Below are 259,125 nucleotides of genomic sequence, written 5' to 3' on the forward strand. Positions count from 1 at the left end.
ACAGTTTTTGGACATTGGAGTTCATTGTAATAAGGCTGTACTTGAATGTCCCTCACATCACCAAAGGATTTTACCTCCATAGTAGATAAGCTAAGAGTTGACAGTTCTGCTGCACCAAGGAATTAATTGTAGGCATGATTTTTGGATACAGATTTCCTGCTACGGTCAAAGCTATTTGACTTGAGTGATAGTTGTCATTCTCAGCCCGCAGGGAACAGGTTACATTCATTTAAGAAATGGTGTGTGTTTTAAGATGGTCTATCCATGAAGTCACTCACCAACTGTTTCAATGAAGAATGGTTCTGCTTGGAGGGTGGCACAGACGTTAGGTGAGGGTAAGATTCTGGTTCATTGGCTGTGATGGTTTTGAAAAGTATTCATCTCAGCATAAGAGTAACTTATAAAGTCGTCTTCTTCAAATTTGATACAATAATTATAAATATCAAGCAAAGCCTTCAGTCTCACTCTTTGTTGTTCTCTTACAAGCCACCTCCCAAATTAATTGTCTACTTTTCTTTTGGCTGTATAAATAACTTGGAAATTTGTAAGCTGTTCTGAAAACCATAGCATGGTGTCAAAACATCAAATAAATAATCCTACTAATAGAGAGGCTAAGATAGGAGAAGCATGATTTCAAGGCCATTATGTGGCACACAGCAAGACCCTGTCAGGTACAAACAAGCAGAAAGTGTATGTGGATTGCACAATATTGGACCTATTTTTCCTATTACTAAATTAGACAGCCGACAAATTTCTAATTCCTCATTTTTTGAATTTCAATTGATTAGGATAAGTTGGTAATATTAATTTTCATATTAAGAGATATTAAGGAAAAGTGATTGTTGCTTCCTGTTAATTTTCTTGTTAGAGGTGGAATTATGTTTGTGTGGGTTTGTTGAAAGATGATTACTTTCTTGCTTCTTCTAGGGTGTAGTTTTACTCCTTGTGTTGGTGTTTTCCATCTACTATCCTTTGTAGGGCTGGATTTGTGGAAAGATATTGTGTAAATTTGGCTTTGTCATGGAATACCTTGGTTTCTCCATCTATGGTAATTGAGTGTTTGGCTGGGTATAGTAGCCTGGGCTGGCATTTGTGTTCTCTTAGGGTCTGTATGACATCTACCCAGGATCTTCTGGCTTTCATAGTCTCTGGGGAGAAGTCAGGTATAATTCTGATAGGTCTGGCTTTATATGTTACTTGACCTTTCTTTTTCCCTTACTGCTTTTAAAAATCTTTCTTTGTTTAGTGCATTTGATGTTTTGATTATTATGTGACAGGAGGAATTTCTTTTCTGGTCCAGTCTATTTGGAGTTCTGTAGGCTTCTTGTATGTTCATGGGCATCACTTTCTTTAGGTTAGGGAAGTTTTCTTCTGTAATTTTGTTGAAGATATTTTCTGGCCCTTTAAGTTGGGAATCTTTGCTTTCTTCTATACCTATTATCCTTAGGTTTGGTCTTCTCACTGTGTCCTGGATTTCCTGGATGTTTTGGGTTAGGAGCTTTTTGTTTTTTGCATTTTCTTTGGCTGTTTTGTCAATGTTTTCTATGGTATCTTCTGTACCTGATATTCTCCCTTCTATCTCTTGTAGTCTGTTGGTGATGCTTGCATCTATGACTCCTGATCTCTTTCCTAGGTTTTCTAACTCAAGAGTTGTCTCCCTTCATTGTTTCTTCTTTATTGTTTCTATTTCCATTTTTAGATCCTGGATGGTTTTGTTCATTTCCGTCACCTGTTTGATTGTGTTTTCCTGTAATTCTTTTTTTTTTTTAAAGATTTATTTATTTATTATATGTAAGTACACTGTAGCTGTCTTCAGACACTCCAGAAGAGGGCACCAGATCTCGTTAAGGATGGTTGTGAGCCACCATGTGGTTGCTGGGATTTGAACTCTGGACCTTCGGAAGAGCAGTCGGGTGCTCTTACCCACTGAGCCATCTCACCAGCCCTTTCCTGTAATTCTTTAAGGGATTTTTGTGTTTCCTCTTTAAGGGCTTCTAGCTGTTTACCTGTGTACTCCTGCATTTCTTTAAGGGATTTATTTATGTCCTTCTTAATGTCCTCTGTCATCATCATGAGAAGTGATTTTAGATCTGGATCTTGCTTTTCCAGTGTGTTGGGGTATCCAGGACTTGCTATGGTGGGAGAATTGGGTTCTGATGATTCCAAGTAACCTTGGTTTCTGTTGCTTATGTTCTTATGCTTGCCTCCTGCCACTGGTTATCTCTAGTGCTACCTGCCCTGGCTATTGTCAGCCTGGAGCCTATCCTTCCTGTGATCCTGGTTGTGTCAGAACTCCTCCAAGTCAAGCTGTCTCTGTGATCCTGTGATTCTGGGATCCTGTGACACTGAGATCTTGATTGTGTCCAAGCTCTTGGGAGTCAAGCTGCCTTTGGGACCTTGAGATCCTGGTGTGACCAAGTTCCTGGGATCCTGTGATCTCTGATCCTGGGCATGTTAGAGTGCCTGGGAGTGGAGTTACCTCTAGGTGTTGTGAGGCTGGCTGCGGAGTTTCTCTGTATGCTTTTTATTTTCCTCATGGTATTAATTTAAACACAAACATTTTTCTGATATTTAATTTACCATTTCTTCCTTCATCTCTAAAGTCTTATAAAAACAAATCACAAGGCCACAATTATTTATTCTTGTTTTTTACTAAGAGAATTTAGTCTTTACTTTTTTATATTTAAAGTCATGACCATTTTGGAGGAAATCGTATGTTATGCGATTCTTGAGTCGTTCTATTATTGTTTCTTGAAAAGATTATTCTTTCTCATCAAATGGTTGGAGCATCCGTGTGAGAAAATCAGTTGACCATAATATTAAAGCTCTCTTTATAAATGCTCAACTCTGTTCCATTCACTTGTATGATAACTTTTAAGCCACAAGATGGCAGTGTTTTATGTCCAGGTTCCTCAAGGCTGCCTGCACTGCAGGGTCACTATCCAAAGGGGAGGAGAGCAAGGGATCTCCCACAGAGACAGGTGATTGGACAGGATGATTTTCCTCCCAGCCAAGGCAAGCGAAGTTTGGGGGTGCAGGGTGTGGTGAGGGTTGGGGGACCTCCCAGTGTCAGGGAGCTCCAAAGGGCAGAAGTTTGGGTTTTTAAATTGCTACAGAGTTTGTCTTCTGTATAGACAGAGGGCGTTGGGTACGGACTTGTGTTATGGAAGCAACTTTGCCTAGCTGAGCATGTGTTTATCTTGCGTCTATTTAATGCAATGGATGTGTAAGACCTTGAGGTTTGCCCCTAGACAGCTTTGAGCTAATAGTCCCACTGCAGTGAGAAGGAAATCAGATAGGGAAGTACAGAACGCCAAACTAGTAACACAGCAGGACACCACCTGATTATCAAAGACAAGAGGCAAGCCTTGAGCTCTAAGATGAGGACTTGATATTGTTGTTTCTCCTATGGGTTGCAAACCCTTCAGCTCCTTCAGTCCTTTCTCTAACTCCTCCATTGGGAACCCCATGTTCAGTCCAATAGTTGCCTGTGAGTTGCCTCTGTATTTGTCAGGCACTGGCAGAGCCTCTCAGGAGACAGCTATATCAGGCTCCTGTCAGCAAGCACTTCTTGGCATCAGCAATAGTTTCTGGGTTTGGTGTCTGTATATGGGAGGAATCCCCAGGTGGGGCAGTCTCTGGATGGCCTTTCCTTCTGTCTCTGGTCCACACTTTGTCTCTGTATCTCCTCCTGTGAGTATTTTGTTCCCCCTTCTAAGAAAGACTGAAGCATCCACACTTTGGTCTTCCTTCTTCTCGAGCTTCACCATGGTCTGTGAATTGTATCTTGGGTATCAACCAGCCAGACCCCAAAGAGCTCCCAGAAACTAAACCACCAACCAAAGAGCACACATGGAGGGACCCATGGCTCCAGCTTCATGTGTAGCAGAGGATGGCCTTGTTGGACATCACTGGGAAGAGAGGGCCTTGGTCCTGGAAAGGCTCGATGCCCCAGGGTGGGTGGGTGAACATCTTCATAGAAGCAGGGGGAGGGAGGATGGAATAGGGAGTTTCTGGAGGGAAAACCAGGAAAGGGAATAACATTTGAAATAGCCAATAAAAATATAAAATATCCAATAAGAAAGATGAGGAAATGAATCCTCCAATTCTGTGCTTTGTTGAGGTTGCTTTGTGTCTTCTGGTTTCTATCATACATGAGTTTTAGGATCAGCTTGTCAGTTTCCATGGATGAGCTAGCTGCAGTTCTGATAGGAAAACCATGCTAAGTCATGTGACCAGTCCTACATTTTTCTAAACCTCAAATATGGGCAAGACTTTTCATTGATTTATGTCTTAATTTATCTGTGACATTTTAGAGTTTTCAGTGAACAAGTTTTTCTTCCTTGTCCTGATAAATGTATACATAAAGATTTTTTTTAAATCTTTTATTATTTGCAATGGTCTATGTATCTCTGTGGGGTGTGTGTGTATGTGTGTGCCTCTATTGGAGGAGACCAGAAAAGGGCATTGAATTCCCTGGCTCTGTAATTTCAGGTGGTTGTGAGCCACTTAATGTGGATACTAGGAACCGAACTCAGGTCCTCTGCAAGAACTATGCCCTGTGAATATGCATAATTATTATTAATAAAATTTAAAATTATTTTAAAATATTAATTAAAACTCTCAAACATGTAGAGGAATAAATACATTAAACAAAAAATGCTTAATGCAAAATCATTGTATCAAAATGTAACAAGGCAAGGCTGGGACGCTATATTTGAAGTAAGTGATTGCTGCACAGAGCATGGAGACCTGAATTTGGAACCTCAGTCCCTCTGTAAAAAACTCAGGTATAGGTTTACACCTATTATCTAAGTAATCGGACACAGAAACAGTAGGGCTCACCACAAGCCAGTCCAGACCGTCAGTGAACTTCAAACTCTCCGAGAAAACTTGTTTCCAAAAATAAAATGGAAAGTGAGAGAGGAAGCTACCTAATGTCAATCTTTGACCTCCATACCGAGCACACATGGATGTAGGTACTGCCAGACATGCATGCACACCTACCTATACATGCACACATGCGTGTAGGTACTTCCAGACATGCGTACACACCTATACATATATACACAGATGGAGGTACTACCAGACATGCATGCAACATCTATACATGCATACCCAAGTGCAGATACTGGCAGACTTACATCTAATACCTATATATGCACACACGGATGCAGTTACTGGCAGATATACATACCCATGTACATGTCACACACAAACACACACCAATTCTAAACATGTTAGTGAAACCTTAAAATAAATGGAGGGGCATGACATGCTAATGTATTAAAGACTTTGAATAGCATCTATATTAATGAATTAAAACATGCAAGGCAGCTCTCCAAAAATTGATCAATATATTCAATACAGTTTGGCAGCTCTCCAAAAATTGATCGATATATTCAATACAGTTCCAACTTATAATTCCAGCAGGTTTCTTTGTTATAAAAGTTTGCAAGTTAGCTCTAAATTTTATTTGGAAGTGAAAAATGCAAAGAATATTGAAAATAAATTCACTTCTCAGGCCCTCACTGCTGGATAAGATTTATTATGACGCCATTGAAATTAAGTGTTGTTTGTCCACAACACAGCTGAAAGCACAGAGCAGAGAAGCCACGATCAGCCCACGGTAAAATCGATGACTGATTTATGGAAAAGCACACACTGCTAACAAGTATGGGAGGAATTGCTTGTCTAATCAAATGTTTTGGGACAAGTGGGAATCTAAATATACAGAATTAATCTTGACCCCAGACAAAAATCCAGCAGAGAGGGAAGGTCAACCAAGAAGTCGTTGCCATTTGATGAGACTTCTGGGAGATGGAGGTTCAGTTTTCTTTAAGGGAACTTAGCCCCTGGTAGGTCAAGCAGGCTCTGGTGGATGGCCTCACATCTAGGAGTATGTAGATGACACACATTGGACCTGATGAGTTAATTTTTTAGAAAGGGCATACACAAAGCTGGAGAAGATAGGGAGGTGGGGACTGACCTGGGAGGAGCCAGGAGCTAGGATCCTCTAAGACTGAGCAGGATGAACTAGCCGGTTGCACTAGCCTTGGCCCCGCCCTAGGGTGGAGGCTCTAGGGGCGGAGTTTCGAAGTTTGGAGGCGGGGTCTTGCTGGGAGGTGCATTGGCGGGGCGGGGCCTATGGGCCTATGAGCCAAGAGCAACAGAGTGTCAGTCAGCCAAGGAGGAAAATGTCTAATATACATTGCCTGACATTTCTATGTGTGTGTGCATGAATATATATGTGTATATATATGTATATATATGAATATATATATGAATATGTATACACGAATATACACATATGAATATATGCGGTGGCTTGAATATGCTTGGTCCAAAAAGTGGTACTATTGGGGGGGTGTGGCCTTGTTGGAGTAGGTGTGGCCTTGTTAGAGTAGGTGTGGCCTTGTTGGAGGAGTGTATCACATTGTAGGTGAGCTTTGAAACCCTCCTTCCTAGCTACCTAGAACAGAGAGTCAGCCCCTGGCTTCTTTTGGATGAAGATGTAGAACTCTCAGCTCCTTCTCCAGTGCCATGTCTGCCTGGATGCTACCCTGCTTCCTGAATTAATGATAATGAACTGAACTTTTGAACCTGTAAGCCAGCCTTAATTAAATGTTGTCCTTTGTAAAAGTTGCCTTGGCCATGGTGTCTCTTCACAGCAATGGAAACCCTAACCAAGACTGTGAATATATTGTGTGTTCCTTAAAATTATATATATATATATATATATATATATATGCCTTAAAATCTGGGCCATCACCAAAATTATGATTTCTCTGTTTATATGACCAAGTAGTCTTATGCAAAAATATCATTTTATGTAGTTTTCAAGTTTGGGGAATTTGCCTTTAAGTTGTCAGATCTTAGAACTGTTAAGGGTTAGGGGAAGCTGGAGGTTAGGGTATGCATCTATAAGGTTATCTTATGCAAGTTTAGGAAGTGTTTTATTATATCAGAAGAAAGGAATAGCCACTGTGTTCTTGAAAAATCCAATTTGCTCAGAAACAAATCATCCTACAAAATGACAACTGATGCTCTAAAGGTCACAAGGCTAGCTCAGCAATATGCCTGCATTGAATCACTCATTCAATAATATTGACTCTCGACCGCAAGTTATAGTCCAGAAGGAAAATATCATATTATGCATGATTTTTATCTTTACTACATACATCAAACTCGAAAGAAAATCACATTATAGCAAGGAAGAGGAAGGGCTTGAATGACCTTTCTAAAGCCCTGGAAATGGCACAGTGTCTCTGGCTCATGGTAACATCCCTTGACTGCTGCTTCCTAGCTCCATGCATGGGAGATATCTCATCCGCTGCTTTCAAAGATTGACCTGGCCTAGGCTATAAAATTATAGTTGTCAATGATAGGAGTAATAGGAAACCGTCAGGCCTTGTTCAAATTTACAGTTAGGTGAAAACCACACCTCTTCTCTTCTTTCCCTTGATGTCCACCAAAATCCTAAGAACATTGTTGACATAGGAAATAGGGCACAAGAACAGATGCAGTTTATTGGATCTAAATCCTGTATATAAATTCTATGAAATAGTCATTTTTATATAGTCTAAAGGAGAGGTTCAAAGGCCAGAAGTACATTATGGGGTCATTATCCCATTTATTTATTACCCCAATAACATATAAGTAAAACACAACATGAACCAGAGGTTGGTAAAAGGAAAAATTTGTAAAATATGGTGTAAGTACACAGAATGGACATTGACGGCTTGGGACTTTGCATCTGGTTTCTTCACGGCACAGCAAAATATGAGGCACAGATGTGGGCAAAGAGGCTCCACTGAACTGCAGAATATAATTTCTCTAAATATTGCAAGAGAATCGGTTGAGTCTCTAAGTACAAAAAGTCAATGGTCTGAAAGGAAGTTAAGCAAACTGCTTCATTTTAACATCATTTAAAAAAATAAAATATTTAGGGATAAGATCAACTAAGGAGACAGCAGATTCATAGCCTGGATAGCAACTGTCCTCAGATGTGGACTCGGAGGTGAACCCACAGGACTCCAGTGGGTAGTTCCAAACTTGTGGCCACTGCATAAAGGCATGGTTATAAAACCAAAAGACATGAATGTGGGAAAGGGTCACCTGTGTTCGGGAAGGAATGATAGATATAAGAATAGACACAATGTATCCTAAGCACATAGAAAGTAGTCAATGAGCAAATTTAGTCAATTAACAAGAGTTTGAAAATGGACATAAATGGAAGAGCATATTCAGTTTGTGGATTTGGAAGGTTCACGGTTCACTGTTAGGAAAATATCACACTGGCCAAAGTCAATCCATCCACAGCAACTCCTATAAAAATTCAATTTCTTTGTAGCAAGAAAAAAAAATCCTTCTCCAAATACATTGTTCTTTAATCACAGAGGACCCTGAACAGCCAAAACAATATTGAGAATGATGAACAAAGTGGATGTTATTATTATCTCCAATTTCAAAACATATAAAAGCCAGGTGTGCTAGGGTGTGCCTTTAATCCCAGCAGTCAGGAGGCAGAGCCAGGTGGATCTCTGTTAGTTCAAGGCCAGCCTTGTCTACACATTGAGTTTCAGAATAGCCAGGGCTATGTAGAAAGACCTTGTTTTAAACAACAAACAACAGCTTATAAAGTTTAGTAAGTAGGAGAGTGTGGTAGAGAGAGACAGAGACACACACTAATGCAACAGAACAAAAAGCCTGCAGGTACCTTCATGTGTATAGTCCAGTGGTTTCCAGCAGATTCCAAGAGCATGTAGTAAAGAAATGGAAGTCTTTTCACCAGATGATATTTGGCCAATTAGATATCCATACTCAAAAGACCCAAGTGCAAAAACTACCTCAAATGAGTTAAAGTCACAAACACAAGACATAGTATTATAAAGTACTTAGGGAACAGCATTGAATTTGACAAGAATTTCTTGGATAGGATATAAAAGACATAGGCAACAAAATAGATGAACTGGGCTCCCTCAGGATTTCAACACTTCGTGGATCAAAAGGCACTATCAACAGAAGGAAAAAGGCAACCCACAGAAATCAAAATGTTTCCAAGTTTTACATCTCATAAGAAGTTCATATACAGAATATAGAGAGAAACCTTATAGCTCAAACATTCTGATTTTAAAATGGACAAAGGACATGAATAGACATTTGCTTGGAAAACAAATACAAATTATTATATAGAATATAGAATATTCAACATTACTTATGAATATAAACATGAAAATTACATTTATAATGAGATACCATGTTGTGCCTATTAGTGTGGCTATTAGTTGTTTTTGTTTTTTTTTAAAAGTACACACAACAGAAAACCTTGTAATAGTTGGAATGTAAAAGATGTGACCACAATGGAGAACAATCTATAGTTCCTTAATGTACTCAAAATAGAATTTTAATAAAGTTTAACACACCTACTTCTGAGCATATACCAAAAGAACTGAAACTAAGCTCTTAAAGACATGTACTGCCGGGCGTGGTGGCGCACGCCTTTAATCCCAGCACTTGGGAGGCAGAGGCAGGCGGATTTCTGAGTTCGAGGCCAGCCTGGTCTACAGAGTGAGTTCCAGGACAGCCAGGACTACACAGAGAAACCCTGTCTCGAAAAACCAAAAAAAAAAAAAAAAAAAGACATGTACTAACACACGCATTGGCAATATTCACAGTAGTCAAACATGAGAACCAACCCACGTGATCATGGAAGGATGAATGGGCCAGTCAGATATCACACACATAGATGAGGTTGTCTTAATTTTCCAACTTTACAAAGCTGACTACTGTGAAGTAAGGGAATTCTGATGCGTGCTTACATTATAGGCAAACCATGATACCAGGGGAAATAAGCCAAAAGGACAAATGCTGTGTTATGAATCTCTCAATATTAGATAGAGTAGCCAAATTCTTAGAAAGGAGCGTACTGGTTTCGAGGGACGACACAAGGAAGGTGTGGGCAGTTGGTGAGTAGTGGTGCAGAGCCCCATTTGGGGGCAATAAAAAAAATATGGAGATAGATGATGATGAGGGTTGGGAAGAATGGGAATATGTTTAATATCATAAACAATATATTTCAAAATGACTAAGGTGATAAAACTTTATGAAAAATGTATTTTAGCCCAATGAAAACTGAAGACAACCTTACAAGGACAGTTTAGGATAATAAAAGGCCGAGAAGTTATTCTGTATCTTTTATGACAAGGTCTTTTTCTAAGCCAGATGTTACAATTGCCTTACCCAAGGTATGGCATAATCCACACCTGTTCTTAGAAGTGTAAAAGCGAGGGACACAATAGGGGGCTGTGTGTCATTACTCAGTGCTGCATTAGTAAGCTTAGGTTAGGAGGGCGTTGGCAGCTGACTTCCCAGATGCTTATAGTAACCGAAAGATACTTGTCTTAGTCAGGGTTTCTATTCCTGCACAAACATGACCAAGAAGCAAGTTGGGGAGGAAAGGGTTTATTCAGCTTACACTTCCATGCTGCTGTTCATCACCAAAGAAGTCAGGACTGGAACTCAAGCAGGTCAGGAAGCAGGAGCTGATGCAGAGGCCATGGAGGGATATTCTTTACTGGTTTGCCTCTCCTGGCTTGCTCAGCCTGCTCTCTTATAGAACCAAGATTACCAGCCCAGAGATGGTCCCACCCACAAGGGGCCTTTCCCCCTTGATCACTAATTGAGAAAATGCCTTACAGTTGGATCTCATGGAGGCATTTCCTCAACTGAAGCTCCTTTCTCTGTGATAACTCCACTTGTGTCAAGTTGACACAAAACTAGCCAGTACAATACTGTAGCAATGGAGGAGAGAAGTGATGCATTTGTTTCCAGAAAGACTTCTTGGGAGGCTTTTGGGGCCTCTGTTATATAGAATTAGATTTGGAAATACACAAGTCTCTGGGCCATGGAGGCAATTCAGAAAATGCTAGAAAAACAATGAACAATGGAACTTTTAGTTTCTGTTTAATGCAAATATTCTGCCCCCAAATACTTAAAACATGTCATATTATGTTTGTACATTTTGCTTATGCTTTTTTTTTTCTTTATGAGAATATAGGCTCTTGAATATAGAGACGTTTCCTGTTTAAATCATCAAGAAGCATTGTGAGCAAAGCAAATACTGACAAGTTAATGTGCAATTATCGCATGAATCAATAAATGATTTTCATTTCTAGCAGCACCTACCCCAGGTTTTGACAATAGCTGTTACAGCCACAAATAACTACTGATGTGGTTATGTGTCTAGTGAGAAGACTATTGTACAACGAATCATAAATTCACGATGGCCAAACAAGACTTTTCTGTGATCCAAGGGATATATTCTATTCACTCAAGACACCCCTTGGCTGTAGGATTTCACACAATCTATTCCAACACATATCCCAACCACAGAGATTTTAGAGACATGGAAATTGAGTGAGCATCTTCGAATTGAAGGAACATAGGAAAAGCCGTAGAATTTTCTCAAGTCTGTTGTATTATGCTGGAAGGCAGACCTGCCATGGATTACAGTGTGATTTGGCTAGAATACAGATATACACCTTTAGTATACACCTTTAATCTCTAAAGGCTAGTTTGTAGAAGGAAGCAGCCATGTTTGAAAATAACCTCTAATTGAGGGGCAGACAAAGTGACAAATCAGAAAAGGATTTGACAGAACGAGTCAGAGATGGGATCCACACAACTCACACAAGAACAGTAGAGAAAGAGGGACTACTTAAGAGCCAAAGGGGAGAAAGAAGGTGTGGTGGGTGGTGTGTGTGTGGGGGGGGGCAGTTTTTATGGGATAGTTTTACAGAGCAGGTTACAGAGAGAACAAGTTAGATACAGGTGAAGACAGGATGAGCCAGAGAATGAGAAGAAGCCAGAAGATTAGAACAGATTGCCAAAATTAGTATGAGGCCACGTAGAGCAATATGCCATGGACTGGACTCAGTGGGTCCCTCAACCCACAAGGAATCAGGGTCCTGGTATTCAGGTAGGCAAGGAGTCGGTGGGGGTGACAAACAGACACTGACACAGAGAGAGTACTGTATCTGAATGTAATTTCTCAAAGTGAGCATCAGACTTATATTAAGGTCATCCAAGGTACATTGAGGTTACCCGATGCAAAAATGACTTTTACACAAAACAGAGGAATGCATACATAAAAGCAAACAGGAACCAACTGGGATAAAAATCAATGTTAACCACTGGGATCAAAAGCAGCCCCACCTAAGGTCATCTTATTCTTAGAAGCCAGGGGCAAGGGCTTCATGCCCTTGCCCTAGTTCCAATTCTAGTTTATTGTATAATCCACCTTCCCCTTAGGCTATTGTAAATTCCTGTGTATGAGAGTGACTCAGCTATTGTTCTAAGTATTTACTCTAGTTCCTTCTTAGACCACAGCCTTCCTTCTTCCTAAACCATTGTAAATTCCTGTGTATGGGAGTGACTCGGCTATTGTTTTAAGTATACTTTGTAGACTAGCCCTGAGATTTCTAGCTCTAGTCCAGTAAATTGTAATGCCTGATTTCTTTCACTTTCTCTCTCTGTCAACACTGGAGGCTTCTCATCTGAACGAGTAGCATTCTTACAAAAATCAAAGCCTAAGGTTGGCTCAACAATTTTCTAGGATATTGGAACACTGGTGGAGGCTAATCTAACTTAGCTATATGTCAAAATCAATCCTTAGAGGCACTTATAATAAAACAATATTGAAGGAAAGCACACAGATCCATTCACCAACTAACGCAAGGACAGGTTTGGAGCATTCGTTTTACAGGATGACAAGGCTCCAAGAGACTAAGTTTCATGAAACATTTTTTCCTCAGAACTGCCTCCAAGCTTTTGGGCCTGTCATGTGGTTTCCACTGGAGTGGGTGTGGCAGCAATTGAGACAGGAGCCAAGAGAAGCCAGATTGAATCAGTCAGCTTGGAAGATTAGATTATATGAAGGCTAGAAGCTTCCAGGCCCAGGCTAAGGGATAGTTAAACTAGGAAAGGAAATAAATGCTCTGAGTTCATCCCAAACCATGTATTCACATAGCTTTCATGTGTCTCTCATCTCATCACTTCATCTGAGGAAATGAAAGTGTCACTTACAAGTATGTATGTGGAATCTGATAAAGAAATAACACTGAAAAAAACCTGTTTAAATATCACCGAGTTTGCAGGGATATAATCTCACCCCATTTCTAAGCACAAATGTTTGCCTTAGCACTATGCCATTTGGATGACATTTAGTTTTGCACAGAAAAAGAATCTATCAACAGAGCAAACAGGTGGCCCACAGGATGGGAGAAAGTCTTTCTCAACTATACTTCATATCAGGGTGCTAATATCCAGACTTTGTGAAGAACTGCACAAACTAAACACAAAAAGAATCAAAAAGTACCTAGGCTAAGGAAGGTTCTTACAGAAGGATCAAAGTATGCTATTTGAAGGGTTGTTAGGAGGGCCTGGTTTCAGTCAACAGGCAATTAGGGGTATAGCATGTGTGGACTCTCAAATCCAGCCTTTGTGCTGTGGTGGTCAGGGTCACATCTGAATACATTCCACATCATCAGCAGGCAGTCATTGTGTTAGGAGTGAATTATCTATTCACTCTTTGATGGTCTCTAAACAGACAACGTAGCAAATAGCAGAGAACATGTATCCCAGAGGGGGCCCACACAGGGTTTTAAAGGTGTCATTGGAAGTGTTACCTTCTTCCACAGCTGCATAGCCTCTCCTATTGTATCCCGTCTCATGAATGGATACTGTGTTCAAGGGCAAACTGAACAAAATAGATAAAAGAACCTTTGTGCTTGTATAATTTGAGGGCAGGACTTTCACTGTCACAGTCTCTATTAAGTACAAGATGATAGGATGAGGTAAAAAAAAAAAAAAACAAGGGCTTTGCTACTTTACAATAATTGCAGGGAGATAAAGCACTTAGACAGGAAGTGGGATTTGCCAGTGGGGGAGCCCATTCCGCTCTATTCCCATGCCTATAATTTCAGTGACATCTGATGGAAGGTTGAACTTTCAAAAGCACCACAGATCCCAGTCCCGTCACTGAAGGCTTCAAGTTGCAGATGAACGCATGAAATGAATCTTCCTCCTGCCTGAAGAGTGACCCCCCAGATGACTCCACAGTAGACCCATCTCACAGGATAGCTAATGGTTGGGCTCTTTTCTTTCTCATCTACCACAGTCTATTTTATTTTCCTCGATATCAATCTCCAACTCCTAACTTTAAGCATGTAGGACTATTCAGGTATTAAGTTCTACTATGGAGTTATTAAGGACAATTAAAATATTAAGTTCTACCTGATTACAGAATGGTTTAATTGAAAAAAGATGTATTAGTTTGTATTTTTAAATATATATTGGTATTTTTCCCTGTACTACATTATATACATGCATGCCAGAAAAGGGCATTAGAAGAGGGTGTTAGATTCTTTGGAACTGGAGTTACAGATGGAATTACACCCATCTAGGTGTTGGGAATGGAACCTGGGTCTTCTGGAAGAACAACAGTTGCTCTTAGCCTCTGCGCCATTTCTCCAGCCCCTATTTCTTTTCCTTGAAGACAGACTTTGGTATGGCCCAGACTGACCTTGTGTAGCGTGCAGGGGCCACTCAATGCAAGCCTTACTGGTAGAAACACAAAAGAATTTGGTAGGTATTTAAGGTGATGAATGAAGGACTCTGACTAGGTTCTTGCGAAAATTGGACAATTCAAGTAGACGTGGAGTCCAAAAATCAGGAGAAGAGAGTTCGGGGAGTCTGGCGACAACTTGATCCTTCTCATTCAAAAGGCATCTCAGAGCCCTAACCCAATACTTCTGAAGCCACCATATTTGGAAATGGTTGCTACAGAGGTAAGGAGGAAAGAGTTCATGATAGAACACGATCGTTCATTAACTTAGTATGACCAGTGTCCCTATGGGAAGAGAACGACACACAGACGAAGAGTTGAGAACGTCACATGACAGTGGAGTCAGAGATTTGACTCGGTGTGTCTTCAAGCGGAGGTGCACCAAGGATCACTGTAGAATATTCGAAACAGGAAGCAGCAAGAGCTGCTTCTCTACCACAGATTTCAGAGGGGGCGTGGCCCTGCCAGTGCCCGCACGTTAGAGCTCTGCACCCCAGACCTTCTATCTTTATTGTTTAAGCCACTGTCTGTGTTACCAGGGAAGCAAGATTCACCATCCACACACCCATCTGTCATAGTTTTGCTCATATCTCTGTTTACCCGTTTGTTCTTTAATTAATTACTTCAAATGGCAATAATTGCCAAGTATAGATGATTTACAATTGACTGATTCGATCCCACTATCGTTAGCTGAAAATGTGCGTAACTCACCAAGCCTACCGGACATCCTAGCCCAGCAACCGGGACCCTGCAGAGCACTTGTTGGTTCTGATCATGTTTATAGAACAGTAAGGTAGTTTTGACTGCTTGCCTCAGCTCGGCATCATAATGATCAAACAAACAAACAAAAAAAAACAAAACAATAACAACAACAGCAACAAAAATGGACTGAAAATCACTAGCCTAGAAAAAAATGTCAAAATTAAAAATTCCAAGTATGTTTTCTACCGAATACTTATTATTTTGTGCCATCATAATATTTTAGAAAAGATCACTGTTAACAAATAAAATAAGGATTTCCATAATAAAACCTGGGTGCAGGTATCTCTCAGCAGGCAAAGATAGGGAGGATACCACCTTTAGTTTTAAAGAGTATGGATGCATGCATGTATGTATATATTGTATGTACATACTTATTTTTTTTTTTATACAGAGCCTTACTCTGTAGACTTTCTATGTCAATCAGGTTGTGCTGGAATTCAACAAGATCACCTGCTTCTACATCTCAAGTGCCAGGATTGATGGCACAAGGCACCACAGCAGGCCAAAGATTTTCATCTCAGGAGACAAGGCGATCCGGGAATGACAGAGGGATTTTCTGCTGTGTGGAGATGGGGGTGGATGATAACCTTGAAAGACCTTGCAGTGAACAAACTCCAGAAGAAGATAGAAATAGTGGAAATGTATATCAGACACCGGAATAGAAAATGCAGTGTTGAAAGGGAATTTAAAATGTATTCATTCTGTCTCTTAGACATAAATACAGAAATCGGTGCCTTTACGGGCTATCACCCGTCCAGCATCTCAGGCCTCATGGAGGAACCAGGCAACCGCCAAGGTGAAGAAAGCCTCTGTGTACCCTGTCCCACACGAATGCTTTGCCTGCTCCTTTTTGTTTGTTTGTTTTGTTTTTGTTTTTGTTTTTGTTTTCGAGACAGGGTTTCGAAAGTCCTGGCTGTCCTGGAACTCACTCTGTAGACCAGGCTGGCCTCGAACTCAGAAATTCGCCTGCCTCTGCCTCCCAAGTGCTGGGATTAAAGGCGTGTGCCACCACACCCGGCTGTCTACTCCTTCTTCCTTACCCTTCAATATAGCCCACAGATAAGGAAGCTTAAGGTCCAGGGAGGAAGGGTGATTTGTTGAGGTAAAGACCGTCTATGAGATGAGAGTGGATGGAAGTCAGTCAGAGCTGCAAAACAGCTTTAGCCCTTTGTGTTTTACAACAAGCTACAAAGTCCAAAAATTTCTGATCTAATTTCTTTTCCTTTTGAACACCTTGCCTTACAACAACTTATAAAATATCAGATGGAAATGAGACAATATTTTGTAATGTAAATGCAAATTCCTTGAAGAAAATTATAATTAAAATTGTAATGGTGCCTTTAGGCCTGACAGCCTCTTTTCAGAACATACTATTCATAGATCACCTGAATAACACAAGAATATTCATGTATTCATACAAATATTGAAATTAAATTACCATCCCTATTTGTCACAGACATAGGGATAGTTTATCTTTCAAAGTCTAGAGGAAGAAAAACAAAATGAAAGTTATTGTTTTGTACTTCCCTTTAGAGTAGTTTCGGTGTTAAGATTATTCAGAGACAAGTTTATCTCACACGCTCACTGGGGGATTAACATCCAGAACGGAATCAGGGTAGAGTTATAGACGCAATGCCACAGGTGTCAGTATGCAACGACCTCACATTTTCTGCAGATCAAGAACTGTAAACTTCTCGCCAACGATCATCACCCTAGTGTGAGAGGGCATCTCCCGCAGCACGAAGGAGCATCTAAGGACAAATAACAGTATTCTGACTTAATCTGAACAGTGCATTGATGGATCCACGATGCCAAGAGAAGGAGAGCATTGAAACTGAAAATTACAAATCGCTTAACTAAAGGACGACATGAGTTTAGCTCAACATTCAGAAGCACACACACGATTAGTGGGACTTTTCACGGGAATGCAGTCCTAGGCTCTAGGCTCTTTTTGCAATCTCTCATAAGGAAATTGCCATCTCTTTTTCATAAGCCACAGATCATCTATATTTGGCAACTGTGGTAGATGCCCATATGACGACACAGCTCTCTGCTGAGACTAGGGAAGGAAGCACCTTCCTTGGGGCTCACAGTGATGTCAATAGCACAAAGATGTCCAGGAAGAAAAGCTCTTGAGAACCACTATCTTAAGAAACACTTCACTTTTTGAAAGACATGCCTTATTTATTTATCTCTGTGTGTGCATGTGTGTGTACGCAACAGTGAGCTTGTGGAGGTCAGGGAACAGCTTGCACAAGTCAGTGCTCTCTTTCCACCACGTGGGTTCTAGAATTGAACTCAAGTGGTCAGGCTTGGCAACAATCAACCATTACCTGCCTAGCCAAGCCACCTGCTCGGTGAACCTGCTCTAGACCAGAACACGACAAACAGCTGCAGGGCTATTCAACAGGACTAGAATTATCCAGGTGTGTTATGCATGTTTCCAATTTTTTTATTTTCAGCAAAGTCCAAGCCAATGAACCTAAGAAGGGAAGAGTGAAACCAGCTTTGGTAGTTTCACTCCCGGACACGGTCCACTGCCCTGGGGCTGTTCACAACACAATACGTCTGTTGGGAGTGGGTAGTAGAGGTGCCACAATTACCTTCCTGATGGAGTCAGAAGAGTAAGAGCCTAGCCTTCTATCACCCTTTCCAGGGTGTGCCCTCTGTGTCCCAGAACCTCCCACTAGACCCTAGTTATCAAATATAGACTTCCATCTTCCAACAGCACCAAACTGAAGGCTGAATGTTGACTTCTGGAGGATGGGAAGCTTTCAAGTTCCAGACTACAGCAGTAACGTCACATGCAACATACAGAGAACCCCCGGCCTTCACTCTTCAGAACATAAATGTTGTGCCAGGAAGCATTCAGGAACCCCAAAAGACCACCAAGAAGCCGATTCCAATGCAATCATGCTAGGGTCTTTTTATTCAAGCCTGAGCGTGGGCCATGCTACCTCTCTGACACAGCAGAATGGGAGAGTGCAGCAGCAAGCACAGTTTCAGGAAAGTATTTATAGAGTCAAGAAGGGGTTTTTCTAGCCTGGCACACATTTGATTGGGGGGACCATTATGGCCTTTAACATAAGTGGCATTCAAACCACAAAGTTAACTTCCTCCTGATTGGTGGTTGCTAGAAAGTATCAGCCACAGGCTTGTAACTTGGAAGTGCAGATTTGTTGGGGGATAACCTGGAAATTGGTGTTAGACTTAGGTCTTGTTGGGGGTTATCCTGGAAACTGGTGCTAGATGTAGGTCTTGTAGGAGAGTAACCTGGAAACTGGTGTTAGGACCGGCCTGTTAGTTAACTCGAATTCAACCTTAGGTCAGGTTCTCTAAGATGGAGTCTGAACCCAAAAGATCTGGTCTCTCAAAACTATTGCAGACCATAACACATATTTCAGAGGATGTTAGATAATTATTTTAAGATAATCAAATGTAAGGAATATTTGCTGCTATTGATCTCTTTCTTGAGTATATTTAAAGAAGAAGTCATTCAAATGCCTCATTAGAGCAATGTAAGATGAGATGCCCGGATGACGAATGCTGTACCGTTCAGAAGTGATGAATAAAGATGTAAGAACATCTTATTTAAAAACATAGTTACTTTTAAGACAGTTTCATAAAAATATACTAGCATTGTGTGGGTGGCGGTACTAATTGCCCTTTGGATGCTTTAAAAGTATTTTCTGGCTAAATTTTCTTGTATCTAAATCTCTAGTCTACTACTTGTTATTTTGAAACTTCAAAGTTCCTGTCACCCTGTAAGAATGGGGAATGAAACATGTTCAGTAACTTGACAGGCAGGTCATTAAATATAAAGTCAGACGCAATAATAGGAGCCCCTAAAAATAACTACTTGTTCAGGCTCTGCAGGCTGCTGAGAACGTGCAGTCAGCTCTTGACTGGAAAACGTTTTGCAATAACTTTGGATTTAATTTTTCAAAAGAAACAATGCTCTAAAGTAACAAAATGTATTCAATAATTTTTAAACTATTTCTATCCTACTGTCCATTAGGTGTATCTGCATAGGTGTATCACAAACAGGATATCTGCATAGTTATATCACAAACAGGATATCTGCATAGGTGTATCACAAACAGGATATCTGCATAGGTGTATCACAAACAGGATATCTGCATAGGTGTATCACAAACAGGATATCTGCATAGGTGTATCACAAACAGGATATCTGCATAGGTGTATCACAAACAGGATATCTGCATAGGTGTATTACAAACAGGATATATGCGCTCCTCAAAATCATCAGCTCCAAGTTGATGATCTAAATGTGAATCTTTAAAAACAACATCCTCTATCCCTCTCTCCCTCCCTCCCCTCTCCCTCCCTCCCTCCCTCTTCTTCCCTCTTCCCTCCTCCCTCCTCCCTCCTCCTCCTCCTCCTTCTTCTTCTTCTTCTTCCTCCTCCTTCTTCTTCTCTCTCTCTCTCTTTCAGGAGTCTCTTCTTTTTTCCCATTGTTCCCCCCAGTAACCTCCCTCCCCCCCTTCCCATCAGGTCCAGTGGAGCTCTTACCTGCTGAGCCTTCTCACCATGACAAGAGAGTCTTGCCTCAGGATTATGATCCTGGCTCTAGCAAAGATACTCAAGATTTGACTGCCCCTCATTCTGTTAACTGATTTCACACACACGAAAGAAAGAAAGAAAGAAAGAAAGAAAGAAAGAAAGAAAGAAAGAAAGAAAGAAAGAAAATCATCCACAAGTCAGGAAATTCCTGGAAACTGAATTTGCCTCTACCTTAACCTTGGATTTCTTAAATTCTAAAACTCTAAGAAATAAACTTATATTGTTTACAAACTGCCAACTCAGAAGTGTTTAGTTACAGTAGCTTGAGTAGACTAAGCTGTGAATATGTTAAATCCACAACTACTTTTTTCTGACGTGATATTTTTACTGATTATCTGGGAATCTCACATCACTTACCTCATCACAATCACCCCCCAGTCCCCTCTTCCGTTCTCCCTCCCTGTGGCCCTGCCCCCAGCAAAAAGAAAATGAAGGAAGGGAAAAAGGAAAGAAAAACCAAGTCCACCTTGTGTTTCCCGGTAATACTCACTGGAGCATGGTCAAACTCCCAGTGGCCAGCCCCTAAAACTGAGTCCTTCTCTACCTGAACCCCTGCCAGGAGCCATCAATGGTGGAGAGCTACGCCCCAGAGTCCCTATCCGATTTGTAAGAGTTCTCCTTGAGGGCTTCAGTTTTAGACGATTACTTTGGAGGAAGGGCCGGGGTGGAGGTGGGGTTGTCCCAGAAGACTTCATTGTTTCTCTCCCAACTGAGCATCTGCAGTACCGATGTATCACTGTGAAAGTAGCTTCCTTAGCCGGGCGTGGTGGCGCACGCCTTTAGTCCCAGCACTCGGGAAGCAGAGGCAGGCGGATTTCTGAGTTCGAGGCCAGCCTGGTCTACAAAGTGAGCTCCAGGACAGCCAGAGCTACACAGAGAAACCCTGTCTCGGAAAACCAAAAAAAAAAAAAAAAAAAAAAAAAGAAAGAAAGAAAGAAAGTAGCTTCCTTGCCCTTTGCAATCAACAGGATCACAAATCCTGAGCTTCTACACAGTTCCTGGCAACAGCATGGTCTCAGCACGGTGGCAGTATCTATCCACACCAACATGGCCTCAGCCAAAGCATGGGCCAGGAACCTTAGCCTCCAGACCTTGGAGACCTTTCCCGGAGATCCAATTCAGTAAATATCCAATCGCTCAGAGCCAGGGAGAGGGTGTGACTGGGCAGCTAGTTCTGGGGTTAAGTCTGTGCAAACTCCAGGCTGCTGCATATCACCCTGCAACTCCTCCTGGTCATGACCTATTCCTCTAGCACTTGTGGCAGCTTTGGCGTCTCTAGTTACACCTCTCACCCGTGCCCAGACACCGCTCCATTTCAATACAGTTCCGTGGAGCCTCTCTGCTCACTTCCATGCCTCCTATTTTGTTACGCAATAAGGAAACCAGTTGCAAAGTACCAGTAATATCCAAGTCCATCCTACGTACTTTGCCGAAACAGCCTTCCATACAATTTTCATCACACCCTGTCACTGGTCTGGTTCAAGGCTTCTGGTTTCTAACACACTATCAATACTGGGTCATCCCATACTCCTCTCAGACATTCTACTGTTGCCCAGAGTCATTGGAGATACCGTAGGAGCTCTGGTTCTGCAGGGCAAGCTCCTTCACGTACTTCATCAGCACATAGATGGGGTAGATGTTGGAGTGGACCTACTCAAAGGGCTAGATCTGGGCCTGGGTGGTAGGTGAGTTGGTCAGCCCAAGTCTCTACCAAAACATGCTGGTGAGGGATGGGACCAGTGGTCTGCCCAGCACACAAACAAGAACATCTGAACAATTACTGTTTATCTTTTCTTTCAATTAGTGAATGAGCTGATCTTTATGTTTTAGGGAAAGTGAAAAATGAAATGTGGATTTTATGTTTTATTGTATGCTTTCATAATATTAGTTTTCATGCACTGACATAATTAATTTTAGAGAATAGCAATACCCATTAAAATATATTTACTTCATAAGTCATGAGAATATTAGCATGGAACATTAGTTTTTAATAATAAGTTTGGCTTTTATAATAATTTCAACATCAGACTGTCAAGAATCCACAATTTTTTGAAACATAGAGGCAAACATGCTGCTTTTAATTCCTTGTAGGGGTCTCCACGGATTCCCCTTCAGTGATGGGAAAGAACTTGAATCTAATATTGAAATAAAGTCAAAAGGTTTTTTTTTTTTTTTTTTAATTATGTGTGTGTGTGTGTATACACTGTTGCTCTCTTCAGACACACCAGAAGAGGGCATCTGATCCCATTACAGATGGTTGTGAGCCATCATGTGGTTGCTGGGAATTGAACTCAGGACCTCTGGAAGACCATTCAGTGCTCTTAACTGCTGAGCCATCTCTTCCAGCCCAAGTCAAAGGTTTTAACCACACATTTTATTGATAAAACATCAATGTAATATCTTGAATATTAATAGCGCTCATAATGACTGAAGCAGAGCTCACAGCCAACCTTCTCACTTGGAATGAAATGAATGAGGAAATGGAGCGCCTCTGCTTTGTGCTTGGAGTATGCGCTTGTTGTACACCAGGCAGACACAGTTTCCTGGGTAGTAACCCTCATATGTAGTTCCCACACTCATGAAGCTTAGGTCTAACTGAACAACAGATGGAAATCCCACAGAAATAATTAATTAGAGGAAACCTACATTTTTTTAAAAAAGATTTATTTATTATTTATATGTAAGTACACTGTATCTGTCTCTAGACACACCAGTAGAGGGCGTCAGGTGTCATTACAGATGGTTGTAAGCCACCATGTGGTTGCTGGGATTTGAACTCAGGACCTTCATAAGAACAGTCAATGCTCTTAACCATGGAGCCATCTCTCCAGCCCTGGAAACCTACATTTTTAATTCCCTCGGTTCTGGCTAGATTTCATATGAGGAAAGCGTCAATGTGAGCTATCTGAGCTGGTTGTATAAACTTTACACAGCAGGGGAGCCTGGATTCGACAACTATTCATTGAGCTAAGTGTGGTAGATCTTAGGAAGTTAGAAACAGATCTATTTTCATGTCTGACAGTCAAGAACATAGCAATGCTTTCAATACAGAGACAGTTCTACTATCATCTCTGGTAGTAAGGATAACATAAGAATGCTTTTGATAAACTGCCGCACATCTGTACTAGCAGCGTGCCAAAGGGAACTTGGTGTGGTGGTTGCTATGAACTCTTGGCACTGAGGTCTAGGCTAAACCTCAAAGAATGAGACAAATTGAACCGGTGAAGGAAAATGGCACAGAGATTTCAGGCCATGAAGTTGTTGCGTGGCACCCAGTATTTAGAGATGAATACGTTTGCGTACTACATCATCAGACTCAGGCAAAGGATTGTGTCATAGTCCAACTTTGCTATGCAGATGCATGGATGTGGGCACTGGGTTAGTAGGAACTCAGGTCATCTGGTGCTCTGTACATGCACAGGGATGGGGCCACAGCTTATCTTCCCATTTTCCCAGATCTTCGTTGGTTTATCTTAATAAGACGGATCAAAAACTGGGAAGCTAGTTTTGATGACTATACACACTTTGGTTGCTTACTAGAGACATTAAATATTTTACTTAAATTGTCTCCTCTGAGCCTACTCAGCGCAAGCTCTGTGGGGACAGAGACTTCTTCATTGTCCCCTTGTTGGTGGTGGATTCACTGCAAAGTAGAGCAGAATTGGAAAATTAATAAACAATAATCTACAAATAAATAAAAACAGCATTATGAACTCTTTAGTGAGCACATTGAGCAGTTCCTACATATAGCTGCAGAAGAAACATCATCTAAGGAGTTGACGTATAGTTCTCAATATGAGTTGTTAAAGGATTTAAACACACCAGCTGCCTTTCTAATCTTGAATGAAGGTCCCGTCATTGATCTATAAGCTCTCCTGGCTGCTTGCAGGGAAAGTTTCCCATCAGAGGAGATTACTATAATTTGAAGACATTCTCATTAGAATGTCTCATGTTTGAGAACCGAGGAACTATTTAGGCACACACAGCAGGTATTTAAAATCTGCACACACAGAAGGAACAAGGTCAATCACTAACACTTGAGAAGAGATTTTTCTTCCCAATGGTTTACTTTTGTGTTTGATTGTGTACTCATGTGCATCTTCGTGGGGCCGTGTGGAAATGAGTACAGGTGGCTCTGGAGGCTAGAAGAGGGTATCGGATCCCTTGGAACTGGAGTTACAGTTAGCTGGGAGTTGTGTAATATGGGTTCTGGGCACTGAATTCATGACTCTGAGTATTGATTCATCTCTCCGAGCCCTACCTGGAAATGTTTCATTTCAAAATATTATTTAAAGTTGTAATGATCTCATGTATTATGATCTTTTTATTTTATTCTTTATTTTTTATTTTTTTTTTACAGTCCAGTCATTATCCCCCTCCTGGCCTACCCTTCAACAGTTCCTCAGCCCATTCCTCCTCCTCCATCTCTAAGAGTACGTCTCCACACCCTCCCACACTCCCCCCCCCCCCCCACACACATACCCTACCACACCTCTCCATTCCCTGGGGCCTCAAGTCTCTCAAGGGTTAAGTGCATCTTTTCTCACTGAGGCCACAGCAGGCAGTCCTCTGCTGTCTATGTGTTGGGGACCTCATATCAGCTGGTATATGCTGCCTGGTTGGTGGCTCAGTGTCTGAGAGATCTTGGGGGTCCAGATTAGTTGAGCTGCTGGTCTTCCTATAGGGTCGCCCTCATCCACAACTATGATTATCATCATCTGAAAATGGAATCCTTTTATTTTTAAAAGCCAGAAATATCCTAATATATTCCCTTTTACTCCCCTTTGCCGTGCAAAATGGTGGCATACTGTGTGTACCATTAAGTGAAAAATGTTAGAAAGTGGTATAACCGAGTGCTTGTCATCAGCAAACGTCATGGCTGCTTTGTGGAGGCCCAGAGTGACCAGTGGGTTAAACTGTTAACACATCTAGAGAGACCCTAGAAGGGAGAACAAGCTCAATGAAGGAGTGTCTGGATTTGGTTGTTTTGTGGGCATTTCTGAGAGGGCTTCTCTTGACTCACTCAATGTGAGCGGCACAGTTCCCTGGTGGGGATGCATGAGTGCACATGGGGAGCTGAGTGCCCACTGTGTGCAGTACTTCCTTGCTTTCTGCTCTCGACAGCGGGTATGATGTGAGTACCCGGTTCAAGTTTCCACCTCTTAACTGCAGTGAAGAACTTAACCTTGAGTTGTGAGCCAACTAAACCATTTCTCTCTAAGCGGCCTTTGTCAGGGATTTTTATCACAGCGGCAGGAAATAAAACTAAAACAAGCCGGGACGGGTTGGGTTCACAGTCTGGGTTGTGGGGCGGATGGAGAGTCATTGAGAGTGGCTTTGAGCTCACGGAGATGAAGTTGGACTCGGTGGTGATACAGCAAGCTGTGGAAAATGTGGTTTGCCAAACACCAAGCCATAGGTATGGCATTTCAAAGTCAGATGATAGGCCCACATCTTTGTTACAGCAATTATTTGCATTCAATGTGATGTCCCATGTGTCCCTTTTACAGATTTAAGTTCACAACCTCTCTGCCTCTACCATTTCCTTTAAAAAAGAAAAAAAAATCTTGAGAGAGGCAGCCGAGTGGATTTGAGACTTCAACAACATAGGGCAACCATGTGGGTTTTTATGTCACCTGCATAGTATAAATTCTGCTGCTTACATCTTATGCCAATCTATGTTATCAAGGTTGAGGGACATCAGTAGTAGTGGTCCAGACTACCTTTTAAAAATAGGCCAGTATGTGAGGCTACTGAAAAAGCTACCTTGAAAGCCTCGGGTGGCAATCTGGAAGCCTGGTCTTGACTAAAGTCCAGACATGGTTGGAAGTGGAGCAGTACTTTCACGTTTAATACGAGGCAGCAAACTGACTTGCTCTCTGGCCCCCAGGTGTCTCTTATTAGTTGGCTGTTCAATATTCAAGAGCCAGACCTTTGAGATTCAAGTATGTAACCCCAACCAAAATAAATCCAAACCTTCCAACAAAACTGTAGAAAGCAGAGTCAAACACTCCCCCAGAATATCACAGCTTCTTAGAGCAGTGCTTCAAATACATTGAACCGTGAAGTGTGATACAAATCTGGCAAGATTTAAATTTAGAACAAATGCGATCTGTGTGACGACTAAACCTGGGTTAGCAAGAAAAGAAACCTGCCCAGGCAGGCTGTAAATCCAGTATCAGTGTTCCCTCTGAGTCCTCAGATGGAATTTCACTACTGCTTGGATTCTTAACATATATATGAGCTCACAGATCCTAAAAAAAGTAGTATTGGCTAAGTTTGTACTTAGGATCTAGTTAGGGCATGCATACAAACTTCTTGTGTGTGAAACAGAATCAACATATAATTGTCTAGTTATGTGTTCAAAATGGAGATGACAAAGTAACAATTAATTGTAACAGGACAAAATAGCCAACTCATGGGGCATCTTGAGTCAGTTGTTTCATCATGCCAGATCTCTTTAGCCTGAATCTGCTTGCTACCCTCCTCCTGGCCTGAGGGTGGGTGTCTGTCATATCCCTGAGCAATAATGTTGAAACAAGTGTTTCCACTTTAAATTAATTGAATTTGCAAATCCAGTGCGGCTTCCTTTGAGTTCATTCCCGTGGATTTTGCCAGTATGACGGTAAGACATTGATCTTGCCACCAGAAAAATAAAATTGCTGCGTGCATGCGAAAGCCTGTCTGGTGTACATGACCAGAAACTGCACCTCGGGCACCAGACCTCACTCAAGTCTGGAAAAGTGAACTTCATTATTATCATTTAATTTTAAAAAATGAGGCAAGATGTGCTCTGTTTCAGCATTTCATTTCCAAAGTGGGTGGGATGCTTAGCCGCTGTTGTCTTGTTCTTCTTCAACGTTTCAAGTAAGCCATGGCTTTTCACCACCCCATCTTCATAAACGTGCCCCAAGTCTCATCCAGCTGTGTGGGAACCTGGCACACAGCTGGAACCTACCTCAAAGGGCAGGGTCAGTAAGGTTCATGGCAGTGTCCAGGTGGTGAAGAACGCCCTTTCGGAAGCTAGAGGCTGGTAATGCTGGCAATGCTGGCAGCTTACGTCACTGGTGAGTGAGGAGTTCTAACAATTGAACTGCAGTCCAGGCTGCCACCGGGATGGGAATAGTGAGATACATTTAGACACATGTGTGAGCTTTAAGTTGTGTGGAGAGTCCTTAACCATGGAAAACGTCCCTTCACATACACGGCTGTTCTTTAGCCATGTACAGGTTGTAATTAGCTAACCAGATTATACACCACTTTCCGCAAAAGTCCGTATGTCAGCGTATAGAGAGTTTGAACTGCTGATATTTTTGTTTTAAGGAACTAACATTGTGTAAACTTCCTCAGGTCACTAAGTCACCTGGCAAAATCCAACTACCCAATAGGAAAACCGCAGTGGTGCCAAGTATTAGTAGAGATCTAAGCCCTTAGCACCACACAGGACAATTGCACCAAATGCCAGGATCCCTGTCCTTTATTCACACAGAAGGGCAGGAGTGTCCTTCTAATAGACAAACCGGACAAAGGTCCTGCATCTTCATTGCAGGGCAAAGCCAGAAGAGTAGGAATGGGGCCGACACACAGTACCCTCAGCCTCTGTAAGAGTCTTCCAGTCAATGCTCATTGTTGACTTGGGCATGCCAGAGGAAGAAGCAGCCCAGACCCTGAGTTTGCTATCCTTGGGTAAAGGCAGAATTTACAGAGGGTGAGCGTTGCACTGGCATTATTCAAATCCGCCCACGTTTCATTATTTCTCCCAGCATATGAAGTTGCAGCTTGTGTAGGTCAGGACTGGTCACATGTCATTCTGACATGGTTTGCACTATTACTTTATGAATGTTCTTAGCATAACAGACTTGAAGGAAGATATTAAACTACGCACTTGGCACCACAAAGCGAATGAACAGCTTACAGTGCTAGCTATTCTCGTGGCAATAAATGGCACCCTCAGGTGGGATGTCAGAGGATACTGGAGGACATTGAATTAGGAGACTGCCTAGGGGAGATCAGCAAAGATGTGGAAGCTCCGCAAAAATGCAACTCAAGGCTGGCGCTGGAATCTAGGGAGAGAAGGAGCAATGGGCTGAGGGGTGAGTTGAGCAAAATATAAACTAAAGATTTGTGGGAGGAGAAGCAGTTAGAGGTTGGTCGCCACGACACAGAGCCTTGGCAGAGATGTCAGCATTTTCCTTTGTCCGTATCCCAGAGAGCTGAAGTCAACTGTTCACTCTTTGTAATGAATAGCACTTGTCAAAAAGGTCCACAAGTTCCACAGCAATCATTCTGGGCACCACAGGCATTTCGCAGACTCGCATGGTAGCGTGACAGCTGGGCATTTGTCACCCATTTTTTAAAAATAACATCTGTTTATGTTGCCAATCCTTAATTACTGAGTTCCCCACCGACTGGGAATCCCAGCCAGGTTTGTCTCCCTTTCTTCTTTCGCTAGCCAACAATTTATCCGTAAGAAAAATGAACGAGCAGCAAAGCAAGCACGGTCCAGGTTTCCCCCTTTCCGTTAGTGTTTATTCACAATAAAACAATGGCTTTCATGATGACATTCTACATGTATTTAATGTATTTAAGTCACAGTTAGCCTCATGACACTCTTTTGGTCCCTCTCTGATGTGTGTCCCCTTCTTCCCTAATGTGTGTGCTTTTAATCACTGATCCAGCTCTCTAGCCCCTATTTGTGTTTTTACGAAGTTATCTATACTCGCCATTGCTGCTTCTTGGTATATTTCAGGGCTTTTCAATTTTAGCTCAAGACTGCCATCAATCCTCCACTTTCATGCTTGTCTGGGTGAGTTTTGTACCTCTTTGATGTATGGCTTGCCGTGTTTGCTTCTATAGCTCTCATCAGCCATGGACTTCACACTCCCTGATATGATGGCCAGGGACATGGAGGAATAACACCTGACTGTGCTCTCTGGTCCTTTGTTGCTCTTGGATCCTAAGGATAATTTTATCTGAGAGACCGTCTACATCAGCTTTAGTGATGGGTAAGGTTGGTCATGGCCCTAGATGTTCCCAAGTCTTTTGGGAGGTAGTGGAGATGAGGTCATAGTATATGACCTGTTCATCAGGTAATAACGTCCTTTCTGTCACCACCAAGTTCTGTTACTTCAGGTCAAATACTGGAAAGAATGTAAAAGCTCACATAGCTCATATTTGTAGGTGGACTGCAATGCATTTCATATTGCACATTGATGAGAAAGCCACATGACACACAGGCTGTTCTCACAAAGCCACTTACTTCTAAGGTTTGGGCAGGGGATAGGACTTCCCCATAACCATTTATTTCTCTTCTCCGTCCACAACACTGGCTGTGAGAGGTTGAAGTGAAGGCTCTGGACCCGGCAAGTGGAGCTGTCAAAGGGAGCTTGCTGGGATGATCTTTTGAGCACTGCGTAGAGACTGTCTTTGTATTACCTAAATGCTGATTTCTGTGTTCTGGCAGACAGTTGACTGCAGACCGGAATTTGGTAGGGTTATTCATATGGCCAAACCATATTTTGTAAACCCTTCATCACCTTCTGATTGGCTTAATAAAAAGCTGATGGCCTATAGCAAAGGAGGAGAGAAGAGAGGACTTCCAGCAGAGACAGGAACTCTGGGAAAAGAGTCAGGGGTAGGAGAGGCCGCCAGCCCAGACACTGACGAAGAAGCAGGTGTTGAGGCTGAGACGTAACGAGCCATGTGGCAGAACTTAGAATAGAATAAATGGGTCAATAAGTTATAAGAGCTAGTTAGGAATAAGAATAAGCTAGGCCTAAAGCTGTAATTAGTATATATTAGTTTCTCTGTGTCCTTACTCAGAGATGGGGTGGGCATAGAAAGACCAAAGTGTTATAGGAGTTCTCGGTCATCATAGATTTTACAGTACCAACTGCCTGTGTGCTACTTAGCACATCCTCTAGTCCTGAAACATCCAGCTTAAACTAGCCAGGCTAGCCGAGCATCGCTGGTGATGGGGAGCTTTTGTTTCATCTTAATCCTTAGTTCCATTTTCCAAAAGATCTGTTTACTCTCCTCTTACACATTAAGACCTGGCTTTTTGTTTTTTTAAACATTGCCACAGACATGATAAAAATCTAGAAAGACAAACCTAGAAGCTTATTGGTAAGAACCCTTTCTCGTCGCCAAACCTTTTTGAAGGGTAGGTACTGTAAACCATGAACCAACGATGGTAGTTAGTCTACATTCTGTTTTTGTTTTAAGATCACTAGAGAGAAGATTCCCAGTACCTCCACCTGACCCAAGACACAGATACTATCAGCCATTTCTGTGACCATTGCTTTAATATCCTAAATTTGGAGGGAGACTTTTGTATTAGACAGCGTTCTCTAGAGGAAGAGAACTGATGTCACGCATCCAGATACATAGAAAGGGGATTAATCAGAGTGGCTTACAGGCTGTGGTCTCGCTAGTCAACAATGGCTGCCACTGACATGAAGACCGAGAATGCAGTGGTCATTCAGTCCCTGAATCCTGGATGTCTCGGTTGGTCTTCAGTATACTTCAGAATCTTGAAGAAATAGGCTGTCATGCCAGTGAAGGAGTGGCCTTTGTCAGCCAGAGTGAAGGCAAGCAGCAAAAAGTGGGAACGTTTCCTTCTTTCTTCCACATCCTTTATACAGGCTGCCAACGGGAAGTGTGGCCCAGATTTAAGGTGGGCCTCTCAACCTCAAAATATCTAATCAAGAACACGCTCTCATGGGTAAACCCAGCAGCTTGGGTTTTAGTTAAAGTCAGATGTAGCCAAGCTGATAAACAAGAACGTCGACCTTTCTGCAGGGGGGTGGTGGAAGAGGAAGTTGTAGCCACCAGTATTAGGTCACTGGCTTTTATCCTTGGGGCATTTCACATGTCTAAGAGCCTGCTCCCCACACCATCACATCCTTTGGAATCTAGAGAGCAGTAAATATTCTTTAGAGGTCATTGACTATGTCATTTCTTCTCTACCATGTGGTTTGGATATCTCTTTTCTTGATGTTTGATTTTGAGCCTACTGTAACAGCTGGGCTGCCTCTGCAGCCCTGAACGTCTCTTCTTAAACACCTGTAGGCTATGTAGACAATGCCATCGTCACAGGAGTGGATTCCAGATAAAAGGGAGATGTTCTTTCTTGTGTCGTGCCCTTCTTACATCCACCCCTTCTTACATCCACCGTGAGATGAGGTGGCGTGCAGGTTCTTGGTAGCTGCCCATTCCCTGTTTGTGGACTTAGTATCTGGAGCCATAAATCTGTGACCTTCAATTGTGAGAACTTAGAAAGTCGTAGGCATTCTATTACAGCAACACAGAAGCTATACGAGCTCCTTTGGGCTCTTAATATTCACTGATTGCATCAGCTATAATATCGCTTCATTAACATATTTATGAGAGCCATCATTGGTTTGGCTGCAGTGGCTGTTTGAAGAACCACTACTGAAGGTCTATTGTGGGTGATTACAATAAACGGATAATGAGCCACCTTTGGGTTTCATTATAGTATTTTGAATAATTACTGGTGCCTCCTTGGAAACTCTTACCTTTTGTCACTTTGGTTATTTTTGGAATGCTTACAAGTGCCCTCTCATTGCTGTGAGGTACAGTTTCTTTTACAGAGCCCATCACTTCCTCACCAGCTGCTGGGGCGGCTGCTGCTGATTGGCAGGTACTGCTTATTGTAGGGTACTGCTGATTGATTGGCCGGAGCTGGGGGGCTGTGGCTAATTGGGGGCTGCTGCTGATTGGCAGGTGCTGGCTGACTGATTGGCGGAAGCTGCTGGGGTGCCCATTGCTGATTGGCGGGTGCTGCTTATTGGCAGGTGCTGCTGATTGGCAATTGCTGCAGTTGAATTTCCGTGTCTTCACTGCTGCTTTAGCAGTCGCCCCATTTGATCTCCAGGACTCCCAAGATGTAGGCTATCAACAAGCGTGTGCTTGCACCATTCCATAAAGTGACTTCAGAGTATCATCTGCAGATAACTTTATGGCAGTGTGAATGTGACTGATTGGATTCCCTTTGTAGAATAAAAATCGCAGCGGGTCAAGAAGGCTGTCGCTCAGATCTCACTGCAAGCCAGTGATTCCCACAGTCTGAACACCAGACCATGAAAACTTGCTAAAACGGCCCTTTGTCGGGAGTGATACCTAGGAGTGTAACAACTCTCCCAGCTGCTTCTGATGAACGCTCAGGCTCGACACTGCTTTATTCGGAAGATCTGTGCACTTAAAATAAAAGTAAACCCTGGTTCCTACCACCAGACTGATTATTTTAGGCTCCCTGAATTGAAGATGTAGTTTCAGAATTATTGAAAAAAATTTTTTTCAGGTGATGCTCATGAGAAGCTAGGATTCAAATACATCGCAGTGCAGGGTACAGTCTCTCTGTAAGTCCAACTTCCCTCTGTCTTAGTGATTCTAAGCACTAAGGCATCAGATACGGAGCCTAAACAGACACATAAAAGCTTCACAGAAGTTTGGAGCACAGTCAGTTGCTGGCTGTCACACAAAGTCTGTCAGTGCAAACAAACCTCAGTGTAGGAAAAAAACCACACTTAATCCACAGATACGTGCATATCCGTTTAGAAACACACCCTAAGAACAATGAAGCCGGGCGTGGTGGCGCACGCCTTTAATCCCAGCACTCGGGAGGCAGAGGCAGGCGGATTCCTGAGTTCGAGGCCAGCCTGGTCTACAAAGTGAGTGCCAGGACAGCCAGGGCTACACAGAGAAACCCTGTCTCGAAAAACCAAAAAAAAAAAAAAAAAAGAACAATGAAGTGCTGGTCATGGGAACATGCAGAGTTAGGCTTATGAATTCAAAGCAGACATTCTCAACAGGCTCTCGCTGTTCATGCCAGGCTCACTGTTTCCTTGACAAAATTAAATTATCACCATAGAAAAGCATAAAAAAAAAAAAAAAAAACAGCAACAGAACTGTGCAGTTCTTTGAGATGCTGGGTGTCTCCACAAATTGGTCCAAATGACTGCAGATCCTGGAATAGATCCTGTTGCTACTATTGTTGCATAATATACTGTTGTTATTGGTCTTTTTATGTTTTATATATATATATATATATATATATGTATATATAAAATTTGATTTTTTTTTTAAAGAAACTTAAGCTATGTTGTCAAGTTTAGGAAAAAGTATACTGATTTTCCATATTGAGTTGGCATTGCAAAAAGTAATAGCCACTTTGGTCTAGAAATATTGAACTTAATTTTTTTTGCATTAGCACAAGGGTTACACCCTATACTAAATATGTAAGGTCTTATATATGTGGGTCTGATCATAGAAACTAGTGCAAAATTCTCTAAATGTATAAGAAGAAAAGCAAACAATATACATAAAAATAATCATATATTACTTGCTTATCCCTGTAAGGCTACTAGCCAGAGCTGGCACAAACCAGCTTGAGTTCTCATTGCGGATGAACTCCGAGAATGAGAATAATACTAGGAAATCGGATGGTTATTAACATCATCATCAGATGGCCATTGACGCCATCACCAGATGGTCATTGTACATTTTGCAAGTAACTCATCTCATAGGTTCTTGACTGGTCATCTGATTCCTCTCACAGACTAAGCATTCTCATCATGATCCCTCTACGACCGGCTGTGGTTCTCTAGTTCAGGCTAAGTGAAGTGGTGAGGAGTACGTGGGGAGCATGGAGGGAACGTGTGAGGAGCACATGCCCCGGGCTACAGGTGTAAGAGGTAGATGCAAGGTTGCTGACTCAGAGACTCCAGGTATTTATTCAGGCCAAGCTTGCTTAAACAGAGATAGGACAGCTTTATGTATAGGAAAGGAACAGTTAAGCAGAACCCAGGGAGGCTTATCTTTCAATTATCTAGTGGTGATACTTAAATTTACTTTTACGGCACACTAAATAGCATCCCTAAAAAGCACATTTAAAAGCCTATGTTGCTAATGTGCCTCTAAGGAGCAGCTTATTCGTCCATAAAGACCCAGCATCTAGTGTTACTATAAATAACTTCATTATCTATAATAGAAACTCATCTATCACCATTTTAATTAGAAGGTGACTAAGAAAGTCAGTGTTTAACAAAGGCATTTGTAACATTCGGTGATGGTAATAATGGCCTTGAAGTTCAAGGGGAAAGTTTCCCAAGTTTCTTCTCCTTTGCATGAACCCCATGCTCCACTGTTATCGGTTTCTATATAAAATTATTGACATTATTTTTTAAATTGCTTTCCTAAACACGGTATAATTGTAGAGATGGGGATTTTGGAAAACTGGGAAAGCACAGAGAAGAAAGCATTCAGCCTGTGCTCTCCCACTTGGATCTCCCAGACATCCTTCACAGAGATGAGCATTCTCTGATGAGCACCATCACGTGCAAACACGTTCAGCTTATTCAGGATTATTTAACAAAGTATACTAGGTTTGAGTTTCCTCTCTCTGTGGCATTTTATAATTTTTGGCGGTTATATAATACTCTGTGACTGTGAAGGCAACCCAGATTTCTCTCTTTGTAGGACATTAGGGTGCTCACTTGCTCGCTCCTGTGAAAGGAATGGTTGGCCATTCTCATACTTGGACTCCTGTCTTTAAGGACAATCCCTGTGTGTGTGTGTGTGTGTGTGTGTGTGTGTGTGTGTGTGTGTGTGCTAGATCTTGAGCTCTGGTATTCATGCCTGCACATCTGCATGAGTGTTGCCCAGACAAACTGCCAACCTGGCACTCACCAGCAGTGTGTCCCAATGGTTTCTGCTTTGCTCCTTGCTAATGCTCAGAGCTGAAGCTGTGTTAGCCAGTTTAATCGTTGGAGGGTTCCATTGCGCCCACGCTGTTGCTTGTCCATGACAACAAGTAAGAAGGAGAAGGAGTAGGTCTGAAAGTCAGGTAACAAGTATTCTGGCTGTTGTTCAAAATGTTTGGGGGGAATTTTAGAAAGTGACCCAGCGCTGCTCTTCCTCAAGGTTAAGATCCAAGAGGCTGACCAACCTCTTACAGGGTTTAGTTATCTCAAAGCACTTCAGAGGTCATTCATTCATATTCATGCTCGCCCTCCCTCCCATCTCTCCCTCCCTCCTCTCTGCAAGTCAGGATGTAGCTCTCAGCTATTGCTCCCATTACAGTTTTGTGGCTATAATAGAAACTGGAGCTGGGATGGTTTGGATGAAAATACCTCCCCCATAGTCTCAGGCATTTGAATGCTCAGTCCTCGGTGGTGCCACTCGGGGACTCTCAGGAGACACAGACTCGTTGGAGAAGCTATGTCATTGCACACATGCTTTGAGAGTTTAAAGGCTTGCGCTATTTTGAGTTTGCTCTCTCTGCTTCTCCACCTTGATGGTGATCAGCCATTGCCTCTCTGGAACTGTAAGCCCAAAATAAGCCTGTAAGTTGCGTTGGTCACGGTGTTTTTATCACGACAATAGAAAAGTAACTCATACAGGACCTCAAGGAGTTTTTGGCAACTGGGGAACCTCCCTTCCTCTTGTGAACTGGCAAGCTGAGAGAGAAGTGAAGGCAACTGCTTGCTCCAAATGACAAATCTAGTAAGCACTGCGCATGCGCCTCGAAATGACCCATCTAGTAAGCACTGCGCATGCGCCTCCCTAGTATTTGCTTCCTAATCCCAGGTCTTTTAACTAACCGCACATTTCTTCTTGTGGAAGAAAGGACGACTGTTAAATATGCATCCTTGAAGCTGCACATAGGACAGTGTAAAGTGTATTCACTGAGGTGAAAGCATAATGCTACGGTTGTAATGTGGAAAGTTTCCTTCTCCCAGACTCAGGGGTTAAGATACCTAGCCCCTGAAGTTGAGGAAACTTTCAGGTGTGGGACCTATCAGGCATGGGGCCTATTGGGCTTGGGGCCTATCGGACATGGGGCCTAGCTGTCAGACATAGAGTTACCAGGGCTAAGAGTGAGAGTTCTAGCTTGGCTCCGTTTCTAGGCTCCCTACTTCCTAGTCAGCTGCTAAGATGAGGGATCTGTATGAACCTCCCTTAACCCTCAGAAGGTGTCTGCTCCTGGCCCACACCATCATGGTAGGCTGTATTCCCTGAAGTGGGAGCCAAAACCCTCCCTCCATTAAGGTACCTCTGTCAGAAATGTGAGCACATTATTGAGAAAAGCTACTGCCATTGACAGCATCCTTAGCGTCCTGCCCTCAGATGTCTACAGGTGACCCTTCTAATCAGAGTTCTGCCTTTCCTCTTTTCAAAAAATAATACCTATCCTGATTTTGTGTTATCTTAATGGTTTTTAACTGTTAATAATCTTTCCAACACACACATCTTTCCCTCAGTAAGCATAGTTGGGGTGGCTAGGGGAGTTCTAGCAGTGCAAGGGGAGGACACTGCCTGTAATCTCTTAGAGACCATGAGTTGAGGAAATTATCCCACTTTCAGCCACTTCATAGCTGGGTGGATGCTGCTGTGTGGATACTGCTGTGTGGATGCTGCAGTGTGGGCACTGCTGTGTGGGCGCTGCTGTGTAGGCTCTGCTGTGTAGATGATTGCTGTGGACCAGCCTCAGTGGGGCCCCCCTCAATCCTTGGGATAACTCGGGGTTCTGGACAGGTGGGCAAAGAGTTGGCCAGAAATGACAAACAAATACAGACATGAGGGAGTGTGCTGTATCTGAATGTAATTTGTCAAATCGAGCACCAGACTTTTAATACAGAATAAAATAGGGAAGCTAGGTGACACATTGGCAAGGTACAATGAGGTTACCGGATGCTTAATGACTCTTACACAAAACAGAGGAATGCAAACACAAAGACTGGCAGGAACTGGGCAATAAAACAACTGAGACAAAGTCAGCTCTATCTAAGGTCAGCTCTATTCTTAGAAGTCAGGTGTGAAGTCTTTACACTCCCTGGGCAAGGGCTTTCATGCCCAAGTCGTGGTTTTAATTAGGGAGTTCCACTCTAGCTAGCCTTCTCATGAATAATGCAATACTCTAAAACCACAGCCCAATCTACTTCCTAAACCATTGTAAATTCCTGTATATGGGAGCAACGTGGCTTTTATTCTAAGTGATAGTGTGGGGGGGGGACTTTCTACTAATAAGTAATGTAGTCTGCCATATATAACTATAATAAGAATCCTAAACTTATGTTGCTAAGCTTGCCCTGAGATTTCTAACTCTGTGTAGTAGATAGCAATGCCTGATTTCTTTCATTATCTCTCTTACAATACTAGAGGCAATTCTGAATGTCACTGAATAGGCAACATTCTTACTGAATTCCAAGCCCATGGTCGGCTCAAGGACTACCTAGGGCATTGGTGAAGGCCAGGAAGCAAAGTTCAATTTTGCTTAGGTATTTGGCAAGTCATTGCTTGGAGACTCCTATAATAAAACAATACTGAGGGAAAGCACACAGATCCATTCACCGACTAAAGCAAAGACATTGGAGCATTCGTTATACAGGATGCCATGGTTCCAGGAGACTGGGTTTCCATGAACTTTTCCCCTCGGGACTATGTCCAGGTTTCTAGTCCTGTCACATGTGTCACTACTGGAGAGGATGTAGCAGATGATGCTGTGTGGATGCTGCTGTGTGGATGATGCTCTGTGGATGCTGCTGTGTGGATACTGCTGTGTTGATGCTGCTGTGTGGATACTGCTGTGTGGATGAAGTGAGACCAGTCAGCAGACACGGAATGATTCCCTCATATGGTTAGGGAGCTAAAAGCCATATGCCACTCTTAATGGTGGATTTTTAGGAAGAGGCCATGTCTTGCTGCTGGAGAGTGCCTCCCTTTTTAAGGAGTGACTGGGGGATGATGGAAACAGAGCCCAAGAGGGTTTTGCAGAAGAAACCCATTCCCACCAGGAGATTCTCCTCCAGTCGAAACATTTCCTGTTTCAGAACACTTATCAGTTCCATAAACTTTTCTATGCTTCAGAGAAAATCCAGGAAAAAAAAAAAACACATGCTCATTTCAAACAAACTTGGCCAAGAAACCTTTGCCAATATGTCCAGTCATGTGTACAAATATAGAGCGCCACTCCAAAGGGTAGGCACTGTGGTTGATGGGCTGCTATCTCTGACTCATGTCATCCAGAAGAGGTTCCATCAGAGAATCCACAGGTAACTCAAAATTATAGCTCTCACATGGTTTATTTGACCGTGTTCATTCCAGATGTGATGTGCATGTAGAGCAGCAGCATTTGGGAGGCTGAAGAAAGATGATGGTAAGTTCAAGGCTGGACAGGCTATTCTGAAAGATCTTGTCTCAAAAAAAAAATAAATAAATAAAAATGGAGATGTTGTTTTGGGCGGGGGGCATATAACAAAGAAAGCTGAGCGGAAGGTTTGAAGTTATATCTAAAGTGAAATCAAGGGCGAAGTGAAGAGCCGAAGATAGCTCCATTAGTTAACCAGGGCTGCGGATAGTATAGAGATCACAGAGTGAGTGACGTAGTGTTGGACATGTGACTAAAGTAAGTGGGTAGGAGCTAGCCTGTGCACAACCTCAGATCTGCTAGATGGTGCTACTGGACGTGAGAAATCATGGTTAATCTTACCTATCTGTGAGCCCTGTGAGCTACAGTAATAACTGTCAGACATGCTCACCGGTGCCAAGCGTCATGCACATCCCAGGGACAACCAACTGCTCTCTGATTAAAGTCTTTTTCTCAACAAGATGAAACCCATATTTGACATCAATCCTGGGCAAAGAACCTATGGTTAGACAGGTACTAGGGAAAAACTGCAACTATTATTCTGTTAAGTGGACATAGTATTAAATCAGCTCTTAATGATTGATTGTTCCAGCCGTACATCTTTCAACCCCAATCAAAGAAGCTTCTATCTGCAGTGGATGCTGACTATCACAGAGACTCACAACTGGCAAAGGTGCAGAGAACAAAAGACTTGAGCATGCTTACCCCTAGGAGGGCATCCTGTATGCCTTCTCACCTCCTTCCAAGCCTCAGGGGTAATTGCGGACCGGGTTAGGAAGGCTGTAAGAGCCAGAGGTAGAGGATGACTACAAGAAATGCTGTCTTCTGGAAATAGAAGTGCAGCTGAATATAGGGACCTCACAGCCACTGTGATAGGATGATGATAGAAGACCTGTGCAAGCCACACATCCAAATAAAGTTACTAGCAATGTTTGATTTTGATGTCTTTTTATTTTGTTTTCAAAAAGTCACAAAGCTTGAAGAGATGTGGGAAGAGATCATTGTGGGACGATCAAAGCACATTGTTCGAGAATTTCTAAGAACTACTAATAAACAATGAAGTGAAAAGCCATATGCACATTTCGCAAGAGTGATAAACTCTGCATCTTAAAGGATAGCAGGCTGGAACGGAGGAAGCTGGAGAACATGCGGGGCTTGACTATGGTAACATTAGTTAGTGGGCTACTGGAATAGTTCGGGTATTGAGCCATGGATAAAGTTAAGACATCAAGGCAGTGTTGTTGGTAAGCTAAGGAAATTGTGTGAGATAGGTGTGAACAGTCTCCCAGGTTCCTGGCTTACATAACAGAATGAGTAAGAAATGAGCTGGGTTGTTGCTGTTGCTGTTGTTGTTTTAGATGTACTTCCATGTTAATCTAATGTAATATAGGTTAATTTTTACATTTGACTTCTTGTCTTTAAATTAGATGCCCTATAGTGTTTGTTATGATGTTCATATGAAATGTCCCCGATGGTTCATGTGGTCAAGGCATAGTCACCAATGCAGAGTACACAGGTCAGGTTTTAGAAAGTGATTAGGGCTTTGCCCTAACCGATGGATTAATCTGTTGACGGATTTATAATTCACCAGACTACTGTGGGTTACTGAAGAACACGGGTGACTGGAGGCAGGCCTTTGAAGGGTCTTGCTTATATTGAGCCTTCCCCTTCTCTTTGTGTCCTGTCTGTTGTGAGGTGAGAGCAGAGTCATCTGTCAAATGCCCCTGCTGATGTCACATTCTGCTCTACCACAGAGTCAATGTTTATCTGAGGCCTGTTGTCATAGTGATAAAAAGTGATGAATGTCCTTGTAGCTTTGTGGCCTTAAAGGACCTGTGAGGCACACTGTCACAGGAAGGACAAGGAGGACCCTGTGAGGGCTGGGTTTCTGCTCCGCTCATCCCCGTTCACAGAGCTGAGTGGGCGCATGTGTGCACATGTGTACACATGTATGTACATGTGTGGACAGTAAAATCCCTGGAGGATCATCAGCTCTTCCATCACCTCTCCTAAATCTCAGAACTCCTATAAGATACTGTCTGTCCAAACATGTCAATCCCAAGATCAAAATGTATTAAAAATACATTCCAGTCCAGTTTTACTTCACAAATAAATATCTAATAAAATACATCTTTATGGCAAACCAAGGCAGGCACTTCTTATATGTGTTAATGGAAAGCATATAATTGAAGACATATCTAATCATGGTTTATAAATTACAAATGGTTTTCAATTTAAGTTCTTTCTTTTGATATTTAAAAACATGGCTACATTTGATATTAACTTCCTATAGCTATAGAAATGCTATGAAGTTGATACACATAACAAGGACAAAAGACTACAGCAATCTCTTATAAAATCAGCCCCAGGGTGCATCATCTCTTTGACCCTCAGTAGGGGCTCTGAAATTTAAAAGCCATTGTCTTAGGGTTTTACTGCTGTGAACAGAAACCATGACCAAGGCAATTCGTATAAGGATGACATTTAATTGGGGCTGGCTTACAGGTTCAGAGGTTCAGTCTATTATCATCAAGGCAGGAGCATGGTGACATCCAGGTAGATGTGGGGTTGGAGAAGCTGAGAGTTCCACCTCTTGTTCCAAAGGCAGCTAGCAGAAGGCTGCCTTCCAGACAGCTAAGATGAGAGTATTAAAGCTCATACCTACAGTGACACACCCACTCCAACAAGGAGTAGGGCCACACCTCCTAATAGTGCCACTCCCTGGGCCAAGCATATACAAACCACCACAGCCATACAGATGAGAAAGAAATGCATTCTTTCAGGAAAGTAAAATGACTTGTGATGCCCATGTCAACCGTCTGTCCTCATTCCTCTCCCCGTAGCTTCTCTTAGCATCCCTAGAGTTCTGTCTGTTCATCCCAGGGTGAGGATGGCCCAGGATAGCGAGGTACCTAGGATGAGCTACAGATAGGAAGCAAGAATATTTGCTTTTATGATTTATTTTTATTTTATGTGAATCGGTGTTTTGCCTGAGTGTATTCAACTTGTACCATGTGTGTAGTGCCCATGAGGGTCAGAAGAGGGTGTTGCATCCTCTGGAACTGGAGTTTCAGACCTGCCATGTGGGTGCTGGGAATGGAATCTTTGAAAGATTAACTCGTGTGCTCTTTGCCTCTGAGCCACTGTGGAAGTAGGAGTATTTAACCAGAGTGATTTTATTTCATTGGGTGTAGCAATTCACTCTTGTGTCTAGAGAAAAAAATACAGAAGAGTTTAAGAGCTGTCAAGACAAGAGCTAAGGTTTTTGAAGATCATTGTAGAAACCATGTTTTACCAGGCTATCTTTTTACCTTTGCAACTCGTCTGTGCACATTCAAAAGGATTGTACATTCTGGTTTTCTCAACACTCTGGACTTGAATCTGAGTGTAAACAGAGAAGCACACTTTCTAGTGAGGCAAACAGCTCCTAGAAGTGGAATTGTTTCAGCTTCTCAAAGTGTATCTGAGGACATTTTCATAATATCGCAGTGACACTAAACCCTCAGGATTACTTAAGTCTCTCCCATGACTAAGCCAGGTTTATACATTAGTGAAGCTGAGGAGTAGGGGACGCTTGATAGTGGCTAATGAATTATTAAATCAAGAAATGAAATTTGCAGCTGCTGTGAGTGGGAGCCATGTCTTGTGTCTAATTAGAAGCTGTCCTTATAGTGGGAGCCACACCCTATGTCATATAAGGCAGTGCTTGTAACACAGCCCCATCCCTAATGACATTGAATGCTGGAGTTTCTTCTTGGCTCATAGTTTTTAAGAAGCAAAAAAAAAAAAAAAAAAAAAAAAAAAAAAAGAGTCCCACAGCATTGAACAACTAAGGGTGAGGAGGGGGACTTGTAAGTACATCCTTTTCCAGAGAGATTGAAAGTACAGAATTCCCCCATGAAGCCTCCAGATAAGGCACCCTGACAGCAGGGATTCTTTTTTTTTTTCTGTCAATAAGAAATTTACTTATTTAAAAAAAATCCAAATGATGGCATTGTCCAGAAAATTTTAACAGGTTTATTTATAATTGTTATAAAGTTGAACTGTTGAAATGTGTTCACTGAAACATTCTGCTTGCATTAATGCTTTACATCTTGCACTTATACTAAAAATTCACACACAAATGAATGTGGAGAAACGCCAATACCTGATTCTGTCCCCTATGTTTCCACTCGCAATCATATACTTAGGTACCTTTGACCCCATGGAAAAAATATCTAACATTCAGAACTACTGATAACAGGAAGAAGAGGAAAAAAAATTTTTTTTGTGAATGAAATAGTGGACTCTTAAGCACGTTCTCCGCGTTTGTGGTGTGCTATCTGGATATCTTTTGGTGTAATTGTTACTCATTTGGCATGGATAGCACACAGATTGGTATCTTCAAAAAGGCCAACCAGATAGGCCTCACTTGCCTCCTGCAAAGCACCAATAGCTGCACTCTGGAAGCGCAGATCTGTTTTGAAGTCCTGAGCAATTTCTCGCACCAGACGCTGAAAGGGGAGCTTGCGGATCAGAAGTTCAGTGGACTTCTGATAGCATCTGATTTCACGGAGTGCCACAGTACCAGGCCTGTAACGATGAGGTTTCTTCACCCTTCCAGTAGAGGGCGCACTCTTGCGAGTGGCTTTTGTAGCCAGTTGTTTCCTGGGTGCTTTACCATCGGTGGATTTGAGGGCAGTCTGCTTTGTACGAGCCATGGTATGGACACCTCCTTACTTACCCCCCTTCTCCTTCAGCTGGAGCTCGGCAAGTGAGAGGCGGCGCTGGCGTTGGAGAGCGGAGGCCCGGCGAAGGCTGCGAACACCGACAGCAGTGATTCTTAATCATATACCTCTCTCTCTCTCTGTCTCTCTGTCTCTCTGTCTCTCTGTCTCTCTGTCTCTCTGTCTCTCTGTCTCTCTGTCTCTCTGTCTCTCTCTCTCTCTCTGTCTCTCTCTCTCTCTCTTTCTTGGATAAAACAACTCAGCAGGCAGTTGCAGGCAGTCTGAGGACACCTTGCGCCATTTTTATATGTTAACTAAAGTATTAACTTGTGTGGGTGTGAGACCCCGACTTAGAGCATTTCTCCCTGGAAGGTAAAGCCCCTGAATGTTCCCCAAGCTTGTTTTCCCTGATCTTTAAAAATACAGCTAGAAAGAAGCTCTTTGTTCTCTATAGCCAGCAAAAGATCTTTTTGTTTCTATACTGTACAACCGGAGATGCCTGCCTTCCTGTGCCAAGGACATGGAGATAGACGCTGGAGAAGAGGCTACAGCTCACTCACCCCCTCACCAGAAAGGAGCTGTAGCCAACTCTCCTCCCAACTCCTCCCAACTCTCCTCCCAGCTCCTCTCAACTCCTCCCAATTCCTCAGCTAGCTGTTAAAACTTCCCTACTGTCACCATTCGGGTCGAACTCCCCTGCCCTGCACGGTGGAGGGACTTCATCCTCAGCTAGTTGATAATAAAGCCTCTTGCAGTTTGCATCAGGTGTGGTTTTCTCTCGGGACACTGGGGTGCTGGCCAGCTCATCCCGGGACTTGAGCGGAGGCCCAGCATCAGGGGCCTTACATGGGAAAACTCTGCTAATAATATCGAAATTCACCATGACTGATAGCCTCTGGACTTGGTGCAATATGGAAGGCTCCCTTTATTTAGCAGGGCTTCTCTTTCTCTGACCTTGCCTGAGGAATCCTAAGCCCCCTGCAAACACCTCTACCTGAGGACCGCCAAGTAGCTTTAGTTTGATTACAGGATCAAATTCCTTTCTCCTGATAAAATCTGTTTGGCCCGCACTTGGGGCACTCTGAAATGCTTTCCCATGCTAATGAGGTATTCCGGGTACCCCCAAGCCCCCAGCCAATGACCTTTGCCCATCCTGGATGTTCCTACCTCCAGCCCCCCCAAACTTTGTAAGCCTTGAATCACCCTAAGTCAAGTTGATCTGCCTCCAGATAGCTGGTCCCAGTGTGGTTACTAGCTGTACTTTACAGAGCTCTGGACACTCCTCCCCCCACCATCTCTTCTCCCTCTGCCCTTGTGGTGGACCAGAGTCGGCTAATCATCCGTGAGAGCAGAGAGATTCTAGAGATTTATTTATTATACACAAGTACACCGTAGCTAACTTCAGAAGCACCAAAAGAGGGCGTCAGATCTCATTACGGATGGTTGTGAGCCGCCATGTGGTTGCTGGGATTTGAACTCAGGGCTTTTGGAAAAGCAGTCAGTACTCTTACCCGCTGAGCCATCTCATGAATGTACCTTGGTATGTTCTCCTTAGCTATCAGCTGACCTCGGCTGCTCCTTGGGTGCTGTCCGTCATCATTTTTGAGGCAGGAGGTCATTAGTTAGGCCAGGTTGGCTGACCAGTAAACTACAACAATCCTCCTGTCTCCCCCTCCCCAGCACTGCATCCCAAGCATACATGAACACACTGGGCTTTAAAAATGATCTATTTTATAAGTATTAGTATTTTCCCACATTTGTTTGCACACCATGTGCATACCTGGTGCCTGTAGAAGCTAGAGAGGGTTTTGGGGTTTCTGGGACTATAGTGACAGCTGATTGTAAGCTGCCATGTGGGTGCTGGGAACTAAACCTGGGTCCTCTGCAAGAGTTGAATAGTGTACTGGCTGGTTTTGTGTGTCAACTTGACACAGGCTGGAGTTATCACAGAGAAAGGAGCCTCCCTTGAGGAAATGCCTCCATGAGATCCAGCTGTGGGGTGTTTCCTCAATTAGTGATCAAGGGGGAAAGGCTCCTTGTGGGTGGGACCATCCCTGGGCTGGTAGTCTTAGTTCTATAAGAGAGCAGGCTGAGCAGGCCAGGGGAGGCAAGCCAGTAAAGAACATTCCTCCATGGCCTCTGCATCAGCTCCTGCTTTCTGACCTGTTTGAGTTCCAGTCCTGACTTCCTTTGGTGATAAGCAGCAGTATGGAAGTGTAAGCTGAATAAACCCTTTCCTCCCCAACTTGCTTCTTGGTCATGATGTTTGTGCAGGAATAGAAACCCTGACTAAGACAAATAGAAAGCAGGCTTAACCATTGAGCCATCTCACCAGGTCCTGGCTTTTTTTGTTGTTGTTGTTGTTTTTTAAATTTCTTTATGTTGGTTCTGGGGCTAGAACCCAGTTCTCATATTTGTATGACAGCAACTTGCCCACTAACTTACAAATGCTCTCATTTTTAACATCAGAACTCATGGCAAATCATGGGCATGAAGATGTCAATAAAGGCAGGCATTACTTTGTATCTTGGCTTTCATCTCTACTATGTGAGGAATTTGACAGAGCAGCTGGGTGAGGTCATACCAGCCTTGGCAATACCATCTGATTTATTCAGCTGTGGAGCTGACATCTCAAAGAGCGGTGCTTCTTGGCTGGACTAAAATAATTCAGAAACACAAATCCCCTATTCTCAAAAACTGAAAATGAGAGTCCCTTGTGACCCTCTGAAGCCATTGTAGGTTAACTGAATATTTATATAAATGTATTTTGCTAACACCCCCAACCCATCAAAGGTCTGTACACCATGAAGTGAATGTGTGAATCTCTAACCCTGACTACAGGATCGTTCCATATTTCAGCCAGATGAGGCCTTTGTTTTGTTTTGTTTTCTTTTTGGAGACAGGGTTTCTCTGTGTAGCCCTGGCTATCCTGGAACTCACTCTGTAGACTAGGCTGGCTTTGAACTCAGAAATTCGCCTGCCTCTGTCTCCCAAGTGCTGGGATTAAAGGCGGATGCACACGTGAACCCTGGGTACTAGACCACACAAAAGGGCAATCACTTCACATGGAAGACAAGAGCTTTTCAATGCATTTGCCATTTTTATTTCGAGATGCGGTGACATCATTCACGACGGGCTGTGATGCAGTTGACAGTGTAGTGGAGAATATATCTTTCTGGAGGCTATTTATAACTAAACACTAGATATTTTAATTACAGTGGAAATTCTGTACAATTTAAGGCTTGGCTCTGAACTAGATTGTAAATATGGACCAGATTTGTAAATAAAACACCTTATTTTGTTCAAGTAAATGAAGAAAAAAAATCAATGAAAAGAATACAAGGAAAAAGGAAAAAAAAAACCAGAAAGCAAAAGTAGGTAGAAAATTCCCTGGAGTGAATTTTCATAATATTGTTAACTAACCAAAAAATACATGTTTTTCCCCAAACAATGATTCATTTACATATTGAGGGTTGGCTTAGGTAATTCCGGGAATCTTTCTGGATTTGAATGGAGACCAGAGCAAGTGAGGAGGAAGAAATTACATCAGTATGTGCTAAAACCAGTGCTACGTTATAACAAAGGAGAGACATAAAGCAAGATTGTAAGCATTAAATAGTTCTAGAGGGTCAGAGAGTCGTTACTGCTTGTGGTTGAGGATAATAAAACCAGATTAGACAAGGACAAGATTCAAGTGGTTTACTGGATAAGGTTCGTTATTGGCACATCTAATCTGGGGTAAATCTGACACACCGGACCTAGACGGCTGATAGCATTGTAGGGTGATTACCATTTACTGTAAACAGAGAATTTGTCACCTATGAAACTGTAGTTCAGTTGAGACTTTAATAATAAACTATGAAAGGCATGAGCTGTCGATGGGTTACGTGAGATCACAGTTTACATTGTTGGTTATGAACGTGCAGGGAGAGTTGAAAAAGGAGACATTTTTGGTGAAAATTAAAAGTTTTACTGTTTTTGTGATTTTTCTTTTTTAATCGTTGCTTCATGCAGTATCGGTTTAGTGATGCTGATTTGGATTGCTTGGATTGCGGAAGATCTCTCTGCCAGGGTAAAGAATGATCGAATGGTCAAGGTCAGCTCTCCCGGGTCAGAATTTTCCACGGACGGATAGAAGTCAGTTGGGTTAGAAGAGGGAATTCCATGTAGGCTCCGGTTTTCCTAACGGTTCACATGACTGGGTTCATGTGCAGGCTGAGTTATTCCTGTGGGAAGAGAAAAAAAAAAATTGGTTACTTTCTCATTTGAAAACATCTGAGTGGTCACACACAAAAAAGTACCTCGGAAGCTCGAGCGCTCATTCTGACAGGAAACCATCACACTGCAGCTGAAAATTGCATCACCCATGCCCACCGCAGGGGGTGGGGGTGGGGGACAATCTTCCTCCCATTTCCTTTCGCTTTCAAGAATCGTATTAATTTAAATCTGTGTGGGTTTAGCATTTATTTTCTTGGTTTTAAAGAGATATTATTCAACAATCTAAATGTTAAACCCGAGAGATGACTCTGGACAAATCCTTTTCAATAATCACTCTGGAAGTAAGGAGCAAGCTGCTACAGCGGCACTCGCGGCACTCGCGGCACTCGCGGCATTCACGGCCCACTCAAGGATGCTCACGGCCACCTGAGTCCTTGCATGGCAGGTGGGTACACAGGGCAAAGCTGTGCACACAGAGGGTAGACTTTGCTCATGATGCCGACCACACAGATTGGCAAGGCATGCAATTTCAGGAAGGAAACAGGATGACAAGGTCTGCAGTTTTGCCTCCCCCCTCTCCCCTCACCGCCCCGGCGCAGTATAGGAGATATAAGACATTCAAAAAAGGAAGTTAGTGCTCAGTTCCGAACCAAACCAAACAATCTCAGGCACAGACGTTTATCTTGGAAGGGTGAGTGCGCTTCCAAGGGACGATGCTGTATTATCGAAAGCAAGGAAAGGGGTACGGCTAATTCCTCTACCGCTACGAGTTGAAACACACATTCAGCTTGTCCTAAGAGTATTAGGCCACGTGGCGAGTAGAGTCAAATCTGACATTTCAAATTTGGGTAACGAGAAGGCGGCAAAGTCCAGGTGGAGGCAGCAGCAGCAGCAGCAGCAGCAGCAGCAGCGAGGTCGTGCAAGCAAGGAGCCTTCTCTCCCTCTTCCTCTCACTGGCGTGGGCGCAAAAGCAACCCTGAAGAATAGAACCTCTTTGTGGGAGGCAACCCAGGAGAACCCACAAGCCAGTTCTCCATCTTCTTGCTAGCCAGCCCCACACGTGCCAGTGAGGGAATGGAGGAGAGGGCGGATCAGGCGAAGGATGGGAGGGAAGTGCCCCATGCTACATGCCACAGAGGCAAAGCCTGGAGGATCCGTTCCACCTCTTACCTGTGGTCAATCCTCTCCGTCCTCTGGTGTGATTTCTGTCTCTTTATGGACTACTACTTTGGTCACTGACATGTCTGGGTGCTGCTCTTTGGCCTCTTTAATTGCCTGAGCCAGCGCCTATCCCCGGGAAATCACAGAAGGGCGAAAACAAAAAGGAGGTGGGACATGCATGAGCAGTAGCAAGATGTAGACTTAGGAGCTATATCTACCCCCACAGTTAACACCGAGGCACAATGATTATGGGAGGATTCAAAGGCATATACTGGAAAGTTAACTTGGAAACTTATTGCAGAATACGTGCTGGACCAGGAAGATTAGCACTGGGAACCGAAAGGCCAGCGCGGTCACATTTACTCCTCGGACAGAGTGGTTACCATCCTCACGCATACTACCTGGTCATGGTCAATGTCAGCATCCCCTGTGATGACTATTCGCTTCTCAATCCTCGTCTCCGAAATGCCTCCTTTCACAGTCTAAAGGAAACAGAAGAGCTTGGTTGAGTTATCTGCTGGGGCAGTGGTGGACATGGTTGTGGTGAGAAGCCTAGCTGTCTGTCATTCAATCTTAACAGAACTAAAATAGCAGTCTATCTCAGATGTTTAGCATGTTTACTTTCACAAGGGAGGGTATGGTTGAGTTCCTTGGGTTCGGTAGATCCCAAGGTTTCTGTGAGATCCACTCTATGCCCACCACTGCACTGAGCATCAAGGACACCAGAAGGAACCCTCAACAGAAACTAGCGTAGCAGGTGACAGACGCATGCTAACTACACATGTTTTAAAGTTCACTTTTAATAAAGCTATCTTGGCATCTGAGAGGCAACGAATGAATTCCTTATGCAGCCCAATCTGTCCACGGCTCTGATGAGCGATGACTTTCACCACCTGTCAGGAAATCCCGTGGATTGTCTCCCCCACTTACTTTGGTGATGTGTGTGGTGGTGGTAGTACTAGTGGTTTCAGACGTGATCGTCTGGGCGCTCATTAGCACACCTGGCTCCAGATCTGCCCCAGGATCGACCTAAGCAGGGACAGGAACACACAAAGCACACAGGCACCGTTACATTTCCTCTCCATAGGACTGGTCCATTCTTTAATGTACTGCAGTGAGGGAACACAGCCCTCCCATCTAGGACTCCATCAACACAGATGGGAAATACTCAATATCCATTTGCAAGCAGACTAACGTGTTCAGATATCTGACAAATAGTGGAGTGTAATAACCACCCACTTATATTATATTGGGTTTATATTGTGCAAGGTTGTGCAAGCCATCTATGAGATTATTGAAACTGTGCCGAGGATGTTCAAAGGTTAAAAGGAAATGTTATATTATTCTAGGCAAGGGATTGTAGCACACACCGGTAGAACACACTTCTATGAAGGAAGAATCGCTCTCTACCATCCTTGAACAGTTCAGTTTGCAAGGAGCCAACTCCAGGCAAAGCTCCAGGTAACGAGGGTTAACAAACTGAGACTTAATAAATGTGAGCCGTGTGTGTGTGTGTGTGTGTGTGTGTGTGTGTGTGTGTGTGTGTGAGCGAGCTCTCTTTGGCATCCATAGCTGTACACTCAGGTCAGTTGTATTGCACTGTTCTTTAAGATGTGGTGTGGATGCAGGATCCTCCAACCGCTCCTACAGATACTGGGTCGCTCGTTTCGCTTGAATGCGCCAAGCCATGAAGTTGCCAGGCTCTCACAGACCATCTTACCTGAGATGACTCGTACGTGATGGTTTTCGTTTCCGTGTGGACCACGGGCACCTCCTTGGTAGAGATCTCTAGCTTTGCTCCTCCTGGAGAAACACTGCCCACACTCGTGCTTTCTACCCTCACGGTGGATGACTGCATCAGTGGGAAGCAAAAGGAGGAGAGGTTATGGGGCTGTGCTCACCAGCTCAGTTTCTTGCTCTTCTTGGTCCTTTTGTTCTTGACAAAGGTGTCCTTACTAAGTGAGGGGGTGAGATGGGCGGGGCACACAATAAAGGCCTCTTCGAATTACAGAGTTGTTAATGTAGATTGCTCAAGGCCATGGAAACGTGTGAAAGGAAATTAAAGACTAGTCTCTTCTGCCCAATCTCATATATAAACGCTAACATCCTTAAACCTCTCTGTAAGTTAAATTAGCAACCAAGGACTAGGCAAGTGTAATAGCATCAGTTGCCACCCACCAATGTTTGGAGAATCTCAGTAAAAGGGTAAAGAATAAAGTTCTCTGAGTTGGAGGAGAGCTTTCTGGTCCTGGAAAAGTCAGTAATAGATCAGAAATAAATGTCAGGTCTTGGATGTCTCAGTATCTTCTTGTTTAGTTTTTGAAATGAAAATTATGCCATTTCCCTTTCTTTTTCTCCCTTCAAACTTTCCCATGTGCCAGCATCTTACTTTCCTTCAAGTGCAAAACCTCCTTTTCTTTAATTGTATATATATATATATATATATATATATATATATATATATAACTTTGTTATATAAGATTTTGTTATATATTAAAATTTATATATGTATATATTCCTAAATATGTAAATACAACCTGCTCATTCTGTATAGCATGACTATGTGGAGATGCTTTCAGGCTGACTGTTTGGTATTAGATAACCTGTAGAGAGAATGCCTTATGTACTGTATGTATGAAACACTTGTCAATTGAAAAGGCTGTGGCCTATGGCTTAGGCAGGAGAGAGAGGTGAGACATCTGGGAGGCAGAAAGGATTCTGGGAAAGATATAGCCAGGAGATTAGGCAGGAAGATGTAAGGAGACAGATGTAACTAGTCACATGGCAGAAAGGAGGTTAAAATAAATGGGTTATCTTAAGTTATGATTCTAGTCAGAGAAGAGCCTAGCTATATGGCCAAGGCATTTGTAAATAAAAAAAAAGGTCAGGTCTTCTTTTTAAAATCTATTATTATTAGTGTATATATGTATATTTGCCTATATATGTATGTATGTGTGCGTGTATGTGTATGCATGTATGTGCATGTATACGTGTGATGTGTGTGTGTGTGTAGAGGTCAGAGGACAACTCCCAGAATGTGGTTCTTTCCTTGCACTGTGAGTCCCAGGGACCAGGGACTGAACTGGAGTCGTCAGGCTCCTGTGACAAGCTCTGTTAGCCACTGAGCCATCTTTGTGGCCCTCAAAATTTCCAGTGTGTAATCATTGGTCTCCCATGTTTTTTCTTCAGTTATAATTTCAATGACAGAAGCCACATCCTTGGATTACGCATCAGTGGTTACTAGCTTCTATGTGACCCCAAAATCTGGAAACAAGCATGGAGTCCCTGAACTGCCACGCCAAAGGGGAAGATCAGAGAGGAAAACCAAAAGGCCCGTGTGCGCGAAGAGACACAGAATTAAATCCAGCTCCACTTTAACTCCGCCCTGAATCCCAGGAGGGGAGGAACTACCACTTACCTCAAAATGAGATTTTTGTTCCAAACCCTCAGAAGCGCGGACGGGCAACACCTGCTCCTCCTCATGGGAGACAGTGGCTGGCTGTTCCTGCTCCGGGGCAGACTGGTCAACCTCCTCGCCTCTCTGTTCCTTGGCTGCTTCCGTCACAGAAGAGCCCTCCTTCCCTTTCCCACTGTGGCGGCGATCTGTGGGTGTGGATTCTGCAGCATCAACTTCATCCCGGGCTGTGTGCGAGGCATCCCCGCTGGCGTGCACACTCATCACGTGCCTCTCCTCTACCAGTACCGTTTCCTGCAACACTTTCTCCGTGCTGAGGGGCTGAGGGTGTGGGGTGGATTCCACCTCTGCTTCAACGGGCTCAGTCTTTGTTTCCAGTTTCTGTAAGGGAAGAGTACAGGGTCTGGGTGATCTTTCATAAAATAAAACAAACAAAATCCTCAAAGCTGTCGCACGAGGATGTCCACAGCCAGCATCAAGAGCTCATATGCCCAAACACCGATGGAAATAAAAACTAACTTTCCTTTCTCCCACCAGCTTTGAGGTGTGCCTGTCTGACACACACACATTGGGTCCTGCATAGCTTCCTTTTGGACAAATCGTAGTAAAATACACAAGGAGAAAAAGAGAGGAAGCTTTGCAGGGTACTCAGACCCAACAGATGAAGACAAAATGTTTCTAAAAGTAGAATGCTCATCTTGAAGTGGAGTGGATGGCACATGATCAATGCATGGAGCAGCCAAAGGACAACCACCGAGGACACCTTTGAGATGCAGGAAGACAAGGCCACTTGCATGCAACACACACACACACACACACACACACGCACACACACACACACACACACACACACACACACCTGCCGCAAACTCACAAAGCAAAGCAAATGGATACATTCAGAAACACCAAGGATGGGAGCCAACGGCCACCTGCACCCAGCTCTGGGTAGTAGACGAAACCCCTCCTATGAACTCTGTGGGTTTCCGCGCAGACTCTAACAGACTGAGGATCTCCGAGCCATCCATCAGCTTCTCCCCAGAAGACTGTTTAGTCTGAGTGAACAAAGAAAGGAGAGTCAAGCACGAGAGAGACAGCTCAGACACAGCATTCATTCTCAGCTTGTTAGACAAAACTGGAGGCAGAGGAAAGGGAGCAGGAAGGAAGGAATCCAGGAGCAGCGCTTGGAAACAGAAAAGAAACGGGGGCAGGGGGGCATAATAATGTAGCGAACTAGGCAACCACGAGCCCTCGGGTGCTAAAGCAGAGAGTTATTAGGATTAGGGCGGCGCCGATCTAAGCAGGTCATTTCCCCTCATCATTGCAAGCCACAGAAGCGCGTCATCACACCTTGGGAATGGGCAGCTGGAAATAAAATGGGAGAGTGTTTTAATGCTGACGTTGGACTGCAATATTGATTTAATCATGGAAAAATCCATACCAAACCAAAACAACAACAACAACAAAAAACCCCAAACAAAAAACAAGCTGGGCCGGGCTTGCGGCTCTCAATAAAAAGCCAAGGGCAAGAAAAACGGAAAAGGTTCAGGGTGGAAAGGCGCCGCTTCAAAAACTGTCATGCTGGAATCTTAAGCGGTGACCGAATGAGAGCCACTGGTTACCACCACTTGGGATGCGGATGATTCGGTGACGTAGTGAGCAGTAGCGACAGTAAAAGCCGGCTCGTGGGAGTACCGCCACTCAGACAGGCTCTTCCTGCGCGGGCCAAAGGGCCCCACCTTGAGGACCTTGCACTCCGGCTCCTGCTGGGGTTTGCTGAACTGGGGATGGGCAGTTGCACCCTCTCCCAGCTTTGGAGCCTTCTGGGTGTCATCTTCCTCAGGGCTTTGCCGACGAGATTCAGCTTCCTTAATGGGCGCTAGGGATTCTGACAGTCTCCGCTTCGGGGTCTGGACCTCGGGAGCTCTTCTGGATTTCTCATCCGTCAGGGCTTCCAGGACCTCGTATTCCACCAGCAGGGGACCCACCCTCATGGCCTCTGAGGCGCCTCTCTCCATCTTCTGTAGGCCTTCCAGTGTGGAGAGCTGCGGTCCTTTCTCCCCGTCTTTAGCTTTCCCAGTCATGGTGACAATTCTTCCTGAGACAGTGTCGTAGGATTTCCCTAGCGTGTATATCTTCTGCTTGTTCTCTTCTTTCAGCTGCATTTCTCTGGTCAAGTCGTCGAAGCCATGCATGTCTATCATACCAGACTTGAGCAAGTCGGCTGGGATCTCACCGGTTTTACTGCTCACAGTCACCACCTTGTAAGTCACAATCTTTTTCGAATCACCATCAACTACCTCAGTGGGTATTTTGTCTACAATAACCCAATCCTCTGTGCCCTATATTCGAAATATAAAAGCTAAATTAGAAAAGCCCGTGGTACCTGGTTTCTAAAATAAGAATTCTTTACCAAAAAAAAAACAGGGCATAAACTACACTCAGGCATGGGATAGGATGGAAGCCAAGGGCCACTGCTGTCATCTAAGGATTGTGGCCACAGTCTTCGCTCATCTAAAAATGTACTAATTTCAACCAGGATATGTTCTGTGGGGCAGCACTTCAAGTTTCTTTAAATAGGATCGTATTTTGCCAATGGATTTTATAAGAAACCTATCTACCCCATGTTTGGCATCCAGTTGCTTTTTAGTCTTGAGGCTGGATGGTATAACTGAGCTGTCTAGCCTTACATGCATACATATGCACAAAAGACATGTTTCCTTGCTTGCTGTTGTTCTACCGTGCTCCTGAGACTGGCACTTTCGTAAGGAAGTTGCCGGTGTTCTCTAAGTTTCTGTAAACACCATTGTCCACAGGTGCAAATCCTTATCTAGGGATAGCATCTCATGAGTAGCCACGGCATCGATGTACATTGAATGCACCTGTATTCAAGGTAGCGGACTGGAATTTCCCCAGATGTAAGACTACTGACCAGATCCTTTTATAGATAAGACTTAGTGGCTCGTAGAGTGCTCCAATCTTAATTATAACTATGGTTCCATGTCTCAGTAATTTTTCTCCAACTTTCTTTAGCATTAGTTCCAACTAGGGAGAAGAAAAGCAAGAAACCCTGACCTACAGGTAAAGCTGACAGGGTAATAAGATGGACTAACAGCTAGGCAGCCCACCAGGTTAAAGAAGGAAGAGCAACCACCTTAGCACAGCTGAGCCTTGTGTTTTAGGCCTTAAACTCAGGTGCTTTCTTTTGTACTGACTGTAGCCTGAGAAATTGAATCTAGATACGTGCTTGTGCTAAGCAAAAGTAATTATAGGTTTATCTACATGCTGGCGTTGGGAGTGAATGGCGAAAGGAAATGAATGGGAAAAAAATAACCTCTAGGGTTGATGGGACAGTTTTCTGGAAAATTATCTGATGAGCAGTAGTGACAGAATCAGCGGAGACTCCCTCCCGTGTTTTCTCAGTCACACTTGGCTAGTAAGAAAACCAATATAAGTTCAGAATCAGTCAAGGCCATTTATGGTAGTAGCAGTGTACAGATGCAAACAGACAGACAGCGAGGAGGTTAAGATTATCACAAGCAGAACGGAAGCTTCAACGATAACTTTTATCAGGTAGAAGTCCTGGGCAGTACGAAATCGACCACTAACATAAATTCCCTTCCCCAAAGTCCAAGCAAATTAACATACCCGAGTTAGCTTCAAACAAGGAAAACTAAAGATGTAAGAAAAAAACAAAAACAAAAAAAAACGAGGCACTTCAATAATGCTGGAGAGGGATACTTTATGCAAATACCACATGTTTTTGCCTTTTACCTGAGACTCAAGGAATGGCGAGCTTCCTTGCTGTAAAAATACAACTTTCTCAGAAATCTCTCTCTCTTCTTTGGTCTGTTTGAATAAATGGGATTGGGTTGAGGAAGGGGAAGTAGACATGTTCCAAAAGGATAAGTTAGGAAGCCATGCATGCTGTATCTCATACACATTCGTATCATTCATGTCCTCCTTGAAGAATTACAAATTTGAAAAAAAAAATGACCGAGAACCATTTCAAGTTTTAATAATTTGATCCAGAGGGCAATGCTATTTTCTGAAATGGATGCTCACACAACTCCAACATTTTTATATGTCTGCAGACACAGAACACACAAAAGTGATGGGAAGGGATTCTTGGCATTTCTAAGGGCCTCTCTCATGGCCCTCACAGCACTGAAAGGAAATGTGAAGAGAGTATTTCTAAGAGTATGTTAGGGAAAAATGCTCTCTTCTGCTTCTCACCAGTAGCCAACCATATCCTTCCTCACCCACATGATGCTTGGTAGTGAAGAAAATGCCCACATGGTTAGCCACTTGTCCTGGGTAGCTTTAACTGTCAACTTGATAAAACTGGAGTCATGTGAGAAGGAAAAACTGGCAGCTGGTAAATTTCTCCTGAGACCAGACTGGCTTGCAGGCATGTCTGTGGGGGACTGTCTTGATCGTTAATTGTGTGGACGGTGTCATGCCCTGGGCAGATGGTTCTGCGATGCATAAGAAAGATAGCTAAGCATGAGCCTGTGGGTGAACCATCAGGTGGCTTCCTCTATGGTCTCTGCTCTGAGTTCCTGCTTTATGCCCACCCTGACTCCCTTCAGTGATGGCCTGGGAACTGGATAAGCCACACAAGCCCCATTGTCCCTTAAGCTGCTTCTGGACAGAGGTTTTTGGATTTTTTTTGTTTGCTTTTTGTTCTCTTCCTCACTTCTGCTTGAAAAAAGACGCTGTGAGTGAAAAGTGTCTTTTAACCTACATTTATAATAACTGCCGTAATAGTCATTCCATGACTATTACTTGAACCATTCACTTGAATAAACTTGGTTATTTCTGCAAAGATGTCTTTGCTGGCCTCCAAGCAAATAAGAGTCAGACTTTATTTGAACATCTATAATATGGCGAATAAATGATTTTAAAGTTAATTTCAGATGATCTGGAAATTTTAAATCACACCCTACTTTTCTTTAATGTGTAGAATCAAGAAACTACCTCATCCCTTGAGGTAGGAACCAGCCCCCCGAGTTTTAAAATGTGGCCCCTTTGTTACTTCCGTTTGCCTTAAACAGACCTAATTCACATGGCAATCTCATAACTACCAGGCCAGTTTCTGCACAGTTTACAACTCCATACAGTAGGGATAGAAAGAATATTTTAAAAATTAACCTAAAACTAATCAGGCAAAGTTCCAAATTTCTAGAAGAATGGAATTCTTCCAACAAACGGTATCATCATAAGCAATTTACTTTTATGAAACTACAGTTTAGCCCACATTCGGAACCATGTGTCACTCACAGAAACAGCTAGCACAGTGGGATACATTTTGAATTCAACTCTATACACGGCTTACCTCCCGACCTAAGCCAGTACTAATAAAGCGACTATTTGTCTACTCGTCATTTAGTAAGGACTAGAATTGCTTGCCTATAGGAGGTTGTAAGGGAACATCTAGAACATTCTGCAGGACATACTGTTCTCAGATGATCCTCTCTCAAGAGAGGTGAATAACCAATTTTCTCAGGGGAAAAATATTTCCTATCCTGTTGCAATTCTGGAGGAAGACATTGCAAAAGATAACATCGACTCTTACTCCAGTTATTATAGACAGATTCAAAGACAGTTTTCACTCATGGCGTCTCTTTTCAAGCAGAAGTGAGGGAGAGAAGTTCAAATTATAGGTGCTCTTCCAGAAAAAAATGTTAGACCTCTAATTATAATCACTGAGATAAATGTTATCCCAAAGATAAAAGCTAAGGATTCAAAATCTGGCGCCTAAACAGCGTTTTTCAGGAAACCTCCTGGTTTAAAAAATAAACCAACAAAACCCTAATTTTAAAAATATGTGCCTGTTATATTGGAAACCTCAACAAGTCACATTTAGAACTGCGTGTCAATAACAGAAACAGCTAACATTGGAACCCAACCGTTGTCCCAACTAATGAAGTGACATGCTTGTGAGGAATGTGAAGCCTGTACACAGGTGTCTCCATTACAGCGAAGAATACAGTCACGTGCACATGACAGCCATTTTACTTACTGAGTTATGGACAAATAACTCTGCAATGTACTTGGATGCCAAGCCCAAAATTCGTAACACTAGTCTCTGGATTATTAAGGTTTCCTCCTAATAAATGTGAGAGAGTAGATGCATTTGAAAACATATAAGCTGCAAACAATGGGAATCAACCCATCAGTGTCCATCTCAAAGCTGAGATATTAGGCTCACTACACGTCCTGGGCTCACCATATCATAATGGTGACACGTCCTGGCCTGCAGGAAGTGCAGGCCAAAGACGACAATACTGGTACTGCACAGGTATTAACACTGCTCTTTTCATTGGGATTTGGAAAATCTGGGTCTCCAAGAAAGCGCTAAAGAGTACAACTCTAAGATGTGCTTAGCCTACGTGGCATGAACGGGGCCGCTTTGGGGACTGTGTGTGCCCTGTGCTGCGGATCACATGCCTCTTTGGTGTTAACTGATCTGTGTGCTAGTGTTAATGGGGACTTGATGGTAGCCCCTGCTTTGGGGGCACGCCTGCTATTTCTCTGCTGTTCCTTCACACTCAGATGTTTGAAACTTGGAATCATTGGCAATCAAAGTCCAACTTTAATGTGGAGTGAACTCATGACACCCTCAGAATAATCATTACCAGTCGCTGCATAGTCACTACTAGTCAATAATCGTCATTATTAGCTCACTAGACAGTTAACTTCAGGATTTTCCGAATTGTTCATGAATGGTAGCATCTTGCAGAAATAACAATTATAGATTAAAAAGATGATAGCATTAAAGATCTGATGTTATTAAACTTTTTCTCAACACATCACTTTTTTCACTGAAATTCATCAAAACCAACACAAAGCCCAAACCAATTACGTCGGGTCGTAAATTTGAATCTAAGTCTCTGCTTAGTTCTAACACAAAATAGCGCTATTTTATTTGTGATGCAAATGTAAAAATAAATTAAATATTTCTAAGTAGACACAACTGGGCTTCTTTCTGCACTGGATAATTAAAGTGGCCATATCAAATAACAGAGAGATACCAAGTAGTGGATATTCTTTGAAAAGTGGCCTCCATCCAAAATAAAACTGATTGCTTATGAGTCTGTAAACCAATCTGCTTGGTACATGCCTAGCTTGAGGCTAAAACAATTGTCTGCTTTTCAGAGAGCCAGAAAGCAAGCCAAGGTGTAAACATAGCAACTGGAGTTGATTGAGACAATAGGAATGTTCCAACTGCTCATAGGGCTATCTAGAGGGCTCTCAGCTGGACTACAGACACTGACAACCGTCTGGGGAACGTCAGGGAGCGTAGAGGTCGCTCTGCCTGACCTAGCTGTCTAGGGAAGCAAAGGGCTTGGGCCATGTGAAGACAGTTCTCATCTGAAAGATGAGATCCAAATCACCCCAGTTACCCAGCATTCATCATTCTCAAGCTCGGTGTACCCAGACCAGGGCCTCCTGAGTTCATCTGTGTAATACAGCAATGGCATACGGTGTTGTGGATAGCCCTGGGGCTAATTATATTTGATGTTAATTCCATTCTCCTGAGAGTGGTTGTGAACAAGGAATGAGTCAGCACTCAGGTGATTTCCTGTAAACCTGCTTCCCACCTTAATTTGTAAAATAAAAGCGAGCTGATGATTGGGCAGTTAAAAGGGAAGGTGGAGCAGAAGGTAGAGGGAGAGAAGAAGGAGAAAATGGAAGAGGGTGAGGTCTCAGAGGAGGAGGAAGAAGAAAAGCATAGCAGAAGCACATGGACTGGAGAAACTGCAAGTTCTAAGGGGTCTCATATATGGAAAAGATGGTAGAGTAGTGGTAGATCTGCCCAATGTAGGCTCACAGCATGTATTCATATTAATTGAGTTGTGTTTTCATTGCGGGGCATATCTGGGTTGGAGAGATTTAACACAATACGGAACTCCTGCACACTTTAGCAGAGAGTGAGAGCAGCCACAAGCGCCAGCTCTGACCGCCTTTTAGCTACAAAGGGATGTTTCTATTAGGTTATGTTGAAAAGGCCTTTCTGGGCTGTCTCCACTGTCTGCATGCACACAGAAGGCATGGCTATCTAGGGAACATTCAGATCGCTCTAAGCACCATTTCCTTCGATTACTAACTCAACACCCTTCCCTAAGATTCAGGAATAACAGGTTTCAATCAGTCTTATGGCTTTGACTTTTAAAGTCTGTGTTTATTAACATCTCCTATTACCCAAATTATCATTCAGAAAGGCTACCAACTAACTACCACTTCCTCTCGTGTCAGCATGGAAAGAGAAGCTGGGCTTTTGTTTTTCTTTGTTTTGGTTTGGTGCCTGTTTGTTTTGCTTTATGTATTTATAACTCGAGCCAGTGTCTAACATTTTTAGAGCCAGAAAATCGTATCCAAAAGAGATAACAGAAATAGAACAATCCAGATTTGAAAGTTACCATTAAAATTATAACGGCGTAACAGGAGAGTGACTTTTTTTTTTAAGTGTGTTTGCTCATGCTTGTGTGTGTACACACATGCACATGTGTATTTGTACGTGATAGAGGCACACAAGTGTCACAGCATGTATGGGTTTTAGTTCTTATCTTCTACCACGTTTGAGGCAGGGTCTCTTGTTGTTTACTGCTGCGTATGCCAACCCATGTGGCTCTGGAGTTTCTGTGTACTCAGTGGTTTCTGGCTCTTTTCGTGGCAGGGACACGGGGACTACAGGGACACACCGCCACATCTGGCTTTCGGGAGCATTTTGGAGAATCAAATTCCCTTCCTCAGGATCACACAGTAAGTACTTTATTAATGGAGCCCTTTCCTTGGTTGGTCAGTGCCGTTCCAGATAACGCAAAGACGATAATGACTAAGTCAACAAATGTGAAACTCTGTCTCCTGGTACTTAAGCAATGGAACCAGTGTTCAATGGCACAGGGAGACTTTGGTGACACTACTTTTATTTATTCTACCTAAAAAGAAATCTTCTTCAAAGTAACTGGAATGGGTGCCCAGCTCTTCTCTTTTCAGATGGACTGGCTTTGTCGTGAATACAGAGATGATGAGATACTGGCCCTGGTGATAAGCAAGCAGTGTTCAAAGGAGGGGAAGAAAATGTCATACAATGGATGTAATTTGATTCTTATTTTCTCTGCAAGGACTTAGGAATGCATATACACAATTGTCTAAAGGCTTTCTCTCACACAACAGTTGGGAGTTTTAATTTTCCTCTCGATCACAGCTTCTTGGGCAAGTATCTCACAGTAAAAGGATCTTGATAAGGAGGGCACTTTCCAGAAACAATTTACTTTGAAAGAGAGATAGCAGGATGCTCTCTAGGGGATGGCCAAATGGTCACTACACAGGCAGAGTGAGAGCCCTGGGGTGACATAGCTGTCCCCACTGTGTCATTTAAAGTCAGTTTTCTTATATGGGAAAGTTTTACTGAGAAGGGGGCTTCTCTCACTTAAGCAAAAAAAGGAGTCAACGATTTAGAATTAATTAAAATAACCAGTTATGATTAAAATAAAAAAAACATTAAATTAAATAAAAGCCCAGTATTATATGCCAGAGGAACATATGTCCTGACATGCTCTCAACTTCCGACCTCCCATTTAAACAGCAGTCTCCTCAGGCCTCACTTTCCCATTAAGGAGAAGAAGGCATGAGTGTTTATGGGCGCTTCTCGGTGTAGGAGAAGAAAGTGTGTTTACCAAAAGCATCAGTTCATTAAGAGATCATCAGCTTCTCCTAGGTATAAAACTGGGGGTCCAGGTAAGAACCCAGCAATGTGCTCTGGAGCCTTCCTGCGCTTGCCTGTCATTAGCCCAATTAGAGGCTGAGACTTACTCTCTCCACTCTTTAGCGACCTACTCTGTTTACCTGGCCTCTTTCTTCGGAGCCCCGAGCACCTCGTTCCAGGCATCACCACACCCCTTTCCTAGTCCCAGACCTCATGGAGAAAGCAATAGCACCACAGAGAAGGCAACCAGCTTGTAGCCGGAATACTGACCTCCTCGGGTACCAGCGGCTCAATCATGGGCGCATCCTCCTGCCTGGCAGCCAGCCGCACGGGAGATGTAGAGAGCCTCTTTTCCCACTCGTTTGTTAAGGCAGTTTCTGTAGAGGTTTCTAAGAAGGTTCTTTTCAGCTCACTAATATTGGTTTGGTGCTTCATCAGCTCATCTTGAGTTTTATCTAGATCCTATATTCAGAGTAAGACAGAGTCCAACAGTCAGCCTTCCACAATGACTTTCTACTCACCACCCCCTCTTTTTTTTTTTTTTTTTAAGTATACCAAACATATTAGTAGTCAAAAGGAAATGAAATTTGGATCAGGGTTCAAGACACTACCACAAACACTCTGGTGAAAATGTAGTATTTTCAGGGAAAAGAGAAGAAAGAAAAAAATAATTTAGGTTCACACAAGCATAAAAATTAAAAAACAAAACAAAACCAAACCAAACCCCAAAACCAAATTAAAAGGTAAGTTCTACAGAGGGTGGAGTATGGGTTTACATGTAACCCGAGAGGATGAAAACAAATACACACACAGGAAAGGGACTAAGTCTAGGATCATGAGGAGTAAGAGTAAGCCAAGAAGTCAGCCCATCCCTGACAGGCTGAGTATGCGGTCATGCATCACAATTCAGGTCCACAGGGACGCCAAGGGAGAAAAACACCACACACAAGCATGCACTGGAGGGTACCAATACCAACCTCTAACATAAGATTACTATGTTTGACATACACATTTTCACCCTTTATTCGCTTAATCACACTATTCTGAAAAAAGTGGAGAAGAGAGGGAAAGGTAAGGGACACGGTAGTCACCGGGACAAACGCCATTTGGCACGCTGTTGGCATGGTAACCAAGAGGGAGCATGCGGAAGACACCTGGCAGACAGACAATGGCTTATCACACACTGGTCTAGGGGTGGGGGGTGGGGGGTGGGGGGGCGCCAGATCTTTAGTTTTCTACCTGTGCCTTGATCTCTGCGTCTTCCTCCTGGTCCGACTGCCAGCATCGAGAAAGAGCGGGAGATAGAGACTTACCAAGGGATTCACGCTAAGGTTGAAGACCTGTGGTCTACACACAAGACCTGTGCGCACGACAGCTCTCTGGTATGCAGATGCAATGCTATCTTAGACACCAAGCGGAATGCTCACACGCGGATGAGGCTCCGTGAAGAACAGAGCAGTAATGGATTCCTTGCTTGGGAGTTTGAAAGGCAGAGGCATGTGCCTTGGAAAGGGGCAGAGAGGGCTTGGCAGGCTGTCCTTAACTGAACATTAGCAGAGGTTTTGGAGTCTGGAAGTTGGGGAGTCAGTTCACAGTTTCTAAGGATGGCTATCATGACAGGATAATGTCAGGCCATATGCAGGGCCTTGCAGGGATTATACGTCAGCTCTTTCAACTTTCTGTGGATCACAGGACTGCAACTGGAAGAGCTTAATAAGAGTGTCCTGCATGCCACGTGGAATCCTGACTTCCTTGTACTTACACACTTTGCTTTTTAAATTATTATTTTTTCATTTTAGTGTATTAGTGTTTTGTCTGCCTGTAGGTCTGTGCACCACTTGTGTGCCTGGTGCCTGCAGAGGCTACACGAGGGCATTGGATCCTTTGGAACTGCAGTCACAGATGGTCATGAGCTACCATGTGGATGCTAAGAATCAAACCTGAGTCCTGTGGAAGAGCAGCCAGGACTCTTAGCCACTGAGCCATGTCTCCAGTCCCCACTTTGTTCTTGTGATAAGAGCACTAACTTCTGCCTACGAAGTGCTGGGATTGCAGCTATGATAAACCGCCAACCCAACTAAGCACTGACACGTAAACAAGTTTTAGAGGGGAAAAGTACTGATTTATGCGAAAAGGAAGTCTGAACAAAATCAGTCATCACCAATAACACTATTGTATCTTTCTTTAAAATGAACACAGGCTAAGTTTATTTTCTAATTAAAATAGACCTATCAAAAACATCCCACAGCCAATTCATTATTCTCCCTTTCCCAGTTTTAAGGGCCTAGCTTTTTCTTGGTCTGATATCTAAGTACTAGTCTCTGGGCAAGCAAGCCACAGCCTGTTGGCAAGCATGGTAAAGCTGTTTCTCACCACAGAACTCTGATCTGAGCCTGGTCTTTGGGTCCTTGTAAGACCCAGAGTCAAACTACTGATGAGAATAAAGTCGTAAGTAAGCCACCGTAGGTGAAACAGTCAGTCTGTTTAAGGCTCAGCGTTTTGTTTTGGTTTGGTTAGGTTTGGTTTGTTTTTTTGTTGAGATGGAGTCTTGCTATATCGCCTAGGCTGGTCACATATTTTGTCTCGGCTTCCCAAGTGTTGGGATTACAGGTACACACAGGCACATCTTACATGGTCTTAAATGTCTTATCAGACAATGGGATCAAGGTGCTTTCTCTACATATCCTTTTAGTGTAGTAATGCTGGTGACATGAAGGGAAGGGAATGTGTTCACAAAGGCAACCAGACACCAATGCAATACAGGTGACACGTTGGTTCTTAAATATGTGTTGGGTCCCAACTCTTTATCTCATCCTAGGCTCCCACAGCATACCAGACTACATAGAGATATTCACTTGCTTTAATGCTATGTAACAAATTTAAAAACTGCCATAGAGATTTAAGGCATGATTGCTGAATTATTGTTTATTTCCAGTGTAGACCAGGTTTGGAAGGTATCCAGTGAATGAACTAGTCTGTGGCTACTTAAAACTGCATGCTATCTACTGAATGTAACAGCCTGTGGCTACTTACAACTGCATGCTATCTACTGAATGTAACAGCCTGTGGCTATTGACAACTATCTCTTACAATCCAAAGTATAGTTTTATTTGGCAATGAAAATGACTAACCTGTACACTTAGTTATGGCAGCTGAAGAGAATCTGCAAAATGGTGTTACACTATAATCTTTTACTTTAGAATATGATTTATAAGCTGTGGCATTTCTAAAGGAAGAAACCCTATAAAGCACCACTAGAAAATAATGTTGTTGTTGTTTTTTTCTGAAGATATTTTCAGTTAAGTGATATATGGAGATAACATGGCATTTTTAATTCTTCTCAAAAACTCAACTAGAAAGTATGGTTATTATTGAACTACATTAAAAAATAGCACATGGCTTAAAGTAAACTTTGTCACCAGGTAAAATAAATTCATTCTGCATTGTGAGCAGTGAGCACCTTGATTTCCTTACTCTATAATGTTCTTACTGTATTTAAAAATATTTAGATGTTTCAGCCATATGCGTATGTGTGTGAGGGTATACACATGAGTTCAGATGCCCGTAGAGGCCACAAGCTTCCCTGGGAGTGGCCTGATGTGGGTGCTTGGATGTACTCCAAATTGCTGGGCCATCTCTCCAATCCCAATTTTATAGTATCTTGATTGCTCCTAACCGGGCAGATTTTTAAGAACAGGTCATACACAGGAGAAATAATAGGATTCTGTCTGAATGTACTTTTTACAAGTAGTAGAGTTGCTGGTTTCCTTTCTTTAAGGAGTTCATTTCCTGGGAGTGACTTGTGTGATAGCCAAGGGCTCGAAAATGTGTTAAGTATTACTTTAATAAGTATTAGATGGCCACCGGGGACTTAAAAATATATCTGTATCCAGCCAATAAGCTAATTCAATTACCCATGAATCTTCCTCCTCATCTGTCATGGCTGCTAATATACACAGACTCCTATTTGAGACAGGAGAATCACTGTCTACCTCTCTTTCCTCCCCGCCTGGTCCACTTTTGTCTTTAAGGTACTGTCAGATAACAGTTTCTCAAAATGTAATCCCAAGACCAAGAGTCCAGACATTGGGAACCAGTTAGAACTACAAATCCCCATCTTGCCTCAGCCCTTTAGAACCAGAAGCAGGAAGCGAGGACCATTCAGATCACTCTGGCGGAAGTGGGGGTTTGAGGCCCACTGGCTTAGATGAGAACAAACTGAAAACTAAAAGTGCAGTGAAGAGCACTGGCCGCTTTTCCAGAGGTCCTGAGTTAATTCCCAGCACCCACATGGTGGCTCACAACCATCTGTAATGGGATCTGACACCCTCTTATGGTGTGTCTGAAGACAGAGTACTCATATTCTTAAATAAATAATTCTTTAAAAAAATGGTAACAACAACAACAACAACAAAATCTGGTTTCTGCCCAAAGCCAGCATTTCTTTTCAGTGGGAGTCACCCCCAGCACATACGTGCTAGGAACCTTCCGCCCACGTTTGGACTTTATCCTCACCTCCGTGGCACTGGTCTCCCCATCAGCCGCAGTGTCTGTCCGTTCACTGTCAGTCTGTGGGTCACAGAAGAAATCAGATCCAAGGAGAAAGCAGGGATAGAAAACAAACCGGTCTGGTTAGACAAAACGCACGGGTGGGACCATTCACGTTCTTTCTCTGGGATCTGTGGCATCCTACCTTCCCACGGGGGCACGGGTATGAGCAAAGCAAAGAAGAGGCCGAGCTTGGGGTCTTCAGCAGAGCCCCTCCAAGGTCAAGACCCGAGGCACACGCACAGTGGGCCACCCTGACCTGCCTGCGTTTACAGTGCAGAACTTCAAGTTGTCCCCGCCTCCCAACCCCCTTTCTATTGATGCCTCTAAGAGCTCTCCTAAAAATACTTAACACCAATCAAATGGAGGTTCAACATATACATATTTCACTCTAGGATTGCCACATCAGAAAAGTGAGTTTAGATTTCTGCTAATCGCTACTGTAACGGTCATTGTACTTTCAGCCCCTCATTTATTCTATTGGATCATTTGCACCCGCTATGACCACCAAGTTGTCTGCATTACCAATTCATGATCGGCGCACACACTGGTGATTCACGGGTATATATTTTATATAGAAAACATAACTTAATTTTCAAGTAGCATTACTAATGGGTAGCAGCCCTGGTCACTTTGCCCCATTCAAGAGGTATAGTCGGGTATGCATTTAAACATCTCATCGCAAAAGTACCATTCAAGTGATGCAAATGATAGCAATAATAATTGAAAAGAGAGAGAGAGAGAACAAGAGACATGTTTAGAGACACATAAAACAAAGCACAGCATTGGGTAGAACTGAGGATTCTGGGGGATGGAGAGAGCCACGTCTGGGCTCACTTTTAAGGTCTATGTGTTTTTTATGTGTTTAAAGGGGTCTATGGTTTAAAACAGACACTACATCCTCTTAAGAAGATGAGCCGTCAAACACAAACTGATTTTTTTCATCTACGGATTTCAACCAGTTAGTAAATTTCTCTCAGTCAAAGTCTTGTGGCTGATGTTTTTGTTTTGTTTTGTTTTTCGGTTTTTCGAGACAGGGTTTCTCTGCGTAGCCCTGGCTGTCCTGGAACTCACTTTGTAGATCAGATTGGCCTCGAACTCAGAAATCCGTCTGCCTCTGCCTCCCGAGTGCTGGGATTAAAGGTGTGCGCCACCACGCACGGCTGTGGCTGATATTTTGAAAGCGAGTATCCGAACCGGAGGCTGTAGAGTTGTGCTCTAAATACAGCTCTTACCTAAAAGGAATGTGAACAATGGTGGCCAGAGCTGCTTTTTTCTCTCTCCACCTATCTCTGGTCAGGAGAGTTACTTGCGCTATCTCAGGCTTTGGTTTTACATATTCCTAAAACAAAGGAATTGAGCTGCACACTTGGCAGGTGTGCCTGAAAAATGGAGTACACAATTTCAACAGAGCTTTCATGGCCTGATCAACTTCAGTTCAAAAAGTGGGACACGGGTGTGTCTGCTAACTCTCTGTCAGGAGTAAGGTGTGCCTGTGGTGATCCAGGGGTCTCCACAACTAAGAGCTGGGGGAAGGACGTTTTGGGATAGTACAAAAGGCAGACTAACTGGAAGACAGTTTAGGCCTTGGAGAAAACAAGATTCACTATGTCTGGAATCGTAATTAGCCCTGTTGGCCCCATCTAACGTTACTGAGGAAACCCTCTTCCTACCCGAAGGCGCTTTCTTACGATTTTACATTTTATCTTATGGACTCTTCAACCTCTAGGCACAAGAATTTGTCACAGGCAAGAGTGAGGAGTTGTCGGATTAAAGATACTCAAATTCTCGCCGTTCAAGCCTGGGACACGTTGGTCATATTTTGTAGTCTAACTCTTTTTTTTGTTTTTTGAAAATGGAGCTAATAGCAGCTGTAGCTACGTTGCATAAGGGATGTCAAGTGCTTTATGGAATTCCTGCCACACAGAATTGAAATGTCACCAATGAGAAACTAAAATGTGATATATTGTTAGTATTATTATTATTCTAATTTTCGTAGGTATCACATGTTTGTTGGCCACATCTAAACTCCCTCACAACCTCTGTGCAGGGCATATGCTCTAACGAGGCATGTGGACCAAAAGTTCAAAGACAGAGTGGTCGATATGAACAGACTCTGAAATTCCTGTAGACTCTGAAATTCCTACTTTACAGTCCAGTCTATCAACAGAATTAATAGTAATTGAATAAAGTGGTTTTGGCAGCAGCCATTATTTATACTGTATATTATTAATAATATATGCCATGTACCTTTGATTATACAAAGCTCTAGGGCAGAAGGTTATGAACTATATTATACAATACTATCTTTACACAATTTAAAGTTGTAAACCAGTTGGTGAATTGTTTTTTCCTTACATATTTGAATAAATATCTCTTTTCTTTGTACTATAAAGGACTACTCAGAAACTCATATAGTATCATAACCTACGTCATGGTAGCCTAGGGTCTCATGGAAGGTGATTTGATTTTCTGCCTCATATTCCACCATTCTGAAAGCTAAGGGTAAAACTGTGAGGCCACCGGCTCCATTATTTGAAATGATGAAGTGTTTGTGTGCTGGGTTTTGCTTTGGAGAAAGGCAGTAATTGACTAACTCTCCACAGACAGGAGGATCGCAGAGATGGATTGCATTTTAAGGAGTCAGGTGAGGCCCACGGAATAAAACAAGCCATGTAAGCAAATGGCATTTTAAGAAATGCGGTGACCCAAATGTTGGTGACTCTCAACACCCGGGGTTGAGAGTCAACAATGAACAGATGGCTTGACTCAGTGCCTGGTGGCAGAAGCTCTATCAGGGGCTCCAGGAGGCTGGAGTCAAGGGGAAAAGGCTGCTCTGGTCAGTGCTGACTCGGTCCCAGAGTTGGCACTACTAAGGACGGGGGCCTGAGGAGCTCCTCGTGTGCACCTACTGGCTTATAAACAGGGCTGCTGTGATTTGCTTTGCTGATGTAATGCGACATGCCCAATTTAACATTAGCTCTCATGCACCAACTCCGACAAGATGTAAACCCTGGATTAGGCACAAGATCTGTGTGGTTAGCACTAGAAGCCTTCAAACAGTAATTCAGAATTTAGCAAAAGCACAGGCCTGGCATCATCTTATGGACTCACTCCTCTGCTGAGAGAGCAAAAGGGAATTCCCATGTTAGAAACCCATTAATGCCTTTGTAGATGATATTCTATCCCCAATGGCAGCATGTTCTATATACTATTTGATAACGTTGCCACTGTGAAAAAGTTATATTAAAAGCCTAAGGTTGAAAGTGGTTCCCAAAGCTTGCTGCAGCAGAAATATGGTTATCTATTTATGCATACACACCCAGAACGTGGAAGAGGACTCTCAGGCAGCAATGAATTGCAAAGCCTAGACTCCCCTTTAAAAGGCCAGTGAGGCTGTTCGTGTTTCCCCCTTTGCTGCTCAGAAACAGTCATGCTGCCCCTAAATATAGGTGCTATCACATTTTGGCAGCTCCATGTACTAACAAGGGCAGGTCAGATTATGAACTGCATGACTGTCTCTCCTGCAACCCCTCTCTCTGCCTTGACTTTGTGATTTTCTTCTCACACAAGGAGTGAATGGCTTGTCTCCTGTCACATAAACTGCTTGTCTTGTGGTCTTGTGGGACTGGGCAAGCTTGGGGCTCCTAGAGAGTGGTGCAGGAGACAGGAAAGCCAGCGCCTGGGGTGGGGGTGGGGATGGGGGTGGGGGTGGGGGGCAGAGTCTATTCTTTCCCTCTGCTCTGATTGAAGTCCTTTGAAAAAGAAACAGCTGTGCTGTTCACAGGGCTGTGGAGCCACAGGAAGGAGAGCAAGCAAGAGGGAAACGTGTGCGAGTTACATTGACCCACCTAGGGGCTGGGAGATGAGGGACAGGGATAGGCTGAAAGTTCTCTTAGAAAGGGAGTTTTTCTCCCTTTATAAGAATACCTAGCCAAGGGCCAGAGATATCAAGCCAGTTTCCTGGCTATACCACAGTGGCTGTACCACCATGAGTCTTACGCAGCTGTCAGATACATACAAAGGTATGGCGAGCATAAGAGAGGAAAGAAACATCAAATAAATCTTGCCCTGAATTTCTGTGGACACCACAGCACTACCTATATGGTTCAAGTGGTTCTATCAGGTCTTATTTACGGCCTTACGGGTGAGTGATGTCATATAGGTGCTATAAACTGCTGTAGGCATTCCTTCTGAGTCATCTCATAGGACCGTGGAAGCATCCTGGATCATAGGGACAATCTGAGGATGCTTCTTGGACATGACACTATCTCATGCCAAGCCCAATCACTTGGCAACCTCTGTTTCTGCATCTTATTTGGGTGGGAAGCTACTTATTTGTATTCTATGAGATTTAATTTACACGATGATGGCTGAGCAGAACCTGTAACTAAGATGTGAACTCCCTGTAGTGAATGAGTTATTCAAAATGGAATTCTGGCTGAGTCCTTAGCCCATGTAGGACTCAGTGGGTAGCAGAATTCACTAGCTGGCCACAGGCTGCTACATCCCACATGGTGTTGTGCCTAACCCTGGGGCCTGGCTTGGACTCCCCAATACAGAAACCCTCAACATGGTGGCATACACAATAAATGAGGCTCTGAAAGTAGGACCACTAATGGCTGCAGCCAGCTAACACTGGTTTGGACTGAAGCACGGAACACGCAGGGAAAGTGTTCTATGCTGAGGTACACACCTCTTCCTCTGAACTGTCACTCGGGTCATTGTCTAGGGAGGCACTCAAGGAGGCCGCCTTGGGCTCCAGGTAGCAGAGGCACAGCGCCAGAGGGAAGGAGAGAGTGAGGGCGTATGGTACTGAGAAGGAGGCAGACAGCAGGAAGAAGAAGATGAAGAGGAAGCAGGGGAGGAGGGAGGGCGAGCGGATGGGCAGGAAGTGCTGCCAGCTCTGGGGCAGGAGGTTGGTTTCAGACAGGTTGGGGAAAGAGAGGTACCCATCCTCATCCAGGAGCGAGGGGAACGACTCGGGGAGCTGCAAGGAGAAGGAAAAGAGCGTGGTCCCTTTGCCAGTTGGCTGCCTGTAACTGAATGCCACATCTTGGTCCCCTAAGTAGGCCTTGCCCTGGGCCTCAGACTCCAAGGAGGATGGCTCAGCCCTTTCCTTCTCCTTACACCTCTTGCGGAGCTCTGTGGGAGGGGGAGGGTCAGGATGGGCTGATGGGGGTGACGGGGGACATGAGTCAGCAGCGCCATGCCCGGGTGGTGACTGATGTGAGAGAGATGGAGGAAGACAGGAAGCGGTAAACATGGATGCAAAAGAACAAAAAGAAAAGTGCAATTAGTCAACTTTCTCATGGGCATTAACATAAAATCTCGTAAAAACAAGAGCTTTAAAGTCATTGGCGACCCCGAGGAGGACTAAGAGCTCTCCCAGCAGACTGTCATACAGAGGCTGAGATGTCAAAACTCAGGACAGAATTCACTGTGGAGAATCCCTGCAGCAACATGGCTTTAAGGCTGGACAACTCTAATAAGCAAACAGCAAGACTTTCAGTAACATCCTCCCGGTCTCCAGGTAACAGACCAGCCCAGAGCCCAGCTGGATAAGAAATGAAAATGAAATACAATTTAAATTTTGACTGTGCTCAAACATTCTCTAGTTATCTTCCTTTTTTTTTTTTTTTTTTGTTAGCCAATTATACCCCAAACGTGTGGGTTACTAAACAGGAAGTTTCTGGCCCCACTCCTGTCTGAAAGCAGTTATCAATGGGATGAGGGTGTCAGCAGTGTACTTCAGGGTCTCTGGCTCCCCACAGAGAGCTGAGGTTCCACCGAGTCACCCATCTGTGGCTTCTTTATCTATGCTGCTAAGCAGGATCTCCGTTCTTATCATGGTTTAAGGACGCTAACCAGCCAAGCGAACAGGTTTCTGGTTTCCTGTACTGTGGTTTCTTACGTGTTTGGTCTCTGCCATATATGGTCTACAAAGAGTGAAACGGTGGAATTTCTTAGCCTTCCTATTTCTCTGAGCAGATAAAGGGTATGTTTACAGCTGATGTTTCACTCCTTCGCACAGTGATAAAGCATGCATATCCACTGAGGATGTTCTCCATGAGTTCCTGCCTTTATGAGCTTAGAGAATCCACTCCATTCCCTGCAGTCTCTATGGCCAGAACCGTATAGCAGGATACATTCAAGACCAGGGTCTGTGGAGAAGCCTGAGATAGCTTTTTGTTTGTTTTTTTTGTTTGTTTGTTTGTTTGTTTTTCGAGACAGGGTTTCTCTGTGTAGACCTGGTTGTCCTGGAACTCACTCTGTAGACCAGGCTGGCCTCAAACTCAGAAATCCATCTGCCTCTGCCTCCCAAGTGCTGGGATTAAAGGCATGCGCCACCACACCCTGCTGAGATAGCTTTCTTCAGCCACCCTGCCTCTATGTGTGTGTGTGTTGTGTGTCTGAGTGTTACCAAGTATCTTGAGAGCATAAAAACTACTCAGTCGGCTTGGTGGTGGCTGTGTATGTGTGTGTTTGTGTGTGTTTTTGTGTGTGTGTGTTGTGTGTCTGAGTGTTACCTAGCATCTTGAGAGCATAAAAACTACTCAGCCGGCTTGGTGGTGGCTGTGTATGTGTGCGTTTTTGTGTGTGTGTGTGTGTGTTGTGTGTCTGAGTGTGTTACCTAGCATCTTGAGAGCATAAAAACTACTCAGCCGGCTTGGTGGTGGCTGTGTATGTGTGCGTTTTTGTGTGTATGTGTGTGTGTGTGTTGTGTGTCTGAGTGTGTTACCTAGCATCTTGAGAGCATAAAAACTACTCAGCCTGCTTGGTGGTGGCTGTGTGTGTGTGCGTTTTTGTGTGTGTGTGTGTGTGTGTGTGTGTGTGTGTTGTGTGTCTGAGTGTGTTACCTAGCATCTGGAGAGCATAAAAACTACTCAGCCGGCTTGGTGGTGGCTGTGTGTGTGTAAATGTGACCTAGCATCTTGAGAACATACAATTCCTCAGCCTGCTTAGTGGTGGTTATCAAATCCAGACTTAGAGCAATGTGATTAAATACAGCGACACACAGGAAGAAAATATACAAATCAATTCACATCTGGGGCACCAGGGAGGGAGACAATGGCCCAGATAAAAGTTGATCTGGATATGTCAGCCTCTGAAATGTTTCTCGGACACTCACACTTGACACTGAACATTGCATCCTAAACAGGGATCTGCACAAAGCACATCCAGCTGAGGATAATGCAGATGTTAGCATAATGCAGATGTTCAAGCAGCCTCTGCACGGAAGGCGACTCTCCCGAGACAGCGAGACACTGGCCCGGGAGGGTCATCGGCTACAGCAATATGCCCTACTCCAGGCAGTCTGGGAAGCAGCCTTTTAAACATTATTTCCAGCCATGAATTGTCATTTTGGTTCAAAAGAAAGCATCCTCCATGTAGCTATTTGAAGAGGGAAAAGAAAGAAATTACGGTTTAATCTTCTGTGCTGTGTATTGAAAGGCTTTGGGAAGACAGCTTTGCAGTGGGGGAAATAGGCAGGCAGGCCTGGATCTCAGCTATAGCCTCCCAGAAGATGCTGCTGAAAGGCTGTCTTCCAGGGGACTGGGTTGTCAGGGTCGTAGTTCTCTCTGTCCCTCATTTCCCCGGGGACAGCGATGGCACAGGGCAAGATGGATGGGTGCTGTGTGAGCCTGTGTGTGAGGATCACGGGGTGGGCTTTAGAAGACAGGAGAAAGGGAGAAAGCCTGGATCTACTTTGGAAGAAAATGTAAAATCCTTTCTCTCTGTTGGCCATGGGTAATCTCAGGCGAGTTTGAAACAATGCAATGGAAGAACCCTACGTGTTTACACTTCCGGTGGCTTCTCTCCCCTCCCCACTCATAAGAACTGATCCCCGTTATAAGACTTGACCTTGGCTTAACTGGGGAGAACAACGTAAAGGTCGGGTTTAGAACAAAGCACATTTGGACAGCAGAAGTGACCCAGAGGGTCCTGCTGGCTGCCACTTCTGACTCTGTGCGGATTTTCATGTTTGGAAAACAAAGGATCTGTTCCAATCAGGGAAAAAACCGAATGAGCCATGGGGGTGATCTGAAATCCATTTGTCTACTACAGAGGGTGTGTATTTACTTATTCAGCTTAGGTTTTTGAGGTCTTGGATATTAAACTCAGGTAGCCACGCATGCCAGGCCAGCTCTTCACCACCTCGGAGCAGACATCAATTACCTGAAGAAGTACTGCTTAGGGGGCTGTTGGACTTTATGGGAAGCGGCCCCATGTGGTCCTATGCACTTTTTAAAAAGGAATATTTGTATGCAAAAAAACCAAATCAGCAGGGAATCAAACGCATGTGCGTTTCAAGATAACTAGGAAACTAAGAAGATGGATCATTTTCTGTGCCCCTCTCTCTGTTGCTCCCTTTCTCTGTGTGTGTGTGACCCTGTCTGTGGGACTCCTTTCTCTGTGTGGGACTCCTTCCTCTGTATGTTCCCAGTATGTTATAGAAGGTTCCCGTTTCCATTTTTGCTATGCATGAGCCTCCAACATATGTTAAGTTTGAAACTGTTTTGCTAGCAAGCTGCTATAATACTGAATCATTAGAAATCAATCAGACACTAAAAACCAATATGTAAAATGTAGTTTGGGGGGTAAGTTGACCTCATGAAAGGCAGTGAGTGGAGACTGCTATTATGACAAATCAGCTTTTCTCCTTCACCGCAACATGGGCTTGCCTATCTAATTTCAACATATGGTCACCCCTTTGCAGATTGCATTATAGAGGACTGAGAGATGTGCTATAAATACTCAGGTTGTAGTCACTCGGGGTACACGTCCTTAGAAAGTAAATATGGGTTTCCTTAATGTCTAAGAAAGCATACAATACTTGGAGAGGAGAGTGAGGCCAGAAACATTCATTAGCTTTAGGGACAGTCATAAACTGTTGAGTCCCAGCAGGAAAAGACACTGCGCTATCCCAGAACATTTTAGAAGAGATCCATACAGAACAGCTGCTGAAAGTCTTGCAAAACACACTCCTTGTTAGAATTTTCCAAAAAGTTTTTAAGGAAACAACTTTTAGAGAAAAGTGCTGAAATAATAATAATGATAATAACAATAATAATAATGATAATATAAAATCTGACATGAACATGACCGGTGCTGGAGTCTGAATGCTCCTCCACCTTAGTGCACTCCTGGTCGACCGTCTCAGAGAGACTGAGCTGCTGGTAAGAGCTGGGGGGCGGCCCTGGAAGGCAGCCGGGAGCTGTACCTTTCCCTCGTGCCGGAGGGCTGTGACGGGTGTGGCTTCCTCAGCCTTCTTCCTTCTGTCTTCTTCCTCCACACGCTCCTCTTCAGCCTTTTTCTCTGGAGTCACAGTGGTGATCAAGTTGGTCTGAGAGATGCCCTTTGTTGTGGCGTACTGGCCTGTACCAACCTCTGCAGCAGACACAGAATCCTTCATGTATATTTCATGGTTTTCACTCACTGACGCTAAAAGCAAATACAACCAGGGAAATAAAATCCCAAATAGTTAAGTCAGAAGACGGAAATGCCACGTGGTACCATTACCAGGAATAGAACACCAGTATAAAATATCAGGCTGGTTGGCGTAAGGCAAGGGAGAGCTGCAGGGACCTCCATACTGTATCTTTCAGCATCACCTGGACCAGTGTTTTAACATGATTTAAAAGCCATGTCTTGAACCCTAGCATATGCTTAGCATTCTCGTGGGGTGAGGAGGACTTGAAGGAGAGGAAGCTGCTCTTACCAGCAAGGGCAATGGCTGGGGACTCACACTAGATTCACACTAAGTCCCACAATGCACGGTAGTGTTTACAGCAAACACTCTAATCACTTGACTTTGAGCATATCCATGGAAGTGCCCTCCATCAAAAGAGCGATGGATTGCTTCTATTATCTTCCAGTGTCAGAAAGTCCGTACTCTTACGATATAAAAGCTCAGAGCACAGTAATAAAGCTTAATCATTTTGGCAGAGGATGTAGATTTTTTAGAAGGTCATTTCTCTCGATACTGATGTAAGGAAATGTTTTCATTTCCACTGCCATGGAGATGTGTGTGCACATTCATTCTCATCTCTACTATCTGGGGAAAACAAGACAAACACAGCCAGCAAGCAAAGCCCATGCAAGGGCAGAGCACGTGAGCGTGAGGATGCGGGCTCAGCCCCTCATCCCAGCTGCTGTCTTAGTGAAGGACGTTCTGGTCAGGGCTTAATTCAGATCCATTTTAAATGTTGCTAGTCATTCTTTTAGAGCTTAAATACCACAAAAACAAAACCGAAACTTAAAAGCACCATTCTTCAAACACTGTACATACAGTTGGTCGCAGACATGAATATGACTATTAGAATTCATATTTTCTGCACTTTAAAAGACCAAACCAAAACGAAATGACAAAAGGATTCTAAATGAAATCCTTCACTAAGATAGTCTCTGCCTCTTTATGCCAATGAAAAGCTCACAGGAGACATGGTTTCTTAGTGGCCATTTACGCTGTTATATACAGGCTGCTGTCTTGTCAGAAAGCAGTTTTAATGTTCCAGCATGCAGGAATGGCACCCGCTCCCCAGCAGAGAACATACTAGCAGCGTCAGGGCAACAGAGAGCGAGCGAGCGAGCGAGACAGCACATACTAACGTCACTTTGGGGCAGAAAGGAAGAGACAGCATGGTATTAGTCCACTGATTTCACAGTTGTCTTCTGTTTTCTCAACAGTCACTTTTACACAAAAGCGAGGGGAAACAAGACTGACAACAACAGTTTTCCCTTGGGCAGCGTATCCAGGGGAAGGGAAGGCGTGAGTCTACACGAGTTCCTCAGACACTGACTTAGAGCATACAAATGGTTACTGAAGAGATTCGAAAGAGCAGAAAAGAATGGTGGCACCAACAAGATTTTCACATCCTAGTTCAACCGCAGATGGACTTGGGTCTAGAAACACGGAAAGGTACAGAACAGCCGCACCCTCTCTTGGCATCTCCTGTGGGTTGTTGCTGGGACTCCTCTGAATACAGATGCCCAAGTCCCTTATAGATAATGACACACCTTTATATACACAATTTGTCTTTAGTGTTTAAGCTATCTCTACTGGTTTTAATACCTAGCACAATGTAAATAATACGTAAGTTATTATCACAATGTACTATTTAGAGGATGATAAAGGAACGCAGTCTGAGTATTCGGTGTGGATGTAATTTTTTTAAGGGGCAGAAATGCTGTAAGTTGTAGTTATCTGTAGGCTGTCTGTAGGCTGTCTGTAGGTCTGTCTATCATGTTTTCTGGTGCTGGGGATGGAGCTGAACCTAGAGTCCAGGGCCTGCTTGGTAAGGAAAACCCTATCCACCCTGGACTCTCTCATATTTTCAACCAGCAGTTTCCATCTACACTTGGTTGACTGCAGCCAGACCCTTCACACACGAAGGCTGATAGTAATTCACGTTGTGGCCAGCTCACAGAAGCCCCGAAGAATAATCACCAACAAAATTATAGTGACAGTTCTATTAGCATGAGGACTGCTTTCTTTCCACACATCTTTCCTCTTCATGACAACCCCGGGGAAGGGTGAAGGTGGTCTAATGTCTGTTTTACATGACTAAAACTAAGGACCACAGAGCCCGGGTTCCAGTATGTATTTTCCTATGTATCTACTTCAGTGCTTTCTCTATTAGTAGCAACATACACAGAACTCACAGTACAGACACGGCTGCTTCTTAATCAGGGGTTCTAGGGAGTCTCTCACCCACTGATACCTTGGGATATGGTAAGGAGAATGAGGGGGGTTAAGATCCAACAAGCAAGGCAACTGTTCCCTTTTTATTTAGGTTTACTTATTAACAAACACTGTGCACACTTTTTAGGCATGTCTAGCTCTTTATCCATTCAGGATGAATCTTCCAAGAGCCAGCCAGGCCAGGGCCAGGTGCTGAATTAGACCCGCCCACACCCAGGCCCTAAGTGCCACTATTGCTAGTGTGCTCTGAGGCCGGAAGCAGAGCCCTCTGGCATGAGAGATAACATCACATGCCATAGACAAAAGCACCCCCTACTGAAAACCCAGGATGAAGATCTTCCTTCAGGTTAGCTGAGGGGTCGTCGTCGGCTGGACTTGTTTGACTGGACAGCAGACAGGGTCACCGACTACAGCAATGTTTTCTCCCAGGTACCATGGTTCTTAATGTCACCCTGATGATTTTATTTTATTTTTTTTTTAAACCAGAGATGTGTTTAACTTATAGTTTTCCTCCTGTTCATTCCTGAAGATCTGCCTGGAAGAACACTGATTGCAGAAGGTAAGCCCTGCCCTGACAGTGAAGACAACCTCACCTGAGTTCTTAACTGAGGGACTTCTACATAAGCTCACACACACACACACACACACAAAACCTGACAAAGATATATTTTGGAGATGAGACTGTTCAAAAACCTGCCATTCAGCTATTCAGGTTCACGTCACAACAAGGAGATGCCTGTGGAGCTACCAAGAGTTACTGAGACCAGTTAGCAGTACCTACCTCCATCCAAGCTGCGAGACATGGTGTATCGTTTGCTGGACGAGCGTTCAAAGTAAGGGGCCGGACGGTCTATCAACGCACTGGCTCTTCTTGTTTGCGCCTGGGTTCTGCCACTGTAGCGGAACTTGGAGCCCAAGGTCAAGAATTTCTTTGGAGGTGCTTCTGGTAGCAATAATCTAAAGGTTTTCAAGCAAACACCAGAATTGTGAGCTTGCCTTCAAATGGTGTTGGAAGGTTAGCACTGTTCTTTCTGTGCTTAAAAGTTTAACGCACAACTTGTAGTTCAATGAATGTGAGTTGATCGGAAACATCAGCAACACACACAGCACGTATTACCTGGGGATGTTATATAGAGGTTAAAGAAAATGGGGTGGGGGTAGGCAGAGTAGGGAAGAACATTTTGGGGATATAGATTGGAGGTAGAACGTTTGCCTAGTATGCCAAGTCCCTGGGTTCTAGCCCTAGCACTACACATTTTTTTTTTTATATAAAAAGATAAAAGATATAGTAAGTCAGGCGTGGTGGTACATGCCTGTAACTCTTACATTTAGAAGGTGACAACAGAAGGGTAAGAAGTTTGAGGTCAACACACACACACACACACAGAGGCATATATACAGACATATACACACAGACATACAGACATACACACATACATACATGCACATACATACACATAGATACATACACACATATATACACAAACATACACACATACATACATACACACACATACACAGGAACAGACAGGATAACTGACAATTATGAAATGTAGTGATGAAGACACAGACTATAAAGAAAGGTCAAGAGCAGATAAGTAAAGCTAACTCAAGGAAAACCCTTCGTATTTGTCAGCTGTTCCTTTAGAATTTTATGCCAGCTCTCAGTGTGAGCTGGGACGGGAGCACAGGCCTCTGATCTCAGCTCCCCGAATTGCAAGGGAGGAGGATTGAGAGCCTCAGGACAGCTTGAATTACAAAGTGAGGCATGTCTCCGTATGTGATGCACTCGCCTTCTAAGCATGAGACCCTGAGTTTGGAGTCCCAGAGCCCACTTAAACCTGGGCAGGGTAGATCCTGTAATACCAGCGTATCTATAGAGAGACAGTTGAGCCAGGAGAGCCCAGCTAGTCTCGTGAACAACACACAGCAGTGCGGTGAACAATGGACACCATCTTAAACACGTGGGAAACGAGGAGGGAGATCCAAGGTTGTTGTTCTCTGGCCTCCATGTGTAAAGAGACATGCATACACCTACACACACACACACACACACACACACACACACACACACACACACACACTTACACACACAGAGAGATATATGCATGTATATTTTTAAAAAGGAAGGAACATTTGGACAAGTGATTCTGATTACAGGAGCAGAAAGCCTCCATGACAGTTACCTCTTTTTTATTTTTACATTTTCCTTGTGTATTGAGAGAGAGAGAGAGAGAGAGAGAGAAAGAGAGAGAGAGAGAGAGAGAGAGAGAGAGAGAGAGAGAGAGAGTGACTCTACAACTTTTTCTTTGCCCTAGTAAAAGTGGCTCCAACAGTTCAAAAATCCGTTAGGAAGAAACCTAAATATTTGCTTCCTACCTGAAAAATGTATGATGCTCCACACACACTTTCCAGAGGCGCTTGGCAGCCCTATGGTTTGGTAACTTGAACCCAATGGTGCTTTCAAATTGCTCAAACTAAAAATGAAAAAAATAAAAACCAGTAAAGATGAAGATGATCTTTGGTATTATAAATAAAAACTCTTCAGATGTACAGACTCAGAGTCCATCCTAACTCTCTGTTACTTACCGAGTCAGCGATTATGTACAGAATTCACGATAGGGAATCAGTGTTTATTTTTATCTGTTATCTTTCACCTTAAAAATGCTTGACGTGTAGGCTAACTGTGTTAGGCATGCGGTGCCTATATAATCATGTGTTTTACAAAATCCAAACCCAAATCAGGGAGACGTGTGGATTCCTCCCAGAGACCAGTTCAACCTGATCTCATCCGAGGTGGGTTTTCAACAGCATGAGGGCTTGAACTAAATTAACACAAATGTCGAAGTTGTCCACGGCAGACACAGAGATGACACGTTCTAACACCCAATGGAAATATATGTGCTTTTCCCAAGCTGACACCTTGCTGTTTATGATACTGCTGAGGTCTCCTGTGTGTCCTGCTGTGGGTTAGAGTACCGCCTGTTCACACAACTCCATAGTGACCATCCCAGGCTGGCAAGAGCCCATTTTCCTATCCCCCATCTTGTTGAGAATCTTCATAGGATGTTCTGTCAGTCATTTAAGCTTTTGAAGATAAATATCTGCTCTTCTGTATCATGTTTTGATATGATTACAGATGCACCACCCCCTGCTTTCTGTGTCTGCAGGCGTCACAATGCATCAGGCCAGCAGAGGGCATCGACCTTATATGTAAGGGCTTACTCCAAAGAGCACAGAACAACCAGAGTGTTGATATTAACAGCAAAAGTTATTTATGTGGCAAGGCACCAAGGTGAGGGAATCAAATACACCTGGCATGGGAGATAAGATTACTGCTGACCTTTTTCTTGTCTGCCCAGGTAACTGGGGTAATTGGGAAATGCATCGAAAATTGCCTTCCCCAGTTTTGTGTTTGATTCTGTTGTTCCTGGGGGGGGGGGGGGTTGGAAAAAAAACGGCTGTTGTCTGGAGGTCCTAGTAAGTACTGTGGCTGTTGACTAAACTCTGTCCTTTAGCACTGCATCTAACATCTCTAAGAGTAGAACAACCAGGCCAGGGGATGTTGAGAGTCTCCACTCTCCATGGAAGACCAGGAGGAATTTCTCTTCTCTTTTTAAAAAATATTCAAAGTGTTTATGGTCATATAATAATTGTACATATTTCTGGAGCATGCTGTGGATGTGTCCATCAGATTAGGGATCGTTTGGGATACTTGTCTCCTGAGTCAGGCTCGTGATTCAATGCTGGGGATATTCTAAATCGCTCCTGCTCGGTGTTTTGAAATGTGAGATTCCATGTCAACGCTATGCACTGACTGAGCTACAGAACCCTGGAGCTCTTCCCCAAGCGCAGCTGGATCTGGTAGCCATCTTCTTTCTAACTCAGTTCCCCCATCCAGCCTTTAGACGCCCCAATCCCCACTCTTCTCTCCAGTTCTAGCTGCTCATTGGTGGGAACAGAGAGGCTCCCCACTCTGGTTGGTATCTGCAGAGCTTGTGTGCCATTGGTATTAACTCAAATACGAGTATAAAGGGTGCACGTTCCTTTACGGCTGCTTCTGACACACCCCAAAGCCTTAGGAAAGAGAAGCCGCCGTAAGTTGCCCCCGAGAGCTCACCCCTCACCCTCACGCACCCGGCAGGTGCTCCTAAAGCCTCCGAACTCTTATATGATCATTGAACACTTTTCCCTGATACCCATTCTGCAAGTCCTTTGTGTAGCCCATAACACTGCTAGTGGATCACTTTACACAGAGACTCATGCATGTCAAGTGGAGCTTAGTCCCTTAACGTCTCTGGTTGTCTGCTCCTCTTGTACGCTGCTTCTCCACCTGCCCCTCTCTTGAACAATGAGGCGCACTGTGATGGTTTGTATATGGTTGGACCAGGGAGTGGCACTATTAGGAGGTGTGGCCTTGTTGGACTAGGTGTGTCACTGTGGGTGTGGGCTTTAATACCCTAGTCCTAGCTGCCTGGAGGCCAGTATTCTAGCAGCCTTCAGATGAAGATGTAGAACTCTCAGCTCCTCCTGCACCATGCCTGCCTGGATGCTGCCATGCTCCCACTTTGATGATAATGGACTTGAACATCTGAACCTGTAAGCCAGCCTCAATTAAATGTTGTCCTTATAAGAGCTACTTTGGTCATGGTGTCTGTTCACAGCAATAAAACCCTAACGAAGACACACACTGTTTTTATTAAGGCCTCCTTTTGACACCCCCCTCCCTCCGTTTATGCCATGCCTAGAACCCTCTTACAAACCTGTTCTGCTCATTCTTCCCTCATGGCCTCTGAGCCGACTGGGTCTTCCCACACTGTCTCATTGGGTAGCTGGGATTTCATTATGAAATTTATGAAAGCAAAGTATTCCTCCTGGGTGTTATGTCCTTATTTAAACCTCCCATGGCTCACGGCTGTCCGTGAGTCCATGTCACCAACTCTCCCTTCTGACCTTCCCACAACAACACTCGCTCCACATCTACAGAACAACATCTCCTGTGTAGCACAGTGTTCCGATCTCAGTGCTCACTGTTTTTCTGCTCAATAGAAGAGAAACAGAAAACACCCAAAGCAAAAGAGCAGGTCACGTGTACATGCGGAGCCCTGTCCGGGAGGACAATGAAGTTAAGTTTTCACTGAATTCAAAGGAATGTATGTGCCTTACATGTTGATCATATAATCTTTCAAAGTGTCTCTTTATAAACTCCACAACCTCAGGTGTAATCATGTGGAATGCTTCCTTACTGTGCCATTATAGATAATTATTATTTTAAATTTACATGGTATTCTATCCTTGCTATATATTTTAATTTTTAAACTTTCTAAAGACTTACTTTATATGTATGCATGTTTGGTCTGCATGTATGAATTACACCATTTGCATGCTTGGTGCCTGAGGAGATGTCTGGAAGAGGGGATCTTATCCTCTGGAAATGGGGTTACAGATGTTTGTGAGCCACTGTGTGGGTGCTGGTAATAGAATCTGGGTCCTGTACAAGAGCAACGAGTGCACTTAACTGCAGAGCCATCTCTCCAGCCTTACATTTTTGCCTTGAGAAATGATTTTTCCACTAAGAAACTTCAGTGGAGAGACGTAAGCTTGAGAGAGAAGATCCCTGTGATATGCCAGAAAATGTTCAGAGATACAAATGGGTAGGGATCTTTAAGCCTTTCATATATTAATCACACCTATGAGAAATTATAGTTATTTATTAATTTTTTTCCTTAAGGGAAAAACAGCAGACCTTGACAGCTCACAGATCACCAAGGAAGATGCAAGTTCATTGGGTAGATTGTGGCTTAAAGAGTATTAACCATTCTTATTCTTTTATTAGTTTCATTAATGGATAAAAGACATAAATAATTTGCATTCAGAATCCACTCCTTATACCTTATAGCATATTATCCTGAAGTTACTGACATGAGGGAGCACCCATATTTACAGGAGGACACAACGACAAGACACAAGGGAGGAGAGGTATTCACCACAGTTTGAAGCATCTTGATTCTACATTAAAATATGATTTTATTATTTCATTAATGTATGCAGTTGTTTTTAAAAAGAACAAAAACTAGAATAGCCTGACAAAGAAGAGAACCTGTTTTTAATATTTGCCGGAGAAACCTACAACAAATTCTCTAAGGCATTTGGACATAATCCCACAGTGCTTGGAATTCTCCAACACATGGTTTATATTTCTGCCCGCACTTGGGCTCTTCCTTCCAAGAGGCTATGGAGATGCGGATGCACTTACCTCTCCTGGCCGGATTTTAATGTAAAAGTTGTTCCGTTTATAAGAAATTTTTAAGACCTTCGGCCAAGCAAATCTGTTTATTCGGAGCCGGTCACGATATATCAGCAGACCACTGGCACAGACTCCTAACATAATCTCTACTCCTTCTGAGTCCTGGAAGAAATAATGGAGCAGGTTCTCACTCATTTCCATTTTTCTGCAGGTATGAAATTATTTAGGCTGCCACGACACAAGACATGATTGACTAATTTAAATACGAAAAATACGGCCGCAGTTTTTAAAGCGCCACTACCACATAATAGCATTTTAATGATGATATTTTTTATCGTGGAGGGCTGGAAAGTTAAATCAATTCACCAGAGTATATGAGACTTATAGCACTAGTACTATATACAGAGTGTACATACATACATACATACATACACACACGCATATACACAAGCATTCGAACATACACATACATACAAACGCACACACATGCACACACACACACATGCACATGTGCACGAGCATGCACATATACACGCGCACACATGCACACGCATATATACACACAGTCTTCACTATGAAATTCTGAGGCATGGAGTCACACAGCTGCCTGGTTTATGAGATATCATTGTGACCTCTGTCCCCTTTGAATGTTTTAACCACAGAAATCTGTAAAATGAACGTTGTGGAGGCGTATGAAGGCTAAGACAGGACAGCATCACAATGTATGTGAGGTGCAGTGTCCCTCCGGTGGCTCTGGAAGCAAGCTTCACACGCAGGCCCAGCCCACCCAGGAAATGACACGGAGGCCTCTGCCTGGGAGCCGATGTGGGCCTGCCGGCTTGGAGCTATTGTGCAGTACCAGAGAGGTGAAGAGGGAAAAAAGAAAGAGCCAGGCATGGGCACCTCATCCTCCTATCTGGCAGGAGTTACTTCCTAAGACCCTCACCACCAGCGAAAGAGAAAGACGTTTCCACAGCGGAAAAACTTTTCACTTAGACGGATTAAAGTTTGAAAACATAGGATAGTTTAAAATCAATACTTTTCCTTGGAAACATACTACTAGATTTGGCACCAACTTATTCCATAAAATGAAATGACTTTCAGTCTGGGTTTTACATTATAATACAATGAGGGAAAACCACTACTGGTAGGTGGCTTTAATATGAAGGGGCAACTTTAGAGCTTGTAACCTGGTGTCCCATAGTCACAGGTATTGATCCTCGAGAACCAGCCAGACTGTCCCTATGGTCACTCATCAGGGACTGCCTAGGAGTATAAGTAGGCAGGCCAACGGGAGGAGAGACTGCTTCAACCATGGCTCTTAGAGTCACTTTCTTTGAATATAAACAGTTTTAGGCCCTTGTCCAAAGAGAAAAAGGATATTTAAAACCATTTTCATTACTATCTATATTTCTCTTCACTTATCAGTGTCATGAAACATAAGGAACACAGGGTCCTTCACAGAGAAATTAAGGGAACCCCACCCCCTCCTGCTCCTTACTGAGTGTGACTCGGTGTCCCTAAGTCACCTTCATCACCAGCACACCTGTTAGGCAGAGGTGCTGAGACCCTGGCTCCCTTGCTCTCCCTTCCCCTGGAGACTTAGCCATCTAGAACTGCAATGTCTTGCCTCTGTAACCAACCAGCACAGCAGTATCAAGTCATGTTTGTTAAAAGCCACAGTGAATGAAAAAGGAAACTATGAAGTCTGTATGTAGCTCATTAACGGCACAAGAGCAGAAGGTATTTCTGAAGGCAAGTTCTGCCAGAGGCTACAGATTGAGCTAATCTCAGGGATCTTTGACAATTAAATTTTCACCCTCCTTCTTGGGGGCGCCTCTCTGTGGCGGCACTCACATGCCTACTGCACTGGCCCTGTAGACAGACCTGGGGTGTATCTGCCCGTCCTATTGAAGGCAATGAGTTCTGTTATCACTTTAATTCATTTTCAATCATTTCTTTATGTTTTCTGGCAGCACGGAGGAGTTAACCTGAAGCTTTGCTTTGCTACTGAATGACAGACTGGGACTTTATTGTCTGAGATCTTGCTTTGTGGCTCTGATGGTCTTACATTGTTAATCTTCTTGCCTCTGTCACTGGAGTGCTCAGGGGACAGGTATTCATCACCGTATGTAGCCTTTCTCTCCACCCAGAGTCACTACTCAACTATTACTGTCCTTCAATAGTTCATTCACAGGGCACCTGATAGGAACACACACACACACACACACACACACACACACACACACACACACACACTTACTTTATAATCTTACATCAAATAAATTTGACAAAACCCAGTAAGATGGATATTAAGTGATAAACAAACACATACAGGTTTCCCAAACACAAGACCATTCCCAAATACAGGTATTTCTCATTGGTCTAAGAGGGCAATCCAGAATGTTTGAATGAATCTTAAGCTCAAAGACACTCAAGCCACCCACCTAAGGGAAGCATCTCACTGATGACAGGAAATTAGCACTAATTGAATTTGTTCAATTTCCTTCTTGAAATGATAAGAGTCTACAATGGAATCACTTGTTACACTTAATATTTAGATAAAATCCTGTAACAGGCTGCATTCCACTTCCATAATTCATGCTTTGTTAATTGGCATAATTTCAAATCATATTATTAAATAAAAAGTGGCCATCTATTTAAGTTCAGTGGCCACTGCTATGTTAAGTGGCTTGATTTCCTGGTAGCAATGATCCCTCTGGGGCTGCACTTCCCTAAACGATGCACTAATCTTTATTTCTAGGTAGTAAGTGGATCTCAGTGCATGATGTCATGCAAAAATCGTTCCACAGTCACTCAGGTTATCTTGCCACGTTCATTTTTTTCACCTTTTACCCAACTGGAGCAAACATTTAGATTTACAATAAAGTTTTGCTGGATGTCCTTAGTTTTACTTTGAAATCACTACCTAAATGTATACCTGGCATACCAGAAAAGACAAAACAAACCAAAACATCAAAAACAAGTAAAAAAGGCGCCTGCTACTGACATCACACGCACACACAGAGCAAGGAGCATGGCATGTAACATACCAGCATATGCCTGGCAGAAGCACCAGCCATGCTAATCTAGTACGTGTGCCTGAGAAGTGCTTGTCCTCAGGAATGCTCATCGATGTGATCCAAAGACATAACCAATCAAACCGCATAGACATGACCCATCAAGTCCAGATGCCTACCATTTTCCTGTCTAACCTCACAGTAAGTAGACTTGCCCCATTCCCCAAAGGTTAACCCTAGAGCTTCCCCAGGACAGGCTGACATACCCAGGTCTGTCCACACTGCCAGCCTGATAGGCATGTGAAGGGCATCATGCCCAGGTGTGTCTACACAGCCAGCACAGTAGGCATGTGAATGTTATCATAGAGAGATGCCCCCAAGAAGGACAGAGAAAAGTTTACTATCAACAGGACTTACAGAGCAGAGACCTCCTTTTCTTTGTTTATCATGGTTGGGAGATGAATGCTTGACCTTGGCCACTTGGAATCTCCTTATCCCTAGGCTTCAGAATGGACTGTGTAAGACTGACTTCCTGAGAAGCTGTAAACCACATAATTCTTTTGTGTTCCAGGCTAAAACTGGGGACATCTACCAGAGGTCAAATCCTTATTCCTATACAAGACCAATATTATCTTGTCAGCCTCAGCAGACAGAAGTACCCGTGATGGTTAAGGACCGACCCTTTGAAAAGGATAACAGAGATTCCATCTCTAGAGTCCCCAACCAAGTTTCACATATCTTGTTGATAGGCGCTTTTTAAAAGTGCTTCTTGTATTTTCGCAGTCAGTCTGCTCACAGCTGTCTAAACAGTAGACGTGCAGTCGTAGACTCAGCCTGGCAATGCTGAGGAGGAGGAGTCTAGATGAACCATCACACAAGGTCAAAACCCTCCTGGGACTGAATTCCAACTTCTTCTTTCCCAGGTGCACCTCCAACACTACATCCATTACTAGTCCGGAAGGCAGTCCTTAACTTACCCTGAATGGCTACTCTTCAGCTGCTGTACTTGATAAGCAAACCCTATTTCAAAGCACTGGATACATAGGTCAGAGCAGTTCAACTTCAGAGCAGGATTCTTTAAGTTTAACTAACACAAACTCACTGAGTGCTTGGTGGGATTTCCAAACAGGGCAAGAACAGTACATAACACATAACAGATGGATGCTTGGTTTTGGACAATCGGCCAGCATCAGATAGACAGACAGACAGGAGCAGGACTGTTCAGATAAGGAGGGTATGTTTAAGGATAGGGTAGAGACAGGGTAGTGGGGCACAAAGGTCACATGTCAGCAGAGAGTGAGAGATATGTTTGCACCAGTGAGGCAGCGCGAGCTAGGGCTCCTAGGTCAAGGGTAAGTACTGTGGAATCAACAGGGGACAGAGACTTCACCTATGTGTGCCTGGTTTCCATGAGTACTGCCCAGCAGTAATGTAGGTCTGCGCCACAAAACCCGCCCACCTCCCTACAAAGATGAACGCTATCTGCTTTTTACACAGAGAAGGGTTCAAAAGCGCACAGGTTCGAAGCACAGAAATATTCACTTCCATGAAACAAGGTACAGAATCCAGCTTGTGGCAGTAACACAATCAAAGCAGATGAGAGTTGGAACGCGCTTACCTTGGCGTGGTGTAGGTCCACCCCGTACATGGAGAGCTTTTTGGCATTTTCGAGGAAATGCATCTCGGCTTCAGCTGGCGTCATTCCTCTGGTCAGGAAGAAGGATGTGTTACACCTCCCTCTAATCAATTGGAATTGAAAGGGAAAAGCAACTGGCCTGCTCCTCCATGCCCATCTGCTGTCTGCTGCTTCCAGGGGGATGGGGAGGGTGGGAGGCCTGAAAGAGCTCCCACTTAGCTCCCTCCTATCTTGTAAGAAAGCCTCCACTGGGAAACAGGTTCGAGTTTGAACATCTCTAATTCAAAACTCCAAAGCTGAAATGCTCTAAAAAATCTGAATTTTTTTTTTTTTTTTTTTGGTTTTTTGAGACAGGGTTTCTCTGTGTAGCCCTGGCTGTCCTGGAACTCACTCTGTAGACCAGGCTGGTCTCGAACTCAGAAATCCGCCTGCCTCTGCTTCCCAAGTGCTAGGATTAAAGGTGTGTGCCACCACGCCCGGCAAAAATCTGAATCTTTTAAAGGTACTGTTATGATGGTTGAGACATTCTAAAAATACTGTATAAAGACACCTGGAAGTCATGCATGTCAGGTGTTTATGAAACATATACAGAATTTCCTATTTAGACTCTCATCTCATCCCAAAGATGTGTTACTAGGCTATATGACTATTCTATAGTCTGAAAACATCCGAAATCTGAAACACCTCTGTTCCTGAACATTGTGAGTAACAGATACTTAGCAAAAACGTGGGAAAATAATCTTGAGACATACAGCTTTGTAGGAATCACAAATGAATGCCTGGATATTTTGAGAGGGAGTTTACCCAGGCTACCATTTTGAGCACGTGTAGGCTCCGCCCCACCCTCAGACCCTGGAATCGGAACCTGGCTGGAGACCTGATGCTCTTACTGCAAAGCCCACGATGGACGCACACCAGCTCTCGGTACCAACCTGTGGCTCTTGTGCAGCTCGATCACTTTATCCTCCAGTTCTTTCGTGTGGTTTGGCGCAAAGCGGAACTCACTGATGTAGTCATTCCCACATTCATCAGGATCGTAGTCGCCGAGCTCTGACTGCACCGTGTAGGAGCCCAGCAGCGCAAGAGTCACGAAGGAACAGGGTAGCCGTCCAGACACAATATCATCTCGCAGCTGCAAGCAGAGGTAGTACCTTCCAGGGGCCGAAAGAACAAAGAGAAAGTTAGCGTTATCACGGGTTAAAAGAGGCGGAAGGGGCGGTGCGGGGGAACACGTTCTAAAAGCATCACATCCATGCATGAGATTACCGAGGAATCAGACAAAAGGAGAGCATTTAGTATTCATAAACAATTTCTCCCAGGCCACTAACGTCTATAAGGACACATCTGCATACTTTCCTCATGATTTCAACTATAAACAATCTATGTAAGGAGGAGGAACCAGGCTATGAATAGTATTTAGAGAACCTAGAATCAGGACCTTTTAGTAATAAAACAAGGCTTAATCAACCAAGCCCAGAAGGAAAGACATTTAAAGATGTAATTCCCTAGTATTTTGCAAATCAGTTGGGGGTGAGCTGTAATATCCATCAGACCCAGGCAGACTTTGGGGAGGGCTTATACTGAAGTCTAGACAACAGGACTTGTAATATACCCAAAACAAGCTCAGCTAACCCAACAGGACTTGTAATATACCCAAGACAAGCTCAGCTAACCCAACAGCTGAGGGTTAGGCACTCTACTCTCAGTGGCTGTATTTCTTTCTTTTTTTTTAAAAAAGATTTATTTATTTATATATGTAAGTACACTGTCGCTGTCTTCAGACACACCAGAAGAGAGCATCCAATCTCATTACAGATGGTTGTGAGCCACTATCTGGGTTGCTGGGATTTGAATTCAGGACCTCTGGATGAACAGTCAGTGCTCTTAACTGCTGAGCCAACTCTCCAGCCCAGTGGTTGTCTTTCTTTTTCTTTTTTTTTTCTTTTACTTTTTTTTTAATTAGGTATTTTCTTCATTTACATTTCCAATGCTATCCCAAAAGTCCCCATACACCCCCTCCCCTACCCACCCACTCCCACTTTTTGCCCCTGGCGTTCCCCTGTACTGGGGCATATAAAGTTTGCATGTCCAATGGGCCTCTCTTCCCAATGATTGCTGACTAGGCCATCTTCTGCTACATATGCAGCTAGAGATATGAGCTCTGGGGGTACTGGTTAGTTTATATTGTTGTTCCATCTATAGGGTTGCAGACCCCTTTAGCTCCTTGGGTTCTTTCTCTAGCTCCTCCATTGGGGGCCCTGTGTTCCATCCAATAGCTGACTGTGAGCATCCACTTCTGTGTTTGCCAGGCACTGGCATAGCCTCACAAGAGACAGCTATATCAGGGTCCTTTCAGCAAAATCTTGATGGTGTATGCAATGGTGTCTGAGTTTGGATGCTTATTATGGGCTGGATCCCCGGGTGCGGCAGTCTCTAGATGGTACCGAAGGATCCCGCAATACCTCTCCTGGGCATATATCCAGAAGATGTTCCAACTGGTAATAAGGACACATGCTCCACTATGTTCATAGCAGCCTTATTTATAATAGCCAGAAGCTGGAAAGAACCCAGATGTCCCTCAACAGAGGAATGGATACAGAAAATGTGATACATTAACACAATGGAGTACTACTCAGCTATTAAAAAGAAGAATTTATGAAATTCCTAGGCAAATGGATGGACCTGAAGGGCATCATCCTGACTGAGGTAACCCAATCACAAAGGAACTCATACAATATGTACTCACTGATAAGTGGATACTAGCCCAGAAACTTAGAATACCCAAGATACAAGTTGCAAAACACATGAAACTCAAGACGAACAAAGACCAAAGTGTGGTCACTTTGCCCCTTCTGAGAATTGGGAACAAAACACCCATGGAAGGAGTTACAGAGAGCTGAGACGAAAGGATGGAGCATCTAGAGTGGTTGTCTTTCTAAGGACCTGTAATTTCTACTCTTTCATCTCACTCCAGTGTGACGTCTTCCTGGAGGCTTGCTGGCACAAATACTGTAAAAGTCTTCTACCTTGAAATAAGGGGAATCTTTTGTCATTATAGGCAAATAGTTTTAAAAGGAAGAAATACAAAACCCATTTTTTTCATATAATTCTGCCATGATGTCATAAAACAACTACATTAGTAGCAGATCTATTTTCTGTTTATTTGAGATTCATGGATATAAAACATAAAATAATAAGGAGATAATAAAACAGATGACCATTCCCCACAGAGTCAGTGCTGACACCGACGATCTTTAATGGTAAGAATCATCTACTTTTCTAGATGTCTCTAATTCTATAGTTGCAATGCTTTTATCAGCCAATAGAACTTTAAAATAATATGAAACTTGCACAGGAGGCTTTTCATGTGCCTTACTTTTTTAAAAAAATAAATTGGAATATGTAGCATAAGCAATAAAGTAATGATAAAGACAAAAAAAAAAAAGAATCATCTACCCTTCATGTGAGAGAGAAGTCTGCAGGTCTGCAGTAAGTTTGGCCATGGACAGATGCAGAGTTTATGTAATTCATATATTAGAATGCTTACACATCCCACAGGTTCTACGGACACTACACAGAAGTCAGGAATTGGGCATGAATTTACAAGTCCATGTACATTTAGGGTCAGGTCGATAGGCACAAATTAGTCGTAACTAATTGTTCAGTCCTGAGCAGACGTGTCTTTATAAAGACAAAGTACAAATTTTCTCTCATTTCTTGCAAATAGAAAAGATATCCCTAGAACTAATCACTACGCTTTTTGAGAATTTTGATAAAATCATATTCCAATGCAGCAAGTGGAGGGACACTGGTTTGGGTCATTTCTTTTCTTTGAAAAACCTTCCAAAAAAGATGTGAGACTCACACAGAAAATCACGGGCACACGGAACTAAGACATCTTGGTCACAGCCTCACCACCATGTACAGCGAGGGATGGGACGTCTCTTGGTCACAGCCTCACCACCACGCACAGCGAGGGATGGGACTTTGAAATCACAGTGCAGAAACATCAACAGAGACATGCAGACTGAGAATGACCGTCTGGGACACCCACATCCTGGGCGTCTGCCCCCAGATCCAAACCCTGAAATGCTAGTCTCATCCATCCCTGTGATGGGCTGGGTGGGGCTTTGAGAGATGGTTAGATTCTGAGGGAGAAGCTTTATAAATTCGATTAGTGCCTTTAAACAAATGCTACAGGGAGTCTCCCCCCGGGAGGACAAGACCCTCACCAGAAGAGTCTTGAACTCGTAGGCACCAGAACGCATCAAGTAAATATCTGTTTGTCTTTGTTGTTTTGGGGACAGGAGCGAGAACAGATTAAGTTCATTCTCTAAGTTCAACCATCAAATGGGAATATTTGTCTGTTAGATCCACTTCTTAATATCTTCCCAGAAAACAACTATCATTTTACGTACATAAGAAAGTGAACTCTTGGGCGTGGTGGCGCATGCCTTTAATCCCAGAATTTGGGAGGCAGAGGCAGAGTGAGTTCCAGGACAGCCAGGGCTACACAGAGAAACCCTGTCTCGAAAAACAAAACCAAAAAAAAAAAGAAAGTGAACTCTTACAATGATTCATTCTCCTTCCTTCCTTCCTCTTTTTTTTTTTTTGGCCCTGGTGTTCCCTGTACTGGGGCATATAAAATTTGCAAGTCCAATGGGCCTCTCTTTCCAGTGATGGCCGACTAGGCCATCTTTTGATACATATGCAGCTAGAGTCAAGAGCTCCGGGGTACTGGTTAGTTCATATTGTTGTTCCACCTATAGGGTTGCAGATCCCTTTAGCTCCTTCTCCATTGGGGGCCCTGTGATACATCCAATAGCTGACTGTGAGCATCCACTTCTGTGTTTGCTAGGCCCCGGCATTGTCTCACAAGAGACAGCTATATCTGGGTCCTTTCAGCAAAATCTTGCTAGTGTATGCAATGGTGTCAGCGTTTGGAAGCTTATTATGGGATGGATCCCTGGATATGGCAGTCTTTAGATGGTCCATCCTTTCGTCACAGCTCCAAACTTTATCTCTGTAACTCTTTCCATGGGTGTTTTGTTCCCAATTCTCCTTTCTCTTAATCAAACAATCTCTCTCTCTCTCTCTCTCTCTCTCTCTCTCTCTCTCTCTCTCTCTCTCTCTCTTGCTCACTCTGTTAGGCTATAAAGTTTCAGGTTGGTAACATACAGAATATAAGCGTATAAGGATATTTGTGATTTAACTTTAAAGCAGCATCACTCAGTGTTGCCCCTATATCATGTATGGCCGAATCCCATGCAGGGTGGGTGACTATCTCTCAATTTTGCATGTTTTCCCAGGAGGATCAGACAGACAGAAATATCAGCCTTTTACTGGGGACTCAATGGTGGGGACCCATGTTTGTGCTCATTCAGTTGCCTTTCGTCTGCTATGTGAGAGACACCAACTGTCAGGCTACCAGACATGCATGCTCTTTCTCAGAGCACTGAAGGCATGCATGGCTCTCCTGACACACCTACAGTTCCCACAGCCAACTTCCAAATACCTGGTGATATCTTCTGATAGCTGGGCAGGGTCTGGTGGGTAAAACTTCACATTAAATGAAAAATGCCAAGCACCACCTGCAGAGATAGGAGAGAAACAATAATCAGAACAAATCCTTAGGGAACTACCATCTACGTACGATTTTAATTCAAAGCTCGGAGTGCCTCGGCTCAGGGCAGCAACATCAGGCACCATTTGCCCACTGCTACCGGAACCCTATAGATAATTTAACTTCAAATCTTGTCCCCAGTCAAGTCATTTACTCGCCCTTTCAGCAATCAAGGAAAGTGACCAAATTGTCTCCTTTTCTCATAATCAAGGATCTAGCTCTGTCAGTGGGAAGGTAAGTCAACCACAGGGGTAATCCTGTACCAGAGAGCTGGCACTGGCTAGATTTACTGCTATGGATTTCTCGGTAGCATATATGCCAAGGACACACAGAACTCCCATCTCCTAGGTCCTTTCCTCTTTGTTATTGCAGGCCAAATCTCATTATGATAAATGTCAAGGGACTAGCAAACATCTATGTAGTTTATGGGAAAGGTTTGTGGTAGTGAATATTGCTTTCAATAAACGGGCTGCTCTGTAGCTACTGAAGAGTTCTTTCTCGCTCAAGAGAAAGTCTTGATGCAGTGGATACCCAGACGTCACCCAATCCCTGGATGTCACCCAATCCCACCCCTGAGTCACATGAGCCTTTTTTTTTTTTTTTAAACATCGTGCCATGTTTTGCCCAAGGCATCTTTGAAGTCTTCTCCAGAAGCAAAAGTATCAAGCAGATGTTGGCCTCTGCACTCCTCTGCCCTATCTGTTCCTGTCTACCCTTAAAGCAGTGCCTGGGTTTACTGGGTGCTGTGCTTTGGATTTAAAATGTTCCCTCGGAACTCATGTCGAAGGCTTGGTCCTTACCAAAGCCGTGCTTAGGTAGGGCCTTTAGGATGTGACTGGATAATACCAGTTCTAACTTCATGACTGGCTTAATCCATGTATAGATCATAGCTTCATGGGAGGTAGAGGAGGGACACTTATAAAAGTAGGTCATTCTCCCCCTTCCTCCCCCTTCCGGGAGCCACAAGCCATTCCCAGACACCCCGGACAAAGGAGCAGCATCACCCTTCCGTCTCCTGCAGATGTGGCAATGCTTGGCTCTGTCAGTGTCTACATTTCTGTCATCAATGTCACAGCTCCACTTGTGACTTCTTGTTTATTCTCCGAACTACCACCACCTACCTCACGCTTAAGGTTCTATAAGCCAAAGAGTTCGTAGCACCCAGTCAGCTATTATTGGGTACTTGATGCCATTTCCAAGACATTCAAGACAATAAATGAAACATGAACTTTAAGAATTATAAGCCTGAGGAGAAGGGCAATTCTGTAGGAGTACCAGTGGTCTTGGTTAATCTGGATCCCCGAGATCTCTCAAACACTGGACCACCAAACAGACAGCATACACCAGCTGATATGAGGCCCCCAACACACATACAGTAGAGGACTTCTGGGTCTGTGTTCATTCAGAGATGATGCACCTAACCCTCAAGAGACTGGAGGCCCCAGGAAGTTTAGAGGTCAGGTGGGGTGGGGGGTGAGGGCATCCACATGGAAATGGGGTGGGGTGGGGAGGAGGTGTGGAATGTAGAGCAGTCAGAAGGTGGATGCAGAGGGGTGGGGAATGGAATATGAAGTGTAAAAAATGAATTACAAATAAAATTAAATTTAAAAAAAAGTAAAAAAAAGAATTATAAATCATAAATATCTGTCATTCAAATATATTTTTGGTGATCATTTTTCTACCATTTCAAAAAGTATCTTTTTATTGTTCTGAAACTTGTGTTATCTTGTTTTTGTGTTCAGTTCTTATTAAAACAGATCCCCTTCCGTGTCTACCAATAGTGAGGTGACATCAGGACAAGGCTTTACACCAAGCAAGTGGGATTCAAGCTAATGGATTACTCATGGGACGAAGACTGATGGCGCCTCGTAATTTCCTTGGACTTCAAGTAAGCCTTGACTCTATTGACAACTCCGAGTTGGAAACCAATCACTAGAGATTATAAGCAACTTTTCAATACAAAACCCCTATTCTACTTATTGATTTGTAAACGATTGAGAGCCCAATGTGTTCTGATAAATGCCAAGTTTCTAAACTTTACCCCAGAGGCTTGTGTTCCGAAGCCTCGGAATGTTGTGTTGAACCTTTGGTTATAGCAAGTGTCCTAATTTGGGACGTGTGTGCACGCAGTATCACAGTGACGACCCCTATTACAAAGGAGTCACCTGCTTGAACTTATACTGGAACAACTGCAAAGTCTTTCAGAGAATTTGCAAACAAGTGGAAATTTTAAGGAGACAGTATCAATCTACATGCTAATCAGGGCCCTAAACAAAAGCCAGTGAAATGAGACACTGAACCAGAGACTACTGAGAAAGTAAAATTAGGAGAGAGGGGTAAAGGGAAAGGAGGGAGAGGGGAGGGGGAAAGAGAAAAGGAGAGAGAGAGAGAGAGAGAGAGAGAGAGAGAGAGAGAGAGAGAGAGAGAGAGAGAGAGAGGAGAGAGAGAAAGGATGGAGAGGGGAGAGAGGAGAGGGGAGAGAGGGAGGAAGAGGAGGAGGGGGAGAGAAGAGGGGGCAGAGAGGGAAGGGGAGAGAGAAGAGGGAGAGAAAGGAGGGGGGAGAGAAGAGGGGGAAGAGAGGGAAGGGGTAGAGAAAAGCACCTGGTATGGGAGGAGGGGCTTATGCAAAGGCACTGACACCCTCTGCTCCAAGGATGGCCTGGTGGGAAAGAGGAAGCAGCCCCAACACAGTGATGTAAATACTGTGTGTACACCTTGCAGTGTGTAAATACTGTGTGTACACCTTGCAGTGTGTAAATACTGTGTGTACACCTTGCAGTGTTTTTAATGATAAACTCTTGGTAAAGGAAAAACTGTCCTATATAAAAAGCTTCTTAGTCTTCAATTCTCAACAGATACTAACATCCAACCATTATTTCTCTATCATAAGTCACTGTGCTATTATGGATCCTAAATTACCTTATTCTATAACACACTAGTCACATTATACAGCAGATTATGAGATTTCAAGCTCTAGTGTGGTTGTATAAAACACAAGGCCTGGAATGCTTTCCTGAGAACAAACTGTTCAGTTTTAGAATTCACATGACTTGCGTGTTCATCACCTTGGTCTCCAGGCTCTGAAAGATCTCATCCTACCAATTTGGTAGGTACTTGCCAGTAAAGATGATTTTGAAACTTAGGAAATCCTCACTGATACAAGTAAGTGAAAAAAATGATGTCTCATTTTAATTTGCATCTAAACACTAGATTTAGCAACTTGCTTAATATTATCAGCTACTTATAGCCCAGTTTTGTGGTATACTTATAGGAATAGTCTTTGTCAATTAGTAAATTTACACCTTTTTCTTATTGATGACTTCCTGTCTCTTTGAGATGGACAGTCCTACTTAGTACTCCAGACTAGGTATTGAACCTGTGATCTTCGTGCCTCAGCCTCCTCAAAGCCAGGGTTTACAAACATGTGCCACTAAGCCCAGCAGAAATGTCCATCTCTTGTCTTTAGGGAGAGAGGAAAGGTAGGCAACAACAACAGATTAACTGGTTTGCTACCCCTTTCAGAATCACCGGAGGGTTTATTTTAGCGTGGCTCTGTACTTCAGTGACTGTTTTAACATTAATAATTAACTTTGGAGCTTTAAATGCTTAAGTGGTAAGTGCAGCAAAACTTGATTAAATTGCATTTCACATCTGTGTACAGGTCACCTGTCAAAGTCATTTTAATTTCTGAGCCGTGATGACAAAAACAGGTCCTACTGGAGACAGACCCATGTGTCAGATCAAATTTCACCTGGCAATCCATCTTTGAGCCATTTCTTCTTCATATGAGCCTCGTGAGTGTGGGTTACTAGTTCACACAACACCCTTTCTAAACACAGCCACCCCACCACATGAAAGAACTGGAAGGAACTTACTCCGAATCTGCTTTTTAATTTCCTTAGCAGGGTCCAACCAGTTCTGAAAAAGAAATTGACAGTATGAACTTGAAGCAAAAAAGAAGAAGAAGAAAATCTAAGCCAATGATTGGACATAGACAAGCCCTAAGTGTACCAGGAGGAAACTGTCCTGGGGATGCCCTCTCCACTGTGGCTCTTCCCACACATCTGGTGGCCTCCTGTCAAGCCTTGTGAACAAAGGAGACACGTGCATTTACAGTTAATGTCAGATACAATTCTCCTTGGAAAGGCCAGATGTTTAATAATGAAGTCAGACATTGTCTATCGCTTCGGTGGGAATATCCTTGATTTGTGTGCAATAAAAATAAGTGAGTCATAGGGACTCCCGTGCTTTGCCTTTATGGTGCCCACAACGGAAACAATTCCCCTCTTTGTCTCTTGCTTATTTGTGGGATAAATCTCTAGTCAGGTGCAAGCATGTAGAGATACGTCCTAGACACCAAACACCTACTCACACACATGACAGATACTCCCCAAAAGGACAGGTACTCACACAGCACACAGGTACTCACACAGCACACAGGTACTCACACCCTGCATAGGTACTCATTCCCTGCACAGGTACGCACACCCTGGACAGGCAGTCACACCCTGCACAGGTACTCACAAACACACCACACAGGTACTCACACCGCACAGGAACTCACACACCACACAGGTACTCACACACCACACAGGTACTCACACACCACACAGGCACTCACACCCTGCACAGGTTCTTACACCAGACAGTTACACACTACACAGGTACAGGTTATCAGTCAGCAAATATCATCCTCTCTGATTTTTTATGTCACATCCACATAATTGGGGATCACAGAATCGGGGGAGGGGCATGAGCATGTTTTCCAAATAAGGATCTAAATGTTTAGCTATAGTGAGCTCAAGAAAGTGTTTGAGCTATATTATGGGGAAAGACCCTGATCAAATGCTTCTCTAGCACTAAATCTAAAGGGTAAAAATTGGTACTGACCTACTGTTTAAAAAATATTCAAGGATACAGGAAGTTTCCAAGGATTCTCTTCATGAAGAAAAGAGAAAGATCAGGCACATTTAGGGACCCAAAGATGCATGAGCATGAGGCAGGGGGTGTACACTGAGAAAGCAACATGTCTCTCTGGTTTCAGGCCACTTCTGTATGTCAAGACACAACCAGCCTTAATGGTTCATCATCTTCGATCTCTCACCTTCTGATTCTCTGCGTCTCGATACGTGAGGCCAAAGTAGTCTTTTTCTAGCAGGTTCAGATGTTCGCATACTTTGTCAAAGAGCACTTGTCCTCGGGAGCGCTTCTGTACAAGAAAGAATGCAAAAGCAAGTTAACGCAGAAAAATCTCCCAAGAGACTAAAACAGGGCAGAGCATAGAAAGTAGATTGTTGAAACTGGTCGGTGAATGTCAGACACAGTGGCCCATGTATGTCACCCCAGATCAGGGCCAGATGGAGACAGGGTGATCTCCAGAGCTCTCTATTTGGCAAGTCTGGCCACTCAGTGACATCCAAGTTCAGTGAGGGACACTTTGTGAAAGCTCATATTCATAGCTCACTATCTAGTGGACAGGATGTAGAAGGACCTAGAAGACAAGCCCCTGGGCATGCCTAGGAGGATTTACGTAGATTAGGTCAGCCGCTGAGTGTACCTGTGAGGGTCTGTATGAAGTAGAGGAGTTGAAGTAGGAAGACCCAGATGAACTGGGTAGTATCTACACAGACAGGGGTTCTACACTTTGAATAAAAAGAGAAAGGCAACCGTTTTGGCATGAATGTTCATCACTCCGTGCTTTCAAAGCTTGGGAAACAATGAAACATTGCTGGCAGTGCCCACAGTACACTCCACGGTGGCTGTGTTTAAAGGCTGTTGAAGCACTAGTGGGAAGCTGAGGAGCGTTATCATGATCATTCCGCTAATGGCTCTTTCCCCATTTGATTAACCTCTTCCCCTCTCAGAGATTCACCCCACAACTAAGCCGTGCTTTCTCCACCACAGTAACCTGAGGCCTCAATCTGTGAGCCAAAGTGAACTTCTCCTTTCTTTAAAGTTGTCTTTGCCACAGGATGAGACAAATAGCTAGTATTCCTTTTATCGGAAAATGAGGGACCAAGTGATATAGACAGCTGAGGTTGACTTCTGGCCTTGAAACCCAGAGCCATGCACATGTACATCAACACAAATACAACCATCCATGCACACACACACACACACACACACACACACACACACACACATACAAACACCTATACACTGTACATACACAGACACATAGACAACACACACCTATACACACTACACACACCCCTGTACATACACAGACACACAGACACATAGACCACATATACACACACCTGTACATTGTAAACACACAGACATACAGACCACACACAAACACACACACACATACACAAACCTATACACACAAACACCTGTACACTGTACATATACACCTGTACACACACATACCTGTATACTGTACATACACAGACACAGAAACCACACACACACACACACACACACACACCTGTATACATACACACAGACATACACCTGCACACTCTAAACACATAGACATACAGACTATACAAACCTGCACACACACACACACACACACACACACACAACTGTATACTGTAAACACACACACAGACTACACACACACAGACCTGTATACACACGCAGACATGTATGCACACACACACACACATACTTGTACACTGTAAACACACACACACACATCCTCATCCTATAAAAGCTACCTCTACAAACGACTATACAACAAAAACAACGATAAAATCAAAATGTCACTGGTGTCACCAACGAGGACAGGTGACTGGGGGCTGACCCATAAGTCACAGTAGCTGGAGAAAGAAAGCTTGTGAGCCATGGTCAGAATGTCCAGGCTCCACAGCTCCCTGAGTCTTAAGACCCCAAGCTAGAGAAACACTTGCTCTGTGACTCATCACTTCAAACTCTATTCCAATCTTTACCCAACTTTTTATAGGTAATTTTCCTATAAGCTCTGCTCATTCTGCAACTTTGTCATGACGTTCAGTCTTGTGTAACCGTAGTCGGAATTCTCTTACCTCCTTTGAGGCTAACTAACAAGAACATGACAAGACAAAGTTAACAAACATTCTGAAGTTTAAAGATTACAATGAGGTCACGTGACTATGTGATGCAGACGGATGTGCCGCACTTTGGATTCTCGAGCCATCCTCTAGAGAAACGGGGAGGGGGGTAATCAACTGGGGAAATAGCCATCAGCTGAATTATTGTGATAACTCCCATCAATTTCCATCTAGTGCTTCAAAGGCCTTTAAACAACAGCCATGGAGTCGGCAATGTAACAGCCAACAATTAGGCTAAAGTACTTTCCTGGTCTGTGGTGCTTATATTTTATATGCAATATGCTAAGCATATTTATCTTTGAGATTTGATGTATTAACAGTGAGGTAAAAGAAAATTGATAAACTGCATCCATGACAAAATAACCATGAAAAGACCTGTGAGTGGAGTGTGTAGCTATGCATCTGCAATTATCCTGAAAGTAATTACTCGACCCTTCCAAAGTGTTTGAGGAAATGGATACACTTTGATGGGGAGATAAAGTAGAAATTATAGCAAGCTACAAAGGCAATGGTGTGTTCCACAAGGTAAGAAAATAATGACTCGTTAGCAAAACTACAACACATGGCTCAGAAACCGTGAAAAAGTGGTTTGAATCTTTCATTTGTAAGTTATTGTATAGCATTTCCAAATCGTGATCCAAACATTGTAAAGTTTGTACATTAGCATGGGTTCTTCCTCCAGGGTGACCACTTCAGGAAGCTGTCTTCTAGTGGTCTCCCTTTGACCTAACAGGGACATGGGTGGCCTGAGGACTCCCTCTTTTCCTATCTCTTAGAACTGATTCACATTAATCAGTAGCCCCTTCAGCAGTGGTCTAATCTTTTCTCTTTCTTTTTAATATTTATTTATTTATTTATTTATTTATTGTAAGTATGTATGTAGCTGTCCTCAGACACCCCAGAAGAGGGAGTCAGATCTCGTTAAGGATGGTACTCCTGACCTTCGGAAGAGCAGTCGGGTCCTCTTAACCACTGAGCCATCTCACCAGCCCCCTAAGTCTTTTCTTATTGAGTATTTTGAATATATTTGGTTCATAGTGGTCCCTCCCTCACAGTGATGGTATCTTTTTTCTTGGCCTTAGGAATCTTTAAGCCAGTTGCCGAGCATCCACTATCCGTCCACCTACAATACATCCATTTACCACGCATGCATCTACTTTACTTACTACACCTGCATCTACTGCATGCCCATCTACTTACTACACATGCACCTACTACACGCCCATCTACGTACTACACATGTGTTTAGTTACTACAAGTGTACCCACTACATGCCCAACTACTTACTATATGTGTCTACTTACTACATAGGCATCTACTACATGTCTGGCTACAAAATGGAGCGGAAACAATGACATTCCTAAGTGTCAGACACTCAGTGGTTCTAGAACATTTGTTCTCTCTCCATTTTCCTGATGGCGTAGGGCCATGACAGGTGTGAGGCTATAACTCACCTCCTGTGGTTAATAACTAATGACTGGATTTCAAATAATTTTCCCTGACCCACAGGGCTCTGGCCCCTCCCCCCCCCACACCATTCTGGCAACAAGGAAACTGTTAATGGTGAGAGCACCTGACTACACGCTCCCCCCCGCCACGCCCCCCCCATCGAGAATCCTCTTCTCGGAAATCTCTTCCTGGTCGGAAGAAGTCTTGATTTTTCTAACTCAGATTTTGTTTTTCTAACAGATTCCTCAACTGGTCAACTATTCCTACTTATGGACATCTGTATGTACTTAGGCACCAGTTACTTCTCTGTTGCTGTGATAACTGTAAACAAAAGCAACTTAAGGAAGAGTCTATGTTGGCTTTTAGTTCCAGGGGTCTTGGCATCCATAATGGCTGGAGACACAGCTCCACAGGAGCAGGAAAGTGAGAGATCACACTTCATCTGTACACAGGAAACAGAAAAACAACAGAGGTGGGGTGAAGCTATATGTTCTCAAAGCCCACTTCCAGTGATATACTTCCTCCAACCAGGCTTCACATCCTAAAATTGCCAAGCAACAACTATGAGGAGCATTTCTCACTCGAAGCACAACTTGTCAAGACATGACTAAAGTTCAACTGTTGACAATTTTTAGAGTTTACATGATATGTGATAGCTCTCAAAGACATGCTTTTTATTAAAAGATTAAATATGGGGGCCTTGTGATTAAACTGGGCAATGTGATTGCTTAATGCCAAATTGATAGGATTTAGGATCATGTTAGAGATCTGGAGATGTCTGTGAGGGTATTGATAGAGAAATGTTTTTGAGGAGAGAGGACACACCCTGAACATGGGCAGCGCCATTCCATGTCCTAGGGGTCTGGATTGAAAAGATAGAGGGGGGGTGGAGTCCAGCACTAGCATCCATTCTACTTGCTGTCCACAGACTCAGTGTGAGCAGCTGTCTACATTCTTGCCACCATGTTTTCTTCATCTCAAACTATGAGCTAAAATAAATCTTTCCTTTCTAAGTCACTTGTTCTCAGCTACTTCGTCACAGCATGAGAAAAATAAATGAATCCAGGGAAATAAATGGATATTTTTGATTCAAATGAGGAAATGCAAATATAGACACACACACACACCTATACAAGTATACATGTATACATGGATATATATATATATATATATATATATATATATACACAGATGTATATGTACATATGTGTACATATACACACATATAAACATATACATACATATTCACTCATTCCAAATTAATGGATCAGTTATCTAACTAGGTAAGATTAAGTTTTAATACTTGTGGTCCCTTGTGAGTTAAGCCATCTTTTTGTTTGTTTGTTTGTTTGTTTGTTTGTTTGTTTTTTTCGAGACAGGTTTTCTCTGTGTAGCCCTGGCTGTCCTGGAACTCACTCTGTAGACCAGGCTGGCCTTGAACTCAGAAATCTGCCTACCTCTGCCTCCTGAGTGCTGGAAATAAAGGCGTGTGCCATCACCACCCGGCTAGCGTTAAGCCATCTTTGACTTACTCAAGGAGTTCCTTGCTCACCCGCAACATTTCCTATGATATCTTCTGAGGAAGATGATGCTTTGGTCCTAGAGGAGCATCCCTGTGTTCATACCTCCCCCCAGGACAATTGATTTAAAAGATTAAAAGATTCCAAGGTGATTCTTTTAGATAGCAAATGAAAGGCACATGGTAAGTTAAATCAGGTTCCTAATTTAAAAATTCTCCAACATGAGGATCCTAAAGCAAGATTAATTTTCATGAGAAAATATTCACTTTTTCAAATTCACTGTAGGCCTACTATGGCTCCTTTCAAGCCTCTTGCATCAATACTCTGTTATGAGACAATTGACTTATCTCTGCATTAGTACTTAAAATCTGACAACATCTCTTCCCAACCAATGTTCTCAGGGGAAAAAAAAATGTACTCAAGAAACAAGAGATGTACCAGCCAGAAGCTTCCGTAAAATGGTTGACATTAACCCCTAAGACACTGACAAAACCCCACGGAAGACTCACTTGCATTTGAAGATTTTCTTGATGTGTGTGTATGACAACACGATGAGGACAACAGTGAGAATGACAACAGAAATGACAGCAATTACAACACCACTGACAATGACAACCATGAGCATGACAAAAATGGCAGCTACAACAACAATGATGACAACGGCAACAATGACAATGGCAACAATGACAACGAGAGCAACAACAACGAGAATGACAACAGCAACCATGACAACGACAGTGACAACTACAAAAACAATGACAGCGGCAGCAACAACAACAACGATGTCAACAACAATGACAATGGCAATGAAAACAATGACAATGGTGACAATGATGACCACAAAGATAATGACAATGACCACAATGAGAGCAACAATGACAACAACAAGGACACACAAATTTAAAAACAAAAACAAACAAACAAGCCACACTATAACAACTTAGCCACAGTCAAACATAAAACATCTAGAGCAGCAACACTGAGGATGTTCAGGGAAGGATGCTGAGGCTCCACTGCCTCTCATCCACTGTGAATCCAGAAGCAGCCTGGCTATCACAGGGTGCCTGCCACTCACTTTCCATCAGGAGTCTTCCTTTTAGACCACTGGTTCTCTTGGGAAGTTCCCCTCTTGGGTGACTGCAGTACCCATTTTGTGCTTGTATTTCTGCTGCCTGAGGAGGGGAAAGCTCACTTTCTACCCAGTGAGCAAGGAAGCAGCCTCTGTGCCAGAGAAGCCTGCTAGCTGGACCCTGAGGAAGGTTTCCTGCTCACAGCACGTTGGATTACTCCTGAGGCAGGGCGCTGCCTTTAAAACAATGTCTCCCCCAGCGCTTCCTTTCCTCATTGCATTTTCTCACTGTGTGCTTGAGTGCTGCCCTCCTCCCTAAGGATCATCTGAAACTTCATTTCTAAGAGATTGCATTACTATTTCCCTTGGGCCCAGGAGCTCATGAAGAACTCAGTAAACTCCATGTGCCAGGGTTCCAGCCTCTGCCGCCTGCTCAGCTCCGTTCTCCATCCTGCCTTGGACCTTCCTTTTCTCTACCAAGCTGCTCTTGGCAAAAGCATTCTAATAGCGTGTGTGCTAGGAGTGGGTTTGTTTTTTCAATTTATATGTGACTGCAGTCAAAGCCAGGGACAAACAGAGCTGGTGTCTGGACAACTGAATCTACAAGGTCTCTTAAAGGAGCTGAAGCCAGAGCCCTGCCTGGGAAGCAAGGCAGCATGCGACACCAGCTGTCCTTGATGCGTCTACAGCACTTTATACTTTCTGTCTCAAGTGTACAGTCAAAGCCACATTCAATATGCATGGTGGGAAGTCCATTATCCCCAGCACCCCTGCCACAACCATTCCCATGGGGGCAGGGCATAATGGCATCCTTCAGAATATGCACTAGGCCCATGTGGGATACAGGCTGCATACACACGGTGGCGTGGCATGAGAGGCAGAGATTAAATGTATAGAGGAAACATATGTCCCACTTTTAGCCTCTTCCTTCAATTTTATAGGCAACCAGCCCAGCCCCAACAGTAGTTCTTTCAAACAGGAAGCTATCAGTGAGATTATCAATAATTATCAATGAGTCAATAATTTGCCATATTCTTGCTGTGTGACGTTAGATGATGACCACACACAGCATTCTGTTAAAGCAGATATATGGAACAGTGTCCCGGTCCTGAGAAGGTTTTAGGCAAAAGAGTTAATATGTGACTTATTCCCATGTCTAAACATGTTAGAGTTTACTTAGCGTCACTTAAGTACCTTAAGGGTAGGTATTTCAAGTTTATTTTTACGTTTTATTGTAGCATATTAGACAGGCCCAGTTTTAGACTCTGGTTGTACAGCTACCCGGCTATGGGATATGAAAGAGGTTACCCAATCTCTCGTGAGTTTTACTGTCTCGACTATAAAATGGAAATGTGTTCAGCATTCCCTTGCAGGGTAACGCATGAAGCACACTGAAAGGCATGCTGACCGGATGGCGGGAAGTAGTGTGTACAAAGTACCTGCTGATCCCTTAAATAAGATCAAGGCAGTTTCTAATCCCGAAACTCACAGAAAACTAAAGTATTTCTATTAAAGGTCCATTTCTTCTGTAACAAATCCACAAAACCATTGCACTGTTTTTATAACTCAGACAGTGATATTCACTGCAGAGGTAAAATGATTAAATGTTCTTTGCAAAAACAAACAAACAAACAAACAAACAAAAACCTATCCCTACCATCAGTGACAGGGGTACATGTTCAGTCTTTTACCAACACACACAGACTGGGTCTGAATATGCATCGGGTAGACTGGCACATTTGTTTATCTTTTTAAGCCAAGGCATACGATGGGCATATATCGTCATGGATACAGCATGAATGATGAGAGCACATTAGCATCCCCGCAGTGTCTTATACAAGACTCAAGGAACAGGCACTTCCGGCACACACATCATCCAAGTCCCCTCTTGCAATTAAGCCCTCTGGACCTTTTTATTTTTGTAAAGTTGTCTCTTTCTTTCATCCATAATTGCTTTCTGCCCTCATCTGTTGCAGCAGTTGGAGCCTGTGTTTGAAATCAGGCTTTTGTGTTTGGGGTTGAGCACCATGGCAGATAATAGCTTTTGAGTGGAGCACGCTTCTTCTTGGCCAGCAACAACACTTGGCTTCATTTTTCACAAAGACTTTCACAGCACACACGAGATGCTGGCAGCAGGCTTGCTAGACAATATTTCCTGTTGTTAATCTGCTATGGATTCAGGTCACTATGCCAGTGTGTGAAAAACGAATGCAGAAGAGGCAGCCCAAGGAAGAGGAATTTGTAAGGGAGGCACAACTTAAACTTGAACCATGGCAAAGGTCCCCTAATTAGCTCATTCTGATTAATGAGGTTTGAGAATTTTTGCCTGAGAGAGGATGCAGCTTTCTGATATCCCAAACCAACCAACAGACAGACAGGAACCCACACATACACCCACACTGTAATTTCTAATTCAGCAATTTGCTTGGTCAGATCAAGAGCCATGGGGAATGGAAGTACAGAGAAGGAAACATGACTTCTAAGGATATAATCAGTCTAGATTTGATACACTGCTGCCTTTTAACTCTCTCTTTCTCTAGACACTGAGGATCAAAACAATATGGTAATGACACAGATACTGCTTTAAAATTACGTATTAAGTCCACTTGTATCATTTATTTCCATAAAATCTTCTGAGCTATTAACTGGGCAAGGCTGTGAGTAACCTTAAAAGAATGTCTGGGTCACTATGGAAACTCCCCACAAGAGTCATTATAGCATTTACCAGGGGGGAGAGAGAGAGTAAGATCTGTAATAAATTGGAAGAGAAAGGATGAAACTGGACGGACAGAAGAGATGCAAGTGACTCAGACCACTCTCCATTTTATTTCAACTCATATTTAAAGTGAAAGGCATCATTATTACAATTATCTTATTATTCTATTTAATCTCATCCCAAGGTAACAAGAGACCTGCTTGATCACACCCCCTTCCTAGTCTAGTCTTTTCATGAATGCTGACTGCAGGTTTTAAAAGTTTTATATAAAGTCACTGTACAATTAAAAGGTCTCTACTCCTCTACCTAACTACAGAGACATTAGAACAGGGTCATATGGGTGTTCACTTGGAACACTACGAGTATGTTCTACGAGTATGTATGTATCTTGTCTCACACCAAGGTCGATGTTTTTACAGTAGTCACATACTTAACGAGCTTAAGCTTAATATGGAGAAATAGACTTATTTGCATATATAAGTACAATGCTTGCTTTGAGGGTATCTTGAATAGTAAAGAAAAGTATTATAATATTTCAGCTTCAATGCCCTGTGAGTGCTTTAGAGTTTATATAGGACGAAATTGTTGAAATCATACCCTATGAACTGCAGTTTGGGTGCCTTGAGCCTCCTTTGGTCCTTCTACAATGGTGTCGATTCAGACTTAAGGTGAATTTAAATTTGGGCTCAGGGATTTGTGTGGCCCATGTCCTTGTACAAGGAGGGGGACGAGCCCAGTTAATGTGTTCTTGTCAAGTCCCCATCTCTCAGGTGATGTCAAATCATCTGAGAGTTAAAGAACAGTTCGGACACACTGTTGAGACACTGAAACCACATGAATCCTTCTCATCATTCTCACCATAGGAGGATGGCAGCCTAATGTCACTGGGCTGCTATAAGGTCATGGCAGCTTTATCTATACTGTGTCCCAGTCCTTCAGGAGGACAGCTGGGGAAGGCACTCTGTGAGCCCAGGACATCTCTTGAGATGGTCCTATCTACTTGAACTTGGGTGAGGGGATGTGGGATGGGAAGTCCTATTGGTTTCCCATTTATATCTGGTTTTATCCTTAATAAAATTCCTATGTTTAATAAAATATGTGTGTGTGTGTGTGTGTGTGTGTGTGTGAGAAACATAGATAGATAGATAGATAGATAGATAGATAGATAGATATTTAGATAGATCCTTAAATACCCCCCCCAAGCCATATCTTGGATATTTTTCTGTAGAAAAACATATGAGAAGCTTATGGTGGGAGGACTGACCAACAGAACTAGCTGAATGGAAAGGAAGGTCTCTTGTGTGGCCGTAATCTTAAGCTGACATGTAATTATCAAATGCTTTTCAGGTTTGATTGAGAGGAGGTTTGAGTGGTACGAATCAGTACCAGTGGCTATTGATAGTCACTCCTACAGTAATCCTTGGGGTTTGCAGCAGCATGTCTCTAGTAACTTCCATGGCATAACTGTGCTTCTCCTGAACAACTGAGATGGTCTATGGTTTGGACACTTGAGTGGCAGCTTTCTCATTTGAGCCTTCCAGAGAGAGGATGCTCTGTGAGCTAATCTCACCTCCAGTTTTATATTCATTTTATTTTCTATTTAAAATCTTCTCATTTATCCTTTGTGTACTTATGTGAAGTGAAACATCTCAGATCCTCTGAGAGTAGGGTTGAGACTAGACAAAGCCCCAAATCCTCTGAGAGTCAGACAAAGCCCAAGTTAAACTGAAACTGTGTCTCTGAAACTGACCACAGATCTAGCTGTGGGGTGGGGTCTGCTTGCCTCATATTGCCATTGCAACAAATTCCTATCCCTACCCTCTTTAGGAAAGCTCTGTAAACCATGACGTTCCGGGCAAGATCTTCTATAAAGAGATGACTGGAGACACTACGGCATTTTACTTGGGGGTAATTATCTTAAACTATTCATGTGCTCTCCCAGCTCAGGCTAATGGCATTTCCCTGAAGAATGCGGTGCCTCTTTGGTGACTGTATTTGCTGTCGCCATGGCATTCCATAAGAAATAACAAGTCTCTGTGTGCCTTTCCGTTTCCCAAACGTCACGACAAGAACAGTTTCTTGTGTGGCTGTGTACATCTGCTCACCATCACTCATTCCTCTGAGGGGCCCTGGGGAAAGTGGGGGCCATGTTACCAGTAGATGTGGCTCTAAGAAAGGGTTTCCTTTGCCCTTACAGAGGAATTTCAAATATACCTACCAGGGAGAGACACAGCTGTCTGTCACACTAGAATGCTGCACCCCCATCCAACAAAGACATCGTGCATCCTGGGAAGAATTCTACACCCCACTAAATAGAGCAGTTCATAAATTATCAGCTATACCCCATCTGTTTAGGCTCAAGTTCGTCATCTATAGAGTTCTCTCTTTCCCGGATAAGTAAAGATCACAGGCAACAGCAACAGAATAGGTCAGACTTGCAAGGGGAGCAACACAAGGACCACACATTACATTCATCTTGAAGCACTTGGCTCATTAATACTTATCTGACAAGGAAAAGAAACAGTTACCGGAGGCGAACTTTATTGGCAGCACAGCTATGTGTTTCAATAAAGGTTCCGGCAGCAGCAAGTCTGTGACCTCTGGTAGAAAGACATATAAGAATTTGATGATGCAAAAGCTGACAATATAAACTCTTCAGTGGAAAGAGAAGACAATCCTTTTGTTTTTCTGAAGAGAAGGAGTGAGACCAGATGTCTGTGCAGAGACCAGAGGGGAAAGAATCCCAAAAGAGAGGCAGGGGGACTGGGAGAGACATAAACAATGGACGGGGCATTACTTTTAGTTTCACGCTGGGTAAACATGAGGTTACACTTACAGAGATTTCTTTTTTCTAATTTGAAGAGTGCCTAGAAGAACTGTCTGAATCACACCATTTCCTCCTGCTTCCCAGTATAATAGCACAACCTTTAGAAAACACAATACTGCAGAATACTAGCTGAGCTGCTACCGCTCACTGAAGCTGTTCAAAGAAAGAAGTGGACCAGACATGCCTCTATGCCACGCAAAGCTGCAGTTCTTATCGGTCGGTATAACTGAGATAGTGACAAGCAAAAGGCGACACAAATCCAATTTGGAGAAATAAAAGAGCCTTGGCAATGGTTTCAAGGGAGGCATGTCGGGACCAACCTCAAAGTATGACAACACTCCATTACTCTTCCACAAATGGCAACCTGTCCCACCTCCTGCACCTAACAGAGAAACACCTTCAGTGGGATCTTTGAAGATGAAATAGAAATGCTTCCCGATACAGACTCCATGAAAATGGTTTGAACAAGCCTAATTCAACCATGGCCACCCACAGTAACCTCTCTAGGGAACAGCCCACCCGAGTGATGTGTCAGACCACGCCTAATTGTAGAGGGTGGTTCTGATGCCAAGGTCTTGTTCCCCATTGGTTTGTGGTTGATCAATAAAGATGCCAGGGACCAATGACTGGACCAAAGCTAAGAGGCGGGACTTCCGGGTCCCCGGAGGTAGGTGAGAGGCAAGATGAGGAAGAGGCTATTATAAAGTTTCAGTTTTGCCCAGGCGGGAGATTTGAAACATAACTAAGCTGAGGGCAGATTTAGGGTGTTGAGCTGGGGCTAAAGGTAACTGAACAACCGAAGCCGAGGGCAGATTAAGAGGTGCTGAGCTAAGAGTATTGGGAAGGGCACATTAGCTGCAGGAGAGTAGAAGCACCTAGCAATTGAGCCAATAAGACAGGTTGAAAATAAGCTGAAGCGTGTTTGTGTTTCATCCATGGATCCAAGGGAACCTCGGCAAGGCTGGTAGCATGGTCCGCTCGGAATTTAAAGAGGGGTAGCAAAAACTACACGCTACACCTAAAAGGAGAAATGGGTTCTGTGTAGGGGGCGACCTTTAGAGTTGACTAGCTGGATGAGTGGGGCGGTATGGGTAAAGGTCTCCCCACTCCTCTCTCCCTTACTTTGAATGCCCGTATTCCTCAGACTGAGCCCGTAATGACCTTTTCTTTCCTTCACTCACACATATCTGAATATAATGGCTCCCAGCGCATGCCTGTCTGACATCTCTCCAAACACCAAAGACAACATGCAGCAGCCAAGCGCTACTTTCTTAGTTGAGATTACTTAGCAGGTCTGAGGTTAAGTTCAAGCTCATGTCCTATAAATGTTCTTCCTGCATCCTGTGCCTGTGAGTTCAGATTCGACATTGAGTGGTTTACACGCCATCTCCCAAAAGTTTGCACAATGGAAACTTACTTCATCAACTCATGTGTTAATGGTGTGGGGAAGAGGGGACCCTTGAGAGGCAGCTGTGATCAGGTGAGATCAGAGATCACGAGTGTGAGGCCGTTATGAGAGGAGGGGGAGGCACAGGGTAGGGGTGGGGGACAGCGCTGGAATGCCTGCTCCATCTGATGCCCTCCCTGGCCATTTTAAATCCCGAGAAGGCCCTCGGCAGTCGTCAGCTGTGCTCCTCGGGATCTCAGCCTCCAGACCACAAGTTAAATAAGCTTCTATTTCTTAACTGGGTCACTGATGATCACAGTGACACAAAGCAGATTCGAACAGAAGTCACTGTGCCCTGCTGTCTCCATACTACCCCACCTGCACAAACCCAATTGATTCAGGTCTTTTTTTTTTTTTTTTGACTTTCAAGACAGGTCTTTGAAATATACTTTCATCTCTGTACTGGCTGACTTCACCTTGTTTGGCATCTCAGCACTTCTTGCCAAGTTTACTGCAAGAGAACTAGCCAGCCTTTGTACTTCTAGTCTCTCTCCTTACAATTACTGTTTCACAGAGCAAACCTAAAACACATAGACAGGTCAACAAACTTCATGACGTAAAGCCCTTCGGAAGCATGGACACCTGCCGTGATCAGGAGAATTCTACCTCCCCCCAGTTTCCCTGCTTCTCTGATGAACATGCCCTCCTAATCCCTGAGACTATTAATAGAATGGATTTCACTGTGATTAAGTGTGATTTAAGGCCCACGCGTATGCTTTATGCATTAAATAGGAAAGCACTCTACCAATGACACAGACAGAACTCTTCTACCATACGCATCTCATGGAACTTACGGTCCCTCGGTCTTCCCCTCCTCTCCTCACACCAATGATGCAAACACACACAGTGCTTGCTCCACATAGCATCTTATCTGCCCGAGGGATAGAAGGTCTGAGCAGTGAGATGTAAATATTACGTGTGTGCAATATGGATTCCGTAAACTGGAGGGAAGGAAGGGAAGTGGAAGTGTAATTACACGCCATGAAAAACACACTAGTGCTCCTCCACTCAATTCCACCTTAGAGAGCACCGCATGGACGACCAGCTCTTTTTGATAATTAATTCCTACCTGCCAAGAGTAGCCCGAGAGCCATTTATCATGCTCAAGGATCTGGGCCACTCTGGCAGAGTCTTCACTCCCAAGGAAGCATTTATAGCCAGCTAACGGCTGTCGGCCCTCTATCAAAACCTAAACTTAAAAAGACACAGAAGAATCTAGTCCTCAAAGAGCCAAACCCTCTCCAGGAAAGAAAGCTCCCAGAGAGCAAAGGATCTGTCCCAACACAAACTAGAGAGCCACGGCCTGGTTTCTATCTCTTTACTGTTCCCAGCGGCTTCTACTGTGTTTCTCATTATTTTAAGAAAACCCAGCTTAGTACCGAACTCTTCAAGAGATGAGGGGCAGAAAGAAAGAGGTCTTGGCTTATCCTTGGCTTTGACAAGCAGGTAGAGGTCGACCTACAATTTCAAAGATACCTGAAATCTAACTGAACACCGTGGAAGCCTCTACTCACGCAGGGTTACTAGGTAAGACACCACACACTACAACAACTCAAGGCTTTATGGAGAAGAATGTTCCACGCCACCTTCAGAGGCACTAAGGATGTAGACAAAGCAGGGTGACTCCCTCATGTGGTCTCTTCTTTCTCTGACCATCCTATGCCATCTGAGGAGTTCATTACCTAAGGGGAGAACTGCAATTCCTCACTTACCATAAACCATGACTCAGCACACAGAGAGGCAGCAGGCACTGCATGCTGGGATGGAGTGTGCATAATTATGCCCACAGCATGTCCAAGCTTGCTCAGCACCTCCTGGTGTCTGACACGGGGGTCCCCTGGTTGCAGCAGGGTCACTGTGGCAGTGTGAGCAAAAGCAGAGTAACTGTTTTCCCGGGCAGCTGCTCCATCCCTCCACTGTCTGGTCAGAGGGCACAACAACTTGGCGCTCTCCTGAAATTGTTGAGCATTTCTAAAAGTGCCAATCAAATGGTTTGCTGAGTGAAGAATCCTGATGCTCGTTCCTGGTTTCAGCAATACTGGAAATGGAGAGCCATGGGGAACTTCCTTTCTCAAAAGGTAAAACACACTGCCCAGTGTCTGATATAGTACAGTGATGAAAGCAATTTTCAAGACAGTATGAGAGGGAGATGATTCTAGTTCTATTTAAAAAAAAAATCCACCAGCTATATAGAGTATTTTATATATGTATATATATGTATATATACTTATTCTTAAGTACTTTCCAGAAGGATATGCTGTATGCTATATGGAATGACCATGTCACTAATTTGGGGAAGCATTTGAACTTGCAAAGTGCTACAGATCAGTCCCTGGCATCTGGAGAGCATTCACTCTCTGTTTCTTACCATGACCCTGAGCCTGTGTTTTGCAGATGGAAGAACTGAGGACTTTGAAGGGTAAGAAACGTACAAGAGGCAAACACAATATGTGACCAAGGTGAATAATGACACACAGCTTTCTGAAGGCTGGGACGCTGGAGCTCAGCACTCAATTCTTCTATAGAGTAGGCTGGGAAGACCTTGCTAAGACTGTGTAACAACACCCTCGACTGCTTTTATTCATCCTCCTCTTTGCAGAAACTCAGCCCTTCCATTGTTAGGGTATTTATATGAGCTTCAAAAAATATCTTTTTAAAGCCTGGGTACGTGTAACTACTTGAAATAAAATGCTAACTTATGCCCATCTCCTACCAGTGAACGAGCTGAGAGACGATGTGATTTTTCACATCTTGTCTTAATGAACTCTAGATGCCTTCAGGAGTCTATCATGAGACAGACACAGCAAGTTCCTCTCAATAAGCCTTTAAGAAAACACGAGGCTGTTAAGTTGATTTCACAACTTCGGATGGCTCTGTTTGTGGGGAAACCAGCTGCTGTCAGCATGTCTGACACAAAACCCAGAAAAGATGGCCAGACGGCAATAAAGAAAATCCAGGGGCAGGGAGGCAGCTAGTTAGTGAAGTGTTTGTTTTGCAAGTGTGAGGACCTGGGTCCGATATTCAGGATCCACGTAAGAGACTGCATCCCAGAAACCAGGAAAGGAGAGAGAGGTGGATTCCTGGAAGCTCACAGGTCATGCAGTCTGCTGTATGTGGAGAACTGCCAGGTCCGCGAAGGACTGACCCTTGAAGTGCCCTCTGGCTTTTCAGAAACCTTGCAAACACCCTTCCCCCAACATGAACCCCAGATACCTTCCAAATCAACCCATCAAACAACAAAAATCCCTGGCAAGAATGACTAGTAATCCTTTCTTACGTAGCTAGAGCGGTGGCCTCAGATCCAAAAGACAGTTGGCTTTATAGTAAACACACCCTGAGCCTGAAACAAGGGGCCAAACCAACCACTGCTAAAATTTAGTTACCAGTAAATGATAACTAGTGAGAGAATATGCCCATGCTGCCATTAACAAACCGAGTAAATGATAACTAGTGAGAGAATATGCCCATGCTGCCATTAACAAACCGAGGGGGAAATCTATTAAATTTCACCAGGTAATATTTCACCAGGTTTTTTTTTTGATTTTTAATATTTTTATTACATATTTTCCTCAATTACATTTCCAATGCTATCCCAAAAGTCCCCCATAGCGCCCCCCACTTCCCTACCCACCCATTCCCATTCTTTTGGCCCTGGCATTCCCCTATATTGGGGCATATAAATTCACCAGGTTTTTATGTTTTGCATCTCCCAATGAATTATTTAGTTGAGAGCCAACAACACTGGACGAAGATGTTACCATGGGAAATCTTTCCTTTGTGTCTGCTGCTGTCAACATAAACAAGATCACAGGAGTAGTTCAGCCACAAGGACCTTATTCATCAATCCACTCTGATGTTTTCCTCGAATTTGAAAATGTTTCCAAACCAATAATAGCCCCACTTTTCCTTTCTCAATAAAAGCTGAAAGAACGTGTTACCCATCTTAATCTGCCAATCAGATGCTGGACACCAATACAGGCGAGCGAGCCAAACTCAGAAACTAATTCCTGCCAATGTGTACTCTGCACCATAGCAGAATTATCCAGAGTGTAACATACTGGGAGCTGAGTGAGTCACTTTGTAAATATTTTACTATCCTTACCACAGGCCCCTCAATAGCATGCCTACCTGCGTCTTTCCTGGATGTCCATCTATATTTTGCTGAATTTAAACATACACAGATGCACACACATGCATGCATGCATGGATGCGCTCACAAACTAAGCCAAATAAAAATAAAAATCTAGAGACTGAACTCTGGACCATGTTCTCTTGTGTTCCTAGGAACAGAACTGTGGTCCAAGAGATTACAGGTGTCATTTGTAAGGTGTATGATTTGGGGACAAGGTTAAAATAATTCTTCTCTGAGGCAGACTGAAATAATGGAGGAGCATGACCCTGAAGAGGCACGTGCTGCCACCCCCAGGTGAGCTCCATCAGTGCGAAGACTTATCTTCATCTCATAGCTGATGCCAGCAGGCTGATGTCCCACATGTGCTGATGGGCCAAAAGTGTACCCATAAAAAGCTAGGCATTGACTTAAGTACTCAGCTGACACCAGTGATAATCTGGCAAAGTAGTAACCTGTCTCTCATGGGGAAATGCTGGGATTATGAAGTGAACTGGCAATTGACTGGGAAAACGAAACAGGAAATCACTCTGTGGTGATATGTTCCTCTCAGGAAGGTGAGGCTGGGAGCCCCAGGCTTGATGGGAATGCCAAGTCATAAGAACAGACCCCACCTGATACAGTCCCAAGCAAAGACAGAACCTTGCTCCTCACAAGGGCTGGAGGACTTCACACATTTTCTCTCTCCACCGGTCTTCCTCTTCTCAACGAAAACAAAAGGCAGTGTTTCCAAGCTCTACCCACCCCATCCTCAGAGCTCAGAGAGTGGTCCACACTGGTGCTGGCCATTCGTTTTCAGAAACAAGCTTTAAGAAATACTGGAGACTGTCCTGAGATTGATGTTACACTCTTGAACAAGTTCTGTTCAGAGTCTCAGCTCGTCTGCTCCAATGTAAGTCTAAAGGAACGCACTGTCAGCTGCTAGCTTTTTAAGAGAAAGGACTTGCTACGAGGCTCATTATATCTCCCAGCCTTAAGAAGGGGGCATAGAGGACACATTAAAAGGCAGGAGGGATTTTAGGAGCCTCTCTTCCTTTTCTCAAGCTGTATTTATGATACTAAGAAAAACAATAGAGGGGGCTGGAGAGATGGCTCAGTGGTTAAGGGCGCTGGCTGCTCTTCCAGAGGTCCTGAGTTTAATTTCCAGCAACTACATGGTGGCTCACAAGTATCTGTGATGGGATCTGATGCCCTCTTCTGGTGTGTTTGAAGACAGCTACAATGTACTTATATACATTAAATAAATCTTAAAAGAGAAAAAAAAAAAGAAAATTGATGTTTTGAAGTCACGTGCTTACAGAATTTAAATTCTATAAGGGTAAATAGGGTAAGTCACCAAAAATCTGTCTCTTCTTTTGTGTGTTACTCATGTGTTTGTGTGTATGCAAACATGCTTGCACGTGGAGGCCAGAAGTTGATGCCAAATGCCTCCCTTAATTGCTTACCACCTTAATTTTATTGAGACAGGGTCTCTCACTGAGCCTGAAGCTCACTGATGGAGCTAAACTGCCTGTCTAGTGAGCCCCTGGGACCCTCTCAACTTCACATTCCTCCTCCACACTGAGGTCCATGCCCCAACCCAGCTTTTTACACACACCCTGGGTGACTGAACGCAGGCCCTGATGCTTGTGTGGCCAATGTTTTACTAATGGAGCCATTGCCTCGACCTCCAAATCTGTTTCTTCTTGAGGGATCACTGGTGCAGAAAAATCCTCCCTCTTTTCCTTTCAGGTAGAATTTCCCAAGTCCAAGGTGAGGGCAAAGCCTACCCTTTGCTTGATACCTTTTCCTGATGTAGGCTTTGCTATTTTTTTTTTCTTTCTGATGAGGGGGTTGTAGAACCTTTGGGTCAGAGAAGTGGCGTGTGGATTCCTGTTCTTCTCTACCCTCCAGACTGTGTTTTCTCAGGCACAGTATTAACTTCCCTGAGCCGATTTTTCCAGCCGAGAAACAGTGCAAGACCATAGTTTGGACCAGTGCTTCTTTTAGGCAAAAAGGTTTGCCTCTATGTTGAAGATAAACTCAATTTTAAGCTTGAAGCATCTACTCAACTGTTCTGCAGTGACTGGAACAAAGTGTGCCCTAAGAAACATGTCCCTTTGTAAAGCCTTTGTAAAGCTAGCATAGACTATTATACTCAGGCAAATCGAAAAGGTGCACTATTTGAATATTTAAGATACCAGCACTCACTCTGCACAGTGCATCATTGTATCTGAGAATAGGCCCTTTTAGTAGATGGCCACCATTGTCACTGAAGAAGGTTTTGAAGCTGTAAGGATAGATATGCAGCTGGGAAGGAGTCCGGAACAGCTGATGGCAGCAGCCGCACTTGTCCCTGGCTCATGGAGCACATAAACCTCCACAGATGAGAGGCTCTGGTGTCCATGAACGGCATGACTGCAAGCCCGCCATATTGGGAAGACTTTCCTGAATCAAGCAGTGAAAGATGCTTTGGACCAAAGTCCTCCCTGGGACTCAAGCAAGGAAGGGCGTGGACTCAACTTGGAGCCATGGAATGGGGACAGTTGCTAGCAGCAGCCAAGAGGAAGCACAGTGGGTTTTGCACAGGAAGATGAGTGACAAGGGGTAGCAAATGTATTCTCCGTGAGATGTGCCATGGGAAGCCAGGCTGGGCCAAGAGCAAGCAGCCCTCCTCTGCACCTAGGGGTCCACGGCAACCACACATAGCTATGCCATCATCTCACAGGAACTGTGGTGACTGTGTCATTGCCTACAAGGATTTCTCTCAGGGGAAATGTGACGGCCCTCAGCCACAGGATGGGAAAGATACTGAAAGCAGTTAATTCCAAGCTAGCAAACTAGGCAGAAAATATAAAGGAAGACTTGAACTCTTGGATCTTCAGTAAAGAAGGAAGTTGTGCATATGACACCTAATGGTTGTGGGGGACAAATACCAATGGACCAGGCATGGTGCTGTGGGAACTGTAGACAAAACAAGTTTTTTAGTGTAGATCCCTGCTCCCATGCCCCAAAAAAGCAAACAGTTATTTAGTAACACAATGTTAGAGAATTAACACTTGGAAATGAGGGTTAACTACACAGAGCAGTTAGAAAAGGGCTTGCTGCAAAAACCCAAGGACTAGAGTTTGATCCCCCAGAATTAATATAAAAAAAAAAACAACCCAGGAACAGTGCTAAGACAGGAGGATCCTGGCTTACAAATATACATACATGTACACATACATATACAATAAAATCTACATATACAAACACTCATACACACACACATTAATACAATTTGATAGCTAGGGTAAATACTGAAAGAATTCCTTAGTTAATTTTCTCTTGTGATATTTAATGTATTGCCCAATAGCTAATCGTTCAGTATTCCTTAGCAACATTTAATATATAATAAACTCTCAAGCTGTCAAAGTCTACTTGGCTTTCCAAGCACAACCTATAGCAGACGACACAGATGGTTTTACAGTTCCCATTTCTCTAAAATATATGCTCACCTTTTCAACACTGATATTCTTTAGAGGGCTTAATAGCCATGACCACACTCACAATGGACTTATTACAGCTTATTACTTCTAAAAAATATGAATACTAGGAGAATAGGTTTAACTATTTTTAGTACAAAAATCTGTCATCCCAAAGCCTTAATGAGGACAATTCTCAATGCCTGGGGGAAGATCTCACGGCATCTCTCTCAGGTACAAGAGACAGTAACTATCCCGTGCGCAATGTTCCTATGGCTGCACGCAGAGCTGTCATGTAAAGAAAAACAAGTGAGCCAATGTCCTCCCATCCTCCAGAACCTGGGAGTGGGTCATTTGTCCAGCAGGAAATTGCTGCTGCTGGATGGGGTCACTAGGTCAGAGCATGGGACAGAACACGTGATGTGATAAGCCATTCCACTGAGAAGAACGGCATATTACAGGAGAAGATGGAATCTGCAGCCACACAGAATGGGAATTCTGGTTTATAGCTTTCCTTGAAAGAACAATATTTGTGCAGGCTGTGAAAATGTCATGTTTCATATTTTATATTTATCTGTTTCTGGTCATTCATGAGAGGTAATAGCATCTGAGTCAACTTGCCGAATTAGGGCGATTCTGTTACTCTGTCCAGTGACCAAAATGGTCAAGAGATGTGTTTTTTTTTTTTTTTTTTCACATAACTCATGGAAATAGAGAGGTTTAGAAATGAAGTAATTTCTTCTAGCCATATAGCCCTAGGTAAAAAGCATGAAATAAGACAATCAAATGACCACAGAGACAGACCACAGGCAACTTCTGGAAGCCTCTTTCTGATCACAATTAGAGGAGGACCAATCACACTTAACCCCGCTTCACAAACTCCCCAGGGTCGGTCGGCTTCCTGACGAGCATCTCTAGATGGTTGCAAGGGATGCTATTGTTCCTACTCAAATATGGGTCCACCATGGAAGGACCTGCATAGGCCCAAGTCTTCCAACTATGAAGTCTCCAAAGAGGGGGTAGGGCTTTTATGATGATACAAAACCTTTCAAAAGCTACATTTGATTGTTTCACTCTGGATTCAATTCTTTCTCCAGTGTGGCTAGCTCAAAGGTATTTTTTCCCTGGGATATGAATCTAGAATGGATATACCTGGGCTCCAGTTTCACTGCCTTCCTCAAAATGATTAACAGGCGAAGGAAACTGGGAATTCAAATGGAGGAAGCCAGCAGGACCTTTTCAATAACTCTTGCAACAGAAACCTTCCAAAAGTGCCTTTCCAATAATTTTTCTGGGCATGTCTTAACTGTCGCCCAGGAGTGGATACGACCCAGGATGCGTATGAATGCATCACAACCCATTTCTACAGTACAACATCTGGCCAAAGTGTCAGAAGCCTGGACACCCTTGTCAATCCACTTGTAGGGACCTTAGTAGAATGCAAGGCAAATTATACTATATAATATTCCAAATATCTTAGCCAAGCACCAGATAGCTACATTATAAAATACAGAATCTAAATTGAGATCAGGTCTAAGTTAGTTTTCTAACGTCAAGGTCATATTAGATAAGAATGGCCCACAAGTAGGATATAGCAAATGTCTTATCAGATGGCCATTGGGGGATGTTGCACGTTCATCAGTGAGAGGCAAAGCTGTCTGCCTCACATAGAAATGTCAGGACAGCAAACACTGAGATGAGGACTGTGCTCTATGCTGTATGGGGTGGGACATTTCTTTTTCAAATGTCAACAACCTGCTATGGGAAGTCATGTGTGCTTTCCAGGAGTCAAGAATATGAGGTGAATTATGCTCATAATTTTGATGGCATATATAAAAATTTGGAGGCATATAAGCACCCCACAAACACACATCACGCTAAGTTGCCTAGATAACTTTATTTTTTTTTTAGACAGTGTTTTTCTGTGTAGCCCTGGCTGTCTTCTCACTCTGTAGACCAGGCTGGCCTCAAACTCAGAAATCCACCTGCCTCTGCCTCCCAAGTGCTGGGACTAAAGGCAAGCGCCACCACTGCCCAGCTAGATGACCTTTTTTATACTGCAAGTGGTCAAGAAAATGCCTGAAAAAAAAAAAAGACAGAGGCAAAGACCTCACAAGTGGAAGAGCATTGCACACCACAATGATGTGAGTCAATGGTCATGAGGAAGTTTAAAGAATTTGCAAACATGAGCATCACGGGGCACGCTCATGAGAGCTCAGCCACGGTATCAGAGAAATGCTTCTTACACTTCCCTTGCCTGAGTCTCTAGGTCTAGTTCTCTTCCCACCACAGAACTGCTGAATAAGGGAAAATGCAACATCATGTCTTCAAAAGAAAAGAAGTCCAAGACATTCAAGTGTGTGTGTGTGTGTGTGTGTGTGTGTGTGTGTGTGCATGTGCATGTCCATACATGTATGTGTGTAGAAAGGGGCCTTCAGAAGGTGACAGAAAGGCCTCAGGATTAAATTGTGACACAGCTGAGCCTGGTTCATTTTGCTGAAATGATGGCAGCATTAAGTTAGCTGTGGCGAAAGGCATACTTTCATTAAGGTCAAACAATACTTTATAAGTGCACAGAGGACTTGCATCTGTCTTCTGTTCTACATTTCCTGTGACTACACAGTCAGTGATGTGCTGCTGCTTCTCCTGCTGAGGACTGTGGGCCTTGTGGGCCTTTCATTCCACCACAAGGAAGGAGGCTGGAACCTGTCTGAGGGAAATGTGCTTGCTAAATTCATCTTGAGTTTCCACCATGCTCCTTTCAGTGAAGGGCTGAGCATGAACAACCTAACCCAAGATCAGCATCGAAAAATTCTCTAAAGACTAAGACTTCTTAGACCTGTGACCTTAAGTTTACTTTCTGCAAACCTTTCCATATTCTGAGGACCTTTCAACGGGACTTCTCTAAGTCCTTGAGAAGAAGTCACCTAGTCCCTCTAAGGACTCATACTCAATGTATGACAATGTTTCAGTCCTTCCTGAGAAAGGTTTCTGGGCACCATCTTCTAAAGTTATCTGATAAAAAAAAAAAAAAAGCCCATACCAGACTCCATTTCTCTCGTTATCATCACAAAACAGTTCCAAAAGAACTGTTTCCTAGGAACAGGCTATATCAGACACAGAAGGAACTATCAAGCAGTGTCTCTTTGGTTCATTTTGATGAAATGATGGCAGCTTTAAGTTAGCTATGGGGAATCACATAACTTCATTAAGGTCAAACAAGAGAAAGACAGCTTGCTGATTCATCATCTTTCTGACTCTACCAAGCAGCAATGAATGCGTCCTGTGAACGTGGCCACACCCCCTGTCTGTTGTTCCCAGAAAGAGGTTGGTAGTGAACACTTCCTTCTTGTTATACCTGTTATAAAAGTTGCAACTATTCTGCTGCTGACATTTTTATTATATCAAAAAGGTGTGCTCAGTGGACAGCTGCCTATAGAAGACCAGAACACACTAAGACCCTGCACAGGTTCAATTCCAAATGAATCGAGATGGAATCTGACAGAAGACAAAAGCAGAGAGTAGTTTTGAACTCGCCGGCTGACTCAGGAAAGGGCATCTGGACAGACACAGTAGCACAGGCACAGGCCAATAGCACAGGCACTGAGAACAATTAATAAATGGGACCTCATAAAGCTAAGCAGCTGTATGACAAAGGAAGCCATCATTTGGACAAAATAACAGGCTACAGGGTGGGAAAAGATCCTTATTAATTATACATCAGATAATGATTCCCATGCTCCTTTCAGATAGAGGGCTAGATAGAGGGCTAGTGTCTAAACTATTTAAAGTTCTAAAAACAAAAACAACACAAAAATTCTAAACCTAAACATCAAGAAAGCAAATAGCTTATAAAATCCCCCAAATGTAAAAGGCTATCAAGACCACACTCAAATGACTCATTGAATATGAAGTAGAACGGATTAGAGGCTTTATATCTGCTGGTGTTCATAGGACTGGAAGAGACTCTGCATGAGAGTCTAGCAGAGAGAGGAAAAAGGAAGTCACTAACCCAGCTACAAATCCTGTAGCTTTCAACAGTGAACTGCGGCAGGATATACTGGTATAATACTGGCACAGACATTATACGGATAACCAACCACTTGTTGACTAGATTTAAAGCCCACTCCATGGGACGGAGCCCATACCTGACACTGCTAAAGAGCCAAGAACCTGAGACTGGATAGGTCATGGGCCTATGGGAAAACCTAAAACTGTTGTTGTGATAAAAGAACATAGCAAAAAAAAAAATGACTCCCAATGATATACAGTTAATACCACAGACTGGGGTCTCAAGCTATCATCAGAGCTTTTGCAGAGATGGGAACTAATGTCCACGGTTGGACAATGCACAGAGCGTGAGAGACACTGGAGCACTTGGACCCAAATGGGATGTCTTCATCAAATCCTTTACTGTAAGGCTCAGGAATCTCTGGGGAGAGGGGATCAGAAATTCTAAGAGCCAGAGGTAATCAATGATTTCAAGGAAACAGTATCTTCTGGCCTCAGCAGGATAGATGCACATATGAATTCACAGGGATTATGGCAGCATGTACAGGGCCTGCACTGGTTCAAACTAGATGTGGTCTGAGCATTGGGAAGGAGAAGCAGACATGAGGTCCCAGCACTAGCCAAGAAATTATCTGCAACTGATACTACCTGCTATCAAAGAAAATAAAAGGTATGTTTTCTTTCTAGTTGTTTTGTACTAGGTATAACAATGGCATTTCAGAGTGGATGGTATGGCTTAGAGTAGTCGGTTAACACAAAACAAACTCCAGGATATTTTTGTAGACTTTTTGTCTCAGTTTGCTTTGTTAGGGCATTTCTGTCTTCTCAGTCTTTTTTTTTTTTAATTTTTTTTTTTATTTGTGTGTGTGTTTTAAATTTTGTATGTGTTTGTTTTTGTTTGGGGGGAGGGAGAGAGGGAAGAGGGAGATGGGGGAGGGAGATGGAGAGAAATAAAACATAAAGTTAGGTGAGAGGTGGAATATCTGGGAAGAGCAAAGGGGAAAGCATTATAAAAATATATTGTAAGAAAAATAATTTTGTTTAAAATGTATGCTTAGAAATGTTTTCAGTTTATAATCCCATGAAAGATGAACTTTGAAATGTCACTCAAAATGATCACAGTGATATTAAAGGGACAATAAATTGTCAAGTTAATTATCAAATAAGAATTCTATACTCAAAGTCATGTCATCTATAAGAGAGTGAAGACACTGGGTATATATTAAATTGGCACAATGATAAATGTTATCTTTCATCCTATAGTGGTTTGAATATGCTTGGCCCAGCAGTGGCACTATTTGGAGGTGTGGCCTTGTTGGAGTAGGTGTGGCTTTGTTGGAGTAGGTGTGTCATTGTGGGCATGGGCTTTAAGATCTTCATCCTATTTGCCTGGAAGCCAGTCTTCTAGCAGCCTTCAGATGAAGATGTAGAACTCTCAGCTCCTCTTGCCCCATGCCTGCCTGAACACTGCCATGCTCCTGCTTTGATGATAATGGACTGAACCTCTGAACCTGTAAGCCAGCCCCAATTAAATGTTGTCCTTATAAGAGTTGCCTTGGTCATGGTGTCTGTTCACAGCAGTAAAACCCTAAGATACATCCTGAAGGCGATAATGTCGAAACATGAAATTTTCTCCATCTAGAATCTTCCATAGAAAACTGACAACAATGACCAGAGGATTATAAAGCAACCCATTCATTCTCTTATATAAATGTAATCAAAGCTAAGGGAAAAGTGCCTTTGCATAGCCAATTTTTCCATGACACGGACCCTCACAGTTTTCCATGACACGGACCCTCACAGTCTACTCTCTCATGAGACTGTAGAGGGCCTCTAAACTACACAGGGAAAAACATCTACAGGTTGACCCATTGGAGGCCCCCCACAATTAATGTCTAAGTCAACAACTATACACATTGATTGGAAAGAAACTATTCAAAATCAGAGATAGCAAAATATAAAAAAATAGATCTATGCTCAGTAGAATTTTGGGTACCTGATAGGCACTGCACCAGCCCACTCACTAACTTCTATATGACTAAATTCTATATATATTTGCATATGACAAAGTAACTTTACTTAATGTAAGGCTCCAACTTTCTATGTTCCTGCAATCTGAAATAACTTATCAATCCATCTTTTATTTTCATCAAGATGATACTAACTCTGAAATGAATTTAAATGTTCTGTTGCAAAAAAAGAAAATGCACTACATCAAATGTAATTAAAATGATAAAAGGGTTATAAGCTGAAAAGGGATGGGAGGGAGCTGGAGAGAGGGCTCTGTGGTTAACAGTTCTTCCAGAGGACCTGAGTCAAGTTTCCATTCCTGGGGCTCACAGGTACCCAGAACTCCCCAGCCTCAGCTCCAAAGGACCTGACTCCCCCTTTTGGTCTCTGAAGGTACTGCATTCATGTGTACATACACCTACACAGACAAATACAAGTATACACAATTTTAAAAATAAAATAAATGGGCTGGAGAAATGGCTCAGTGGTTGAGGGCACCAACTGCTCTTCCAGAGGTCCTGGGTTCAATTCTCAGCAACCACATGGTGGCTCACAGCCATCTGTCATAGGATCTGATGCCCTCTTCTGGTGTGGCTGAAGACAGCAACAGTATACTCATATGAATAAAAGAAATCTTAAAAATATTTAAACAAAATAAAATAAACATTTTGAAAAGGAGAGAGGAGGAGGGGATGGGACAGATGAATGTGAAATGAGAGAACCCACATACAACAAAGAAGACTATTATGGTTTACATGGGGGCTCAAAGTCTACCACATGTGATTCTTGTCTTTCTTAAAAAAAAAAAAAGAAGAAATTGCTTAGAAAGAAAAGGACATGGTCATTTTCAGTCATCCAACTATTACTACTATCCGAAGAATTGACCCTAAGTAATGTCTGGGCCCTAAGTAATGACAAGAGGAAAGGTATAGTTGATCAAAATGTTCATAGCCAGAGTATTAGAGCAAAGTGCACATTGCTTCTTGGCCTTTTGGCTAAGATCAAGTGTAGAGCAAAGCGTACTTTAACGTGGAAAGGCCAAGAAATCATCTGGTTCTAGGTTTAGAAACACTATCACATTTTAATTTCGACAACAACATTTTGGGACATCGCAAGCTCTCAGTAATTTAATCACCCATCAGAGCTGAACAATTCTGTCTTTTGGGTCCAGATGAGCGAGTTCCCAGGGTTCTAGGAAACATCACCTTGCACGTTTGGTAGCAGTTCCCTGCTTCTAGATGCACACTTACGTCCACATCGCAGCCGTACTCTGACCCATCCAGAAGCGTCACTTTGCACTGCATGCTTTTAGGCCTTTTCACGATCTTCAGCGGGGACCGTGAGAGTTTGCTGCTGGATGATCTCTGAGAGAGCTTATCGTCCTCAAACTGCTGATATTCAAGCTGTTTCGCAGCTGCAGCAGCAAAGTCCCGGTCTTTGTCACCGATCTGTGAACAGCAACAATGAGCACCTTTCATAACAGACAGGAAATGGATGCTGAGCTGCTCAGACGGTGGCGGCGTGTAGCTTCAGAGAAACGGGCTGAGTGGCCACTTCCCAGGGGATGTGAATTGTCTCAACTATGATGCTACAAGTTGAAACTCAGATTCAAATATCCCTAAAGCTCAGGTACACCTATATAACCCTGCCCACTTAAGTGTACCACTGGGCCCTTTTCTTAGCTGACCCAAGACTTAACAGAGAAGAGAATTTGCCAGTTCTACCGTGATCTCACCAAATGAAGAAGTAAACCCAGTCTCTCTGCTTAAAAGGCATTGGGTCTGTGTCTTAGTCAGGGATTCTATTCCTGCAGTAACATCAGGACCAAGAAGCAAGTTGGGGAGGAAAGGGTTTATTCGGCTTACACTTCCATATTGCTGTTCATCACCAAGGAAGTCAGGACTGGAACTCAAGCAGGTCAGGAAGCAGGAGCTGATGCAGAGGCCATGGAGGGATGTTCTTTACTGGCTTGCCTCCCCTGGCTTCCTCAGCCTGCTCTCTTATAGAACCAAGACTACCAGCCCAGAGATGGTCCCACCCACAAGGGGACCTCGCCCCTTGATCACTAATTGAGAAAATGCCTTGCAGCTGGATCTCATGGAGGCATTTCCCCAACTGAAACTCCTTTCTTTGTGATAACTCCAGCCTGTGTCAAGTTGACACACAAAACCAGCCAGTGCAGCAGGGGAAGGCCTCAGTCACAACTTGGATTTCCTTGTACACTCTGTTTTCAGAATTCATTGGATGCTTCTAATATTGCCTGGCCTGCTAGAACCACACCCCCATATACTTACAAGATATCTTATAAACATTAAGGCTTAGAGGGTTGCGAGTGTTGACCTCATCAGTAATTTTCCCACTGCTGAAATGTTGGATCTGCTCTGAATTGGTTCAGCAAAGTCAGCAGTGTTAAAGCTCAACACAAAGCAATCCCCTAGGCCTGTCTCGCTTCCCGGTAATGAGCTGGCCTGTGTGAGCCTCTCTCATCTGCTTCTGGAGTCTCTACCTCTGTTCTAGGCCAGCCTCACAACTGCAGAGAAACGTCTTGTAGAACATGAGATTCTCCTTCAAGTCAGCTCCCCGGCATCCCTGAACACACGGCTTCCCAGCTGTTTCTGCATCCCTCTGTTATCCGACCATGATGACGGTGGTGTGCAAATCTGATGCAGGGCTGGGTGGTCTGCAGTGATGCCCTGCCTTGTAAGCCAGTGTTCAATGGCGTAAGAACGAGTTAGAACACCGTGAGTTCCAGAGCGTTCACGCACAGGCTAATTTCGTGTCCACTCACTAGACATTTTCTAACATTTCCAAGTATGCAACCGCTTCAGAAGGCTGAGGTGGGTTAAGCCTTGGGCTCTGGATCCCTCTATGACTGCAAGCTAGTGCTCTAACACATGCTGATTCCAGGTGTGAAGTTCAAGACTACAGTGGTTCATCCTAACCACCTTCATCTCTTATTCTTTTGATTTTAAGTGTTTGTATTTATTGTTTGTTTGTTTGTTTTTAAATTTGGTAACAGTGGGGGTAGCACCAAGCTTCCACATACGTGTTATGTGTGAGCTTCGCTGAGTGAGCTCCATGTCACAAGGGCATAAATACACGTTCATACCACCTGTAAGGAGCAGCAGTGAGCCTACAGATGTGTATGAGGGTGGGGGAGCCCTGCCAAAACAGCTTTTAAAAGTAGACGGCGTGTTTGGGTCAGAATAATAGCTGGAAAAATTAAATTTGTCCTCACACTTTACAGTTTAAAATATGAAAGCAGCCAGAGAGAGGCATAGTTAGAGCTGCCAGCCTGCTGTCTGACTGTCCTATAAACCCAGATCTAGGCAAACTCTCCAGTCAGGAGTTCAGCTGGATGTTAACTGTTTTAATCACAGGCAGGAGGGATGAGTCCAGGCAGAGGAATGCTGCTCACTGGAAGCCTTGAGCAGCACCACTGTTCTCCCCCTGGTGAGAAGCAGGTGACACCAAGCGTCACAGCTCAGCCGGGTTCCCTGATTGGTCTTCCCCAGAGACCCTCAGGCTCACCTCCCTCTTCACCGGGGTGCTGTGTGCAGCGGCTTCAGGGAACTGCTCTAGGGCGGGCTGCTGCTTCTCGCCGCCGCCGTTGCCGCCTCCGTTTCCACCTGCAGGCTCTGGTCCAGGCTGTGCCCCTGCTTGCCCCTGAGGCCCTGCTGCCTCCTGGGGCTCAGCCTCCTGGTCTGGCTTGGATTCTGAGTCTGATCCTGATTCGGTGGTCATGGTTGATTGTTCTGCAAGCAGAAAACAAGGCAAGGGGCTGGTCACTTGGTAGAATTACTTCCCAGAAGGAAAGTCAGGACAGTCTGAAAGAGATGAAAAGGAAGCACAGCCAAGCACAGTCCTTCCTACATCACACACTGGAGCGGCTCTGTGCAGAGGTACCCAGAAAACCAGACAACGGTGCTCACAGCAGCTCAAAATGGTCATGGAACACTGCGAAGTCACCTGGGAGCAGGAAGCCTCAATTAAGACAATGACTCCATAACATCAGGCTATAGGCAAGCCTGTAAGGCATTTTCTTAATCAGTGATTGAAGCAAGCGCGGGGGTGGGGGGGTGGGGGGACAGCCCATGGTGGGTGGGGTCACCTCTGGGCTGGAGGTCTTATAAGAAAGCTTGCTGTGTGAGCCACAACCAAGTCAGTAGGCAGCACCCTCCATTGCCTCTGCATCAGCTCAGGCCTCCAGGTTCCTGCCCCGACTTCCTTCAGTGATGAAGTATGAGGTGGAAGTGTAAGCCAAATAAACCCTTTCCTCCCCAACTTGTTCTTGGTCACAGTATTTCATCACAGCAATCGTAACCCTGACTAGGACAAACACACACTGAAAACTAATCTGTAATGATCCACAGTGTCTCTTCATAATAGATTGTGGCTAAAATAAAATAAAATGGCATTGCATTACACTAACTGAGACAGCAGATGAAGAGAGAATGTCTGCTGAATTCGCATATTTTCCTAATACCTGGGAGGGATGATCAGTAAGATAATATTCCACCGGCTTCCCGACCCTACACCAAGGATTCTCTCATCCTGGAATCTGTGGATTCTTCTCAAAACAACAAATGTCTTTCCTACTTGTTTTCGGCTAATTTCGCTGTCTCCTTTTTGATTAAAATATACAGATATACAGGGACCTACACATCTGTCGCATCTCTCCCTGCATGTATTCCCGCAGCATCTGTTCCGTGGTAGCTGGGCCGGGGAGGCAGCCTGTATTCCCCTCTCCCTTCGTTCCTTGCCTTTCCTGGGTCCCCCAATACTGCCTGTGAGCCCTGGAAAATGACTGTATCATATCTCATGTGAAATCTCATGTGGCTACACCCTAACAACACATCTTGGGGCACAGATCTATCTCCAAATGGAGTGCTAGGCCACCCTAGAATTCTGTGCCTCAGTTCCTACATATGCCAGATGAGAAGGCTGATCATGTTCAAACCTAAAACAACAGATTTCCTCAGGCACTTCTGTCTCTTGCTTGCAGATATGCCTAATGTTGTAGAATGTTGTCTGCATGCAGGTGAGGGCAGGCACAAGATAAGCTGAGAGCCTGTGATTGGACAGTGGAAAAGGAAGGCGGGCTGAGAATTTTAGAGCCGAGTACAGAGAGTACAGAGAGACAGAGAAGGGAAGGAGAGGAAGAGATAAGATGGAACCTATAAAAGAGGAAGAGAAGCCAGAACCACACAGCCCTGGGAGCCATAAGTATTGGTTATTTCTTAGATAGGTGATTAAATAATAAGTAGGGTGCATTTGCCCCATCTAGGGGTGTAGCTTGTGTTTATAGCAATTGAGTTTTGAGTTCATTGTGTGGGCATTTTGTGGGTTGAAAATTTACTAATATAAATCTGACTGATAAATCTCAAGCCTCTAGAGTTTTGATTTTACTAGGATACAATCCGCGCACAGCTAGAGAACTTCGAGATGGGCGGTCTCTGCATGGGGCTAGCTAGCCATGGAGGCGGTGAGACTGCCAGAGCCAGAGAGTAGCCAGTGCAAACATGTGATGGTGCCTTTATACATTCCATGCAACACAATGTCTTAAAGCATAGTCTTGCTGAATGCAGTAAGGGATGCTATAGCGAGCACACCTGACATATTGTGTAATTTGTATCTGTATGGTAAATACAGACAATGTAACTTTTACAATTTCTTTCCACAATTCTAATTCCCCTTGTAAGGAAGAAAATATCCCGAGCAAAGGGCTCGTGCAGTTCCTTAAGTAAATGACAGATGTACTGCTATGATATGGGATTATGCAACTTTGACTCATACATATACAGCACGCCCATCATTTAGTAATTTAACTATCTCAGTAAAGGGACATTGCCAACACCAATCATTGCTTTATGTACGCTCTTTATGCAGGGTTCCTTCTCTCAGTCACCAGCTATTCCTTCTGTTGAAGAAGACATATCAACTTGGCATGTGCTGAGCTACCCTATGCAATGTAAATATCAAACTCAGAATAAGCCTGTGAGCTAACCTTCCCCTCACCCTGCCATCACATTTTAAAAGCTTTTTAAACACATCTTGAAAGCAAATATTACCTTTTCTTGGTCTGCTTAGTCCTGGAAGCCAGCTTAAGTACCAAGAAATTGTGTGAGTGTATGTGGGGGGAGATGGGGGAGGGTGAACATGGTGGAATTCAGATCCCATGCGGATTTCAGGCTTGGGAAGGCGAGAGGTCATTTTAGTTGTCATTTCATCTGACTACGGATACTGAGGGCCAAATACAAAACAGTGAGTGTGGTTTTACAACAATTACAACACAGCACACCTCCTTCTAGTCCCTGGTGTTACCTAGCACCAGTAAAATAACATCCATTTCCTCCCGCAGGTCTTAGCTCAACTACCATTCCTCCTCTAGCTTTAGTAGGTGATGATAGGATCAAGTTTGAACATCAAGACAACTGAAAATATGTATTAGACACCATGGCTGGGCCAAGAACCTATGGCTAGATAAGTCATGGGCTATAAGGAGAACCTAATATCACCATCTTATTAAATGGGCATAGTAATAAACAGACTCCTAATAACATATCCTTACACCTATAGATCTACATCTCCTTCATCAGTGAGACTTTTTTATGTAGATAGTGATGAACACACTGATCTATATCCAGTCAAGGGGGAATAAAAAACAGAATTCAGAATGCTCAGCCCTAAATGGAATGTCTACTTCCCACATTCTCCTCACAGGGCTCACTGAGGAAGAAGAGGAAGAAAGATGCTAAGAGGCAGAAGTGGTGAGCCAACACAAGAGTATTCTCTAGACACAACAGGGAACAAGTTGCACATAGGAACTTACAGCAGTCAGGACAGAACATGTGCAAACTCAAGCCACACAGACAAAACCCACCAGGAGTCAGGAGGAGAGCGCCAAGTCCCACCCATAAGTGGAGAGCCATTGGCAACTTGAAAGGGGTGTGTTTTTTGAGGGTGTGGTTCCCACACTCCAAGGGATTGCCTCACACACAAGTATATGCTTAGCATAAGATACAATGTTGGGTGGGTAGGAAAGAGGATCTTGGAGGAACTGGTAAGGATGCCTGGATACCTTGTGTCGAGTCCTCAAAAAACAAACATACTTGAAAACAGAATTCAATGCCTAAGTTATCTTTACACCAACCATTTGTCCCGGGCTTCCATCTTGACTGGAAAATAGTAACAAATTACATGGTCTCCTTAGACCCAAAAGGACATGAGAGCCTCCCCTGTTTCTGATTATTCTGAGACACCACTGTGTCTTCCTTGTTTGCATCTTAGCATACACACCTGTACCCCCTGTAGCTACCACCTTGTTTCCATCTTCTAGGCTTTCTCTTTTCCCTGCCACCTCCCCATACGAGCTGCTGACTTCACTTTGGCAGCCATCATAGCCAACCATCAGCTCAGGCCTGGTCCTCATCTGAATCCTCGGCAGCTCTGACTGAGTAAGATGCCCTTGTTATTGGACTGTTCTTCTATACCCCAACGCATGATGGTCTTGGGGTTTGGGACACACCCTTCACTCTCTTCCTGCCTTGGTTCTTCTTCTAAGCTGCAGGCTGCTCCTCCAGCCCAGTCCTATATCCAGTCCAATCAGGGAACTCTATTCCATACCTTCTTGCCTCTTCACGTTTCCTCTAAGTATACAGCAAAGTGGTAAGTACAGGAAAGTGCTTACATGTTCCCATCTCCAGCTCAGATCTCTGCTCAGTGCTGGAAGCTGGGACCACGCCACCCACGGCCAACACCCAGGAAACCTTTCCTGATCTATCTACTGAGGCAGCTTCTCCCCATCTCCCTTCTCCCTTGCCTCAGAGATGGCAATGTCCTTTTCTTCAAGTCAGAATCTCAGAAACCTGTTATTTCCCTCATCTTATTTATCTAATAATAATAAAAAAAATTGGTCCTATTTCTGGAATCCATCAGAGAACTGGTTCCCTGCCACTACCTGAGCCCTGTTATTTTTCTAACTCTATTTTTTTTTAAACCTCCAATTGATCTTGCCAGACCCATTGCTGCTTGACTATTTAATCTTCATAAAACATAGACCTGATCGATGACTCACTGTGGAAACCCTTTCACCCCTTCACAGTGCATGCGAGTGAAATCCAAATTCCTAGCTGTTACAGCCTTAACATAGATGTCCAGGACCCAACTCCCTGCCTGGTGGCCACTGTCTACTCTCTCCCACACAACAGGGGCTCTCTTTAAGTGTCTAAATCATTTCAGTCTTCTGCATCAAGGCTTTGGAGACAAGAAGACTTGGTTTTTCTCACCCTTAAGTAGTTAAGAGTGTTGACAGAGAACCCCTCTCTGGTCACACAGATGTTCTGTGTCTTAAGAGTTTTCTCCCTAGTACCACCAAATTTTGTAGTAATTCTCTGCTCTCTAGAAATTCCATCTGTATATTTCAGAGTGAAAACCATGCATACTTATGTCCCAATGTCCTCAGATACAAGCAAGAATATATTACTGCCAAAATTATTTGCAAATCCAACCAACTTCTTTTATTCTTAGCTATACATACTTAAAGGCAAAACAGTTTAATCTTTGGGAAGTCTCTCAAGGGTTTATACAGATTTTTTTTTGTTTTATGGTTTAGTAAAGAGAAGTCACTTCAGTTTCTGAACTGAAGAACCTGAGAAGAAAGGAATGATATAAAGAATAAAAATTACATATACACATCTGGGAAATCTGAGAAAAGAAACCTTTGTGTTTCCCACTCTGAAGCATGAGGCTATATTCAGCACCCACTGGGAAGGCACGGGGAGGCCACTGGTCTCTGCACTGTGATGCTTTCACCAGCAGAATGAAAAACCTTCTCAAGGAATTAAAGGAAAAGGTTGAGCGATTTCACAGAATCCCCCAAAACCAGAAACAAAACACCAGTCTCTAAGTCACAAGTACAGGAAACCATAAATGACTATGAGAAAGGCGTGCTATAAATGAAGCTCTATTTTCCTACACCAAGATAGTTCTTATATATAAATCATGCTCATATTACCAGAATAATTTGGGGTATCATTAAGGCCTTTTAATTATGTTTTATGAATATATTCGGGTTTGTTTTTGTCATGTTGTTATGGGTGGTTGAACAAAAGGCAGTTATAACTGAATAATTGGATGTCAAAATTGTTACTAAGGACAGGCAAGATGACTTAGTAGGTAAGGGCACTTGCTGACTGACAGGCAAGATGGCCCAGCAGGTAAGGGCACTTGTTGACAAGCCTACATGGCCTGAGTTCAACTTCCAAAACTCACATGTTGGAAGGAAGGAACTGACTCCTCAGAGTTATCATCTGACCTCTACACGTGTGCTACAGCATGTACACACATGCACACACACACACATGTACACATATGCACATATATATACACTACATGTAATAGAAAATTTAAGGCAGATAAATATGAACAACTAAAAGTCTAGAACCTCATTCCAAGGTAGAAATGTTTCTATCTGTTTCTCCTTACAATCCTTTTCAATAGAATCCATGGGAATGTCATGGGAATGTCAGCAACGTAGGTGTCATGTATGATGCGTTTTAGTTTTGTACAATGCATTGTACCTCTCATGGTCTTCATGGTTTCTGGGTTCTTCTCCTACCTTTTCAACACGAGAGCATTTTAAAAAATAAATATTTATTTATGTATATAAGTACACAGTAATAGCTGTCTTCAGACACTCCAGAAGAGGGCATCAGATCCCACTGCAGATGGTTGTGAGCCACCATGTGTTTGCTGGAAATTGAACTCAGGACCTCTGGAAGAGAAGTCAGTGCTCTTAACCTCTGAGCCATCTCTCCAGCCCCAACACCATAGCATTTTAAGAAGAGAACTTAGACAGTAGATATCTCTTGTATCCATGGGGTGTAAACATAGTTAAAAGCTACAAATATGGAGAGTGAAGCTACAGCACCGTGAATCGCTTGCTGTGCAAGGAAGTACAATCCTTGAGTCAAAACCCCAGCCACCGTGTAAAAAGTCAGCTGTGGTAAGACATATTATCCCCTTGCTGGGTGGACAGGGATAGGCAGGTTCCCAGAGCTCGCATGCCAGCCAGCCTAGCTCAGTCAGTAAGTCCCAGGTTCACTGAGAGATCCTGTTTTGGAAATAAAGACGAAAGTGACAGAGGGCGACACCTACAGTTGACCTCTGATCTCTACATACATGCATACCCTATGCCACAAGCGCATATATGCATACATGTGCATACAATGTACAAACACAGAAACTCTTAACTGTGCATCCAAACAGGAGTCTTTCCAAATACAACATCGGTCTCTAGACTCTCTCGACGTGAAACGTAAGAGGGAAACTTAAGACTCATCTCTAGGGCAGCGAGCCAGAATGCTGGCCAGTCTTTATGTTGACACCACACAGCCTAGAGCCATTTAGAAAGAAGGAAGGAACCTCAAATGAGAAAAAGCCCCCACAAGACAGGCCTGTGGGCAATCCTGAGGCACACTTTTTGTTTAATGATTAATATAGGATTGACCAGCTCACAATGAGTGGCACAGCCTTGGACAGGTGGTCCTGGGTTCTATAAGAAAGCAGGTTGACCAAGCCATGAGGAGCAAGCCAATAAGCAGCACCCTCCACAGCCTCTGCATCATCTCCTGCCTCTGTGGGCTCCTGCCCTGTTTGAGTTCCTGCTCTGACTTCCTTTGGTGATGAGCTAGGATATGGATATGTAAGCCGAAATAAACCCTTTCCCCTTCAAGCTACTTTTGGGCATGGTGTTTTCTCACAGTACTAGGAACAGGGAGTAAAGTGCAAAATGCATAGAGTTCAACAGCCACCTACAAGCTATTTAAATAAAAAAATAACCATCTTTTTTTTTTAAACCTAGGAATATCCCCCATCTTATCTATCATATACTACAGTAATCACAGAACTCCATACCTCAAAATAAATGTGTATGGTGCCGTCAAACCTTCCTTAGGCATGTTACTGCTTCCAGCCCTATACAGAGTGAATGAACACCTTGGCTGGAATTTAATGACCTTTTATAAAATAGAACTTTCAAGGGTATGAGGGACAGTCAGAGTAACAGACCTTTAAAAATGTAATACTTAACGCTGGACTCTCACCAGAATCGATATCCAATTCCACCTATATAAAAGGACATAAATTCATCTCTCTCTCTCTCTCTCTCTCTCTCTCACACACACACACACACACACACACACACACACACACACACACACACACACATTGAACCTACCTCATGGCCTAGATTTGTAAACTCAGTTCCCTTCCCTTCCCTACCCATATGCTAATATAAACAAGAAACAAATGACATTATAAACAGCAACCAGAGCCAATCAACTAAAGACACTACTATCTCTGTTATTTCAAGAAGTTCACAGTACTACTTCCCCACTGGTCCTCAACACCAAAGTATTTCTTCAATTTTGATTTTCACGGTTACTGTTGGTCTGGCTTTTTCTTCTGCTCCCCACATCTTGCTTCCTGGGTGGGAACTTACAGCATCACTTTCCCCTTCAGTAGACCCAAGTCTGCATCAGGACCATGACTGAAGAGCACTATTTACCAGTGGCGTGCTGAAAACCAGCGGTGTGCTGGAACGAAGAGTGTGGTGGAGCCCACACCTTTCCACTAGACACCGCCGGTATGCTTTTTAACAAATCGCCCAGTATCAAACACACCACCACCACCACCACCACCAAAACAAAAAGGAGACCTGAAATCACATGGGAAACCAAAACAATGCAGTCTCAGTCTCACACTGTACCCCTTTGAAGGAAGCCCCACCTCTACCATCCAGGATGTCTTCATCTCTGCTTTTTCTCACAGCCAGGGATCTGGGAAGAATCTTATCACACGACCACCACTTCTTCCTCTTTGCTTTACACACTCCATGTTACCATAGAAAACTTACAAAGTTTCCCAGTGACCTTCCAGAAGCCAATAACTCCTAGGTGACACTGACCCTCCGATGTCCTGTGCATGTAACGTGGTGGTCTTTCCTTCTCTCTTTCCTGCTTAGTCTGTTTCCAGCTCCTCTTCCTAACACCATTTCCAAGCCAAGCAGAAATCTGTCTCGCACCTCCCTTTCTTGGAAAGCTTATCCATTTCAAACTCAAATACAAAGATAATTCCAAAATACACATCCCTTCATGTGTGGCCTCTCCCTGGATCTCAGACTCATCTGCACAGCTGTGCTCCTTCCTGCTCTACCTAGCTATCTCAGGGGAACCTGAGACCAGCCATTTCTGCATCCAGACCTTTGACTGCCTCTATCCAACAGGTGTCTCTGCCACCATTCGTCCCCACTCTGTTACATCTCTATTACACTCACTTCAACAAATGGCCTCCACTGGGTTCACAACAGTCCCTTCCTCCTTACCCAGAACTTTAATGCAGGTCACACATTGCCTATTGAGCTTTGTTTAAAGAAGTAGCAGAAGGCAGACAGGAAGGAGTTAAAGGCAGAGACTGCCAGTCAGGTAAGGGCAGAGGAAGGATGAAGATCACAGGTCCTTGTGTGAGGCCACAGAGTCTGCTGTGGGTGGGACAAGAGGTGAATGGGGGCAACTGTGCAGCAGGGAGGAGGGAGCTAAGAAGCAAGGGCAGCTGTGTAAAGCTTTCTGTTCTTATCCCAAGACTTCACTTGTCCCTGACAACACTGTGGCAGCCATGAGGACCAACAGATCAAAGGGACCAGCTGGAGTCTGCCACACTTCAGTGCAAAAGCAGACCAAACGGTGTGATGGGCAGCAGCGGGCAAGTTACTCCTCAAACTGCACAGAAGCCACACACAGGGCTGCTCATCACCTATCTCCACAAATTATGATAACAGTTGACAGTGGACATACTGCCTATTGCTAACAGCAGGGACAATCCTGACACACCCATCCACAAGTACATACTCGCACACACAAGAGCGAAATCACACACACACACACACACACATTACATAAAAATCATATACACCAATATCTCAACTCTAAGAGCCCTGACTGACATATAAAGATCACACAAGAGGCTGAGAGTTGGAGTTTTTATGAAGAAGCTCTAAGTCAAAAGTCACCACAACTAGGGCTGCTGCAAACTTTTGGAAGACGAATGCTAACACCTCCCAATAGGGAGACGATTTTATAGCCATGTTATGCCTGCAAGTTGGTGTTGTAAGCTGAGAAGTTAACCCAGATCAAACAAGTAAGTAAATAGATAGATCACTCCTCTGCTTCAAGAACATCCACTCTGAATGGTAAAGTCAGAGACCAAGCAATCCCTGTGTCATGCTAGGGCTCAGCCCAGGAAGGGGACTTTCAACAGATCTGTGGAGGCAGGAAAGGCTTCCGTGTCAAACAGTGCACACTTGATAGAAACACACTCACCTTCAGTCCCTAAAAAAGTTGCTAGTTTAAAACATTAGATGTCATTAAAGTCAAAGTCTACTTCAGAAAGATCAATGGGGGATAAATATGTCATATGGAGGCACCGTGATGAGGGGGCATGGTGACAGAGCAGGAGGGCGCAAAGTGGTCAGGAGACCTCCGAGGTATGGACCCACCCATGCTGTGGGTTCTCTGACCTCAACAGATTTTGGTTTTCCTTTCTGTTCTAAAACTCCAAAATTCTTCATTTACCAAGAGACAGTGTGGTGGGAACAGCCTGAGGCTGAAGAAAGTTATTTCTGTAAGGTAGGTCAGACGGCACCAGCTGATCCTTCTGACTAGGCCCAAGGCACATGCTCCCCAGGACAGGCGATTGTTAACATCCTAGCTGCTAAGAAGGCCAGCCTTATCCCACTGCCCAGGTCGGCTGACTGCCCAGGTTGGCTAAAGTGTCCTCAACTGTTTGAGCCCACTAAGATTCACTCAGCTCACTGAAATAATACACAGACAATGGGGGTGGGGGTGGGGCACTGGAAGACATACCTGTACCTAACAGATTAGAAAACTGGTTCCTTTTCTGTATTGCTTGTTAGCTTTTCAAATTAAAAAGTTTTTAGATCCACAGGTGAGCAGAAACAGGTTCAATATGCACCTGCATATTTAAAAACATGCAATAACTATGTAAGCGTGATGGGCATCCTACTACTTATATTTTTATATCCAACTGATGCCAGATTCTAAAGTGTAAAATTTCCTATCTTCCCTGTTTGTTTCCACAAGTCTCCTAAATACACTTCAATAGAACAGGCTTTTCCTCTTCTGCAAGGGTGATCTGAGCCACAAGGAACCTTTAACAAGAGGTTAGGAACCCTAGTTTTTGAAAGGAGAGGTTCCTGATGGGTAGAAGTTTCTGGATTCAAGTGTATAGGGAGGGTAGCCGGTCACATCTCGTTTGAGGATATTTGCATCGTGTCTTCCGTCCGGCACCGAGGTGTCAAAGCTATGGACTACTGGACAGCTGAGCTTTGGGAGGGGAGGCTGCACATATCACATTAGAGCTAGTTAAAGGAGAACACACAACACACGGTCACAATGACCAACACACCTGCTCTGAGGCGGAGGAGAATCAGCGGAGGTTATAAATACTGCCCTCATCCTTGCTTAGTGTGTTGCGTGTAATTTTAAAATCCATGCTTGCTCTTTCTCGAGAGCTCTGCCTGAGCCCACTCAACCTCTCCAGGCGAGCTCGGCCAAGCAGCCAATGACCGCCTTGGTCTCGGTCAGCTCCACCAATCCCTAGCTCACGCTTTCCTAGGCCTACCGGTGAACCAACCACTCCAGGCTAGCTCCACCAATCCTCTAACAGCCGCCCAGGCTATGCCCTTTCTCTTGCCCACCTGAGTCGCTGCAGATAGAAAACACCAGGCACCCTTAATATTTTAAAACCAGCCAGATAACTCAATAGCTGGGTGAAAAGAATCGATTGCTCTGCACTCATCAGCTATCTTCCACTGGGTCTAGCAGCCCCAAGACCTTACATGGCTCAGGCTCCTCTCTCCAAAGCCTGACCAAAAAGCCCTTTCTCTATCTTTTTCCCTCCTCTCCCTCCTAGGACCTGGAAATCCCACCTCTTTACCATCACTGAACGATCAGCTTCTGCTGTCTTTATTGACATAGTCAAGAAACAGAACCAGATTTTAGTATCAGCTTCTCCCCTACATAGTGTATGATAGGAGTACATTCCTTCCATGAGGATTCCCAGAGCAGCTGTTCCGACTCCGGGATAAAGCCTTATGAGTTCTCTGCTCTGATAGAGCCGGCTTCTATTTGAAGGAGAAAGAGAAAATGCACTTAGTCTGCAAGGGGTGGATGTTTTCAAGTCGACCAGTTAAAGTAGACGCTGGCTACTTTTAGTTGAGTAGATAGAGATGGCTTTATACAGGGGGAGGGGTCATTTAGGGAACATTCAGATATCAAGAATCCTCTACGTGATGATAGGTGTGGGGTTAAGACAATGTACACTGGGGCTCAGGCCTTATGGGAAATGAACTTGCTGTGGTCCAGTCTCAAAACAAGTGTAGAGTCGCTGGGAGGAGGAGGGTGTGGGAAAGAGGGAGTAGCAGAGAAGATGGAGCAGAGGCCACGCCCAGCATTCCGAGGCTGGGTTCTTTCATAAACATCGAGAAGCATTTGAAGTGGGTAAAGAGAGCTCTCTGGACACTCTCACAGGTCTCTTTGGCTTTTTGAAAGGATGGAAGTTATCAGAAAGAAACCAGATAGCAGGCAACAGCAATGGCAGCCTTCCAAAGGACGGGAAATGCCACCCAGGTCATGGAGCACAGGAGGCACGGGCCGCAGCATGTGCCTAAAGCCAATCCACATTCCTGCTATAGCTTTGTGGGGTAGGGTGGGAGTGGGGTGGGGCAGGGATGAAGGGTGTAGCATTGCTGGGGAAGGTGGGTGGTGGGTGGGATGCTATGGACCAAATCTTTGGGCAAAACCAACGACTTAACATGACTCTGCTCGATTCTACCACTGGGATCCCAAACAGTTATTATTCACAGTCTGGTAATATCTCTGGGGCTACCAGTGGCTTTAATTTCCTAAATTGTGAACATACCTATTCTGTCTTGCTCTGAACTAGACGTAGAACAAATCCCTCCCATCCAGCCCGGGGCATAGTTATTCTACAACTCATTTATATTTCTCATTTTAACACGGAGTTCAGTATACAACAGGAACACTCAAGGAGTTGTTCCTGGAATTAATTAGAAACTGGTGGCTAAAAAAATCTGTATTTTTAGATGTTAACACGAATACTTGGGTTCTGTTTCCTGACAGCTATCTATGATTATGACAAATCATAAGCATTCCCCAGCCCTGAAATGGAGATAAGAATTGACAATGAATTTATTTCCCTTACCCAAAGGCAACCAGTTAACAGCATTCTGGAGATCTTATGAAGAATCCATTAAATCAAAAGAGAAATTTCAGAACACGATGAAATATATAACAGCAAACTCTTTATGGTGAGTTAAATCCTGAAAAGAGTCAGTGGATAAACTCAAGACAGCAACTGTCAAAAAAAACTTGTTATTCCTTCAATGTATACAGTATAACTTAAACACTAGGGGGTTCAGTTCTCAACTAGTCTTTAAACAAAAAAACTGCCTCTAAGTCAAAGGCAGCTACTTGGTTCCCTAAAAGGGAGACTAAGGACACTGGCTCTTCAGGAGCTGCCTTTTGTGATGTTCCTGCCGCTTACCAGGGAGTTGTACCCATAAAAGAAAGGGCAGCTGGTCACAGGGGAGACGTGTGCTCTTCCCAGCTTACTGTGGCAGCTGTGGAATACACATGTCTCTTTAATAGAGCTAGGTCTGTGTACAATTCACATAGGACAGTGCTTAAATGACATGTTTGACAAGGCTAGTCCAGAGAGAAACCTAATCTCTGCTCCCATCAGCCTAGCTCTCCCTCCCCCCAGCCCCTCTCTCCATCTATTCATTTTTATTGCAGAGCTGGACAGTGTCCTTCACTTACTAGATTGTATGTTCATCTGTATTGCCACTGATTCATAGGGCTACCTGATCCTTTTTACTTAACAACTCAAGCATTAGCCAATTAGTAAAATTACATTTTGCCTTAAAGCTTATTTTCCCTAGTACTCAATTATCTTTAAGTCCAGATGTGAAATCACAATCTTGCCTCATAAGAGGTGTGAGGGTAAACCTTCAGGATTCTGCCATAGGTTTTCCTTAAAATAAAACGTACGATCATAATAGTTGCTTCTAAAGAAAACATGAATGACAACACCTAGTTCCAGATCCAACACACCCCTGAACTTCACTGCAGTGGGTCTAAGCTTCTAAGTTGAGAAGGCTAAATTTTACTCAGCTACAAGAGGGAGAATTAGCAGGCAAGAGGTCAGGGGTCACCTGTGTCTAACCCCACTGCTCAGAATCCTTTAAGAGGTGCAAGATGGAGACAGCCACTTCCCTTCACTCTTACCCAGTTCTATCTGGGAAGAACTTATTAGCAAAAAGATAAGTTTGGCACCTTAATTCAGGAGCATGTTTTTCTATTACGCAGCGTCTGACTTTACATCCGTAAGGAATATGGTGTGAAGCACAGAGAAACAAAGAAGGAGTAAATTACAACAGGCTCTAAAAGCCATCACCCCTCCCCACCCCCAACCCAACAATAAGAGCTCTTCCTCCCAGAGGCTTCTCCTGCTTTGGAACGGTTTCTCACTCACCTAATTCGCTAGGTTGAAGAACAGGGAGAAGGTTAAGACTAATAAGTCCAACGGGAGGGGAGCAGTATCTCCCCTAAGGACCTGCGGTCATGATGCTGATGAGTGGATGCTGCCTCATTCCACGGTGCTAAGGGTTGTTTTTGATAAAAAGATAAGGAGGAAAGATAAGGAGATAAGAACACCTTACTGTTGGGGCACAGTAAGGTGTGGGGGAAGGGGGTGCCTCTGCAGGCCCATGCTGAGGCATCCCTTCCCCCTGAAGGACCAGCCACAGGACAGCAGGACAGTATAGTATAAAATAGAGTTTATTCAGGGCATGGGGAAGGGAGCTGAGAGAAAGGAGGGGGTGAGGGGAGGGAGAAGAAGGAGGGGGAGAGGGAGGGAGAGGGAAATGGAGAGGGAAAGGAAGGAAGGGAGTGAAAGGGGGAGGGAGAGGGAGGAAGGGAAAAAGAGGGAGGAAGAGGGAGAGTAGAGGCTGGTCAGAGAGAGAGAGAGAGAGAGAGAGAGAGAGAGAGAGAGAGAGAGAAAGAGAGAGAGAGGGAGAGGGAGGGGAATGCGGAGGGGGGCAGGAACAAGGGGAGAGAACAAGAGCAAGAGAGTAAGGAGGGAGCAAGCAGCCCCTTTTATAGTGAGTCAGACACACCAGGCTGTTGCCAGGTAACTGTGGGGCAGAACCTAGATTAAAGGCCAAACACTAAAGAAAAACAAAACAAAGATGGCTGCCTCCTCTAACCTGGGAGTCTAGCTCCCTTCTGCCCACAAGAGCTTTTCCAGCAAGTCCAGCCTGAAGGATGAGTGCACAAAGAGCAGTCTGCTTCCCTCCTCTCACAAACACAACAGCACTAAGGGCCTCCAGCACTGTTGGAGCCCTGTTAATTCAAACAACAGGCAGAGCAAGCAGCTAGCTAGCCTGCCTGCCTGCTTTCTGAGGCTCTTTGCGCGTCCAGTCCCGGGACTTTGATCTCTGCAGTTATCTCCTAAGGGTAAGCAGCCCGCACACCCCCAAAGCTGGTCTCAGTCAGGACACGTGGTGATAATTAGAAACACAAGAAACAAAGAAAGAAAGCAAAGCAAAGGGCTGTCCATGGCCTCCGAGACAAACGCGACAAACGTCACATCTCTAGGCAGTAGTCCTGATGCTCTGTGTGTCATGCCCAACATTTCCTTAAATCAATACACAGGGAAAAGCTACTCCTACTGCAAAGAGCTAGATGTGTATAAAATCCTAAAAATCTATCTCTTTTCTATTTAGTTCTTACGGCGATCATGCATGGTGGTGGTGGTCATTAAGTATTCAAAGGGACTAACATTTGGATATGGTGCCTCCAGTAGCTTAAATGGTGACTAAGTGACACTAAGGACATCTTGGGAAACCACCTCCAGGTCAGGCTGACCCCAAGCCCTTGGCTGTCATTGGTCTACTGATCTGAGCCATAATGAATACAGATTACCAGTCCTCAGTTCCTTCCCCGCAATAGCTCCTCTGCCTCAGTCACCCTCAGCCTTAAAATTTCCAGGCCACTCGCTGGATCCCAAAGCCAAATGAACAGAATTTAGTCTTTCCAGATGTTCTACAGTACGGTGCCTCTTAGGCCTAGCAGTTAATTCACAACTGCAACTATCATGGCTCCCTCAGAGAGAGGAAACGGGGAATCCTTCCATCATGTTAGACTGTTCTACATTCCGAAGGTCAGACAGACAACTGAGTTTTTCAATCTTCAAGACGAGTCTGAGGCCAAGGGTTTAATTCTTCTGACTTTACTGTCATGCACCCTCTTATCTCCCTGCTAGCTACAATAGATGGATGGAGACTATACACAATAGATGGATGGAGACGATACAATGTGTTCTTATAAAGAGCTCCCTGGCATACAGATGAGGTTGCTTGCACATGGCACCTTGTCAAGTTCCCTGGAGGCTCAGATGAGAGGATTCCCTCATCCAGTGTGGTTTGTGTCAGGTCTCCACCACCACTGAGAAGGCTCCCAATTCGCACCTGAAATCGGCATTCAGGAACACTTTAGGAAAGAAGTCCAGCTCCTATCTTCTTCCTGCCTAGAAGGGAACTCAGCTTATTAAGCAGTGGCTTGTGGTTGAAGCTACCTGCTGTTATCCTGATTATAGAGGCTGGCTTTCTCACACAAGATACTGGAAATAAAATGATCGAACAGCTACAAGGTGTAATATTTTGTTCACATTACTTTTCTCCAATGGGCAACTAAGCCAATAAATAACTATTTCAATGTTCAAATCCACATATTTTCAAATCAATGAGAACTCAAACTCTTACAGCCAAAACACACATTCGAGGGAAAAGTGACAGGCTGACCTGCAGCTCATCTCTAGAACTCTTGTGGGTTCCTTAGTTCTTTGTTTAAAGTCTTATCACAGCAAAATGTGCCACCTTTCCTGTGTTGACAGTCCTTAATTACTGTATTTTTCACAGCAAAATCAGTTTAAATTCTTGAGCTTGACTATTTGAGATGTTAACATGAAAGTAAGTTGGTCTAGGCAAATCCTTTATGGGCAGCACATGAGACTGCACTGACTCTTCTACCCACCCCACCATCCTGAGGGGTCTGCACACAGTAGGGAATCAGTGTACTGACTCCTTCTATCTACCCCACCATCCTAAGGGGTCTGCACACAGTAGGGAATCAGTGTACTGACTCCTTCTATCTACCCCACCATCCTGAGGGGTCTGCACACAGTAGGGAATCAGTGTACTGATTCTTTCTACAGATCCTACCATCCTAAGGGGTTTGCACACAGTAGGGAAGAAGTGTTTGCTTTTCCCAGTGTCTAGTGCAGAAAAAACTGCAAAGGAAGGATGTTGCTGTTCAAGGAAAAACTGGAACGGATAAGAGATAGGTACTGCTGGTTCTGAGGACCACAATACAGGGGGTATTCAGTTATCAGCCAAAAGTGCAGAAGAGGATCACACCATGGGTTTTTCCTTATTAATTTTGAAAAAAAATATGAAAATTATTTTGTAAAAAATATATTTGAAAAATCTTTGAATATATTTAAAACATTTTAAAATTATACTAGAAAAATAATATTCAAAATACTTTGAACAAAACAAAAAAAATGCCAATATTTTTTTCAGGAGTTCTGTAAAATAATACATTGATAATCCAAAGAACATATGAACTGAAATTCCCCCAGAAAGCCACATCTTACATTTTATATTCTACAATGGCTGATTGATGAACTCCACAGTTGTGAGAGGTTAGAATGTTACAAGTTCAACCCCCTAGTCACAAATTATCTTGAACCTTCTCTAGCCTCTTGAACAGCTACTTATGGCCCATCTGAGCCTAACTAACGTCTCGTGATTATCCCATGAAACTTTTGGGATGTATTAGTTTGACAGATGACCAGCTTTTATGAGCCTCAAACCGAGGATGTCACCGGATAGAACGCACGCACGCCCTGTATCAGATCTCCCTGAATCCCCACCTGTGTCTCTGAAAGGGCTTTGATTTATGACCTTACCTTTTACTATCAAAACTTCATGAACCTGTTAAAACACTGCAACGTGAATTTTGGGGGGAAGTTCAATAACTGTTCAGAGGCCACGGTAACAACTCATATTTGGCTCCAGAATAAACTATTTCTTATCCCTTTCAAGGTGGGGGCTGTGTTTTTGATATTACAGTACCAAAAATTAGTAAAATGTTTATTAGATATGAGTAATAGTCAAAACTATATCACTTTATGTGCATACAGTACACATGTATGTTGTGATCTGTATACGTTTATATGTGTGTGTGTGTGTGTGTGTGTGTGTGTGTGTGTGTGTGTGTGTGTGTGTGTGAGAGAGAGAGAGAGAGAGAGAGAGAGAGAGAGAGAAACACAGACAGACTCTGTTTACCCAGAGGTTGGCACTGGGATGACTTCCTCAACTGTTTCTCCACTTTCATTCCTAAGACAAGGTCTCTCCTTGAGCTTGTACTGAACTCAGCTGAGCTGGCTGGGCAGTGAGTCTCTGGGATCCATCCTTTTCTGCCCCAGAGCTCTGGGGTGCAAACATATGTTATCATGTCCAGCTTTCACAGGTAGGCATGTCCCCAGCCCCTCCACACTTCTTCAACAAACTTTTAGCTACTAATGTATTCTACTACCAAGTTACTCTGTATGGAAATAATTAATTCGTTTGAGGAATTCTGAAGTGAGTCCTATTTATCTATCTTTGTTAACAAACTCAGCAGCAGCACACAGTGAATGGAACAAAGCAGAGAAGGTTAAAGGCATGCTAAGGATAATGTTCTGGCCATCAGCTCAGAGGCATCTCAAGCCCTATTAGAACTTCTGATCATTCAGGACTAAGTCTACATGCGCAGAACCTCTGAGTGAATAACTCTTACATCCCCATCGCTATATCAAACTAAATAACTTCCCAAGTCCCTCCATCACCACCTGCGTGCTTCCAGGGTCTTAGAGCAATGTACACCCAAAGCAACAAAGCACACATAAATCCCACAACTTCATCTCCTCGTGCTACAAGTTGGCCTTCAGCATATCCTGCAGCACACCCTTCAAATACACCCAAAAAAGAGTGACCATCTTACCACAAATGGTACACTACATCTTTACCATCACTACCGCAGACCCCATGTCTTGGCTTTCAAATCCCTTTTCCTCAAACTGGACTTCCTCACTTGGCCATCTCCTCTAGTAACTACCCACAATCCTCCACCAGACACCTCCACGCTTAATGTCTGATCTCCAAGGTGGCACAATGTGGAGAGGCTTCCTGAGGTGGAGCCTAATCTTTGCCCTTTCTCTCTTCTCTTCCTGAAGGCCCCGGGGAAACAGCGCCTCTTGGTCCTGCCATGATGGGATGTGTTGTGTCTCCACAGCTAGAGAGCAACAGAGATAAGTGACCACGTACTGAAACCTAAGCCATCGACCAGTACACGCCTTTGATTGGGCATCAAGGGTAGCTGTCATGGTTTCATTTCACTTATGGTAAAACTGAGAGGTGGGGAACTGTTGGCCCTCTGTGGATGATGGCACATTCAGTCATTGACCACAACCCACACTCTAGGGCCAGCATCACAGAATGAGCCAGGGCCACATACTCCTGATATACTGTGAAGGTAGAGACATTTCTCAACCGGATAAATCCTTCCAGGTCTTCTTAAAACAGGGCTAAATGATGGGATGAAGGCCCCCCAAGTCCAGGCCTTAACAACTGCCTAATCCACCTCCCTACAGGTAAGGATGGCTCCCAAATGCAGGGAACCTTCATGATGGCTTGCATAATGGGACTGAATGAAACCAGACAGACTTATAGCATAGCCTTGGCTAACTGGCATTAAAAATACCTGCACAGTACTAAATGGTCCCAGTGCACAGAGGTCCCGCGTGCTCCAGACAGAGACAGCTAAGGAGGAACACTTCGTTCCAAGTAAAGAAAGGAGGCACACGTGTCTTTATGATTCTAAAAAAATCACTTTAAAGAATGAATCATCCATCCCAAACCCTGACCCTTAGGAATTAATGCCTGTCTGAGGGCTAAAGAGAGCATATTAGCCCTGAAACAAAACCGGAAGGGACCACAGAAGCTCACTAGCACTCAACATAGATGACACGTGGCTTTAAGCAATTAGGGGTGAGCCCCATCTTTCAGACAGATTAACAAGCAAAAACAAAGACAAACATAAAAAACAGCAAGGATAACCCTCATCAGTCACTGGCAGATTCATGTCTGTCACCCTTCTACAGGTGGCCACATTTAACAGACTGTCCTCAAAGTTTAACTCTGTCCCTTGGCAGCTGTGTGAGTTTGCCTTATGCTAGCTCTCTAAAAATCAAATTTTTATCAGTTGTAAAACACGGATGAAATACGTCTTGAACTGATATGCACGTGCAGAGTGGTACCTGACACGGGGACATGCACAGGAAGCACCCAGCTAATGGCTGCCATTATTAGAGCAGGAGACTGTCTCCTGGGACCATCTCCTGGATAGAATTTATGCCAGTCTTAATGAGAAAAAGATGGACATCTTGTTAAACTCAAATAACGAGCGGGGTCAGGTTCTTTAAAATTAATGAAATACTGTACACTCTCCAGCACTCTCTAGGCTGTAAGGATCACATGTGATAACACGATCAGATCATAGTTAATGTGAATTAAATTATGAGACAGGTTGAACTCTGGGTGTAGCTATGTCAGGACAATAACAGCAGCGTCTGTCAGTTTGGGGCACTTGTCATCTTCAGCGTCCTGCCTAGATATCACCCCTGAAAGGCTGGGCTTGGGACATAATTACCTTACCCCAAGAGAATCTCAGAAGGGGTTAACAGTTCAATGAAGGTTGGCCTGGGTGCAAGAATCCCATGATTAGCTAGGAAGGCAATGGAAATAAATCTACAAATTAGGGCTACAAACTACGAAAATTCTAAATACCAGGGCCTACTGTCTTCTTCATTTACCTTCCCAGAGGCATCAACAAACAACAACAAAATCCTTGCTGCCTCCCAAGATGTACCCTCCCCCCTGGTAATGGGGAAGAAACGCAAAATATTACAGCTTCTCCATTTTTATATTTACATAGTCCTAACACCTTCAGGAGGCATTCAGTCCACCGAAGTTTCTTATTTGTTCCAAAGCTTTTGCAAATCTGCCCTTTGCTTTCTGTCATCTGGATGCCTCCCCCCCATTCCATTTTACTGTGGCATCTACTTGTTATCAGGCAGCACATAGTAACAGTGAGAGCTACTGAGAACGTGTCTGTGAGACAGTCAGACCAGGTAAGACAGAGCGAATGATACAATGCTCACACAGCTGGCTTAACTAGGACAACAAAGATGGTTCTGACGGAATGCAGGTTAATACCACTTGCTTTTCAGAGAAGGATATGAGGGTCAACCTAGCCATCAAGTTCCAGTTTCAAGGTGTCACCAGGCAAAGGCCCCGGAAAGTAATTAAGGCAATGCTTTGTGGGCTGGGGTGGAGCTCACTGGTAAAACATGTGTGTGACAGGCACAAGGCTCCCAGTCCCAGTCCTTCCCCTCACCCCCAGACACTTTCCATATGTTCATTATCAGACACTTGTATAATGTTAAGAAATACCTCTTAAATGATCTAAATGGCTTGGCATTTGCCCGAAAGAATAAATGCCTCAAGATTTCCTTGTGGATTTCAGAAAACTGAGCCCTCGTAAAGGAGACCTTGGGTTTCCACCTGATCCCAACCACCACCCATGACTTTCAAGGCAAGAACTCCTTGCCTTGCAATGGTGTGTGTGTGTGTGTGTGTGTGTGTGTGTGTGTGTGTCTGTCTGTCTGTCATACTACAAATGACTATAAATGAGTTCCTCCCACTTCTAAGCCCTTTAGTGCCTCACGGTTGAGTCCGTCTGTGGCAGCCATCTCTACAGATCATGGAGGTCTGATAAACACAAGTATGATGGGCTGGGAAGAAAGATGGCAAGGACTTTGGAAATGGATTGAAGGCATTCATTTTCCTGTATCTGGGCTGGTACTCTATAATCACACCAGTAGAAAAGGAATCCCAAGAGCTCAGAAGTGAGTGAGCTGACCCTGACCTGCATGTGGGGAAGGTGCTCCGCCCTCCTCATCCAGAGCACTGCGAAGAGTCAGTGTTCGCTTGCTGAGAGGGAGTGGGCTCTCATCCAGCCTTGCTCTGACGAGTGAAGTTGTTATTTATCAATAAGTGAAGTTGTTACTCATTGCCCACACCCTTCCCCCATAGTCAGTCACACTCAGGGAATCCATCATTGAGAAATACACACCAAGGGTCTATACTAGCCACAGGTACTCAGTGTGCACGCCCAACCCACCACTGATTAAAAACACCATTAGCAAACACTGTATCTGTGAAGAGTATATGTGGCTTCTTCTGTACGAACTACACATTTGCACTATATCAGGTATTAGGAGCAATCTGTCGGTGATTTAACAGAGCCTGGAGAATGTGCACAGGTTACTTAAAAAAGTCAGTTAATCATTTCATGCAAGGGGGTTCTACATCTGTGGATTGTGGAATTCTCTGCATGGATCCCGGGGGATCTGTATACTATATATGACATCCTAAACATGTCAGGCTCTGATATTTCATTTTCAATTTGCCCTGTTTTTAATTTTTAATCACTGAATATGTTATATACTGCAATTATAAAACCTACATGCAAACAAGTAATCCCCAACCAGGACTCTGGTCACAAGTTGCCTGCACTTCTAGAACGCACAATTCCACTATACTTCATATGTTTCTAATAGGAAAGTCATAGAAAGTTGGTATGGCAACCTCGATTTTAAAGTAATGGCCAGGAGCTGACAAAGGACTCCTCTATTTCATCTCAGGAAAGGCTTTGCTATTATATAGTTCAATGTGTGCTACTTAACTTCATTATAAAATCAGTGCTAGGGCCCAGACAGGCTCCGCTGAGTGTGCTAGCAGCACATCCCTGGGTCAGCACAGTCTGGTTGGCATTTAGACAGAGCACACTGGTACAAAGAGAAGGATGGAAGAGGGAACAGACCTGGAAAAAAGTAATGGAAGGAAGACTAGTGAAGAGTGGGTTTCTGTGCTGCAGGAGAAGGAAGATCCAGGCCTAGATGACTACACACGTGTGAAAATAAGGGGACCTTTAGAAAGCAAAGAGAACGGGGTCATCGTCATCACCACCAACGTTTAAAATGGTGGAAGATAAACCTTTGAGTTCCCCATTCCCCATACTTTCCATGGCTAGGTCCCACCCACAAAAAAGGCTAAAACCAGTATCAAGACACAAGATATAAGATACAATTTGCAAAACACATGAAACTCAAGAAAAACAAAGTGTGGACACTTTGCCCCTTCTTAGAATTGGGAACAAAACACACATGGAAGGAATTACAGAGACAAAGTTTGGAGCTGAGATGAAAGGATGGACCATCTAGAGACTGTCATACCCAGGGATCCATCCCATAATCAGCCTCCAAACACTGGCACCATTGCATACACTAGCAAGATTTTGCTGAAAGGACCCTGATATAGCTGTCTCTTGTGAGACTATGCCGGGGCCTAGCAAACACAGAAGTGGATGCTCACAGTCAGCTATTGGAAGGAACACAGGGCCCCCAATGGAGCTAGAGAAAGTACCTAAGCGCTGAAGCGGTCTGCAACCCTATAGGAGGAACAACAATATGATCTAACCAGTACCCCCCAGAGCTGTGTCTCTAGCTGCATATGTAGCAGAGGATGGCCTAGTCGGCCATCAGTGGAAAGAGAGGCCTATTGGTCTTGCAAACTTTATATGCCTCAATACAGGGGAACTCCAGGGCCAAGAAGTGGGAGTATGGGGGGGGAGAGTGGGGGGAGGGTATGGGGGCATTTGGGGATAGCATTGGAAACGTAAATGAAGAAAATACCTAATAAAAAAAGGGGGAAAAGAAAAGAACTGCTGACTGTCATGGATTCAGGACATCTTAGGGTGCCTGGCTATGTGATACACAGTGTGCTCCACCTCCCTCTTCCCATGGGCAGGGCGCCCCGACTCCCTGTTCCAATAAGCAGTGAGCTCCACCTCCCTGTTCTGATGAGTGGTACACTCCACCTCCCTGTTAAGGAAACCAAGGTGGAGAACCACAGTGCCTTCTCCCAGACATTTCTCTTTCTCTTCTTTTCATGCAGGGCCACATTTACTAGTCACACTGACTCCCATCCCCCATTATTATAGTAACTATAGGCCCTTTATAAGCCCTGACGCCTATAGAGTCCAGTAAGAAATGGATGTCTTTTTAAAGACCTTTAAAGAGATGTGGGTTATCATTACAGTAGATTAACTGCCTACACTAAGGGGCCGAACTGGAGAAAAAGGCCATGCATTTTACAAAGAGAGTGAAGATAAAGATGGTTGTATTTGTGTTGAGTCTGAAATACCTGGAAAAGGAGAAAATGTGGGCTGGTATGATGGAGACAAGGTAGTGGGGAAAAATGATCAGCCCTTTCTCTTGTTTGTTTCCTCTGTGGTGCTCAGAGTCTGTATTCCTGGGAGACTTGTCAGGGTAGACCAGAAGTCTGAACCCTGTAGTCAGAGTACCGGAAATCAACCACCTCAGCAATCAGCTGTGTGACTTAGGGTAACTAACTTAATTTCCTGGTACCTTGGATTTATAAATGGGGATTATCAGTCATATTCACAAACTCAAACAAGAACCACCAGTTTTTAAGGATATAGAGGCAATACAAATTCTTTAAAAATCAATAGCCCATATTATTCGGGTACCAGATATTACTTATTATTTATGTAAAATGTTCTAAACCCAATACATACAGAAACCAAGTTGATAATCTGATAATAAAATAGGATGAAGCAAAGCTAAAGTTTCATTTTTTCCAATTTTTAAAATCAATTGTTTGAAATATCATATAATGTATTTTAATTATATCCGCCTATAACTCTTCCAGATCCCTATCCTCCCAACCCTTTTCCTTTTTAAAAAGAAAGAACTCAACAACTCCAATCGGTATTGACTATATGCTCCTGGGCGGGGCATCCACTGGATGTGGTTCATCTACCAGGTGCCACACCTTTCAAAGAACTCCCTGCCAGATCAACTGCTCATTGCTCCTCAGTTAGAGCCAGAGGCTCACCAATCCTTTTCCACTCCACTAAAGTCACATTTTTAAACTTTAAGTTCATATCCATTAAAAAAGTAATAAGTACTTCATTCATGTCAACGCAGAAGCAGAGGCCTAATTACAAGGTTGCGAAAGTGGGAGAAAATGAGCATCTCTCCCAGCATGTCTTGTGTATTAAATTACAACCTTCAGCGGCAACGGAGATGACATCAACCCTCACGCAGTGATTATTCCAGTGTGGAACACTTCTTCTGATTTCCAGCCCCATCTCGGCTGAAACAGAACGCCCAAACATCTGGCAATACTGGCGCTCAGTTGTAAGGCTCATCTCCCCTTGGCGCTGCGCTAATACATGTTTTCATGTGATGCCGATAGCAAATGGAATGAAATGCTCTTGCTCTGGTTCTGAGCAATTCAAAACTATAACCAAGCTCGGAGCTACATTACACAAACGGTGGAAGTATAGGCTCCTTACCAGGACATCCTTGATATTCTCTTCCCCCATCTATACACAAGTATGATGGCTCCTCTGCACAAACATTGTTTTTATATCCAGAGTGATTGTCCCTTCTTTAGATGAGAAGCCTGAAGACCTGGTCTTATATTTGCATGGCATACTACTAACATATCTCGTTTATGCTTATCAAAAAGCCTGAAAACTAGTTAAAACTAAAACAATATGGTTCTAAATGAATTTTTCCTAATTGTTGATTGGCCAAATAAAGGCAGCAGAAGCTGATTGCTGGGCAAAGCTATGGAGATTTCCGGGCAGGATAGGAAGAGGGGGATGGAGAGGATTAGAGGCAGACCAGGTGCGGAGAGGATAAGAAGCTGCAGATATGAAGGTCTCTTGGGGCATCTGTAGCCTGGGCAGGCAACTGCGGAGGCCAAGGAGGATGGGCCAGTATATTCTCCACCCAGCCTTTGACCAGGAGCTGAGCAAGACCAGCCAGGGTGGTCTATTGGTGGAACTAGCCACCAGAGATTGAAAGAGCTCAGGCGGGGCTGAGCTCACAAGAAGGAGCAAGTATGGGCGGCTACTGCAAGAAAACATCAGTGGGCAGTGTAGCAGCGGCCTTTCTTGAAGCATAGCCGGGAAGGCGCTCCTAGCATTTGTGGGAAAAACCTTAGCTAGCAGGCGGGGCGGTTGCTTGTCCAAGAGCCTAGCTAGAAGTAGCATGATTTTTTAAAATGACACACAACTCTGCGAAGACTTGGGCATGTAGTTCCTCATGGGAATCATTGTCACTTTGCTGGTAGTCCTTGTGTTTGAGTCTTTATTTCAAAACAAACAAACAACCACTACAGACTACTTCTCACATCGTATGTTAGAAGGTGGGATTTCCTTCTTGTTATCATCATGAGGCCGGGCAGGGTTCAGCTGCACCCTAATATCCTGATATTCCAAACAACGTTGTGCAATATTTATCTGCTTGGCTACCTTTAAGTTAACATGTCCTGGGGAAGCCAATGCTTTCAGTGTTAAACTATGAAAGATGAACCTGTGTCCTCCCTGCTCCCAGATCTCTGGAGCCAACCCTTTCAATAACTGGCCATCGGTCTATTATTAATTACTAGCCATAAGGAGAGTGATTCTGTAAGTGTCCGAGGCCAGCAAAGGCTGGCTAGGGCATGCTATTTTTATTATACATGGACTTTGGCTCCCTGGTGCCCAAGGCAAACAGCTGCCATTTGCTTCAGGCCTTTTGCTAACACTTTCTGAAATTCCTAAGGGGCTTCCCACACTATAATTAGACCCGCCAGCTGCAGCCATGGACACTGCAGGGTGTCTCAGAGAGGTCTCTGCTTTACAGCTCTCCCTACAAAAATCCTCCGTCGCTGAAATCACACTGCTTGGGATTCAGCCTGGATAGAAAATGTGAATTCTTTAGCCTTTCCCTATGAACGAGTCTGTTCAACAGCAAGGTCCGCCTTGACGTGAACCCTGGGTCAGCCCCACGGGAGAGGAACGGAACATGTAAGAAAGGGAAGAAAAATTTCAACAGCATGAGCTCCTGACATGAGTGTGCAGACTCCTGATGTGAGCGTGCAGACAGCGCCGGGGCTGTGCGCATTACTGCAATCCTCTTGGGGATTCGAGTAATTCCCCTTCCCAGACATCAGCATCAGAAGTAGCGGAAATGACACAGCAAAAAATGAACTAAGAGGGGAAGGCCACAATCTCACCCTACTTCCAAATCCTTCCGGTTCACAATAGCAGAGCAAAAAAGAAGAAGCAAGATTTAGGTTTGGGTAGGTCTTTCAAATAAAATGTAGGAGAAGTATTTTTAAAACACAGCTTAGCCACTCACCACTATGGTCTTTCAGCCTGAGTGTCCTAGGAAACAAATGCACAAGGCAGATCTACCTCCTTCCTCCCAAGCCACAGAGGTGCAACTACACCCTGTGGGACTGCAGAAAGCAGCCTGGGCTTCAATGTCACCTTCCACCTCAGAAGCTACTGTTGCCCTGACCATGAACTCTGCTAGAACCTGGGGATAGAGCTCACTGTGGTAGGTTCAACCCCAACCCCAACAAAATCAAACAAAACCGAACCCCTGCCTATATTTTAGGAAACCCAGATGCCTAATAGCCAATAACTGATACAAAGTTAGGTGGTGAGACACAGTTACATCATCCCAGGTTCCTGGTGCTGCAGATGTCTGTGGTCTGAGGCTCAGGGTGAAGTGGCTATCCAGGGAAGAGTGCTCCTGAAACCTGCGATGTTGGTCTAGCTCGGCTGTGTTCCTCTCAGGCAGGTGATTCCTGTCCACTACTGGGAACTCACTGAGCTGTGAGGTCCTTAAGCCCCAAAGGACAAGACAAAATCTTGGCTCCATTTATTTTATGGGAAATGTCAAACCTCGGCAAAGAGGTGAGGATATTTTTGTTAACCTTCTGTGACTATATCAAATGCCCCAAAGGATCATCTCGGGAGAGAAAAGGTTAATTTGGGCTTGGCTTTGGAGATTCCCATCTGGATTGGGTACAGCAGCTTTGAAGGCTCCATGTAGAGCTCAGATATTATGGCAGAAATGACTGGGGGACAAAACTGCCCCAGGAGACCGAGGAGTGGGTTGGGGGTCCCACTGTCCTCTGGGTTCACATCTATAAAGACATAAAGACCTCAAATGACCTGGACCCCTTAAAGCAGAGGTTCTCACTATCACTACGGTTGGGGTTCCTTATGTTGTTGTGACGCCCAACCATAAATCTGTATTCATTGCTACAGTTATGAATTGTCATTTAAATATCTGATATGCAACCCCCCCCAGAGGTATTGCTACCCACAGGTTGAGAACCGCTGCCCTCAAGTTTCCACTCCACCCTTTACAATGCCAAGCTGGGTACCAAGCCTTGACAGCAGACCTCTCGGGGCATGCAAGTTACAGGAAGGTTGCACTGGGGGCTCGTATGCCTGTCTTCTGCTTGCCAGTGAGAGGATTTCTCTCTTGAGCAGGATAACACCTGATAACGGGGTGGGGGTGGGGTTGGGAGCACACATGTGCCTGTCTCTGCCAATCTTAGATGCTCCTAAGAGATTTTTCTCCTAAAGTGACACGTACTCTTCCAACACCAAAAGACCTTTGAAATCACCTGCAAGGGAAAGTCGGGAAATATTCCAAGTCCACCTCTTGCTCGTCAACCAAGAACACTCAACATCGAATCTCCAGCATTCCCACGGCAATGGCTGGACTCTACGGCTCCAAATGCTGGCTGCTAGGAACGGAGACACCTAAGTTCATTTTGGCTTTCCTGGAAATAGCCTACAGATACACTTAAGATGAGCCATGACACTTGGACAGAAATGCCCGTCTTGCAGTCCCAGTTTCATATCATAGAAGAAACAATGCCAAGCTTTAAGGTTATTACTAGAAACGTACAGGGCCTATTTAAGCATATATGTGTGTATGATACACTCTCGTTCTGAAGTAGATAAAAGAGAGGAGGAGGAAGAGGGAGGAGAAGTTTGAGGAGCAGGAAGAGAAGGCAGAGGAGAGAGAAGAGGAAGAACTGGAGGAGGGGGGAGAAGGAGGAGCTGAAGGAAGAGAGAGAGGAGGAGGAGCTGGAGGAGGGGGAGGAGGGGGAGCTGGAGGAGAGGAAGGAGGAGGAGCTAGAGGAGGAGCAAGAGGAGGAGAAACTGGGGGAGAGGAAGGAGGAGGAGCTAGAGGAGGAGCAAGAGGAGGAGAAACTGGGGGAGAGGAAGGAGGAGGAGCTAGGGGAGGAGCAAGAGGAGGAGGAACTGGGGGAGAGGAAGGAGGAGGAGCTAGGGGAGGAGCAAGAGGAGGAGGAACTGGGGGAGAGGAAGGAGGAGGAGCTAGGGGAGGAGCAAGAGGAGGAGGAACTGGGGGAGAGGAAGGAGGAGGAGCTAGGGGAGGAGCGAGGGGAGGAGGAACTGGGGGAGAGGAAGGAGGAGGAGCTAGGGGAGGAGCAAGAGGAGGAGGAACTGGGGGAGAGGAAGGAGGAGGAGCTAGGGGAGGAGCGAGGGGAGGAGGAGCTGAAGGATGACGGGGAGCAGGCGAAGTGGGAGGAAGAAGAGTTAGAGGGTCAGAAAGAGAAGGGATGGGAGGAGGAATAGCAGAAAGAGGAGGAGGAGGAGGAAGAGTGGGAGGAGGAGCAGGAGGACCCAACCCACAGAGCTCCTCCCTGTGCTCTTCTGTTGGGTATCATTCCCTTCCCTGTTGACCAGTTCCTTCCTTAAGAACCTGTGCGCACTAGGCTTCAGGATTTCCATCCTCTTCACTGATGGACCACGGCCCTACCATGGCTCCCCATCTTCTCTGTGTGCCTCACCCTCATCCCCTTTCTCACAGAGCACTCTATGGATTTGCTAGAGGTTTCTGAAAGGTTCGCTGAGGGGAATCCCTATGGCTGATGCTTCCACCAATGTCCCATGATTCTCAGGGAGGCCATGGCCTTCCAATGGCAAACACAGCCCTCCTTTTTGTGGTTCTTCTTAGATGATATGCTGTCTGTCCTAGAGCCTCACCTGGAACGCCCCAGACATCCTGGGCTCACTCCTGGATTTCCCCTAAAGTATCCCTTAACTGCTCTACCCAGGATCTCAACAATGGTTCCTAGTCCTTTCCTCGGCTTTATCCCGCCCTCATAATACTCACCAGGTCTCATATGCTGTATAGATTTCCTGTTTGTTTGTTTGTTTTTTTTTCTGTGTCCCACCTCCATAGTATAAACAAGATAGTGAGATTTTTCTTTTAATTTTCTTTGTTCTTTGGCTGTTCAGCTCCCCAAATCCAAAACTTGGGAATCATAGGCTAAACACTCATAATCTAAACACCCCAAATCAAAAAAATGTCCTAATACCTAAAACTGACACATGTTACTAGTAGAAAATCCTATAGTCATGCCTCAAATGGCACTAACAACATCCCATAAAGCCACCCTTAGGATCTGCGTTAGATTCTTGCCAAGCAAAAGTGAACTGGATTTTACATTTGAATGGCCTGACTGCCAACATATCTCATTATACATGAACATTCCAAAGTCTGAGAGAAGTCTAAGATGCAAAACCCTTCTGGTCCCAATTATTGCAAGTAAGAGCCGTGCAATCTGTATTTGTTACACAAGCGGATAAAGAACACACACTGAACGTCATTTCCTATCCATTTCTCTATCATATTGCTGCAATGGCCTTCTCACAGCTATCACAGGACCAGCTGGCTGGCTCCAGTTCCCCAAGATGTATTTGTGCCACCACCCTGAGGAGCTGGGCATCTGGGGGTTCCGCAGCCATTTACTGTTCAGGAACAGGAACGCAGCCTTTCACTTCACAGACATTTGCAAAGAAGGGATACTAAAATGCAAACTGTGAGCTTCCCCTTCCATAATCCATAACTTAAAATTTAATAAGAGTAAGCAGAAACCCATTTAAACGTGGGTAAACATGTCTTTTGGCCTACTAGTAGGCAATCTGTTTGCTAGGCCAAGATACATCTTAGATTGTGTCAAGTGACATCCCACAGTAGATTATTATGTTAAATTATAGGTTTGATAAAAGAGAAAAATTACAGGGAAAACATCTCATGTTAAGCTTTGTAGAAGGGAAAATACAGTGCAGAACAACAGAAAACCCCCAACAGTTGTTTTTTGGTAAAGGCATGGATCACGTTTCCAGAAAGAAAAAAAGTCCTTGTTTTCTGGCAAAGCATTTGGCCCTCTTCATGGGAACCTGGCAGAGAGGCATCGAGGATGGAAACACTCAGGTCTGATTGTCAGACGAGGGGACATCTGTCAGAACCCAGCTGTCCCCGTGTCAGAGCTATTCGAGCTGGCCCACACTGAAAGCTACTTCCCAGTATGCCACACTGCATCCTCTTTTCCCTTCCCAAAATCCTCAAGGAAGCGCCGCGCTGCTTGTTTATCTGCTACCACAAGCCGCACAGAGCAAGTGCCAACTGTGTTTGTAGAACAGAACTCGGTTCCCCGCAAGTGTTCCACACACCCTTTTCACAAGGAGGTGAAGGCATAAGGTGTGTCCCCCACACAGAGGTACCCTGGCCCCCGCAGCTATAGAGCCATGTGTCAGTCAGGGCAGGGAGACAGGGGCTTGCCCTACTTTCAAAGCAATCACCAGCACTTCTAGCCCCCTCCCTGCATCAGAAGGAGCTGCGAGCTCAGTAATCATGATGCGTCATCTCCACTTGTCCTTATTCCACAGACTCGCTTCAGTTTTCAGGGCAATCACACAAATGCGGACTGGCATCGTAAGCATCACACATATCCCGGTTAGCGCAACGCAAACCTAAATGGTCTGTGTGGTTCGCAGGGGCACCGGATTCTCGGTCCTGGTACAGTTTTCTTTCTGATGCGAAGTCCAGAGCCTTGTCCATGGTGTAGTGTTAAACTTCCCAACCCCGCTAACAATGCAATTTAAATTAACCTGCAACGTCCACTTTTGAAGATGTCACATTAAGACTCTGCCCCAAAAGAGATGCACTTCCAATCAAGGCCAAATAAACTAGGTCACTGGATTTACCTCTGAATTCAGTGAGTTGGACATGTGTCTCAGGTATTAATCTACCAGAGCAATCACATTGCCTGCCTCACGTTATAGAGGAAGAAGCCAGGAACGAGGCGATGGTACCTAAATGATTCCTAGTGAACTACATTGCTCTCTTTAGATAATGCCACAGTATGATAGTCTATTTTCAGTGTGATTTGTTGTTGTTGTTGTTGTTAAGCTTGTTAATAATCAAGCAAACAATATCATTTCAAGCCAAAATTTCTGTAGTCGTTACACAGATCAACCCTTCTGAGAAGCAACACTGGTGCTATGGTGGTATGAATAAGGATGCCCGCCTACAGGCTCGTGTGCACGAGTCCTTGATAGCTAGCTGGTAGAACTGTTTGAGAAGGATTGGGAGATGTGATCTTGGAGAAGGTGAGTCACTGGAAGGTGGGCTTAGAGGTTTCAAAAGACCCAGATCTCATTCTTTCTCTATGTCATGCCTGTAGATCAAGATGTGGTGATCTGCGAGCTCTCCCTTCACCCCACCATCACGGACCCCAACCCTCTGAGATCATAAGCCAAACTAAAGACTTTCTTTAAGTGTTGACTTAGCCAAGGTATTTTATCATATTAATATCAAAGTAAGACTGATACCTATCATTTGTTAACACAGATAAAATGGTACCCAATTAAGGCCAGCTTTCCTTTCTGAGTACTATTATACTTGTACCATGGGGGGGGGATGTGTATGTGTATATATATATATATATATATATGTATATATATATATATATATATATAAAATATACACACACATATATACACATATAAATGATATATTAAATATATATGTGGTGTACTGGCTATTTTTGTGTCAACTTGACACAGCTGGAGTTATCACAGAGAAAGGAGCTTCAGTTGAGAAAATGCCTCCATGAGATCCAACTGTAAGGCATTTTCTCAATTAGTGATCAAGGGGGAAAGGCCCCTTGTGGTTGGGACCATCTCTGGGCTGGTAGTCTTGAGTTCTATAAGAGAGCAGGCTGAGCAAGCCAGGGGAAGCAAACCAATAAGTAACATGCCTCCATGGCCTCTGCATCAGCTCCTGCTTTCTGACCTGCTTGAGTTCCAGTCCTGACTTCCTTTGGTGATGAACAGCATTGTGGAAGTATAAGCCGAATAAACCCTTTCCTCCCCAACTTGCTTCTTGGTCATGATGTTTGTGCAGGAATAGAAACCCTGACTAAGACATGTGGTAAAGAATATATAATGTTACAGACAAGTGACACGAGAAGTAAAAAAAAAAACAACAACTCCTAAGATTTAACCCTCTGGGTAATTCAACTCCTATTGAACTGACTAGATTATTCAGTTACCAAAATAAATGCAGGGCAGGGAGTTTCTACTGAACAAAGCTGGCAGTTCTGTGCAGGACCATATTCTTCTTGAACTTTTGTTCTATGACTCCTGATTGGAAGCCCTCAGTAAGGTAACCCTAGAAGGCCTCTCGGCTGTCATACACATAAAAGACTAAATTTATATGTTTAGCTTGTCAGAACTAAATAAGTATGTTTTGAAAGAAAATGTTTTCCAAAATGGGGCCTCTCAGTCATAGGAGGCAAGAAGAAACAAAACAAAACAAAACAAAACAAAACAAAACAAAACAGAAAGCTACACACTCCACAAGCTCTGTGTCACTCAAATCTTAAAATGTCATGAGAAACCACCAACATTACCAGAAATGGCTGTGATCAAAAGTAAATAAACTTGCCGGGCGTGGTGGCGCACGCCTTTAATCACAGCATTTGGGAGGCAGAGGCAGGCGAATTTCTGAGTTCGAGGCCAGCCTGGTCTACAGAGTGAGTTCCAGGACAGCCAGGGCTTCACATACAGAGAAACCCTGTCTCAAAAAACAAAAAAACCAAACAACAACAAAAACTAAATAAACTAAAACTCAATAAATCAGTTCTAGAATCCTTCAGATTTTTACAGAGACCCATTCATAAGCAGGAACTCCGTTTTTTGATATTCAAACCTAATTATTTTCAATAAGGGGCTGATAAGGAATGAACCAGGCAGTGATTAATTTTCTTTTAAGCATTTCATCGAAATTATCGACTAACATAACATACTACTCTTTGTCAAGGTATGCTCACCTTGGAACACAAAAAAACAGCACATTGCCTAGAAGTTCCTGTCAGCTTTCTTGGGGTGGGATGAACATCCACTGGTGCCAATTGGAAGGATCTTGGTTGAGTCTATATTTAGCTAACATATAGTTCATCCAATTAAGGTCAAATAATACCTGATTTAACAACAATAGGAGGAGCTTGTCAGAGTTATGTGCATTACTGGGCCCCATTTGTGTGCATGCGTGCATGTGTGTGTGTGTGTGTGTGTGTAGTATTTACATGACAGTAAATACTACCATGACTGTGATCATGGCTAGCTAAAAAGTGCAATTATCAAAAGTGGAAACGTTTGACTTTTAAAATGACCATAGAACTTGTCAGTCAAACAGGGAGGACACTTTCTCACAATGAAGGAAAAAAAAAAAAAAGATCCTAATCAAGGAAAAAATAATCAGTGCCAAAAAATTGCTTTGAAATTGGATGATCTCAAATTCTAAATCTGCATTTGCTCTACATATGTTGTTGGACAACTCATTTAATTCCCTAAAGTTCAGTTTCCTGTTGTGAAAACTAGGTAGATAACAGTTATCAGACTACTGTGGGGTTACAGCGGTCACGATCCTGTTAGAACGGAAATTCAACCGAGGCACCCATACTTGCTTTTGGCTCACTGATATGCACAAAAACTTTCTGGCACAAAATGGGTGTTTAAGAGGTGTTTGGGTGAATTGATGAATCATATAAAATTATCATCCCAGGGTGCCAGAGAGATGCTCAAAAGATAAATGCACCTGCCTCTCACTAAACCTGCAGACCTGAGTTCAGTCTCTGGGACCACAGAACAGACAAGCAGGAACTTCTCCATGTTGTCCCCTGACTGCCGTGCTCACGTGCTGGTGTGTGAAAATACAAAACACATGTACACATATCTGGTGAAGACATTTAAAAGACCATCCCACCTAGCACTCAAAGTATTGCTGGATTAAAACATTCAAAAGGTATTAGAATGTTGGTAATTAGTCTCAGCATTAACCTAAGAACCTTCATCAGGGGCTGGGTGAGACAGCTTAGTGTATAGGAGGACACAGTGCTCTTCAAGAGGGCCTGAGTTTGGTTCCTAATGAACACATCCCAAAGTTCACAACTGACTGCAACTCTAGTTCCAGGGCTCTGATACCCTCTACTCATTTTCATGGGTGTGTATACAAGTGTACATGCATGCACACACTGAGAATATTAAATATACACACATATAAACAAAACTTGAAAAATAACAATAAGAAATATATATATATCTTCCTTTAAAAATTCTTAGCAAGGATGCTACCAAACACTGTGAACAGTGAACCTCATGGGGTTTTTACAAGTAAGAGTGTTATCTTTGTCCAACAAACTGATTTCTCTTTGAAATGCCAAGTACATTTCAGTTGAATTACGATACAATTAGTCTATAAATTGTGATCCAGATGGAAGTAACCATTTGTCACTTCCATACCTAGAGGCTTCTGTTTTTCCTCTCTTCTTAGACAGCGTCTAAAGTACACAGGTGCAGTCAACAGATGCTATGCTGTAAAATATCACACAGCAGGCACCTAGTCCTCAGGTTTTTTTTTTTTTAATTTTTTTTTACCAGTGCCTACATATAATGAAACAATGAGTAGGGCGAGCACTGGAGTTTCTTTTAAATACCATCCTAATGATTGTGGGGGAAATCTTAAACAATGAAAAAAAAATCAGAGAAGCAGATGCAAAACAACAGGTTTTCATTCTTTACTACGAGAATCATACACCAATTTATTTTAATATTAAAAAAAAGATAACAAGGATCTAACCGATAACAGCAACATCTTAGGTTTTAACAAGCAGAGATATAGAACAACATGAGCGACTCTGATGGAAAAACAAGTTTACATTTATTTAATGTGGATTGGGGATGGTAAGCACATGGTACAGCGTCCTGTGGCGGTCAGAGGACAATTTGGAGGAGGTTATGATGGCTTGCATATGCTTGACCCAGGGGGTGGCACTATTAGAAGGTATGGCACTGCTGGAGTAGGTGTGCCACTGCGGGTGTGGGCTTTATGACCCTCATCCTAGCTGCCAGGAAGTCAATATTCTGCTCGTGGCCTTCAGATGAAGATGCAGAATTCTCAGCTCTGCCTGCACCATGCCTGCCTAGAAGATAATGGACTGGACCTCTGAACCTGTAAGCCAGCCCCAATTATAAGAGTTGCATTCATAGCAGTAAAACCCTAACTAGGATGGAGTTGGTTCTTTTTCCAACATATAAGCCCCAGACACCAAACTCTGGACATCACCAGTCCCAATGAAGATCTTACCCAAGGGCAGCCCATACCCTGACATTCCTATTTCCCACTTGTGGAGTTCACAGACTGGTCATGCAACATTGTGTGACATCAGAGGCATTCGAAATGACTCTGCAGCAAAATGAATCCAAGCTCCTTTCTGAGTAAAAGCTTTAGAATTGTCAGTCTTTATCCCTTTATCTGCTTTCTCAGATCTTCCCTCGATTCTTAGCCATCACATGGATGAACGGCCTTACCTCAACATTCAGAAATCCTTTTATAATACAAGGCTCCACCCTGATTATAATATGCATAGTTATTATACACATAGACATATAATAAATTACTATCTGTTATTGGTAATATATAATAGCAACATAAAACCTATATAGATTTCCGATATCTGTTTAGAATTAGGGAGGAAGAGAACAATTTCCAGTGGAGCTGGCCTCCGGCATTTTCAGTTGCCAGAGAATATCTCAGCTGAAGTCTCTTTGTTATTCAAACTCGCCCACTATGATTAACACATAGCCCTTAGTATGCCTGCTCCATTCAGAAGGATGCCTGTGTCATGTTTATCACTCACAAGTGCCGTGAAAACACTGGAGGTTTTTGTTTCTTTTGTTTTATTTTTTTTTTTGTTTTTGCAAGACAGGGTTTCTCTGTGTAGCCCTGGCTTTCCTGGAACTCACTCTGTAGACCAGGCTGGCCTCGAATTCATAAATTCACCTGCCTCTGCCTCCCGAGTGCTGGGATTAAAGGCTTGCACCACCAACACCCAGCTAACACTGGAGTTCTATTGAACATTTTCCATTTTACCCTCTCCCCCAAAAGGACAGGTGCGTCAGGTTGTTCAGTTCACAGAAAGCCATGAACACACTCATTGAAGACCCTAAGAGCTTCTGTTAGCAAACATACTTTGGCCCAGGCTTGAGACCTTGAGACCAAATCTTGACCATCAACTTCAAGGTACAATAACTTCCAGTGGACTCATAATTATGAGGCATTCTAAACTCAGTGAGGCCAGTGTCCTGTGAAACCCAAGAGTGTAAGTATCTGCAGTTCTTCTCCAGACCTTTTGGTGTGGCTCAGCGATGGTGTCTCTCACAAGGAAGACTGAGGAGAGGCTGGGTCCCACATACCTCCAGTCAGTAGAGAATATCTAGGTTGCTGTCTTTAACTATCCCAATTCTCTTCACACGACATCTATACGGAAGCCATTGTGCTAACCCTAGACCATCATCTGAGACCAACTGACATCAGAAACAACTTAATGTTGGAATCCAAATCTAAGAATGAATTGGAATACTCAATTTCACCAACATGCAGAGAGATCTAGGATCTCAAGGGAAATTTTGTATTTGTGCCCTCCTGAGTCCAGACGTGATGTGAGATTTAAAGAAAAAATTAAGTGTCTAGAAATAAAAAAATGTGGCAGTGAAGTTATTCCTCTGGATAAGAAGTTCTTCAAAACTAAATCTAAAATGACTTGGCCACAAAGAAAACACATATACATGTCTTTAGACTTCAGAACCCTGTCTTAACAGAGGTCCGAATGGGAATGGAATCCCTTTCCCTTAATCAGAACTCCCTTCCAATCAAACTCTTGTTGGCCCATGCAGTGCTTAACTGAATTCAGTAGTGAGAAGCCACTGCATTTTGATTTTCCCACCACTGGGTATAGAAGTGAAAGTTAGGCACACAGTTTATTTTTCAAATTATAAGACGAGGAGATATCCATTGGTAAGAAAAATTGTCTTTCTAGGACTGTGATAAAACGGAAAGACCATGAAATGGATAGGCCAGATGGTACAGCAGAGAAAGTGCTGGCTCAGCATCGTTTACTCGTAGGGAGCACGGAGATTCCCAGGTCCTGATTCAATGACAGTTGTAAGTATGGCCACTCTCCGTGCTGTGTGGGCAAAGTCCTCTCATCTCCCTACGAAGCTTCTGAGGATGTTACGGGGAAGCTCTCCTCCTCAGGAAGGCCCATACTGAGGTCCTATTTTAAAATTTAGAGTCAAGTTGTTTTTAATGAGGCCATTATCTTTCAATGACAACGTCAAGGATGGATGAAGAATTTCCCTTCTAAGGTTATCAAGATGGGTTTCACACTGTGAACTCCTTTATTTAAATATTTATCAAGGACTGGAGGGGCAGAGTTTGGTCATGCTTACAATAAACAAAGCCAGACATGATTCATATTCTCTTCTCCCCACTCCGCTCCACTGCAATCTCCAACCTCTCTCTCTCTCTCTCTCTCTCTCTCTCTCTCTATATATATATATATATATATATATATATACACACACACACACACATATATATATATACATACACACAAACACACACATATATATATATCAACTTGTATTAAAATAAAATTGTTACGATTTTTTTTTTAAAGAGCTAGAGAGGGTGCCTATGGCAGGAATCAAATGCATGATTCTGAAGATAGACTTGTAAGTGGGAAATGCATTAGCAGGGTGAAAAGCAAGCAGGAGAGGAGCTGAGTTGGGCTGGGTGAACAGTGGGAAGGAGAAATGAAGCCAAGGATTGTTAGAGACAAGAACTCAGGTTTCTCAAGTACCCTGGGAGAGGAGGTTCCAGGCTGAGGAGTTGGCGAGTCCAGTTCCCCTGAGGTAGATGCATGCCACGGGACCTTGACTAACTCCATTTAATGATACAAAACATACGAGCCCTTCAGATAGCAGCACAGGCAAACCCTAATCATAACATCAAATCAAAGGACCAGCGGTGTAAAACACACATATTGACGTTTTTCAAGCTCTAAAAGTACTAACAGGTTTGGTTTTGCTTCAAGGAGCTGCCTGTCCAAGGGTAAGGACCGGAGGTATGGACTCTCAGCAATCACTTTGTCACTTTGCTTCTCAGCAATGTCACTTTGCTTCTCAATAAACTCTTGGAAACCAAACCAAACCTGGTGAATCAAAATGGCATCTTGTTCCCAATGTAACATCTCTCTAGTCTTCTCTTTGGAGTTTCCAGATATCCCTGCTGTGTGCCCTGATGTTTCCTGGGCTTGAATTCCTCTCACTGAGCTACCATCATCTGCAGCTCACCTCAAGAAGAAAGGATTGAGGATGAAGAGAAGACAGAGATGCGGAAGATGGGTGTACCCAGACTGCACAGTGACATTTCCCTGATGCTCTCTCACCATCAGCAAGCTGGACCGAGGAAACCCTGCGCTCACAGGACCATCTGAATCCCTGAAAGCTGAGCCAACCCCTCCTGGAATCAAGTTTCCTATGCCCTCTTTCCCTATCCCTGCTTCCCTCTCCCTCCATCAAGGACCATTCCGCTCTACCCCAGTCCTGATGAGCACCTTATACCTGGTGAGCTTGCTTTCCACGACTGGAGTCGCCCTCCTATTTCAATGATTTTGAGCTTCAAGCTTTAGCTGGATTCCTCGGGCTTTCAAACTGACAAGGATGCTGGGCCTCGCTTCACAGACACCCCCAGGACCTTTGAGAAGAACCTCTGGTTCTCCCCCGACCCTAGTAACTCCCCTAATGGATGGAAACTCTGGGAGCAGTAAGTAGGGTCATCCACCCCCACTGACCATGGCAGTAAGCATTAACATTATCTTTCTAAACAAGCAGGATTCTCCCTGTCTCAGCCTCTCTCCTAATTTTTGCCACCCTTAGTCTTCCTTGAAGCACACTCTTGCCACCACTGCCTCACTCCTGACGAGGGGCAGAGTGCTTACATACACCTTGTCTCAGGATTGAAGCTTGATGGTGATAAGTCTGACCTCTTTCACTGTACACAAAGAGAATGTGAATGACGCCTTTAAAATTTGGCATTCTGCGTAAAGCTACACAGTGGTGGAACCAGGACGTGTTCACAGGTTTACTAATTGCTGGACAACACTATCAAACATGTGTTCTCAAAAAAGCTAACATGGGCCGTCTAATAATCTAAGGCATTTTTTTCAAAGATAATATAAAATTGTTTTAATGGCCATTTTGGATTGGTACTTGAATGACCAAACAAAACATTGAAACAAAGCTCACAGGGCTACATTTCTGTATAAACTGCAGAATTTTCTTTCTGAGTGAATGTTTGTTTTAGCTTATGTTGGTGATTTTTTTTTTTTGCATTTTTTTATGGGTGATATATGTATCTGCTAGTGTGTGTGTGTGTGTGTGTGTGTGTGTGTGTGTGTGTGTGTGTGCATATGGAGGCCAGAGGCTAACATCTGGGGTCTTTCCCAGTCATTTTCCATCTCACTCTTTTAGACAGGGTCTCTCTCACTAAGTCTGGAGCTCACGGAGTGGTAAGACTGGACCGCCAGCACTGGCTTACAGACAAGCTGCCACATCTGGTTCTTGTATGGTTAATAGGGAGCTGAATTCAAGTCCTCACACTTGAAGTGGGAGGTAATTCAATAGCTGTGCTATCTCCTTGGCCCCTAGTGAATCTCAGTCTCTCTCTCTGTCTGTCTCTCTCCTCTCTCTGTCTCTGTGTGTGTGTGTGTGTGTCTGTGTCTCTCTGTCTCCTGTCTCTGTCTCTCTGTCTCTCTCTTCTGTCTGTGTCTGTCTCTGTCCCTGTCTCTCTCCTGTCTCTCTGCCTCTCTGCCTCTCTCTCTCTAATGGACAAATGGTCCTCCTGCTAGGACAAACCACACTATGAGAATGTTTGTGCACGCCCACGAGCTGAAAGCAGTATCGGCTTAGGAGGATGCCGGATCGAGACGGCTGGGTTATTTTGTGCCGCTGTTTCTTTAGGTTGAGAGACACTTGAACTTGTCATCCAGAGACCAGATAATTCTAAAGTTGGCCTGGATTCCTCTTGAAGGACAGCGAAAAAGAATCCACTCAGATAAGGAGCCCAGGGAGCTATCTCTGATAAAACTGGTAATACAGGCACTTGACTACACTAATGTGACCAAATAAGACATTTTACAATTCTAGCCAGAAGAGGCTCCAGGCAAGAAAAACACCAAACTGAAATCTAACTCCTAATCGGGAGCCTGCAGGAATAACAGGTCTGATGGTAAGCCAATACCATTACATTTTTTCCCCCACAGAATATTGAGTGGGGAAAGTTTAATTTACTATTTTATGCAGATACTTTAGTCTCGACTGCAGGGTCTTTCAAGGATCTCCTCCTCGGGGTTAGGGCACTCACAGAGGCAGTCCTCATTTTGGAAATGTGCTGTGGCCTGGGAAAAGGGAACCAGCGGGGAAGGGGCTGATGCCCAAAGGAGAAGGGCAGCTCACAGGTGTAACAGCGCAGCAGTGGGTGAGGGCCTGACTCACAGGAAAAGTTCAGTTCCCAGGACCAGATCACTACAATTCCAAAGGTCGCCAGTCTCCTGTGGATCCTACTTTGAATTCCAAGGACAACCTGGGTGTAGATTATGGTGACTTTAAGGGTCTCAGGGTGTATCTCCTTCAGATATGAATAAAAGGGAAAACACTAGCCACAGTGTGCCTGCCTCCTTCAGCCCTGGTACTAGTAACACCAAATACTATATCTTCGCTGAAAAGTTCTGACCCCATTGAGTTCCATATACATAAGAGCTTTGTAAGACCAGAGAATATCTTCAAGACCCAAACAGCTCACTGTGAGCATACAGTTTAGGACTCACAAAGCAAACTGAGAGTTATCACAGAGTTACACACCAGCCACAATTTTGATCAAATGATTCTATCTACTCAGACAGGTATCGCAACATCCAGGTCAAGGAAAATAAATGCCAGCCGCAGATATAGTAAGAGCATATTCTTTCAATTTTTATTTAATCCTTTCTGACCATCTGGCTATCAAATTGTTACCATTCCTACTTAATAGATAATGAAACCAAACCTGTATTCTACTTGTTTTAAACTTAAATTTTATAGAACTTCATGGGGGCAAGTATGGGTTACAAGGGGTAGACCAGTAGTCCATCCATAATGAAACCCAGACACTCTGAGTCAAGGCCAGGGCTCTTTGCTCTATCTTGGACTCTCACTTAAACATCAGTACTATTAATTTACTATTTGTTTATAGTGCCCTGCCTCCCTAAAGTAAATGCTCATCTAACAGCCAGAAAGCTGGAGAATCACTGACATGTGTCACTCAGGAGTCCCTAAGGCAGTATCACTGAAACATGTCACAGACCCACTTCTATCAGAGGTCACTGGAGACTCTAAGGATCATGGCTGCCCAGACCCAACTCCAGTCACACTAAAGGCACGTGGATGAATGACCCCTAGGATTTCCTTTTTCGTTGCCCCTCCCCCCATACTTCTGTCACATTTGAAATCCATCATGTCTTAATCTTTGCAAAGCTGTATTGTCACTAGAAGTCTCGTACTTGACAAAAATTCTATCTTCTGCCGGATGATTATCCTTTAGATTCTGGGAATTTTACACAAAGCATCCCAACATTATCTTTGAGAGTCATCCTTGGATCAAAACGCCTAATGTTGCCTCTACAAACAAAGTAGGAAAATAACACATAGTAGCAGAAGTGGTAAGACATGTACTACACCTATCCTCCACACACACCTAGAGAGCCAGTCAGAAGATCTCCTTTGACCACTCAGGCAGCACTAGCACCGCTTCAGAGCTGGGCAACCTTGTTACAATGACTGGTAAACTGATGACCGGCTCCAGGTCATCAAATATTTCTGTAGGTGTTTCTCTAACTCAGGGCATTTCTTATATTCATCAAGACAGCTGTTCCCTGTGGGTTTCCGCTATCTACATCTCAAGAATTTCAAGCATCTTAAGCTAAACAAGTAAGTCCACTCCATTTTCTAAGCCATATACTTAGCCCAATATAAAGCTACAAACAGCCGGGCGTGGTGGCGCACACCTTTAATCCCAGCACTTGGGAGGCAGAGGCAGGCGGATTTCTGAGTTCAAGGCCAGCCTGGTCTACAAAGTGAGTTCCAGGACAGCCAGGGCTATACAGAATAAATAAATAAATAAATAAATAAATAAATAAATAAATAAATAAATAAATAAAATAAAGCTACAAACAGGTTGTTCAATGTTCTCTAAAGGCCTACATGTTAAAGCCTTGCTTAGCAGCCTGCACCACTCATGGAAGGTGGTAGAACCTTTAATAAGTGGGGGCTAGAGAACAGAAGTTAGGTTAGCCAGGGTGTGACCTTCAAGGGCATAAGCTCTTTCCCATTTCCAGCCTCCCTGTGGTGAACAACTTGCCTTCAACATACATTCCGGCCACAAGGTGCTGCATTGTCACAGGCCCAAAGCAACATGCCCAAGCAACTCTGGATTAAATCTGAAGATATGAGCGGAAGAGACCTTTTCCTTTCTATAGGCTGGTTGAGCCAGGGATTCTTTAACAGTGGTAGGAAGAGAACTAGCAGAGGTATTAGAGTTGGGGGATTAAGTCTCCAAGTTTAATTGTCCCAAACCCTGTATTTCTGTGATGTAAATTAACTCTGGGAGCAAACAAGATCAAAGCAGACAACTCATGTGTGCCTGAGAATCTGCGCCTCCCTAACAAGGCTTAGCAGAAACCTACAGCACCATTGCTATTAGCACCACTTCAAGATCCTAAGACCGTGGAAACTGAAGACCTTGTATTCATGATCTCTCTGCAGAACTTGTAAGAGATCTGTGCACTGAGGCTTACCTCTGTTATTATATTAATATTATTATTATTATTATATTACCAAGGACTAAGGAAGAAAGGACTCAGAAATCAAATAAGAAAAAGCCATAAAGAAGCTTAACTCTTTGTCTTTGGGACCCAGAGTCCCCACTACATACACACACACACACACACACACACACACACACGCACGCACGCACGCACGCACGCACGCACACACGCACGCATGCATGCACACACACACTATAAACTATCCCCAGATGTGAATGACTTGACTCTGTGAAGTCTAGTTTAGGGCAAGCTTCTAGTTGGCTGGCCCTTGGGCATGCCAGGAGGTGCAGGGTTGGGGACAGGACACTAAGCATGGAGGAACTCAGCATTAGCGTGAGCAGGGTGAGATCGGCCCTCTATGAAGAAAAGACATTAAAACTGAAGAAATTGGGAAATAGATAGTGGACATCTGGTTGTTTTCATTCGTTAAAACTAAATGTTCACACATAGCAAAGAGGTATACATATTTATCCTTGAAAATTTAATTGTGCATACTGTCGCATGTCAGGGAAAGCCTACTGATGTGCAGGGTAGAAGTAAAGGATTCAAAGTGTAGGTAGGAAGAAGCAGAGAGAGGCAGGGCCAGATGACACAGCTTCTAACACTTGCCATGATCAAGGTAAGGGTCCCTTACCAGTACAGTGTGGGAACGAGAGAAAACACTTAGTATCATTAAAGAAAGGAATGTGAATAAAAAATTAATGTTTAATAAAACTATACAATATTAGCTAGTTCCCTTCCCTTCTGTCTTAGTCAGGTTTTCTATTCCTGGACAAAACATCATGACCAAGAAGCAAGTTGGGGAGGAAAGGGTTTATTCAGCTTACACTTTCCACATTGCTGTTGATCACCAAAGGAAATCAGGACTGGAACTCAAGCAGGTCAGGAAGCAGGAGCTGATGCAGAGGCCACGGAGGGATGTTCTTTACTGGCTTGCTTCCCCTGGCTTGCTCAGCCTGCTCTCTTATAGAACCAAGACTACCAGCATAGAGATGACATCACCCACAAGGGGACCTCGCCCCTTGATCACTAATTGAGAAAATGCCTTACAGCTGGATCTCATGGAGGCACTTCCCCAACTGAAGCTCCTTTCTCTGTGATAACTCCAGCCTGTGTCAAGTTGACACAAAACTAGCCAGTACACCTTCCTTGTCTCTTTACTCACTTACAGAATGTCCCTGGCTTTTACTGCCCAAGGTGTAAGGGTATACCTGTATACATGAAAAGTATTCTCTGGAAATTCTGCTCCACAAAGAGAATGGCTGTTCAGCAGCATTGAAGGTAGAATTCGTGTCATAAGCGATGATATTACTCATGCAGATGAATCTACATGGGTGAAAATAATACTAACTGATACTTGTTCAAACACTTACAATACAGTATGCATCGTGGCCAGTGTCTGCACAGGTGGTAACATTTAACCCTCACATCTTGAAGAGTTAAGAGTCAAGGACATTTTATAAAATGAGGAGAGAGACTAAGAATGGAAGGGAACTGACCAACACTGTCTACTTATTAAGAAATACAAGGCTGGGGAGCTTATTTTTAGACACACTGGCTGTAATGAGTTCAAGACCAAGTTTGTGAAGGGTGTATCTCTGAAGGACGAGATCTCTGGGTTTCCAGTGCTGCTAGAGGACATTTTAAAGTGAATGCTTATTAATTTTAGAAATGAAGATGTTTTCACTGGAAGGATAAGTAGAAAGAAAGATTTTTCTCATTTTTTTGTGTATCTCATTTCTGTCTCTAATGACCCAGAAGTAATATTTAATCTTGAAATACACACACACACACACACACACACACACACACACACACACACTTGGAGTTAATTGCCAAAATGTCAATCGGTTAGAAGGAAAATTGTTACTCTCAATTTCTGAGAAAAAAAAAGTAAAAGGATTAGTTTAATAAGAAAAACCATCTGTTTCTAGATCCTTGGTCTTGTGGTTCATCCTAGGTGGATCACCAGATGAAGGCTTCTTTACTCAAATGCTTCCAGCGGTTCCTCACTGCACGGCAAATCCATAACCTTTCACAATCACTCACAGATTCACCTCTCCCTGCCACTCCCTGGTATGAAGGGTAAATCTCACTCATCTTAGGCTCCTTGCTTCTTGAATTTCTTTACAATGCCTGATCTTAACCAAAGCCAAACTGTCCACCAGGGTGAAAATGCAAAGTCAGAAACAGGAGACAAAGGGCACAGTCTTCCTGCAAGACAGCACATCTAAGAAGGGTAGTTACCTCATACACACACACACACACACACACACACACACAAACATAAACACTCAACAATATAAGGTGTTACAAATGTGCAGGCTAGGGCTGGTGAGATGGTTCTGCATTGAAAGCATTGAAGGCTCTGCCAGAGAGCCAGGGTTCAGTTCTCAGAACCTACGTGGCAGCTCACACCATCTTGTTCCAGGGGATCCCACACCCTCTCTGGCTTCCTTTGGCACACAGATATGTATGCAGGCGAAACACCATACACATAAAATAAATAAATGAATGCAGAAAAATGTTTATATGTTGCCTATGGTTCAGATCTGAAATAGTCCCCCAAAGGCTCCTTCTTGAAGCACTGGTCCCCAGGCTGGGCATGACTGGAACCTTGAAGAGTAGGGCCTAACTTGGGTGAATTGGGCTGAGGGGAAGATCCTTTGGGAGGAGATACTAGGATCCATTCTCTTTTCTTTCCTTTTACTTCCTATGGACGTGAGGAATTTACACCATCAGCCCTTCCAGTCATGATGTGCTGCCCGACAGTAGGTCCAAAGGTCAAAAGTCAGGGACAGAATCCTCTAAAACCCAGGGTTAAACTAAACACTCCCTCTTTTTAAGCCGACTGTCCCAGGTATTGGTTACACTGACAGAACCTTGCCATAGTTCATAAGAATGGCAAACCATATTCACATAGACTATGACATCAGGTATGAGACAGCATTAAGTCACACAGCAGTCCTACAACCGAACTATAACTTTTTTTTTTTTTTTTAAATATTTTTATTACATAATTTCCTCAATTACATTTCCAATACTATCCCAAAAGTCCCCCATAGCGCCCCCCACTTCCCTACCCACCCATTCCCATTCTTTTGGCCCTGGCATTCCCCTATATTGGGGCATATAAAGTTTGCAAGTCCAATGGGCCTCTCTTTCCATTGATGGCCGACTAGGCCATCTTTCGATACATATGCAGCTAGAGACAAGAGCTCCAGGGTTCCGGTTAGTACATCATGTTGTTCCAACAATAGGGTTGCAGATCCCTTTAGCTCCTTGGGTACTTTCTCTAGCTTCTCCATTGGGAGCCCTGTGATACATCCAATAGCTGACTGTGAACATCCACTCCTGTGTTTGCTAGGCCCCGGCATCGTCTCACAAGAGACAGCTATATTTGGGTCCTTTCAGCAAGATCTTGCTAGTGTATGCAATGGTGTCAGCGTTTAGAAGCTGATTATGGGACGGATCCCTGGATACAGCAGTCTCTAAATGGACCATCCTTTCATCACAGCTACGAACTTTGTCTCTGTAGCTCCTTCCCTGGGTGTTTTGTTCCCAATTCTAAGAAGGTGCACAGTGTCCACACTTTGGTCTTCATTCTTCTTGAGTTTCATGCGTTTAGCAAATTGTATCTTATATCTTGGGTATCCTAAGTTTTGGGCTAATATCCACTTATCAATGAATACATATTGTGTGAGTTCTTTTGTGATTGTGTTACTTCACTCAAGATGATGCCCTCCAGGTCCATCCATTTGGCTAGGAATTTCATAAATTCATTCTTTTTAATAGCTGAGTAGTACTCCATTGTGTAAATGTACCATAATTTCTGTATCCATTCCTCTGTTGAGGGACATCTGGGTTCTTTCCAGCTTCTGGCTATTATAAATAGGGCTGCTATGAACATAGTGGAGCATGTGTCCTTCTTACCGGTTGGGACATCTTCTGGATATATGCCCAGGAGAGGTATTGCTGGATCCTCCGGTAGTACTATGTCCAATTTTCTGAGGAACCGCCAGACTGATTTCCAGAGTGGTTGTACAAGCTTGCAATCCCACCAACAATGGAGGAGTGTTCCTCTTTCTCCACATCCTCGCCAGCATCTGCTGTCACCTGAATTTTTGATCTTAGCCATTCTGACTGGTGTGAGGTGGAATCTCAGGGTTGTTTTGATTTGCATTTCCCTGATGATTAAGGATGTTGAACATTTTTTCAGGTGCTTCTCTGCCATTCGGTATTCCTCAGGTGAGAATTCTTTGTTCAGTTCTGAGCCCCATTTTTTAATGGGGTTATTTGACTTTCTGGAGTCCACCTTCTTGAGTTCTTTATATATATTGGATATTAGTCCCTTATCTGATTTAGGATAGGTGAAGATCCTTTCCCAATCTGTTGGTGGTTTTTTTGTCTTATTGATGGTGTCTTTAGCCTTGCAGAAGCTTTGTAGTTTCATGAGGTCCCACTTGTCAATTCTCGATCTTACAGCACAAGCCATTACTGTTCTATTCAGGAATTTTTCCCCTGTGCCCATATCTTCAAGGCTTTTCCCCACTTTCTCCTCTATAAGTTTCAGTGTCTCTGGTTTTATGTGAAGTTCCTTGATCCACTTAGACTTGACCTTAGTACAAGGAGATAGGAATGGATCGATTTGCATTCTTCTACATGTTAACAACCAGTTGTGCCAGCACCATTTGTTGAAAATGCTGTCTTTCTTCCACTGGATGTTTTTAGCTCCCTTGTCGAAGATCAAGTGACCATAGGTGTGTGGGTTCATTTCTGGGTCTTCAATTCTATTCCATTGGTCTATTTGTCTGTCACTATACCAGTACCATGCAGTTTTTATCACAATTGCTCTGTAGTAGAGCTTTAGGTCCGGCATGGTGATTCCACCAGAGGTTCTTTTATCCTTGAGAAGAGTTTTTGCTATCCTAGGTTTTTTGTTATTCCAGATGAATTTGCAGATTGCACTTTCTAATTCGTTGAAGAATTGATTTGGAATTTTGATGGGGATTGCATTGAATCTGTAGATTGCTTTTGGCAAGATAGCCATTTTTACAATGTTGATCCTGCCAATCCATGAGCATGGGAGATCTTTCCATCTTCTGAGATCTTCTATAATTTCTTTCTTCAGAGACTTGAAGTTTTTATTATACAGATCTTTCACTTCCTTAGTTAGAGTCACGCCAAGATATTTTATATTATTTGTGACTATTGAGAAGGGTGTTGTTTCCCTAATTTCTTTCTCAGCCTGTTTATTCTTTGTGTAGAGAAAGGCCATTGATTTGTTTGAGTTAATTTTATATCCAGCTACTTCACCGAAGCTGTTTATCAGGCTTAGGAGTTCTCTGGTGGAATTTTTAGGGTCACTTATATATACTATCATATCATCTGCAAAAAGTGATATTTTGACTTCATCTTTTCCAATTTGTATCCCTTTGATCTCCTTTTGTTGTCGAATTGCTCTGGCTAGGACTTCAAGTACAATGTTGAATAGGTATGGAGAAAGTGGACAGCCTTGTCTAGTCCCTGATTTTAGAGGGATTGCTTCAAGCTTCTCACCATTTACTTTGATGTTGGCTACTGGTTTGCTGTAGATTGCTTTTATCATGTTTAGGTATGGGCCTTGAATTCCTGATCTTTCCAAGACTTTTATCATGAATGGGTGTTGGATCTTGTCAAATGCTTTTTCCGCATCTAAGGAGATGACCATGTGGTTTTTATCTTTGAGTTTGTTTATATACTGGATTACGTTGATGGATTTCCGTATATTGAACCATCCCTGCATCCCTGGGATGAAACCTACTTGGTCAGGATGGATGATTGTTTTGATGTGTTCTTGGATTCGGTTAGCAAGAACTTTATTGAGGATTTTTGCATCAATATTCATAAGGGATATTGGTCTGAAGTTTTCTATCTTTGTTGGGTCTTTTTGTGGTTTAGGTATCAGAGTAATTGTGGCTTCATAGAATGAGTTGGGTAGAGTACCTTCTGTTTCTATTTTGTGGAATAGTTTGTGAAGAACTGGGATTAGATCTTCTTTGAAGGTCTGATAGAACTCTGCACTAAACCCATCTGGTCCTGGGCTTTTTTTAGTTGGGAGACTATTAATGACTGCTTCTATTTCTTTGGGGGATATAGGGCTGTTTAGATCATTAACCTGATCTTGATTCAACTTTGGTACCTGGTATCTGTCTAGGAACTTGTCCATTTCATCCAGGTTCTCCAGTTTTGTTGAGTATAGCCTTTGGTAGAAGGATCTGATGGTGTTTTGGATGTCTTCAGGATCTGTTGTTATGTCTCCTTTTTCATTTCTGATTTTGTTAATTAGGATGCTTTCCCTGTGCCCTCTAGTGAGTCTGGCTAAGGGTTTATCTATCTTGTTGATTTTCTCAAAGAACCAGCTCCTTGATTGGTTGATTCTTTGAATAGTTTTTCTTGTTTCTACTTGGTTGATTTCACCCCTGAGTTTGATTATTTCCTGCCGTCTACTCCTCTTGGGTGAATTTGCTTCCTTTTGTTCTAGTGCTTTTAGGTGTGTTGTCAAGCTGCTAATGTGTGCTCTCTCTAGTTTCCTTTTGGAGGCACTCAGAGCTATGAGTTTTCCTCTTAAAAATGCTTTCATTGCGTCCCATAAGTTTGGGTATGTTGTGGCTTCATTTTCATTGAACTCTAAAAAGTCCTTAATTTCTTTCTTTATTCCTTCCTTGACCAAGGTATCATTGAGAAGAGTGTTGTTCAGTTTCCACGTGAAGGTTGGCTTTCTATTATTTATTTTGTTATTGAAGATCAGCCTTAGTCCATGGTGATCTGATAGGATGCATGGGACAATTTCAATATTTTTATATCTGTTGAGGCCTGTTTTGTGACCAATTATGTGGTCAATTTTGGAGAAGGTACCATGAGGTGCTGAGAAGAAGGTATATCCTTTTGTTTTAGGATAGAATGTTCTGTAGATATCTGCCAGATCCATTTGATTCATAATTTCTCTTAGTTTCACTGTGTCCCTGTTTAGTTTCTGTTTCCATGATCTGTCCATTGGTGAAAGTGGTGTGTTGAAGTCTCCCACTATTATTGTATGAGGTGCAATGTGTGCTTTGAGATTTACTAAAGTTTCTTTAATGAATGTGGCTGCCTTTGTATTTGGAGCATAGATATTCAGGATTGATAGTTCCTCTTGGAGGATTTTACCTTTGATGAGTATGAAGTGTCCCTCCCTGTCTTTTTTAATGACTTTGGGTTGGAAGTCAATCTTATCAGATATTAGAATGGCTACTCCAGCTTGTTTCTTCATGCCATTTGCTTGGAGAATTGTTTTCCAGCCTTTCATTCTGAGGTAGTGTCTATCCTTTTCTCTGAGATGAGTTTCCTGTAAGCAGCAAAATGTTGGGTCTTGTTTGTGTAGCCAGTTTGTTAGTCTATGTCTTTTTATCGGGGAGTTGAGTCCATTGATATTAAGAGATATTAAGGAAAAGAAATTGGTGTTTCCTGTTATTTTTGATGTTAAAGTTGGCATTTTGTTCTTGTGGCTGTCTTCTTTTAGGTTTGTTGAGGGATTACCTTCTTGTTGTTTCTAGGGCGTGGTTCCTGTCCTTGTATTGGTTTTTTTCTGTTATTATCCTTTGAAGGGCTGGATTCGTGGAGAGATAAGGTGTGAATTTGGTTTTGTCGTGGAATACTTTGGTTTCTCCATCTATGTTAATTGAGAGTTTGGCTGGGTATAGTAGCCTGGGCTGGAATTTGTGTTCTTTTAGTGTCTGTATAACATCTGTCCAGGATCTTCTGGCTTTCATAGTCTCTGGTGAAAAATCTGGTGTAATTCTGATAGGCTTGCCTTTATATGTTACTTGGCCTTTTTCTCTTACTGCTTTTAGTATTCTATCTTTATTTAGAGCATTTGTTGCTCTGATTATTATGTGTCGGGAGGTATTTCTTTTCTGATCCAGTCTATTTGGAGTTCTGTAGGCTTCTTGTATGTTCATGGGCATCTCTTTCTTTAGATTTGGGAAGTTTTCTTCTATAATTTTGTTGAAGATGTTTGCTGGTCCTTTGAGTTGAAAATCTTCATTCTCATCCACTCCTATTATCCGTAGGTTTGGTCTTCTCATTATGTCCTGTATTTCTTGGATGTTTTGAGTTAGGATCTTTTTGCATTTTCCATTTTCCTTGATTGTTGTGCCGATGTTCTCTATGGAATCTTCTGCACCTGAGATTCTCTCTTCCATCTCTTGTATTCTGTTGCTGATGCTTGCATCTATGGTTCCAGATTTCTTTCCTAGGGTTTCTATCTCCAGTGTTGCCTCATTTTGGGTTTTCTTTATTGTGTCTACTTCCCTTTTTAGGTCTAGTATGGTTTTGTTCATTTCCATCATCTGTTTGGATGTGTTTTCCTGTTTTTCTGTAAGGACTTCTACCTGTTTGATTATGTTATCATGTTTTTCTTTAAGGATTTGTAACTCTTTAGCAGTGTTCTCCTGCAATTCTTTAAGGGATTTTTGTGCTTCCTCTTTATTGTCTTCTTCCTTTTTAGCAGTGTTCTCCTGCATTTCTTTAAGTGTGTTATTAACGTCCTTCTTGAAGTCCTCTATCATCATCAGGAGATATGCTTTTAAATCCGTGTCTAGCTTTTCCGGTGTGTTGGGGTGCCCTGGACTGGGTGAAGTGGGGGTGCTGGGTTCTGATGATGGTGAGTGGTCTTGGTTTCTGTTAGTAAGATTATTACGTTTACCTTTCGCCATCTGGTAATCTCTGGGGTTAGTTGTTATCGTTGTCACTATTTAAAGATTGGAGCAGAAGCTGTGTTCCACTCACCAGCAGTCCCAAAATCCTGCGGCGGGGGTCGTGGGTAGCTGGCGGGTGTCAGGCAACCCTGCGCTCCCGCTACCCTGGCGCTGATCCGGCCGGGTGAGGCCTGTGGCCCTACTCAGGCTGGTTTCTGCTTCCCTAACTAATGCAGTCTCAGGTCCCGCGCAATTGGATTGGAGCAGAAGCTGTGCTCCCCTCACCAGAAGTCTTAAGATCCTGTGGCGGGTGTTGTGGGCAGTTGGCGAGTGTCAGCAGACCCTGCGCCCCAGCTGCTCAGGTGCTTTTCTGACCGGAAGAGGCTTGTGGCCCTGTGTGGGCCGGATTTCTCTCTCCCCAACCAGAGCAGTCTCAGGTCCCGCGTGATTGGACTGGAGCAGAAGCTGTGTTCCACTCACCAGCAGTCCCAAAATCCTGCGGCGGGGGTCGTGGGTAGCTGGCGGGTGTCAGGCAACCCTGCGCTCCCGCTACCCTGGCGCTGATCCGGCCGGGTGAGGCCTGTGGCCCTACTCAGGCCGGTTTCTGCTTCCCTAACTAATGCAGTCTCAGGTCCCGCGCAATTGGATTGGAGCAGAAGCTGTGTTCCACTCACCAGCAGTCCCAAAATCCTGCGGCGGGGGTCGTGGGTAGCTGGCGGGTGTCAGGCAACCCTGCGCTCCCGCTACCCCGGCGCTGATCCAGCCGGATGAGGCCTGTGGTCCTACTCAGGCCGGTTTCTGCTTCCCTAACTAATGTAGTCTCAGGTCCCGCGCAATTGGATTGGAGCAGAAGCTGTGCTCCCCTCACCAGAAGTCTTAAGATCCTGTGGCGGGTGTTGTGGGCAGTTGGCGAGTGTCAGCAGACCCTGCGCCCCAGCTGCTCAGGTGCTTTTCTGACCGGAAGAGGGTTGTGGCCCTGTGTGGGCCGGATTTCTCTCTCCCCAACCAGAGCAGTCTCAGGTCCCGCGTGATTGGACTGGAGCAGAAGCTGTGTTCCACTCACCAGCAGTCCCAAAATCCTGCGGCGGGGGTCGTGGGTAGCTGGCGGGTGTCAGGCAACCCTGCGCTCCCGCTACCCTGGCGCTGATCAGGCCGGGTGAGGCCTGTGGCCCTACTCAGGCTGGTTTCTGCTTCCCTAACTAATGCAGTCTCAGGTCCCGCGCAATTGGATTGGAGCAGAAGCTGTGTTCCACTCACCAGCAGTCCCAAAATCCTGCGGCGGGGGTCGTGGGTAGCTGGCGGGTGTCAGGCAACCCTGCGCTCCCGCTACCCCGGCGCTGATCCAGCCGGATGAGGCCTGTGGTCCTACTCAGGCCGGTTTCTGCTTCCCTAACTAATGCAGTCTCAGGTCCCGCGCAATTGGATTGGAGCAGAAGCTGTGCTCCCCTCACCAGAAGTCTTAAGATCCTGTGGCGGGTGTTGTGGGCAGTTGGCGAGTGTCAGCAGACCCTGCGCCCCAGCTGCTCAGGTGCTTTTCTCCCGAACTATAACTTGTGCACTGGTTTTTAAAAAAAAAAAAAACTCTGGGACTTCTCTAAGTATTCCACGCATAAAGGAAGCAGAAGCAAAATAAAGTCATCTAGGTATTTATAGACTTACTTATACCCAGACTCGACATCTCATGACTGCACAGTCAACCCCTGTCGACACTTTCTGCATGCTGCTGCCCATGTGTCACCAGGAGCACCACATGCATGCATGCATGCATGCATGCTCCAGTGCATTCTTCAGAAGGTCTGTAAAAGCAGCTGGTAGCCAGTCTAAGCTATGAGTTAGAGGGAAGACAACTGACACTGTACAATAAAACCCAACGCTTGAGACTGGGGGGGGGGGGACAGGGTGAGGCTTTATGTGATGAGATTGGAACTTGAATTAGAGAAACTACTACTGGAGAATACAGACAATGTATATACATATAGAAATAATGTCTATGTACACCTTGTATATATGCATTATATACATACACATTGCATATGTACATAGGAATAATGTATGTGCATGTCTTGTTTTACACATACACACACACACACACACACACACACACACACACACACTTTTCCTCCTTTTCCATCACAGGCAGGACCAGTACCATCTCCCAGCACTGAGATACTTCAGCTTTTGCCCTGCTTCCACCTGCTACCGTCCCTCTGAATGAGCATCCCCCTACACTGATCCTCCCAGAGTTGGTGGGGAAAAGAAACAGAATACCCACAGCCCTCCCCTTGAAGTCACCATCATCCTCCGTGCTGAACACCTCTCAAGCATGTTCTTCTCTGATACAGCAAACCTGCCGGGACCTGCACAGTTTAAGCTACAGCCAGGGAACAAGGTGGATACGCAGAGGATCTTTCTATTAAAAATAACAGCTGCATATATGACCAGGTACTTCGGTCTTGTGCACAATAGTGATGCTTTTCAAGCATCTCGTCATAAGTAATATGTCATAATTGTTTCTTATTTGGTTGCATACATACTGAATGCATCAGGAGTTAGAACTGTTTGGTTCAGGGATAAAAACCCAGGAAGAATGAATCCTAACCCATACCATGCACTCAATCTAGTATGATTGGAGGAAAAACAATAATCACAGGGAAAAATTTAAACAATGCATTTGTTTTCTAGGCTTAACACAAGACTACCTCCGTGTGTGTGTGTGTGTGCGTGTGTGCATGTGTGCATGTGTGCATATGCTTATGTGAGTGCACATATGTGTGGTTTGTAAGAAAGTCTGCAAGAACAATGTATCAAAATGTCAGTGATCTTAAAATTAAGTTGTCAGCCTTTCTTCCATACTGCAAATTACAAAAGAATTAGGGGTTGGGAGCTAATAGAAGCTTCCAGTCCTGCAGTGTGCAATTTAACCAATCATCGCAAGGTCTAAAACCACAGTACCGAAGACATTTCACCAGTGATCTGCGGGCCTAGCACCTAATTTAGACTTCTCTACCTCCACTGTTCTCAAGTCTTTTTCTTCTCTCTGCTTCAGGAACGTGTCCTGGAATAGCCAAACCTTTGAGTAGGAACCACCCCGACTTCCCACACCGCTACCTCATCAAGGTGAAATCATGGCAGTCATCTTTGCAAAGACCCAGACAGAAGACACCCGAGACTGATGTGTGGCTCTTCCCTCTGCCCTGATGAGATCACACTAAGTTCATAAAAAGCAGTGAATGTACTTTATAGGCTATGAGGTACGTAGAGTATAGGGGCACTCGGGACCTGAGCGTCCTCTGATCCCCTGTTAGACCCTAATTTGGACCAGACATGTCTCCACACTAGAATTCTACAAGGATTAAAATGTCAAATTACAAAATAATATCAGCAAATAAAGCAAAGTTAGAATGGAAACTAATTACCCACAAATCATGGCAGATAGCACCTACATCTGTGAAGTCTCTAGCTTTTCTATTTTTCCCCAGTTGTGAACAGCAAGCACATTGCGTCAAACCACAAAACAGCATTGCCAACTCAGAAAGTATAAAAGATACTAGATACTTTAAAGACGGCACTAATAACCTAAAAATAAAAAAATTAAGCATGATATTGCAATAGTACAATAGTGCAAACAGGATGAACTACAGACAATAAATTTAAAAACCTGACTTGTGGAACCCCACAGTATTTTCTTATGGGACAGAAATATCCAAAGATTTTTACTACTTTACATCCATACGATACCTTGTTGTGCTGTTTACGGTGAAAGGCTTCTGCAGGCTTCGATGGGACTCCAATGCTTCTGCCTGCCCCACCCTGTTTTCCTCTGAGCCATAGTGATGTCATAGCCCCAGCCCAGCAATGATGTCACTGTCCGGGCCCTGTTTCTGGGGACATAATCCTTTATAACCAGGACAAATGCAATAGCAGTGGAGCCTTTCAAAGGGCCCCGAGTGTCTGATGAATTCCCATCAAATGAGCAACTAGTGGTGAGTCTTCTGAAAGGAAGGGGTGCTGAAGGTGAACTTGATTCTTGGCTCTCAGTGGGGAGTCTGTACTCCACCCTAAAGCTCACAGAATTATGAAAGACGACCAGAGTACTCTACTTAAGAAAATTCTCTTCGCTATACTTGAATTCTCACCGGAAAGAAAAGATTTCCCAGGCTACTCTTGGAGTCAACTTTCACTGCCATGGAAATCACCGATTCCCACCTATCAATTGTAGAATGCCTCAGTGTAGGGGAATGTCAGGGTGGGAGGACAGGAGTGGATGGGTAGGTGGGGATGCACCCTTATAGAGGCAGGGGTAGGGGGTAGGGGATAGGGGGCTTCCAAAGGGGAGACGTGGAAAGGGGCAACCATTTGAAATGTAAATAAAGAAAATATCCAATCCAAAAGGAAAAAAAAAAAAAAAAGATGGCTGCGCATCCTACAAGCAAAGAAAGCACTGATGAGCCAATCCCTCCACACTAGCCTGAAAGGACAGCATTGACAGCTCTCCGAGGTCACAGGTGGTCACCTCACTCCTACCTCAGTGCACCCTTAGTGGCTTGGCCATTGGACTTAGGTTTTCTTATAATTTATTTGTGTGCATTGTTGTTTTGCCTGCATGCGTGTCTCAGTGAAGATGTTGGGTCCTCTGGAACTGGAGGAATGGATGGTTGCGAACTGCCATGTGGGTGCTGGGAATCGAACCAGAGTCTTCTAAAGAGCAGTCAGTGCTCTTAAGCACCGAGTCATCTCTTCCAACCCTGCCTTTGGACTTTTAAAAAAGCAACACACACACACACACACACACACACACACACACACACACACATACACACACACCCCAGATCCAGTCAGAGAAGTAAACCTGAATCTTGTATATCCACAGAAATCAAAGTTGGCCTTGGTTCAAGGACCCAACGGGGACTGGCGAACGCACTCTCTAAACCATATTTATGCCTAAGGAAATTCTCTAAAAAATTAGATGTAAGTATGTCATTGGGACACTGGCCTTTGCCCCGTAGCTCTACAATCCTCGGCCTAAAGGTGTTTACAAGTGACAGAGGCCACTCTTCTGGTTTCTGATAAAACCTCTCGGAACACATGCTCTGTTTTTGCAAGAACTTGCTGTGCGCGAGGCCAGTTCATGCAGTGGCTTGTGCTTCTAATTATCTAGCTTTTTTTTTTTTCTAGACCATTGGAATAATCATAGTGTAAATAATTCAATATTCACAGCCTTCAGCTTATTCCATCGGGGTTTTGGAAATTAACAAAGGAGAGGCATGCTTCTTCAATTTGGAAATTATTTCCTCTCACAATAACTTTGTTACTCCTAACAAAGGTTTAAAAAGTTGATGCCACAATGACCATGCAGTTCAAAGACAGCGGTAAAAGCACCGGGCAGAGTCATCAAATCCCCTCCTCCCCCCCCTCCTCCCCCTCCTCCCCCTCCCCCTCCTCCTCTGCAGGTTCACTCCTTCGAAGCTGCACTTAACTCTAATGGTACTGCATTCATGGCCTCCTGATATACGTGGAGTTCCATCATTTTTGATTCATGGGGGCTTTAAAAGGCAGTGTAAGGTGCAAAAAGAAATTTCTTTTGATCGCCGGATTTGATGAGTCCTTTACTTGGTTAAGTTATGCTGCCAAGAGTAACCCCCAGAACATCCGACCGCCCCACAGATCCCGAAACGGGCCCCTGAAAACCCCAGCCAAGGATGTCTGCAAAAGCAATTCCATAAAGTAATGTAAAAAAGCTGAAACGCCAACTTAAACACGTAATGGAAGCATTGCGTTATTAGCAGGATTGCCTGGCCCTCTCAGGACTGCCCAGCCTCCATGCTTAATTAATACCACATGTTCCCTTTATCATTCGATTTGTTCTGTAGCACTCTTCCCAACTTGAACCCTGGTCTGCAAAGACGGGAAGGTAAATCCCGCCCCCGACCCCCAAGAAAACTTCAGATCAGTACATCTAAAAGGAGAAAGAAAGAGCAAGAATGTTCCCACCAGAAGGACCACACTTACAATCTGCGAGGTAACCACACCCACCGCATTGCAGAAGCTGTGAACTTGGCACCCGGTGCAGGGGGTAGGGGGAAGGGGAAGAAGTAGGGCGCGATTAGAGAGAGAATCCGAAAAAGCAAGCCCTCCCCCCAACCCCGGGTGCAGGAGCCTGGGTGCACCAGCCACAACTATCAGGGACCGGAGTCCTGCGGTCCCCAGCCTCCCCACCCCGACTCATCCAGGCGACCCGCAGTCCCGAGGGCGCCAGGTGAGCCGCGCCCGGCCGAGTGCTCGGCTCTGCAGGCCGGGGCGCGTTCCCGCCCGGCGCAGGGAGCCGTCCCAGGGTCGCGCGGCCGGCAGGTGCCCAGGCCCGGGGCAACCTGGCTGGCCAGTAGCCGGCCCGAGGTCGCCCGCCACTCGGGGAAGAGGCAAGTTACGTAAAAGCGGCCCGCCTCGCCCTGGAGCCAGGATGCTCCGAGACCCGCCGCGCCCGCCCCGGGCACGGACGCAGCGGCAGCCGCAGCCTCGGGGACGCACAACCCCTCCCGCGCACAGCCCCCGGCCTGGCGCCGCAGTGTTTTTCCCCCCAAGCCCCGCACGCTCCGAACATGGCGTCTCAACCCCGTGTTCCCCGCCGATGGCTGGAGAGGGGCGCAGGGCCCGATCGCCCCCAGGGGCCGGAGCTCAGAGAGAGGCCCCCAGGGCGGAGGCCGAGGTCGGCGGGCGCAGCGCAGCGCAGCGCACCGGGGCCCCCAAGCCCCACGCGTCTTGGAAGCGAGCCCCCCTCGGAGCCCTTCGGCCCACCAACGGCAGAAAAAGTTACCTGGGGGCGGCGGGAAGGCCGGGCGCGCCGCGGTGTGGGGACCCGGCTGGCGCTGGCGTCCTGCTCGGCGGTGCGCAGGAGACTCCGCGCGGGAGGAAGCCGCAGCCCAGGGCTCCCCCGCCCCCCTTTGCAGGAGGCACGGAGGCTCCGCGGAGCTGCGGCGGGGCCCACGCCCAGACTCCGAGCGAGGGGGGCCAACCTCGTCCTGGCTTCCCTCCCGCGCGGGGGAGGGGGCCGCTGCAGTTCTTCAGGACACCTAGGTTGAGCAGTCCTCTAGAACCTAGCTTTTGGGGACCGCGACCGAGTCAGCTGCCAAGAGCAGTAGCCTTTGGATTTACACTTGGATTATTGCAGGGCCTCTGGGTCCCCTCTTCTCCCTTTAGAGATCCCCGTGGGGAGTGTGGCTTCTCTCTCTCTCTCTCTCTCTCTCTCTCTCTCTCTCTCTCTCTCTCTCTTTTTCTTTTGACCTTCTGGTGAGTTCTCTATTGCCTTGGGGACTGCAGTATCTCCCCCTCTCCCTACCCCCAATTTTGAAATTGGAAGTGTGTTAATACAGGTTCAGGACTCCAGATATTTAAGTTCACAGTGAAGACAGGAGTTAATTAGAATGATAACTAGGTTTTGTGTCTGTCTGCAGCTCCCTCCTTCCTGGGAGCTACAAAGCTTAAGCTGGGGTGTGTGTGGGGACACACACATACACATACACACACACACACACACACACACACACACACACACACATCCTGACTTGATTAGTTCTCTGGTCATCTCACACTCTCTGGGGCTCAAGACACCCTGGCATATTTCTTTAAGACTTCTAAGGCCTTTCTCAAATCACCTAGTCACTGGCCTGAAGCTGAAACTCATTAAAGGAGGGAAAGAGATTAACAAACTATTGAATTTACTAATGGATGGCACAGATAAGATGCAACATAAATGTCTCCAGCAGGGATGAGTGGTGGCTTACACTGAGCAGGCCTGGGGAGATGGGGAGGCATGGCCAGGGAATCTAGAGTATCTACAATGTCAGTAGGAAAGGGAGGGGACATCCAGTTGCCTTGGCTGGAGAGGAGGGGGCTTTGATACCTCCTATGGGAGAGAAGGTTAGGAAATTATGTTACTGGTCTGCTATGGAGTTTAGGGACTGTGTTTTCTAGATGTGCAGCTCTGGAAATTAAAATTTTGAGTGGAATAGTGGGGGGAAAATTTTTTTATGGCACTGCATAGACTGTAGAGTAGATAGGCAGATTCCAGGCTGCAGAGAGGAGGGGCCTATGGTCCAGACCCAGGAGCCAAAGGTAAAAAGGACCTAGAGTTCTTTACATCTAACAACATGTAAGGGTTCAAATATCTAACAGGCATGAGGGCCACTTGTGTTTGTTTTGAGACATGTGTACCTGTCATATGTGCACATCTGTGGCTCTGTTCCATAAATCCATGAATGGAGGCAGTGTGTGTGTGTGTGTGTTTGTGTGTGTGTGTGCGCGCGCACACACCTTCAACGAAGGTCCTTTCCTTGAAAATGGACAAGAACAAACTGTATCATTTACAACAAACACAAACTCAGCAATATCCTTTGAGACCCAGATGGCTCGGAGCCTTTCATTCATTTTGATGCAATGTTTTTGTGATTTAAAAAAAAAAAAAAAGTTGAACGCAGCCTGTTCTCTCCATGACTCATGAATCCTCGTGGATAAATCAGGGATGGCATGTGGGTGACTACTCTCCATGGAGGAGGGGAAAAAAAAAAACAGTAGAATGCTAACTATTCTGTTTGAAAAGTTAGGAATACCTAGCTAATTATCCTAACAATCTACAAGTTCAAGGACTGCATTAAGAGTTACAGAGGTAGCTCAGTTGGTAGAGAACTTGCCTAGAAGGCAGGACACCCCAGGATTGATCCCCAGCACCACACACACCTCACCAGGCAGTATATCACACACCTCACCAGTCAGTATATGCTGGGTCCCTAATCTCAGCACTCAGGCAGGAAGAGCATAATTCAAGTCTTCCTCAGCTACGTGGCAAATTTTAGGCTGGCTTGTCTCAAGTCATCTCATTCCCCCCCCTCCCCCGCCCAAAGAATTGGAGCAAAATCTGATCCTTACCAAGTTGAAATGGGAAGCTGGGTAGCAGTTGCTCTAATTTCCTTTGGGCACAACCGAGACTATCAGCCACTACTTTTGTGTATCTAACCCAGATACGGAACGAAAAGGAATGCCAAAACAGGCAACTCAGAAGCAGACCTTTGCTCTCTTAGTTCTTAACTTGCATGTGCTCAACTGAACAGTCTCTGCCCTGCCTTAATACTATCTTGCAGGAGCCCTTGGCAGTCATCTCTGTCTTCCCGCAGTGCCTCACAGAGGACATTGCAAGTCAGAACCCATATTTTTGCTAAGTGAATGAATAGATGTCGAATATTGGCCTATGCTGCCTCTTTACATTTAGGATTCAGTCACCTTATGTAGGGGAAACAGCAGGGTATTTTCCAAACTCCTTAAGCTTCCATATTCTAGGATTCTATAAAGTTCAAAAGGCGCCATGGACTCGGGGAGGAGCTAGCTGCGAAGTGCTTACTTTGTAAGCATGGGGACCTCAGTTTGGTCACTCAAAACCCACATAAGAGATCCAGTCGTGGTACCATATCCTGGTACTATCAGCACTTTGAAGATGGAGACAGGACTTGAAGGAGAAACAGCTAGAATCATGGGTGACTTCCAGGCCTATCAAAGACTCTTATCTCAAAAAACAAGGTAGAGCAGGCATATAAGGAACAACACTCGAAGTTGACCTCTGGCCTCCACAAGCACACACACATGCACATGCACACACCCACCTACAAATAACATATCATACCCTAATACCGACCGAGTAAAAGTAATATATGAATAGCCCATCTAACAATCACTGGACAATAAAATGTCCAATCCTTCCATATAGAAAGGAGAGGGAGAAATAGTAGACAATAAAAGTTTGAGTAAAATGATACTATCCGTCACAGCTGGATCAACCACAGCTGGATTTGCTTGAATTCTTCACAAATCCCTTTCACTATTGCAGATGAAACAGCTCAGACCTCAGGGAAGCCCTCACTTTTCTAATGCAGAAACTGCTTCTCCAACAAGTTACAGAATAGTGGTTTTGTTAGTCTATTTCTGACTGAGATGTACAGCAATGCTCCCAATTAAAAGCCTTTCACATTGTCTCAGAGCTAGTGGCCATTCTACAGGAGAATTCGGGTTTGTATTTCATGGGATGTTCTGCAAACGTGGATGTCTACAAAATGCAGGGAAAGGTTCCGTCTCGGCAGCTCAGGTCTCGGGATACCCATCCCGTTCTCCTCCTATACAGTCAGGCTTGCTCTATAACATGTTTATTTTATGCTTCCTATAATTGCTTTACTGCACATAATATGTATCACTGAAGGCCAACAACCAGGCAGGAATTCAATCCATGGTGTGACTGTAGGAATGCAGCTTATCTCAGATACAAAATGAAGAGGCAGGGTTCCCCACGAAACTCTGTCCACATGCAAACAGCAGTATAAGGCCGATTCCTTGGTACTCACAGCCCTCTACCACCTGAACAACAGTGATTGCTCTCACTTGATACCCAAGTTAAAGCAAACAGAATTTTTAGGTTGCCTTGGCAGCAACATTTGTCAGCTTCATGAACAAGATAGCAAAAGAAATCTGACTGTTGACCCTGTCTGCAGATCTTCCAGACATGAAGAGGAAGGAAGACTGGAGTTGGAGCAAACCCCAGACGTGCTGCTTCGTTAGGCAAACACACCATTTGTTCTCAGTTGTTCAATTTAAGCTGCAGGCTTAGTAACATGTTAACGGCCTTTGAAGAAACCAGTCGAGGCCTGCTTTGCCTTCATAGGAATGCCGGGCACCCGAATCGCATATCAAATCCTTGAAATCAGGGCACAGGTCTTTAGTCACAGCATTACCGGAGACCGTGAATAAGAAATCCAAGGGTGAATGCATAATTCAAAAGCAACAAGCATCTCCTTCTGAAATGGGAATTCATTTAAGAGTTCCTAGTGTCTAAATATTCAGAATAACGCTAAGCTTGTAGCTCATTAATGCTTCCAGATGCTGGCTCCATCGTGATTGTGTGCATTGATCAGTGTGGAGACTTGATAGATGCATAACACAGATGGAAGGCATGATTCTAAAACCACCAACATCTACAAATGCAACACAAAGTGTACCAAAAAAAAAAAATGTGAGCATTTGCAAAGGAGCAAGTTTTGACATGCTAAGACACCATTAACGGTAGAATTCCGTACTTGTCTCCTTTCCTCCATACTTACAGAAGCTGAAAGTTGGGTTAGTGCACCTAGTGTTTCACTTTATTAAAACACACCCTTATAATTTGATTTCTCTGAATGGTAGAGCTAGGTCTCAGTCCTTTTAAATAAAGTAACTCCTAACAATACAATGGTAAGAGTTATTTTAACACCCAGTTCTTTGTAGAGATGAAATACTCAATAATTTTATTCCTCTCTTAAATCATAAGGATCCTTTGTGAGTGTTTTCTATTTGAGAGTCTGGTATATAGTATAAAGAATGAAATTGTAAAATGTAAGAGATGGGAGTTGGAAATGTGCACTTTAATTCCATTTCCAAATAAAATAAATATACGCAGAATGTTTTACTCCTGGGAATTCTCTGTTTAAGAAATATTAAGAATGGAAGATGGTAATATGTATTTACTGAATTCAACTCCCATACAGATGACTTGCATCAAACTGTTCTGAGAGGTTTAAGGTTTTTAATCATTTTTTCTACCCTTGCCACAAAGACACAATAACAACACCAGCAAGCCTCCATGACTCTCATGAAGTTGTCAATACTCCTCATCACCAATTCTGTTTCTTTCAGTGGCCATCAATAGTTAATGGAGGAGTGAGGAGCAAGAGGCATCCAGTAGCTCGCATGCCGACTTACCAGCCACCTTTGGGTTTACATTGCCCTCTTTAGGCAAGCCTGCAATGGTGGCTTAAAAGGGAGTCAGCTTTGTGTCTTAATTGGTTCCTGATGTCCTGGACTTTCTCCCCCTTCCCTGCTCACTGCCTGTTCTTGTCCAGTATGGGCCCACCCTGAAAATGTGATTTCATTATAACACACAGCTTCTAGAATGCTCTCAGAATCAATGAAAATGATGTACAGGATGTCTGGGTCACTTGACATCAATTTTCGGGGCATTTCAAAACAACCTGGTTGCTTCTGCCCTCATCAAGATGTGTATCAGGGATGTATCTGAATATTGAAGACTTGCTTCCAGATGGTAGAGATTGGGAAGAATATCAGAGTTTCCCAAACTCAACTGTGGACAAACTACTTTTTGATCTGTTTGTGTCTCAGGACCAAACATAATCACAGCATTTATGTGAGACCACCTTGAGTCTGACATATGACTAATAATGAAATGGTTTTGGGTAGCAGCCCAGACTATGCAAATCAGATGTTGGGTAACAGTTCACCTGAGCGATTATAAATCACTTAATCTTGACAACCACTGATGTGGATGGCCATGGGGGTCCCCATGGGTGACAGATGTTTCACAGAAACATAAAGGAGCACAAAGTGTAAGAACTTTGCATACTCATATGAACACACACACACACACATACACACACACACTATCTGGACTGGAACACCCTCATTAAGACCCAAAGATGAGGTATGCCTACAGCACACACACACACACACCCCACATATACACACACAACATCCACACACAACATATACACATCCACACATGCACAATATTACATGCATACCATATACACACACCACATACACAAACACACACATACACACACACCACATACACACATACCACATGCACAAACACACACACCACATGCACACACATACACACACATACACACACACCCCACATACATACACACCCCACATACACACACATATACACACATACACACCCCACATACACACACATATACACACACCACATACACACATGCACACACACACACCACATACATACATACATACACCACATACACACATGCACACACACACACCACATACATACATACATACACCACATACACACATGCACACACACACACCACATACATACATACATACACCACATACACACATGCACACACACATACACACCACATATACACACAAACACACACAATCTGGAGTGAAAGAGCCTCATTAAGACCCAGAGATGAGCTATGCCCATAGCACCCACACTATCCAGTCAGTTCACATTTTCCAGAAGAGCTATTGCTTGGATCTTGTCCTTGGATGCATCAGCCTGCAACAGCAGTTCATTAGCAGTAAGTACAGCAATAAATAACAATGAGAGATTGTTCTGTTCCCAGCCTCAGCAATAATTGCATTAGAAGGCCATTTATTGAAGATTGCAATAATGGTACATCACTCACCTTAATTTCCAAGCACAGGAAACATCTTTACAGAATTACCAAGAGGTGCCACATTGAGACGGGCAATCAAGGACTCGTTTCTGGCTGTTTGGGATAAGTCTGGCATTTGACTGATTGAAACCCAAGAGATAGATTTACCTAGAGTAACACATGCTGGGTTAATGTACCCAAAGAGGCATTTCTCATGCTAACCAGTGACGGACGAAGTTAGGTAAACTGATGAGAGGTTACAACTTTCTCTCCAAAAACGTAGCACACAGAATTTTCATGAAACAATGCTTTCAAGTCAACATGATATTGGTTTTTCTCTATGAACCTTGTGTTTATACATCACTTTAAAGCACTCTTTGGTTTTATGAAAGGACCCGTAAGCATTAGAAATCAAGGTCTAATTTTATACCTCTGTGTTAAGACACAGTGTGCGGTACCAGTAATGTTCTCCTTGTTCAGGCCACATCAAAGAATTAAGATTTGGCTCAGTAAGTGAGGATGAATCATGGTTGCAATGTGATCAGGGGCTGATCCTGCCACTGTGCCATTTAAGGATACACCAGCCACTACCTGTTAATGCTCTAAGGGACTCCTCTGGCTACAGGGTATTTGGGCAAGAACATCCATAAAACGTTATCCAATACAGAGATGAAAGTGCTCTTCAAGAGTCTGTCACCCAGGAATGGGGCTTTTCGTGCATTCGCACGCTATCTGCAACAGTGACTTGGAGTCTGAGTTATTGGCGATACCTGTACATGTTATGTGGTGAAAACCCTGCAAGCTTTGCCTATTATAGGTGGAGATACATCTGACATTGTGGTGGTGCTCTCCTCTAGGGGTCTAAAGACACCCTCTTCCTCTTCCCTGAGAAGGACCTCTCAGACCCTCCAACCAATCTGATTTGCTCAACTTACTGTTGCTCAGACCTAGGCTTTACCAAGTTAACTTAGGTGGCTGGATGTGACAGTGTTTGAAGTCAAGGCATAAATACTCAGAATGGAAAACCTGAAAGTTTTTTTTTTTTTTACTGGATCCTTCTGAGGCATCACAATGTTGGTTCCTAAAGTGTATGATTGTTAAACTTCAAGGAGCATATATGTACACATTACATTCTTATGAGTACCATTATAGTTGATAGGCAGAATACTAGATAATGTTAGGATCTATAGGCGTCAGATTTTGACTTTTCTCAACATCATCATCCCTCAAAACCTCCTTACATTTTCTGTTCAATGAGATTAGAGCAGTGCTTCTGAACTGTGCATCCACAGAAGAATCCTGTGAGAAACGTCCTGTAGCAGCTGAAGTAAATTATTGTGGCTGGAGGATGAGCATAAGTGGTATATGGGAACATTCTCCCTATGTGGTACACACTTGGAATGTATTACAAAAGTTTCAATTAGGAGAAGTTTAATACAATGTGGACATGTCATGAATGATCTTAAGTGTCAACTCCACTGGGCTTACATCGACCAAGAAACACACACCTCTGTCTAGGACTCTAAAGTTATTTCCAAGTAGGCTTGACTGGAGAGCGAAGACTCACTCAGTGTGGGTGCCACCAACCCAGGAGCTGGTGTCCCAGACTCTAGAGAAAGGACAACATAGCCGAACATTCTCTCCACTCCACAACTGCAGATACAATGTATCCACCTGTGTGGTGCTGTGCCTTCCCTGCCATGATGAACTGTACCTTCAAGGAACCAAAGTAAGCCTTCCTTCCCTGAGCAGCTTTTGTTAGATACTGTGTCACTGCAATGATAAAGGGAACTGACTGGGTCTCACCAGGTAGCTCTACTGGTCCTTTGTCTGTGCTTCAGAGGTTTTTGGTAACAGTGAAGAAATGCTCACTAGTACAGGTATTCAGTGTGTTTGCTTAATGAATGGAGAGAGGGAGGGAGCGATGGGTGGATGGATGGATGGATGGATGGATGGATGGATGGATGAATGAGGCAGAATTATAAAATATGGGACTCTGAGAGTGGTGACTCTAAGAATGGAAAGAATATAATTGTGGCGGTGTGATGCCCAGGACTGAGATGAGACACAGACGATTCAAAAGGGAGAAACTAAATACAATGGTAACCGTTGATGTTTGATACAAGTGTGTGCAGAGCTATATGAGACACATAGGAAGCATCTATTTAACAATGGTAACCGTTGATGTTTGATACAAGTGTGTGCAGAGCTATATGGGACACATAGGAAGCATCTATTTAACAATGGTAACCGTTGATGTTTGATACAAGTGTGTGCAGAGCTATATGGGACACATAGGAAGCATCTATTTAACAATGGTAACCGTTGATGTTTGATACAAGTGTGTGCAGAGCTATATGGGACACATAGGAAGCATCTATTTAGCTGTAGGAGAAACATATGATACACACTGAAACCAGGTTCAGTATTGAACCCAATATAAGCTATCGTTCCTGTAAATTTAACTGTGGTGAAATTTAATTTACACATTAGACGAAGTAAGAGATGGGCAATAACAAAATTAAAGTATAAGAATACACTGTAATAAAAATGCAAATGGAGTCTGTTCACCTCTCTCTCTCTCTCTCTCTCTCTCTCTCTCTCTCTCTCTCTCTCTCTCTCTCTCTCTCTAGCTTACTACCCTCTAATCATCCTTTTCTTATTAACTAGGGGTAACCTAAGCCTTACAAGGGAAGCTGAGGGTAAACAGGGCTACTATACATTGCTTCCAGCTAATCATCCTTAGAAGTACCCCATCCTTGCTCCAAAGATAACCCAGGTGCTACCTGCCGGGTCCTTCATTACACACCCAGAAATGAGCAGATCTTATATACTGAATGTGTAGACGCCCTGTGCATAAGCCACTGGGCCATTCTGTAACAACTGGGGCATTTGACAAGCACTTATCTCCTCAGGACAAAAGACAGCATGAAAGGATTGGAGGGGACTGTCTTTGCTCATGGGCACAGACCGTGGAGATGACCGCAGCAGTGGAAAAATATCAGATCATCTGAGGCAGAATTGTCCGAGCTAATATTAGTTTTCATATCAATGGTTGCCATGGCAATACCTATAAAGATTTAGAAATGGTCAAGCGGTTCACGGTTTTAAAGAGGCTGCTGAAGTAAAAGAAATTGTGACCCACTTTTTGTCCTTAAGTTCACTCATTTCATGGGCTCCTGTAAAACAGCTTGCTTCTTTTCCCTGTCCCTGGCGTGCCTAGGGAAGACCCAAGGTAGAGCCTGCCATTTGAAGCTTGAAGGATCTCTTCCCATGTGGTTTTTGAATTAAGGTTTGGCCCCATGGTTCTGAGCCTTCTTCCAAACACCACCAGGCCATTCATGCGTCTGCATCCCGATCCCCAGCCTTTTCTTCTAAGAGGACACTCCAGTTTTCGGGCCTCACTTTCTTATCACTTTCTAGATTTATTACTTACAACCAGCCTGCTTCAAGCATGTTGGAAGATGGCTTGGTGTCATATATCATAACTCCTCAATCTTCACAGATAGACCACCAACTCTGAAGGACTTACGCACACTACCGTTTTCCTGCCTAATAAGCCTAGCACATGGATGATAAAGAGGAAAAAAAGTCCTCAAACCAGGTGCCATACATGGTGAGAGCCGAGAGAGAAGAAAAGTCACTAATCCTGGGTCATGCAAGTTTGAAACTCAGGTGTAGTTTGTCGCCTTGACACACACTCGAGGCATTTGACAAAGAGGGACTCGCAGTAGAGAATATACCTCCATATGACCTGGCTGTAAGGCAAGCCTGTAGGACATTTTTTAAAATAAGCGATTGGTGTGGTAGGGCGGGTCCCGGGCGGGTCCCGCCCACTGTGGGTGGAGTCACTTCTGGGCTGGTGGTCCTGGGTTCTATCAGAAAGCAAGCTGAGCCAGCCACAAGCAGCGAGCCAGTGAGTAGCACGCATCCAGGGGGCTTTGGCATCACTTCCTGCTTCCACACTCAAGGCCTGATTTTCCTCTGTGATACACCTGGAAACGTAAGATGAAAGAAACAGACCCTTTCCTTCCCGATTTGATTTTGTTTCTGGTGTTTTATCACAGCGATAGTAACTCCAACGAAAACAGATGTCTTCCTATAACTTTCTTCTCCCCAACCCTCTCAGCATGGCCAGGACCAAGGCCTTCAGACTTTCCCTGGTACACTCTGGATCTGCTCATATCCAGACCCGAGCTGCACCACTTTCTCCTCTGGTCTCCTGTCCAGTTCCTCCTCACATGAATGAGTTCTCTGGTTACAAAGGAGATGCTCTCACTTAGGCCTACAGTCTCCACGTCCTGCCCTCCTTGTAGCAAAGACAGCATTCTCCAATGCTGAGTGCTTCCTTCCTTCACTCCAGTCAGCAGAACCACCTAGCCATCTGCTTTTTCAATGTCATGAAGGCCATACCTCATGGAGTGTGCCACCTCTGCTTTTCTAAGGCTACCACTGCACTTGTGCATTTGGGGACTATTTGACAGGGCACTTCCTCCTTCATTAACTGGAAGTTCTCCTTAGGATTTTGGGATACTTCTGTCCATGTCCACAACCTCTACATGGCCTGATGTGTGTGAGAAGCACACTAGATGCTGTTGAGAGACACTGATGGGTTTCCGTCATTGAAAGCAGTACAGTATGTCCAGCCAGGGGTCAGTCTGCAGAGTTGCTGGCCAGGGGCTCTCTACTTGTGCTGCATACAAAGGGAAAAGCAAGCCTGCAGACAGGAGTCAACAGGCTCGGTAGATTCTGCTCACATAATCGAGGCACACAGCAGACACTCAAAGATCCAAATATTTTCCCTTATCGTTTGCAAACATGGATGGGACACCTGTTCTAGAGACAGGACAGGACAAGAAAGGACATGACAGAACAAGACAGGATGGGATAGAACAGGACAAGAAAGGACATGACAGAACAAGATAGGATGGGGACAGAACAGGACAAGATAGGACAGGGCAGAACAAGACAGGGCAGGACAGGACAGGACAGGACAGGACTGTTAATAGTGCTTCAGAAACCCAAACCTTGCCACTCTTCTTAGCTGGATTGGGGCAGTGTTGAAACACAGCCCCTAAAGGTCAGAATAACTATTCTTCACCCTGGCTTTTGAAGTCAGGTACCAGTCCACTCCCACATGTCCTCCCCTGAGAACCAGTGTGTCTAATCATGACTGGAAAGCCCAAGCCTGAAAGTCAAAAAGACTCTGGTTTGATGGTCCTTCATGGGCTGAAGAAGCCTGGCACAGACAAGTTTCTCTGCCTGTGGAGCTTGGGAAAGTCTGAGCAGGACTCTTGAAGAACCCAGACACACCAGCTCTTCTCCTTGCTCCCATGCTAACCTTAGCTGGCCTGCATAGTCTAAGCTTGCTTTACCTGTGTTCTTGTTGTCTACCTCATTGACTAGACCTGCTTCAAGATCATAGAGAGGGAGCTGGAGAGATGGCTCAGTGGTTAAGAGCACCAACTGCTCTTCCAAAGGTCCTGAGTTCAAATCCCAGCAACCACATGGTGGCTCACAAGCATCCGTAATGAGATCTGACACCCTCTTCTGGTGCACTGAAGACAGCTACAGTGTACTTAGATATAATAATAAATAAATCTTAGATCATAGAGAGGGGTTAACTAAAACAGCTCCCATAGCAAGCACTGGGCTCTAAATGCCACACGGTGCCCCAGCTCACATTAACACCCTACGGTCACTTCCTTCTGTGGGACCAAGGTCTCGAGTTCTTGTTTGACCTCCATGGACACAGAACCCTGCTTTTGACAGTGAGGGGACAGGGCTCTCAACCTTCCTGGGTTATGCGGCACTAACTCTGCCTCACAGGAGAAAAATGCTGAGATACAAGTCAGGATGCCAGGCAGCTCTCGACTGCTCTGCTGACTTGGTTACTTTTGTTTTGTTTGAGCAAGAGAGGCAAATGCAAGACGTGCATCAGCTCAGAGACACCGGGGCTGACAGGGAACAAGCTTGTGAGCCCAGAGGGCAGCGTGCTTTCCCGACCCCTTTGTCCAGCCTCGCAGCCGTGTTTTATCTCACTATTTTATTTTAGGACGAGATCTTGTGTAGTTTGGGTTAGCCTAGAATTTACTTTGCATTCCAGGATGTCCCCAAATGTGTGATTCTCCTGCCTCAGTTTCCCAAGGGCTGGGTACACCACCATAACTGGCAGCCAAAACCATGTCCGAACTATTTATTTGAGAATATTTCTCGACACTACCTAATGCAAATATATCCAGATACATATACTGTTGAAGATGGATCTTTCTTTCTTTCTTTCTTTCTTTCTTTCTTTCTTTCTTTCTTTCTTTCTTTCTTTCTTTCTTTCTTTCTTTCTCCCTTCCTTCTCTTTCTTTCTTTCTTTCTTTCTTTCTTTCTTTCTTTCTTTCTTTCTTTCTTTCTTTCTTTCTTTCTTTCTTTCTTTCTTTCTTCCTTCCTTCCTTCCTTCCTTCCTTCCTTCCTTCCTTCCTTCCTTCCTTCCGTCCTTTTGGGGACGGGGGAAGGGCAACATGGATGAGTGCCAGGATGAAGAAATAAAATGTTAAGCATGCTTAGAGCTTGTTGTCATCCATCAAAAGGAAAACACGAAACAACAACAACCAACAAAACAAATGAATAACAACAACGACAACAACAACAACAAAACCAAAAAACAAAACTACCCCACCTTTGGACTCGACAAGGCTTAGCCGTGTAATAAAACCTTCTTACCCTAGTTTGATGAGGCACTCCCAGACAAAACTCAGAAGTTAGTTGCTTCCAAAAAGCATCAGGAGCACCTCTTTGTCAAAACAACCTCCCTTCATTGTTAAGCACTTAGTAGGTTGACAGGCTTAATAAGTACATAGTAGGTGACAGGTACCCTGTGAGCACTGTACATCCTGTTGTTTAAATGTCAGATCACCACTAACCTCATCATTCTTACCTCAAAAATGAGAAGTTAACCAAGTGGTCCGAGGTCACAACTTGGGAAATGAATTTACTGACAGAGGCGTATTTTCCTTCCCTACTGTGACTGCCTGGCCTCACTGAAATTGTGAGACAAGAGAAATCTCTTGTCTCTAATGGTGCTTCAGTCAGTCAGTTAATCAGCCAGTCATTTGAAGTGACTCCCCACATACCCCACCCCACCCTGCATGTGTTTGAGCACATAGTCCCTACCGGGTAATAGGAGAGGCTATAGACTCTTGTGTGTCAAGGGGCTAGCTGATGGAGTAGGCTGCTAGGGTGGGTCTTTGCAATTATGTCTTATCTTACTTCCCACCTGGAGGTCTCCTTCCATGTCAATGCCATGTGAGAGACTACCACTCACAAACTCCTGGGCTCCTTCCAGACTGTGCCCTCCTCCCTCTTGTGACTGATTTTACCCTCTGAAATGATGGGGCAAAAGAAAGCTCTCCTCCCTCAAGTGCTTTTGTGAGTGACTTGGTCACAGTGACAAGAAGGGAGGCGAATAACACCGTGTGTGAGTTCCCTGCCTCCATATTCACCAATCACAGATAAACAAAACAAAACAAAACAAAACAAAAAACAAAAAACAAAAACAAAAACAAAAAAAACTAAAAAAAAAAAATACTTTTCCAGTGTCATTACTCCTAAACTATGCAGAAAGCAACCATCTACACAAGAATTACATTGAACTGGAATTATAAGTGGTCTAGCTAGGGCTTAAAATACATGGGACATATGTGTTGGTTGGGTGAAAATTCTGTGCCATTTTATAGATGAAGCTTTAGTTCATGTCAATACGATAGCGTGAAGTAGTCTCAGAACAGTATCCCATGGATACCAGAAGAACTAGTGTACTTAAACATCACTCTCTTCTTCCAGGAGACAGCATCCCTTTGAATGCCAACAACTTGCTTTGTCCTTCCTGTTCTCTAAACCCCTTTTATCCTTCACTTAAGTGGGCTTCACTGAGCCCGTCCATAGCACCACCGTGGAAGACATGCAGAGTCCTTTGAGTCTGTGAGAAGAGAGCTTTGGATATGTGCAGCATCCGCTAACGCTCAGAGGAACAGTAACTGAAGCCTTCCAAATGGGAGGCAGAAATGAGCCTAATAGAAGCTTCAGGGCCGGGGGGGGGGGGCAGGGGAGGCATCTGTATCCAGGCATCACCATGCTTTTGTGGAGAGATGAAGCACATCATATTTATGAACAGTACGTGTGTGCTGGTTTATTCAGTTACATAATAGTTACACAACACTCAGTTTGTAAGGTCTAGACATCAAGTGCTGTGATTGATAGCAAGAGTAATTATTAGTAATAGTAAGATTAGACCTTACTAACCAGTTAGTTAGTGTTAGCATTCTTTCTAGACTCCGCCTCACAGTTACTGGCAACAGCCAGGTGTGCCTGACTCACTATAAAAGTGGCTGCTTGCCCCCTCCTCTCTCTCTTACTCTCTTACTCCCTTATGCTCTTCCCTCTCTGCCCCTTCTTCTTCCTTTCTCTCCCCATTCCCCTTCCCCCTCTCTCCACATGTTCATGGCCGTCCTCTACTTCTCTCTCTCTGTTTCTCCTCCCTCCTCTCTCTCTCTCTCTCTCTCTCTCTCTCTCTCTCTGCCTTTCTCTGTCTCTCCTCCCTCCTCTACTCCCCTCCCCATTCTCTAAATAAACTCTATTCCAAACTATATCTGTCATATGACTGGTACCTCGGGGGAAGGGATGCCTCAGCATGGGCCCGCAGAAGGCATTCTCTTCCACCTCACCATACCGTGCCTCTACCAAATATATCCCTGGCTTCCTTTTCTTTTTTGATAAAACACAACAGTGAAATTCTTGATGGATTCTTGATTCAGGGAATTGCTGTCAGTGAAGGAAACTACTGAAGCCTTAAAACCACATTGTTTTCATCATACACTGTACCTCATTGTACGGTGAGGATGACAGAGACCACCACTTTATGGGACCGCCTGGGAATCATTGAGCATATCCAGCTGTGCCTAAACTACAATGTGCTGAGCACATTGCCCCATAGGCTCATATATTTGAATGCTTGGTCCCTACCTGGTGGAACTGTTTGGGAAGGATTAGGAGGTGTGGTCATGTTGGAGGAGGTGTGTCACTAGGGGTGGGCTTTGCAGTTTTAAAAGAGCCATGCCAGATCCAATCTCACTCTCTGCCTCCAACGTGCAGATGAAGATGTAAGCTCTCAGTTACTGCTCCGGCACCATGCCTGCCTGTCTGATGCCATATCCCTTGCCATGAAAGTCATGGATTCATACCATCAAACTATAAGTATACCCCCCCATTAAGTGTTTCCTCTTATAAATTGCCTTGGTCAGAGTGTCTCTTCTCATTAATAGAAAATAAGGCACAAATATAAGTTAGCGTTGTTATTAATATCTATAAGCACATTACCTTTTGCTCATAGTCATCTGTAGGAGGTCAGAACAGGGCATTGATCTTTGGCATTGGTAGGCTAACTAAATTTAATTTAATTGGACCACATTAAATATGAGGAGTTTTTGTTTGTCTAAGATTAAGAGTGATTGCTTAGTCAATATCACCATGTCTAAGATTAATGAAAAGATCCTTGAACCTTTCCTATATAAGTCCCAGGGAAGAAATTGTCTGGCGTGTGCTCTTCAGAGCATGAATAAACATCTTTACTTTCTCATGGAAGGCTTTGTCATATTCAGAATGCATGGCCACAGTTTTATAACACTTTTATGACAACACTGTGGGCCAAGAAAATAGAGAAAGTGTTTTCTTGGATCATTAGCCTTGATCTTATTAGGAGAAAATTCCCTCATCAAGAACATTCATGTTATGCAGAAAGAGAAGTATAGACTTGAGAGAGTCTTCTCTGAGCACAGGCGCTCAGAGACCTGTGGTGAGAGGTGGGAGGGCTCCACTCACAACAACCACGAGACAGAACAGGGAAGGCAGATGCCCACCTCGGAGAGAAGGGCAGTCGATTTGGTGTGACTGACATCAGGCAATTTGCCCATACTTCAAGCATGTCATGGATGTGAAGGGCTTTGGTCCATTTATCTGGGATACTGACCACGAAAAGAGCCTTTTAAAAAGAAAATGTCTTCAGAGCTAAGGATGATTAGGCTGTGAACCAACTTGTGGACAGGAAAGCTTATGAAGTCACAACTGTCGGGCATAAGGAAACTTCCTTTCAGCTGCCATCACTCACACAGAATTCTCTTTTGCTTCCCTAAGGACGCCTGTGCAGGCTTGACAAACATCTTGAAGATTTAATGGCCATCTCAGATTCTTTGAACAGGATTTGAGTAAAATTTTTTTTTCTGGTTTTGTTATCTTTTGTTCATTTTTGCTTCTTACTCTTTTTGATATTGGGCATTGCTGGTTAACCCTTGCTAACCTGGTACTCAGAGTGTACCTCAAACTAAGGGAGTCCTTTTCTGCCTATGCCTTCCCAGTTCCTACCATTACAGACATACACCATCATGTTCAACCAAATAAAACACTCTCTATCTCTTACATAGCACCAATAAGGTCACGGAAAAATCTCTCTTGCCTATCAATCTGTCTGTATATCTATCTATCTACCTACCATCTATTTGTCTGTTTATCATCTATCAACCATTGATCTATCTACCATCTATTATCTATCTATCTATCTATCTATCTATCTATCTATCTATCTATCTATCTATCATCTCTCTATATTTCTCCTGATCTATCTGGCATCTATATCATGATCTCACTTTTTATATTTAACATTTTGACATATGCACTCTTCATCAATAGCCCATTGCTTATAATTTCAAGTATTTTTTCTTTTCATCTTTTTTCTTGATCTTTTGCCCAAATACAGATGCCATGAAAATATTAAAACAAATGCCTCTCCATTGATCTTGTCCAAGATGAACTTTCCTAGTAAAATCTCTGTTTCTATTTGAATTCTTTTGCTGGAGCAGAATTTTCTATAACTTTGAGTTACCAAAATACTGAGAGTAATTTAAGGTGTTTTTATAGAAAGATCATATAAAAATGGACGTAGCAGAAGAAGTGAATAAAGCGAAACCTAATGTCTTATGGGTTCCCTTGATTGATGGCATGGCAACAGCCTGAGGAGCAGTAGGTGGAGAAGAGGCCTGCTCTAGGCTCACTAAGGAGTCAAGAGCTTAGGGGTTTCACTTTCAAGTTAATTTCAAAGAAGAATCTCCCACCTGAGACACAGATGCTGCCTAAGCAATTTATGCAGCACTTTGGACTTGGTAGTTGTTTTAACTTTTCAAATTTAATTCACTTTGAAGGAAGAGACAACTGACTATTGAGCTTAGTCAAAGCCTCAGGTGAAGAACAAGGTTCATTCAAACAGGGGAATTATGCTCACAGACACTAAAGTTGTAACAAACTCAGCAGGCACCCTGCCATACCCTGTGTACCACTCCGAACATATGCTTTTGTTTGGGTACCTCTATTAGGAAGGAGAACACCTGCACACAGCAAATTAGATGGCAGACATTGAGACTTGATTGGAATATGCTACACTCCACACATTACAACCTAACTGCCAAGACGTTATGGTGGGGGCAGAACCTGAAGAAGAACAAAAGAGTTACTGTTTCTGAGGTCCCTTGAGACAAGTCCTTCACAAGAGATTCAAGCAGCTAAAAGCCCAGTAACAGACCACATGAGTTATCCTATGAGAACTCTTTTGAGACAGAGGTTTGTTTGGGTTGTTTTGTTTTGTTTTGTTTTTTCGAGACAGGGTTTCTCTGTGTAGCCTTGGCTGTCCTGGAACTCACTCGGTAGACCAGGCTGGCCTCGAACTCAGAAATCCGCCTGCCTCTGCCTCCCGAGTGCTGGGATTAAAGGCGTGAGCCACCACACCATGCTTGACTGCAAACTTGTAACAATCATCTTGCCTCAGCCTCTAAAATTCTAGGATTATGGGCATTCATGGATGTCCTGGCATTTCTGATAATACATTTTAGTGTCTAGGTAAGATATAAGTTGCAATGAAATATTTTAAGTTTTTCAATTTTCTGAGCATCAGTAAGTGACAAGAGTAAAACAAAACAAACAAACAAACAAACAAACCCCAAACACTTAAAAAAACTTTTCTAAAAATGATAAACTGAGGGGCCAATTGAAAGGACCCTGAAGAATTCCTAATGGTGATGAGCAGATCATCCACAGAAAAGTGTGATATATAGATAACATGGAGTCAAACTCAAGAACAGCCGGGCAGTGGTGGCGCACACCTTTAGACCCAGCACTTGGGAGGCAGAGGCAGGCAGATTTCTGAGTTTGAGGCCAGCCTAGTCTACAAAGTGAGTTCCAGGACAGCCAGGGCTATACAGAGAAACCCTGTCTCGAAAAACCAAAAAAAACAAACCAAACCAAACCAAACCAAAAACCCACCTCAAGAACAGAGGGGTATAGTAAACAAAAGAAGGGGGAGAGGGCGTGTTTTGCTACAGTAGATTTGATTTAAAATCTGTAGGAGGAATGGTGGAAGCAGAAACATCATCAGAAGACTACACCAGTACTTGCTACCAGGAAGATCTATCAATGATAGCACTGATGCTCTTCTGCTTACATTGTCTTCTTTCCAAGTGTCTCCTCCATTCAGACATTTCTCAATAGCAAGGGGAACGCATGTGTTGGCAGGACAGCAGAGACAACCACCATCCCGCACCTTATCCCAGTCATCGAAGGTTTAACACTCCCAGTCATGAGATGCATGGAAGCCATGGATCCCAGATGAGAGACATCATCTCTGAAGACTTTGCCCAAATACACATGACCTTAATCCATCATTCAGCAACAACAGGGCAGATCCAAATCAGAGGACATGCTGTAAAGTGACCTAGTGAGTTCAGATTCAACTTGCCAAGGTTGAAAAGGACAAGGAGAGATGGAGAACTGCCACTGAGGGAGGAGACCGGATCTTGAATGCAAGGTGGGATCCCAGAGAACATAAAACAGACAACAGAAGGAGAAAAAAGTGAAAGGTGTATTAGATCTGTTTTTAGTTGCTAGTATGGTACAATTTCTTAGTTTTAATCATTGGGTTTACAAAAGAAAATGTTCACACTAGGGTGGATGCTGTGCGTTTTAATTCCACATAAATAGGAGAATATACCTGGCACATAATCACTGGATTCCAATCAGTGTTAAACATGCCAGTGGCAGTGATACAGATATGTGGACCCAGTATGTGATTGATCCTGACACAGGTCTTCTCTGCAGCCCCTGACCTACCCATCTCTCCACTGACAGAGACAATTCAGTCACAGGTATCTTCCTGGCTGGCTGTATTCAAACACTACCAAGTACCTGCTCTGTGAGAGATGCTGTATTAAAGTAAGCATTGCACAGAGATAAGAGAGACCTAGTCTCTAAGTCTGTGTTCTTTTGCTATACTAAAATACCAGAGACTGGGTAATTTAGAAAGGAAAGAATTATGGTTTACATAGTTCTGGTGGCTCAGAAGTCTAGAGGCATAGTGAAAGCAGGTTATAACAAGTATAATAATAATAATAATAATAAAGTACAGAGACTGAAAGAACAAACCAAAGGATTGCTCCCTGCTTCATGGCTTCATGGTGACTTACAGCTATGGTAATCAATGTACTCCTGACAGAAGAAACTTGCTTCCAGAAGATGAGCATTAATGCCATTTAACAACCTGATGACCTCTTGAACCCATCTCCTCTCAATAACATTACGCTGAGAATCAGATTTCAAAATGAATTTGTTGAGGGAAAGGCACAGCAATGAGCCTCTGTACTGGAGAGCAGGCTGTGCTGTGGACAAGCCCTCACATAGCTAAGCTGAGCCTTGTCCCTGGAGACAGGAACTTGGGAAGACAGCAGGAAGGGATTCTAAGCAGAAGCAAATTTCCAGGGTCCCTGAACTATCCAGTGATTTGGAAAAAAAAAACCTGTAAAGAAGCAGGTGGGAAGTGTTTGAACAGGGGCACAGGAGGCCCAGGTGATTGACAAGGGTGTACATCAGGGTTGGGCTTGTAGGTGGTGAGTTGTCTACAAGGCACCATTATATTCATATCTTAGAAATAGCATCTGCGTGCATTTAGGAGAAACAACAGGTAAGGGGATGGCAGAGACACCAAAGTTTGCTATTTTTTAAGCTACAGGTAATACCAAAATTCAAATTTAAAAGCACTTGTGACGTTTTTCATGTCGCTAAGCTGTGATTCAGGTACCAATAGCAGGGATGGGGGAGCAAGATGAAGAAGCCTGCCAGAGAGGAAACCATCTAGTTTCATTTAGTTTCCTTCTTCTGTGAATCAGCAGCTTCAATTTTTGATTGACACATAGAGATGTACTTATTTGTAGTATTTACTTAATGCATATATGGTGTGTGATGGTTTGATCATGGTAACAAGCCTCTTGAACATTTGTCATTTCTTCATATTTAAAATCTACAAATCTTCTCTACGTTGTAAAATACACAAGCTGTTGTAACCTATAGTCACACCATGTATTGCAGAGCATGTTTTTGTTTTTGTTTCTGTTTTTGCTGGCCCACTTTATTTCTAATTTTTTTATTATTAGATATTTTCTTTATTTACATTTGAAATTTTATCCCCTTTCCTCATTTCCCCTCTAACTCCTCCCATCCCATCTCCCCTCCCCCTGCTCACTGACCCACCTACTCCTGCTTTCCTGTCCATTCCCCCTACACTGGGGCATCTAGCCTCCATAAGACCAAGGGCCTCTCCTCTCATTGATGTCCCACAAAGCCATCCTCTGCTACATATGTGGCTGGAGCCTTGAGTCCCTCCATGTGTACTCTTTGTTTGGTGGTTTAGTCCCTGGGAGCTCTGGGGGGGGGTACTGGTTGGTTCATATTATTGTTCCTCCTTCAGTTACTTGGGTCCTTTCTCTAGCTCCTCCATTGGGGACCCTGTGCTCTGTCCAATGGATGGCTCTGAGCATCCACTTCTGAATTTGTCAGGCACTGGCAGAGCCTCTCGGGAGATAGCTATTTCAGGCTCCTGTCAGCATGCACTTGTTGGCATCTACAATAGTGTCTGGGTTTGGTAAATGTGTATGGGATGGATCCCCAGGTGGGACAATCACTGGATGGCCTTTCCTTCAGTTTCTACTCCAAACTTTGTCTCTGTGTCAGCTCCCATGACTATTTTGATCTCGATTCTAAGAAGGACCAAAATATCCACACTGTGGTCTTCCTTCTTGAGCTTCATGTGGTCTGTGATTTGTATCTTGGGTATTCCGAATTTCTGGGCTAATATCTACTTATCAGTGGGTGCATACCATGTGTATACTTTTGTGATTGGGTTACTTCACTCAGGATATTTTCTAATTCCATTCATTTGCCTAAGAACTTCATGAATCATCGTTTTTTATTAGATATTTTCTTCATTTATACTTCAAATGCTATCCCCAAAGCCCCCTATACCCTCCCCCTACCCTGCTCCCCAACCCACCCACTCCCGCTTCCTGGCCCTGGCATTCCCCTGTACTGGGGCATATGATCTTCGCAATACCAAGGGCCTCTCCTCCCATTGATGGCCGACTAGGCCATCCTCTGCTACATATACAACTAGAGACACAGCTCTGGGGATACTGGTTAGTTCATATTGTTGTTCTTCCTATAGGGTTGCAGACATGAATCATCGTTTTTAATAGCAGAGTAGTACTCCATTGTGTAAATGTACCACATTTTCTGTATCCATTCCTCTGTTAAAGGACAACTGGGTTCTTTTCAGCCTTAAGGCTGCTATGAACATAGCCTGTGTCCTTATTATATGTTGGAGCATTTTCTGGGTATATTCCCAAGAGTGGTATAGCTGGGTCCTCAGGTAGTTCTATATCCAATTTTCTGAGGAACCACTAAACTGATTTCCAGAGTGATTGTATAAGCTTGCAATCCCACCAGCAATGGAGGAGTGTTCCTCTTTCTCCACATCCTTGCCAGCAATTGCTGTCACCTGAGTTTTTGATCTTAGCCATTCTGACTGGTGTGAGGTGGAATCTCAGGGTTGCTTTGATTTGCATTTCCCTGATGACTAAGGATGTTGAACATTTCTTTAGGTGCTTCTCAGTCATTCCATATTCCTCAGTTGAGAATTCTTTGTTTAGCTCTGTACTCCATTTTTTAATAGGGATATCTGGTTCTCTGGAGTCTAACTTTTTGAGTTCTTTGTATATATTGGATATTAGCCCTCTATGGGATGTAGGGTTGATAAGATCTTTTCCCAGTCTCTTGGTTGCTGTTTTGTCCTATTGACAGCATCCTTTACCTTACAGAGCTTTGTAATTTTATGATGCCCCATTTGTCAATTCTTGATCTTAGAGCATGAGCTATTGGTGTTCTGTTCAGGAATTTTCCCCCTGGAATAGGTCTGAAATCCTGGGTGTTCAGGAGGCTGGCAGAGGTAAGAGGATTACAAAACTGTGGGTATCTTGGCTATGGCATGGGTTCAAATCTGGCTTGGGTGGCTTATTGAGCCGTGGTCTCTAAATTAAACCTCAGAGCCTGCCCTTGGTGTCCTACTTCCTCTAGCAAGACCACACCCCCTAAACCTACACAAACAGGAAGAAAAGGAACCCACTTACAAATTATAAAGGATGGTGAAAAAGTCAACTTTTCATCTTGCTTTGCAAAGAAATTACGATGCTCACCCTCTTTCCCCACTCTCTTCTGCCCAGCCCCCAGTCACCACCCCAGCGACCAGGAGGCCACTGCCCCAAGGACCACAGAGGGCTCCTTTGTCACAGGGCCGACCAGTGGGGAGGTACTTGGGGGTCAGAATTCTACCCCAAAGGACTACATTCCTCATCAAGAACTATTCTCCCAGAACAAGCAGCCACAGGAGTGAACCATTTCTCATTTACACTGGAGAGTGTGCTCATCTGGGAGCACCCAGATCACTCAGAGAAACATGCCTCGGCCTGCCCAGTCTTATCTCATTTTGCTTGGCTACTCCTCTCCCCTCTTATGGCTGGAATCAAACCCAGAACCTGTCCATGTGGAACAAGTGTTTGTCTCATTCTAAGAGGCTAAGTTTCTTCTCTTCCCTCCTCTTCACAACCTTCCTTTTCACTCTGGAAGCAACACAGACATGTTGGCTGGCTTTGGCCGCATCTATGCGGTCAGTCAGGAAGTGACCTCCAATGGGCAGATGGGACCTTCTCCAATACTTGTGCCAGATTCAAGAAAATTACTTTCATCACTAATTAACGAATCCCCTACACCTCAGGTAAGTGACTACTCTTTCCTTTCTTTCTGCCAAATCGCAAGAGAAAATGAAGTAGGCGATAGGGTGACTCAGAGGCTTGGAGGGTAGATTGGTAACATGAACTAGGGCTGTTTTCAATTGTTTATTTGTGCTTGACTTTGAAAATGAAAGGGAGAGGGAGGGAGGAAGGAAAGGAGGAAGAAAGGGGGAAGAAGGGAGGGAAGGAAAGGATGGAGACATTTTGAACTCTGTCTCATTTTAGCAAAATGTCAGTTATCTACAAACACATGGAATAATGGGAGAAGACACTCTGCTTGTATTGATACTTTTCCATCGTTCTGAGATTTTATATTTATAAAATACAAAATAAAGTATCCATTTGTAGTGTTTTCTGTGTTGTTTATATCTAAATTTATATCACTAATAATTATGATTATTCCATAATTCAGAAGCTATTTTTAAAACCTTCTGTTTTATTCACATATAATAACAATTGAAGTTTTTATATATATATATATATATGCATATATATATATATATATATATATATATATATATATATACTTGTTTTATTGCATTGAGTTACGAGGTAAAAGAATCATTAGCAAAATGCTTCTTTCAGCCTAAAAATATTGTTAAGGTAACATTCTGTAGAGGAAATAGAAGGCAAATAAAAATTTTTGGAGGTTAAAAACATACGTACAACATCTTTGCCGGGCATGGTGGTGCACACCTTTAATCCCAGCACTCGGGAGGCAGAGGCAGGTGGATTTCTGAGTTCGAGGCCAGCCTGGTCTACAGAGTGAGTTCCAGGACAGCCAGAGCTACACAGAGAAACCCTGTCTCGAAGAACCAAAAAAAAAAAAAAAAAAAAAGATATCCTCCTGTGCTTGTGAAGTATATGACGGTAGACAATGGTTTGCTATGGCATTTAAAAGGCACATAAAAAGTAAGTTGTGTGTTGGCTCTAAAAAGTAAGATATGCATACAGTGTCTGAAATTGCATGCTGTAAGACTATTTAAAAAAAACTTAGTTGTGTATTTTTAATCGTGTAAGGAGTATATAGTTTCATCAAAGTGGTGCTAAATAGCCTGCAGTCATAGCAGGAAAGAGGAGGGGAGAACCACCCCTCCAAAGCCACCCACACACATCCCTCTCCTCTGCACTGTGATACCAGATCCCGGGGATGGTTTAGCAAAAGAGCAGGAGAAAAGGCAAAGGTTCTGTTGATGTTCTTGAAAATGTTCTGGAACTGTAAGTATAAAGCACGGGTCTAGCTCCCCCAGGGGGGCACGCGCATTTGCCAGGGGCTCCACGGGGGGGACGAATACAAGTCCTGATTAGATGCACAACATCCGTGAGTGGCACTGATTATATATCAACAGAAGGACAGAGGAACAGAGTCCCAGGCTCTCCCAGGCATCTCCCTAACAGCATGTGTTCGAAACAACCACAGGCTCTCTAATGGAAGAAGAGTGTCCAATATTTCATTCCTGGACTTCATAGTTTTGGACCAGCTGATTTTTCTAAGTGAAGAAGTTGTTCTGGATACATTGTGCTAACCCCTTTTGCATCAGAATGTTTTAAAAGCTTTGGCACAACACTGATATGCTTCAGGACTCTTGTAATCACTTGAGGTGGAAGCCACGCACGGTAACGTCCACCTGTCTGTCACTTGGGAGGCTGAGACAGGCATGCTGTGAGTGTGGGGCCAGCTAAGCCTAAATGCTAAGACTAAGTCTCAAACAAAATAAAACACAAATTAAATAAATAACAACAACAACAACAACAGAAACTCAGATTGAACACCTAGGAAAGAAAACTCAAACTATATAGTCCTATAAACCTTGCAGAAGTTGGTTTGAGATGGATGTATCTCAGTGGGCAGAGTACATGTCTAGTGTGCAGGAGGCCCTGGGTTCACTGCTCAGAGCTGGATGACCTGGTATAGTAGTTGAGACTTGTAATCCCAGCACGCAGAGGTGGAACCAGGAAGATAAAACTCAGCTTCATAGTATATCTGGGGCCAAGCTGGGATAGATAAGACCTTCGAACAAAACTCAATAAAGCACTGCAGAGTCAAAGATCCAGTAAAGCTTGGTTGGTACTGCTTATAGGGTCTCCTGAGCCAGACTGTCTTAAGTCCAAGGTTATAAAATATATCTTGAAGATAGACCACAGATAGACACACGACTGTATGCTTCAACAGGACTGTATAGTGTCCTGAAAGAAGTTGTACATCGGGAATATATATAGTCAGGTCCTTCTGGTATGGGGCAACGCCCAGAAGTAAATGAAAGGGGACAAGTGACAGTGTCTAGCCTCAGGTAAACTGTCTCCACTCAGCTGTTCACAGCCTGAGTGGCTGTGAGGGGATGAGCTTGTTTTTAGGAAGTTTCGGTACACATCAGACAGAGTTAATCCACTGCTCAGTACCGATCGTTCACCTTTTAATTTGGAATTACTTTTACTGCTGCGTGCACGACAAAAAACAGTAATTATGAGTCTGCAGGGTTCAGGAACAATTAGATTAAAGTGTTGCTGAGGCGTTATATATAAAGTATTATCCCTAATTGGAAGTGTCCCTTGGGAATGAGTGGCCATGCGAACAGGCGGCACTTGAGTGAAGGAAAGAGGGATGTGCACAATTGTGGCTTCCTTGGTGACAAATGGCTTTACAAAAGACTTTTAACACCTTAGAGACAGACCCCTCTGAGGCAGAAATTTCTCTTCCCGGAGGTGAGCATATCTCACTAAATTTCGCAGAGCAGGCAGTTTTCTGTGGCCATTATTCAATGTCTGTAAGTAGGGGGCTACATAGGTGACATTTCTAACTCCAATTCATAATAATTTTCCCTGACAATGCTTTAGTTACAAGTATAACTAAATTATAATTGCATAGGAAACTTCAACTTATTGTGCCTTATACATTAATTTTAGGTTAGCACACAAAATAATTGGTTTCATCCTGGCTTTTCCATACATACAGGCCATACATATATAATAGGAACTATTTGGGGCTTGGGTAAGGAAGAGAGTCAGTCTGAGGTGGGCAGAAGGCATGGGGGATAGAAACAAGGAAGAGAAAAAAAATAAGAATGCAGTAGAGTAACATTCACCTCTATAAAATCTTGAATTTTGTCATCTACATTAAAGAGATTATAATCAATGCTATTTTCAATGTTAACCATAAATAATGCAAGCTTTCCATAGTACACAATTGGGAATCTAGGAATGGAACATAATTTTACTTGTTATTATTGTTCTTAAAACCAAACAAACAATTGTGCCCACAGGAGAGTCCAGGGCGACTTCTGACTCACTGTGCAGCTAAAGCCAGCAGAAAACATCTAGTTCTCCAGCCTCAGTCTCCTGAGTTTGGGGGATTACAGGAATGTTCCACCAGTTCTGTGTGGCTATGATAGTGTGTGTGTGTGTGTGTGTGTGTGTGTGTGTGTGTGTGAGAGAGAGAGAGAGAGAGAGAGAGAGAGAGAGAGAGAGAGAGAGAGAGATACTGTGTGTGCATGCGTGTGCATGTGTGTATGCACAAACACATGTCAGGATGCACATGCATGCCAATGTGTGGGCAGTTCACCACCTAGGTGTAACAGGTTAGAGGACACCTTGTGGAGCCAGTTTCCTCAGCCTACCGCATGTGTCCTTAGAAATGGACCTCAGGGTTTCAGCCTTGGTGACAGCCACCTTAGCCCACTGATCTACAGGTGTGATAACGCTTGCATGGTGGGGCAATGCAGGCAGCATTCAGGTGTCTGGGGGTGGGAGTTACTTTCTACATCTGCAAAAGGCAACAGACAGCTGTGCTTTGGCTGTGAAAGGCACCCAGTGCCCACTCTGGCCTCATCTATTAGGGGTCACTTCTGAATTTTGTCTGTCTGGTTCCTTCTCAGTCACCATCTCCACCCCCCTTTAAACCCCAAAGCAAGACTTAAGAATGTAGGGAGTAAGAGTATGTCAGCTTAGACTTCACCTAGCTTCTCCCATAGCTAAGAAGGCACGCTCTATACACAGGCTTTATAACATCCCTTGGTTGTACAGTGGTATTTCTCATTTCCTAGACTCTGGCATTTGGAATAAAAGAATCATTGATTTTCTAGATAGCGAAAGCCTTCCTGTTCATGGCTTCAAGAGCGTTATGAATTGTATAGGCTCTTAATGAGTAGATTAGGTACATGAAGAAAAATGCTTTTAAATCCTTAAAACCCAGCTTGCCTGCTTCTAGACTGCAGCCCGTTCTTATGCTGGGAACTTTAGATCCTCAGGTTTTATTTCGCTGCTGTTGCCTGGCAACAAGATGCAGGCAGAGATGTCAGAGGTCAGGGAGCAAATCAATGTCATGGAAAGTAGCCCTATCAGCATTTCCCATCAAACTTTGGAATCTTTGCAGTAAAATAGGTTCCATTGTATTAAATGCCTGTATTTTTTTTCTTATCAAATGCCAAGTTTTTTAGAAACATTTTTCCCTTTCTGAATATGATTCCATTACACATGGGGAATTATGATTGTGTGCATGGCTTTGTAACAGGCTTCTCTACTACAGCAGATTACTTTGAAGGTTAAAGTGAACAACGTCTGGTGTTATGAAGCTGTGGCTATACGAAAAGTGGTTGTGGACATTCTTGAGAATATTCCAAGTATTAGAAACAGTCATGCCCTCACTGGGAATCACTGGTTAATATCACATTAGATTTTATTTTGAAGTGTAGCTCTCTGTTTATTAGGAAAAGTAATTAAAGGGACCTAGAGTTTTTCTTGCTTCTATTTCAGAATGGGAAAATTTGTGTTCGTGATTTAAATACCATCCGCAGTTCAAGTTTTCAATCAGTTCTGTACCATACACCTGAGGATGCATTGCTTGGAGAAGTAAATGAGGTTTGGTAGGATGCAGTATAAGGGTTATTTTGCAGTCTGGATAACATACTAGACTTCAGTGAGCAGTCATTCTAAAGAATGTTCACAAGCCCCCTGGCCCAATGCTTAGCTTTTCCAAATTAATCTTAATCCAAATAAGACAGCTTGAGTTAGAACGACATTCCTTACTGGTTTGGAAGAGACTGATGGTTAGTCTTCCTCTCCAGGTGAAGCAACAGCTACGGACCACTTAAGGATACACCCTTCAGTTTATCAGTGAGAAATACCTCTGCCCTTCCTCCTTTTTCAAAGGCTCTGAAAATGCTGACCTTTCAGTTCCAGCTAAGTTAGTTCTAAACTGAGAACCTACGCTGAGTAATTCTTACCAGTTATAAATAATTCCTATTCATGGGAAAGTATGTTCATGAATATAATTACCTAAAGGGATCTGTTGATTGTTCTCAAATTTTACCATTTTACCCTTGTGAAGAGGTAAAGACACCATGATGCCAGGTGTCTACTTATTGTTGCTGTCACTTCATGCATTTGGGGACATGGAACTTCTCTAGTGTACAGGCCTGCTTTGAAGGTTACAGTGAATGTGTGACAATACGTCATGTAGTATGTGAAAAATAATAGTGGTTCTCTAAGAAGTAATAAAAGTAGGTGGGAGCTACACCAAAGAATACAGGGAGACCTTATTCTGTGATGGCAAAGCATACGCCTGTGATTACAGGGTCACCTCTAAGGAAGGACAGGAAAATGTAAGCCAGGGGCCTTCTTGCATTAGGTCCCCAAGTGATATTTAAGATCCTGACACATACACCACGTGAGAATGTCACGTGTGCAGTTCACATTTGTGATGTGGTCGTGTTGAAAACGATACAAGACAATTATCATCAAAGTCCTGAATTACAGCCCTGGGAAGAAAGGCTCATTTTCCCCATCATATTCTAGCTTGGAAAGATATTTTTTTAATTCCACAAAAAGAATGGATTCAGTGAAAAGGTATCAGAGATACTTCATCGTTAGATGTGCAAAGGAAGATGGGATGTATTTCGAATGTAGGCATACTTAAACCATGACATCCCATGAGGATTTCTCAGAGTACAGCTTTGTTTTTTGAAAGCCATGATCAGCAGAGAGAGAGAGAGAGAGAGAGAGAGAGAGAGAGAGAGACAGAGAGACAGAGAGACAGAGAGACAGAGAGAACTGCAGGAGAGGGGTTGGGTTCCTATGTATTCACTGCCCCCTGCCCCTCAGGATGAGGCATGTAAAAAAGATGGAAATTCTTGAGACATTAAAAGCCCTTTGTGAAATGCATGGAAAGATTAAAGCTCTCATGGAGAGAAGTTCCTGAGGTGCCTGAGTTTCTGCTGCTTCTCTCTGGTCACCAGTCACTCCCAGTCCCAGGCACTGCTAGCATCTACTATTTGAAGGATCACATAAAGATCAGTACACCCCCAGGAAACTCGGGCATGAGGCTCTCTCTCCTGAAATAGCTGAGTTAGGTTTAAAAGCAGCCACATCCTTTGATTGTTGGGGAATTAACAACCATGCATCAGTGAAGTTGGGTTACCAGTTGTTTTTACAATTACTTACAAAGTAAACTTAAATTCCATCGCCCTATTCTTCTGTTTAATTCTTGGCATGGTATAAAATGAATCACAACTTGTGAGCTGAGAGATGATGCCCGAGTAGAAAACACTCTTGTCTTTGGAGAGAGTTCAAACTTCTCTTAACTACTTCCTAAACTGTAAGTTGCCATCACAACTAGAAAACCATTTCCAGACTGCTCAAACATGTTTTGCCAGCACAGAGAATTCCTAACAAATGGGTCAGACTGCTGTGTACAAGAGAGGACAAAAAGCTCAGGTAAGGTGACATTGTGGCTATGGCCCATGCCCTCTCGGCCCTACATTTCCCTGCTCAAACTAACAAGCACAGTATTCAAATGAGAGGACTGGTGCCAGAGCAAAGTCACAAGCGAGTAAACATGTTAAGAGTATTATGGAAGTAAGAATAATATCCGTGTTTCCCTTGTAGAATCCATGTGCTAATTTGCTTAATGGCTTATCGTATTCAGACTCTAATTACAATTATAATTCCCCACCACCATCTCACTGCAAAGATATACATGCAGGTTGGCAATAGAGAAAATTTACCTCCAAGTCCTAAGAGAGACTTTGAGCACAGATAGAGGCAGATGAAAGAAGGCATGCTGCACTGCAGCAATCTCAGCAAGACCGTGCAGCTCCACTCCTCCAGAAATACTCCCAGGGAAGCCCAGAGAGCTCCAGGCAGTAAAGGCAATGCTTTACTGCCCCTGCTAAATTCTCCTCTGGAAGGCAATCTCAAAGATCAAGCCAGGAGCTAGGAGCCATTAGTAACTGCGTAGCATTTTGGAATGTCCTTGGGATGCTACTTCTGCATCTTCCCCAGGTTCCCAGTGTGGTGGCTCCGCATGACTGTGCAGCGTTCTCCAGAATGCTGTGGAAGGAGAGTCTAGGAGAGACACAGAATCCCTGAAGCATCTAGGTCTCCCTGTGAGCCTGGCTTCCGGGCAGCAACGTGGAAGCTGCTGTTTGGTAGCAGCTTTCCAGCTTTCTCGGATATAATTTCAAAATTGTTTCATTCCCCAATTGTCATATTAGTTCACGCATCAAAAATCTACAGGCAGGCTGTTAAGATCACAGAGAAATTATAGTGAATCTCACTCTTTTTTTCTTTTTTAAAATCTCTTCCTTTCAATTTGTTTCCTTACTGATTCCCCAATTAGGTCTGACTCTATATAACTTGCTTTAGTTCTAAAATATAATACTAGTAGAAATACATTGGTCACAACAAACAAACAAGTCTCTCCTCTAAGTAGATGGGGCAAATCTCCAATGGAATCAATCCACTGATGGGTGGTCCCTGTGGGGAGGGGTAGAGCTCACCCAGCAAGGAAGAAGCAAGCTTTTTCAGTGATCTAGGATGCTCTATGAAGAAATGCAAAGTACCATTTGCAAACACTAATTTACTTTTAAGTCAACTCTATAAACATTATATTATCATTCCATTGTTCACCGATGAAGAAAATATCTCCAAGAAGTCAAGTGATACGGCCCAATAGATTCCAACAAACCAGCAAGAAACACATAACTCTGCTATAAAACAATGAAGATTGCAAATAGACATGTCATGCCTGGAAGGAGATAAGCCTGTGAGTGACAAGAGTTCTTCATCACCATCATTCAACAGAAAAAAAAAAATCAATTCAAGCTGTAACAGGGGGCAATTGCATCAAATAATACAAATTAAAGTTCTTACTCACATACATCAATTAAACACCAAAGAACTGTAAGAATTCCAAGTCTTGGGAGAAACACAGACCCACACTCTAATGATGACCTAATTAAGGCAGCAAGACAAAGCTGGACATTTTTGTGGTCCAGCAGCTCTACTTGATTCAAGGCAACTTCTCAGACCTGTGCATCAGGAACCACCATTCTAATCAACAATGCTAGAACAGCTCTTTCCTCAATAACACAATCCTCAAAATACCAGCCAAAAAGATGGGCTGTGAATATCCAACAACAGTATTAAACATAAGAGCAAATGCGCTTTGTACACATACCACAACACAGGTACAATTTCACATCAGAAAGTATGCAAGGGTTATAATCACAAGATGTCTTTGTTAAAAGTTTAAAACGGTTAAAATTTAAAAATTCAATTTTCAGAATAGTCATGAATGTCATTGGAGTGCAAAAAGAAAATATAGGTTAGGGAAATGTGGACCTAAGGGTTCTGTCTGGTAGAAACTGAGAATGGGATGAGGTCTGGCCAAACATGAGGCAAAGGTTGTCTTCAACATCCTAGGTTTTGTTTATGGAAGTGCTTTCATTGCTCCTTACATTAGTTAAACTGTCTAATTAACAATGAAATAAGACATAAAGAAGAAATGCTGATAAGAGTATTGCGTTGACCAAAGGTCGTTTGTACTTCAATTTTGTATATCTCAGGTCCTTAAAAAAATAAACAAGCAAAAACCTGGCAGACATCACACCAGAGAGACTGTCAGAGTTCAAGTTCCAGTCTACAGGCCCCAAGTCTTGGGCTACCTCCAGGGCAGGGACCAGACTTTCTTTCTCAACGTGACAAGCACACACGATTCCATCCTCTTGTGATGGTAAGCTCGTGTTTGTGAGGCATGGTTTGAGCTGAAGGCAAGTCTAAACAGATCCTTCAGGGTAATAGAGAGACAAGGCTAGGCCAGAACCCCTGGGCCATCTCACACCAACATCACTCGAGGGGACATTGCTGCCACCTGGTCTCAGTTTCTTCAAGATGTAAGGGCTAGATATGTTGACAGAACGATGATATGGTGACTAACACGTTTAATTGCAGAGTTGAATATGATTTCACTAGAAGTTCTAGACCTACAGGGCATGAATTATTTTATTTTCAATTGGAAGATTAGGTGATTGAAAGCAAAGAGGGTTAAGAAATTTCCCCAAATGTCAGATAGTTCTGATGAAAGACGGACACATTTTCATCCCGCCTTTACTCCTGCTCTATTGTTCATGCCTTTAACATCTCACATGTATGTAGACACATGTGTAGATATGCGCATATTCGCTCAGATGTACAGATACACAAATGTGCACATGCAAGCACTAATATTGAATATAAGTAAACATATACACTAGTATAGACTCCTGAGTATAGATGCATATATGTGCCAATTCACAGTCACATATATGTAAACTCTGGAACTAGAGTTACAGATGGTTTTGTAAATACATAAACCAGTTAATTTATCACCTTGAAAAAAAATTTTCACCTGACCAACTTAAAAGGAGGAAAGGCTTGCTTCTTTATCTGTATATACAAGTGTGTGTGTGTGTGTGTGTGTGTGTGTGCATGTGTCTACTTGCATGTATGCATGTGTGCGTGTTGCACATATGTGTGCATGTACATCTGTTTGTGTTCAAGCACTTGAATATGGAGAAGTCAGAGGACAACTTTTGGGAGTCAGCTCTCTCCTTCCATCACATGGGTTTGAGGAACCATCAGGCTTCATGGCAATGCCTTTGCTAGCCAAGCAGCCCCCAAACCTAGAAAGATTTCTTTTGTCTCATGGCTTCATGGATGTGCATCTACAAGTCCACAGCAACATTGAGTCTGGGCCCATGTTAAGGCAGAACGCCACAGAGATGGGGGCAGGTGGTGGAGGAAGATGTTCACCTTTTAATAGAAAGGAAGCAAAGAGCGAGGAAGGGACTGGGGTCTGGGTGTGACCTTTCCAGGCATGCTTCTAGGGACCTACTTCCTGCAGGCATAGATTCCATCTCTTAAAGTTTCCAGTCTCCCAAAACAGTGGCATGTTGTTCATAAATGATTCTGTGGGTAATATACATTCGTACACACATATAGATATACATATACATTCATACACACATATAGACATGCAACCATGCAAATGTGTGGAGAGCATATCCATACATATGTTCTCAAGCTCATGCATGGCTTGTCTCAGCTCTTCTTAGACACAGCCATGCCTGCCTGGATGTTGCCATGCTCCCACTATGATGATAATGAACGGAACCTCTGAACCTGTAAGCCAATCTCAATTAAGTGTTGTCTTTTATCAGTTACCTTTGTCATTGTGTCTCTTCACAGCAATAGAAACCCTGAGACAGATACATATGCAGGCACATAATGAGATAAATTGTAAGAAACACAGTACAGACACATGTACCCACAGTCATGAAGAAGCATGAAGGTCAATATACTTCCATAAGTAGTGACCATATTCACACATGTGAATGTATAGATGAATACACCTACAGCTATATAAATAGACACACATGGATGTACATAGATAACCATGCACAAATACATAGATATGTTCATATACAAAGGTATAGATAACCACATGTACGTGACCACACTCATCTGTTTTTTTTTTTTTTCTGTATTGCTCAAGAGGTGTAGTAGCGGCTGCTGAGATTCCTTTCTTACTCTAGCTCCCCCAGAACATGTTTCACAGCGATAGACTTGAGAGAAGCAAGATCAGTGTGGTGCCATGGAGCCTTCAGCCCCATAGCTTCCATTTGGGGTCTCCTGCTTACATCCATCATGCATTTGTAGCATGGCCTTAGCATGGCTTGTCCCTTCACGTCAGGGGTCACAGGCACCTATGGTTGTATGCAGTGTCTAATTCTCTGGAGAATAAGTACCAAACCCATACGTGGCTATACAAGATAAACTTAGAAGAAGCTAAGTAGCCAATATTTGAAAACATGTATTTGTACTTTGGGGAAAGGTTATGAAATATATAAATATATATAAACACATATACATACATATATATGTGTGTGTGTATATATATATATATATATGTTACAAAAATTGTGTATATTCATGTATGGAAGACAGAGGCTAGATTAAAACCAAAATGAGTAAGAAGCAATGTTTATCATGAAAATAATAAAAACACAAATAATTATAATTACTAATAAATTATAAATATATACTTATATATAAGTATATAAAATTATAATTTATAATAATAATAATTATTATATAGGAAACTAGTTTGTATTTGGCTATTGTTAACTGTCCTTTTTAAAGCTTAATTCTGGGGACTTTATCTTTAAAGTATCTAAATTTGAAGTTTTCTAATAGGATTTAGAAACAGTGTTATAATTTTTATCTTGTGTCTCTCAAATGTTCACACATTGAAAGATGGCCCTGGTGATGGTTTTATTTGGAACATGATGGATTTGGGAGCTAGAGCCTGGAGGAAGTTGGAGGTGTAGCCACCAGGAAGTGATGGATCCCAGGCTGTCCTCACTTTCATGAGAAAAGTGAGAGTTTCCTCCATCCTGCATGCCTACCATGATGCCCTTCTCCACAGGCCCAATCAGCTGTGAACTGAAGCATCTGAAGCCAGCAGGGAAGAAACCCTCTTCAGCTGACCGTCTCTCATACTCAGTCACAGGATGGAAAGCCAAGGAGGAGAAAGGGACAAAGAGAAAAGGAACGGTGGCTATGATACCCTTTCCACATTCGTGGAAATGAAATGGGTTAAGAGTTAGAAACAGAAGGCAAAAATGCCAGTGCCCAAAAGGAGCCTCCTCAAATGCTCACTATAGACAGAAGTAAGAAACTATGTAGTTAGTACAGGAAGAAAAGAGAATAGACAATATATACATGTGTATAAACATGTGTGTGCACAAACATATGCATGCACACACATGCATACACACAAGCACATATGCATACACACATGCACAAATGTATACACACATGCATGTACACGTGCATGTATACACATGCACACACATGCACACACACACACACACATATATATATGTGTATATATAATATATATATATAATGTGTGTATATATATATATATATATATATATACACATTACAGTTTACTTTGTCACAGTCTATCAAATATCATGTAGGTCTCTGCACAGAAATCTAATTTCCTAAACACAAAGATACTCCATTCCTAGCCCAACTTTCAACATAAAATACAGGAAAGGAAAAAAAATACACGTGTGAAGTTTTATCTCAAGCTAGAGATTCTGGAGTTTTATAGAAAAATCCCGGGAGATTTCAATTTAAAGAGCAAAGAGCTTTCTCTCAAACTGACTTACAGGGCTAGGGACCCCATGGTCTCTCAGTGGCTTTTCTCACATGACAGCAATCAGCAAATGGGTCAAGGACAATAATCTGATAGCTGCTGGGAGCCACTGCCATAGGGAGAGGCACATAAAGCCACGTGAACAGTTCTTCATCTCAGATGAAGAAGATGGCGGAGGAAGGATCCTGGTGGAAGAGTCAAAGCTTGGCAGCTGTCTCAGGATTGTTAGAAAGCTGTGATTTAAATAAACACCGCCACAGAGGATCGAACTACATCTGGAGTCTACAATTTAATTTCTCTCGGCATTCAACAGATGTTTACTTATTGAATTTTAAACAGAATATGTTTAAGGATAGTTTAAAGCTAATGTTTCCTAAATACTGTAGGTGAAACTTGGTATTTTTATGCAGCTCAAGTGATTTTTATCCTAGAAAAAGAGTCCTAACAAAGTCTAAGGCAATGAACTCCCAAGCCCTCGGTTCCGAGTTAAAGAAGCAGAACCTCTGAGGGATAGTTGCTCGTCTGTACAAATTGTGTCTGAGCTGCAAGCAGAACCTGAGCGGCAGTTTTCATCTTAAAGGTTTAAAATCTCCTGAAAGTTTATGTGTCTCCCTTAGAATGTAAAAACACACATCTTAAGTGTATAAACACAAATAAAACTATCTCCTGATACTCATGGGGTGACACGAGATTCAGCAGCACCCAGTACAAAGCTGGGATCTCCGAGGGGGTTAAAAAAGGGGGGGGGAGGGGAGGCAGAGAAACAGTTAGCCACGCCCACCAGCCCCTGCAGACTTCTTGGCAGTGAGCTACAGAGCAGCCAGGAAGCTGGCAGGTATCCTAGGGGGAATTCAAACATCCACGCTGTGAGACAGCCCTGTTGGACTCTATAGGGAAAGCTGCTGAACACAGATAGGAAAAAACTTGAAAAGATTCTGGAATTCTTGAGCTGTAGACAGAGAGGTGTGATTCTGGCAAATAATTACTGTCCACTGTGTTTAGCACACTAGTCTAACTTCCAGACTAGGCGGCTGAGACCTATAAGCCACAAAATCAGTGTAGAACACCATGACCGTCCCCACCAGTGTTTGTTAGCCCCCGCTAAACCAGCAGAGGTCCCGCTGAGCCGCTGTATGATTTCTACATCAATTTAATAACAGCTTTTTATTGAGGGGAATTTGGGAGACAGGCAATCAGCTTCTCACTGTGAAAACGAAGCCTGGAAACGCTGAGTGACAGAGTGTTGCTGAGTCGCGGTTTTGCACACGTCCACCTGAGTGGAGCCCTCCTCCCACCCATCCACACACTCCCAGGCATCTGAGCTCACTGCCATTCTCTGAGGTCACATGTATCTCTCTAGACAGCCACATAGTCCTGAACCAACAGCTTTTGCTCCGTCTCTGTTTTCAGAATATGATCCAGGGTAGCTGACCACAAGCACAGAAGGTTGCCACCAGAAAAACGTGGCAGAAGCACCTCTCTCTTTCGTCCGTTTCCTCAATCCCTTTCCCCAGATAGATCAGCATATCTGCACAGGATATGAAGCCAACATGGTGTTCATTGCTGTAGTGATTCCACCATGGCCCGTCACTAACCACAGGCATCTTAGAAGAGGAGAGTCGGGCTGTCATCTGCCAGACAGTAACTACCTTTGAAACGTATGCGCTGAAAACTTTTCAGAGGCATGGCTGTAAAACACAATTCTCATGAGTTTCATCAGCGTGTTTCTGATCTTGATCAAGTCTTTGTTTGTTTGTTTGTTTGTTTTTGTTTTGTTTTGTTTTGTTTTTTTGAGACAGAGTTTCTCTGTATAGCCCTGGCTGTCCTGGAACTCACCCTGTAGAACAGGCTGGCCTCAAACTCAGAAATCTGCCTGCCTCTGCCTCCCAAGTGCTGGGATTAAAGGCGTATACCACCACTGCCCAGCTTGATCAAGTCTTTTATGCACAAACTCTTTACCTATAATGCCACTGGGAATTAATGTACAGAAAAACTAGCCAATAACCTAATTTATTTCCCACATACATACCAGAGGAGTGTATGTGGATCAGTTAGGCAGATCTAAAGTTCTTAGAATACATTTGCTACATGGGTTAGATATGTTAAATGAAATAACCACATTCTCACACTATCACAGCAATCACTGACTCTGACCCGTTTCACTATTTTGTTAGCAAATGAGCGAATTCCTTATTAGCTTTCATTGAAATGTGTGAGTCCTGATAATAGCTTTACAAAATTATTCCACTCTCAGAGCCTTTTCTTCATCTTCAAAGAGGAAGGTAGTAAGGTTGTTGTAAGGGTTAAATTGTATCAACAAAAAATAATTTCAAAATTCTTTCTAGAAAAAAAAATTAGATACTAGGAAAGGAGTAAATGAAAAGAAGAAGAAGAGATCATGGCAGGTGGTAGACAGTAAGTGAAATTTCTTACCAGAGCAATTAATAAACGTATGAAAACAACTCAGACCCATCCTTGGCGAGACTCCCCAATGTCTCAAGTTATTCTATGTGATTCAAAGTGAGAATCTCCAAAGGGAAAGCACTTCAAAGAGGAGAGGGACTTCAATAAACATGGGTGGGCCCTAAGCTCGGACTGGGATGATGAGTCAGGAAATCGGACTGTGCCCAGGACTGTGAGGCTCTTACTGTATCTATCAATGGCTGCCTTGTTTCCAGCAGTGAGCAGTTTCCCAAAAATTAATATAATGATCTTTTTATCCCTCCAGTGTTTATCTGATACTTTTCAAAAAAAGGGGGACTTGAAAACTGAAATCTAAAAACAAAACAAAACTGGAAATCAATACGCCTAGCACCTGGGTCCATGTTACTTTCCCTTCTTCGGAAATATTCCCATTTGCTCGAGGGGAGTCTGTGTTTGTAAGTGGACGTTGAAGTCTAGCTGGGGAAAAACTACCACCAATGTGTGCCATCTGTCCCCTTGCTACATACAGCATCTGTGGCATGTTAGATTATGTGTATCTTTATGTATGTATATTTACATGCTTATGCGTATGTACACTTGTGTGTATCCATAGGCAAGCCAGAAGTTGGCTCTAGGTGTTTTTCTCCAACCAATTGTTTTTGAGACAGAGCCTCTCCCTGACCCTGAAGCCTTCCAGTTAAGCTACTGTGCCAGTGAACAGAGGCATCCCAATACTGCCCTCTCCAGGGATTACAAGTGTACAAGCCACACCCAGATTTTCTTTACCTAGGGGGAATCAAACAGCTGTTCATGCATGTATAATAAGCACTTTATTGAATAAGCCATCTCTAACCTCATATGCATATTTTCGAAGACATTTATTCGCTGAGGCTGCACTAGACAGGGAAATGCAGACTCACTCATGTTATAAGCAAGTAGTCTAAAAGAGTTTAAAGAACTAATGAATTGTATTATATTGTGATTGTGTGTGGAGTTATTTGAAATAAATAGGATTTCATGTGTGGTAATTTAAGCTCTTCCTGAAGATAATTATTTGGCAGCTTGGTTATTCAGTCTGCTTCATGAAGCCTGAAAACACGGCACGTTTATAGGCAGGTGCTGGAAATACAGACGCTGTCTTTGAATCCTTAGTGTCCCAGATAATCAGAGCTATCAGGTTTCAATCTGCTCAGGAAAATCTCACAGTTTATTAGCCGTGTACGTGTGTAACTAGGTAGCAGTTTTTAATATTCTAAAGCAGCCTGAGAAAGTGGACAAGGTTGTGCGTTTTGGTTTATAGAAGTTATAAAATTCCCTAAAATAGATGTGGATGTACATCTTGAACACAAAAATTCAATTAAGCCACCATCTCTGCCAGGTATCCGTTTGTAAGGGTTATAACCGTGGAGCTTTGGGGAACTAGAAGTTATCAGGGTGAGATAGGAACGTGTGGAAGCTTAGCCTGGTGATCGTGTCACAAGGCTGGAGGGGGAAATAATCCAGGGGAAGTTGTGTGTCAATGTGGACCAGACCCGAGGCAGGCAAGAAACCTGTCCCCTCCCTGCTTCTGCCTCTGAGGTGGCACTTATCAGAATTTGCAAATAGCATAAAAAGAACCAACAAAGGTTAATTTTTTAGAAAAGACATTTTTATGTGTTTGGTGTGTGTATTTGTGTGTGTGTGTGTGTACGGGCACATATGTGCTTGTCTACGTCCAAGTGTGCCATGTGCAATGAAGGTACCTGCAGAAGCCAGAACATATGGACTCTCCTGGAACTGGAGTTACACACAGTGGTTGTGAGACATTGTATAGGTGCAGGAAACTAAACCTGGTTCCTCTCTTAGAACAGCAGGTGCTCTTAACTGCCAAGCTTACCTCTCTAGCCCAAATTCTAGGGGGGAGGCAACTCTTTCCTAATGCGACCTATTAAAAGCCTTTAATGAAATGACATCATTTCGTGTGATGTAACTGAGACCTAAGGTGAGAACGAGGTACTTCCCACAGAATGAATGTAAACCTATTAGAAGGAAAGGCTTGCATCCTTCAGGCAACACTGAAACTCCACTTAACAGGACCGCAATATTGCTCACGCAAAAGTCCACTCCAGCAACGCCCTGGAAAGCTGTATCAGTGCCACGGACACTGACGGCAATACAGAATGCAGAAAGTATTAGGTGCTATCACGAAACCACTGAGCTAGGAGATGCAAACTGAAATAACAAGTCTGTGGCTACAGGAGTTCAAGGACCCCCCCCTAATCTCCCGAAAGTGTGTGTGGTGAACTTGGAGAACATCCACGGGTTAGGCTATAGGACTATTAGGGTCAACCATGCCCCCAGTAATCCCAATATTAGAACCACTCTCCTCAAGATACAAAGAGGTTTAATGAGACAAGAGACTTCTTAAAAGGCTTTTGATGATACAAAATAATGGCCTTTTGCCAACTACAAATAAGAAAGCCAAGACTAGTTCTTAAAAATAATACCTTCTACGTGCAAATATAGAATGTACACACTATATAGATATTATAAAATTGCATGCCTGTGTACATATTGAGTCACAGAGGAGGAATCGTATTGTGGATCCATTTCTGATTTCAGCGGGGCTTCTCTTCTCGTCCCAGAGGTCTAAGTTCTGCTCTCACATGCATGCTTCAGATGGAAGAAATAAGACAAACACAGAGAAGAGACTGAGGGAAAGGTAGTCCAGTAGCCGGCCCAACTTGGGATCCATCTCAAGGGGGGTGCTTCAAGGCCTGTCACTATTACTGATGCCAAGCTACGTGTGCTATGGTGTGCTTACAGACAGGAGTCTAGCATGGTTGTCCTCACTGAGATAGAGGCAGATACTTACACCCAACCATTGGACTGAAGTCAGGGACCCCTGTGGTTGAATTAGGGGAAAGACTGAAGAAGCTGAGGAGGAGGGCAACCCCATACGAAGACCAGCATTCTCAACTAACCCAGACTCCTGAGATCTCTCAGACACCGAGTCACCAATCAGGCAGTATACACTAGCTGGTATGAGGTCCCCAACACATATACAGCAGAGGACTGCCTGGTCTGGCCTCGGTGAGAGAAGACATGCCTAACTAACCCCAGGAGACTTGAAGAGCATGGAGTTGGGAAGCCTGGTGGAGGGGTGTGGGGAGGGAGCATCCTCTTGGAGATGGGGGATGGAGGAATGGATGAAGAACGGTGGGAGGGAGGACTGGGAGGTGGGGGCAATGACTGGACTGCCCGGGAGGTGGTAACAATTGGACTATAAGAAAATAAAAGTAATTAAAAAAATAAATAAGACACAGGGAAGTGTCACATGTGGCCTGACACAGAGAAGTGTCACACGTGGCCTGAGGTGACAGAGTCTGGGTTATAAGTCGTCCCCAGAGTCTCCAAGAACTAAAGAGCATCTCCCTTCCATGATTAATCAACATGCCTATTTCTTTGTGTTTTGTAAACTGAAAGACAGGAAGAAAGGAAGAAAGGAAGGAAGAAAGAAAGAAAGAAAGAAAGAAAGAAAGAAAGAAAGAAAGAAAGGAAGAAAGGAAGAAAGAAAGGAAGAAAGGAAGAAAGGAAGGAAGAAAGAAAAAAAGAAAGGAAGGAAGAAAGAAAGGAAGGAAGAAAGAAAGAAAGAAAGGAAGGAAGAAAGGAAGAAAAAAAGGAAGAAAGAAAGGAAGAAAGGAAGAAAGGAAGGAAGAAAGAAAGGAAGAAAAGAAGAAAGAAAGGAAGAAAGGAAGAAAGGAAGGAAGAAAGAAAGGAAGAAAGAAAGGAAGGAAGAAAGAAAGGAAGAAAGGAAGAAAGAAAGGAAGGAAGAAAGAAAGGAAGAAAGGAAGGAAGAAAGAAAGAAAGAAAGAAAGAAAGGAAGGAAGAAAGAAAGATAGAAAGGAAGAAAGGAAGAAAGGAAGGAAGAAAGAAAGAAAGGAAGAAAGAAAGAAAGGAAGAAAGGAAGGAAGAAAGAAAGGAAGAAAGAAAGGAAGGAAGGAAAAAAGGAAGAAAGGAAGGAAGGAAGGAAGAAAGGAAAAAAGGAAGAAAGGAAGGAAGAAAGGAAGAAAGGAAGGAAGAAAGGAAGAAAGGAAGAAAGGAAGAAAGAAAGGAAGAAAGGAAGAAAGGAAGAAAGGAAGAAAGGAAGAAAGGAAGAAAGGAAGAAAGGAAGGAAGGAAGGAAGGAAGGAAGGAAGAAAGAAAGGAAGGAAGAAAGGAAGAAAGAAAGAAAGGAAGAAAGAAAGAAAGAAAGAAAGAAAGAAAGAAAGAAAGAAAGAAAGAACGAACGAACCTGTCTACGTAAAATCTTGAGGCATCCATGGTAGGATTCATTAATAAGTATGATTTTAATTTTGGAAGAAAGAAATAGGCTTTTCACCAACTGCCCTGAGATGTGTTTCGAGGAACCTACAAGGAACCTAAGCATTTATGACACCTTAGCTTAATACAAAGCAAATGGTTGCCGGGCAGATGGGGAAAGGTTTGTGATTTGAGAGGTATTTGAGTTAGTATCTGTGCTACGTTGTCTAGAGCAGGATGTAGACACACTGGGCTCCCATAAATGTGTCAGTGATTTGGCAGGTGACACAGAAAGTTAACAGATAAAGCCAAACAAACAAACACCGTTCTCTTCTTTTCATTGAGGAGAACTCCAGTTAACTTTATGACATCACCTCATTACACAGTGCACTCTTAAAAGTGCTAATGGTTACAGGGAACCAGGGAAGCATTCAACAAAACATAGCAGACTCTCTTTCCCTGTCAACTTCCCCTGCCAAAAAGTATTAGTGAAATTACATAAACTTCTTCTAAAAGATGCTTAAGTGTGGGAATTATAGAGTTACTCCTCAACTCAAGGTGGCCGCGATCGGACAACCAAAGCCCATCACTCTGTTTATTGTTCTGATCGTGTGAGAAGCTCTGGACTCCGTTAGGCACAGTAACCATGCGTGTCTGATCGTGTCTGTGACATCGCTTCCATTCAACCTTGTGTGGGATGAAATGGAGAGTAGAGCAGCCTTCCTGTGGTGTGCTTGCCCCAGACAGGCACCTCACAACCATGTCTCAGTGTCCTCTCCCATAGTTGACCTTTTGCCAGAATTTTCTTCCTGACTAGAAAAATAAACACCCGGGTATAGGACTCTTCAGAATTCTATCTTAATGGGGGTTGCTACTGCTGTATGGGTGGGGACTCCCACCAGGTCAGTGTGACTCTGATGACTCAAGGATAATCAGCGTCTCAGCTGTGTTGGTGTGAGCTAAGACAAACACAGAGATGCTCTCTTTCATTATTTCAAAAGTTTTTTCTAGAACTTTTTCCTTCCATCGCCGTTCAGGGGGGTAGAGGGAGATTTATGCTCCTTAGAAAGGAATGGGAAGTAAAAGGAACAACATTTAAATCTGAGTTAACACAAGCAGCACTCTGTTTCCTTCCTTCCTTCCTTCCTTCCTTCCTTCCTTCCTTCCTTCCTTCCTTCCTTCCTTCCTCCCTCCCTCTTCCTTCCTTCCTTCCTTCCTTCCTTCCTTCCTTCCTTCCTTCCTTCCTTCCTCTCTCTCTCTCTCTCTCTCTCTCTCTTTCTTTCTTTCTTTCTTTCTTTTGAGACAGGGTTTCTCTGTGTAGCCCCTATGTCCTGGAGCTCACTTTGTAGACCAGGCTGGCCTCGAACTCAGAAACCCGTCTGCCTCTGCCTCCCAAGTGCTAGGATTAAAGGCGTGTGCCACCACCGCCCGGCTTCTGTTTACTTTCTACTGAGAAGAAGGGAAGGAGAAAATGAAGACAGGCAAGAGGCTGTAAACCACTCCACCTTTCCCGCCTGCCTCTGGTTATATCCAATCTCTCTGTAGGCCCCTTCTGCTTGGGCTTTCAAAGTTTGAGCAAGAGTGAATCAGGACAGCACAGGGATTCCCAGTACCCAGGTTGGCATTTGGGAGGAAAAACATCTCCCATAAGCATATGTTTGAATTTCCAAGGTATCATCGACTCTTCAGAATGAAGACTGAACTAAAATCACTAAGAAGAGCCCTTTCTTCCTCACTTAAAACCTAAGTCCCGTGCTGGGAAGATAGCTCGGCGATAGAGCAGAGCACCTGCTTAGCATGTGTAAGGCTCTAAGTTTGAGTTCTAGCACTAAACAAACCCCAAACAAACATAAAAGACCATAGCCCGTTTACCATACACGTATAAGAGTGGTTGCACTAAGATATACTGACAGTACCCTATGCTGGCAAGGAGACAGAGCACCAGGGGCTGAACAACATTAACTAGAGGAGCTACTCTGGAAGCTCGGCAGGTCCTTATAAGGTTCTTAACCATAGGGTGGAGCAATCCTACACTCCTATACATTGACCCCAGCGATGTAGCACTTACCTTTACACACACACACACACACACCAAATCAAACCAACCAAACAAAACCCCTGAACATCATTGATCATGGCAAGAATTCATATTTGCCTGAAGCTGGGATTAGCCTTTATCAGGGGAGTAGGCAAACACACGGTGGTATGTGCATGTAATGAAGCAATAGGTGATTCGTGATGAGTGAAGAAGCCAAAGTCACACATAGCTTCATGCAAATGACATGGTTCCTATAATCTACAGAGAACATTAGACCATAGTGACGGAGAAGAAGAGATGAGTGGCTTCCACGGGCTAGAGCCAGTGACTGGGTGTAACTACAAAGGAGGAGTATGGGGGTTCGTGATGGGGTTGCTGTATGTTCTTGGTTACAGGTCTCTACTGTGCCAAAAATCTGTATAAAAGATAGAATGTTCTGTATGATAATCCGAAAAAGATAAAATAAAAATTGAAACATGTTTAGAAAGAGAGACAAGACAAGTTTGGAATTAATTAAATATCCAAACTGGATACACCATCCATTTATCTATTCATTCATCCATTCCATCCATCTATCCATCCATTCATCTTCCATCCATCTACCCATCCATTCATCCATCCTTCCTTCTGTCCATTCATTTATCCATCTGATCCATCCATCCATCCATCCATTCATCCATCCTTCCTTCTATCATCCATCTATTCATCTGATCCATTCATCCATTCATCCATACATCCATGCTTCCTTCTATCCATCCATCTATCCATCTGATCCATCCATCCATTTATCTATTTATTCATCTTCTATTTGTCATATTCTCTCTGTCCTTTTTATCAAAAATATTAATGGACCCACATACTCATGTCTCATTTTTCAAGTTTATGAAGTCTGTTTGGGCTGTTAAAAATGCCATAAACGGGGTAACTGATAAACAACAGAAGTCTATTTCTCATGGACTCAGACTCTGAGAATTCCAAGATAATGATTCCATTAGTGTTAGTGTCTAGTGAGGACCCATTTTTCTCATTCATAGATGTGACCTCTTGTCTGTATCTCACATCATGGAAGGAGTCAGTGGCCTCCTTTGTGTCTCTTTAACAAAGATGTTGTTAACATTGTCCATCCTGAGGCCCTCGCTTCAGGATCCAATCTTTTCATCTCTCCCAGGTCCCTCTATTTGACACCATTCCCAAGGGAACTGGGATCCAGGTCATGAGCATAGAGTAGTTTGAAGGTAGACATACCATTCAGACTATATTGCAAAGATGAGAAACAACACAACATAGCAACACAGATGGGACTTGGGGTGTATTGTTTTCTTTCGTAAAATTTTATGCAACTGCCTCTCTACTCTGACCCCCAAGTAAAAGATAAAAATGCAATGTCAAGAAGAAGAAGAGAGATGAAGTAAATGCTCCAATTATTTCAGTCTATCAATGTTTTTTGTTCTAAAAGCAAGAACACCACGTTATCGATGCATGACGTAACTCTTTACAATGACCCCCACATTCCAGAAAAAGGGAAAACAGCCAAGCCACTGCCAAGATGGGGAAGATCTTCAATGTGTCTACGGTAAAAGAATATTAAGCTAAGTGAGGTTTTTATTTATGCAAAATACTTTAGATAATGGAAAATTTCCTCAGTGTCTTATCTTTGAAAACAGAAAGACAGTGAGCTAATCAAAAATAATTCAGCCAAAGTAAAGTCTTATTAGAAAATCATCCCATTTTAGTGGAATTTTTTTTTTTTTGCTTTTGTTTTTTTAAATAAAAACGTTCATCAGGGTAGTCTTCTGTGTTGCCCAAATTAAAAGTCACAGTTTATTTAACAAGTAGATTTTGTTACAAAAATTAGTATAAAAATTATGTACAATGAATTTCAATACAAAAAGCAGTAGGCAAGTGTACAAACTCTAGTGCAGAGCTGCAAAATCAAAGGACTGGGAAATAAACCGAACACTAGAAGTCACGTTAGAGGGACACGTAGGACTGCCTAGTCCACAAGAGTATCATCAAGCTTTGTTTGCATCACTACAGGGAACTATGGGTATCTGGAGACTTCTGGGAATGGCCTGCGTTAGCTCTGGCTTTGTCTATTGTCTACTTCCAAATCAATTGCCATTAAAAACCACTCTGTGCCTCTTGGCCATATCTCTTGGCATTGTTCCATCAGTCACATCACTATACAATCATGGGCTCCATGGAAGGACCAAACAGGCTAATGATGCTGCACTTGAGCATCACCCAGGCCCTTAAGAAAAACAAGCACCAGGGCCCAGTCTCAGGGGAGAAGGACCTAATTATGGGTAGACTTCAATCACAAGCTAGGTAAAGGAACAGAGTGGCTGACAAAGCACGGACCTTTTCCTGGCCTGGTTCACTGTTTTGTTCTTAATTGCACATAACAAAACTAGGATACTGAACTCTAATTCCACGGGACTCGGTATGAATATGGGAAAAGACTTTTTCTTATAGGGTCTTGTACTGAAATAAAATACCCAACACACACACACACACACACACACACACACACACACACACACCCTTGCAGTTTACATTTTGATAGCAAATTATGTCTTTTAGCTTTGGGGTAGACAATATTATGACATATGACTATGGTGCTGGGGATTGAACCTGGGGCCTTGTGCATGTCTGGCAAGCACGCTAGCCCTGAGTTGCTTCCAGCTCTGCTTCTACATTTTAGTTTCAGGTGGCCTCTCCCAGGGTGCCCTGGCTGGCTTAGAACCCCTTTGTATCCCAGGCAGGCCTTGAACCTGAAGTCTCCCTGTCTCACCCTCTGAAGCTACAGAGTCACAGACCCTGTGCTCCAGGTCAGCTCACCAATCTGTTTAGAAGGCAGACATAAGAACCAGCTGTGAGGGCTGGAGAGATGGTTCAGCTATTAAAGAGCACTGGCTGCTCTTCTAGAGGCCCCGAGTTCAATTCCCAGCAACTACATGGTGGCTCACAAGTATCTGTAATGGGATCCGAAGCCCTCTGGTGTGTCTGAAGAAAGTGACAGTGTACTCATATACATATAAATAAATAATTCTAAAGAAGAAGAGGAGGAGGAGGAAGGGGAGGAGGAGCCAGCTCTATAAATGGCTTGCCTCCTTCACACAGATCTTAAGCATCAATTAATCAAATCAGAAAAACACTTCTCTACTGCCCTTATTTCTTCCAGAATTGAATAATCAAGAAACAGTGCTGGGTGACATGAGGTCATCAAGACAAAAGCTATCATAATTGGGAAGGTCTATGAATTAACAAGAAAATTACCTTCCTTGAAAGAATTAATTAAAACCTTATTAGAAGACTGTAAAACACTACATTATGAACACCTATTATGTATGTAGAATTAATGGATTCACACCAGGTGTCTTACTTGCCACTAAAACTCTCAATGCTAAAATAGAAGTGTGGTTCAAAATGCTAGGCAATGTCTTCTGGGTACACAGCCATAACTTACTCACTATGGAGGGCAGTCTAGTTGTCAAAGACCCAATACCTTTGGTTGGGAAGAATTCTGTTTCCCAGACTCCCTGGAGTTAAAGTAGGGACTTGAAGAGTGCAGCCAATGTAGGAAATTGCTTCACTTCACCCCCTTTAGCGATGTATACACAGCCTAGCAGGAGCCAGGGCGTCTCACTGAAAGCTTCTTCATTGATTTGTACAACCCAACTCCCAATCAGAGCTCTACTTCCCAGCCACATCTCTAGCCATCTTCTTAGCGCGCCGAGGGTCTTCCTCTTCCTGTCCAACTTGAGAACCACCAGAAGATCAACTCCAGGGCTTTATCTGTTAAGAATTCCCTCTCCTTAGAAGAAGAAGGGATCCATCATGCATCTGGTGTCTGTGCTGCCCACTTTCACAACCATAATATGAAAATTTATGAAGAGTAGAAAGAAAACCCCTCCGCGAGGGCCCAAAACTGTGCTTTCCCTATGAGAAAGTGCTTGTTGCATAGTATACAAGCAACAGAAACAGGAGTCGTTTCTAGAAGGCTCCTGCTTCATAATTCTTGGGCATGTGTTCATTTTTCTTCATTTTGTATCAAAACATTTTCTCAGTCAGTACTACTTAACCCTGGCTTGGTAGGGCAGGGATGGCCAGGGGAAAGTCTGTAAACCTCCAGAAATTTATATACAGCCAGCGGCTCTCCCTTTCCACAGATCCCACACCTAGAGCTTTAACCAAGTGTGGATTTAACATATTATATAAAATCTTGTGTCTGTTGTTGAAGATATATAGATTATCTCTCCCACCTCTATAATCTATATTACAGTAGGCATGGGGAGGGGCCCGTGATGTATTTCTAACAAATTCTAGGTAATACTGATGGGCCACGGTTTGAGGAATACTCACCCAATCATGTCTCCTATGCCGTCAATCAACAGATGTAGGCCTTCAGTAGTGGAATGTGTTCTACTCAAAGTAGCATAGCTAAATATGAGCCCAGAGGTTCTAACCACATTCTGACCTGGGACAACATCAGACATTAAAATACGTCTCAACCAGAGACATTCAAGCTTGATCATGCCTACTCCCCCTCACCCCCCGTGGTTCCACTGAGAGTGTGTCATGGAAGAGTCTGTCAGACGCCATGCCTCCTCCCCCGCCCAACTTCATAAAGATTAATTATTTGTGGTTATTTTATTGCTGCAGCTAAAGCATTCCTTCAAAACTAAAGGCATCATGCCATCCTCCTGATAATGCAATAAGAAAACTTTTTTTTTATAGGTCACTTGCATACAGCTTCAATAATTAAGTAATTTTCCATAAGCCCTCCTGAACGCATCTTTAAAAATGACTTTTCAGAAATATACTTCCCAGCATTCCCCTGTCTCTTTCCCAACAAGTTCTTGACACCATTAAGCAAGACCACAAAATGCTAAACAAGCTTTAGACCAAATTCTTTCACATCCCATGGCGACACTCCCATGGCAGGTTGCTAAGGGTCTAGCTACCATCTGTTCTCTGTGCACGCCCCCCCCACCTGTGATGTCATCAGACCCATTCAATCCCCATTTGCTTTTGTATCCCGGTGCTTCATGGACCTGGCATATGACCTCAATACTTTCCATCGCAGAACCATCACACTCACGTCCTTGGACTTGGACTAGGACCCAGTCCCTCCTTCACACAATGTATGGCCTGTTTGATCCCTAGGCATTCCTTGAACTGTCAGGCCTCGGGGATCCCACCCACAGAGGGAGCTCTGGGGCTGCAGGTGCTGCTCAGGGTCTGCTGCAGCAAGCCTCCGCCTCACCAGGAGTTCTGTTTTCATTTCATTGTGTTTGTTTCCTATTATTTTAGGGGGAAACTACTCATTATTCTGTCATTTGTTAAATATTGAATTCCACATTCAATATGAACACAATATAAAAAAATCCATCTTTGTTATATTTTGTTCCAGTAATAATGACTAAAAATCAGTTTTCTATGTGTATTGAGAGTTTGGGAAAGTCATGCAAACCCTACACACAGGTCAGCCTCATTCTGGAGGACAGACAGAAGACAGGTAGAAGATGCCATAGAGCCAAGGGGAGGTGGCACTTGCCCTGTCTCCTTAGCCCCTTCCTCAAGCTGAGTGGGACTTCATTTTGGATACTGGGTATCCTAAACCAGAGAAGACACATATGTTTGTCAACACCAATGCGCCACTGGCATCAGACTTTCCACCCGAGTGCCTCTTCTGTGCTAGGACTCCTGTAACTGGGCCATGGAAGCTCAGAAGCTCCTAGACATCACAGCTAGTATATGGAGGTGGAATTAGATAGGCCTCATCTTGAGTAGGTAGCAATTCTCAAGACCTGTTATCCCTTGGATTGTCAAACCCCCCTTCATGAAGCTACAGCATCGAATGAACTATGTAGGAGGACTAATAAAGATACTTTTCCATTCCCAACTACATCCCAACGTTGAGCTGGATTTTTTTTTTTTTTTTTACTATACTTAAAGCAACTTGTTGTAGGGCTTGGTGGGTAAGAGTGCTTGTTTCACAAGTAAGACCTGTGTTCCGATTCTGGGGACTATCTAAAAAGTCATGTGTGTGCCTGTAATCCCAGAGCCGGCAGATGGGGCAGCGATGGGAGGCAGTGATGGGGGACAGTTATGGGGACAATGATGGGGGGCAGCACTGGGTGGGGCAGCAGTGGGAGGAGCACTGTGGCCTGCTGGCCAACAGCCTAACTCCAGGCTCAGTAGGAGACCCTGTCTCAGAGGGATAACGTGGAAAGCAATAGATAAGGAACACTGGTGCCTTCCTCTAGCCTCCATATAAACGTATAGGCTCATGCACCAGCATGTGTGCATACACTACACTACACACTACAGTAACACTCAGAGAGACACATACAGGTACACAGATACGCACACACACACACATAAACACACACACAGACACCCAGACACACACACACACACACACACAGACAGACACACAAACACACAGACACCTAGACACAGAAACACACAGACACACACAGAGACAGACACACAGATAGACAGACAGACAGACACGCGCACACACACCCAGTCATACACAGATACAGAGACACATACAGACAGAGATACACACACAGACTGGCAGGACACACAAACACACACACACACACACACACACACACACACACACACGCATGCGTGTAATGGATTAAAAGCCCAAACACAAGAGAATACAATTGTTACATAATTGTCTTCTGTTAAGATAGATCAAACAAAAAATGACTAAGCAGTTCAGAGCACACACTACTCTTGAAGAGACCCCAGCTTCAGTTTCCAGAATCCACATCAGGAGGCTCACAACCACCTACAAACCCCATTCCAAAGGATCAGGCCCCCTCCTTTGGCTTCCTTGGGCACTTGCAGGCAGGTGCACATACACACACTCTAGTTTAAAGCACTTAGAGTCATACACAAGAACACTTATATCAGTGAAGAGTCACACCTGATGGTGGTCCCATGATACCATACCACCCAAGGACATTCCAGAGACACCAGCATGGAAAACATCTCAGTTTTCACTCTGTGGTGTTCTTCACTCAAGAGCAAAATCATCTAGTGGCCAATTTCTAAGACGCTGTCACCTCATTAAATGACTGTATTTACACCTTCTTCTTGGAAGTCACTGGCTGTCTGAGTAACTTTTCTATTGCTAGGAAGAGACACCATGACCAGGGCAACTTATTATTATTATTATTTTAAAAAGCATTTAATTAAGGGCCTCACAATTCCAGAGGACTAGAGTCTGTGAGCCTCATGGTGAGGACCATGACAGCAGACAGGCAGGCAGGCATGGAGCTGGAACAATTGCTGTGAGTTTATATCTGACCCACAAGTGGGGGAGGGGGCAAACAGAGAGACAGACAGAGACAGAAACAGAAACAGAGAAAGAGACCTCTGAGAAAGAGCTATCTGAGAATTTGAAATCTCAAAGATCACCCTAGTGACACACCTCCTCCAAAAATACCATGCCTTTTAATCCTCCCCCAAACAGCTACACCAATGAAAGACCAAGAATTCAAATATATGAGCCGCTGGGAGCCATTCCTGTTCAAACTTCCACACTGAACAAGCCATACAAGCACCTGAAGTTCCTCTCTGTGAGAGGAAAATAGGAAGGGATCCGAATCTATTTTCAAAATTGAAGAAGTTTCCATGCCAACTGCGGGATAATTCCATTTGGTTACTAAGTAAACAACCTGAATCATAAAGCTGTATATAGCATAGGAGTTTTCCAAATATAATTTAATGACATTATTAAAATTTTAATTAAAATGTCCATCAAAACACAGTCTCCAGTTTACAACAACAAAGCAAATCAGGTGGTAACTAGGAGCTAAACTGGTTGAGCCATTTCTGAGCTTTTAAATTTTAAGATATCTTACTTGTTTTATCACCAGAAAATTGCATCTAAATCCATTTACCACAGGCGAAGGTAACAATTACAACTTGAAACTGAAATTAGACACATAAGTGATGCAATTATTGCCTTTTTAAAAGTCTATGGAATGAGAACTTGTGGAGAAGTGGGGGACTGATTAAGAACAGTCACTGTGAGCCAGTGTGAAAGTCGCTTGCCACTGAGCTTGTAACCAAATAATATATACGGAGAATCAACTCCATGACCCCTACATACACACAGTACTTTTAAAAAATAATTCCACCATAGCCACAATTTCCTGGGTGTTCAGAGCCAGAGAAGCACCTTATGAAATAGCAATGTCTTTTGTTTTATAGTTTTATAAAGTAGAACAGTCAGTATGTTAATTTTTGTCCCTTTGAAAAAGCCATAGGATTGTCTTAACCTGAAACTTACACTAGGTGGCGCTCACAACACAAGATTTGGATCAATTAAACCGAGGCAGAGAATAAATTACTCAACATATCCCTAAACTCTATAGTTGAGAAAGAGAGAGAGAGAGAGAGAGAGAGAGAGAGAGAGAGAGAGAGAGAGAGAGAGAGAGAGAGAGAGAGAGAGAGAGAGAGAGAGAGAGGAAAGAGATTATCTTTCTAATAATTGGAAGGATTAGAACGAACATTCCTATCACATTTACTATGGAGAGACACTTGTCCCAAAGATGCTGTCTGCAGAGCCCACTCTAGATTGTATGATTTGGGGACCAGGCACTGAGGGGTACATAGGATAGTCTTTGTGAATACCCAAAACCCAGCTTAACAAGGTTAACTCTTTCATGCATATAAAACAATTTTGCAATCAGAAAATTCATGACATTCCTGTTGTATTATATTACTGGGGGGAGGGGGAGACAACTTCCCAAATTACATGCAAATTTCTCTGCTTTTCATAATGTGAGAAGGTAGGAAGGCAGTATTCAGACCTGCTGAGTCTGTATGAGGGAGCAGAGGCTGCTGAAGGTACAAAGGACAGGGTTAACTCAGGGTTAGCACACTTAAAAATAGGCTCTGATAACAACACGCTCAAGCCTGAGGTAGGCTCCAGCTAGAGCAAGAGATAAAAACTTCCAGATAAGCAGCCACTCCGGGACCTCTTGTCTCTTCCGAGGAGATAGAAGCAGTCCTCCAAGGCAGCTAAGCTGGCTCCCTGAGCTATCTCAGTCTGCCTCCCAACCTGGCAACCCTGCTGGGAAAGCAAAGTTCAGAAGAGCAGCAGCAGACTAGTTCAGTCCCCAGCACTTCTGCTGACACCGGCTGGACCTGACAGGCAGTAAAATGTTTCCCAGTCATTTTTGCCCCTCTGGAGATTTCTAAAAAATCGTGAGACAGGCAAGATGTTCTGCTGACAGCTGAAGATGGGCCAGGGTAACCTTTGAGCGAGTCTGAGTCATACAGTTCACATGAATTCTTCCCAGAAGTCCAAGAAACAGGTTGGATCAGGGTCAGATAAGCATGAAGGCATTGAGAACTGTCCCAGAAATGCCGGTCTGTTCTGTGTGTGACCAGATTTTTATTCTTGTGATGAGAGATCAACCGCTATGTTTGCCCCACCGGTGGTTTGCAGATGTAAAGTGATTTTTTTTCCCTTTGTAAACTGTTGCTAAGTCAAAGAATCCAAGTGTTATCGCTGTTACCATAAACGATCTATAAAAGCACACTGACGGGAATAAACAAGAATAGCAATTTGGAGTGTTTCATCTTTGCTAACAGAGATAGCTCTTTTCCATTTACTATATGTACTGGGAGTGGCGGGTGCACACGCCTATACACACACACACAGTGGCCAGAGGAGAGCATCCAGTGTCCTGACCTGCCAGTCCCTACCATACTCTCTTGTAGGTATGTTCACCAACCTTGGAGCTTGCTGTTTTCCTGACTGAGCAGGAAGCCTAACCACCCTCCAGCTGCCCCAGCCCATACCTCAGTGCGGAAATCAGAAGCAAGTGTGGCCACAGCAGCTTTCAAAGTGGGTCCTACTAGCCAGAGGTGGTGCAGGTCTTTAAAACCTAGTGAGTTCAAGGCCAGCCTGGTCTATAGAGTGAGTTCCAAGACAGCCAGCCAGGGCTACAAAGAGAAATCCTGTCTTGAGAATCAAAAGAAAAGAAAGAGAAAAAGGAAGAAAGACAGACAGATAGACAGCCAGACAGAATGAATGAATGAATAAATGAAGGAAGGAAGGAAGTCAGCCAGTCAGCCAGCCAACCCTCAGGATCTGAGTTCAGGTCCTCCCATTTGCACAGCCATTTGAACACTGAACCATCTTTCCAGCAATATGGTTAATTACAAACAAACAAACAAACAAACTCCTATGGACCGACTGAAGCTTTGAACTCTCCAGCTATCTACTGGCCAAAGTGAAGATGAAATGAATTGGAAACATTATTTAAAGTGGCCCTTGTCAATAGCTTTAAAACCGAGAGAGAGGCTTTCATGCAAAACTGGCCGTTAAGATGTGCACGTCTTCACACCGGTTCTCAAGTGGATGGCAAGGCAATTTGACCTACGATGATGCAATGGAATTTTCCAATTAGGTTTTTAAATGGAGTAGGGGAGGGGAGCTAGCAGCATGCCCTGTGATATAGAAAGCCCATATTTCCACAGTTTTTCCTTAACATAGGTCTCTTTCCACATACCTCGCTAGTACAGAAACTGGTGTCAATAGCAAAATAACAGATCCTTCCAAAGAAGGTTAGAGGTGATCCTGGTACCATATAAAGAAGGTGAAGCTAAATCAATACAGATACAAAAATTTACCCTCCCCTAGGGGCTTACTGTCTTTATCCCTTTGAGCAAAGGCTTTGGAGTAAAGTAAGGTAAGCAATGGATGCTATTTTAAATATAGGGTTTTAGGAATGATAGAAAATGACTGATATATAAAGCTACACAGAGACTAAAATAGTCTCTGTGCCTAATACGCCCCTTCTCTCTCTGGCTGGGAGGGCTGGGAAGAGGAATGTGATGAATCAATTGTTTCTCGTTTTGCTGATATTCACTATTGGCCCTGAGTACAATTACTTTCTAAGCAAAGTAATGTTTAACTGGGATCTTATCACGCTCACTGCCTCGTAACCATCATTTAGAACTTTGCCTTTGTGCTCCAGGATGCTGGCCCTGGTTTCCTTTCTACTAACCCTTCGAAAGAGATACATAGTATCTCATTCATCAGCACCACTGTTATCTGAGCAATAACTGAAGATACAGGTTGGGAAAACAAAGGAACAATATAACCACTGAAACTAAGAACAGGAGCAGGGCCTTGGGTAAAAGAACAAAGGCGGCTTCTTCCAGAGCATGGTAGAAAGGAGCAGAGGCCCTTCCATTCTTTGCAGCTTCAATTCACAGAAACCAGAGACACAAGAAGTCTAGACCCATGTGCAGAGACTGGAGCATGAAAGGTGTTTGTGGATCTAGGAATCTTGTCCGTTTATAGGAATCAAACCTAAGGGTTCGGAGAAATGATGGCTCTGACATCATCGTTTAGCTGAGCCCTGTCCCTCCCTCATCATGCCGATGTGAGCTGTGGCATAATCTATATAAATGCCGAATGAGAGTGTTTTAGGAGGGAAAAAGTGAAAGCTAACATTTCCTGGAGAAGCTGAAATAAAAGATTCTGGAGGCTTAGCTGAGATAACATCTCACTTGCAAGGTGTCAGACCACACATACTAATACAATCCAGCCACACATACCCACATACCCACGTGCATGTGTGCAGACCACTCCACATGGCTCCCGTTCTCATCTTTACTCTGCCAGTATGATTAGTACATATATTCATCTGTGTATAATAATATTAAAATTATTCTTCCGTTTTCTGTATACTATGGCCATCTGCTCAGTAATGGCCTAGTTGACCCACTGTTTAAGATCCCCATAACTCCCTGGTATCTGACTTAATTTTTAATGAATTCATAAACTTGAAATAATCAATAAATGTTTATAGAATGAGCAAAAGTCCATTTATTGGCTTGTTTGTTTGTTTGTTTGTTTGTTTTGTGGCATAGTGGTGTGTGTGTGTGTGTGTGTGTGTTGGGATTGAATAAAAGGCTTTTCATGTTAGGCAAATTTTCTATCAATAAGCTGTATCTTTAGCCTAGAGTTTTAATATCTAGAAAGTTAAAAACTATTAGTTAACTGTCTTTAGAGCCAGAATGCTTAATTAAATCTTTTTTTTTTCTGTGTGTATTTGTTTGTGCATTACTGTGTGCATGTCTATAGATATGGATTTGTGTGTGTGTGTGTATGTTGCTAACGACAGAATGCAAAAGCTTACACATGCAAAGCACACATTCTGCCACTGAGCTATATTCCCAGGTCTTAATTTAATCTCAAGTGGTCTCTGAGAATCATGTCTTCTCATTCAGAAGAAACTCCCGTTTTACTTAAAATCTCTCCTATTAAAATTGAAATGGCCTAATTGTTTTATTTCTTCTTACTCCCCATGCCCCAAATCCATAGGCATTTTCCTCCCTTTAGTTAATGTCACAAAAAGTCATATGTACTAAGATATAGATCCCAGGTCTCCTTATAGGAAAGGATTCTTCAGTTGCTAGAAGTGCTACCGGCAAGTGGCCCTTGGGTATCAAGCTCCCTTCAGAAATTGCCCTATCAAAGACAGACGACTCTAGTCCACAGCCGTTCAAGGGTGTCAACCTTGGAAACCACCAGTCAACGTGGGCATAGAAACAGCCAGGGATTCCTCAGTTAGAAATGGCTGGAGTTCAACGCAGTTCCCACCAGACTCAGATTGGAACCGAACTGAAACTTGGCTCTCCCTCTGCTTGTACCTGCTTTACTCCTTGCTGTGTCCAGCCACACTGGCTAATAGGCTCAATGTTTGTCCACTTCAAAGCCACTCATGAAACAGCTGTGATGGCCTACGAGGTAGCAGGTGTTAGGCACATAGAAGTCACTAGAGATGCAGGCTCAGCTCTGAATTTCAGGAACTAACATGGGGTGAGGAAGGTAAGACCCTCACTCCCACATAACGAACAAAGTTGGGTGAGAAAGACTGGTTCAGTGAGACTGGAGACCACTGGGCTTTCTAGGATAGCCAAGACCAGACAGAAGAATGGGAAGCAGGTAGGGGTGACCAGGCAGAGATGAATTAGTACCAACCCGGTGAAGATGAATCAAGTAGGCAGGTGTGTGTGTGTGTGTGCATCTGTGTGTGGCATGTGCATGTGTATGTGAGTGTGCATTTGTGAGTGTATGTGCTTGTCTGTGTGCATGTGTGTGCATGTGAGTATGTGCATGTGAGTATGTGTGCTTGTGTGTGTGCATGTGTGTGAGTGTATGTGCATATATGCATGTGTGCATGCATGCGTGTGTATATGTGTGTATATGGCTGTCCTTAAAAGTCTGAAACTTTTCTAACTCTGAGATACAGGACCCATGAACTTTCCATAGAGAACATATTTTTGAATTTTTCACTTTCCAACCACTACCAAAATTATTTGGGTAACAAAAAGCAGCATTGACCAGTTGAGATTTTCATATAAAAACATGAATGTAGTGACATCTTCTACCCAACATGAAAAATTCCCAGTGCAGATTATTATTTTTCTTAGAAAATCTTGTTTTATGTTGGAAAAAAGAATCCTACACTTTTATTCCAGACCTCCACTGACTGGTTAACATGAAAAGTAATGTGTCCCAGTGATAACACGATATTCTGACTGAAATAAAGGGAAAAAAGCCCAGATTGTAATCTCTTCACCACAGTGTTTATTTTCTTGTTTGCCTGTTTTCTTGTGCCTTTTCTCTGATGCTTACTTGTTGATGACAATGACTGTCATCTGGAGAAGAATGTTGGCGCATTGCTAAGCATGGTATAAATGTTGGAGCTTTCTTCAGATTTAGTCTCTCCTTTTACTCACAGATTATCTATGAATAAAACTGCACAGATAATCAACATAAAATCATGCCGTACAAGCATTGAAGAAACTCTTCATGACCTGAATTATTGGCTGTGTACCATGAACTTGGGCAATAGGGCAGATATCAATTCTGATGACAGGAGACAATCTCTGGTGCTTTGCTGGCCCTGTTACCATTTATCTTCTCTCTCTCTCTCTCTCTCTCTCTCTCTCTCTCTCTCTCTCTCTCTCTCTCTCTCTCTCTCCCTCCCTCCCTCCCTCCCTCCCTCTCTCCCTCCGTCCCTCCCTCCCTCCCTCCCTCCCTCCCTCCATCCCTCCCCCACAACACACTCATACAAGGATACAACTCAGTGTTGGCAATGTTGCCTTGGTGGTAACCGCCATTCTAATTTAAAAGAAAAAAATTGTACTGAGCTTGCAAGATGGTAAACTGATCGCCACTAAAGCATGGGGACCTCAGTTGAATCCCCAGAACCATATAAAAAGCCAGACATGGAGCCAGAGAGACAGCTCAGTGGTTAAATGCACTGGATGCTATTCCAGAGGATCCAGGTTCAACTCCCAGCACCCACATGATGGCCTATAACCATTTGTTGACGACGATTTAGGGGATAAGATGCCCTCTTCTAGCCTCTGAGGCCACTAGGCATGCACGTGATGGTAGACATACATTTAGACAAAACACTCATAGATTTAAAATAGATATATTAAATTGATGATGATGATGGAGCCAGACAGTTGATAAAGCACTTGCCACCCAAGCATGAGGACCTTGGTTGAATCCACAGAACCTATGTAAAAAGGCAGCCTGGGTAATTCTGATTTGTAATACACTGCCAGGAAGCCAGAGATAAGAGGGTTCCTGGGATTTGCTGATCAGCAATCCTAGCCTACTTGGTGAGCACTTGGCCAGCCAGAAACACTTTCTCAAAAAACAACATAGAAGACATTTGAAGCATAATGCATGAGGTTGACCCTTGCTCCCAAATGCACATGCATGTGCTAGCATGTACACATACACACACATATACATGCACACACACATGCATGTACATATGCACACACACATGAATACACATGTATACACACTTGTGCACACACATACACATGCACACTTGAGCATGTGCACTTGCATACACATGCATACAGACACATTCACATACATGCTCCAGCATGCACATACACACACATGCATACACATGCACACATAATGCACACACATATACATTCATGCTCAAACATACACACTTACACACACATGCACACACACATATACATATGCACACATATGCACACACATGCACATGCATACTTGAGTGGGCACACACACACTCACTAACAGTATACATATGTTCACATACACACCACTTTTTAAAAAATTTATCATTCAGTTTACTAGTGCCACTTGCTGTGACACCCCCACCCAGGTTCTATCCCTTCCCTGGTTGCAGTAGTACTATACTAGAGAAACACTACCAAAGCATGGCATAACCACTGGGCTGTTTGACACGGGAGAATACTATGATCTGAACAGGACTCTGTGGAGGAGTCAGATGGACGGTGTGCTGAGAGTGAGAGGAAGACAGTAGGCATGGTGACTGGTACCACAAACCCAGAGTAAGGGACCAGAAACTTGGGTGCTCTGGCCAACACCGTCCCCACCCCCCAGCTAGGCTCTGCTCATCTTTGTACTCGCTGATGGAGGCTCTTGAAAGGAGCCTGAGGGGCAATCGACCAAGATAACATTCCACTTCTCATGTCTCTCTGATTTTGAGAAGGGCCTTATTATCCTGCCTAATAAAGCAGAAAATTAGCCATTAGAGAAGGGCCTGCGATTAGATTTAGATGTTTCAACCAATGCTGGGAGTCAAAAATCCAAAGGGAATTTGTAGGTGAAAGATTTGATTGGGACCTAGAAAAGGATTAGATTCTGTTTGCTTTGGCTCCTAGCCAGTGTGTAGTTGCACCAAAATATGAGTATACAGTCAGGTGCAAAGATGTCTGTTTATCTAGGGACAGAAGCACTCGGGGAAACATTACCTTCTAACACACTTTATAACCTTGCCTGTTTTCCATGCTCTACCGCTGAGGTCTGTCTACTTTCTTTGTCTCATGGAAGAACCTTTAGCTAGCTGCTTGATCAAGTCAGAATGAAATGGACATGATCTAATGTTCAGTAGGGTGTACTTGAATGGAGTATGTCTTGTTGGTGCGGAGGGTCAACCGGTTCTACGTGCCTGGTGGAAGAGTAAGTAAGAAACCCAGAAAACCTCAAAAATCAAAAGATTCCCCAGTAGAAGGACAGGAAGAGGGGGCAAGGAGGAGTCATGTACATTGTATCGAAGTCTGGGAAAAAAAAATAACATGGAGGCCAGCAGTGGCGGTCCTCTGCAATGTGAGAATCTGGGATCGCTGATGGTTTCCTGAGCAACACACGGCCTCAGAAAGCAATCAGGGCCCCAGACAGATGGAGATTTCACAGAGACTGCTCGTGATCAGTTCAAAGGAAGTAGGATCTTGCTACTAATTATCACCGGGAGGTGATGTCTGCCAGCTGATTATCACTGCCTATGAGGAAAGGGGAGACAGAGATGGGGAGGCCTGAGGAACATGCAGGTGAACCACAAAAGATTTTTGAATGTTGAACGTAATAATCATAGTATAGCATAACAGGCAAATAACTGATTGGGTGGCAATGGAGTCAAATCAGTTCCTCGAAGATTAAACCTAATGATATCCGCTCCTCAGGATATTCACGGGCAACCAAACCATCATCCAAGATAAAGATTCCCACAGTATGGATGGCAGAATAGGAAGTCTCACGAATGCCCAAAACCATGCTAACCTTCAGACAATTTTAGAGACTTCGAATGTAGCAGATTGCCTTTGCAAATGCCTTTGCTTCCAGCAAAGTGTTATTCTGCCCCTCCCCTGCCTCGGACTGTGACCTGGCAGTCGGAAGGACATTGAGAGAGAGAGAGAGAGAGAGAGAGAGAGAGAGAGAGAGAGAGAGAGAGACTCAGGGGTAAGGATCTGATAATCAAGATCAAGGAGCATCCGATGGCAGTCAGTCTTCCCCGGTTGATCTTGCAATGAGCTATACTACATCATTTAATTAAGGTGGAAAACACACCAGCCTAGTCTCTCCTCCCATGTCATCCCAACCAAAGGCTTCCTTGGAATCCTGCAAAACTAGGAAAGCGTGCTTTAAAAATCTATGTTTGCACCTATAGACATACATTTACATACATTATATATACATATTTCCCCCATTTCTCCACCCTTGCCAGGCACATAGGACACTGGAGGGTTTGTGCCTCATTCCTCCCCAGGTTTGGAAGGACAAAGTTACATCCATATTCAACAGTCTTGCTACTACAGAGTTTAGATCCCATCTCCCTTGGGACGAATGAGCCGAACTTACACACACAGGTGCAAGCCATGTTTAACATAAGCACACCAACAAGACGCCATGCCCAAGATGGCACAGTCCATCCCGGAACCACCACAGGCAGAAGCCATTTGAACTTATATCTGCCACAAATATGTTTCAAAGGTCTGAGACTCTTGACTTAGGGACGTGACTCATCAAAAGCCTTAGAAAATAGCAGATCCAAACCTTGGAAGACAGCGAGCCTTCTCAAAAGGCTTTGTGGTATCGTGCTATAAAAACACAGCATAAACTCAAGGGAAAGAAGGCAGAGAAGAAACCACCAAAAATATTCAAACCTCATCTTTGGTCAGTATAAATGGCTGGTTTCTGTTTCTCGGGGCTTGCAACTTTCTCCTGGACTTTCTCTCTCCACTCTAGGGTCACATGAGCTCCATACAGACACAGACAGGCAGCAGATGCTAAAGATAATTTACTGTCAAAGAATCACTTGACGAATTATTCTTCCTCCAAGAGTGAAACCAAGTGCTTAAATATTAACTCCAGGACTCACCATTTTATCCGCATCCCAGCAACCGATGATATAGCATTTTTCCAGATGATGGATCCACATTCCATGTTCCATGTTCCCGGAGGCAGTGAGACAGGAAGATGAGAAAAAAAGGGGGGGAGGGGAGAACAGGGTTAGAAATAGCTCAAGGACTGTTGTTAGACCCCCTCAGGGAGCAGACAAACTGCCACTCCTCTCTAGGAACCCTCCCCAACCTGACATCTCAAGTTGAGAAGAAAGTGTCTATGGAAACAAAGTAGATAATTCAGGAGCTACAAGACGGGATCCATTCTTAAGTTTTTAATTTAACAGGTGCAAATAGAAAGAGCGCAAGGCAAGCTTGAATGTGCAATAGATGTTTCCAAAAAGATAGTAGGGAAGAATTGAGTGAACTGAGAGGGACATAAAAATAATGAATGCAAGTCTGGGCGAGAGGTGGGGGAGGGAATTACTGCAAAGCAGACCTAGACCACAATCCTGGCCTAACCAGAAACACAGTGAAATTTATCCGAAGGAACTTTAATTACACCTCTCAAATAATAGAACTTATGTCAGTTTATACATTCTACAGTCCAGGCCCTGGAGTAGATTTAAATCCTTCAAACACAAGAGTAAGGGAATAAAAATTATTATTTCTTGATCATGATAAGGACACTTACTAGTATCTATCTTATAGGAGTCCAGACCAGAAAAAACAAACAAACAAACAAACAAACAAACATGTCATTGAATCTAGAACCCTAGAATTTAACTGGTTTTAATTGGAAAAACCACAAGCACTGCTTTATCAGAACAGAGATTTCAAGGTCCATGAAATCACATAGACACCATCCGGTAGAAGGAGCTCCCTAAATTGAGTCTTTTTGACAAACAGGTTTTCTGCCACAGGGTCAGGAATTCTGCTAATTTTAGGAACCTTGGGCCTCCTGGGCTTCTGTCTTACAGAACGACAGACTTGTTCCTTAAACAACTGCCGCCAGTTTAAAGAAAAAAAAAAAGATTGATGTGTTTGGTTGTTTGTTTTTGTTTGTTTGTCTGTTTGTTTGTTTTTGCTGATTATGTCAGCACCTGTGCACTGGTTATGTCAGCACCTGTGTTTTGTTTATGTCAGCACCTGTGCATTGCTTATGTCAGCACCCGTGCACTGGTTATGTCAGCACCCGTGCATTGTTTATGTCAGCACCCGTGCACTGGTTATGTCAGCACCCGTGCATTGGTTATGTCAGCACCTGTGCATTGTTTATGTCAGCACCTGTGAATTGGTTATGTCAGCACCTGTGCATTGCTTATGTCAGCACCTGTGCATTGCTTATGTCAGCACCTGTGCACTGGTTATGTCAGCACCCGTGCATTGGTTATGTCAGCACCTGTGCATTGCTTGGCTTTTGCAAACTGTTTATGTCAGCACCTGTGCATTGCAGCTCCCTGAAGGCTCCCACTGCTGAGGGGGAAGGGTAAACCACCCAGGGATTCAGACTCAGGCCCTCTCCCCTCTGTGGGTCCTGTGAGCAGAAATCTTATGCCACCCCTGAAGCTGGGTCTATTTGAAGTTACCAGTTTCTGGGGACACAGCCCCAGATGAAGTTCCAGAAGACTCAAAGCCCTGTCTGGAAACCCCCTGGGCCTGAGGTGACACCGGAAGCCTCTTCCACCTGTGCCAAAGGAAGCCCAACCCCAGGAATCTGGGAACAACGGGCTCTCCTCAGCACACAATGTCCCCTCCTGGTCCTGACCTGAGGTCAGGGTTTAATATCAGTGTGGTCTGACGCTTTCAACAGACAAAGAAAAGCTGGGCAGGTGACAGTAGCCAAATCTTTCCCCTCAGCCTTAGTGAGGTCTACCACAGCACAGGGTCTTGAAGAGCGTTTGCACACTTGTGTCTTTAGCAGCCTTGTCCACAACAGTCAAGTGTGGGAATCAATGCAAGCATCTGTCAATGCATGAATGGAGGAACACAGTATGCAACTTGCTTTATAAAGGAAGGGAGTTCTGGAGCTGTGAAATGCACTCCAGGGTATGAAATAAAGCAGACGCAAAAGGCTAACGTGATGATACCTCAATTAATATGAAGCCTCCCTGGCAGTCGTACTTAGAGCGAACAGAACAAAATGGTGGTTGGCAGGCTCTGAGAGGAAGGGATGCCTGAGTTAAAAGTGTGGAGATTTAGTTTTGCAAGATGAAGAGTCTAGGATGCTGACTGGCCACACCACATGAATGCACATAGCGCTTCTGACCTACACCCTTGAACATGGCTGTTGGTGAAGCTGTGGCTACCCCACAGAGGCTCCATCCTCACCGGAAAGTGTTAAGAGATGTTATTTGTAACAGAACCCATGGCAGCTTAGTTTTGATTTAAAAGAAACTCAGCTTTCCTCCCAGCAGAGGGTAGGGTGAGAGGAGCTACACAGTATGCGCTGGAAGAAATCATGTAACAAAAATGTCTACAAAGAGCCCAGTCAGGGCTGTTGTCATCTTCAGCCTTGAGCATAGGGCTCACAGAAGACAGGAGAGCCACTGGGCTGCAGCTGTGGCCTCCGGAGCATCCCAGCCCTCCCTGAACCTCTAATGCTTTGCAAACTGTCATGGAGCGTGATGATGACTTCTGCAGAAAGTTTGTGTAGTCTTAAAATTCAGTCAGAACCTTGGCTTGTGGGTAATGCTTTGCTTTTTAATCTGCTTTCCTTTGTTCAGGTAATGAACAGTGGACTTTTTCTTATAGAACTCAGACTTTACTGTACAGGCCCAAGATGCCACACAAAGGGCACAGTTGGTCCTCTTTCTTACATTGAGTATTTTTATTTGGAAGAGGGAGCTGGAGGGTGGTGTACTTGGGAGACTGAGGCATGAGGACTGTTGAGTTCAAGACCAGGCTGGACTATAGAGTAAAATCAGGTGAGTCTTAAAAAAAAAAAAAAAAAGAATACTCATGGAGGGACTGATGGCTCCAGCTGCATATGTAGCAGAGGATGGCCTTATCTAGCATGATTGGATGTCCTTTGTCCTGTGAAGGCTTGATGCCCCAACACAGGAGAATGCTAAGACTGTGAGAAGGAAGTACGTGGGTGGGTGGGAGAACACTGTCATAGAAGCAGGGGAAGGAGGCTGGGATGGGGAAACCAGGAAAGGGGATAATATTTGAAGTGTAAACAAATAAAATATCCAATAAACTATTTTTAAAAAGACAAAAAAAAAGAAACAAAACAAAACAACAAAGGGAAAAACAAAGATGCAGAGCCAGGAAGGGAATTCCATTGGTATGGATCTGAGCTGACAACTGTGACAAAAGAGATAAGCTCAAACTCAAATATCTGCTCTCAAATGAGCCTTTCTCACAGCAGGCTGACCTCATGGAGGAGCTAACTTGCCCAGGAAAGGCCTCAGGGGTGAGAAGTCTGGGCGCAGGGGTCCAGTTACAAACCAGGTGACCTTGAACAAGCCCCTGCTGCCCACATCTCACTTCCATGAGTGAGAAAGGAGAAAAATAAATTCTGAGTTTTTCATGGAAACGAGGCCCAGAAGTCCTCTAAGGGACACAAGTGACAGAAATACAAGCTGGACTTGGGCATGTCCTTGTCTCAGCCCTTCCACAGTTCCTTCCCCACAGAGGAGGGGGAGTTCGTGTGGGGCAGACTCTGCTGTGGTTTCCCCTTGCCTTAAGTTCCAGTGACCTCAGTGTTGGAGCTGAAGCCCTATGGTGGGGGTGTAAAGCAGAAAATCTACTGAGGCTCTGGTGTTTATGGTTTTGGGGGCATTAAGGAAGGTCGTAGGACTCATGTGCCCTCCCATGACTGAATCCTAGTAGCTTTGGAAGAAAAGGGGGAGCAGAAAACACATCACACAGCATGGTCCCTGTTTCTTCTAGCAGGGCAAGGCGCTAAGGATTCTGGGTTGGAGATGCAAGAAGGTCTTGCTAAGATTTTGGTGTTTGGAGAGGCAGTGTGGAGGAGCATCAGGAGTACAGAACCTGCTCTGCAAGCATGAGGACCCGAGTTCAATCCCCAACACCCACTCTTCTAGAACTGGAGAGTCAGAGTCAGAGACCAGTTGGCCAGTCTAGTCTTGATCGGTCTTGATGAGAGACCTTGCCTGAGGAAACAGGGTAGATTGCTCCTGTATGTGGAACAGCACCCGAGGGTGATGTCTAGCCTCTACACACATATGCCCACTTTCCGCCCAACCCCCAGGTATAGGTCTTTGAGGGTAGGCTGTGGGATAAATACAGTTTTAAAAGTTATCTTGCTTCTGGTAGCTTATTATAGTGGGAATGCACTGTCTTTTCTATCAGAGTTAAATAAGACAAAACTTAATTTAAAAAATTTGTAAAAAAGCCGTTCAACATAAATTCCAAGTCTTCTGGGGCTAGCTCTCTTTGAAATTGAAACATGTGCTTGAGGTTGCAGGTGACACTCAAGTCACATTCCGCTTTATCAAGTGAGCCGCTTTTAAGTGGGCAAGCAAGAGAGACTGTGAGGCCAAGCTCTGACCACCCAGAGTGGGAAACAGGTCCTTTAGAATTAGGAATTAAAAACTCAGCAGGACCCTGGGGTCTGAGTATTGGCTACCCCAAAGGCTATAAACACTTCAGCAGACATAACACTTTCACCTTGTTATATTCTGGGACCCAGACCCATTTACAACAGTAACACAAAACAGACTGATGCAAACACTTCTTCTTCTTCTTCTTCTTCTTCTTCTTCTTCTTCTTCTTCTTCTTCTTCTTCTTCTTCTTCTTCTTCTTCTTCTTCTCCTTCTCCTTCTCCTTCTCCTTCTCCTTCTCCTTCTCCTTCTCCTTCTCCTTCTCCTTCTCCTTCTCCTTCTCCTTCTCCTTCTCCTTCTCCTTCTCCTTCTCCTTCTCCTTCTCCTCCTCCTCCTCCTCCTCCTCCTCCTCCTCCTCCTCCTCCTCCTCCTCCTCCTCCTCCTCCTCCTCCTCCTCCTCCTCCTTCTTCTTCTTCTTCTTCTTCTTCTTCTTCTTCTTCTTCTTCTTCTTCTTTTTCTTCCTTCCCCCTTCCCCTCCCCTTCCCCTCTCCCTCCTCCTCCTTCTTCTTCTTAGATTATAATTTACTCACAGCATTTCTTAATTCTCTTTCCTCTCTCTAAACCCTCCCATAAGCCCTTTCCCCATTCTCTTTTAAATCTTTTTGGCATCTTTATTTTTATCTTATTTAAATTTTTACTAACACTTACTGCATACAAATAAGAATCTATCCCTAACTCTACCTGTTCAGTCTGTGCAGTTACCCACTGGATGTTTTCAGAGATGGCCCTTTGATACTTGCTGATCACTTTTTAATCCAACAAAGTCCATGGGTCTAAGGTAGTGGTGCTTATGGTAGGGTCCAGTGTCTTGGGTACCCCTAGAATATAGTGGGGAAGCCATGAGATCGGAATGAGTTTTCTGATCACACGCAGACATTATTTACCTTTTGTTCTCTCATGAGTATCATGACATTTTATAGAAGGCTTGCACTATCCTAACTTCCATTTTTTTAAAAAAAGACTTATTTATTTTATATATGTGCATATACTGTAGCTGTCTTCAGACACACCAGAAGAGGGTATCAGATCCCATTACAGATGGTTGTGAGCCACCATGTGGTTGCTGGGAATTGAACTCAGGACCTCTGGAAGAACAGTCAGTACTCTTTACTGAGCCATCTCTCCAGCCCCCTAACTTCCATTTCTAGTGCATAAATAGATGTAAAGTTCCCTCTAGTCAAGCCAAACATCAACAGATTTATAACTTAATTCCATTTTTAAAAACTAAGCTTTTATTTATTTGTATGGGTGTTTTTGCTGCATGCATATCTGTCCATCATGGGTAAGCCTGCTATCCAGAGGTCAGAAGCAGGTGTTGAACCCCCAACCTCTGAAATGGTTGCCAGCCACATGTAGGCACTGGGAGTTGAACCTGTATCTTCTGCAAGCACAACCAGTGTTCCTAACCACCAAGCTGTCTCTCCAGCCTCTACAATGCCACTCAGATTTATTTTTTATTATGGAAAACACAGTCAGCCTTAAAAACTATTTGTGTGAAGATGGGATGAATTTATCATCAGCAGTTTGCAATTCATTCAAAGGGAACGTTATTAAAGCTCCCACTAAGTGGTCCCTAGTGTTGGGCTTCCAGGACCAGATGGCCAGGAGAACGGAAACTCTTTTAACATCACCTCTAGTTAATCCACGGGAAATGTGTCGAGAGGAGCTTCCTTCTCTTTCTTAGCACTTCCTGTGTTCCTGAACAGCCAGAATCAAGGTCAAGGCTCCTGTCTGGAGGATCCCTCACAGAGCTGAAGGAAGTCGACCACTTCTGCAGGAGATGGGCTTTCTCTGATGCCCAGACCACTCTGTGCCTCCCTTTTGGTTCTTTCCCATGTCTCCCTTCAGAAGTCGTTGCAGACTTAATCTGTTCTCAAGGTCCTTGTGTTGAAGAAATAAAGGGGAAACATCCATTCAGTTTCAGCTCCAATAAGAAGCCAGGGGCAAGACACATGGGTGGCACAGTGATGGCCAAATATCTGACTTGGAGCTGCGGCATCAGAGGGATAAAAATAGCTCCTTTAATATTCGGTCTGCCGGAATAAATCACACCTGAAACTGTGATTATAATTTTAATAACAAATTGAAGGGTGTGTGTTAGCAGAGAGAAATGGCTTAGCTGTGGCAGGGTCTATAGTGTGTGAAGACAGAGTACTTAGCTGGGGACAAGGCTAATCATGACAAAATATTTCATTGACCAACCTTCTCCAGAGAAGCCTGCTGGAAACTCAAGAAACAGAAAGGCTAGGGTATAGTCTAAGCAGAGACTGAGAAGTGGTGAGAACCAGGTTAGATCACCCCAGAGGCCTATGTGATCGAGGGTTGGTTCTTAGGGTGGGGCCCTTGAGAGGTAATGAAGCCTGTGTAAGACAGGACCTAGAGGGAGTGTTCAGCTCAGGGCCCTCAGAGGGAATGGTCAGACTCCCCTCACACTGTACTCAGTCTCTCTTGCTTAGACCATGCATCCATCACTTTCTATTACCATACACTCCCACTACATTGTCCTACCTCATTATAAGCCTAAAAGCAATGGGTCTACTCAATCATGGACAGATATTTTTAAAAATTTGGATTTAAAGACACCTTTTCTCTCTGTCAGTTCAGTATCTCGGGTGTTTTGTTATAGTGTTGGAAGCTGACGTTGTTGCAGAATTCCTTTTTTTAGACAATAGGCCTAATTGGTTTTCAATATTACTATAACAATTTAATTGCTTTGTTCCAGTTATAGGTAAGATTTGGTATTTTCACAAAAGCTTCTATGGCATCTTACTATGGTTTATACTGTGGTCATTTGTCTTTTCCTACTAAGTCTCCCTGTTACATGATGAACACCATTTTTATTAACCCATATATTCCCATATCGTGTGTCATCACCTTGCGTATAAAATAGAATTTATGAATAACAAATCAAAGGACACTCACGATCTGCACTTGTGTTGAGTCTCAAGGCATTTCACTTTTTTTTACACAGAGAGGAAGAATCCTATATTTATCAATCCTCTCTGTAAATATAATTAATCCAGATTGCCTTCTATGTATTGCCTAGACCAGCATAACTAAGACAATGGTTGTTTTATTTACTAATAAAAAAGAGAAGGTAATACATTTTTTTTGTAAAGAGTGTATCCTGGAAGGTAAAATGGCCTGACTATAGTGGAGTGTGTCTGAGCCTAGTGGACTGATGCTAGACAGCAGAGGTAGCATTAAGGAGGGGTCTGTGAAGCTGGTTATCAACAGGGTCCTAACTTAGGCTGTCCATGTGGAGACACATGGAACTTCCTATCCCAAGGTCTCACAACTGGTCCTAAGTGTTTCCACTATCTCAAGACCTAACCATATGCTTTTGTAAACATTTCTTCTCTAGGTAAAGAATTCAAAATTCTGGGCCACAAGAATACTTTT

At 43.6% G+C, this 259,125-nt stretch overlaps 1 protein-coding gene, 1 long non-coding RNA gene and 1 pseudogene across 16 annotated transcripts; 1 reads left to right on the forward strand and 2 right to left on the reverse strand.

The window, feature by feature from the left end:
• Window positions 1-42,430: 42,430 nt before the first annotated feature.
• LOC147000375 (histone H3.3A-like) lies at window positions 42,431-42,922 on the reverse strand (annotated as a pseudogene).
• A 3,005-nt stretch (window positions 42,923-45,927) lies between these two features.
• On the reverse strand, window positions 45,928-219,436 carry Epb41l3 (erythrocyte membrane protein band 4.1 like 3). Of its 15 annotated transcripts, XM_085832867.1 has the most exons (26): window positions 219,225-219,436; window positions 129,327-129,550; window positions 127,046-127,243; window positions 99,239-99,343; window positions 98,010-98,052; window positions 94,027-94,102; window positions 89,444-89,662; window positions 88,494-88,581; window positions 83,865-84,017; window positions 79,988-80,085; window positions 78,390-78,565; window positions 75,128-75,348; window positions 70,598-71,125; window positions 65,869-65,922; window positions 62,593-62,628; window positions 61,624-61,815; window positions 55,413-55,487; window positions 54,973-55,071; window positions 53,261-53,980; window positions 52,571-52,693; window positions 51,645-52,022; window positions 49,947-50,078; window positions 49,157-49,255; window positions 48,628-48,708; window positions 48,236-48,352; window positions 45,928-47,073 (listed from the first exon to the last, which is right to left on the reverse strand). In XM_085832867.1, exons 1-25 carry the CDS (start codon window positions 219,277-219,279, stop codon window positions 48,242-48,244), a joined length of 4,284 nt encoding a protein of 1,427 aa, XP_085688993.1. In that variant the 5' UTR covers window positions 219,280-219,436; the 3' UTR covers window positions 45,928-47,073; window positions 48,236-48,241. The 15 variants fall into 15 exon arrangements, with proteins under 15 accessions (XP_085688993.1, XP_085688988.1, XP_085688986.1 ...); XM_085832862.1 differs by lacking the exons at window positions 53,261-53,980; window positions 54,973-55,071; window positions 70,598-71,125 and having other exon boundaries at window positions 75,128-75,294; window positions 219,225-219,416; XM_085832860.1 differs by lacking the exons at window positions 53,261-53,980; window positions 54,973-55,071; window positions 70,598-71,125 and having other exon boundaries at window positions 219,225-219,414.
• On the forward strand, window positions 59,272-63,394 carry LOC110312352 (uncharacterized). The gene is made up of 3 exons (XR_015045884.1): window positions 59,272-59,404; window positions 60,322-60,407; window positions 62,636-63,394. It is a non-coding gene; the product is annotated as an uncharacterized LOC110312352 (long non-coding RNA).
• Window positions 219,437-259,125: the final 39,689 nt, after the last annotated feature.

This window comes from Mus caroli, unplaced genomic scaffold, assembly GCF_978045245.1.
Source record: "Mus caroli unplaced genomic scaffold, Mus_caroli_1 scaffold_18, whole genome shotgun sequence".
In the NCBI taxonomy this organism is placed as follows: domain Eukaryota; kingdom Metazoa; phylum Chordata; class Mammalia; order Rodentia; family Muridae; genus Mus; species Mus caroli.

What these genes read in the sequence shown, in the direction of transcription:
- Epb41l3 (XM_085832867.1), bottom strand. Translation starts at nt 219,279, where the DNA reads ATGCCTTCTTTCATCTGCCTCTATCTGTGCTCAAAGTCTCTCTTAGGA. An exon ending in GAGCATCATACATTTTTCAG is followed by an intron (nt 78,566 to 79,987) that starts GTAGGAAGCAAA and finishes GAAAACCTTTAG; the next exon opens with ATTATTGCTACCAGAAGCAC. An exon ending in GTCTCGCAGCTTGGATGGAG is followed by an intron (nt 75,349 to 78,389) that starts GTAGGTACTGCT and finishes ATTTGCTTTTAG; the next exon opens with CGTCAGTGAGTGAAAACCAT.